The sequence below is a fragment of the Sceloporus occidentalis genome, unplaced genomic scaffold, assembly GCF_023333645.1.
Source record: "Sceloporus occidentalis isolate IW3139 unplaced genomic scaffold, rSceOcc1.0.p SCAF_3, whole genome shotgun sequence".
In the NCBI taxonomy this organism is placed as follows: domain Eukaryota; kingdom Metazoa; phylum Chordata; class Lepidosauria; order Squamata; family Phrynosomatidae; genus Sceloporus; species Sceloporus occidentalis.
In genome coordinates this window covers 56918588-57148309 of record NW_028316983.1, presented here as the reverse complement: position 1 = coordinate 57148309, position 229722 = coordinate 56918588, and the positions used below count along the sequence as shown (strand labels likewise).

General features: G+C 41.1%; 1 protein-coding gene across 1 annotated transcript; it reads left to right on the top strand.

The window, feature by feature from the left end:
- Nucleotides 1–106457: 106457 nt before the first annotated feature.
- CDK18 (cyclin dependent kinase 18) lies at nt 106458–222825 on the top strand. Its single transcript, XM_089514509.1, has 16 exons — nt 106458–106516; nt 186354–186508; nt 201154–201293; nt 203133–203258; nt 206610–206666; nt 207285–207399; nt 207586–207680; nt 208871–208933; nt 209246–209369; nt 209964–210084; nt 210620–210717; nt 212086–212191; nt 212577–212619; nt 217568–217658; nt 219040–219117; nt 221345–222825. The coding sequence occupies exons 2-16, from the start codon at nt 186385–186387 to the stop codon at nt 221377–221379; spliced, it is 1416 nt and encodes a 471-aa protein (XP_089370635.1). The 5' UTR covers nt 106458–106516; nt 186354–186384; the 3' UTR covers nt 221380–222825.
- Nucleotides 222826–229722: the final 6897 nt, after the last annotated feature.

Below are 229722 nucleotides of genomic sequence, written 5' to 3'. Positions count from 1 at the left end.
AATCATACAATACTTCCTATCCATCGTTTGCCAATTTGTTTGTCCCTCTATTTCTGACTTTCTAACGCAAATGCGTGTTGCAAATCACATCTACTTAAGTTATTCTAGACTCATTACAGCTAGTGCTAGGCTCATTTATGTATTATTTATTAACATATTTAGTTAATTGAAAAACAATTTCCTCCTAGTCCCTATAATTCATAAATTGTTAGTCTGGGATTTTTGCATTCCTACAATCTGATTTTTGGGATCTTTCCCTTATACAACCCACTTATTTTAACCGTGTTTTCTTGCCTTATGAGCTGTATCTTGTACACTTCTTTTCCTCTCTGCTGAAGCTTAATCTTTGTTCATTCTTTCATTTTAATTTACTCCCTACGCTACATTGTTCCTGAGGTCAAGAAAGGAAATCATATCCCTTTTGCTAGTTAGTTTTTAATTTTGCTATTATGTCTTCCATATCTTAATTATGTAATTATATATTGCTTGCCAGTTATTCTTTGTACTTTCAGTGTGTTTCTCATTTAAGATTTGGGTTTGTTTATCCATCTCGATTGCATCAAATAGTTTTAGAAGCAAACTAGGCTTTTGAGGTGTTCATGTTGAAATGACAAAAACATTTCAAGGGGCTTCTGTGAATATTCTAGCAACTAGAGCAACTAGAACATGGGGGAGAGGGAATATATTTGGTTTCTGGGTGAGCCAGAAAAACCTTGTATATTATATTGTATTTAGTAATTGTTTGCTGTTGTGTTTATGGCTTATGACATTTCTGGTTTATGACAACCTTAAGGCAAACCTATCACAGGGTTTTCTTGGCAAACTTTGTTCAGAGGGGGGTTTGCCCTTGCCTTCCTCTGAGGACGAGAGAGTGTGACTTGCCCAAGGTCACCCAGTGGGTTTCCATGGCTAAGCAGGGATTCAAACCCTAGTCTCCAGCACTCAAACCCTAGCGCCCAACACTCAAGCCACTGCACTACACTGGCTTTAGCATTTAATCATGTTTGATGTATTTCTGTACCAACAGTCTGAAATATACCAAGGTGGTGTACAAAAAGTGTAAGATTAAAGTCAAAATATCACAATCAGATCTCAATGGGGGCATTACTGGTTTGGGTGAGTGGATGAGAGCACATTCCAAAACAAGAGGAAGAAGAAATAACACCTGTATTTGAAGAGGAGACATCTCCCTGAGACATTTTCTGCTACAGCATTCTCTTAAGATGTGAATTTATTCAGTTCCTTTTTCATAAGATATATCCGTGACGGCAGAAATAAGGGGAACAGAAAGACTCTGACACATTTATCCAATTACCAGCCCAAAGCACACTCAGAGATCTTGGTGGATGAGAGCAAGGGATTATAATTAAACTAGATGAACTTTTGGTAGAACTGTATAAACCTGTTTTTATAGTCCAGAAACATAAAAATTAGGATAACATTTTTAGAACTTGCTATTTGCTGTTTTGGATGCTTCCATCTTTTATAGTCCAGAAACATAAAAGTTAGGATAACATTTTTTAGAACTTTCTATTTGCTGTTTTGGAGGCTTCCATCTTGGGAAGAGAGATCAAGCTTTGCAGTTAGGATAGTCTGAATATATCCATCTTCTATGAGAATTGTGATCATGAATTTACCATGTCAAAAAAAAGCATCCTATGCAATCTTGGGGGCTGTACAGACTGCCCTGAAAGGGCGGTCTGCAGCCGCCCCTTTCTGCCTCCGAGGGATACTGCAGCAGCCAAACCGCGCAGCATCCCTCCGCACCTAAAAGAACCTGGGGAAAAACAGGTTTTTAGGAGCGTGCACCTGATGCCATGAGTGCGCCATTCGTGCACTGTGGCACATTAGTGATGCAAGCACAACACAGCGATGTAAGGACACTGTGCTGCACTTGTGTCATGGATGTGCACCCCATGTGGGCAGGGCTGTGAAGTCATGGTGGCGCCCGTACATCCTAGGGTTGGGGGCACGCGGTTGCTGCACACTCCCAAACCCTAGAATCGGCCCAAGGACATCGCTTCACCGGGCCTTGGTTATCTTTATTTATTTATTTTTAAAAGTCACCCACTTGTGAGATTAAAGTACCTATTCTTTTAAAACTGGCCAGCTATTTTCTGATCCTTCAAGGGTGCCTTATAAGTGTATCTGCAAGATATTCTTCGATTGCTTGGGGGCCCAGGATGTAAAACCCTAAATGGTATGTAAAATGGAGAAAAGGTGATGTTCTCATAGATGTGCTCAGACAATTTTAGGCTTTAAAGAGGCCTTTAATCTGCAAGCCATACAATAAATGCCATGAGTTTCCAGCCATTTTTTTTGCGACAGCTGTAACTATGGGTTGTAATTGGCAAACCTCACGCCCTAGGAGATACCATCTCAGACACCCCAAATATTAGGAAGCACCAGTTAATTTAGTCTCCCAGCTGCCTCTTTGATTTACATTAATAGCTGTCTCCACAGCTAGTCTCTCAGGTGCTTTCATTCCACAGTTATCCCTGGTCTCCAAGGAGAGGAGAGATTGGAGAGAAGCTTTTCTGGTGGGACAGAATGGCTATTCTTTTCCTAGCTCTGTCCCCACTGAGAGCTCATTGTTTACCATGACTACACACATTCTTGAGTCTTTGATGAGACCCTTGTTACTGTTTCCATTAAGAGGGAGGGAAACAGTGCATGCCAACGAAGGAGAGGAACTCCTGGAAACACAAAAAGCACAACTAAAGTTCAGAGTCCAGACTATATGGCCTTCCAGAGTTTTTGCTTTGCCAAGAGAGAGAAAAACAGAGTAATGGGGAAATCTGTATTTTACAGGAAAGTATTTATCTCTATTCTATCCTTGGCCGGGGGAGTGGAGGGTTAAGGAGATGCTATATTAAACAGCCCACACTGAAAGAAAGGGAGCAGAGGGAGAGCACACTTTTTGCTTACGCTTTGTATCAGTAGCACTTTCTCCACAGAGTTAGTAGTTCTTATCATACAGGGATGATTCATTTATGAATCCATCTGAGTTCAGTAGCAAAGTTCCTGCTGCCTCATCACATTTGCACGACGCAAACTGGTACCTCGCAAACTTTTCTTGGTTCTTGACAATCCCTGAAGGTGTTTATATGTGTCTACCAGAGTTTCTGCATGATCAGGGTGTTAAAAAAAAACCTTGATTACATTGGTATCTCTACAAAAGTCATCTTCCTATTTCATTGCCATTTGAGGTTCTGTGGGCCTCTTGGAAATAGGGTTTGTTGTTGTTGTTTAACCTCTGTTTAAAGACTTATGGCAACCCCGAGATAAACCTATCACAGGGGTTTATTGGCAAGATTTGTTCAGTGGGGTTGCTCTTGCCTTCCTCTGAGGCTGACAGAGTGTGATTTTCTGAAGGACACTAGTAGGATTCCATGGCTGAATGGAGATTTGAAGCCTGCTCTCCAGTGGTAGTCCAACACTCAAACCACTATACCACACTGGCTCTCATGTGACTATTCTCTCCATATTTTTCCAACTGCACATTTGGTGTCCAACTACATCCTAATCATCCCTTTCCTTCACACACACACTATTCTCATGAGAAATATATGAGTTTATAGCCCAGAACATATTAAGGTTCCCTGCGATTTGTTTGGTTTTTGGTGCTGAGACACAAAATACACAAAATGGTCAAAAAAAGGAACCTCTGAACATGCACATGCTGGATTTTTCTTCCCAGTGAATTGTTATAGGCAGTCTTTTCACCTGCTAGGATAAGAGAATAGGGATCTTGCATGCTTGATTCCTGACACCTTGGAATTCAAACAATATAGAAAAAGTATTTTCAGGATTAATATACTTGGAGAAAGGTGACCAGTGGGGTGCCACAGGGATTTATCCTGGGCCCAGTGCTATTCAACATCTTTATCAATGACTTTGATGAAAGAATAGGGGGCATGCTTATGAAATTTGCAGATTATACCAAATTAGGAGGAGCTAATACCTCAAAGGAGAGGATCAAAATTCAAAATGACCTTAATAGATTAGAAATCTGGTGAAAGCTAACAAAATAAATTCCAACATGGAGAAATGTAAGATACTGCACTTAGGATGAAAAATTGAAATGCATTGATATAAGATGGGGGACACCTGGTTTAACAAGACTATATGTGAAAGGGATCTAGGAGTCCTAGTAAACTACAAGTTGAACATGAGTCAGCAGTATGATGTGGCAGCTAAAAAGGCCAATGTGATTCTAGACTACATCAAAAGAAGTATAGTGTCTAGATCAAGGGAAATAATAGTGCCACTGTATTCTGCATTGGTCAGGCCTCACCTGGAATATTGTGTCCAGTTCTGGGCACCACAATTCAAAACAGATGTTTAGAAACTGGAGCGCGTCCAAAGGAGGGCGACTAAAATGGTGAAGGGTCTGGAAACCATGCCCTATGGGGAGCAACTTAAGGAGCTGGGGATGTTTAGCCTGGAGATGGGAAGGTAAAGAGGTGATACGATAGCCCTCTTTAAGTATTTGAAGGGATTTCATATTGAGAATGGAACAAGCTTGTTTTCTGCTGCTCCAGAGAATAGGAACTGGAGCAATGAATTCAAGTTACAGGAAAAAAAGATTCCACCTCAACATTAGGAGGAACATCCTTACAGTAAGAGCAGTTGGACAGTGGAACACACTCCCTCGGAGAATGGTGGAGTCTGCTTCTTTGGAGGTCTTTAAACATAGGCTGGATGACCATCTGTCAGGGATGCCTTGATTGTCAGTTCCTGCATGGCAGGGAGCTGGACTGGATGGCGATTTTACAATTTCACATTTATAATAAATACCTGTCAATAACTGCCAATATCACTACATTTATGCAATCGTGCATGTGCAAATTCTTCTTGTGCTACAGTAGTGTTATGACAAGGTTGATATGGTACGAGTAGGCATGTCGTGAACCCTTCTCCCTGCTTCTGTTATGTCATGAATCTTTTGGTTTAGTGACGAAGAAGGCTGGTTTTGCCAAATTTGGTGGGGTGATAATTTACTTATTTATGTATATATTTCTGGTAATTATCATAGTCCAGATAATAGAGTTTGGAATGCAATAAGTGGATTCCTAAAATGAAACAACAGCACAGAAGTCAAGATTTTTGAATTACTGGAAATGAGCTGCCCAAAGAATCTTGTGTTTACAGGTCTAATCTCATCATTATGACATTTGGGAAGATTTTTTTTAAAAAAATGCATGCGCAAACCAGGAAGAAAAGGGAGGGGAAGACAGTTTAATGTATGTTGTGCAGAAAACAGAGACTGAAAACATTCATAACAAAACAAAGACTGTCATGCTATTGAATGCAGAAATAAGTGCATTAATAGTGCTACTGCTACCATTGTTATCACATTAAAGAATTTGTGCAGTTACAGTGCAAAAGCACCTTCATGTGGTAATCTTGAAAGATACAGTTCTTCTCCCAAGTAATAATCAACCCATCATAGAAATACAGCAAATACTGAAGCTGAGAGTTTAGACAATTGTGATGCTCTTGTGGAACTTGACAAAAGAGAAACTTGCTCTACTGAATCACTGTATTCAGTTACAGAGTACAACAGTATAACAGACAGGCTTTAACATCACAAATCTAAATCAGATTTGAATAATGCTGTTAATTGTTACAGGCAGAAACCCTGCTTGGATTGTTTTCTGTGCTTTGGACAAGAAATACCTGCTTTTTAACTGCCAAAGCTCAATTATTAAGTGACAAGTGATGAAGTTTAAAAAGTCCATGTGACACATTCATAGCAGAGAGATGAGATGAGAACAAGATGTGTTTTGTACATTGGGAAGTGATACCATTAACTACACATACTACTTTCTAACCAACAGTATTGGGAGTACCTTTACAGGACAGAACCAGTTGAAAATGCACCAATGCTTTAGAGATCAAGGGCTCTTTCACATTACATGTAGCACTGTGATTCTACTTTGAATGCCATGCTTGCATTCTGTGGCACCCAGGGATATTTAATTTGGTGAGACACAAGAGTTCTCTGAGAAAGAATTTGAAATGCACTCCAAATTGCAAATCCCTTATTCCATATGATAAAATCATGGCAGTTAAAGTAGAATCATAGTGCTATAATTGTGTAGCATCAAAATGCCTTTGTAATTTTTTTAAAATTTTCTGTTAACATATATACAGAGTGAACAGGCACAAGAGGGCCACAGAAGTTACCATACCGATAGGCAGTGCTATTCCCCCAAAAATTACTATCTTGTCTCACCATAGTTCTCTAGTACACAATTAGGATGACCACAAGAAAATGAAAACAAGGTCTTGTACCTTTAACGCTTGTGTAGAAGATTAAATTCCAGCAGGTGTGGCTTTTCTACCCTGTTCTCTTTTTCGTATGGCTGCATATGTCAACCAGCATAGTTACTGTTCTTGTGAGAACATTAGACTGCCTTAAGGAATACAGTACATACAGTATGGCCCAGTCTTGCAACACATAGAATCATAGAGTTGGAAGAGACTGCAAGGGCCATCCAGTCCAATCCCCTCCATGCAGGAAATCCAAATCAAAGCATCCCTGACAGATGGCCATTTAACCTCTGCTTAAAGACCTCCAAGGAAGGAGATTTGAGAGTGTGTTCCAAGGGAGTGTGTTCCACTGTCAAACAGCCCTTACTGTCAGGAAGTTCTTCCTAATGTTGAGGTAGAATCTCTTTTCCTGGAGCTTGCATCCATTGTTCCGGGTCCTGTTCTCTGGGGCTGCAGAAAACAAGCTTGCTCTCTCTTCAATATGACTTCCTTTCAAATATTTAAACAGGGCTATCATATCACCTCTTAATCTTCTCTTCTCCAAGCTAAACATCCCCAGCTCCTTAAGTCGTTCCTCATAGGGCATGGTTTCCAGACCTTTCACCATTTTAGTCGCCCTCCTTTGGACACGCTCCAGTTTCTCCACCTCCTTTTTAAATTGTGGTGCCCAGAACTGGACACAATATTCCAGGTGGGGCCTGACCAGAGCAGAATACAGTGGCACTATTACTTCTCTTGATCTAGACACTATACTTTTATTGATGCAGCCTAAAATTGCATTGGCCTTTTTAGCTGCCGCATCGCACTGTTGACTCATGTTCAACTTGTGGTCTACTTGGACTCCCAGATCTCTTTCACATGTAGTTTCATTCAGCCAGGTGTCCCCCATCCTATATCTGTGCATTTCATTTTTCTTCCCTAAGTGCAGTACCTTACATTTCTCCGTGTTGAATTTCATTTTGTTAGCTTTGGCCCAGCTTTCAAGTCTATTCAAGTCATTTTGAATTTTGATCCTGTCCTCAGGAGTATTAGCTATTCCTCCTAATTTGGTGTAATCTGCAAATTTGATAAGTATGCTCCCAATCCTGTCATCCAGTTCATTGATAAATATGTTGAATAACACTGGCTCCAGGACAGAGCCCTGTGGGACCCCACTGGTCACTTCTCTCCAGGATGAAAGGGATCCATTGTTGAGCACCCTTTGGGTTCAGCCGGTCAACCAGTTACAAATCCATGTAACAGTTACCTTGTCTATCCCACATTTTACAAGCTTGTTTGCAAGAATGTCATGGGAAACCTTGTCAAAGGCCTTACTGAAATGAAGATATACTATATCCACAGCATTCCCTTCATCTACCAAGCTGGTAATTTTATCAAAGAAAGAGATTAGATTTGTCTGGCATGACTTGTTTCTTGTGACTTGTGATTATGGCATTGCCTTCTAGATGTTCACAGACCCTCTGTTTAATGATCTGCTCTAGAATCTTTCCTGGTATCGATGTCAGACTAACTGGACAATAATTGTTGGGATCCTCTTTTTCCCCCTTTTTGAAGATGGGGACAACGTTTGCCCTCCTCCAGTCTGCTGGGATTTCTCCTGTTTTCCAGGAGTTTTCAAATATTGAGGTTTATCACAAGGGGGCAAAAACGTCCCCCGATGTGTTCTAACGAGCACAAGCGCGGGCGCGCACGGAGCGTAGTGAGAACCCGATGGGGCCAAAAACACTAGTTTACCGCACGGTGGAATGCCACCACTGCCACCGGGCGTTCCCATCGGGTTCCCGATGTGTTCCAGGAGGCGCCATTTCTGGGAACGCTTTTGAAACTGTTCCCAGAAATGGCACCTCCTGGAACACATTGGGAACCCAATGGGAATGCCCGGAGGCAGCGGCGGCGTTCCACCGTGCGGTAAACTAGCATTCTGGGCCCCAACGGGTTCCCATCACACTCCGTGCGCACCTGCGCTCGTGCTCGTTAGAACACATCGGGGGACGTTTTTGCCCCCTTGCGATAAACCTCATTATTGCCAATGGCTCCGATATGACATTTGCCAGTTCTTTAAATACCCTTGGATGTAGTTCATCTGGTCCTGGAGACTTAAATTCATTTAGATTAACAGGGAATTCCTCTACTATCTCTTTATTTATTCTGTACTGAAATTCCCCTCAGCTCCATTATCCTCAGGTTGAGCACCCTTTTCTTTTTCTGAGAAGACTGAGGCAAAGAAGGTGTTGAGTAATTCTGCCTTTTCTCTGTCCCCTGTTAACATTGTTGCCCCTCCCTGTAACAGTAGAGTCTTGCCCAGCATTCCTATTATAGCTAATGGTAAGGTCTTAGGGGAGAGAGAGGCTAACCACCAACCCACCCCAGCTGCGCTGGAAAACAGGCAAGAGATCCACCGGTGGACAAAAGAGGACAACAGTAGAGGCAGGGGAGAGAGAGAGGCTACCAGTGCTACAATGATCTATAATAATTCTATGGAGTAATTATTATAAATATGAAAATGCTTACACTACAATAAATTCCAGAAGGGTAAGACGGGTTAGTCTGTTGTAGTAAAAAAAACCATAATCTTGTTGCAATTTAAAGATTAATAATACATTTATGGCACAAATTATTGTGGAATAGAATTCACTCTGGAATTGTTCTCCTAGAGCGCTGATGTGTGTGTATGTGTGTACATTTTGCATGAGATCAGTAGTACACACATCCTCCCACACATGTACATGCAGTGAAAATTGGAAAGTGTTAACTGTTATCTTTGAGGGAAATAAAATGTGGAAATTACAGACAGTGACAATTATGTTAAAGCTTAATATAGGCAAATTATGTAGAAAACAATGTTGGTGATAAAAATGTTCTAGCATTCCTAAAATCAACCGAGACTGTTGTACTTTGGTCATACCATGAGAAGACATGACTTGAAAAGACAATAATCATTGCCAAGGTAGAAGGCAGTAGGAAAAGAGAAAGACCACATTCCAGATGGATAGACTGAATTTAAAAAAAAAGCCACAGCCCTGGGTCTTCAAGACCTGAGCAGGGCTGTTGATAATAGGGTGACTTGGAGGTCTCTCATGTATAGGGTCTCCATACGTCAAAGTCAACTTGATGGCAATGAACAACAAAGTTTCATTTTAGGCACAGCAATCTTAATCCCCATACACATTAGAAGTGTTTTCATTTATAACCAACCAGGCAGAAGAATCTTCTACTGGCAGGAAGGTACTTTACTGCTAGTATGACATTTCCATGCTGCAGACCCTGCTATAGCTACTGAAAGCTCTGTGGGTGTGGGAGACTCACTGGCATTATCCCCCTCTGACTAGAATGGTCTAAACTAATGAGGGGCTCTGAACCTAACGGATCCAGAGGTGATTTATTTCCATGACATGGCCCTGGATTGAGCTCTTAACCAGAGCTTGGAAAAGTTAATTTTTGGACTACCAAAATTCCCATAATGAGTGAGATTTTGGGAGCTGGAGTGTAAAAAGAAAGCACCTTTCCCAGGCTCTGCTCCTAACCTACCTCTGAATCAGGAGTGCACATTTTTCCTCCATTTCTTTCAGCTGAAGAGGGTGAAAATAGAAGAAAGTACCCCAATCACAAGAAGCCAGTGGGGTTTGAGAAATGGGGATTTTCCATCACCAAATCTCCACCAACAGTGCCTTAGGATTGCTCTGACATTTTGCTTTTCAAGTTGCTTTTTTCAAGAACCATTGCCTTAAGGCTACTGGAAGAATATATCCTTCCTTGCTTCTCTTGTTTTATATATATAGTTTTTAAAATCCTCAAAACCCTCATAGAGGTGAAAAGGTGCAGGAAAGATCTCTAAGCAAGATGTTGGCTCATATCCTGCCAAAATGTTCCAAAATTTATTTGAACACAAAGAGCTCTAACTAAATGGCATAACATCTATCAAACCATGTTTTAATTGTAAGAAAATCAAATAAGTAAATGGTATTACATGATTAACAACAAGCAACAATAATTAATTAAAACCAAATGATTTTACCAAGCACATACCTTCCAGTGTAAATTAGATGCAGTTCACCCAATTTCTCTGTTATAGCAGTAATAGAACTGGGCCAATATGTGTTAATTTATTCTCATTTTACTCCAACATGCTTTTAAAAAGTGTTACTAAATTTGGGGTGCCTGCCCAAAGTGTTACTACTATCATCCTTTATTAAGGAGTGCCTAATTCCACATGTTCACACTCTTTATTTGATAGCAGACTAACAGCACAAGACACCATACTTATTTATCAATTCACTCAAGATTTTATATGGGAAGGCAGGCAGGCAGGCAGGCAAGCAAGCAAGCAAGCAAGCAAGCAAGCAAGCAAGCATATATATATATATATATAGAGAGAGAGAGAGAGAGAGAGAGTTACCTGCAAAAAACACACCTGTGAATACATGCACTTCTGTCAGATTTTTTCCACCACTACAGTTTATACAATGTACTGACTTGGATGTACATTAAAATGTTTATTCTACAGTATTTTCATCTTCCAAAGAGCCCAGGGTTTCATATATGGTCCCCACCCCCATTCTCATTTTATGCTCACAATAACCTTGTAATGTAGATTGGGCTAACACCGTAATTCTGTTTTAATTGACACTGAACTCAGTGAGATTCATGCCTAACTGCAGACATGTACAGCATTGGGCTGCAATTGTAACTGGCCTAAGCTTACCTAATGGGGCTCATAGCTAAGCAGAGATGGGAAGTTGGATTTCATTAGCCCAATACCTTAGCCACTTCACCACAATCTCCAGTATCTGCTTCAGCCAATGTGCAATGTCATTATGAGCTCTCTGCATAGCTGTCCAGTCTGTATTTATGCATTTAATTTTCCTACGATCTTGCCATCTGTAGCTTTCCACATTTTTACCCACCAACCATACCTACCAATCTAGGACAACATGTCATGCATCTGAAGTCTACAAAGGTTTATGCTATGTTTATGTGTGGCATAATGGTTGAGCATAGGACTACAACTCTGGAGACCAGGGTTTGAATCCTCACTTGCCCATGGAAAGCCACGGGGTGATCTTGTGCAAATTAACACATTCTTGACCTCAAAAAATCTTGTAATAGGGTCACCTTTGGATTGTGATAAGTCAGAAATGACATGAAGGCACACAACAACATGCATTTGTTTAGTCCTTAAGGTAGCCTTCAAAAGGCATCCTCCAGATATTTTGAGTGCCAGCTGCCATAATTATTTGTCATTAATTGTGTTAGCTTGAGTTGATGTTAACTGTAATCCAAAACATCTGGAAGGCACCAGGTTGGGGAAATCTGTGAACCGTGTCACAAATTCCCTAGCTCTGATGCAAGAGACTTATTATTCATGCAATTGTCTCCTCAAAAGAGTATCAGTACAGAGCAATGATGATGATGGCAACGGCATTGACAACCACAACGATAAGGATGATTTTGCCTTAGCCACACCATCTCTAGTTTTCAAGATACAAAAGCACCCTGTCATGTTTCCTGCCAGCTCAGAGTAGCCGTGGCGGCAACAGGAGGAGCAGCAGACCCAGGATGCGCTTGTGTCTTTTAGCACTGCTTTGTCTCTTAGACATTTCATCTCCTGCAGCAGTGGCTGTAATTAAATCTAGGCTGTGAGTTAGGAAATGCAATACCAAATGATACAACCAGTGGGGAATTCACCTAGATCTGCGGGAACAGCACAAAAGAGCCCTGATGAGTAATGGACTCAGATACTGAGAATGACAACAATGAGCTACTAAAGATTTTAAGCTCCTTAAAAGTGGGGAGGAAAGGGGAGTCAGAGGCTGCCTCACACAGATCTTTGTGCGAGGGAAAGCATCCCCTTTTGATTAGTGCTCCAAACAATCAACTGGTGGGCTGGCTGGAAAAGCAGACCACCTACACAATGGAGTCAAGCGACCGGCACCAAATGGAAACGCTGCCTCCCCAGCAGATACCAACATTGTATCTGATGCTGACGTTGTCAGGGTGGCTTGGGAGCAGGATATTACTCAGAGATCAGAAGTGGAAGGAGGTGGTAGTCACCCACAGGGCTCTGTGGTGCCAGACAGGCTGCTTATCAGATTTTTTATTCTATCCTTTCTCCTCAGACCTCAGGGCAGCACACATGCATGAACACCCACCCCCAGCTCTCAATTATCCAAGAAATCCCCATGAAAAAGATTAGGTTGAGAGAGAGTGAATGGCCTAGAGCTACTCACTAGCTCTTGCATCAATATGGACTTGAATATTCAGCAACTTTCCTACACTGTTTCTCTGAAATGTGAAGGGCTTTCCATGCCCACTTTTCATCATGCTGAGATGCTCCTGTTATATCAGAAGCTTCAAGGCATTGTTGGTTCTCATTCTTCCAGCAAGTGAAACTGTTTCTATTCCATTGGGCTTTTAGCAACTGACTGTGATGAGATTTGATTGATTGATTGATTGACTTACTGACTGATTAATAGATTGAATTTTTTATCCTGACATTCTCCCAAGATGGGATTCAAAGTGGATTACAATAATTTTTTAAAAGATCAAGCTAAAATGATAATTTACAGAAGTTAAAAAAGAATTAAATACATAACAATATTATCTGTAAAAATCATGATTAATATAGTTCAAAACACTTAAAACATGTTTAATCATAATTTTTATTAAAAAATTAAAAGTACAGCACATGTCTACTGTTCTATAATTGGCAGTCTTCTGTTTTGTTATATTTTGTTGATTTTTTTTAAAATGCTGCCTTTTAATGAATTTTAAATAGTTTTAACTATATAGATTGTTTAATTGTTTTTAACTAACACAAATACGGATGTGGGCACGGGCGCACACACACACTCCAAAATATACTTTAATATTTTTGTATAGGTTTGTAAAATGCCTTGAGTCCCATGACTGACTGAAAGCAGAATAGAAACGAATACACTGGACCCTTCCCTTACTCAGGTGATCCATTCCAGACCCAGTCCCTGTGTAAGGGAAAAGCATGTATGCTCATGCCCCATTGAAAATAACGGGGTGTGAGTCTGCAGTGCAGTGCAGTGTGGTGTGTGCACTGTGAGCACACGAGCTATTGTTTTCCCCCGTGTAGGCTGAAAACTGTGTATGGCATGATTTTACTGAATATGTTGTAATGTATATGTTTTTATGCTGTGATCCCGCCTTGATACACAGGGAGAGGTGGGAAAATCTAAATAAAATTATTATTATTATTATTATTATTATTATTATTCAGCATGGGAGCACTATACAACAACAACAACAAAAGCAAGGGTGGGCAAAGTGTACTCCAGAAGTCCCATGCAATCTACAGTGGCCCCTGTAAAAGATAATCCCTCAAACTCTAAACCCTTTATGCTTCCCAGTTGTGGGTTTTTAAAAGACAATCCAAACCCCTCATGCTCCCCATTTATGTGACACATACCTTCTAGGAGCCACGGGATTGTACCCCAGAGATGTTTTAGATGGGGCTGAGCCTTTTTTTCAAATCTTCCAGTCATTTCTAATTTACCCAAAAAAATCCTGATTACTCCCCACTGTTTCAGGTTTTATACAAAATTCAGGGTGGGGTTAGTACTGACTTCTCAGGTCCAGTAGGGTTCATGTGTAGCTGCTGGAGTGGGAGAGTTGACTGCCTCTTATCTGAATCATCAAAAGCATATTTGCATCTGTTTATAGCAACTGTGGGAAACTAGGGGGCTGCCTTGTAGACCTGTCCCTCACTGCACCTGTTCTCACCACATTTTGGAGACACAAATTACCTCTAGAGTAAACAAAGGCATATTTTGGGTGCTTCCTGGGCCCCTAGAGGCATTGGGGGACATTTTGAGGCAAACAATGGTGCAAAAGTTTTTTTGTTTTTTGTTTTAACCTCTCAGGGGTGCAAGGAGGCTCCAAATGTGATGGTAATGCTCTCCACATAGCCTAGATATCGTATTTGAACGTTTCAGAGGATTTGGGGTGTGTGTGTGTGTGAGGGGAAATACTTCTATTTTTAGAGCTACAAAATAGAGCTATAAAAACTATCCCTGAGGGGCTGTGTGCAGCCTGTGGGCAGCACTTTGTCCACGCCTGCTTAATAGCCTTAGAAGTTATTTTTCAAAAGGTAATACAGTATATACTGTAGTTCTAATGTCTCAATAAAGAGTTTCCGTTATAATCTTTTAAAAGTAACTCTGTTCTCAAGTTTTTCAAAAATAATTAAATGCACTGCTTAAAACAAATATTAAACATGTAAATTGGGATTGCCAATGCTAAGACTATCCCAGGCCATAAGATTTCATGACCCAAACACGATACCTTGGGACACAACCTTGTGATGTCATTAAGCATGATATACTATTAAGCATTAAAGTACACTGTGTCATCAAAATATTTCACAGCACATCAAAGTTTTGCATAAATTGTACAAAGCATGCTGTTCAAATTTAAAAAAACAACAACAACATCAAGTATAACAAGTGAGATACACACAGAGAGAGAATGTTTTAAAAGCAGTGCTGTTACCTCTTACCCTGAAGACCACAGAGGATGAACTAGGCCCTGAAACTCCAGGCCAGGCCCTGAGATATGGGAACACAGCATGCTACACAAGTCACCAGCCCATGGTACAGATTTGAAAACACATTATCTTCACTTCACCATCACCTCAACAGAACTTGCAACAGCTTCTCAGGGAATAGTACATGCCAGTACTGCATCCATGTGGCATTCTTCCTCCTTTTAGTGAGATCACTCCTGCATAACTATGTTGTTGTTTTTGTGTGCCTTCAAATCATTTCCAATTTATGGCAACTCTAAGGCAACCCTATCATATAGTAATTAAAAGTTAGTTGTATTACAAAATTGATAAGGATATTCCTCACTGTTTTATAATTGTAATGTAACACAGATATATCAATCATTGGGAAAATAAATTAATTAGAAGTAATTAATTGTCTGTAATATGTTACTTTCAAAGTCTACATCCATGTGTGCAAAGTTCCAAAATCATCATCTGAGTTTAAGGAAACTGACCAGATTTTCCACTTTCATTTACACATAGTTCCTTTTCTGTTGATTATTTAAGACCAACCCAAGACATTTTGCTACCTGGAGCAAAGAACAAGACAGTGACCCTACTGTTCCCTTTACCCAAGCCAACTGGATTGAAAGCTAAACCTTTTTTCAACTGTGGCAATGGGAGAGATACCTCCACTCTGTCTGGAGGGAGTGAGCTACCTTAGGAAGCATAGGACAAGCTGTTTGCCATGCAGGTCATTCCTCTGACACCCTGCTACCAACTCCCAGAAAATGCAAACTGAAGCAACAAAGTCATTTTGCATGAGAATACGGCCAGTTCTGGTTGGCTATAGCATAGGGAGGAAAAAATAGCACAGTGCTACTCAACACATTTATTGCTGAAGTGATTTTAAAAAGTTAATGATTATTTTTACCTCCTGATTTTCACACAGGGAACCACTTGCCTCAAATGTCTCCTCAATGAAAATCCCTACAATTACTACATCAGATAAATATCAATTCAAAATTAGTATCTTCTCTGCTTCAGCAACCTTTATGTAAAGGCTGTTTTCAGTACTTGTATCACAGAGGAACCAGACTGCTCTCAGTTCCCCATGTTTAGGATACTACAAAGAGACAATACTTAGCTCAAATTGAACAGACCAAGAGATTAAGGCCTGTTACAGACAGGCCAAAATAAAGCTGCTTCGAGTCACTTTGGAGGTATGGTATTTCAATGATGCATGCGTCCTAAGAGTCCAAAATCCGCACCAAAGCCACGTTATAGACCTAAGGACTGGAGTGCAGCTTTGGTGTGGCTTTTGGACTCTTAGGACTCATGCATCATTGAAATACCATACCTGCAAAGTGACTCGAAGCAGCTTTATTTTGGCCTGTCTGTAACAGGCCTAAAAGTAAGGCTTATGGATTCCATTAAGGGCTTCACTCCTGTCTGAATCCCCTAATTTAAACACTAGCTATAGCACACCAAGATGAAAGGTCAATGCCATCATTCATGGAGGCAAAAAAAAAAAAAAATACAGTATATCTCAGTTAACAAAGCCTCTGAGAAAGAAGTTTCTTTTTTACAAACTCTTTTCATGCCCACCCTGCCTTTCTTTCCTTCTTGTCCTCTGTCGAGCTAGAAAACTTCCAGGAGAACACCTGGGAAGCGAGAGATGCTGCCTTCCAATGCTTCCAGAAAAACACCTCCAAAGAAGGCTCATTAAGCGGTGAGATTCTGCCTAAATCTCAGTAATTTTGACTAGCAGGTAGAGAGGGAAGGTAGGAGCCAAGTTGTAAGCAATGCTTCAGTGATTTGGACCTGGGGATTAGTGGAACATTAAAAAAGAGTGGGGAGGTGGGGGAAAAGTGTCAGATGGAATACTGAAAACTGGTACATCCAAAAATTTCTCAGTAGATAGGTTATACCTGTCCTGTTTCCCTAGGGCCACTCTTCTGAGGAATGAGTGATACCCATCTGCCAGTTACACATCCACTAACAGCACTAGGAACACTGGAGTCTCCTCCAGTCTCTTTTTGTCTCTTTCAGAAAGAGATGTGTATATACTGTATATACCTGACTGCATGTCGATCTCATGTATATATGGAGGGCAGGCTTATAGGACTAATTATGGATTTTGATAGAACTCTTGGGTAACTCAAGAGTAAAGTTAAGGAGCCAAACAACTTACAACATTCAAGCACACATACCTGTTTGTGCTCAGCCTAAAAGCTGGATGGATGAGAAAACTATGAGGAGGTCAGTGCTTCCAGGACAGATTGTACTCTGGCCTTTCACCAGGGGATGCATCCTTTTTAATAAGAGTTAAAATACAGTACTTACATTGACTCATGGATATGTCAATTTCGGTGTGTTGGGTCTATTTTTTGACTAAAACTTCTAGACTTATACATCTTCCTCAAGATAAAGAGCATGAAATCCATTCTTCCCATCATGGTAAACAGGACAAACCTGAAGGATACCATGACAAAACAGCCTGGAGAAAGTATACAAGCCTAACCAAGTTTTAAGATCTTTGGGGGAGGGCTTTCTCTTGGCCCTACCTCCGTCACAGTGCGCCCTTGCCTTACGCGGGGATCCGTTCCCAACCCCACCATGAAGGCAAGTTCTGCATGTGCTTGAGCCCCATTGAAACTAATGGGCTCATGCATGCGGTGTGGTGTGGCACGCACACCATTGACTTTTTGTAGTGTGCTTGTGTATGACATGGGTGCACTGTACATCTGTTTCCGGGCCCTGGAATTCTGTTCTCAGAGAGGCTTGATTGGCCACCTCTCTGCTCTCTTTTGGCTAACAGGCCAAAATGTTCTTATTTAAACATGCCTTCAGTTTTTAACTGGTTGAGGTAGTATGTATTTGGGAAACCAAGCCCTATGAGGAGTGACTTAGAATGCTGGGTATGTTTAGTCTGGAGAAGAGAAGGTTAAGAGGTGATATGATAGCCCTGAAGGTGGAGCAAGTTTGTTTCTACTGCTTCAGAGACACAGCTAACTATCGGTTAACTGCACTGACAGCTTCTGACAATTCTACACATACTACATCATGTCCCTTTTTACCTTGACTAAGCACTATATTTAAAAAAGGCAAGGCACAGATGGTTGTATAGAGTTGGATGGCAGAGAAATAAACCTTTGTGGTCAGTCCCTATTCCAAAACACACATATCCATGGATGTCTTATCCACTGATTCAAGTATCCACAGCTTGAAGAAGGAGCAACATAGGAAGCTGGGTATTTTTAGCCTGGAGAAGAGGAGGTTATGAGGTTATATGATAGCCTGTTTAAATATTTCAAGAGATGTCATATTGAGCGTAGAGCAAGCTTGTTTTCATTAGGAAGAACTTGCTGATAGTAAGAAGTGTTTGACAGTGGAAAATACTCCCTCAAAGTATGGTGGAGTCTCCTTCTTTGGAGGTTTTTAAACATTGGCTGGATGGCCATTTGTTGGGGGGGGTTGATTGTGTATTTTCACTTTTCTTTGCATGTGGAAATCTGCTTATGGGGAAGCAAGTGGCTTCAGAATTGACACATGTTGACACATTCTTCACTGTCCAGCTCTCACATCCATGCATGGTGATGGGGAGTACAATGGATTGGATGATTCTAAATTTAGTGTTCAGTTGTGTATCTTTACTCTTTACTCTAGAATCTTGTCTAGTTCTTTGATGGCTGCCCTTTCCATTCCCAGTCTTCTGATTTCTTGACTACAATCTCCTTTCTGATCATTGTTTGATCCAAGGTATGGGAAAACTTTAACTTGTATTTCTTAATATTCTGATCTTAGAAACATTTTTCAGCTCTCAGACTTTCTCTGACAACACAATTAAGTCCCCTGATGCAAATCTGAAAAGAACGAGTCTGATTTGTGTGTTGTACATGACCCTAAATCCTGTTGTAAGTCTTTACTAGAGTAGATCCATTAAATCAGTGGAATGTATCTATGTGTTAACTCACCATTCAACAAATGACTCAATAGATCTACTCTAGTTGGGTCTAACTAACAGGATGCCAGCTGTTGTCTGAAAGACAGATCATGGTTCAAGCTGGGATTGCAGATTAGATTGGCTAGAAGTATTATGAAAAGTCAGGGCAACTTCTACTGTTTTGGAGTGTTTTTCCAAAACCACATTGAACAAAAAGAGAAGGGTTTAACCTCCTGGTTCAAATGCAAAAATTGGCTCACTTCCCTCAAAACTGATTCAGTCTATCATGACAATTCATATTGCAAACAGCCTGCATTATTGTGAACTGTGGCCCTAAACGCATTGTGCACACATACTATTAATCCATTACAAAATTTTCAGTAGGGAGAAAATTAAAGCAAAGCGAAGGCAAGAAAGCTGACAGAATCTCTGAGTTCTGTCTTCTGTGAAATTCCCCGAAGAATCCACCCGCCTGCTGATATTTTGCCAACACTGGCTAGAGGATAATTAGCCAAGGCAGCTGCTGGAACAATGGATTAAAATAATACTAGATAGGTTTCAATTTGCTCCATTTCACTTGATTTGGGCTTTTGCTGGAATCTCTCACTTCTTCACCTGTTCCCATTGCTGCTGTTTAACACCCGCATGGTAATTCTCCAGGGAAAGGGAAAGTCTCCCTGCTTTTTCCTCTGTGTGCACACAGATACCAGAGAAGTGGAAAAGCCTTTGTCCATTCAGTCATCATTCCCATAGTTAATGTTGCCCAGGCAGGTGGAAACAGATTACATTGTAGGAAAGAGCTGTTGCACATGAACTATGCACAGGTGCACACACTCTATGCATGTTTACTGAGAGTCTCACTAAGGTCTATGAGGTTTACTACCAAGTAAGTATGCATCATTAGGGATGTGTTGGCTTAGTGGTTAAGATGCCAGTTCTGATGATAGGAAGTTCAGAAGATTGGAAGTTCGAGCCCCGAGCGATGGGGTGAGCTCCTGTCAGTAGTCACAGCTTCTGCCAACCTAGCAGTTCGAAAGCGTGCAAATGCAAATAGATAAGTAGGTATCACTTTTCAGTGAGAAGGTAACAATATTTGGTGCAGTCATGCTGGCCACATGACCACCAGAGTAATCTTTGGACAACACTGGCTCTTTGGCTTGTAACGGAAATTAGCACTGCCCCCTACAGTCACTTACGACTAGACATTCATGTGAAGGGATTACCTTTACCTTTAAGTTTGCATATGTTTATAGCCTAACAGTAGATTCTTATCAATGTTAAGCCAGGTATTCCAATTAATTTCACTAGGCTTACTTTCAAGTAAGAACTATATCACACAAGAGCTAAAAAGTGGAATTAGAGCAGAATAGCAGCACCTGTGGCCATTGTTTATCCTATTATGTTATGTCCAGTAGCTAGTCCATAGTACATCTGTTGCTAGAGTGCTCTTTCTCATTGACAGGAAAAACCCATCAATGCCTCCCAATCCTGCTGGTTTTATACTTCTGATTCACATGTGATAAGTTCCTCCCACTGCAGTTCCGATATGCACGCAGTCACATGGTGTGAGTGGGTGTGAATATGTTTCTGTCCCGTTCTCCCCGATTGCTATTCCCAATGTTTTTCTTTTCTTTTTACATTTCTTTATTTCTTTTTTACTCAATGGATTGCCATGGTCAAGAAATTGCGCTTTAGAAAACTGAAATAAATACAGATTGAAAGGCATGCAGGGAAGGGGTTAGGACAGGGGAAAAGGCTATGGAGGCTTGTGTGCAGATAGAAGCAGAACCATCGCACTTTTGAAGAGCTATGCAATAATTACTGTCCCCAACCTGCTATGTTTGTTAGCTCCTTACTCATGCTTCTTCTGGACCCATCAGTCTGCTTGGTACCTTGCATACGATATTGATGCAGGAAAACAGGGGACAAACTACTCGACAAAAGGAATGATTCTATTTTTATGGAATCATTCCATTGGTGATTTTCAGTACAGCAGGACCAGTCTACACACACCAGGGGGGTGAAAGTGTATGTTACTGCTAGGGAAGAGGAAACAAGTGAGATTACTGGTGTTTCTGAAGAATATTGAAGTTGAAGATCGATGGGAAATTCAAGGTACCACTGCTATAGAAACTGATCTTGAAAGGTGTAGATTCTACAGTATTCATGATTATTGACCTCCAGCTCCTTGCTTCACAAAACTGAGTTAGAACCAACTTAAAACCTGTATAAACGTTATTTCCTATTTTTCCTCAGCAGAAGATCAGTTCATACAATCAAGGAGCTGATCTAAGTGCTGAGTGAGTACAAATGTGAGAATATGAGGAAACTTCAAAGATGCACCAAAAAAAAGTAAAGTCGTGCAGGTAGGAATCCTGCAATTATAATGTTTTATTTGGATTGTCTTATAGGTTATTTTAGCAAATGAAGTGCATGGCTGCCTTGATAAGCCTAACAATTCTAGGAAATCATTCCATCACAGCGCTGACGTTCAAAGGAATCTTTCAACAATTTTAATAAAATCTATGTTTAATTTGCATCTTTACTGTCTGTCTCTTGTACCTGGTTTCCAATATTGGTGCCTCCCTACAGCTTCAACACATACCTCTTAACTCTTAGATTTTTTTTTTTTTTTCATCATTGTCTGTAATGGAGAATGTTGGTCTCTAGCTGAAGTCAAACCTTGTTCGCTGCTCTCTCTGTGTTTGGAAGGCTGTACTTTGGTGGGTTTGGGGGGGGGGGGGAGACTTCCATGGGGCCAGGAACCCCTTCTTAAAACTAGGCATATGCCTGAGGACTTCACGTGCAAGAGGATGGCCTAAGTGGAAGGAGCAAAACTTTGCAGACTTTTGAAATGCAAAATGCAAAACACAGATTAAAACAGATTACTTTTCCATTTATATTTCATTTCATTTTTTGTTTGTTATGTTTAAGTTCGATTTTAACAAATAAAATTCTTCCACTGACACATACTTGGACAATTAGTATTTGAAAATATTTATTAACAAATAAAATTCTCCCCCACTCATTATTCACCAATATAATATTTTCACATATTTAATTAATTTATTAATTAATTTTATATTTACATGTAAATCTTAAATGTACTTAATTTGATTTGATTAGGATTGCAACTATGATACCGACTACTGAAAATAATAGTGGCTAGGATTATCCCACTGAGTACAGTCAATAGAACAGTCTATATCATAATCAATACCATTCCTTCCTCATTGACAATAGCATATTCAGCAGTTTGCCACCCAATTTCAACAGCAAATCACAATTTCACTTTAAAAAAAACCCAAAAAGACCAGAGTTACAGAAATAGGCTTAAGGGGTCCTGCAGTGCACAGACCACAGTTTATTCATCCCCGCTTGCTGCACCTGCTCACTTTTGCCTCTCTTTGGCAGAATATTGGGAAGGGCTGGGACTAGAGATGTGGTATGGTAAGGAGAATATGGCCCAGTTCACCCAGTATCCACCACCATGCCACTGAGATGGAGAATACAGAGCAATGAAAGAGAATTTGAGGCAGTTGCACCTTCTTTGTCCAAGCTTCTGTGCTACACTATTTAGAGGAGAAGCCTTCAAGATGTTGTTGGACTGTTACTCCCATCAGGCCTAGCCAGTATAGCCGATGGTGAGGGATGGTGGAGACTACAACACATGGAGGGCACATTCATTCTGTGCTTGGTCTACAGAGAAAGAGGCAAGCAAGTGGGTAGAAGCACATACATGTGCCCAGGGTGGGAGAGGATGAGCCAAGGAAGAGGCATGGGAGGGGATTCCAGTGGGTTTCCTGGCTTATGATTTCATCCACTTGCCTGTCCTTTCCTGCTTCTCCTATAAGACAGGGAACGGAAGAAGAGATTGCCATGTACATAGCATTTAATATGTACTGTGATATCTTTTCTACATCAGCAGTTGATTGTCCCGCTCCCTCTCTTTCTCTTCTCAAGTATGCTTAGCTTAATACAGACTATGGGGCTTGGCAGACCGCCCCAAAGGGGCAGCGCAATGCCTCCCCTTTCCTAGCCAGATCAGGGCCACAGCAACTGCATGCCACGGCCCTAATCCGGCCTTTCCAGGGCACAAAAAGGAGGTAGAAAAGGTGGCTCCTTTTTGCGCCTTGGAAAGGGCACCATAGCTGTGATGCTGCGCTTGGCAGCGCTCCTTCGGCACTGCATTGTATGGACACAGTGCTGGAGGAGCACCATGATGCTGTGCACTGTATGGAGCAGCACATGGCATCATGGTGCCCTGGGGTAGAGTCAGGGCATGTGTCATCTGGATGCAACACCCCAACTCTGCCCCCTGGGTGGCCTTAATGGCCAGTCTCAAGAAGGTCTATGGCCCTAGGTCTAAGTGATGGTATCTATAGTAAGGAACTGTAAGAAGAGATAAGCTACTTGCACCAGCCCTGACCCAGAGGTTTAGTTCTCTTTCAGCTCTTGTAAAGAATCTAGTTGACATTAGTATTAAGATGAGATGCGATATAAGTTCCAGCTAGTTCCCCCCCCCCCCCCCCGACAGCAGGGGTAGCTGGCTGGTGGGGGGTTTTAATATTGGTTTTAACAGTTGTATTGCATTTGTATTGTTGTCTATGTTAATTTTTGTTTTAATTTGTTGTTGATACGCTGTATTGTTTTGATTGTTGTTCACCGCCCTGATCATAGGAAGGGCGGTATACAAATTAAAAAAAAATAAATTTTTTTTAATGCACCTTCATGAAAAGAGAGGAATATATATATTCAGAACAACGCTTCAAAAGCTAATTCAGGAGCAAGGCAAACACTGCTTCTGTCATTTCTCTCACATTCACATTATTTTAAAATAACTATGGTAAACTTACAAGTGTCTCTAAAGGCAAGGCATCTCTTGGACACACTTCAGGTGTAGCATTGCCAGGTTATATAAAAGAAGAGGAATCCAGTACCTTTAATACTTGTGCAGAAGCAGGAATTTCAATAAGTGTTGCTTGGATGATAAGCATCATATACTGAAATTCCCCCTTCTACAACTATTAAAGGAACTGGAGCCCTCTCCTGTATTTTATCTGGCAGCCTTATTAGGGTGTCATCCAGGCTGAATCCACGACAAACAGGGCTTAGGAAAGTTACTTTTTTTGTACCATGAATTCCCTTGACAAGAAAGCTCTGAAGATGCACTCATGACATACTGCGGTACTGCACTTCCCTTACATGCTTAGTGTGTGGGGAAGAATGTCTCCCATAAACAGAAATGATTCATTATAATGGCTTTGATATTGGTTTTCTGAGTTGGGGTTTGCGGTAGTAGCAGCCACCCATTAACATGACAGATCAGATGAGAGAAGAAAGGCAATGATGGATGAATACATATATATTCATTTCTTTATGATTAAGTGAGGACAAATGTTGCTTGCTTGTACAAAACCACCAAGATAGATCAGATTTATTCAAGAGGCAAGGAAATACATATGAATTTACATTAAATTTTTATTATTTTACCTCCTGGGAGGTTCCAGGAATTGTTTCCAGGAATCCCAGGAATTGTCATTCAGAGGAAATAAAAATATCGGCTAGAGATTCTCAGCCATTCCAACTCCAACATAGTTTTCAAGGCTTCTCAGAAAGTGAAAGAATGTGAAATCTGTTTAATACTTAAAAAGTGTAAAAGAAGAAGAAGCTTTTAAACACTTCCTATCTTTCTTCCTGACTTTCACATCTAAAGGCTTTCTCCACATTTGAAACAGTATATATCAATTATATGTTGTTATACGTAGCCTGATATCCATCTCACTTCTATACCCTGTAGATGTATTGCAAATTTACAAGTAGCTTTGCTATTAACAGCACTTGTACATTTTATGTTTTTGGATTATAGCTCCCAGAATCCACCAGCCAACACCAATTTTACACAGCAAGAGAAAATACTGCTTGAAGAGTCTTTACTATTCTCATAAATGCTATTACAAAGTAGAGATTAGTAAAGTGGAAGAACTGTGGAATGGATGGAAGATGAGAGTACTTGTGCCTTTGGCGCGCTTATACCTCACCAAAACACAGAAGCAAACACAGAATTTTACATAAAATTGTCATGTCCTAATTTATAGGTAGAGATCAGGGATGGGAATTGCACATCACACTAAATGCTGTTGGATTTCAACTCACATTATCCCTCACCACTGGCTATGTTGGCTAGGACTCCTGGGAGTTGGGAGTTGAATGCAATCACCATTCACTTCTCAGACAATCAACAATGGGGCATATGACACATTACACATGACAATTATCTTAAAAGTGGATATTCTACTTGCAGGAAATAGTTTCAACAAATTGGCTTAAATTCTGTTGTTGGGCTCAACTAGAGTAGATCCATTGAATCAACTGGTTTTACCCATGTATGATTTCTGTTTAACAATTGATTTGATAGATCTGCTCTATCTGGAACTAGCCAACAGGATTCTGGCTATAGAAAATAGAGTGAAACCAATGTTGGAACAGTATGATATCTCCACAAGAGTAGGAAAGAGAATATCCTTGCAAAGGAATTCTTCTTTGCCAGTTGCAACACACAGGTAATAACTATGTATATATTTTACTCTCAAGACTGATCCTCTGGAAAGCCCAATTTATATTTTGGAACATCTCACTATTTGATAATTCAGCAAAAGGTTCATCACCTCCACTTTTGAAATTGAGTGATCGTGTGCAGATTGTACAACAGATGGCTAGTTATATCACTCACTGTATAACCTAGTGATTCTCAAAGTGGGCGGTATGCGCCCCAGGAGGCAGTGAAAAATCCAGGTGGGCAGTGAGGGGCAAAGGGGCAAGGGGGGTGAGGGAAAATGGGGTGACAGGGAGACCTTCCATCAGTGTATTGGTGTGCAAGAAAGACAAGGGGAACCATCAGACATTAGGACTATGGTGGGGATGAGGGTAAAATGAAACGTCTTTTCAAGGTCCCTTAAAACAACTGCACAGCCTCGTTGATTGCTTTGTGTGATTTGTCTCCCGCTTTTCACCTGCCTATGCAAGTTCACTCCCTTAGCCACATCTTTTGCTAGTAGCGGCACTGGTAGTTGGGAAACTTGCAAGGCTTGGGCACAGGGCATTGCTTCTGTGGCCCAGAGCAGCATCATTTTGGGACAGACTGACTGACTGACTGGAGCAAGGAGTTAGAGCATGCGGTGATGGGAGAAAAGTGGCAGCAAAAAAGGAGCGTTCAGATTTGGGATCCTGCTTAAGCTTTTGCTGATACTTGGCTGGCAGGTTGGAGCTGTGCTGCTGCTTAGTAAGACAGGTTGATAGAAGAGGTAGCAGAAGAAACAATGTTGGTGTATTCGTTGGCGGGGGGGCACTTGAAGCTGTGTGAGCAAGACATGTCTCTGGGGAAGGAGCGGGAAGAGTATCTGGGGTCAATTCATGGTATGAAATCTTCACCTTAATTAAAAATCTCTCCTTTCCCCCATCTACACCAGTCTCCAGTCCAGAGCATGTGGTCTCTGTAAACCCCCAACACACATACCATCTATACCCCTCTCTACCCCAACAAAGAAGGATTAACAGTTCTTCCTCGCCAGGGAAACACTTTTCCCTTTGCACCCAGTCACCTTGGGAACCGCAAATGAGCTGCTGGTTGAGCAGTGACCGAGAGGTCTCTTGCTCACATTGGCTTTTGCTGGAAGGGCAGCATGGACAAGATGCTTTTTGGTTGTTGGTCCTAGGGTGAACTGGGTACAATGGAAGCAGCGACCAATCAGCCAGTTGAGCAGTGACCGAGAAGCCTTTTGTCCAAGCTGGCTTTTGCCACAAGGCTGGCACAGGTGAGAGGCTTTTCAGGCTCTGCTTAGCCAGCTGTTTAGTTGCTGCTCCCAAGTTGACTGGGTGCAAAGGGAGAAGTGACTTAAATTGGTTTTTTAGAATTTGCAGCAGAAGAGTAGACGTAATATCAAAAAATATGCATGGGGGGTGCTAGGGTTGTTGCCCAAGAGGAAAGTGGATGGTAGCTGGAAAAAGTTTGGGGACCACTGGTCTAACCCATAACCAGATTATTAACACTAGTGTGTGTGTATGTGTGTGTGTGTTTACATAGACCATGAACTGTAGCCTGTTTGCTATAAATATGCTGCAAATATGTACTAATTCGCAAGCCAATATCAAGTTTTAATTGCATTTGTTAACATCAACAAACAATAGGAAGAATATTGCCTTTCTCTCAGATAGGAGATGGAACCACTGTAGTCAAGTCCTAGCAGAAGAATAGTGAGGGCATTTATGTCTTCAGCTACATTAACTTCAGTGGGATGGAACTCCATCTCAGCTTAAAGCCCTCTGGACTTTGCTCATTAGGTGTTACAAGGTCTTTACATGCATTATCTCAGTAGAATAAATATGACATGGTGGATTGCTATCATTATAGGCCATGGCCCCAAACCATCTTTTAAAAGAAACAAAGAACTTACATCTATTATAAAACCAGAAATAATTTCATAGAAATAATACTGAGGATTTTTGTTATATACTGCACCTCATGTGGCTGGTCATTCAGGAACCTAGCTAGGGAAAGTTACTTTTATAGGCTACAACCTCCAGAATCCTCATGGCAGCTGCGGAATTAAGGAAACCGTAGCACCCCAAAAGTAAGTTTGAGGTGTGCAATCTTTCTTTGCAGATAAAACCCATTCTTTGCTGCTTTGCCTTGCTCTGCAAAGCTAGCGCTGGTGTATTAACTTTAAAAATGAAGCATGGAAAAGTTTCTTTTTTTGACTACAGCTCTCAGAATCCCATGGCCAACGTACTTATTGGCCAAACTGGCTGAAATTATAGTGCACTAAATAACCTTTTCAAGCTCCATTCAGGATACTGATATTGTATTTCTTCTACAGGAAGCAGATTTCATTACAAATTATTATCTATTTCAGTTTTGTAGCAATAGTTTAGTTTTGCCTTAGACCTTAGGATCTAAACTCAAGAACAATTTTTTAAGTTTATGTCTGTTAATACAAGACAGAAACTGTCCAATTGACATCCGACTCCCACAGCCCAAGAAAATCTTGGTAGCAAATATTCTTTGTACCATTGATAGAGCGGTACATTTGTCTCCATCCAAGAAGTGTGCCAGAGCTGTCTGCTATCTGTAGCAACCGACAATTTCTCAGTATTGGAAAAATATTAAGACAGAAACAAAAGGAGTGCAGACTCCTTCCCAGCAGGACTGTGTCTGCATCAAACTACCACATCTCCCCAGCTAGCTTGCTTTTAGTAGTCAAATTCCATTAGCCACAGGGTGGAAGAATGTATAAGTTTTGTCTACTTTTATTCCAATGAAGACAGTGGAAGCAAGATGACCTAAAATACCCCATCTGTTTTATCCTTTGGAAAGAACTTTCAGGTGATCTGAAGATATGAAGCAAAAGAGAAGGCAAAGAGAAATGCTACTTCAACATACCTTCCTATCTCAAAATTGCATATATTGGTACTGCTATTTATACTAGTCTACTTCCATATCAGGGCTGTATTGTCCCCTGCCCCCATAACTGCATTCCTAATGCAGGCTCAGATTCCAAGGTCCCCCCCCCCCCTCCACTTATATTCTCTCCCTCTCTTTTACGTTCATGCTCTTTATCTCCATCCCCCCTTTTCCTTTTGTGTCCTTTTCAATTAAAGCATCCAGTAGAGAAAAATAATTATTCATCTCATGAGCTTTTTTGCTGAATGTCTTTCTTTACAGCTGGAATTTAAATCAGTGGAAATTCTGTAGTCTATTCTTTGCACCAGACTGGTGTCTCTGGAATCAGCTATGGGAACACTGGAGTGTATGTTCATGTATACTCTTAAAATGATGACACTGAGTGAAATCAAGACTTTCCATTATGAAAAGTAATTAATCAACCATATGTATGCCTGTTGATTGGGTTTTGCAAGGACAAAACCTGTGAAGACTGTGTCCTTTCTCTTTCTTTCATTCTAAAATCTTAGATTCTTACACTGAAGTTTTAGTTTTTAGTACCACACCCTCTGCAAGTATTCTATTGCAACCATTGTAATGTTCGTTTTTAAATAAACAACAAAGACCCTACCATGCTATTGCCCAGGTCATAATCTTGAATAGATATATAATCATAAACTGTGTGTTTTCCCCTTGCCTGCAGTCAAGGAGCATACTTGACCACAACAACCAAGAAACTTTAAAATCTGATCACAGAAACACAAAACACAAAGGTTCATATTTGTAAATACAGATGGCAGTTGACAACAATAACCAAGGACCTGAGCTTGACTGGGCTGATTTCATTAACACACCCTAGTCTGGATGTAATTTCAGTATGACTTCCAAGAAATGTACATATGCTAGGTATACATATCTCAGCTATTTTATATAAACACATGGTTACAAACGCACATGTGTAGTTCCCTTCATATACCAGAACACCAGAAGGTTCATCATGCATACATCCAAGTACAATATATATTGCACTTATAATAAAGTAATAATAATAATAAGTATAAAATGCAAAAAACCTTTAAAAATGGAAAGATTATTGAAATGAGACCATTAAATTCATTTCATCACATCATGCATATGTCCATTCACATTTGCTATCTGGAATGGGCATGTATATAACTGGACAATAGCTGATACCTAACATTTGACATATACCTCTCTATCCATATATTTATCTATCTTCTATCTGTCTACCATCTTTCTACCTCATTTATAAACAAATGCTCCCATACACCTATATATTGTTGTCTTATATTTAAGTCAAAACTTAAATGAAGCCACAAAAGATAAATTAAGCATAGTATACCGTGTGTGTATATGTCTGTCTTTGTGCTGCAGAGTTTATACACAGGATATGTTTAGAACACTATTGATGCTGCTTGCTTTCATGTGCACTTATGTGGACTTTTCTTAAACAATAATTATCTTCTTATTAATCAAGGATGTAATTATTTATGTGAATATGCTGCCGCAGGTATAAAGAAACACAGTATTCAGACATACAGAGGATGTGTAAACGGTAAACTATGACTCTCACACATAATGATGCTTGAATTGTTACTTAAAATAGGAATAAAGAGCTGCACACACACAGAGGAGAATATGCATCATAACATTATACAGTAACACAGTGCACCCACATATACATACACTCACAAAATTTCACTCATGCTTTCTTTCTCCAGACAAGACTTTATAACAAAGAAAGAGAAGAGCACTGCCTTACTTTTTTTTCTCCTTTATATGACTTCTTCCCTGGTGCCTTAATTTCAAGACTTCAGTGGGACTGGGTTTCTTAGACAAAGATTACACAAAAGCAACTAAACAAACCGCTGAGCACAAGACCAGAGATTGACTCAGGAAATAGCTTGCTAGCAAAGAAAGAACTGAGACAAAAGCCTTAGTAGCAGTAAGAGCAATGCTGAATAGGTATCTTCTTAACTGTAAGGGAATTGTAGTGTGTGTGTGTGTGTGTGTAAGCAAGGAAGGGGGAGGGAGATGGTTGGATGGGTGTATATGAAGAGGCCTCCCTCCTGCATAGGCAATGGAAAGGAGCTTTGCAACCTGAAAGTGAGGTTATTGAATAAATTATTCCCATCCCTTGCTCTCTCCTCATTGGGCCACGCCGGTGCAGGGAAGACTTCTGCATCAATTGTGTTATGACGAGATCTTTGCATTCACCACAGAGTCCCACACTGTTACCTTCTGTTAAGACAGGCTCATAGATTTGGACAACGCTACCTAGTGTGAGAGCTCAATTAAGAACCTAATTAATTCTAAAGTGAAAAAGAGCCAAATTAATTTACACTCTTTCTCTTAGGCAGACACACCATATTCTTTTGGTGCCTGCAACCCTGTGACCAGATTTTTAAAAGGAGAAAATGTGGGTGGTTATAATATGTGTGTGTATGTGTGTGTGTTTGTGTGTGTGTAGTTTTTTTTTATTACAACTCTCATTTTTTGCTTCCAGCACAAAGAATGATAAATAGTAATTCTGGGGCTGTACAGATGAAGAGAAAGGGGTGGACAGAGGCTACCCCTTTCTGCCCCAGATCATGGCTGTGCCAACCAAAAAGCGCGGTAACGATGCACCTGGAAAAAGCATCTACGAAACATGGTTCCTTTTTCTGCCTTTGCCAAGGCGCCATTAGCGTCCTGGAGTGGTACGGTGACATCCCTTGTGTGCCGCGCAGTTTGTACACGGTGCACGAGGCACGTCATCATCACATGCACCATCTGAATGGGCGCACATCAAGATGGTGCTTGGACAGTGCGGTAGGGCTTGGGAGTGTGTGGATGCTCTGTTCTCCTGAGCTCTAAAATCGGCCCCAGGCCGGCGCAAGGCACCAGTCTGTACTGGGCCTCTGTCTTCAAAAGATAGTCACTCAGCCTTTGAACAATGGAGGCCCTGTACAGACCAGCCTTTAAGACCAGCTTGGGGGTGGAGTTGGGGCGTAGCATCTACACAATGTATGCCCTGACTCTGTCCCCAGGGCAGCACGCTGCCACATGCCACGCTGCATGGCATGCAGCATCATGGCACTCCTTTGGAGCTGTGCCTGCATGACCCAGTGCCAAAGGAGTGCTGTATGGCCGTGGCACCATGGCTATCACACACTTTTGATGGTGCTTTTTGTGGCTCCTTTTCACATTCTGGAAAGGCCAGATCAGGGCCACAGCATGCAGTTGCCAGAGCCTGATTTGGCTGTAAAAGGGGTGGCTGGAGGCCGCCCCTTAGAAGCTGTCTGCACAGCCCTGTAGTTAGATATCCCATGCTTTCTATAGGTAGTTCCTTTGTATCTTTATTCCTCCATCACTGTCTCTGCATAGGCTGTTTTTGATGTGACAATTTACAGGCATAGGCTAGCATTTCAAAGGAATCTCAAGAGTGCCTAGATATGTGAAAACCAAGAACTGAAGACTGGTACAGTTGGTCAGGCAGTCAGTCCTCTCAGGCAGCTAATCTGAGGTGTCAGAAAAGAAAGCATACTGTTTGTTATTTAGTTCCTTTCTTGTATTTTTCAGAAAACTAAGGGATTCTGAAGCAGTCATTTAAACAGTTTCCAATATCTGCTGTTCTTACTGCCAAGTCTTGGAAGAGATCTTATTAGGGCCTCATCCCAACTATATTTTAAACCAGTTTGCAAACTGGTTTGAAATGGTTTAAATGACCCTTGTTTGCACGTGAGCCGAATCACCATGCACTAGACCCATTTAACACGCTTCTTTTTGACGGTAATTTTTTCTACATATTTCGCAATAAATTGATTTAGCGCAAGTGTGAATGAGATGTGGATCAGAATCAATTTTTTTTAATTACATGATCAGATGGTTTTCCACTGAACCAGGTCCCTTTGGAATTGAATCATTGGTCAATGTGAACAAGAAGTGGGTTATTTTACAACAAGAAAATGCAATCAGGGCAAATGCGGTGTGAACCACGCTCTGCTGTTGAATCGATCCATGGATCGCAAACTGATTTATTTGTAAGTGGGAATGAGGCCTAGATCTTCTGCCCCAATAGAGTGGGTCCTTGTTATCTGCTGGGGTTTGGTTCCAGGACTCGATATGGATACTAAAATCCATCAATACTCAAGTCCCATTATATACAATGGCATAGTAAAATGGTATCCCTTATGTAAAATAGCAAAACCAGGGTTTGCTTTTTGGAATTTATATATTTTTGAAATATTTTCAAGTCATGGATAGGTGGATCCATGGATTGAAAATCCATGGATAAGGAGGGCTGACTGTATTGTATGCTAGGGCTCTCTAACAGAAAATTCTAACAACCCACCAAAGTACAAATCCCAGGAATCCATGGGATGCTTCTATGACAAAATGCTATCAGACTCCTATAACACCATACTGTAGATAAACTCTCAGTGTTTGGGGCCAACTTTAGGATTGCTCATCCATTTAACTTTTCTAGAAATGATTTGTGAATAGGCCACAATAGTTCACAGATCCACCATTATAAACATTACACTAAGTATGTGACATTTCTGTATATAGGTGTGCTTGTAAACACTTCAGACTGACTGATACATTGTGCTTGTTGTTGTTGTTGTTGCGTGCCTTAGAGTCAACTTATGTTGACTCTAAGGTGAACCTATCATAGAGTTTTCTTGCCAAGATTTGTTCAGAGGAGATCTGTCACTGCCTTCCCCAGAGTCTGAGAGCATATGACTAGCTCACGGACATCCAGTGGGTTAGATGGCAATGCTTGGAATTGAACCCTGGTCTCAAGGGTCGTAGTCCAAATCTTAATACAGAACAGAACTCTTGTCAGCTGCTATGCAACATTCGGATTTGGCAATGATATGTAAGCAGTGTTATGCTAATCTTTTCTTTTTCTTTTTCTTTTTTTTTTGGGGGGGGGGCACTTTCCCCAGATAGGCATTTTTCTTTGTATTGATGTTGTTAATTTGCATGATAGCTTTCCTTTGCATATTTCCCACAAGAAAGCTAACAAACTTTTGTTCTCTCTTTGAATAAAATGGTCACTAAAAATACCTGCAGTCCATTGAAGATTTGTTTATGTTTTTCTTGTAATCTGGTGAATTACCATTACAAACAGTTTGGCAATTTTAATCAAACTCTTTAGAGCCAATCCAATTGATCCACCTAAATATGAATGTTTCCTATGCATCATGGTGCACAACACCTCTCAAAGTCCTATAGACTTGAAAATTGCTTACCATTTGGATGGTCAGTGGTTACAGCAGTGGCTCTCTGCCTTTTTACCTTTGCAACACCCTTCCCATCTACATGTGGACATCCCCCTTCCCCCTGCTCAACATAGTATATGGATAAAAATATTTTGTTAGCATACTTATTTTCATTTGCACATTCATGTACATTCATATTTTAACATTTTATAAGGAAATAACCTTGTTCGAATTAGAAGTTATATTTAAATAAATTCAGTACTTAAGACACGTGTACATTTTACAAATACTGTCTTACACAGAGCTACACTCACTTAGTTTTATGATTCCTAATTGCATTAAAGAGAGATTCCTAATTGCATTAAAGAGAGAAAATATAAGTTGATTTATAGATTGGGGTTTTTAATTAATTTTTTATTTAAAACAGAAAATCAAAAAAATAAAACAAACAAACAAACAACAACATAACATACAATAGATACCATACTAATAGGTATACAATATATCCAACACAATACAACCATTCGTACGTGCAATGTGTACATACATACCTCTATACATCCCTACATCCATCTATACCTTTGTACCTGTATACAGTACATACAGTACAACCATATATACCTGCCATATATACATACATATATACATACCTACAACATACAACTCTACATACATCTATACATCAAGGTATGTATAGATTCCTATTTTTCATCTGTGGTGGTATTCCTCTTTATTCCCCAAATCCTCTTAATTTGGCTATTTCTTCTTATCTTTTTTTATTAAAAAATTCTTCATTAACCCAAAGAAGATTAACTGAAACCAAAACGAAGCCTCTCCCAAAATTTAAACTTCCTGACTCCATTTCTCACTTTCTCACAAGGAAACCTCTGTCAGAATTTAAACCCCTTTCCTCCAGATAGACCTCCTTGCCCCACTCCTGCTGCCGCTCTCTGAGGTGGATCAGTGGCAAGGGGGTTTAAAATGTGTCAGAGGCTTTGTAATGGGAAGGTTGGGAAGTTGGGAAACAAGAGTCAAGAAAGGGTTTAAATTCTGGCAGATCCTTTGTGATGGACAGGTAGGAAAAAGTGCAGGAAGAATGCCTACCTGGTGCCCAGACCTTGTCTCCCAGGTAATTTTAAATGTTGAATACTGACTTGACCATCCATTGTTTTTGGTATCCATAAGGGGTTCTGGAACCAACAGCCCCCCCCCCCCCCCCGATACTGAGGGACCACTGTATTTAACACAATCTTATCACTACTGGGCCAGAGGTACATGTTAGTGTATGTACATGTTTGTTGTCTTGGAAGAATACTCATAGTGACCTATCAATTTTCTTTCAAAAACTTCCCTTCACCTAGACCCACAGGAAACATTTTGTCTTTACATCTATGGCACATATGAAATAGCAATCGCACTACCATAAAATACCTAATCAAGACCATATATCCCCCAAGTAATCAACAGGAGACATTGAATTAACTATTCAGGAATAGCAGATTAGAGCTTCTGAAATACTATAAGAACTAATGAGCAACAACATTATTACACCACTGTGAACTTCAAATACACCATTTACAAGCATAATTGTATCTTCAAAAGCATCATTCATGAGCACATGAGAGGTAAATATGAATTCAAAGTTCTTTATAGAAAATCATGAAAATTCAGTAGAGCAATCAGATTGATTGAAAGTTGTCTATGAATATTTAGTTGTTCTGAATTTCAAACAGAAGCTGAAAGGTTACTTAGAAAGGCCTGTCTAGGTCCCTTCTAATAGCTTTCTTCTTACAGATGAAAACCTTCCTGTTTTGGTAGGCACTATAATGATTATTTACTGCCCTACTGTCATGTCCACAGTTTTAAATTATTAACGGGCTGCTATTTTTGCATACTTATTTTCCATTTTCTTACGAGAAGTCCTTTATTGTATTTTTGTTATGGAATTGTGCATTTTTGTTATGTAACCACTTTTGACATCCAGTGTGGAAAGGTGGGAGATACTTTGATATGATAATAAAGGAGAGCATTAAAAGAGAATGTGTATCTATATGCCTGGGCCTGACTTCACCAAAGCTCCATGACCATAAAGCCTACATATCTGAGAGTTGGCACAGAAATTAAGGAGACTCCTGGGATATGCAGATCAGGGTTAGTTTGCTTGCAAAATGAAATAGAAATTAATTGCATTTAAAATGTACTGTATCTGTAGCATGCAGTGGCATCTTTAGCCATTAGGTGACAGCTCTTGCTTCACCAGAAGAACAAGGCTGGAGGCAGACTTGGGAGATTCATTTTCCCCCAGGGCCTCTAGACAGTGATATGTGGCATGTGGTGCTTCCTTCTGCAGACACTTCAAACAGTTTAAAGTTAGAGGGGCCTGCTGCCTGTTAGTGTAGTACTGGGACAGGAAAAAGTGAACATAGGAGGAGGCTAAAATCATTAGGGTAGAAAAAGATAAGAGGAGCAAGAAAGAAAATTATAGGTAAAGGCAGTAAAAAGAAAGAGTAGAAAAAAGAAAGAAAGCACAGAGAGTTTTTTGTGGGTTTTTCGGGCTATGTGGCCATGTTCTAGCAGAGTTTCTTTCTGACATTTCGCCAGCATCTCTGGCTGGCATGAAGATGCCAGCCACAGATGTTGGCGAAATGTCAGAAAGAAACTCTGCTAAAACATGGCCACATAGCCCGAAAAACCCACAAAAAACTATGGATGCTGGCCATGAAAGCCTTCGACTAAAGCACAGAGAGCATGGGAGCCAAATACTTCCTGGACCATGTGAAATTTCTGCTTACTTTTTAAAAACAGGAATCAAGTCTGATAAACACATATATCCTCAAAGAGTCTTGTAGCAACACAAAATTGGTGAAAGTTAAAGCAGTGAAGAAAAATTGCCAATTAAAAATAATGTGGCCATCTTGGTTATGGTTTGGAAACTGGCTGAACAAAAGTCCAAAACACACTGCAGAAATAATCCAGTTTGAGACCGCTTTAACTGCTCAGTGCTAGGGAATCTTGGGAACTGTAGTTTGTAGTGGCACCAGAACTCTCTGACAGAGAAGGCTAAATGTCTCACAAAACAAATTCCCAGAATTCCCTAGCATTGAGCCAGGGCAGTTAAAGTGGTATCAAACTGGATTTTTTCTGCACTGTGTTTTGGACCAAAGACAACAATGTTGCCCATGTGCTTCCTTAGAGGTCTTTAAACAGAGGCTGGATGGCCTCTGTTAAACAGAGGCCATCTGTCAGAGATGCTTTGATTTAGATTTCCTGCATGGCAGAATGGGGTTGGACTGGATGGCCCTTGCGGTCTCTTCCAACTCTGTGATTCTATGATTCACACATCTGCTGTGAGGTTTTGGGACCATCATTCAATAACCATATCTATCCTTCATTTATTAAAGTCAATTAAATGCTCTAGACCAGTCATTCTCCACTTTCCTCATGCTGCGACCTTTTAATACAGGTCCTCAGGTTGTGGTGAACCTCAACCATAAAATTATTTTCGTTGCTACTTCATAACTGTAATTTTGCTACTGTTTTCCAGTAGTCTTAGGTGTTCCCTGTGAAAGGGTTGTTCGACCCCCAAAGGGGTCACGACCCACAGGTTAAGAACTGCTGCTCTAGACCCTAGCGCACAAGAACACTGTTGCCAATGAACAGAATGAAACAATGCACTGTTACCCTGTTAAAGGAAGACAGACCAATAAGGAGTCTGTCTGTTTGGGGGGAAATTATCTACCACAACAGCCAAGGAGGTCTAAACAGGAGACGTGTGGAATAATCCAAAAGGTGTGTGAACAAAGAGTCTAGGAAAATGTGATATGAAAAAGTGATGGGGTGGGAGATCAAAGGTGGGGAAAGCAATGAAGTGTGTCTTCAGGATCTGATTGATGATTCCTTCCCCCTTCCCCAACCCCTCCTCCAAGCTGAGCAGTGAAGAGGCCAGAATCATCTGTCTTCATTACATCATCCAAATAGGCTCTGTCAGTTTACACTGTAAAAGTAATCAATATCCCCTTGTGGCCTGCAAGCTTCCTGTCACAATTTAGCAAGAGCCTCTCCCCTCTGATATTGCCCATGGGGGTGGGACCTCAATTTCAAGACATATTCACATTCATTCTCTGTCTGTGCACGTGCGCGCACACACACACACATTCTGGCCTCCCTTCACCGCTGTATTTATGTATAAGTCTGGAAAAGGTTTTTTTTTAAAGTCAGATAGTTCTCAAAATACCAAAGCCAGTATGACTAGTGGCCATGACGGCTGGGAGATTGACAGTTGTAGTCCGAAAAGTAGCTTTTCCAAACTCTGACAAACAGCTGGAGCATTTTTCCTTCAGCTGTCAGAAATTCTTTTTTAAAAGTATGCTAATTTATTGTAAGTAGATCCTCAGCTATACATAGTCTAAATATTATGTTGGTCAGATTTTAGAGTCTTGGTACCATAAGCATATTGACACTTTCCTGCCCACTCCTCCTGGTTTGATTATTCTCAACTTCCAAGCTGGGTGGGAGGGTGGCTGAATTTTTAAATAATGGAAGGAAGCCAGGAGCTTAATGCAGCAATGAGCAACTTGTTCTGCACAGAGAAGCATATCAGAAATCTGTCATGAGCTGGAGGGCTGCAGCTAGGGTGCATAATTTACTTTCATGTAATTTTAATTTATATAATTATAATTTGCATAATGAACACCATTTGCATATTGCCTGTCTGAACACGGTTGATGCCAAACCACTATTGGCATTGCTCCTCTTCCATATGATTCCCCTTTTGAGATTGTTGCCCTCAGACATGGCTGGCTCTTTCATAAGCTAAAGTGGTGGAAGAATCAGTTTGGTATGTCATATATCCTGCATCCTCCAAAATAGCCTGCTGCCTTCAGGTGTGGCAGAGGACACTGTGTCACCAGCAATGTTGAGGAAAGAGTCATTAGCAAATCAAGCTTGGTTTTGTCCATGGAACAAGAAGAAGTGCTGTCCTTAGTGCAGGCAGCAAAATATACTTCGCCCTCAAAAGCACATTAAGTACAGAACATACAAAAGGCAGAGTAAGTACAGAAGGTATCTGAAATGATGGACAAAACAAGCATAAAATCTGTTGTGTGCCTTCAATCAAAGGCAACCCTAAGGTGATCCTATCACAGTTTGTGTTGTTGTTGTTTTGACAATATATGCTAAGAAGGGGTTTGCTTTTGCCTTTCTTTAAAGCTGAGATAGTGTGACTCATCCAAGATCACCCAGTGGGTTTCCATGGTTGAGCAGATATTAAAACTCTGGTCTCCAAAGTGATAGTCCAATGCTTAAACCTTTACAGCATTCTGGCTCTCTATAAAATCTTCTGCAAAGGGGGACTAGATCAGGCCTACTCTTCCAAGCATTCTAGATATTATACAGCAAAAACAAACAACCTAGTTGTCAGGTATACACTTGACAAGATGTAAACAGTCCATTTCTTGCTTATTCGTGTGCCCATGTTTGATAGTTCTTATGAAAATGTTTGTGCTCCCCTTCAGAAAAAATTCTCAAGGATAATACACTGTGGTGCAGAATTTTCCAAAGCCTAGATACACGGAAATAGAGGGAATCTTCCATCACCTACTAATCAAAGATAACAGAGGTTCAGGTATGTGAGGAAGGAGTGGCAGGACCCAGAGAGAGGGCAGGACCTGGAGAAAAGGTTGACAGGTCACTGCAGCCTCCACACTGAGAAGGGGCCCATCTCTCTACTACAGAACCAAAAAGACATTACGCAGAGGTAGGGAGCTCCTAAGGCCCCATTCTCACTGGGGCATTTGCACTGGGTAGACCTAGGTAAATCCGGTAACCCCTGTACCGAACCTCCCCGGTAAGAAGTTCCCACTACCTTTACCGCGATCAGTGTAAATTACCCCACAGACGTTCACACTCACACTCACCAAAAATTCAGTTTAAGATGGAGCCTCCTTGTTGTCAATCAAATGATGTCAATGGTGATGTGTCATGCAGCCATTCGTCAATGGCATGAGTGCTCCCCTCCTTTTTAAAAAAAAAACATAGCAGCAAGCTTCACATATTCTGTCAAATTGTCAATTGTGTTTAATCAACTTTTCTTTCCATGGAAATTCTTCTCAAATCTGCCCTAAATCAGAAGCATCCTTGCCCTGGGGTTTGTCCTCTGATCTGCCCCAAACCACAAACATCCTTGCCCTGTGGTTTGTCTTCCAATCTGCCCCCAAAGAAGCCTTCCTTGTCCTGTGGTTTGTTCTCCAATCTGCCCCCAAAGAAGCCTTCCTTTTTATGGGGTTTGTACTCTGATCAGCCCCAAACCACATGCATCCTTGCCCTGGGGTTTGTCCTCCGATCTGCCCCAAACCACATGCATCCGTGCCCTGGGGTTTGTCCTCCGATCTGCCCCCAAAGAAGCCTTTGCTTCTTTGCTTTTATTTTGGCTGCAGCAAGCAAACAAAGGGGAAATGTATCACAAGCATACAGATTCTATCAATATGTACCAATATGTGGCACAAGCATTTGCATAATCTGTCAAAATAAAAATTACAGAGAGAGAGAGAGAAAGAGGGAGAGAGAGAGAGATGCTTGCAAAAAGCTGGTGTGAGAGGGAAGGCATGTTCCACCCACTGACCACCCTCTGACCTAAATCCCTCCCCTGAATTTGACCTGATCATGACCGAGGCCAAGTTCACATTTGCCAGCAGCAGGGAAGAAACAGGTTTTCCAAAAAGAAACTGGAAATAATCCACTTTTGGAAAAACCACTCTAAGGCCTCATTCACACTGGCGGCATTGCTCTGTAACGAACTGGTCAAATTCGGGGGGCCCCTCCCGAATCTCTCCAGAAGCAAGTGCTGACTACCAATCAGGGGCATTTTAACATGAATGCCCTCTTGGAGAATTCGGGTTTAAGGTGAAGGTGTGTGGGTGTCAATCAAAGTTAGTTCCTCAATGGTCATAGGTGACATTTCCAGCACTGATTGGGGCATCAGAAGTGTGCTTTCTGCCCCTCATTTTTTTTTAAAGGACCAGGCACCACTTGTCAAATTTAAAAACCTCTGGTGTGTGTATGTGTGTTGTGGGCATTTGGGTCAGTGTTGTAGGTTATGATCTGCCCTTGGCCCCGTTTTCAACCCCAAAATGAAAGCTAGTTCCATCTCTGTAGCCTGTATCCCACTCCCTTGGCACCCCAGAATGCCTCATACACAGGTAATAACAACAACAACAACAACAACAACAACAACAACAACATTAATTCCTCACCTCGGAATGCCAGAAAAGGATGCTTTTTTTTTTCTTTTCCTAGGCTACCCCTGAATTCCTTGAGACAGTAGCAAAAGCTGTATCAATTTGCCAATTTGCCTAATTGGAAAGAGAAGCATTACATTCGAATTGTAACATTCATTCCCATTGTAGCAGTCATTCCAAAGGAAAAAATGGACTACTCCTGAATTCCTTAAAGACAGTAGCAAAAGCTGTATCAATTTGCCAAGTTGCAACATTACATTCAAATTGTAACATTCATTCGCATTGCAGCAGTCATTCCAAAGGAAAGAATATGTGCATAGACAGCCAAAAATAATTTAAAAAAAATAAAATCCAAAGGAAAAAGGTCTCTGCTGAATAGCAGAGGCTTCCCTTGCTGTAGCGCCCTGACCTGTCCTGACCTGACCCTTGCTCCTGCTCACAATCTATCTATATATCTATATATGTATATATCTTTACCTACAAACATGCACATTTTTTGCCAAAAATAATTTTTAAAAAATAAAATCCTAAGGAAAAAGGTCTCTGCCGGATAGCAGAGGCCTCCCTTGGTGTAGCGCCCTGGCCTGCCCTGAATTGACCCTGTCATTCATTCCCTTTTTGCCTCCTGTCACCCTTTGCGTCCAGATCCCCCTTTTTCCTTCGGCTCTTTCCTCTTCCCCCTCTCCTTGGATGAGGGGAGGGAATGCTCTGACCTCTGCCCACCCTCTGACCTTAATCCTTCCCTGAATTTTCCCCGATCATGATCGAGGGCAAGTTCATATTTTGCGGAACCCGGGTCTTTTGAGAAAAGACGGATTTTAGCCCGATTTCCAATAACCCGCGGTAAGGGGCATTTCCTTGTGCAAGCCTCGACATGGTTTGTGAAAGAATCGGGCCCAATATGAATTTCACGTGGAAGAATCAATTTCAAAACCGGTTTAAAAGGTAGTGTGAATGGCCCCTAAGGTGGATTTGCCCTGGATTGGGTGTGCAAATCCCTGATCCAGGTGTGTTAAAACTGGCGCCAGTGGGAACTTCCCATTTTTAATCTGGGTTACAATTCAGTGAAAAAGGTAGTCTGAATGGCCCCTAAATTTCCCATATCAGTTTGGATATCACCAGCCAGACCTCAGACAGCAGCTCTCTGCATTAACTAAATATGATGCTGGATAGAATTCCTTTAGGGGTCTTTTTAAGAAAAATAAAAATATCAGATTTGGAGGCTCTCTACCGATTCCTTTTGCAGCATGTTAAACAGTTTAACAGGGCCATAAACCTGATTGAGAGTGACAAGAGCAGCTCAAGTAAATGTGCTGGATGGATATCAGTGAAACTAGGTGGGGATGCTCTGACCTTGACGTCCTGGGAAATTGAAGCACTCAGGTATAAAACTATCCCTTCCAGCCTTCAGACAGAATCTCCTGAGCAAGATATTATAAATCACTATCCTCTTGTTGATTGGAAAAGACTGACACCCAGTAATTTGCTCCAGCTGGAGACCTATCTGCCTGGTACACTGTAGATATTTTGATAGTGAGATAATTCCTTCTAGTCCACATGACTGTCTCCCTCACCCAGGCAAAAGGTCTCATCCCAAGGCAAAACACAAATAATTCCTCTTACTCCCAACCTTATGTTAAAAATAAACTAGCAAGCACTGTAGAGTTGCAACCACTCCTTCAAGGCACCTACAGATTAAGATGCATGTGGAGACCAAAAAGCCTAGACAATGCTTACACTTGCCAGAAGCTACTGTGTTACTTCTAATTAAACAGCAAGACCTAAAATATTAATTCTGCTTGCTTCTCAGACACAGACAGAAAAAGACAGTATCTCCCACCATATATATCTCCTGTGAAAAGCCAGGTACATGTACTCTGCTCTGCTCTGATTATTGGCCTCTGATGCCCTCTAATTCATCAGTGCCATAAGGCTTACCCTTCCTTTTGGTGTTCTGCTACATCCTGAATCCCTCTGTAGGTGTTCTTAGACAAACCACTTATCATACTGTTATGCCTGACTAGCTGAAATGTAGCCAGATGTGCCTGGATCTGTACCTAACACCCCCTAAGGGATTCATAGGATCTCCTATTTTCCTGCTCCCCTCCCTTTTAATTGCATAATGTTAGCAGCAGTACGTCAGACAGCCCTCTCCCATTTTCCTGAACTTTTTAACCTGAAATATGGGCTGGAACAGATGGTCAGGAAGGGGCAGCTTCAAGCCACCCCCACTGAAGACACATTGGGGCTATGGCAAATACACGGCCCAATCCGCCCTGAACCCAGACCAAATAGGAGTGGAAAATATCCACTCCTATTTAGGCCAGGAAAGGGCTGCCTTTTCCAGCTCTGCCACAGCCTCAAGGCAGCTTCAAGATGCTCTGGCACCATGCAACGTGTAAATGCTGTGCCACTGGAGCACCGGCTGGCTTCCAGGTGGCTTCGGAGCATGTTGCATGTAAACACCACCTTCCCAAGATGCCTGGAAGCAGGCTTTAACAGGCCTCCTGTTTTAGCCCTATGTTAACAGCATTGCTTTAGTCCTCTCCTGTCTTCCCACCAGCTTTTATCAGGAATCTTAGCAGGAATGCCTTAGGGAGCCATCTCTTGTATTCTAGCAGAATTGTACCCATTACTACCTAGATCTGTAGTAGCAATTCCAAAGGGGGTCTGTGGGGCCCCTGTTCCTCCCCCCCCCCTTTACTTCAGGAATCTTAGCACCAGCATCTCAGAGAGCTCTCCTCCATTCTCCCATCATTTTTTAAATCCTAGGAATCAGCAGCCATGTCTCCTCCTTCCTTGCTTTCCCACCTTTTTCCTGCTTCAAGACTTTTAGCAGTACCTCAGAAAGCTGCTTTTAGCCCTTAAGAAGCTATTTTCCAATTAATTATGACAGACTTTCTTTTTTGATTCAAGGAAACCTCCCCCTCCAGGCACTGGAACTTGAATGACAATTTAAAACACTGGTTTTGAGGCATCTAGTGTGACTACTTGATGGATTATGGAAGACACCCCTTTTTCTTTTTGCAACCCCCTGCACTAGGATTTCAGCTGGTTAGTTTAAAATCAGACACTACAATTTGGACAACCACCAAAAACATTCTGTCATATTTTGAGATATGTGGTGATTAGCTGTTACAGTTTCCTACCCATTGATTACTTCTTACACCTCCATCTCTGGGCTTGGAGTTCTGACTTCAACTTGGTACTGCAGCTTGGATAGCAACCAGAAACAATCTGTCAGATTTGGAGGTGCCTATCATGATGTTCTAATGAGTTATAGTGCTACAGAGAGACACTCAGATACTCTCCTTTGCTGCTGTAAAGGAGTGAAATTGCTTCTCTGTGTCAGCTTGACTCAGTACCGAATGCTCCGTGGGACAAGTTAATGAATGTTAAAGCAATGCATGCATTCAAGGCACCCTCACCTGAAACCTTCCAGATATATTGAACTATTGAACTACAATCCCATCGCCCCCACTCAGCATAGCTGGGAATGATGTGGGTTGTAGTCTGGAGGATACCTGATTGGAAAATACTGAATCATAGGGACCAGCAGGTGGGTTAACTTCACCCTCTGCTAAATAGAATTTCCAAATAGGAAACCAGCCAATGCCTTTCTCCCCTTTAAAGTTACTGAAGCAGACACCTCAGAGCAAGAGTTTGGCAAATACCCAAGATCATTAATGCAGGAGTGGAAGACCCATTCATTTAACTGAGAGAGACATGAGGGAGCAGAGAAATGAAGGTGAAGTGGGAACCACCTTTTGCCAATGGAAAAAGTTCAAATGGGGGAAAAACACCCTTGCCAACAATCCTGAAGAAGTGGTGGTGGAAGCAAGTGGGAGGTCCACAATTGCTAGCTGGCATCATCTGCTCATAATCAAAATGGGGGATGGTTAAGCAGTCAGAAACTGTGTGCTTGCATCACGGCACCAGAGTTGCCCTCCTGCCTTCTCTGATGTCTCCAGATGATCTTCAGGTAAAGAGAATGTCTCTCCATATTCCATATCAGCCACCTGCTCTGAAGAATAATCAATTACTTTTCTGCCTCATGCAAAATCCACAATTCATATGTGTATAAGTGATCATTGTCAGGTTTGGAGAAACCAGTATAGTGCTGTGGATGGAGTTTTCAACTTGGATGGGGCCCCTAGAACTATTTTTAAGGTGAGAGGGCTTAACATTGGCAGTTAGGTTGTTTTTACATTTTGCCTATTTGCAGGAGGAGACTGGAGAGTCACACATCCTTAGATATGAAGAGTCTTACAATGTGTGCTCCATGTTCAGTGTAGTTTGTTCACAAAAGCATGTGCATAGGATAACATGCAGGCAATTTACTATTCCTTGGAGGGCTCAACAGCAACAACCATATTAATATGTCTTGTTTGATCCTTTATTATATTTCTCACTGATAATTCCAGAAAAAGCACAGCTACATAGGAGTCTTGGTGACTTTGCCAGATAATTTCAGGAATGACTCAACCCATTTACCTAAACTTGGGTGGAGGCCAAGCCCCTCTCTCCCCAACATTATAAATCATAGAATCATAGAGTTGGAAGAAACTACGAGTGCCATCCAGTCCAACCCCCTGCCATGCATGGGGTCCATGAATCTGGATCTGGGTTCAGATTTCTGCTCCATCATAAAATGTACTGAATAGCTTTGGGCCAATGTCAGTCTAAATGACATTACAAAATTACTGTGAGGATGAGATGGCCAAGAAGCACATCCTTGCATGGCCATGAAGTCCTGATTGTTAAAATCAAGCAGTGAAAACTGTAAGTACATTTTTTTTCTAGCACTTTGTCTACATTTTATCTTTCCAAAGTGCCATCTAGACAGTGGGCCCTTTATATGTATCGGGGTTTGGTTCCAGGACCACCTGTGGATACCAAAATCAGTGGATGCTCAAATATACAATGGGGTAGTAAAATGGTGTCCCCTATATAAAATGGCAAAATCAAAGTTTGCTTTTTGGATTTTTTTTTAAAAAAAACATTTGCAAACTGGATGATTGAATCTGTGGGTGCAGTATCTGTTTATAGGGAGGGCCAACTATACATATTAATAATTAAAAGTATTGGAAAGGGGGAATGGAATATCCTAGCCCAGTGGTAGTGAACCTAAGGCACACATGCCCTCTCTGGCACTCAGAGCAATCTCTGTGGGCAGGGGAAAAGGAAGAGATGGCTCACACATGATCCTCCTCTTCCCCCATCCTCCTGTGTCTTTAACTAGCATTAGGAAGCCAGTTAAAGGCGCAGGAGAGCAAAGGTAAAAAGGAGCAGGTGCGCACCTTTTCCTCTTTTCCCCTGTTCCTGTGCATTAACTGGATCCCCACAGCCAGTTAAAGGGAGGGGAAGGAGCAGAACAGGACTTCTGCCTTTCAGGGTCAGGACTTCCAGGAGGTGGGACCTCCTCCCAGACGTTCTGCCCTTGGAAGTCCCACTCCAGCCGACCCACCTCCAGAAGGTAGAATCCCCACCTAGGAATCCCCGCCCTGGGAAGTCCCACCCGGTGTGGGAATGTCCTAGCGTGTAGACCATTCTACAGAATGTCTGCAAGCCCACATTTAGAATACCCATAAGTAAATGAATCCATTTTAGATGGAGTGTTTTCTATTCCAGCTAAAAAAGAACCATTTGCTTACGGACATTCCGAAGGCTCACTTGTGAACATGAGCATTCTAAAGGTTGGGCTTCGCTACCCTTTAGATATAGCTGAACTACAACTGACATTGACTCCTGCCATCATGGCCACTGGTTGGGATTGATGGGCCTTGTAGTCCAAAAATATCCAGAGAGACATACAGCCTGTATGGAACAATTGTTCAATTGCATTGTGAAGTGATTATATTCACATGGCTATTGTTGCATAAGGATTCAAACCAAGTATACAAAAGCCTGGCCTGGGGGGAGGGGAGGGGAATCCACCACCACCACCCACCTCCACTTCCAAAAATGTAGAACTATAGAGTTGGAAGAGATCACAAGGGCCATCCAGTCCAACCTCCTGCCATACAGGAATATACAATCAAAACACTCTCAACAGATGGCCATCCAGACTCTGTCCAAAAACCTCCATACCAGGAGACTCCACCACAGTCCGAGGCAGTGTGTTCCACTGTCAAACAGCTCTTACTGTCAGGAAGTTCCTCCTAATGTTGGGGTGGAATCTCTTTTCCTGAAGCTTGAATCCATTGCTCCATGTCGTAGACTCTGGAGAAGCAGAAAACAAGCTTGCTTCATCTTAAATATGACATATTTTCAGATATTTAAACATGGCTGTCATGTCAACTCTTAACCTTCTCTTCTCCATGCTATATATACCTCTAAGCTGCTCCTCATAGGGCAAGGTATCCAGACATGGTATCCAGACATTTTGCCATTTTGGTCACCATCTTCTGGATATGGTCCAGCTTGCCAACATCCTTCTTGAATTGCCCAGAACTGGACATAGTATTCCAGGTGAGGTCAGGCCAAAGCAGAATAGAGTGGTTCTATTATTTCCCTCAATCTATTATTATTATTATTATTATTATTATTATTATTATTATGCAGAATAGAGTGGTTCTATTATTTCCCTCAATCTATTATTATTATTATTATTATTATTATTATTATTATTATTTATATAGCACTGTAGATTTGCACAGTACTGTACATACAAACAATAAAATAGATACGAGTAAATCTAGACACTATGGCGCCTTACAGACAGGCCTAAGTGGCGCCGTCGTTGCGCCAGGAATACGCGCGAGGGGCGGCGCTTCCGGACGCACCTTGCCCCTCGCGCGTATTCCGTACGGCAAGATGGCGGCGCCCTATACAGACGGGCACGGCCATCTTGACATAACGGACACGCAGCGTCTGGACATCTAAACCTGGAAGAGACGTCGCGAGTGCGCGCTTTGGCACTTGCGACGTCTCTTCCGGGTTGCCGGAAGGAGCGCGATTTTCGCACTCCTTTTTTACAGCGCGGGGGAGTCGCGCGCTTTGGCTGCAGCGGCTTCCCTGCGCTGCAACCGGCAGCGGCCCAAGACCGCCCCTTTTGGGCGGTCTGTAACGGGCCTATATTCCTATTGATGCAGGCTAGAATCATTTTGCCTCTTTTAGCTGCCACATCACACTGTTGACTTATGTTCAGCTTGAGGTCTAGTAAGACTCTTAGGTGATTATCACACAGAGGCTTACCATGGCTAAAACATGGCTAAATCATTCCAAAAGTGCACAGGTGTGATAGAAAATCACACTTGCCTCCCGTGATTTAATCTTCATTGAGGCGTCCCACTTCTCTCCTGTCATCAAAGCAGTCGTAGAACACCCATTTTTCAACAACAGGAACTTCCATTATTGGAGAAATGGCTGCTCCGCAAATGCTTTGATGATGGGAGAGGAGCGAGATGCCTCAATGACGACTAAATCACAGGAGGCAAATGTGATCTGCTATTACACCCGTGAGCTTTGTGAAAGTTTTAGCCATGTTTAAGCCATGGTAAACCTCCCTGTGATGATTGCTTTAGACTCTTTTCACATGTATTGTTGTCAAGACAAGTGTCCCCCATCCTATATGTGTGCATTTCAATTTTTTGCTGCGTACGTGTAATATCTTACATGTCTCACTCTTGGAATTCATTTTGTTAATTTTGGCCCAGCTCTCTAATCTGTTACGGTAATTCGGAATTCTGATCATGTCCTCTGGGGTATTAGCTGTGTGAGTGTGTTGTCTGCCTTCATGTTATTTCCAGCTTATGATAACTCTAAAGTGGACCTATCATAAGGTTTTCTCGGCAAGGTTTTTCAGAGGAGGTTTGCCATTGCCTTCCCCTGAATCTGAGAGCATGTGACTTGCCCATGGTCCCCCAGTGGGTGTCTACCCCTCCTCATTTGATGTCATCTACATCAATGATGTCATCTATATGCTCTCTAGTCCATCATCCACATCATTTATAAAGATGTTGAATAGTACCAGACCCTGGACAGAGTTCCTTGGCATCCCACTAGTCACTTCTCTCCAGGTGTCATATCCAGCAAGATATCAAATTTCAGAAACTCAGGCTCAGTAGTGAAAACTTTTAAACCTTTACTAAAAAAAACTATGGGTCAAAACAGATGGCCCTAAAGGGGTAGTGTGATGAGTGCTGGATTGGGGCTGTGGCAACCACATGCCGCGGCCCTGATCCAGATATTTGCTGGCTCAAAAAAAAGCAGCAAAATGTTGCTCCTTTTTGAGCTGGCAAAAGGGCACCCTTTTAGCCACCTCTACAATTATGCAGCACTCCTGCGGTGTGCAGCATATAAATGCCACACTGCCGGAACGCCGCAACGCTGCCCATTGTCTTGTTGATTGGGCAGCGTGACCCCGGCTTGGGTGGCATCGGGGCATGCATCATCTAAACACCATGCCCTTATACCACCCCCAATCCAGCGCTTACTGCCAGTGTGTTTGTGACCTATAGATCCAGTCTGGTGACTTTCACTTTCAGAACTAACAAACAAATGTTACAATTGTCAACTACACACAGTTTCAAACTTTAGATGGGCTTAATTCTTATTCATTATAATTAATAAATACATTTCACTTTCCTTTCTCACACTGTCCTTTTTTCCTTTCTGATTTGTGCCAGATGCTTTCCCATATATAACCTTGAACAAGTTCACTTCTTTTCTTGTACTATCTCAGCACCTATATTTGAGCTCACTCTTATGAATTGTACTACTACCACCATATGTCCCATCACTACATAACCCAACAAATTATGACAGGTCAAAAGTGTATGCAGCTCCTTACACCAGAATGAAGAGAAGCTTTTGGTGAGTACCCTTTGGGTTCAGTTGGTCAATCAATTACAAATCCACCTAACAGTTGCATTGTCTAAACCACATTTTACTAGCTTACTGTCAAGAATATCATGGGGGACCTTGCCAGAAGCCTTACTGAAATCAAGATGGGCTACATCCATAGCATTCCCTTCATCTACCCAGCTTGAAACTCTAAAAGAGAGATTTCTAAAAAAACCCCAATAAGATTAGTTTTGTCTAGCATTACTTGTTTTTGAATTTTAGCACTAATTCTTAATGATCATCATAAAACAAGTCAGTAGCAGAAATATATAACTAGACATTTTGTCTTCTCCCTCATACTCTTCTCCTGAAACTTCTTCATTTTATCCAGGAACAAAACCCTCAAATCCTTACTCTCTGTATTGTGTCCAGGCAAACTGCTATGCCTGATCTTCTTCTTCCGCCCTGACAGTATCCCATTAGAAGGCCTTTCCACCCCAGAGCATCCCTTCTTCTCTCAGCAGATGCTTTATTGTGAGGGTGATCCATATTAATTTGACTTACTGGACATCGGCACTGGTCTCTGTTACAAACATTCATTTGTCATGTAGATCTGGCATTTCTTAAGGGCAGATTTATTTGGGAGAATTCTCACATCCAATTTCTTCTGGCGATGGCTCTATTAGGCCACGTGTGACAAAGACAGCGACCCCCCCCCTTCCTTCTGCTGCCTCTGATGGAATTTGATTCCACGGCACCAGATTCACAGGGCCGCAAACACATTCTCTCCCTTGATTAATGTGAGTAATTTCTGCTTGAAAGAAGGCTGAAATGAGCAGCCGAGGGGAAGCGAACAGTGAGGGCTCCTCCGCCTCCTTTGCCCATTGCTCTCCACTGATTGCATTTCTCCCTCCCTGGAACAGGTTCAGAGATAAACAAAAACTCTGGATGGGTTTCAAAAAGTAGCAGAAGGTGTGGGAGGCAGGAAGCACCTAATGTGGAGACACAGTTGAGATTTTTGCAAAAGCAGTTGGGCAACAAACTTGCCATTTTGAATGGGACTAATAAGCACTTAATGACTGCAGACTGCTCATCCATCCAGCGTGCTTATAGTATCACATCAGAGCTTCAGGCACCTCAGAAATGATTCTCTGAGCCTTGGTGATATTTCAAAACATTCACTACCTTGTGCTCTCCTCTCTTGCAGACCCACCACCATATATCATCTTTCACTCTGAGTTTGAGCAAAGGGCAAACCCAGAAGAGAAGCACATGCTAGAGAGAGAAGCATATGCAACTTAAGGAAACCTCCCCTTCTCCTCCCTTTCTCTCTCTCTTGTGCAGTGATAAGATTGCAAGATACTATGGACTTACTTGCCAATGGAGTTAACCAATACATCCAGAACCTGATCAAGACAATGCAGCAACTGAGTTCAGTACATTTTCCATAAGAGTCATTTTTGGAGTAAGCATTTTTGGAGTTGCCACATTTCCCTCATCCTTGGCTGGATTCCTGTACATTAAACAGCTAAAAGGCAGACAGAAATTCAACAACTCAAGCATGTATTTCAGTTTCATTAATACTTGCTCTTGATAAATGTTTGTTTGTCATGCATGAGATGAAGAAGGGAATATTATCACTGCTGAGTGGCTTTTGACTGATCAGTAAACCCATTTAAAGCACAACAGATAATGCTTTGTTACAGTGTGCTGCAGTAGTTAGAGAAGGACTTGGGCAACATTGGTGGGTCCAGTGGCCAATTGGCAGCTTAGGGCCCAGTTGCACAGACTCCCCGAAATGCAAAGCAAACCCAAAAATCCCAGAAGCACCTGAAGACCACTTCTGGTTTTGAAAAACATGTATTTTTAATGCTAGATAAAGTAGTAGCCCTGTAACACATTTTGACGGTAACTGGAAGCCTCCAGAAGAAGCAATTCACCACCCACCAGAAAAAATGGTGGTCAGGAGTTCAAGGCCACAAAAACAAGACACATGCAGCCCCGGGGCCACATTTTCCCCGCCTTTAAGTCAGTGTGTTGGACTGAGATTGGGATTTGGGAGATCCATGATCAAGTTTCCATTCAGTCATGAAACTTGCTGCAAGACCTTTAGACAGGCACTTTCTCTCAGACTGGCCTACCTCAGAGAGTTGGTGTGAAGTTAAAACAAAGACAAAAGTCATGCACACCATCTTGCACTCATTGGAGAAGTAGAGTATCAATGTAATTAATAAATAATAATGGTTGTCTCAATTGTACCATGGCTGTTGTTGTAGAGGATTGAGTGAATAGCCCTCATGGCTCCAACTTTTCCTCTTTATTTGGGCACGTATCCCTAGACCATCCAGTTTTATCTCTCTTTATCAGAAATGCTGGAGCATGGTGATTACCCCATCCTCTTTTCCAAATACTACTTCTTTCCCCTATTTTATTTAATACCCCTAAGAGAAGGAAGACCCAGAATGTAACCACTAAGAGGTGTAACACAATCATCCTCAGATGAATTTCCTTTGCTTTTGAGAAGGGGTACTGAACAGTCGGGAAGGGGAGCATATGAAGCAATCATCTACTTATCTGTGAGTTTGTTGTGAGTATTGTTTCAGAAAATTGTTTCAAGAGTATGGATCAGTTTACTTCAGTGTGATCCACAGGTTTAGGAAGGCCTTAACCTGGGGTGGGGTGTGTGTGGACCTCTAGATATTGTTGGACTGGAAATGATGCTCTCATAGTCCTTTCAATGGCATCAGCCACCCTCAATGTATCTAACCCCATGTTTTAGAAACCAAGAAGGATTGGCCCTGGTTAGTATTGGGATGGGAGACCATGAGGATATATCAGGGAGCTCTAGGCAGGACTAGAAAGAAATCCAATCTGAAAACCTGGAAAAGTGCTGTCTGTTATAGTTGACAGCAGTGAGTTGTCTAGGGGCTAAGTGAAATGACTAAGCTAAATGTGAGGAACAAAAGGGATGATTTTAGGATGTTATAGAGGGTATTGGGGGGTTTGTTGTTCATTGAAATCACAAATAGATGACACTAAAGGAACCCTAAGTTTGAGAAGTGACACATTCCTCAGAAAGGTTTCCAGAGAAACAGCTGTGTTAGTCTCTTACAGTATAAAAAGGGAAATGGGAGTGGTGGGAAGAAGGAATTAACCTTTGAAATTAACTGGTTTATTTTAGCATGAGCTTTCATGCATATCTCTAGTTGCACTGTTGGTGTACAGTATTAAAGCTCAAGTACTGTTACATTGTGGGGGTGGGATCAGGATGTATCAGGATACAAAAAGATGCAAAATGTGCACTTTTTTATTATTCAGAAAAGATTTGGTGTGCTAGCAGTTTCTTTAGGGGGTAGAGTACCAAGTGAAGATAACAGGGGCAAAATAATCCAAGTGGAACTGTCTCTTTATTAAACTACAGAAGGGCAATTTGGGATTATTCTGCACCAAACTTTTAAGGTTTCAGATCACTATTCTGTGTTGCACTCATAAGACTTTATCAGATTGTCTGACCTAACAAGCAGAAGAAAACCAGTCAATTTACTTAGTTACCATCTGGAATGCCACAGCTTTTCATTTATAACAAACCTTGGGATATGTGGGCATTAGAGAGGGAACTGATCTTACTTTTTCTAATGTTTACATATTAAAAGATCTAGATCCCAAATTAACCAAGCAGCAGCACCTGACAGCTAAATAGGTGGATTCCAGTCCTAGGCTGCATGAAAAGAAATATTATGTCCAGATGACAAATAATAACGGTACTGCTCTCTTTTGCTTTGTTTAGAACAGAGATGGGTAACCACAAGGGGCTGGCTCTCTATGGGACCTTGAGGAACCATACCCTTGCCACACACCCCATGCCCCGAAAATGCTTAACTTCTTTTGGGGGGGGTGTGGCCTCCAGGTTTTTTTGGGGGGCAATAAGTGGGTGCTCTTGCCACATTTTTTGCTCCACCCTTAGCCATTTTAGGCCTACAGGAAGAATTTTTTTTCCAACATCAATTGGAAGTCAGCTTCTAGGGGGCATTTTTGAACAATTTATTTACATAAAAAGTTTTTTTAGGGGCTCTGGTACCTAAGAGATGGCTTTGGGTACTGCATGTGGTCAAAAAGTCTGCACTTTGACCAAATCAGTCAGTGGTTAGAATTATGTTCAGTTATGTGTACCATGCTTTAAGAAGACTGTTGACAAACTGGAGTGTGTTCAGGAGAGAAGGATGAAGATGATGGGGGTCTGGAGACCAAGTTCTAGGAATATAGTTTGAAGGAGCTGGACATGATAACCTGGGGGAGAAATAATTAAAATATTGCTCTCCAATATTAGATATCTCTCTTCAGATATTTGAAGGAGTGCTCCATAGATGATGGAACACCTTCATTCCCCCCCCCCCCCCGGAGGATAGCACGCAAACTGATAGGTTCAAGGAAGAAGAAGAAAGTTGTTGGCAAACATGAGGGAAAGGCTCCTGAAAAAATACAAACTCTTCAACAGCAGAATAGATGGTTTTAAAAGGTTGTGAACTCTTTCTTATTAAAGGGTTTTAATCAGAATCTGGATGGCACCTAACAGGGATGCAATAATAGTGGTTCCTTATCTCTGAATTGAACAACTGGACAATGATTCAAATATAGAACTCTTTTTTTGTAAAGAAAGAATCTTACTATCAGGAGGAAAGATTACTGAAATACCCTCAAAGGGTGGGGGAGAGGACTGAGGAATAACACTGTAGATAATTCAGAATGATTAACTTTATTCTGCATACATAGTACTGTTGCACACCCATCAGAGCTTGGAAAAAGTCCTCTTTTGGATACATGATCTAATTTCATGGTGGACTATCGATTCTTGGAGTTGTAGTCTAAGTTCTGCATGCCCCCTAAGAATAGGAGTCTCCTCAGCAATTTGAAATGGTGGGAAGCTATCCTATTATTTTTAATAAATGTTAGCAAAGGGTGACAGCAGCCCCTTTACACGTTTTTTGCCCAGACACAGCCTATAAGGAATACTTGGCATTGTTAACCACAAGAAGTAATTAGACCGTCTGCTCATTCCTTTTCTTGCCATACTATTGAGGGCACTGAGCAGTTACCTCCAGTAGCTGTCAGAGGCTGAAGTTACCTATCATCCTCTCCCAGAGGACCTCTCCTTCCCTGTTTATTTGTAAAATTAAAGGAGAAGAGGAAGGAAATGAAAGGCATGGTTGTCTGGCAAAATGTCAGAAGTGATTCAGGGAGCAAAGGCAAGTGGAAGACAGGGAGAGGGAGCCAGCCCACACAGGAGACTTGCTTCTGATTTCCAAATGTCAGCATGTCCTTTAATTAAATGCTGATTAACCAGGTACGGTCTCCCTCATGCCGCAACCATCGTGTCACACGGTGCTGGAAGCTGGGACAGTCTGTGCTCCCTTTCTGATGCCTGCCAGGAGAAAAGTCCCTCTTGCTTCAGGGGTGGGTAGATGGAGGGGGGGGGGACAGTGAACAGATCTCTGTGGCCCAGGGTCTATCACTTTGACATTAGGAGACTCTGTAGAAGCAAGTGACTTTCCTTCCTACTATGTATGTGTGTGTGTGTGTGTCTGTGTGTCTATATGTACAGATACAGATATAATTTAGTCCTCATCTTAAATGCTCTCTTGAATATTTTATCCTCATGAGTGTCACCAAAAGGGAAGAAATGGTATCTCTAAACAAGAGCGGGCAGATTTTTTATGGAAATGAGTATTCAGCTATCTAGATGCAAATTCTGAGACATGGTTTCTCTTAAATCAAGAGTGAGCAACTTTGGTGAGCCAAAGCACCACTTTTCTGACTGTGGACCCACTGGGTACCATATGGACTATCAAAGTGTCCCACTCTAAATATGGAAAAATATAAATACAAGAAGTGAGTAGGGGTCCACTTTTGACAAAATGAGTATTTCTTTGATATTAAACACTGCAGTGGCCCCAGAAACCTATTTAAATAGGCATTTGCTTCCCCATAAGAAAAGGGGACCTTCAAAATAGCCAACTTTGCCCACTTTATCTTAGACAGAAATACAGTATGTTTGACTGGTAGAATTAGTTTCCAAGTAAAGGTAGGGAAATACATTGTTTATTTAATTTACAATAAGAAAATAAGAAGAGCCCTGGAGAATCAAGCTAAAGGTCTATCTATACCAACATCTGGTCCCTTACAGTGGTGAGGCAGTGAAAGCCTAGAAGCAAAATAAGAAGCCAATAAGAAGTCAATGTTCCTCAGCAACTGTCATTTGAAAACTATCTGCTTCTGCTTCTGAAAATGGATGTTACAAACAGTGCTCAGAGCCAATATCTATCAAATGATTTATCTCTATTAGTATATTTAAGTGTCCTTTTACCCCACATAAGGCCCCTTTCACACTAAACAATTATAGCAATTTGATAGCACTTGAACTGGCATGGCTCCATCCTAACGAATCCTGGGATTTGTAGTTTCCTGGAGTATGCTGAATTCTCTGCCAGAGTCTTCTGATTCCTCACCATACTTCAAATCCCAGGATTCCATAGGATTCAGCCACGGCAGTTATCAAACTGCTATAACTGAAGAAAGTGAAAGGAGCCTAAGATAAAAACTATCATTACCACATCTTATAGTGAAGACTTCTATGGATTAATTATGTATTATGCATACTTTGGTCCTGAATTTTCGGCAAATCTATTTTATTGGCTAACCAGTTTCCCCACACATCAGCTCAAAATACATAATTTTGTAAGAATTTATAATGTCTTTTATTATGTATTTGACCTGAACTCAATGAAAGAGAAATAAACACTTTTACCTTTCCTCACAGTAAAGTGCTCTAAGGCCCTCATAATTTTAACTGTCCTTTTCTGCACCTTTTCTACTGGACTGTTTATATCTGACTTCTCTCCCCAAAATGGGACTCAAGGTGACTCACCACAAGAAAAATACAATCAAATACTGACGGGCCAAACATCAATGGGTAGTATATTCCCTCTGGATTTCTGTCCAAATTGTAAATGTGTTGTCAAAGATACTGACCCTACTTACGGGACAGACTAAAACTTGGAGAAGATTTGCTGTCCTACTGATATCAGAGTCACTAGTTGCTTCTGGTCAGAACACAATCAAATTCAAATATTAAAACACATTTAAAATAATAACATAGCTTCAAAATAATGTAAACACAATGTAAAATATATTTTAAAGGGGGAAGAATAGGGCACCCACATGATAAAAACTGAGTAACATTAATTGCTTGAATGTCAATAAGAAGAATGAGATGGGGGAAACCAACAAAGTCTCTCTTGTTAAGGAGGATTGAAGTCTGTCAGCAGCCACATTATGTCTATTTGAGGAGAGATAACCAGCTCTAAAGACTCCAACTGCAGCTGCACCATTCAGCTTCATAAAGGCATTACAACACCAACATCTTTGGGTTGTTACTGCTACGGGGGTGCCTTTGAGCTATCTGGTCTGCCACCAAAATGTCTTGTCTCCTCTGCTAATATAGTGTGCCCCTAGTGGCCCCTGTCCATAAGCTCAGGTCATCCTACCAGCCAGCTAATCCCTGAGCGCTTCAGGTGCCTCCTCTTCTGCCAGGTCTAGGTGACAGAATTTGCATTTATGCATCATCCCTGCTTTGAAAGAGATTAAAAGGGATGCTGATCTGCATAAAATGTGCATCTCTTTAAATTATTTACATAATTTAAACATAAATATTAAGAAATCTGTATTAGTATGTAAATAGAAACAATACCATAGTGGAGAAAATTATGACCAGGTGACCTGTGGATCTGCTCAGTCAGCTGCTCAGCTGCTGCTAACTGTTGAGGGATACTGTCAAGGCCTCTGCCATCCATTCTTATGGGTTTTTAATTTTTCAGCGCAATTCAGGTAGGATAGCTCTTCAGACAGAGCAGACATCCCCAACCTGATGCTCCCCTCTGATTTGTCAGACAATACTTTCTGGGGATGATGGGACCTATAGACCATCAAGCTGGAGAATACCAGATTAGTAAAGCAGTGATGGAGGACAGTGTTAAATACAAGACTGTTCTTTCTAGAGTAGGTCACCTGATTGACTGGTAGCTGCTACTGCTTAGGCTTCTCCTCTTCCTTGTTCCCACAAGGCATGAACAAGTAAGTAAGGGAGTTGGGTCCCAACCATAAACTGTTTCCATAAAAATAAAACTCAGAAGTAAAGGAAAGGGCAGCAGATAGCTGGTCCTCAGTGTGATCATTTCAAGATCTTTGTAAATTAGGCAGATTTGCCATCTTACCTCTAGGGAGTTGAAGGACACATATGTAGGTCTGGGTCTAATTATGCCACTACATTTGTGCAACTCTCATTTGCAGAAATGCTTGTGGTTTTTCCCCCTGAACTCACAAAAGACAATATCCAATATCTTGTTGCTCAAGCCATTCTCACAAAGAGTTCAGTGCTGAAACTAGCATAAGGGCTGTTGTAATCAAAACAGAGAACAAGTGCTATTTTCCCTTTGTTCTTTTAATGAATAAATATGCCCAGAACTCATGGGGTGTCATTTACAGTTCCCCCATTGTGGCATTGGTGGGCTTCATCATGTTCTACACATTACAAGAGAAAGCAAGAATGAGATCTAGTGGTGAAAAGAAAAAGCAGAGAAGAGGGGAGGATAAGGGGAGGCCAGCTGAAGCAGTAGGTTCATTCTGCAAAAGAGGTGAACTATTGTTAGGGGTTAGTGAACTGCACAGGCTTTCCATGGGACCTTGATATGAATGATTTTTGTGAAAACCTAGTTAAAAATACTAGGTGACCCAAAAGGAATGGTGCAAAAGTAAAGCTGTTTTTACTGGGTTTTGCACCATTCTTTTTGAATCACCTTGCATTAGAAACAATTGGTGGGGAAATCCGGGCCCTCAAAAATTCCAGGATTTCAAAGGCTAGAATCATGACAGTTAAAGTTAAAGTGTAGTGCTATAGGTCTGTAGTGAGAAAGGGCCCATGGCGGCAGCTGAGGTTCAAACAGTCCCTGCACACTCAGAGGAGGATTTCGTCTTTCTGTCATATGGCGTGCAAGGACTGTTAAAACAGCCTCTGCTGCCACTGTCCTCTCCTCTACCTTCCAGGTAAGGTAGAGTGCAGAGCAGTGTTTGACACTTGTATACATTCACAAATGGGCACTGCCGGTACTGAACAGTAGCCCTCACTGGTAGCTGGTGTTTCCCATCTCCATTTGGGTATGAATCCAGATTTTAATCCCTGTTCCTCAAAACAGTTCACAGTGTTGGACAGCTATTTTAAAAGAGCTAAAACCTGGTGTGGACTCACTGTCCCACTAATACATGAACTCCTTTTGTTGTTGTTATGCCACCCATGTGAACAATTTTAGATTTTGGAGTATTTCATATTTTGGGATTCTAGATAAGGGAGAATTAACCTGTAAAGCTCTGCATTCTCTGCTACCACAAGCAGTACCAAACAGATTTAAAACTGTGTAACTAGATGAAATTTTCCAGTTATCCACTCACAGTCTTAGTTATCTATGGAACTCCATGGTGTATCTCAGATTGTGTTGGACTCATTGGCATAAAATGTATGCATTTTAGAACATGCAATTGAATGAGTACCAAAATCAGGGATGTAGCTACATGGTGGGGCAAAATGAGGGTACTCTCCCTCATATAGGAATTATGCCCCCAGTGAAGTTTTCCTTCATTCTCCAAACTCAGTTTCAATTGAGCATTTAGAAATACAGTTTAGGCAATAAAGAAAAGGACAGGCAAAGCTACCAAAGGAATGCAAACATAGCCAATATGAGAGTTTTATGTTGGAAAAATGTTCAACATCTCAACTTTGTAATGCTGGAAATTTGGGAGGAAATGTAAGTTTGGGATGTAGAATTCTTATTAGGAACAATGTACTCATTTTGCCCCCATCCTATCCCATAACTTCACTCCTGATTCAAATGCAGATATTCAAATGCTATTCCACTGTTTGTCATGAGATCTGTATTTAGATGTACTTTCCAATATGTATCTGACTGCATGCACATTCTGTACTCATTCGGGCAGCTCAGTCTGATCCATGATTAGTCAGAAGATACTCTGCTAAGTGCAATGAGGCTGACTCTTAAGGAAGGGGGCATAGAATTGCAACTTTGAACTCTGCAACCAGCTTGCCAGGGTAGCTGGTGGATTGATTGCTGGTGGAACAGTAAATTTCTTTCTTGATTTTACTCCTCCTCTTCCCACAACTACTTCAGGATGAATGGGAGCAAAGTCTCTAGTAGATGAACCCTGAAATCATAAGTGGATCCACTCAAAGAAAGAGTGGATTTATTAACTTCACAGGGCTGGATCCAGCCATCAAACTTCTAGCTTGCACAAACATTTCCACATCTAGGGCTAAATCTGATTGTTATTCACAACCAGAGTAGACCCAGTGAATCAACAGAACTTACATAAGTTTTGAATTAGCCAGTTCCCTTTGATTTCATGGTTCTCCTTTATTGAGACTAGCTATTGGATTTAGCTCCTTATCATTTTTTCTCTCTCTCCCAACAAGCTAGTATAAGATAGCTTGTGATCAATAGAAAGAATTTGTGTGTGTGTGTGTGTGTGTGTGTGTGTGAGAGAGAGAGAGAGAGAGAGAGAGAGAGAGAGAGATTTTGACATAATTATCTGCTCTGCTGGAACTATGATATCTGTCAAATTATCACAACATCCCTTGTCGGACACTACTACTATCTTGAATGGAATTAACAAACGCACTGAATCCAGAACTACATCTCAAGCTTTTTCTTTAAAAAAGAAATGCTGTCAATCTTCTGGATCTTGAGAGACACAGAAATGCTGTAAAGAAGTAATGTGACCATCATGTGACAACAGGAGGGGATCACTTCAATGAGAGTTGTTTTCATCCAACTCTGAACCAGGATATGATGGCAAAATGAAAAATGATTTCTTCAACACAGCAGTATCTTGCTATTTTAAAGTAATAGCATATGAACTCTCAGAAATGAATATTTCTTCCAGATCTTTAGAGCTAAGTGGAGATTCACGCAACGTCCCACATGCAGACAAATAAATACATGCTATGCTAACAACAAAAATCCCCCTCCACACACACAACCACACACCACCACCACTTTACTTTAAGGGGATTTGAAATAGCTTATTGTTAAGCACAGGGCTCTGGTTTGAATTCACACAAGGGTGCATTTGAAAATTTCTTTGTACCTGAAGCTGAGCTGCAGCTCTTTTTCTAAAAGAATACTTGCTTATCCAGGAAATCCCCTCTGACAGAATGTTATTACTGTATACTTAACAATGTAATACTTAACAATGTAATAATATCACTTCCTTGATAAGTCCCAGTGTTAAATATTAAACCCAGAGTAGTCTAACTTGCTAACTGTGCATACAGGGGTTATTTCACTGCAAAGACCTTCAATACTGACTTCCCACCTTCACCCAACAGGTATAAAACCTCCTGGTACCTGCTCTGCATCTGTGCCTAGCTTCACCAAATATTAAGATGATTAAGAAGGACAGATGTTTGCTGAGTGTTATGAGCTATGGAGTAAGGGAGAACAGGATGAATAATTTTACATGGAGACAGATTTTTTTACCCACTGCTTGGAAAAAATGGAAAATTGGAGCTTAATGGGGGCAATTTTGGCATGTGGAAGGCATGACATACCTCTCAGCAGCTCTCCCTGTCTGGATCAGGGCCCATGCCATCTAACTGTCAGCAGGGTCTTCCTCTTTACTTCCACTGAGCATCATCATGTTCTCTTTGAGCAGGGAGGGGGTAGTTTCAAAGCTGTAACTTAAGGCTCAGAGCAGGAATGGAGCAATGGACCAGCTGTGCAGCCATTGGCTCAGCTCTCCAGCTGCCGCACTAGTACATTAGGTTGCACATGTCATCCCTCGCCTCAGTTCCCCTGATGCCTATGTCACTGTCCTCTCTGGTGCTAGGAAGAGAATTTAAGAGGCTGACTTATTGCTTGGGAAAAATACAGAACTTCACAAGGAAGTGTAGATCAAGACTGCCCCCAAGTGTTTCTTCAAGCAAACAGGAGACCTAAAACTATTTGGGCAGCAGTAGAGCCACATTCTCTTTGGTAAATGTTGCCAGCTCTTTCCTCCTGTATGGGTCTCTTTTCAGCATATGGCATCAGAGTCTTAATTTCCTAGGCTTAATGCTTCCCATGGCAAACAGCAGCTTTCATGCTGCTCTTTATTAGACTTGATGTTAACTTCCTGCTAAATTTGCATTTGCCAAATGTCCCTGTTTACTTTTCAGCTTTCTACTATTTATGATCCTGCCTAGTCATAGTCACATTCTTGCTGCCACCATTTCCAGTTCAAGGGAAAATGCTGCAAGATCTTTGGAGTTTATCACACAGGAGACATCCCATTCAGAAACAGGAATTAAAATGGGATTTAACCCCCCCCCCCCAAAAAAAAAACCCTAAGAAGACACCCAAAAGTGCTATTGATTTTCAGACATATCAGGGTTAACGCAACATTAAACCAGCTAGAAAGTCGACAAAATGAGATTATTTTTACTTTCAGGATTTTCCAGAAGTAAAAAGAATCATGTTTTGTCTACTTGCTGGGTTAGTATCATGTTAATGCACCTTAACAACAATGTCATCTGTTTAAAGTAGATTTAAATTAGAAAAAAAACCTGCAAATGCGGGACGTTTATCACACAACATTTTGCCAGATCAGAAATAACACTAAATTATTAGATAATTATTAGTTGTTAGAAAGGTTAGAGAGAAAGAAGATGTTCTATGTTTTATGCTAGTGTGAGTGTTTGCATTTTCAGGTGTAAAGTAAGTTGAGACAATTTAGTTAGAACATTTTTTTCCTTCCTTTTCTTTCTTTCTTTTTTTGTGATTTATGTCAGTTTAGGTTCAGTTCATGTTTGTGTTGTATAGTCTATATTCTCAATTAATAAAATTTAAAAATTTTAAAAGAAAATTTTAAAAGAAAAAGAAAAGAAATAACACAAAAATAAGGTGAACATAAAGGGGACAAAAATTTCAGCTTTTTACTTTCTGGAATTTCCAAAGTAAAAAGCTACCACTTTTGTCCCCTTTACATTCGCTTTATTTTTGCGTTATTTCTGATCTGGCAAAATGTTGTGTGATAAACTTCCTGCATTTGTGGGTTTTTTTCTAATTTAAATCTACTTTAAATCCCATTTCTCACTCATGTGAGAAGGTCCTAAGATTGTATTGAATTGAAGTTTTAATTCAACAACTTTGAAGGGTGCTGGTTTGGAAATAGTTACATTACAAAGATTAAATCAAAATATTATGGTCCCCTTTTTTGTAATCTGTTTCAGTGTTTGTTGTTATTATTTCTGTGAAGTGAAGTTTGACTAATGGAGACTCTATGAATGAGAGACCTTCTATAGACCTGGTCATGAATTGCCCTCCTTAGGTCTTGCAAATACAGAACCATGAGTTCCATAATTGAATCTATCCACCTTTAGTGTAATCTCCCTCATTTCCTTTCACTATGCCAAGCATTATCATCTTTTCCAATAAATCTTGTTATCTCATGAGAAGTCCAAAGTAGGACAGCTTAACTTTTGTCATCTTGGCTTCTAGTGAGAGTTCAGGGCCAATTTGCTCTAGACCCATTCATTTGTCTTTTTGGTAAATGGATCTACAGATACAAAAATGGAATGCTCAGTTAAGATACCAGAAACTTAATGTAAATGTTATCAACATTATTTTTAACCAGATACTGGGAAGTGATTGTAGTCCAACATCCAGTACACTGTTTAGATTGAAGATTAGCAAAAGCTGAGATAAAAGGCAAGGTTGGATGGATTGTGAGAGAGTTCAAGCCTTGTATTACCAGAATGCTGAGACCTTCTCTGCAAATAGTGAGCAGGACTTTTCAAAACCCAACATGTCTTGCAGCACCTGATGAGCCTTCCCCATGATTCCTTTATCAATCTGGTTATGAAATAGCTGCCAAGAAAGGTGGTTTATTTAGCATCCAATTTTCTGGATTAAAAATGTTACCTCTTTTGGGATTGGTTGCTAACACAATTTTAGCAGCAGGCCTTTGTTGTAAGTAGCCACACCATATTGATTGATTGATTGATTGATTGAATGAATTGTATTGCCTGTCTACTTGCTAGGAATTTGATTCATGCAGAGCTTCAGCAGACACTTCAAACTGATCATGAGCAATCTGAACCGGAGACTCTCCAGTATCAGGACTCTGCAATGATCCCCCAAAGAAAATGATTTAGGACTAGCGAGCATACACTAGTCATTGTTCAAGGGAGAAAAAAATCCACCAATGTGGTAGAATTATTTTTTAAGGATTTCACATTTTTACGTTAATGTGGTGTTTTAATCATTTTTAAATTGTACTGTTTTATTATTGTTATTAAGCTTTAGTGAGCCACCTTGAGTCCAAGTTGAGAGAACGCCAGTGTACAAATAAAATAAAATAAGTTAAATAAATAATGTTACTGCAAGGCACAGCCTTCAGAATATCATAAGGGATTATGAGACTTTGGGTAGAAAGTTGAAAGAGGTGGATGCACAGGTTGTCATCTCATCTCTTCTCCCAGCCGAAGGGCATGGTCCAGGAAGGGTGAAGAAAATAGTGGATGTAAACAACTGGCTCCATAGATGGTGCCGCCAAGAACAGTATGGATTCTTGGATCATGGACTGAGGTTCCATGAGGAAGGACTTCTGGCAAGGGATGGGTTGCATCTCACGCCAGTTGGCAGAAACATTTTTGCCAATAGTCTCAAGAATTTGATCAGGAGGGCATTAAACTTAGTTATGTGGGGGAGGGAGACAGCAGGGATGCAGAAAATAGCCAAACTGTCATAGAGGGAACAAGACAAACAGTGCAAGGACCCAACAGTGGGAGAAAAAGATGTTTGCACAGGCAGCAAGTAAAGGGAACACATGGTCTTAAATGTCTCTACACTAATGCACAGAGTATGGGAAATAAGCAAGCTGAACTTGAACTCCTAGTACAACAAAGCAAATATGATACAATAGGCATCACTGAAACCTGGTGGGATGAGTCTCATGATTGGAATGTAGGAATAGAGGGGTATAACCTTTTCAAGAGAAATTGGCCAAACAGGAAAGGAGGAGGAATAGCCTTATACATCAGGGACATTTACACTAGTGAAGAGATCCAGAACATTGATCCTGGAAGCCAGGTGGAGAGCATCTGGATAAAAATTAAAGGGGAGGGAAACAACAAGGATGTTATTATGGGAGTCTACTACAGACCCCCGAGTCAGACAGAAGAATTGGATGATGCCTTTCTAGAACAGATGACCACACACTCAGAAAGGAGAGATGTAGTAGTGATGGGTGACTTCAGCTATCCTGATATTTGCTGGAATTCAAACTCAGCCAAATCCTCAAGGTCTAGCAAATTCCTCACTTGCCTTGGAGGCAACAAGGGGGCCAGCTATTTTGGTTCTGATCCTAACCAACAGGGATGACTTAGTTAATGGGGTGCAAGGGGTGGGATCCTTAGGTGGGAGTAATCATGCACTCCTGGAGTTTGTTATACAATGGAAAGGAGAAGTCAGGCATAGTCAGACACGCCTTCTAGATTTTAGGAGAGCAGATTTTAGTAAATTTGAGAAATACTGGGGGTGATCACATGGTCAGAAATACTAAAAGATAAAGGAGTTCAAGATGGATGGGACTGTCTCAAAAGGGAGATACTGAAGGCACAATTTCAAACAGTTCCAATGAGGAAGAAAAATGGGAGGTGTCTCAAGAAACCAGGATGGATGACTAAGGAACTTTCAACTGAGCTAACTTTTAAACAGAGCATGAAATGGAAAAATGGGGAAATCACCAAAAAGGAATTCAAACAAATAGCAAGCACATGTGGGGGTAAAGTCAGAAAAGCTAAAGCGCAGAATGAACTCAAGCTTGCTAGAGAGGTTCAAAACAATAAAAAGGGATTTTTTGGATATGTCCGCAGCAAAATGAAGAAGGAAACGGTAGAGCTACTCCATGGAGAAGATGGCAAAATGCTAACAGAAGACAGAGAAAAGGCAGAATTACTCAACACCTTCTTTGCCTCAATCTTCTCAGAAAAGGCAAAGGGTGCTCAACCTGAGGATAATGGAGCAGAGGACAGAATAGGGGAATTTCAGCACAGAATAAGTAAAGGGATAGTAGAGGAATACCTTGTTAATCTAAATGAATTTAAGTCTCCAGGACCAGATGAACTACATCCAAGGGTATTAAAAGAGCTGGCAAATGTAATATCGGAGCCATTGGCAATAATCTTTCAGAACTCTCGGAGAACAGGAGAAGTCCCACAGGGCTCTCTCCTAGGGACAGTGCTATTCAACATTTTTATTAATGACTTGGATGACAGAATTGGGGGCATACCTATCAAATTTGCAGATGACACCAAACTAGGGGGAGTAGCTAATACCCCAGAGAACAAGATCAAAATTCAAGATGACATGAATAGACTAGAAAGCTGGGCCAAAGCTAACAAAATGAAATTCAACACAGAAAAATGTAAGGTACTGCACATAGGGCGGAAAAACAAAATGCATAGATATACGATGGGGGACACCTGGCTGAATGAAACTACATGTGAAAGGGATCTGGGAGCCCAAGTAGACCACAAGTTGAACATGAGTCAACAGTGCAACGCAGCAGCTAAAAAGGCCAGTGCAATTTTAGGCTGCATCAATAAAAGTATAGTGTCTAGATCAAGGGAAGTAATAGTGCCCCTATATTCTGCTCTGGTCAGGCCCCACCTGGAATATTGTGTCCAGTTCTGGGCACCACAATTTAAAAAGGATGTGGAGAAACTGGAGTATGTCCAAAGGAGAGCAACTCAAATGGTGAAGGGTCTGGAAGCCATGCCCTATGAGGAAAGACTCAGGGAGCTGGGGATGTTTAGCCTGGAGAAGAGAAGGTTAAGAGGTGATACGATAGCCCTGTTTAAATATTTGAAGGGATGTCATATTGAGGAGGGAGCAAGCTTGTTTTCTGTTGCTCCAGAGACTACGACCCGGAACAGTGGATGCAAGCTACAGGAAGAGAGATTCCACCTCAACATTAGGAAGAAGTTCCTGACAGTAAGGGCTGTCCAACAGTAGAACACACTTCCTCGGAGTGTAGTGGAATCTTCCTCATTGGAGGTCTTTAAACAGAAGCTGGATGGCCATCTGTCAGGGATGCTTTGATTTGGATTTCCTGCATGGCAGGGAGTTGGGCTGGATGGCCCATGCAGTCTCTTCCAACTCTATTATTCTATGATTCTAGGATTCTAGGATTTAAAAGTAAAGAAACAAAAGTTTCCTTTTTAAAAGTGATGTGTTACTGGTAACATTATTTTTAGCATCTTACTGCCATGGTTTGTTCAGTACACAATTAATCACTTCTTTCAACTGGCTATGGGCACATACTTTTCCATTGTCAGGATAATGATCTGCTGTCCTCTTGCAGAAGACATTATTATCCTGTCTGCTGCTTCTCCAGGTCTGCATGGGACCATGGGATTGTATGTGCCAAAACAGTTTACTGAACATGCAGCACAGTTCTTGGAGGCGACCCAAGCTAACTTATCCACCACCAGATCATGTGCTATCTCCTGCTCCCCTGACAAGCTTTTGTGAGAATAATTTCTCCCCACATATAGATGTATGGATGACAAGTTTCTGCACTCAGTGAAGGAACCTGTATGATCTTAAATGTGGCCTGTCTGAGGAAAACTACAGCCAGTTGGAGGAGATAATTCAGAGCTCAGTGAAGTAATACATCTGACATGGAATATGACCATTTCTGCATTTTAGAGATTTCCCCCAACACTTTTAATTATGCCACTGAAACAGGAGGTGAAGTACTAGAGCTATCCTACCTCTCTCTCACTCCCAGTCACTTTATCTGTTTCACTCTTCAACCAGCAACATAAACAAATTTTCAGGTTGTTGCATGTTGATGTGGTATTTATTTGTATCCCACCTTTCCCTCAAAACTGGGACTCATAGTAGGTAGAGGGAAAGGCACAAGAAAAGAACACACTCTCATCTTCTGATTCAGCAGGGATTTTGAAAGTAGATGAGAGTGAAATTATAACCTAGATATTTCACCCTCATCTACTTTCAAAATTCCTGCTGCTGTGTCTAGAGCAAACTGTAATTCAGCATATCATAGAATCATAGAATCATAGAATCATAGAGTTGGAAGAGACCGCAAGGGCCATCCAGTCCAACCCCCTGCCATGCAGGAAATCCAGATCAAAGCATCGCCGACAGATGGCCATCCAGCCTCCGTTTGAAGACCTCCAAGGAGGGAGCCTCCACTACACTTCGAGGGAGTTTGTTCCACTGTCGAACAGCCCTTACTGTCAGGAACTTCTTCCTAATGTTGAGGTGGAATCTCTTTTCCTGTAGCTTGCATCCACTGTTCCGGGTCCTAGTCTCTGGAGCAGCAGAAAACAAGCTTGCTCCCTCCTCAATATGACATCCCTTCAAATATTTAAACAGGGCTATCATATCACCTCTTAACCTTCTCTTCTCCAGGCTAAACATCCCCAGCTCCCTAAGTCGTTCCTCATAGGGCATGGCTTCCAGACCCTTCACCATTTGAGTCGCTCTCCTTTGGACATACTCCAGTTTCTCCACATCCTTTTTAAATTGTGGTGCCCAGAACTGGACACAATATTCCAGGTGGGGCCTGACCAGAGCAGAATATAGTGGCACTATTACTTCCCTGGATCTAGATACAATAGTTCTATTGATGCAGCCTAAAATCGCATTGGCCTTGTTAGCTGCCGCATCGCACTGTTGACTCATGTTCAGCTTGTGGTCTACTTGGACTCCTAGATCCCTTTCACATGTTGTCTCCTTAAGCCAGGTGTCCCCCATCCTATATCTGTGCATTTCATTTTTTCGCCCTAAGTGCAGTACCTTACATTTCTCCCTGTTAAAGTTCATTCTGTTAGCTGTGGCCCAGCTTTCTAGTCTATTCAGGTCATTTTGAATTTTGATCCTGTCCTCTGGAGTATTAGCTATTCCTTCTAATTTGGTGTCATCTGCAAATTTGATAAGTATTCCCCCAATTTTTTCCTCCAAGTCATTGATAAAGATGTTGAACAGTACTGGGCCCAGGACAGAGCCCTGTGGAACACCACTGGTTACTTCTTTCCAGGATGAAAAGGTGCCATTGTTGAGCACCCTTTGGGTTCGGCCGGTCAACCAATTACAAATCCATGTAACAGTTGCCTTGTCCAGCCCACATTTTACAAGCTTGTTTGCGAGAATGTCATGGGGAACCCTGTCAAAGGCCTTACAGAAATAAAAATATACTATATCCACAGCATTCTCTTCATCTACCAAGCTGGTAATTTTATCAAAGAAAGAGATTAGATTTGTTTGGCATGACTTGTTTCTCTGAAACCCATGTTGACTTTTTGTGATTATGGCATTGCCTTCTAGATGTTCACAGATTCTCTGTTTAATGATCTGCTCCAGAATCTTTCCTGGTATTGATGTCAGACTAACTGGACGATAATTGTTGGGATCCTCTTTTTTCCCCTTTTTGTAGATGGGGACAACGTTTGCCCTCCTCCAGTCTGTTCTCCAGGAGTTTTCAAAGCTTATTGCCAATGGCTCCGATATTACATTTGCCAGTTCTTTTAATACCCTTGGATGTAGCTCATCTGGTCCTAGAGACTTAAATTCATTTAGGTTAAACAGGTATTCCTGTACTATCTCTTTACTTATTTTGTGCTGAATTTCCCCTATTCTGGCCTCTGCTCCATTATCCTCAGGTTGAGCACCCTTTGCCTTTTCTGAGAAGACTGAGGCAAAGAAAGTGTTGAGTAATTCTGCCTTTTCTCTGTCTTCTGTTAGCATTTTGCCATCTTCTCCACTCAGTGGCCCTACCATTTCCTTCTTCTTCCTTTTGCTGTGGACATATCCAAAAAAGCCCTTTTTGTTGTTCTTAACCTCTCTAGCAAGCCTGAGTTCATTCTGTGCTTTGGCTTTTCTGACCTTATCTCTACACTTGCTAGCTATTTGTTTGAATTCCTCTTTGGTGATTTCCCCATTTTTCCATTTCTTATACATGTTCCGTTTAAAATTTAGCTGAGCTGAAAGTTCCTTTGTCATCCATCCTGGGTTCTTGCGACACCTCCCGTTTTTCTTTCTCACTGGAACTGTTTTAATTTGTGCCTTCAGTATCTCCCTTTTGAGAAACTCCCATCTATCTTGAACTCCCATCTCTTTTAGTATTCCTGACCATGGGATCGCCCCCAGTATTTCTCTAAGTTTACTAAAATCCACTCTCCTGAAGTCTAGGATGCATGTCTGACTATGCCTGGCTTCTCCTTTCCATTGTATAACAAACTCCAGGAGAACATGGTCACTTCCACCTAAGGATCCCACCACTTGCACTTCATTAACCAAGTCATCCTTGTTGGTTAGGATCAGATCTAAAATAGCTGATCCCCTTATTGCCTCTTCCACCTTTTGGACCATGAAATTGTCTCCAAGGCAAGTGAGGAATTTACTAGACCTTGAGGATTTGGCTGAGTTTGAATTCCAGCAAATATCAGGATAGCTGAAGTCACCCATCACTACTACATCTCTCCTTTCTGAGTGTGTGGTCATCTGTTCTAGAAAGGCATCATCCAATTCCTCCGTCTGACTTGGGGGTCTGTAGTAGACTCCCACCATAACATCCTTGTTGTTTCCCTGCCCTTTAATTTTTATCCAGATGCTCTCCACCTGGCTTCCAGGATTGATGTCCTGGATCTCTTCACTGGTGTAAATATCTCTGACATATAGGGCTATTCCTCCTCCTTTCCTGTTTGGCCTGTTTCTCTTTAAAAGGTTATACCCCTCTATTTCCACATTCCAATCATGAGACTCATCCCACCAGGTTTCAGTGATGCCTATTATATCATATTTGCTTTGTTGTACTAGGAGTTGAAGTTCATTGTGCTTATTTCCCATGCTCTGTGTATTAGTGTAGAGGCATCTAAGACCATGTGTTCCCTTTACTTGCTGCCTGTGCAAGTTCTTTTGCCTCCCACTGTTGGGTCCTTGCACTGTTTGTCTTGTTCCCTCTCTGTCAGTTTGACTATCTTCTCCAGCCTTTTTGCCTTCCAGAATACTGTCTTCTTCCCCTACATAACTCAGTTGAAAGCCCTCCTGATCAAATTCTTGAGGCTATTGGCAAAAATGTTTTTGCCAACTGGCGTGAGAAGCAACCCATCCCTTGCCAGAAGTCCCTCCTCATGGAACCGCAGCCCATGGTCCAAGAATCCAAATCGTTCTTGGCAGCACCATCTACGGAGCCAGTTATTTACATCCGCTATTTTCTTTTCCCTTCCTGGACCATGCCCTTCGACTGGGAGAAGAGAGGAGATGACAACCTGTGCATCCACCTCTTTCAACTTCCTACCCAAAGCCTCATAATCCCTTATGATATTCTGAAGGCTATGCCTTGCAGTATCATTGGTTCCCACATGAACCAAAAAAAAAAGGGGTAATGGTCAATAGGCTTGACCAGTCTTGTCAGCCTCTCTGTCACATCACGGATCTTTGCCCCAGGGAGACAGCAGTCGTAAAATAGTCAAGAACTCTCAAACCAAACCAAACTAAAACAAACCAGGCAACAGTGCAGTTCAGTTTATGTAGACATCAAATTCTTTTGACTGGGTAATAATTTTGGGGCTGTACAGAGAGCCCCTAAGGGATGGTAGGACGCCACCCCTTTCCTAGTCAGATCAGGGCTATTGCAACCGCATGCCATGGCCTCAATCTGGCATTTCCAACAGCACAAAAAGGAGTTGCAAAAAGCCGCTCCTTTTTGCGCCATGAAAAGGAAGCACCTTCTGACACTCCTTTTGGCTCTGCATCATCTGGACACACCGTGACGGAGCCCACCATGCGCTCAGGTGCATGGCATGATAATGGCATCAGGACAGTGTCATGTGGATGCCATGCCCACATTCTGTCCTGGGACCGGCATATAACGCTGGTCTGTACAGCCTCTTTCCTTCTCTATGTACTTGGGCCAACTGCCCCATCGATTAAACACAACTCACAACAAAATGTTAACTGACATAAATAGTAGGGAAGCTGTAGTCTGAATTGCTAGATTGGAACTTCTCGTCTCTGACCTTTGTGCTTACTGGCTGTGGCTGCTTGGAATTGGATTCTAACAAGATTTGGAAAGTCACAGGTATCCTATCAGGTGTACTACTGCACTGCAGCTTGTATTGTGAAAGACTGGTATGGACTGAATAAACTGGTGGTAAATGCATTGTCTTGTAGACATTGTTTGTCTTCCAAGAGTTTGTAAATATGCAATTAGGTGTGGATGCATGTGCGTGTGGATGCACACATGCACCTTCAAATCACCTATTGACCTATGGCAACCCCATAAATTTCATAGGATTTTCTTAGGCAAGGAATTCTTAGAGCTAGTTTTACCAGTTCCTTCTTCTCAAATATAGCCTATGGCAACTGGTATTTGTTGTGGTGCTTGGTACTAAATCAGACCCTGTTGCAAATGTGCCCCAAGGTGGCAGCATTTCCAAACATTATTACAGTAGTAATAAAGTCATCAGGTCCTCAGCTGAAGCCCTTTCGGGTATTTCCATAGCTCATTTGAATTTCATAGAATCATAGAAATGGAAGGGGCACCATAGACCATCATGTCCAACCCCCTGCACAGTGCAGGATCTCCAGCTAAAGCATCCCTGGCAGGTAGCTATCCGGCCTTCTTTTGAAGACAACCAGAGGAGACCCCACCACCTTTCTAGGCAATTGGTTCCATTGCCAAGCAGCTCTTACTGTCAAGAGGTTTCTTTTAATGTCCAATTGAAATCTACTCTTCTGTATTTTCAAGCCATTAGCCCTGATCCTACTCTCTGAGACAGCAGAGAACAGGCCCACATCCTCTTCTCTGTGACAGTGCTTGAGCTAGATGAAGAATGCAATCATCTCCTCAGTCTTCTTTTTATCAAGTTGAACAAGCTCAGCTCCTTCAACCTTTCCTCATGTTTTGTTTCTCTGAACCTGCTCTAACTTGTCTCTATCTTTCTTGAAATGAGGTCCTAGAAATAAATAGTATTCCAAATGAGGCCTGGCCAGTGCAGAATATTGGGGGGGGGGGGGGAGGCTATTACTAACTGGATACTATGGTTGCATTAATGCTGGCTAAAATAGTATTTACCTTGTTTGCTGCAGCATCACACTACCCACTCATGTTCAACTTATGATCAACAGGAATCCCAAGGTTCATTTCACATGTAATACTGCTGAGCCAGGTATCCCCATCCTATACCTGTGCATTTGGTTTTTGTTGCCTAAATATAAAATTTTGCACTTGTCACCGTTGAACTTCATTTTATTAATTTCTGCCCAATTTTCTAGTTTATCTAGGTCCTTTTGAATTCTGTTCCTATCTTCCAGTGTGTTAATTACCCCTCCCATTTGTTTTGCCTGCAAACTTCATAAGGATTCCCTCCAGCTCATTGTTTAAATAATTGATAAATATTTTGAAGAGCATCAGCCCCCAGACAGAACTTTTTGGCACTCCACTTGAGCCATTTATGACAACTCTTTGAGCACAGTTTCCCAACCAATTATGAATCCATCTGACAGTGTTTTCATCTATTCCATATTTAATTAGTTTGCTACCATACTAGTGGAAAGTATCATAGATTTGGAACAATTACTACAAAAAAAGAATACAATGCAAAGCCTGGCCTACTCTTAAACACAAAGAAAACAAAAATAATGACCACAAAGGATTTACATAAATTCGACCTAGATAACAAGGAAATCAAAATAGTCAGAGATTTCCCATATGTTGGATCAAGCATAGATTAGAATGGAGACTACAGTCAAGAAGTCAGAAAATTAAGAATGGGAAGCTATGAAAAAACAAATTAGACAAAATCCTAAAGTGTAAAGATATACAGCTGAACACTAAAGTCTGAATTGTCCAAGCCATTATATTCCCCTTCATCATGTACAGATGTGGCACTGTACAGTGAAGAAAGTGGATAGGAAGAAAATTAATTCATTTGAGATGTGGTGCTGGAAAAGAGTGCTGAGGATACCATAAATGGTCAAAAAGACAAAACAAATGGATCCTAGAAGAGATAAAGCCTGATCTCTCCCTAGAAGCCAAGATGACTAAACTGAGGCTGTAATTCTTTGGCCACATCATGAGAAGGCATGACTCATTAGAAAAAACAATGATGCTGGGAAAGATAGAATGCAGTAGACAGAGAGGAAGACTCCATGCCAGATGGCTAGACTCAATCAGGGAGATCACGGGCCTGAACCTGCAGGACCTGAGCAGAGAGATTGAGAATAGGGAGACATGGAGATTCACAGGGTCACCATGAATTGAAGCTGACTTGAAGTCTAGTAACAACAACAGCAACCAAAATATTATTGGGGACCTTATCAAATGCTTTGCTGAAATCCAGATAAGTGACATTCACAGCATCCCCACCATCTACTAAAATTAGTGAATTGATTTTTTTTTTAAATGATTAGTTTTGCAGGATTTGTTCTTGACAAACCCATCCTGCTCCTACTAATCACTGCACTGCCATCAAAATCCTTGCAAACAGATTCCTGTATAATTCATTCTAATATTTTTCCTGGTATTGAGGTCAGGCTGACTGGCCTGTAGTTTCCTGGATCTTCTTTTTTGCATTTTTTTTTACAAGAGGGTCAATATTTGCCCTTCTTAAGTCCTCTGGCAAATCTCCAAGATTTCACAAAAAGAATGGTAAGTGATTCAGAGAGTACATCATCAAGTTCCTTCAGTACTTTGGGATGCAGTTTGGAGTACATCAAGTACATTGATAAGAAAACACATTTTACTTGGCACCTAAATGAAACTGGTGAGAATTGGGTCTCAAAGGAGAGGTGCACAACTATGGTGCCACAGCTGAAAAGGGTTGTATGAATGGTGCTGCCAGCAGTTCAGTCCTGTATTCACTCATCTGTGTTGAGCAGGTATTATTTTAACTTGCACTGAAAATAGTGGGATTTCATGGGCTTGGGATTGTCTGTAATGCATTGATCCAATGTAAAGTCTAATCTTATTAGAGTGCAGTCAATATTTCATCTTGTTGTTGTAATGAGTCGTAGAATGTTTGGAGGACAGAGATTGTTAGTTGCTGGCCAACTATTAATTTTGTTAGGTAGAATGCTGCTTTAATAGCCTGGGAATGAGAGTTGGAAGATGGTAATGGCAAACCTCCTTTGAACAAATCCTATCAAGAAAACCCTGTGATACGCTTGTCTTAGGGTCACCATAAGTAAAAAATTACTTGAAGGCACACAATAACAAGCTAATTGTCAGGAACTAGTTGGAGATATCTCAAAAGTATTTTGAATGGGAAAGTTAGCAGAGTTTTTGGAGCTGAGACAAGCCTTGCTTTTACATACTGTGGAGAAGGTATTCCTGTAAGCCTGTAAACTGTTGCACAAAACTAAGCTGTACTTTGCAACCTGATGAGCATCTTGGAGGTAAGGTGGCCATACCTTCCAACATTTGGAAAAGCTACAGCAATTTGTTTTTGCCCGACCCTACTGGAAAGAACAAAATTCTGCCCCTACCATCCCCATCCCTGGCTGAATTAACTGAGTACAAACAACTTTTACACCTTCAACCAAGTTTGTAGCAACTGAAATAAATTGAAGACCAAAGGAGAAAGTGGGAAAAAAAGAGAGAAAATGGGACATACTGTATTAAAAGCACATAAAAATGTAGTGGAGTAGATCAATCAGGACCATCCCTGCCAAACTGGGGCCTGTTACAGACAGCCAAAATAAAGCTGCTTCGAGTCACAGTGGAGGTATGGTGTTTCAATGATGCATGCGTCCTAAGAGTCCAGAAGCCACACCAAAGCCACGCTCCAGTCCTTAGGGCTGGAGTGTGGCTTTGGTGCGACTTCTGGACTCTTAGAACGCATGCATCATTGAAGCACCATACCTCCACTGTGACTCGAAGCAGCTTTATTTTGGCTGTCTGTAACAGGCCTGGGACATTTTGAGGGTATGGGTACTTCCTTTGAATATTTGAAATATGGTGGGCCCTTGGTATCTGCTGGGAAACACACACACACCAGAATCCATGGATTCTCAAGTCACATTATATACAGTAGCATACTAAAATCACGTCCTTATATAAAATGGCAAAATCAAAAATCCTGGATTTTTGGATTTTTTTTGGGGGGGGTGTGGTATTTTCAAGCTGCAGATGGTTGAATCCATGGATTTAGAATCCATGAATTCAGTCACTGTATGCTAAGAATTCAAAAGCTACTAAAGATGTGAAGCTGAAGGCTTTCATATCTGGCATCCATATTTTTTGTGGGTTTTTTGGGCTATGTGGCTGTGTTCTGGAAGAATTTATTCCTGACGTTTCGCTGCCACAAATGTGTTAATGCGTAGCACTTTATGTTTTCATCCTGTTTTAAATTTCTCTATAACCCCTTCTGCATTTGGGAAATGACTCATGAATTTAATTAATAAAGCTAAGTATATCTTGGGGGTGAAATCTATGGTATCCCATTAATTATTTAATGTTTTGTGTTGTTTTCTTGAATATTTTGTGACAGTTCTCATACTTCTTAAATCCTTTCCACAGTAGACAGTTTCATTCTTTCTTTTCCCCTCATGTTTGATTCTGTAAAAAAATGAGAATAGAAAAACATTCTAAGCAAATGCAAATGTGATCATCCTTGGAGGACCTGCTTTTGTTTCATTTCTAAGAGGGTGGAAAAAAGATAATAATTTCAGGCTTTCTTTATAGAGAAACTGGGGTGAAGTGCAGAGGATGCTACTTACTACTAGAACACTTAATCACATGGAATTATGTGGCTAATGAAATAATAAGTGTGTGCAGCAGGAAGAGAATGAATTATTGCTGGCGATGGATTTACCTTGAGACTACATGAACTCTTAGGAGATAGTGTTATTGCTTTCTAAAGTTAGAAAGCTGCTAGAGCTCAAGCCTGTCTCAGAGACACATTTTTGGTCTGTACCTCCACTTGCCTGTATAAGACATAATGGCAGAGGAAAGTGTACTACTGCAAATACTTCAGAGTGTTGGGGGGGGGGGCAGGTTCTGGTTATAAATCTGGTATCTACCTTGTTGAAATGAAGTTCAACATTACTGCCCTATCTATACTCCTTTACAGAATCATCTTGAAATGAGTTTGCTCTTCCCTTCCTTTCCCTTCCCTTCCCTTCCCAAGACTGCAGAATCAGTCTTGAAGTCAAGATACCTCAGTCAAGATGTAATATTTACAGGGCAACTGTGAAGAAAGAAGCTTAGCCATACTAAGGGGCAATCCATATGGGCAAAAAGACTAGTGTTCCCCCTGGCCTGCCATCATCCTGTCTAGATGACACAGTCCAATAGCCCCAAGCCAAGACTGGGCAGACCAGATGCAGATCCAGTGGATCTGGCACAATCTTGGCCCCAAAGGCCCTTAATCCAATCTAAAAAGATCAGCTGTTTGCCACATGGGTGTAGCCAGGTGGCCTGTTTCTGCCCTTATGTGCTGCTGCAGGGGCCTTCTGAGAAGAGGTGATTGGAGCAATAATAAGGGACACATGGGAGTGGCTCCATCACATGGTGACCAGTGGGCATGTGAACAACGTCCCATTGCTGTGTTGGCCCAGGGATTGACCTGGGTGAAGGCCACAGCAAGATACCATGGGGTTGGCTCATGGTATTGTGTCTGTCTGTTTAGGCTCCAAATAATCAGTCTTTTGAATATTTAAAGGGGTTGAGGGGGAGAATATAAAATGAGAGTCTTGTGTGTTATTTAGGGCCAGGTAGGAAAAAACAGTGTGGCGTAGTGGTTTGAGTATGACTCTGGAGACCAGGGTTTGATTCCCAGCTTGGCAACAGCCCCCAAACTGAGTGTCTTTGGGCAAGTCACATGCTCTCAGGGGAAGGCAATGGCAAAACTCCTCTGGACAAATCTTGCTAAGAAAACCCCATGATAGGTTTGCCTTAGGGTCACCATAAGGGGAAAACAAAATGAAGACACAAAAACAAACAACTGTCCCAAGCACCAAACTAATTCAACATTCAGGATAGCTCCTTTAACATTTAGATTAGAACCCAGAGTAGCTTTACCACTCCACTCACATATAAGTCACCAGCTGCCACAGTGGCACCTGTATATATGTGGGGAGGGAACGTATGGATAACCAAAATACTACTCTAATCACTTCCCCTTTACTCCTAAGATGTGGAAGAGGAGAATCTGTCTTGTGCATTCAAATCATGTCTTAACAATTCACACACTACTCATCCAAATTAGTACTTGACAGCAAGATCAATAGATGTTCTGCCTGCCTGTACTACAGGAAGAACACTGGTATGCTAGGATAATGGGGTTTAGTCCCATTTGAAGGGCGTTTGGTTGCGGAAGGCTGAGATGTGTCTTGCTTTTGTGCTTCCTCCTTACAAGTTCATTGTGTTTATGAGTGAGAAAGTTTGATTTAGCAGAGAAAACATGTCCATGGGTGTCTGTAACCTGCCTCACTGGGGATCCTTCAGAAATGAGTGCAGCTGAGAAACAGCAAAGGTGTTCTGCTATTAAAGAGGAAAAATTACAGGCAGGAGAGAGATAAATTTCTCAGAGAACAGGAAGTACCTTTGCTACTTGTGGAACAATCAGACGTGGGGAGAATAATGTGTCTAGAATGCTGAGAAAGAAATGGCATTCAATTCATCTGCATTCTGTAGTGCTGAGTCCTCTGGGTTTTCATGTTGCTTTTAAAAAATTGCTTCAAGTGTTGAATGTGGGATTGCTTAATAAATGGAACACTGGACTAAGAAGTGGTACTCTGAACCTCATTCTGGATGTAGGAAGAGAACTAGGAGGGTGTGACACAGAGACCATTACCATGAACAAAGCAAAATGCTAAATGATGGACATTATTATGATTTTCAGGAAGAGAATTTAGTTCAAAAAATATGCAGTGACATTTCTTAAACAGTCAGATTGAAACTTAAATCTAAGAGCTGCTTGCGGTAAAAAAGCAAAATACTGTCAGATAACTCCAGTTTAATTAGCACTTTGCTGCACATCATCATCATCATCATCAGGATGTGTACCCTTCCTTTTTCTAAAAAAATGAATTCAAATTGGCTCACAGAAAAAACTGAATTACAAAACCAAATTCAAATATTAAAACACAAACAAAATTTAAAATGCATTTTAAAATTAAGATTCCACCTTGTAAAAATCCCTTTCTCCTTCAGCAGCCAATCAGTTACCAAAAAGAATGTGTTGTTGTTTTGTGCCTTCAAGTCATTTCTATAATAAATAATAATAATAATAATAATAATAATAATAATAATAAATTTTATTTCTACCCCGCCCTTCCATAGATATGATCAGGGCGGCTTACAAAAATATTAAAACATTCCAATACAAGATAAAAAATACAATATAACAGTTAAAAACATTAGTACAAAAACGGAACAGGAAGACAATAAAATATACATGTCAGGGGCAAGGAGAAGAGAGAAGGAGTTTACAATGGTCCGGGGTCAAAAGGGAAAAGGAGAGCAGGAAAAAACAGACAGTCTAAGGTGGGAAGGCCAGCCGGAATAGATATGTTTTCAGCTGTGTCTTAAAGACAGCTAATGAGGCGGCGGAGCGAAGCTCTGCAGGGAGCTTATTCCAGAGAGAAGGGGCAGCAATAGTAAAAGCCCTCTGTGAGGTCCGCATCAAGTTGGACCTAGGGACCTCCAACAATTTGGTCCCGGAAGTTCTGAGCGTGCGAGGCGGATTATGTGGGGAGAGGCGGTCCTCCAAGTACCCTGGGCCCAAGCCATTTAGGGCTTTATAGGTCAAAACCAACACCTTGTATTGAGCTCGGAAGCAAATAGGCAGCCAATGAAGGTCTTTTAAAATAGGTGTTATATGGTCCGACCTGGAGCTACCAGCGACCAATCTGGCTGCCATGTTCTGCACCAATTGCAGCTTCCGGGTTTGGTACAAGGGTTGCCCCATGTAGAGCGCATTGCAGAAATCTAATCGAGAGGTTACCAAAGCATGTACAACAGACTCAAGGTCCTTTCAGTCCAGGTAGGGACGCAGCTGGCGTATCAGCCGTAGCTGATAACAAGCACTCCTGACTGTCGCATCCACCTGAGAAATTAGCTGGAGCGACGAATCAAGGAGTACTCCCAAGCTGCGCACCGAGTCCTTCAGGGGGAGCGTGACCCCATTCAGGACCGGGTGACAAATCTCACCACCCGAAACCGGGGAACCTATCACCAGTACTTCCGTTTTCCCTGGATTCACACTGAGTTTGTTCTCCCTCATCCAGCCCATTACCGACGCCAAGCAGGCATCTAGAGGAGAGATGCCATCCTTAGTTACTGCATCAGTCGGAGACATAGAGAAAATTATCTGGGTGTCATCAGCGTACTGATAACACCGCGCCCCATGTCTCCGGATGATCTCTCCCAGCGGCTTCATGTAAATGTTGAATAGCATAGGGGACTTTAATTTATATCCTGCTTTTTGTTACCACAATCAAAGTGGCATATAACCTTTAAAAAATACAATATATACAATTTCCACCACCACCCTTAAAAAAAGATTAAACAATTCTAACCATTAAAATTACAGACAATAAAATCTAAAAACAATAATAGAATAATAGAATAATGGTGGGCAGAGTCTTCACTTGAATACGTCTGTGGGGGGATCTTTACGTGGCCGGGTTCTATTCCGGGAAGGCCTGCCAGAAGAGATCCGTCTTGACAACTTTCTTGAAGCTCTCTAGGTTGGTAATTTGACGGATCTCATCCGGCAGGCCATTCCTTAAAGTGGGAGCGATAGCGGAAAAAGTCCTCTGGGAAGTTGACGTCAATCTGGTCTTTGTGGATTGCAACAAATTCCTCCCAGAGGATCTGAAGGTATGGGGTGAATTATACGGAAGGAGGCGATCCCTTAAGTAGGTTGGGCCATGGAGGGCTTTAAAGGTAATGACCAACACCTTGTACTGTGCCCGGAAACGAATAGGCATCCAGTGGAGTGATTTCAATATAGGTGTAATATGGTCACTCCTAGTTGTTCCTGTAATCATTCTGGCTGCCATATTCTGTACCAGTTGAAGTTTCCAGACTAGGCACAAGGGTAGCCCCATGTAGAGCGCATTGCAAAAATCAAGTCTTGACGTTACCAGTGCGTGTACTACAGTTTCAAGGTCTGACTTATGGAGAACCTAAGGTGACTCTGTCATGGGGTTTTCTTTGTAAAAGTTGTTCAGAGGGAGTTTGCCTTTGCTTTCCTCAACTGAGGCTGAGAGATTGTAACTTGTCCAGATTCACTTATCGGGATGTTATGGCTGAGCAGGATTCAAAGCCTGGTTGCCCAGAGTCATAATCTAGTGCTCACACTACTACATCATACTGACTTACCTGAATAACAATGACTTTGCCTACTGAATGAAGGATAACAGAACAGGAGACTATCCTCCTTTGGTCATGAAATGCCAGAACCTGGAAACTCTTCTTTTGGATCCCCACCAGACATACCTTTGAGGCTGATGGGATTGAGAGAAAGCCCTTCATTCCCTAAAAAAAATCTCAAAACAGAGGCAGGCTCATATGGCAGAATATAGATCTTCAGATTGCCTGGGTCCAAGTTATATTCCACATATATTCATCTATAAGTCTTTATGCCCAAAAATTGGTCGCAAAATCCCAGGTTGATTTATTCACTGGTCACTATGGTAATGTGATAGCAGTTCTTTCAGATTTCCCCATGCGGTGCAGTTTCAGTCTGGAGCCAAGCACAAAGAATCCAGGGTGATTTATTGAAATTGTTTGTTCAAGAGTCCATCTCCTGCCCACACATCTGAAATGAAAGCTGAACCGATGAAGCAAAGAGCCTCAATGAGAGTCTGTTTTGCCATATGCACACGTATACACACTGAAGGAGCCTCCAATTTTTACCCTCAACCAATCCACGGGTCATGGTAAAATCCATAATTTTGGTCCAAAACCTCACCTTATACATGAGATTGACTTATATGGTAGTATATATGGTAGATCATAACATGTGATATGAATTGTACAGTTGAAAAAGACTACTTGTTCATGGAACTATTGTGACAAGAGTTTGTGTGCACTCTATAACTGACCTGGTTGGTAGTATGGCTACAGCAGGAAAATATCAATTGAAGAAGCTATGGCTAATTGTATACCCACTGAGCCTGGATCAACTCTAGCATCAGAAAAAGATCCAAGCAATGTTACCCACAAAGAGTTTTGCAAATAGTTCACAAGTAGCCAGTAGGTAATCTACAGTCTCTTCTTATGGGCCACAAAGCAATAGACCCATGACTGCCCCAAAGAGCCCCACTGGACAACAATGATATAATGAACAACAATAATATAATGAAAACTGATTTCTTCACTGCCTGCATTACCACAGAGTAGGCTCTCAGATTACCTCTAGTCAATGGCCAGACTTGTTATGAGTTTTCCATCAGTGTCATTACAGTCACTGTCCCACTCACCAGTTTTCTAAAAAAAACTAGGGGGCTAGTTTGACTGGATTTGATGGGAAGGTGCACATTGTTTGACACCCAGGCCATTTGCCCATTCCAGAGGTCAACCAAGATTTTAGCAGATAACAGGAAATTTCCCATCAGGAAGCCATCATTATGATTCCTAATATGCTCAGAATCTTGAAAACAATTCTGGTTTGTGTGTAGGGGCAAAGAGGAGTAATTTGATCATCAGTTCAAATAAACAGAAGAACACAAGAAAAAGGAGGAAACAAGAGGTTTGTCTTGGAAGCTGGTATAAGCTGAATGAAAGCAATTAACAACAACAGAGCCACAAAATCCATCATAATCCTTGATCAGATCCCCCTCTCACAGAGCTGCCACATCCTGGTAAGTGTAAGCCTCCAGCAGGTAGTGATACGCTCATTATAGCAAAACTTTAGAAAATTCATCCACACCTAGATCACAATTTCTCCACCTAGCACAGACAAGTCCAGACATTAGGTTTTGAAATGTAAAGATATTTATGGGCTGGGCCCGCCAGCAAGGAATTTAGCCAGCTGCATGCAATCACTCTCGTTGCTAATCTGTAATCACAGCTAATATTGACCTCAGCTTACTAGGCTGTAGTATAATGTTACTTGGTGGGGTCTAGTTGGTTATTACCTTTAAAGCCCTACATGGCTCGGGCCCGAGTTACTTGCAGGAACGCCTCTCCCTACACAATTCGCCACGCACTCTCAGAACATCAGGGAAGTACTTATTGGAACATCATAATACTAGGTTAATGTCAACTTCCCATATTGCAAGTTGCACCACAGCCCGTTACTATATGTGCATGAATTAAGCATTTATGAAATAACTTCATAATTCAGAGATGCTAATCTATTGTATTTCTATTACTTCTGTAAAGATTTAATGACTACAGAAGATTAAGGGAACAATGGAATTCTCACCTTAGGTCCTGACTATCTGAAAGACCGTATCTCCCCATATGAACCTGCAAGGGTCCTACGATCTATACGGGAAATACTTTCTCTTAGTCCTACCAACATCACAGGCTTGCTTGGTGAAGATATAAGAGAAGACCTTCTCATTGGCTGCTCCCACCATCTTGAATGCCCTTCCATGGGAGGCTAGGCAGACCTCCTTATTTTCCTTTCTCTGATAGGCAAAGACATTTTTATTCAAGCAGGCTTTTAATATACAGTCAGACCTTTGCATCCATGTGGGATTTGTTCTGAACAACCCTGTCCCATGGGTACCAAAAAAACAAGAGACCTCAAATCCCATTGTCACTAATGGCGGTGTGACATGTGTGCCTCTGCTAAAGTGGCCGCATGCATGCATCACCACTGGGGACAACAGGGCTTGCTGCCTGCAGATGCTTAAATCTGAGGATTATATATATATAATTTTTGCATGGTTTATGTCATTTTATAATATTTTTGTCATTTTATACCATTGTTAGCTAGTTGATTTTAATTTTTTTAAAAAAAAATACTGTAAATTTTTACAATCGAATTTATCTGTAACTGACCTTGGTCCTTTTCTGAGAGAAAGGCAGCATAGGTCGTTATCACACAACTGAAATTGGAAGTATAATCCAGTGTAATCTCGAACGCAATCATGGGTATTCACGTTATTGTGCAGAAGGTTATCAGATGCATTCACTGGCATTCCGAACGCAATCATGCATCAATCCACACTTAGTAAATTCGGTGATCTAGGGCATTCAGAAATCCTATTCCCAGGCTACTTCACATTCAATGCAATGTCATTTGGTGTGATATGCATGTTTGATGTGGCCCTGGTATTCTCCCCGCATCAGTTCCCATGATCCTCCATTTTGTTTTGGCTTCCGGGGCTCCTAGGTCTTCCCTGGCAGCCAGGAGGAAAAGCAGCTGTTTTTGACAGGAACGAGTGGCTCTCCAAGAGGCTTCCTGCAAGCTCTCTCTCTCTGCCAAAACGGTGGGCTTGGGGCTTGCCCTGCTCCTGGCCCCAATTGCCCCTCAATGACCTTTTTTGCCTTCCTTCCTTCCTTCCTCCAGGGCCAGGGGGCTTCAAAAAGATAGAGAACTCCCCCGCTTTTGATTAGCCCCAAAGAGTTCTTCTTCTTTCCTCATTCCTCCTCCTTTGGGGGATGATGGAGTGGGGCAGCCAGGGGAATGGGGGTCTGTTTTCCTCCCCTCAGGGACATTGCTTTGGGCTCACAACCAACTCCAACTCCCAGAATTCCATAGCCTTGAGCCACAAATAGTTAAAGCGGTGCCACACTGGACTATTTCTCCAGTATGGATGTAGCCTTAGTCGCCAGCTCTGGTTCCTGCACAGCGTCCCCTCCCTTTTCCTTTTCCTCCAACCATGGCGAGGAGGCAGCACCATTGCCTTCAATGGGACTCCCAATGGGCCAGGTTAGAACCAGAGAGGACCCAGGCCCCCCACAACCTCACTGCAGCCACGCTCTCTCAAATGGGAGGGACTCCTTCTCTCCCCCATTCCCTCCTTAGCTGGAGACTTAAAGGCACAGACACAGAAGAATATTGCACAGTGTTCTCAGAACGTTCTGGGAACCCAATGGGAATGGAACACATCGTACTTTACCGCACGTATCTGTTCCCATTGGGTCCCCATCAGGTCCTTGAAGTGTTCTATCTGCGTTCCAGGGTAGGGACGGATTATAAGTGTTTCCTGCAAGCTGTAACGTTTTCAAACCGTTCCAGATGAAGTCTGTGCAGTATTCTTATCCATTCCTAATTCCTCCGTCTCCTGATTGGCTGAGAGAATGCCCTTCTCTTTAGTCCTCCAAAGTCCTAGAGCGTGCAAAAATGTTTATTGATCTCCCAGGTATGACGCTGCGCCCTCTTTGACCAAAGTGACATAGGTTTTATCCTATTTTTTCCAAACATATGTCAGCATATGAGGCCCCAACGTGTGTGTGTGTGTGCATGCACATATAGGCAATTTTGTCTATATTTTTTGTGTGTGTATATATGCATATGTATATTTATATATATAACTGTGTCTGTGTCTGCTTTCTGCACACAGACACATAAATATATATATATACTTATACACACACAAATTATATATAAAATGGCTGTGTGCATATATATGTGTGTGTGTGTGTGTGTCTGTGTGTTCTCTGCACACTCACAAACACACACACATATTTATATAGATAGAATTCATAACAGCAACTTTTACAAGTCCAGTGTTAGCAAAGTTATATGGAGTTGCAAAAGTCGAAGATACAGTGTCTCAGGAATTGTCGCTGTGACTGTGTCGCCAATAGATAGCAATGTGTCTAGAGACAGTTTTGCTGTAGTGTTGTGTTAATGGGGCACCTCTGGTGGCTGTCCACCCCATAAAATCATGATATCAGAGGGCGAGGGATTTTAGGACATCGAGGGACAGTGGCCGTTGTGAGATGGATGACCGGTCAATGCAAGAGGGAGAATCGTCTGGGTCTGGGAACGGAGATCAGGACCCATGTGAGGTTGTGGTTTTAGAAAACATCTTTTGGCTTCAGAGGGTAGTGTGACTTGCTTCCCTCTGTGCCTTTGACAGATACGTCTGGGGCTGCCACTGGCTTGGCGTTGGGGGCTTTCCTTCCCCTTAGTTGAGTGACAGAGAAAAGGGAGGCATGCAGGAAGAGATGAAGACAAGGATTGGTTGGTTTGGGTCAGATGTGTGGAGAGAAGGAGACTATTCGATGGCCAGGTTTTGGGCATTGAAGCCCACGAGGCCATAGGGGAAGTGGGAACCACAGAGTGGAGACGTCATTGTTACACAGTCCTCCAAAACAAATACGCATGCGCGACAGCAAGACATTATGGGACCATTCTCAATAAAAAGGGGTGTACTGTGCGGTAAAATGCACTCCCGTTATGTTCTCATCACGTTCTACTTTCTTTAATGCAATGAGTCCCGTTCCCAGAACATTCCGTCTCGTAACGTTTTTGGAACGCTATGCGATAATCTTCACAGTCTCACACACAGAGAGACACAGACACACCCACACACAACCATCTGGAGACTCCCACCCCACTTTTGGGGTTTTCTTGGCAGGCTTATTCAGATGAGATTTGCCATTCCCATTTTCTGAGGAGGCTGAAAGAGTGTGACTTGCACCAGGTCACCCAGTGGGATTGGATCCCTGCCTTCTAGAGTCATAGTCCATTGCTCAAACCAAGCACACAGTTGCTTTTGACTGGTTTTGAATTGGTGAATTGCCTAAATAACCTGAAATAAGGAGTAATGAATGCACAAATAAAGTGCATTGCCTAAATAACGTGAAATAAAGGGTTATGAATGACTAAATAATGTGAATTGCCTAAATAATGTGAAATAAGGGGTAACGAATGAACAAGTAATGTGAACTGCATAATAACGTGAAATAAAGGGTAATGAATGAACAAATAACATGAAACAAGGCAAAACCATGGGAACCAGAGGCAAGCCCCGCTGGAAGTGTAAAAAGGTTACAATCCGATTCTGCCCTCATTGTGCATGTGCAGGGATGCTAATTTGAACTCTAGACTATTAAGGGTAGATACTCATATGATAACTTCTTTTGCATTCACAATACTTTGGCTTTGGGGTAGGCGCTGTGTTCTTCTGAGTGTTTGATAACCATCCACGTAATAGCATTCATTTTCGAAGTGGCCCTACTTTTTTTTCTTTTTCTTTTCGAAATTGGGAGACATTCCTCCTGTGTGATATCGTCCATAGAAATGAAAATAACAACAACAACAATATCCATTAGAGTTTATTTCCTTGGAAAGATAGTGCAATAGTGCAAATTAAAACTGAAGATTAAAAATCACTCCTGAAACTTGATGCTTGCCATACTTTCCCAGAGAAAGAGAACTGAGCTCAGTCAGATTTACTCTCATCTAAATGGGCAGAAGACTGCAACAACCCACACATGCAGACGACCCCAGGAATCCAGTTCTGTACTTTCTGTATCAGATTTGATTGAAGAGACATTTCAAATAGATTCCTCCTTCCATTTTGTATTGAAAAGCCAGCACATTGCTTGCTTTTCAGGCACCTGAAACACCTATGCTTTTTCTGCTATTAGCATTAGCCACAGTAAACTGAAGTAGATAATGCTCAGTTCCAATCAATGGCAGTGTACCTTTTATATCTGCAATAATAGTTGATGGACCTTGACCCTTTCCAGGGATGTAAGCTCTAACTGACAACCTGAATTGCCTAGTTCCTTTAATCCTGTGTTAATCCATTGTTTTTCTTTCTAGCAATTAATGGTAGTTTTTATTTACTGAAGTCTTATCTCCTACCTATAACACGGTGTGGGATGGGAGCAAAGAGATCTCACAATCACACCTGTTGGCACCAGCCCTGGCTTTCCTACATTTGAGATCCCGTCTATACATGGGCTTGTGCTAATATATCCCAGTGTACAATATTATCCATGATCTATAACCTCACATTGCACAAGGAATGCTTGTGCATTTAGAGCCTAAATGCACTGAGGTATATGTAAAATGGTCCTATGCAGATAAGACCTCAAACCTTACGGTGACTGGGAACCATTCAGACATGATTTTTAATCCTCCTTTCCAAGGATACATTCTTTGTTGTTGTGACATGTCCAAAGTCACACAGTGGGTTTCATGGCCAAGGTGTGAATCAAATCCTGGTCTTCAGAGTTGCAGTCCAACACTATGCCACAAAAGAACTGCCATATATTACAATAAGCACAGCGTATGAAATAAATATGGGAAACAAACTGAGAAAAATAAAGCGAACACACACACACCACACACACTTAACTTGTGAAATACCAAGGGCCATAACTTCCATGTAGCATTTAGAAGATCTCTACTGATACATTATTATAGACGTTTTACTGTTATCACCCATCTCTTCATATAGCAAAGGAATGAATCCCAAGTGTTTTGCTTTAAAAAAAAACACACCTGATAACAACTTTGTAGTGTGGAAACAAAGACAATTATTGCTCAGGGAAATTTTCAAGAAGCTTTTTTTTTAACAGCCCTTTCTGACTAGTAGGCCTGAGTGGAATTGGCCAGTCCAAAGTCAGAAACTTGGTCTTCCTACAATGTGATATATGCCATCCTATTCCAGCATTGCCCCTCTATCCACTACCCTCTACAGTGAACAAACAGAACAGCTGCTACATAAAAGAATTAATGGAAACAAATCTGGCAAAAAATCAAAATACCCAAAACCCACTTAAAGAACAATTTAGCATTCCTGGACATACAGGAAGGAATTTATAGGTTATGGTTCTTGAACAAGGAAGTTACAGAGCAAGACTCCAAAAAGAAACTGCTGAACTGAATTATATTCATAAATTCCAATCTATTAGGAGAGGTATGAACAAAGAAAATGGCTTCATGGCATACTACATAGATGAATACAAGAGTCCTTGTTAGTACACAAATAACAAAAGGAAACTTCTCAGAGAGAGTTTTGAACCCTGGGAAAGTGGCCTTTGTTAAGCTAAAGTAAAAACCAGATAGGGGCCAAACAGACCACCCCTTTGAAGTGGCCTGCTGCTGCCCCTTTCCTCACCAGATCAAGGCCACAACAACTAAATGCCATGGCCCTGATCCAGTGTTTTTCTGGCCCTAAAAAGAATGGCAAAATGCCACTCCTTTTGGAGCTGGAAAAAGGGCCCCTTCGCTGCCACCATGGCACTTTCTAGTGCTCCTTTTGGCTTGCATCATCTGGACGCTGCACCAAAGGAGTGCCGTGATGCCACCCGCCATGCAGAGGGGTGCACAGTGTGATGCTGGCATCAGGGCAGAATCGGGGCATGAGTCATGCGGATGCCACACCCCAACTTTGTCCTGAGGCTGGCATTAAACACCAGTCTGTTCAGTCTCTTAGTCTTAAAAATGCTGCAACATTTCCCCCCTTTCCCCTCCCTATCTCCCTCCTTTTTATGCTGCAAAGCCTTTGACTGGGTAGATCACAAGAAACTGTGGTTCACTCTAAAAGAGATGGACATGGCTCAACTTCTGATTCTCCTACTGTATACCTTTGTTCTGGACACAAGATCATGGTCATGATACAATACTGAGAAACAGAATGGTTTCCCATTTGTCAAGGGGGGTTCAGACAAGGCTTCATTTTTATCACCCTATATGTTTAATTCATATGCATATTCATATTTTACAGGAAGCAGACTTAGACTCAGAGAAAGCAGTTGTGAAAACTAAAACATATATTTCAATGTATGCAGATGACATCATACTAGTTGCAGAAAATATGGAATGACTGCTAAGAAAAGTTGAAGAAAAAAGTGTAAAGCCAGGGTTACAGTTCAGCATTAAGACAAATAATAAAATGATTTATAGATGATTTACATAACTTTAAAGTGGGTAATAAATACATAAAAATAGTTAAATATTTCCTATTCTTTGGCTCATTAAACAAAATTGAAACTTAGGACAGAAAATTGTAAGGCAGTGTAAGACTTGGAAGGGCACCCATGATGAAACAATCCTCAAGTGTTTCTTTCCCACCTCTCCTCAAGGCTCGATACAGGTCTCAAGTGTAAAGTCATGTCATTGAACACCAAAGTCAGAATCACCCAGATTACAGTATTTCCATCTTCTATGTATGGGTATGAAAACTGGTCAGTGAAGAAAGCTGGCAGAAAAAGAACAACCATTGATTAGAACTGAGGTGCTGGAAGGAAGTCTACAGGTACTATGGGATGCAGAAAAGACAAATGGGTTTTAGAGCAATACCAAATACATTTCTATACTGCTTATCAGAATTAACACTCCTTAAATGGTTTACAATGTGTAAGCCAATTGCCCCCAAATCAAGCCTGAACTCTCTCAAGAAGCAAAGACAACTAAACTGAGGGTGTTGTACTTTGGACATATCATGAGGTCATGTGACTCACTGGAAAAGATGATAATGCTTGGTAAAGTGGAAGGCATTAGGAAAAGAGGGAGATGACATTACAGGTGGATTGAATCCATCAAGGAAGCCAGAATCCTGAGTATGAAACATCTGAGCTGGACAGCTGATGACTGAGGCTTTCCAAGATCTCTCATTTACAGGGTCACCATGAGACAAAGTCACCTTGAAAGCAAATAACAAAAACAAACTGACTATGTTTTAACAGTAACCTGATTTCTATCCAGAGTACCTGCAGTGTAAGCAAAATAAATGAAGGAACAGCAAAAGGAAGCAGCTTCTATTTCCAAAGATACAATAGGTCTGATTGACAATAACCAGCAGTAGTAAAAGGAAATGAGATACAATGGTACAAGGAATAATTTATAATGTCTTTGCATGATCCCTTTTCCAGACAAGGCGATCAGATGTCGTAACTGCAAAGGAGGGCAAGGCACCTCAAAATGTAGGATATTCAAGATAAATGTAAGACATTACCGAATAAAAGCTAAAAACACTCATATAAATTCATTCTTCTTAGTCATGTTCACAATGGAGGACATTTTCAAATTCCTCCTGGGCAGAAGACCAAAATGTAGGACATGTCCTGGAAAAGGAGGATGTCTGGTCACCTTCTTTTACAGAGCAATGTTCATTTTGATATTTCTTCTCAAGGTGTCCCTGAAAGCCAGCAGAATTATTTGGGTCTCTCTTGTCTTGCATCATTCTTATTCAAATTACTTCAAGCTATTGCTTTAAAAAGTGTCAATTTCTTCTTCGTGGTCTCTGCGAATCACACAATGGGTTATTTCTGCGCATGCGCAGCGAACTCGGAAACTTCTAGAATCTCTGGGCAGAAAGTCATGTAACTTTCTGCAGGCTTTGCTACTTTTTGGCGGTAGCCCCGCCCATCCCGTATAAAAGGCCCCTGGTGGCCCGCTCCTCTTCAGTTCCTTCATTCCGCCGCGTTTGCAGCTCGAGGAACTTCGCTCCAGCAGCTTGTAGAATCTCTATACTGACTGACCATTACTGGCTATCGACTTGGACTGGACTTCACTATTCTTCGACTCTATTTCCTCAACGCGGGTAACGCAAATCCTTGCCCCAATGGCCTCCTTTAAACAGTGCACCAAATGTGGGGTCAAGATCCCAATGTCCGATGGGCATGATAAATGAGTCCTCTGCCTTGGCGAGGGCCACATCACGGGGTCCTGCAGACATTGCAAGGCGATGACCGCCCAAGCCTTGAAGAACAGGGATCAAAAGCTTAAGGCCTCCCTGTATGACAAGGTTTTTCATCCCGCCCCGGCCGAAGCCCAAGCGTCCACGTCGGACACTTCTAAGGCCAAGGCCGACAAGGCTCCCAAAAGGGCTCATGGAGATAAGCCAAAGCCCTCTAAGACCAGGGAAGGGCGAGAATCGAGGAGAGCCAGGTCATCCTCCCCGCCACCGAAGACCAGACGCAAGGGGCCCCCAAGCACCATTTCAGCGCCCCCGGCAGAACCGCGGCCCGTACCAACTCCTATACCGGAGTCCGTTTCTGTTTCGGCGCCTCCACCCTTGGAACCGAGGGTGCTCATCTCCTCCAACTTGGCTGTCCATCAAAAGGATTTGGACATAGTCCAGCTAGGCGACTCCTCCGAGTCTGAGGGTGAGATCCCAGACTCGGATGTCCCACCGTCTCCACAAAGACACCGTTCTCCACGGAGACAGACCCAACTCCCTCGTTCACCGGACCGTCCTGTGCGAGACAGAGTTTCACCACTCCGGAGAGATCGAGGCATTCTGGGAACTGAGGCAGACGAGGCCCTGGATAGGGACCGCCGTGATCGTTCCCCACTGGATGGAGAGCCACCGGACAGTGATCTTTTTGACACCTACCCGGATTTGATGTACGACCGCCACACTGGACAATATTTGTTGCCGGTGGACGTCGACCACCTGCGTCGCAATGTCCCTAGCCAAAGGGGAGTGAGGCCTCGCTCTCCACAACTTAGAGCCTCTCACTCTGGAACTTCGGACCGGGACAGACGTCCGTCTCCCAGTAGAGAAGGTCGTGGAAGACGCCGCTCTCTTAGTAGAGAAATCTCTCCTGTAGACCGTACGGAGAGCAGATCTCGCTCCGCATCACGCTCCCGTTCAGCTTCCCCGTCGCTTCAGATCCTAGAGGACCAACCTCTGACCTTCGGTGAGCCAGATGCCCCATCACCATCTGACGACGTCCGTTCCTTCTCGGATAGAGTCATCCGGATGGCTGACGCCTTGAAGTTGGAGGTCGCCCACCCCGAGGAGGACGCCCTCGACCCAGTAGAGCGCAGGATCCACGGCTGTGCCCCTGCACCACCTTCCCTGGCCTTCTTACCTTCCTTAGAGAAGATTGCCAGACGATCCTGGGATGCACCGGCTACCATTGCCTCCACCTCCAGAAAGATCGAAAACCTCTACAGGGTCACTCCATCTGGACCCTCGTGGCTGTTCAATCATCCCAAGCCCAACTCAGCCATCGTCGAAGGTTCGCAGACTTCCTTCGCCGCCCGGCCTTCTTCTTCCCCAGTGGATAAGGAGAGTAGGAAGATTGACGGCCTCGCAAAGAAGTTCTATGCCTCTGCTGCGCTGGACATTAAAATTGCTAATTATGCAGCATGCATGGGAGCTTATGTCCAGCTGTTGATGGAAAGAATGGATCCTGTCATTAATGAGCTCCCAGATGACAAAAAGAGAGTTATGACCGCCATCCGCAATGAGGTCCATCTTGTTGGTGGTCAACAGATCATATCAGCACGTCACTCTACGGATTGTGCCTCAAAAATACTCTCTGGATCAGTGGCCCTCCGGCGGTATGCTTGGCTGCGCTCGTCAGACCTGACCCCACAGGCCAAATCTGCCATAGAGGATATGCCATTTGACAATTCCGGCTTATTCAATAAGGAGACCGACGAGAAGCTGAACTTCCGCTACAGGATGAAGACAGCTGCCAAGAAACATGGCATGTCGGCCTCCGCGTCTAGACCATCCAGACAGCGCTACTCGGGTCAGAGGAGTTGGTTCCACCATGGGCAACAGCGGTTCCACCAGCCCGAGCGCCAGTTCCAGCCTCAGGACCAGAGCCACCAAGCAGGACGCCCCAGGTCTCCATCACACCAGGATCGGCGCCAACCATCCCAAGGCCGTTATCAGCAAGGCTACAAAAAGAAAGACACGCGAGGCAAGAAGAGGTTCTGATGCCCTTCTGCGCACTTCGTTCCCTCTCTCTCTAACACCTTAGGGCCCTTCATTAACACCTGGGCCGCTATTACATCTGACTCTTGGGTTCTCAAAATAGTCCGAGACGGTTATGCCCTAGAGTTTTCCGAGCTCCCCGTCACCGGAGCCGTCATTACCACCGTCCCCTCGGACACCCTCCTCGACGAAGTGCGCTCCCTCTTAGACAAGGATGCCATTGAGCCTGTCCATCCTTCCATCAGACACCGCTGCTTTTTTTCCAAATATTTTATAGTACCTAAAAGGCCGGATGGGCTTAGACCCATCTTGGACTTACGAGCATTAAACTCCTTTTTGGTTTATAAACGCTTTAGAATGATAACGCTTGCCTCTATTCTGCCACTCTTGCAGAAGGACGCCTGGTTTGCCACGTTGGACCTAAAGGACGCCTACTTCCATGTCGGCATAAGGGACGACCACCGCAGGTTTCTTGCCTTCGCAATGGGATCGGACGCCTACCAGTACAAGGTCCTTCCCTTTGGTCTTTCCTCAGCACCAAGAGTTTTTACGAAATGCATGGCTCCTGTTGTCGCCTTCCTTCGCCAGAACGGAATTGTGGTCTTTCCTTACCTAGACGACTGGCTGTTCAGCGCCCCGTCGCAGGAGGACTTGACGCGCCATATGGTCTTCGCCCAGAACCTATTGTCGTCACTGGGTCTCCGGATCAACCAGGACAAGTCAAACCTGAACCCGACCAGGCAGATAGAGTTCATAGGAACGGCTCTGGACTCGGAGACAGCCATGGCCTTCCTTCCACGATCCAGGTTTCTAGCTCTTTCGTCGGCGGTGCGGGCTTGCCTCAGCCGCAGACATCTTCCAGCCCGGGTGATACAGGTGGCAATGGGTCACTTGGCGTCGACCACCTTCGTTACGCTATGGGCAAGGCTAAGACTCAGACCGGTACAGTCCTGGTTCCTTTCCGTCTTCGATCCCGTAAAGGACCATCCCGACAAAACGCTCACCATTCCAAGGAAGGTTCAAAACTCACTGCGTTGGTGGCTCCATCCAGACAACGTCTGTTCAGGCATGCCGTTTACCCTTCCACAACCAGAAATTACGCTGACGACGGACGCGTCTCTACAGGGCTGGGGCGCCCATACATTGGGATTGACTGTCAAAGACAAATGGGCCCCCACGGAATCAAGTCTCCACATCAATGCGTTGGAGATGCTGGCGGTGGAAAAAGCTCTCAGGGCATTCCAAAGCCTTCTCTCCGACAAGGTGGTGCTTCTCCTAACAGACAACACAACCACCATGTACTACCTCAACAAACAGGGGGGTACCAAATCAGAGACTCTCTTAAAGATCACTCTCCGTATTTGGGACTGGTGCATCCAACGCAGGATTTTGCTCCAGTGCATCCACCTTCCAGGCGACGACAACGATCTTGCAGATCAGCTAAGCAGGTCCCAGACAACATGCCACGAGTGGAGATTACACCCAGAAGTGGTCTCCCTTCTCTTTCATCGCTGGGGCACGCCAGAGGTGGACTTATTTGCGTCCCCCGACAATGCTCATCTTCCCAGATACTGCTCACGGGCCCGTGTAGCCGATGCTCTGGGGAACGCGTTCCAGTTTCAATGGACAGATTGCTTCCTTTACGTTTTTCCCCCCTTTCCACTGATCACCAGGGTGCTGGCAAAGATAGGGACGGACTCATCAGACGTGATAATCATCACCCCGTGGTGGCCGAGACAACCGTGGTTCGGCCCCCTTCTACAGAGAGCACAAGACCACCTTCGCCTCAAGTACCGGCCCGATCTGCTCTCGCTTCACAACGGCCAAGTCCACCATCCCGAGATGCAGTCCCTCCCATTGGTGGCATGGAGGATTCGATCCTGAGCTCTCTGCCATCCGGAGTACAGGACATAATCAGAGCAGCTCAAAGACCGTCTACCAGGAGAGCCTATGCTTATAAGTGGGACAAGTTCCTTTCCTTTTTACAAGCCAAGGAGGTCCCACCATCCCGTGTCTCCATTCCTGTAGTCCTGGATTTTTTATTAACGCTAACTGAAGCAGGCCTCTCTTTGAGTTCCATAAAGTGCTACCTGTCTGCCATCTCGTCCCACTATTTGATGCTGGACAAGCCTTCATTGTTTCGAGACCCACTTATAAAGAGGTTCCTTAAGGGATTTAATAACTTACATCCACCGGCTCTTGATCCTCCTCCTCAGTGGAGTTTAGACACTGTTCTCAATTGTTTAGTCTCTAAACCCTTTGAGCCCTTGGCTACCACTGACTTAAGACTCCTAACGTGGAAGACAGCCTTCCTGGTAGCTATCACATCAGCTCGTAGGGCTGGTGAATTATGTGCCCTCAGGGTGGACCAACCCTTCCTCCGTTTTCACAAGGACAAAGTGGTCCTCCGTACAGACATTTCCTTTTTGCCTAAGGTGGTGTCTGCCTTTCATATCAACCAGGACATTGTTTTACCGACTCTGGCTCCTAATCCGACCACGGACTCTGAGCGCCAACTCCATGCCCTAGATGTTAGAAGGGCACTGGCGTTCTACTTGGACAGGACAGCTGCCTCTAGGCGTTCGGAGAGACTTTTTGTGTGTTACTCTACAGCCAAAAGAGGGCTACCGGTTTCACCACAGAGATTTTCCAAGTGGGTGGCCAACACCATCCGTCTCTGTTACGAACTGGCTGGTAAGCCCCTACCAGGTCGGGTTAGAGCCCATTCAACTAGGGCGGTAGCAGCATCCTCAGCCTTCCTGACGGGGATCTCTCTCGAGGATGTGTGCAGGGCTGCTGTTTGGTCCCAGCCGTTGACATTCATAAAGCATTACAGGCTGGATGCTAGGGCCAGACAGGATGCAGCCTTTGGGAGGGCAGTGTTACTCTCTGCCATGCATTGACTTGTTCTACTGTTAATAAATAACACGGTTGTTCGGTTTACATACTTTATTGCCTGTCTATTTTGTTGATTATTGACACTCCCTCCTCCACCGACTTCAGCTCGCTAGTCTAACCCATTGTGTGATTCGCAGAGACCACGAAGAAGAAGTACAGGTTGCTCACCTGTAACTGTGTTTCTTCGAGTGGTCATCTGCGAATTCACACAATCCCGCCCATCCATCCCCTCAGTGTCTGCTCTATTGTTACGCTTGTTGTCACGCTGATTAGCGGCTCATTCGGAACTGAAGAGGAGCGGGCCACCAGGGGCCTTTTATACGGGATGGGCGGGGCTACCGCCAAAAAGTAGCAAAGCCTGCAGAAAGTTACATGACTTTCTGCCCAGAGATTCTAGAAGTTTCCGAGTTCGCTGCGCATGCGCAGAAATAACCCATTGTGTGAATTCGCAGATGACCACTCGAAGAAACACAGTTACAGGTGAGCAACCTGTACTTCTGTATATATAATGGTTGGTACTGCTGTGGCCCAACAAAAGTTACTATGCTTGCGCCCATTAATGGTGTGTACAATTAGAAACAATTTGTCTATCCAGTTCTATTTTCTGTCTCTTGAATAAGTCAGTATCAGATGCTTCATGGAAAATGGAAAGAAACATGACAGAGATACAACAAATCAATCTATCTCTTTTAATTCTGGTGGTGCTGTGTGTGTGTTGATTATCCATGCATGCATTAACATATGTGTGCATGCATGCATGAGCATATGCACCCATATACACATTCATGCAGGTTTCCTCCCAAGTTAAGCAATCTTACTCCCTGCTCAACCTGGTTGATAATAGATACCCAATGAGCAGTATTGAAATTCAGAAGTAATTGGTGCATTCAGATTCTGTAACTAGCTAAAATATCTCATTTGTCCTCCTGCCCACATATTCTTCTCTCTTTTAGAGACACTGTCCTGTTCGTCCACATTAAAAATCAGAAAAAAGAACCTTGGTTATTCAACCCAGAAGCAAAATATTCCACATTCTCAGATGGATGTAGGAGGAAGCAAGAGTCTGGATATCTTTTCATGTTTTTAATATTTTTTGTACCTCAACATAGTTATCTTTTCTCATTAAAATTATCCTCACACGTATCATTCACATTTACCTTCCCCAGGGGTCTTATGCCATTCTATCAGTTAATCATAAAATACTCTCTGGCTTTTTCTCTCCCTTCTTTATTCTCTGGCCATATTTATATTCTTAAATCTTCTTATGCTGCCCTCATATTAGAAATTAACATGGGATGAATTATTCAGATTCCCTTGACAGCTAGAATGGAATAAAAATGTGCTGAGTTATTTTTAAAAACTTCACTTTACACCTTCACATTTCAGTAGCGGAAAAAGATGCCCAGTGCCAGTTACCGTTTTTGTTGAAATAAACAAGGTGGGCTTCACCCAGACCTGTTTAATTTTTTTTTAATGTCTTGAAGGCTGTTCTTGTCAGTACATTTCAAGTCAGGATCTGAGAGTTTATGTCTTGTTTTGCCTGCCCTGATTATTGAGCATGCTACCATTTTATACCAACTTGACTATCTTAATTTTCAATTCCTGGGATCTTTCTGACCTATGTTGTCCAGGTGCTATGGCATCATATCTGATCAACTTCATCACCAATCAACCCACATAATTAGCCAGCCAATGATTGGCATCATATTCCTTTTAAATATCAGAGCCTGAAACAATGTTGTAAAAAGCTTGAGCGTTCATATTAACACTACTTAAAATTATATACAGTGTGTGTGTATACACACACACACATACACACGTATACACACATCCCACATTGTGTGTTACTGTAAGACTAACATGTTATTAATGTATTTTTTTTTATTTATTTATTTCATTTATATGCCGCCCTTCTCCCAGAAGGGACCCAAGGCAGCTCACAGACAAGAACATTTAAAAAATAAAAAATAAATTTAAAAATGTATTAATTCTTAATAGATCATCATTAATTTTTAATTTAAACATAAGCTTTAAAAATAGAGAAATTGACCAAAAAAAATGCCTAAATATCCCAAAGACACCAGATCTCTTGCATAATACTTAGATGGGAATGTGCATGTGTGTTGAGTGCCTTTAAGTCGTTTCAGACTTATGGCAACCGTAAAGCAAATCTATCCTAGGTTTTCTTGGCACATTTCTTGTTCTCTGAGGCTGAGAGAATGTGACCAGCCTAAGGTCACCCACTGGGTATTCATAGCCGAGCTGGGATTCAGACCCTGGTCTTCAGAATCATAGTCCAGTGCTCAAATGACTACATCATGCTAGCTGTCTTAGCAGATGCTGTAGGATATATTTCAGAAGAAGGTGCTAGCCAAACCAGCACTAAGTCATTTGTTGCCTAAGAAAACCCCATCAAATTCATAGGGTTGCCGTAAATCAACAGATGATTTCAAGGCATATATATCACGTATGCACCGGGAAAAACAAGTAACACATATAGCACTATGTTGTGCAATATGCTTCATTTCACAGATTAAAATCATGACACATGTGTCCAAGCAGTATCAGAATGCAGTCAAGATGGCAAAAGTTGTTAAGGAGAAAGAAAACACAAGCTAGGAGAGGTTGCAGCAATATGCTTTTGCCTAAGCCTACTAGAAAGGTTAAGTTTCTACCCAGTCCTCTACTCCCCCCCCCCCCCCGCCCAAGTTAATTGAGTGCAAACTACTTTTACAGCAAATGAAGTGAGATGAGGACACAGAGAAACTGAGATATTTTAAAAGCAACTGAAAAAGTGGGGTGCCGAAAGATTAATCAGGATTTTCCCTGTCAAACTGGGACAGCTGGAGAGTATGACTAAAGGGAACTTAAATTTCAGTGTAAAACAAGTGAGCAATCATTAATCAAAAGATTTTGGCTCTATCTCCTCTAGCATCAATACTTAATATGATAATTAGCTCATCAATTCAAGATGGCCACTGTTAGGGTCATTATCATGTTTGAATTGCCTGCATTTCAATTCCCTCTGATTTAGAAATAAAATAGGAGAAAAAAAAATTGAAAAAAGCCAGCATGGCATTAGCTTATGACTCTGGAGACCAGGATTCAAATCCCAGCTCTGCCATGTAAACTCACTGGCTGACCTTAGGCTAGTGTTAGGAAGTCTCTCAGTTAGGGGAATTTTAATTCGCTCAAATTGCTAAGAGGGGGCCTTAGCAACACACTTTTCCAAGACCATGTCCCATAGTGTATACCAAAGGTCACCAAGGAATCCCTAGAGAGATGACGCGGATACCAACTATGTCTATTTTCTAGGGATCCTGCCTTCTCCCATGCAGGCTGACTACATGTCCTCCTCGCTTTTGGGTTAATGGTGGCTCCTCTAAGAGGTCAGTTTGGGGTCATAGTGAAGTCCACTTATTCCAAAATTTTATTGAAATCCAAACTTGATAACACTAGTCACACTCTCTCAGCTTTAGAAGATGGCAATGACAAACTCCCTCTGAAGAAACTTGTCAAGAAAACCCTGTGATAGGTTTGCCTTAGGGCCAGGTCCATCTTAAGATGGAAATGACTTGACAGCACTCAACAAGAAGAGAATATTTAAATAAATAAAAATAAAAGAAATACTGTTTCCAGTGGTGTCACTAGAGGGCTGCAGTGGATGCAGACCGCACCAAGTGAGACTCCACAAGAGGGATGACACCTGGTTGAGTCCTACTCCTGCTGCTCCCTTCCCGACTCTGCCATTACAACAAAGGAGAGGGCCAAGCGGACCCTAATAAACTATTGCTATGAGATCAAAATGGTCATGCAAACTAGCCTTTAACTAGCAAAGACAAATAAACATGGCTTTCTCTTCTTCCTGCTGTGGTTTCAGAACCACCCAGTGGCAGTGAATGACTCCAATGTCCCTCCAGGTTTTTGCCTGACAGTTAAAAGCATTAACCAAGATACTGAAACCATTTTTGGGACAGGGTTCAGCACCCTGGATAGTTCTTTAAAGTTTCAACTAAATCCAAGAACAGCATCCCATGTTCCTATAAGCACCACTGAACGTAAAATTCCCTACTGGTTGAATGGGATGCTGCTAAACTGGATAATTATGTTTTATTCTTCTTCTTTCTACAATTGTGTATCTTCCACCCATCATTACAATATTAACATTACTATCATAATTCCTCCATAAAATCTAATCTAAATTAACTGTTTCCCTCCTTCCCTTTATATCCATCTTCCATCAAGCCATGGTTTTTCTCTGTTTAACTATTTATCATCATTTCTCTATATCCTTATATAAGTCTTCATTACCTCTTTCTTGTTAGAGAAGTTAAGTTCTAACTATCACAAAGTTCTTAATCTATTATAAGTGTCTTATCACCCAGTTTCTCTTTGCGGTAGTTTATTACATCTTTCCATTGTTCCTTGTATTTCATAAGTGAGTTTTTTTAACAATAGTCATTAATTCATCCATTTACATCTTATCCATTAGCTTAATTATGGAGAAACGTAATTAATATAGGAAGATCTGACAAGCCAAGTGAACAACCCTGATGAGTTACTGTCTTATTTTTGGCAAGGCTGTTGTAATTTTTATAAAACTGCAACCACCTTAAGTACAATGAGGTATCCTCCCTTAGTCTGCCATATCTCCCATCTGCTGAACAATAACATACTGGAAAAGAAGAAAACTCTATAAATCTAATCCAGCATCTTGTTTTTTGCAGCAAATAAGTTCCCACCCTCAGTTGTATCCAGAGAGAAGTTGCTTCTGAACCTTGACTTTATTTAGTTGTCATGGATTATAGTGTACTATATATTAGTGACTAATAAAACAGAAATATTAAAAGGTTAGAACAAAACATTTCAACTTCTGCTGAAACTGTTTGCTGTAACACTTTAAGATTTCTGTTGGGTTATTCATTCTAATAAATATATGGTTTAAGGGATTAACTGCACCCTTCTACTAGGCTCCAAACCAACTAATCTCAAATGCTGTTTGATGTTTTTAAAAAAATCACACATGAAAGCAGTGTTGATCCACGAGGAACATTTTAATTAAGACCAACCAAAATTGTACCAAAGTGTGGATGCTTTTGAGTTCTCTAGAACTCTGCATAGGGCTAAATGATACAACAGATAAGGGAAGAAATAGAAAAGGCTTTTTTTTTAATGATAGAGATTCTGGCCATGAATTCTGTGCAATATTGCAAACGATCAGGGAGAATGTAGCAACAGACAGAAACTTCCCTAGAAATGTGTCCAGGGGTGGATCTACACTTTAGATATAATGGAATTTGACAGCACTTTAAGGAGGGGGTAATATTAGAGCGATGTGGGGGGTATGGACCACACCAGGTGACACCCTAAGGTGGAGTGACAACAAAGCTTCCCGAGAATTTGCCTTTTGGCAGAAATGGGATATAGTGTTTGTCTGTGTCTATTTAAAATGATGCAGCTCAGTGTAAGGACTTTATCACATGGGGGAAATCGAAGGATTCAAAAGGCATTATCCAGGGAAAGTTGCATGATCATGGCTAAGATAATCACATGATGTTGCGATTAGAGAGGGTTTATCCCAGAATAACCAGGGAATAACCACCAACAAATCATTCACAGAGAAATTCCCTGGTTATTCCCGGGATAGGCCATCCTTTCATGTATAGTAAAAATACCTTCCTTTTGAGTGGTTGCTTGTCTACACTCTTCTGGGTTTCAACTAGACTTTTAAGTTTCAACAAACATAGTTTCAACTGGACTTCTAAGTTCACCAAACAAAGTTCTTAGTAAAAAGCTACAATTTGCACACATTGTACTAGGCACTGTAAAATGTTATCAGGTTTAAAGGCATGAACTTATTCAGGTTTCTTTAATTTTATTTTTTTACAATACATGCTAAATAGAGTAAGTGATGTCAAATATAGTCATATGACATAAATGTCATATATATACATAGAGTTGACTTCCCATGTTCATCCAATTCGTATAAAAACTTTTCTTGTCATTTAAATCTTACTAGCTTCACAACCAATATAGTATTTTTATAGTTTGTCTGTACAGAAGATTATTGTTATACATGAGAGCAGCCATGAAACTAGTATTAGCGAAAAAAATTGAAATTAATAGAGGTACCCTCAGTGACAGAATGGTTTTGGAAACTATTGCATTTGTTGTTAACTGCCCTTGAGTCAATCTCAGCTCATAGTGACTCTGCTGATGGGACATCTCCAAGATCCTCTACTGTTCTGCCCAACTCCTGCAAACTCATACTCATGATCTCTTTAATAGATAAGAGTCCATCCATCTTGCATGCAGCCTTCCTCTCTTTCTATTTCCCTCCACATTTCCTAGCATTACTGTTTTTTCTAATGATTCATGCCTTCTCGTGATGTGTCCAAAGTACAACAACCTGAGTTTTGTCATCTTGGCTTCCAAGGAGATTTCTGGCTTGATCCGTTCCTCCTATCCTCCTTCTTAACTGTCCAGCTCTCACATCTACACATGATAATAGAGAATACAATGACTTGTATGATTCTAACATTTCTGCCTAGTTGTATATTCTTGCATATTAGACTCTTCTCTAATTCTTTTATAGCTGTCCTTCCCATTCTTTATCTTCTTCTGATTTCTTGGCTGCAGTCTCCATTTCTATCCCTGTTTGGTCCCAGGTATGAGAATTCTTTTACTCTTTCTATTTCTTTGTTGTCTAATTCAAATTTGTGTAGGTTCTCTGTGGTCATTATTTTTGTTTTCTTTATGTTCAATATTAAGCCTGCCTTTGCACTTTCTTCTTTGATCTTCCTTAGTAGTTGTTCCAGATCTGTGAGGTTTTCTGCTGATATTATGATGTCATCAGCATATCTCAGATTGTTGATATTTCTTCCTCCAATTTTCACTCCTCCCTCTTCCATGTACAAGCCTGCTTTCCTTACAATATGTTCTGCATATAAGTTGAACAAATAGGGTGATAGGATGCAGCCTTGTCTGACCCCTTTGCCAATTGGGAACCATTCTGTTTCTCTATGTTCAGTCCTGACAGTAGCCTCTTGTCCTGAGTTCAGATTCCTCAGCAGGACTATCAGATGTATTGGTACTCCCTTGTCTTTCAGGGCATTCCATAGCCTTTCATGATTTGTGCAGTTCAAGGCTTTGCTGTAGTCTGTAATGCACATGCAGATTTTCTTTTGGAATTCCCTGGCGCGCTCCATTAGCCATTGTATGTTTGCAATGTGTTCCCTGGTTCCTCTTCCTTTCTTAAACCCTGCTTGTATCTTTGGGATTTCTCTATGTATGTATGTATGTATGTATGTATGTATTATTATTAACCTTTATTTATAAAGCGCTGTAAATTTACACAGCGCTGTACATACAATCTTTTTAATTAGACGGTTCCCTGCCCTCAGGCTTACAATCTAAAAAGACATGACATAAAAGAAGGGAAAGGTGGTGGGGCAAGCAGGCTAATACATATAAAGTACATAGTAATACAGGAAATGGTTCGATAAAACAGGCATCAAAAGAACATCAAATAGCAAGCGACAGTTATGCAATGCCTGGGAACGCTTCTCTGAACAGGATGGTCTTCAACTCTGTTTTGAAGCTGGTTAAAGAAGTGAAGGCCCTTGCTCACGGAGGAAGAAGGTTCCAGGAGTGAGGGGCAGCGAGTGAAAAGGGGCGAATCTGAGATGGGGCAGAGGAAATCCTGGACTGGGACAGCAGACCTTGACTACCAGAATGGAGGGCCCTAGTGGGAAGGTGAGGAGAAAGAAGATCTGATAAGTAAGGAGGGGCCAACCCATGGAGGGCTTTAAACGTGGACAGCAGGAGCTTGTACTGAATACGGAATGTAACTATCACGTGGACTCTATAGTTTATCACATGAAGTAGATCAAGAGTTTATCTCATGAATATGTGTGTGTGTGTGTGTGTGTGTGTGTGTGTGTGTGTGAGAGAGAATATATTGGGAGTTTATCCCATGAAAATATAATAATAATAATAATAATAATAATAATAATAATAATAATAATATGATTTATTTATATGCCACCCAATCACTGGGAATCTGGGTGGCTTACAACAGAGGGGATAATAGACGGTTCCCTGCCCTCAGGCTTACAATCTAAAAGACATGACACAAAAGGAGAAGGGAATGGTGGGGGGGGGATCAGGTCCAGGAGTTCTTCTTTCCCTCTGAGGCCTGGACCAAGGCAGATGGACCGGAGGGAGGGCTCTTCTTCTTCAGGCTAGCCCCGATGGAGCTGGGCCAGCCTAATTCCCTCCCTCACAGGCCGAAAGATGACAGTTATGGAGGGAGGAGCCTCTCTCTTCAGCCTAGCCCCGATGGAACTGGACCAGACTAATTCCCTCCCTCAGAGGCTGAAAGATGACAGTTATGGAGGGAGGAGCCTCTTTCTTCAGCCTAGCCCTGATGGAGCTGGGCCAGACACACATATATATTTGTGTGTGTGTGTGTGTGTGTGTATAAATATATCGGAAATTTATCCCAGAAAAATCACATAATTACGTGAAATGATTTCACATCACGTTGGACAAAACCGGCCATTAAAGTGGTAACAAAGAAGCATTTAATACACATCTTTTTACTTTGGGGTTTTCAGTGATGATGCATTTCTGACATCACCTCATGGGATCATCATTTGCGTGATTCCTTGACATTGTTGCTTTATCTGTGGGATGCTTTAAATGCACCTTAATCTCTCTTTAATGCAGAAATTAGCCCCCGTGTGATAAATGGCTTTGCAAAGGAAGGAGACAAGCTGGATTCCAAGGAAACATCTTCTTTGAATTGCACATGGGCATTAAATTCCCTTGACTTTGAAAATCTCCCAGAGACCGCACAGCCAAAACAAGAGGGAGGTGCCAGCCTCCAGATATAGCCCTCCCTACTATCTGAACTAATACCAAAAACAGAAAATGCAGGCCTGTGACTAACATCTTCCATGCCTTTCTCCTGTTTGCCTGATGAAGAAGCCAGTGTGACTTCAAAAACTTGCAACATGTGGTTGTGCATTTTGGATGGCCTGATAAAGGTATCATGGTTTGGCTGTTATTGGATTTGCTATATGGCCTACATGGCTACCCCTAGATTATATTTCTTCTTCTCCTGTTTGGTTTGTAACATTTTGCCTGATGAAGAAGCCAGTGTGACTTCTAAAGCTTGCAACATGTATTGTTTATACTCATGCAAAAGTCTAGAAATTTTAGTCAAAAAATTGACCCAAAAAATCAGGGTCGACTTATCCATGGGTCAGTGTAAGTACTGTCCTTTAACTCTAAGGAACCATCCCCTTTTTCTGAATAGAGTGGTAAAAGGCAAAAGCTTAGTCCATGCTGGGAGCACAAAAAAGGAGCATGGATCCCCTCTACTCTCTCACCCATCCAGCCTTTAGAATGAGCATAAACGGTTATGCCTGCCAGAATTTTCTAAGTTCTTTGGCATCATGTTCCTTTGCATTTTACTTTACCACCTTTGTCACATGCCCCTCGACTTATCCACAGGTCATAGCCATCATTTTGGCCTCGAAACCTGTCCTCCACTTATACACGAGGTCAACTTATAGTTGAGTATATATGGTAATTGTGTGTTTTGGTTGGTCCACACAAAGGTATCACATTTTGGATGTGATGGCATTTGCTATATGACCCCTAGATGTTTTTTAATTCTTCTCCTCTTTGGTTGGTAACACCTTGCCTGACGAAGAAGCCAGCCTGAGTGCAAAAGCTTGCAGTGTGTGGTTGTGCATTTTGGTTGGTCCCATAAAGGTATGATTGGATGTTATCAGACAAGGGAAATTGGAAGTATAATCCAATGGCAATCTGAACGCAATCATGGGATTTAATGATATTGCGTGATAGACTACCACACGCAATTTCGGGCAATGGCAAGCTATTTTTGGGCAATGGGAAGTCAGTTTGAATTCAGGTGAATGTGTTCTGGCCCCACTCTCTTTTCATTCGAAATTAAGAGAAATTCATCCCTTGTGATAAAGTCCATTGTTTGGATGTTGTGGGATTTGCTATATGGCCAACATGGCTACCCCTGGATGGTTTTCTTTTCCCCTCTGGGCCCACAACAAACTCCAACTCCCAGAATTCCATAGCCTTAAGCCAGAACAAGAGTTAAAGCGGGGTCAAACCGGGTTATTTCTCCAGTGTGGATGCAGCCAAGGCCTGGAAGGCAGAGCAGAGCCAGGAGAGGAGGAGGAGGAGGAGGAGGAGGGCTCCTAGTAGTTGTGGCCCGGTGTGGCTCCACCTTCCTTCTCCTCCCCAGAGGTCTGTGGGGGCTGGAGAGCCCAGCAAGCCTCCCTGAGCTGCCTCCGGAGGAGCTGGGAGGCGGGAAGAGGAGGAGGAGGAGGCGGAGGCAGGGCAGGGGGCCTGGCTCTGCTGCTGCTGCTGCTGCTGCTCCTGCAAAGCCAAGGTGGAGAAGGGAGGACGCTGGTGGGAGCAAGGACCAGCCTGGCTCCCCTTCCAGAGCCACTGAAGCCGGGTAAGAATTCCTCGCTGGCTCCCTCCTGCTGCTGTCCCTTGCCCCTTTGCCATGGCGCTACAATGTAAACAGAGCCAAGTTGGGGACCTGGGGCTTGCAAGCCCTTCTGGAGCCCTTCCCTCTCTTTCCAACGAAGCCTTCTTGCAGCTCTCTTCTCCTTTGGAGCTTTCTGCCCGGGGGGTGGGTTTGGGGTCTTTCCTTCCCTGCATCCGCACGGCTAGGAATAGCCCGCCTTGATACCGTTTTCGTTGCCCATGGAATTCTGGGGTTTTTAATTTAATTTTTATTTTATTTTGTTAGGTTCCAGGCTGCAGAAATATAATAACCCACTCGGGTCCAAAACACACTGCAGAAATAACCCAGTTTACGACCGCTTTAACTGCCCTGGCTCAGTGCTAGGGAATCCTGGGAACTGTAGTTCCTTGTGGCACCTGAGTTTTCCTGACAGAGAAGGCTCAATGGCTCACAAAACTACAGTTCCCAGGATTCCCCGAGCACTCAGCCAAAGCGGTCTCAAACCAGATTATTTCGGCAGTGTGTTTTGGACCTTGGACAGCACTTTGAACTGCCTTGGCTCTGTGCTATGGGATTTTGGGATTTGTTGTTTGGTTGGTTTTTGTTCGGTGTGTATTGCTGTGTCCTGGAAGAGCCTGATGTTTTGCCAGCAGCTGTGGATATATATAGTACTGTGTGATTCTTAGCTTTCGACTTCACTTTGGGATTTGTAGTTTGCAGTGGCACCAGAGCTATCAGGCTTAGATGTGTAAATGTCTCACAAAACACTCCCCAGGATTGCATAGCCCCTTAAAGTGGTGTCAAACTGGATTCTTTCTGCAGTTCAGGTGCAACCCAACATCTTTGGATTAATTAACTGGCTTTACATTGGAATTGAATGTAAATTTGTTTTGTTTTTTGAGGTTGCTTTTCCAAATATCTCTGTTTCTCTTTGTTCTCAGATTGCTTCCATTGTTGCAAAAGTAGTTAGAACTCAGTTAATTTTGGGGGAGGAGGAGAATAGAGTGCCCCCACAAACTGCAGATCCCAGAGTTCCATCACATGGAGCCATGGGAGTTCAAGCGGTGTCAAACTGGATTAGTTCTGCAGTGCGGATACAGCCTACAGTAAAGAAAAGTTGGGTGGATATACTTCAGGAGGAAAGAAACGAAAGCTCCTAGTCTGAGCTCTGACCTTCTGTTTTGCCTGGGTTCAGTCACATCCCAGATCCACAAAACAGTGATATCTTTATAGGGATAACTTAAATGCACAAAATGCATCATGCGAGCTTTGGGGGTTCCATTGGCTTCTTCACGAGGCAAACTTGTTAAGGAGGGAGAAAAATGACTTTGAAACTTGTATCATTTTATATTTTGTGCATTTTGGTTTGCCCCATAAAGGTATCACTGTTTGGGGGATTTGGGATGTGATTGTACTTTGATATATGGCCACTGGGGCTAATTTCGGCATTAAAGCGAGATTAAAATGCATTTAAAGCATCCCGCAAATAAAGCGAAAATGGCAAGTAATTGCGCAAATGGTGATCACATGCAATTTTGCAAATAAAGCGAGATCAGAAATGCATTGTTGCTGAAATCTTGAAAGTAAAAAGATGTGCAGTAATGCTTCTTTGTGACCACTTTAATGGCGGGTTTTGTGTGACATCCTGTGAAATTGTTTTACGTAATTGCATGATTTTTCTGGGATGTTCATGGGACAAATTCCCACTCTCCTTCATATGATCAACTCCTATGTTAGGTTGTAGCTAATGAGTTCCTACAATGAATGTTCTCTGAAAAAGAAAAAGGGGGGGGGGAAATCCCACAGAGGGGAAGAATTGAAGTGTCAGGGAGTTTAGTCCCTTCGCTCAACAGCTAGTTTGCTGAATGCATGGGATTATTTTGTGCAGAGCATCCAGGCTTGTGAAACAGCCGGCTGCAGGGTGAAGTGTTGTTTACAAGTTTCCCATGGCATTTTCTCTTTGGGAGCGTTATTTCTTTACATCATTTGTATCCCAACTGACCCCCCATCCCAAAAGGATGGCCAAAGCAGCTGGGATATATGCTACCCTGTTGGTTGGGAGATGCAGCCTGGCTTGTCCAAAACTGAGCTACCTTTGGATCATTCAGATAATGTTACATTATGTAACATGTGAAGTCTTGCGTTCACCTGGCAACCTCCTCTTTCCTCTTCCAACCCACTTCTCTCCATCATATTAAATTAAATTAAAATAAAATAAAATAAAAATAAGACTTTAAAAAAACCCAGGATAATGAGAAACTGTATATAAAATATTCAAAGTTGTCTTTCTCGTTCAAGGTGAGCCTATGCATATCACTGCAACCACCTGCCTTGCCAGACTAGATTTGTGCGAGTGATATTTAAACTGTCTCTTCTCTCTAGAAAAACAAAAGGGAGAGTGAAGGTTGCGGATGGAGGAGCACAATGGTAGCATTAATTGTGACAGAGAAGACATAGCACCCTCAAGCCTCAGACTGCTGGCACTCATTTTAATTTTGTACTTTCTGCCAGCCAAGTGAGTTGGAGCCGGGTGGCATGTCACTTTAGACAGGTGATGAAATGGTTATTGTAAGGACAATGAACTCTAACAAAGTTGAAGAGGGAAGTATGTAGGGAACTTGGTGTAAGGAAACTAGTCAGGCTGCAGGGTATCTTTAGTAGCAGTGTGATAAAGCAATATTTAAAAAACTGAACATGTTCAAATGGAACCATCCATCCATTACCTCTTTCAGAGTGGTGATAATTATGACAGAGGATTTTTTAAAAAAAATATATAGGCTGCAATGATTTTTTCTAATAAACATATTCTGTATTCTGCAAGCCAGGTTATATCCACAATCCCCTTTGGTTGGAAGTGTAAAGATAAAGGAGACAGATGTGACACACAGAGATGCAAGTGGTTACACTTCGGTATAATCCTGGAGTGAGCAGTAATGTTATGTCTTTATACGCAATACTTTTATGTTCATGTTCTTGCATTGTACTACATAACATCAAACTCAAGCACTGTGTTGTTGTAAGGATCATGTTTTCACCATTCTTGCTATGGGGACTTAGTCCTGGGACTAAGGCTCATTGAACTCAATAGGGTTTACTTTAAAGTACATATGTATACCTCTCTCTGGCTTTACTTCGTGAACGAAGATTCAGGAAGGACTCATCCCACGCTTTCTACGATCTATGTATACCACTGTGCTGTAAAAAGTTACTCTTCTGAAGCCCTTTCAGACATTATAGCAAGACTAGAAGTGGGATGTAATGTGAGTGAGTAGAGGCATCCTTAATTCCTTGAAGCATTTTGAATTTTGATTTTTTGAAGAAATTGCTGTTCTCACACCTGTGCGTGTTGTATCCTGTTTCAAATACGTTTCGATGTCCCTTTAAACTTTGAGTACTATGAACAGAAAACTGGTTAGTATTTTATTGCTTTTTCCATGACTAGGTGCAACTGCTGTACTTTGTATCTGTAAGTAAGATGTTTGCAAGAATCTACTTTGAGACTGACTAATCTGAAAAGAAAGAGAAAGAGAGAGAGAGAGAGAGAGAGAGAGAGAGAGATCAGAAGTACTAATGTTTGTTGGGATATCAAAAATCCACCAAACAATAATACCTGTATTGAGCTAACCAAAATGCACAATTACATGTTACAAGCTTTCGAAGCTCCACTGGCTTCTCCATCAGGCAAGGTGTTAAAAACCATACAGGAGGGGAAAAAAATTGAAGAAGTTAGTCATAGGTTTGCGTTTTGCTGTTTTTTTGATCTCAGTTCAGATGATATGGAGGGGAATTACTTGCAGACTGGAACCTTCCACCTCTGGCATAGGCTATTGCTAATGCTCTCATGAGTATGAATTTGAACATGTAGTCCATTTCTTATAAGCTGCACAGTGGGAGAGGCCCTTGACTTTTGCAAACATCTTTTTTTTATATAAAGGTTTATAAAGGTAAATTGAGGAGAAGAATCAAATGAGAGGAGTTAACAGTGTAGATAATTTTGGATTCTCTGAGACCAGCTTACTGGCTAGAGATGCAGTTGATGTGGGTTAAAAGCTCACAAGACAGTCTCTTTTATTTTGTACAAGTCCAGAATGAAACTGCAACAAGCCATATTCAAGAATACCTGTTTAGACAAGACTGGAGTTTATTCTAGGGGCAACTGTGCTGTTTATGCCATGTATAGTTGAAGGTGCTTGCGCTATACTAAACAGCATTATGGTTGTACATTTTTAATGATTGATTTTGAATACAGCAACTCATTTTGCAACCCAGATTGCTTTATTTTTCTGACATACCTCTATGCAAATTTGATTGGTTTTTACATCATAGTAGAGTTGATTGGTCCATAAGTAAGTTCAGGTATTCTCTATACTAACTAGTAAGGCAGCTCATACATTGTCAATGTACTGTACTGATATTTTATTTATAGAATATTATATTTTATTGGCACTGTCAATATGAAAATAGGACCTAGAGGCACAAAGATTTGCCAAAAATTCAAAGTGGAGCTTTGGGGGCACTCCAAATTGAAATACCCTCAGTTTCTAAGTTGAAAGCCCAGACATCAGCCAATGTGGGCATGGCCAATCTAGATACTGAGGGTATTTCAGAGTTAGGCTTTTGAGTGCCTTTACTAATACAACAAGCATCCTCATTATATTCATTCAGATGCCAGGGCCTTCCTTTTCTGGCAGTCATTTAATCTTTACTAGGTTGTCTTCGTTATCAGTTTAATAGTTGGCTAGAATAATTTTATATATTTTCACATTTTAATATTGGGATTTACAGTCCTATTTTTGTTACCATTTTATTAACTGTTTTGGATTTTTGGATTGTAAGCCATACCAAGGGCATTCACCAGTTAGGTAGTATAAAAATCAATCAATACTTCAAGCTGCAGTACTGAAAGGTTGCCAGATTTACAAAATCAAAGGTTCTGGTTCCAGCCCCAGCAGCAGTGATACCCTGCCCTTGAGGTTTCATAAGGATCAGTGCAGTATAGAGTACGTTATCTTTTCATGAGAAATCACCTAAATCATCAAGACTGCTTAGGGAATCTGTTAAAAGAGAAGGGGGATCCTTACATGACTCATGGGATCAAACACCAAATACCTGTATTTTTACTTAAAATAGTGCACTGGACACTCACTATGATTTGCTTGGTTCCTTCTTTTTTTTTTTTTTAATAGAAACATAAGAGGTGGAACTGACCTCAAGGTCCATCCAATCCATCCCCCCTGCCATGCAGGAATACACAATCAAAGCACTCTCAGCTGATGGCCAGCCTCTGTTTAAAAACCTCCAAAGAAGGAGACTCCACCACACTCTGAAGTACTGTCAAATAGCTCTTAGCATCAGGAAGTTATCCTAAAGCAGTGTTTCCCAAACTTTGGTTCTCCATTTGTTTTGGACCTCAGCTCCCAGAAGCCCTAGCTAACTTTGCCAACAGTCAGAGATTCTGGGAGCTGAAGTTCAAAACATCTAGAAAACCAATGTTTGGGAAACACTGTCCTAAAGTTTAGATGTTTAGTTTGCTCTGAGTCCTATTCCCTGGAGCTTCAGAAAACAAGCTTGTTCAATCCTCATAGAATCATAGAGTTGGAAGAGACCAAAAGGGCCACCCAGTCCATAGAATCATAGAATCATAGAATAATAGAGTTGGAAGAGACCGCAAGGGCCATCCAGTCCAACCCCCTGCCATGCAGGAAATCCAAATCAAATAATCTCCGACAGATGGCCATCTAGCCTCTGTTTAAAGACCTCCAAGGAAGGAGACTCCACTACACTCCGAAGGAGTTTGTTCCACTGTCAGACAGCCCTTACTGTTAGGAAGTTCTTCCTAATGTTGAGGTGGAATCTCTTTTCTTGTAGCTTGCATCCATTGCTCCGGGTCCTAGTCTCTGGAGCAAGTGAAAACAAGTCAGCTCCCTCCTCAGTATGGCATCCTTTCAAGTATTTAAACAGGGCTATCATATCACCTCTTAACCTTCTCTTCTCCAGGCTAAACATCCCCAGCTCCTTAAGTCGTTCCTCATAGGACATGGTTTCTAGACCTTTCACCATTTTACTTGCCCTCCTTTGGACACGTTCCAGTTTTTCAACATCCTTTTTGAATTGTGGCGCCCAGAACTGGACACAATATTCTAGGTGGGGCCTGACCAAAGCAGAATACAGTGGCACTATTACTTCCCTTGATCTAGATACGATACTCTTACTGATGCAGCCTAACATTGCATTGGCCTTTTTAGCTGCCGCATCACACTGTTCACTCATGTTCAGCTTGTGGTCTACTTGGACTCCCAGATCCCTTTCATACATAGTCTCGTTCAGCCATTAAAGTATCTCCCATCCTATATCTGTACATTTTATTTTTCCGCCCTAAGTGCAGTACCTTACATTTCTCTGTGTTGAATTTCATTTTGTTATCTTTGGCTCAGCTTTCTAGTTTATTCAGGTCATCTTGAATGTTGATCCTGCCCTCTGGAGTGTTAGCTACTCCTCCCAATTTGGTGTCATCTGCAAATTTGATAAGAATGCTTCCAATTCTGTCATCCAAGTCATTGATAAAGATGTTGAATAGCAATGGGCCCAGGACAGAGCCCTGTGGGACCCCACTGGTTACTTCTCTCCAGGATGAAAAGGAGCCATTGTTCAGCACCCTTTGCGTTTGGTCAGTCAACCAATTACAAATCCATGTAACAGTTGCCTTGTCTATCCCACATTTTATAAGCTTGTTAACAAGAATGTCATGGGAAACTTTGTCAAAAGCCTTACTGAAATCAAGATATACGATATCCACAGCATCCCCTTCATCTACCAAGCAGTAATTTTATCAAAGAAAGAGATTAGATTTGTCTGGCATGACTTCTTTCTCTAAAACCCGTGTTGACTTTTTGTGATTATGGCATTGCCTTCTAGGTGTTCACAGACTCTCTTTTTAATGATCTGCTCTAGAATCTTTCCTTGTATCGATGTCAGACTAACTGGATGATAATTGCTTGGATCCTCTTTTCCCCCCTTTTTGAAGATGGGGACAACATTTGCCCTCCTCCAGTCTGCTGGGACTTCTCCTATTCTCCAGCAGTTCCTGAAGATCATTGCCAATGGCTCCGATATTACTCCTGCCAGTTCTTTTAATACCCTTGGATGTAGTTCATCTGGTCCTGGAGATTTATATTCGTTTAGATTAACAAGGTATTCCTATACTATCTCCTTACTTATTCTGTACTGAAATTCCCCATTTCTGTCCTCTGCTCCATTATCCTCAGGTTGAACACCCTTTTCCTTTTCTGAGAAGACTGAGGCAAAGAAGGTGTTGAGTAATTCTGCCTTTTCTCTGTCTTCTGTTAGCATTTTGCCATCTTCTCCACACAGTGGTCCAACCCCCCTGCTGTGCAGGAATATACAATCAAAGCATTCCTGACACATGGCCATACAGCTTCTGTTTAACAATCTCCAAGGGAGTGTGTTCCAGTGTCAAACAGCTATTACTGTCAGGAAGTTCTTCCTAACCTTTAGGTGGAATCTCTTTTCCTGTACTGTAGTTTGAATCCATTGCTCTGGGTCCTGTTCTTTGGAACAGGAGAAAACAAGCTTGCTCCAGCCTCAATATGACACCCCTTCAAATATTTAAACAGGGCTATCATATCACCTCTTAACCTTCTCTCCAGGCTGAACACTCCCAACTACCAAAGTCGCTCCTCATAGTGCATGCTTTCCAGACCTTTCACCATGTTGCCCCCCCTCCCTGCTTATAATATCTTCTTATAATATCTGTTCAATAACAAAATGAAAACATGTGATAACTTCAAATGATTACCTTTTTGGCAACCTATGTGTACAGTCTGTCTATTGAATCTTCCCTCCTCCCACCCACCCCTCTAATTAAAGTGCTGTGCTGCCACACCTTTTTTTTTTTTTTTGAAAGGGAAATGAAAAATAGCAAACTACTGTTGAATGTTATAGATGAAGGTTCCTGGATTTCAGTCCTGTAAACAGTCAGCACTTTGCAAAGCCATCAGTAATCAGATGTAGCATCTCTTTTAAAAATTCCGAACAGTACTCCTTTTGTTTTTTTCCTGTCTTTTGTGTCTTCCAAATACTGGTGTGAGAGGAGGATTCTAAGAATCCATTCTGACTAAAGTATACGCTACTATTGATATCAGCAAAAAATAAAAGCTTGAGAAGTCTCATAATTTTTACCACTACTTCATGGTTGCTTGTAGCATCTTGGATCTGTTTCTTAAATGTCTGTTGTTAATCCCATAAATTGTGTAATTAATGACCAACAGTGGTGTCAAAAACCACTAGTAGCTAACATTGGTGATAAGTGCAGGCAGTTTGGTAGCCAAAATGGCTGAGACAGTGGTTCTCAAATGGTGGGGTAGGACCCCCAGGAAGGGCACAATAGTTGCTTAAGGGGGCATGAGACTCAGAGGACCTGATCTTTCCTCTTCTTCCAAAACTTTTTATATGTAAAATTTACCCATACTTTGAGTTAAATATTGAATTTATTTAAATAAACTGTTCTATTTTAAACAATGTTATTTGCTTATAAAATGTGAAAATATGGATATGCATGAATGTGCAAATAAAAATACATGCACTAAATAAACAAAATATTTTTATTCATATATTATGGCAAGTGGGGGAAGCACGATGTCTGCATGTAGATGTAAAGGTCACAAGGATAGAAAGTTTTGAGTACCATTGCATTAAGAAACAAAAGTACAGCATTGGCATGACTGGGGAAACCCAAAGGTTTGCAGGAGCAGACAGAAAATGTTCAGGGAGAAAAAGACCTAAGTGGATTTTTTAAAAGTTCATTTTTAAAACAAACCAATGAAAACTGAGCATGTTCAATGGCCACAGAATGGTAGGCGTTAGTATGTGAGGGAAGGGATGGAAGACTGGGAGGTTGGGGATTGAATGGTGTGTCCTGGAAGATGACATGGCCATCACCCTGAATGCAAGCTGTCCACTTGTTAATTATAATTGATTATAGTTTAGGTTCAGTTTTAGAACTTGTTTTCTGTACCAGGATTTAGAAGTAATGTATGTAAAATTATAATAACCAGCAATGCCTCTGATTATATGAAGTACAAATTAGCAACAATACTGAACCCTTATGTATCTGCTGATGGGTGCATGATATGGCTTCCAAGAAGCCCTAGATTTAAGTGTTTTTTTAAAGAAAGAAAGAAAGAAAGAAAGATAATGAAAGAAAGGATTATGCCAATTTTCTTGATAGTCCAAGATCAGCTGGTACATTGCAAAAGAGCATTGGCTGTTTTGATGCTCCCCACCCCCCCTAATAGATAGACACATTTTTCTTTAGCTGTGTCCTTAAATCTATTTTTTAAAACTCCACAAGTGAGTGGGAGAAGCTGGCATTCACAACTGTTTTATCTTTCTAGCTTCTGCAGAGGCCAGAGGGCAGAAAATGTATTCTTTTCAAAAGTCTGAGGAATGGAAGCAGAATGCAAGTCTTTAAACAAAGAGGCAGTTGATGTATAGCTCTGGCACCTGCCTCCCTTTGCAGTCGTTCATATTATGTGGATTATTTATACAGCATGTTTGCAACTGGCCCTGCTGATATGACTAAGGCCAAAGTTGTGAGAGTTGTTTTTCATTTGCATGATGGGGTGGGGTGAGGAGGGCAGCATGGAAGTTACTGAAACAAACTGAAGCAAGGGGAGATGTTTGGTATCTTTAGCTTTGATCTCTCTTGTCTATAAACTTTGATACACTGAATGTGTTCCAAAAAATGAAAGAAGTAAACCTAAATGTGCTGTATAGAAGTCAAGGAAAAGGAAAGACTTTGATCTAATCTTTTTTTAAATAAAGCAGAAGAAAAGATGTGTGGTTCTGTAAGACAGCAACATATGAAAAGGTATCCACTGAAGAAGCACAATAGAGAAATGTTTTTATGAAACTGATGAGAGATTAGATAAAAGGAGAAATAGGGAGAATGGTGATAGGATACACAAAAAGAACCGGATACACAAAAAGAACCAGACTGAATCAATCTAACTGTTCTGTTTAATGTGTCAGTTGCCAGAGTAATGCCTAGTATAACGGAAAGGAGTCCAGATAAGGCTAAAATGAGACAAGACAGGACAGCCATGCACTGTATGTTGTTCATGTCTCTGCTCTGTTCCTGTATAAAGTATGTGGGACCTAATTTTAACAGCCAAAGGAAAGATGAGTGTGAGGAGATCAACCCCTGCTCCCCAGATTCTTTCCCCACTGTAAGTGAGTTGCACTGAGACGTAAAAATGTCTCGTGTGTCAGAGGGTGGGGAGGGTTTATCACCCACTCAATTGTGTGCCACTGTTGATCTAAAATAAGCCTGTATCAGCCAGCTATGTTAATGGAGTGGGTGGTGTGATTTTTTTTCTTTTATATATTTAATTTTCCCTAAAAGGCCTTCTGCTAGAAACCTGTACATAGGAAACTGCTACTCAAAGTTGCGTGTCTGTTTGGACCCATAGAAAGCAAGGAATTTGGTGTCTAGTGTAGAATCTGTATGCCATGGACATGATCATTATTGTACCCCCACCTCCAAATCGTAGCTTACCCTGCACCCATCATAGCATCAGCAATATCAGGAAGCTGTCTTGATATTCCTATGCCATCCCCACAGGCATATATGTAGGGGAACAATAGAGAGATTTCTGGATAGTGTAATAAAAGAAAACCAGAGGGTTCAGTGGTAGAGCATTTTATGGATATATAGGGCCCCAGATCAGTCATGGCCTCATTAGTTTTAAAGATGAGGTAGGGGATGTTCCCATTAGGTGAAACCCCGCGTTCTGAATCGAATCCAAGGAGTGGCGTTCCTATTAGGATCCGATTTAAACCTAGAACGGTTCTAGAGCAACCCGCAATCGTCCCCACTACAAATCGAATCGTAGAGCGGTTTAAAATTTTGAATCGATTTTTCGTCATTTAACGCGTGTTAAAAAAGATGAAGGGTCTGACCTTCGTTTTTCCCTTGATTCAAGTTAGGAACCGGAGCATTTAAATAGGAATGACAACCTTTGAAATCGGGTTAGATGGATGGGAGGAGCCGAGTGCGATGGGGCTGGCCTTGGGGGAGTTGCCCTTTCTGTCCCCATCCGTCTGGCTGTCGCCATTTTTGCTTCCCTCACCCCTTTGTCCGCTGTGGTCTTTCAATAAGAGATAAGGATTATTTTTATTTTTTATTTTAATGGTTTACAGGCACTTAATCTCTTCAGCGCTTTAAACACCTGAAGTCCCGGCTGCTCAAGGCTTCCCCCGGTGGATTGCAACCTCCCCTCTGTGTGGGGAGAGCCCATTTCTAACATAGGAGAGGCAGGAAGGGAAGGCTCCTCTCGAAGAGGCATTCCCTGCCCGCTTGGGCTCTGATCTCGCCCAGACAGGGAAGGGAAGGCTCCTCGCGAGGAGGCATCTGATCTCGCCCAGGCAAGGAAGGGCTCTGATCAATGGGGGGGGGGGGATAGAGCCTTTCTCCCTCCCTTTCTCAAATGGAATCTGCCTTCTCCTCCAACCCTGGAAACAGAATCTTTGGGAAGAGTGCTCCCTCCCTGCTTTTCCAGCAGCCTCCTTCATTGATCTCTGTGCTCTCTGAAGGGATTCTCCCTGGCTGTCTTGGGAGACATGAAGAGGGGATGCTGTCATGCAAAACCTATCCCATAGTTCCTCTGGAAAGAGCTTGGGTTTCCTAAATTCGCTTTCCTAAATTCGCTAAATTCACAAACAGTCAATGAAATGGAAACGATGCCAAAAGATAAATCGCTTCCAAATATTCCGGATTAACGTTACGTCATTCTGACGTACTATTGATTGACAGCTCCAAATAAGGTATGGAGGAGAAGAATCGCTTTATTTAAACACCGATTTCATGCCAAGTAGGAACGCTTGCAGGTAAAAACTTCAATTTAAAAACCCAGATGGGAACGAAGAATAAAAGCGATTCGGAACGCGGGATAAGACCAGGGTTATTTTGAATCGGATCTATTAAAAACGTTATATTTTAAATCGTTTCAAATCTTAAGTGGGAACATCCCCGTAGTGATGTGATGCAAAAGAGCTCTGCCTAATACCATGGAGAGCCAGTCAGAGTAGACAGTTACTGAACTTAAGGGAGTTGGGGGGGGGGGACACTTTTTGGACTACACCTCCTATAATACTCTAGCTAGCATACATGAGGATTCTGGGAGCTGTTGCCCAAGTTCTGTAAGTCTAAATGAATAAATAGTCTGAGCTGGTGTGAAACAACTTCCTATGTACTCACGTTTTACCTCTGAAGGCAGTGGTACACAGTGTAAGTAAATATATAAATAACTCAAGTTACGTAATTTAACTGGGCTACAACAATTGTAAATGCCCTTGAGGCAATGTTTGGATAGATATTTACAGAACAGCATTGACATACTCCTGCCCTTGTGGATCCCAGGTCTTCCTTCTCATTCTGAAAGGTCTCTCAGTGCATCAAGTTGTATAAGGAGGACTGATGTCCTAACCCAAAACAAATTTGTTTCTTTTTCCTCTTGTGGCAACCTTTGGCCAGCTTGTTGTTGTTTTGCTTCACTTTCCTGTATGGATGGACTTCCACTCATTATGTCCCTGGATCCTCATGTAATGAGAACCTCAATAAAATTGCATTTCCCCAGGGGGCTTCTGCTTCATATTTTTTTTTAAAAGGCAGATAAAGGTCACATTAGACATGAGGTGTTTCTAGATAAGGCTTTTATTGTTCAACACTCACCCTGCCTCAAACATGGGATTTTACAGGAGGCCCTGAGAATGTTGTCTCCTGTTTATATCCCTACAGTAATGTGCTGTACATGGGGCTGCCTTTGGAAATTGTTTGAGCAGGATTAAAATGCTGCAGCCAGGCTGTTGACAGGGGTTGGGTATAGCTGTCATATATCCCCTTGTTGAAATGGCTGCATTGGCTACCATTGCATTTCCCGGCAAAATTCAGAGTGCTAGTTTTGACCTTCAAAGCCATACACAGTTTGGATCCAGACTATCTGAAAGACTGTATGTCCTTATATAAGCCAGGCATGCACTGAGATCTGCAGGGAAAGACCCTTATCCATGGCTGTTCCCAGACTGTGGAACTTCTTTCCTTGGGATGTCTAGTTGGCCCTCTCCTTCCTGTCTTTCTGCCAGCAGGTGAAGATATTTTATGGGGGTCAGGCTTTTGAGTTACAGTGTGAAACGGTGCATGCTGTCTCTGTCTCTCTGTACATGCACACAATATTTTAAATGTATTTAAAGGGCTTTTAGTGTTTTAGCTGTTTTAATAATGTTTTTAATAATGTTGGCATTTGATTTCTTTTTAACTTTTGTAAATTAATGTTTTAGTTGGCTCTTTTTAAAATTATTGTAAGCTGCCTTGGATTCCACTTTAAGAAAAAAGGGGAATATAAGTGCGATAAATACATAAAATGTAAGATAAGATACCTCAGTTCAACTGAATTTGTAATCAATTGCTCTTTATGTTTTATTAAACTGTCTCAGAAGTACTGAGAGATAATTCAGTTCAGAAAATATTCATACAATCTTCTTTCTACTGTGTACCCTGGGGCATAGGAGGTGACATTTTTGAACACTTTCTTGCCTAAATACCACCTCATGTGCATGGAAAGCTAGCATTTCATTGGGAAGGTTTGGTCTGTGACCTTTCCCTCAGATGTTTATAGCTGTCCACTATTATATTTTAATGTGTAAAAGTAGACAAATATATAAATCATGCACATTTGCAATAAATACCTTCCCAGTGAAATCCCACCCATCCACATCAGATTACATTAGAAATAAACCAGGGTATTTCTGTATTAAAACAGAAAATATGCTGGCCTATTTCTGAAGCCAATCTTCTTTCCACCTAACTCCCTCTACCATTTAAACCTCTTTCCAAGCTGGTACAGTAGCAGCTTTCCAGCATGAGCAGATGAAGACAGGGAAGCATATGGTGGTGTCAGTAGTCCTTAGTAAAACAGTTGCATTTCCCAGGGTGTATTACGGCCTTGTGACCTGATACACAGCTGGAGAGGAATAGAAGCTTCTCTCCTTCCTTTTTTACATTGATTCTTCCCACTACCACAAGTGTGAGAAAGATGTAAATTTCAAGTGCTCTATGTACCCACACTATAAAGGTAGGTTTTTTTACATATGGGCATTAATTGTGTTAGGTTACATATGGACACTATTTGTGACAATTCCTGTAGCCACATCCTTCAGAAGACTCCAAAAATGCAGGCTGATCTGTATCTGCAAGTTAGTTCAGGCAGTTTTCATCTCTGTGAGGAGCAGGTCTTTTGTAACACAAATGGTTATTAATATCTCATCAAGACCAACTCACTCCCAAATGTTTTGCCTTACAAGAAGAAGATCTCAAAATCAATATATTGTTGTTGGGAAATACTTCCCTCCTTCCACAGCAATTCTGTGGACTGCAGCTATGCTTAAAAAAAAGGGGAAACCCAAGGAGGTGGGAGATTGACTTGTCATCCCTCATAATCAAAAGGTCCTAGTACCTGGGTCTTGGCACTGCTACAACATTGGAGAGGGAGCTGGGGAGAATTGGGGGCTCAAGGGAGAATTCAAGGAGGAGAATTCAAAGCTTTTAGTACATGCTTCATACTTGAGACAAGTGTTACACACTGTCCTAAGACTTGTACTTCCCAGTCCAGAAGTACAAGTTCATGCTATCTTTAGTATTGTGTGATATGCTTGCAGAGATAAATTGTTGCTTTGTTCGCTTAACTATGGAGCATATTGCTTGGCTATTAAAACCGATTTACCTCTATCTGATTTAAAGCTTAATTCAGGCAGCATCCTGATCTTATCAGAAAGTTTTTGCTGCCGAATTTGCTTCCTGAATACAGCCCAGGTCCATCCCTATTTCCAGGAGTTCTTCGTGTGGCTCTTTTTGGATCTGGGAGTTTTCTGACTTCAGAAAATGGGGATGTATATTGATCACTTCCAATATGTTGGCCATTGTTTTGTTTTCCATATCTGTTGACATATATTGGTTAGCATTAGAGTTGACTCTGTCAATCTGGATTGCAACAATTCTATTGGAATATTATTATTATTATTATTATTATTATTATTATTAATAATAATAAATTTTATTTATATACCGCTTTTCCACAGATCAATATCATCTCTTGCTGGAATCTTGTTTTTTGCCATTTCCTTTATTGCAGCTTCCACCTCAGTTTTTAGAATTTGGGGTTCATCTTCATATGGCTCTTCTTTCCATGTGCCTTCATATTGTCATCTCTTTTATATAACTCTTCTGTGTATTGCATCCATCATCTTTTTATTCCTTCCTGGTCTTGCATTATGTTATTTTTATTGTCATAGAGTGTCCCGTTCCTTGGTTTGAACTTTCCCTTGATTTCTCAAATCTTGTGGAATTGGTCTCTTGTTCTTCCCCTTTTGTTGTTGTCTTCTATTTCTCTACATTTGTTGCTGCAGTAATTTTCCTTACTTTGCACACTAGCCATTGTAGTGTTACATTCATGGTTCTTAGTTTATTCCTATCTCCTTTTTCTTTTGTTTCTTTTCTTTTCTTTATTGCTTGAAGCGTTTTATCTGTCATCCATGGTTTCTTCACTTTCCTTTTGTTTGTTGTCTTTATGCATTCTTCTTTTATTATGTCCCTGGCTTCAGACCAAGGCTCTTCTGGTTCATGATCTATTATTCTTAGTACTGTAAATCTGTTCCTTATATTGTCAATGAATTCTGTAGAAATGTTGTTTAAATCTTATTTTGGTATGATGACTGGTTTTGTGTTCTTCTTGAGATTTATTTTTAAAATGAGTAGTACATAACCTCTGTCCCACAATCAGCATCTGGTCTAGTCTTGGCCACCAGTATGGAGCTTTGCCATCTTTTACTTCCAGTTATATAATCTATTTGGTTTTTGTGTTGGCATGTCCATGTGCATAACCTATTCTCTGGTTGTATGAAAATGTGATTGCAGTGAATAGGTTGTTGATAGTGATAGTGAAAAGTCTATCAGATGCTCACCTGCTTCATTCCTTTTCCTAGTCCAAATCTGCCTACTGTTTTTTATTCTTCTTTACTTCCAACTTTTGTTTTCCAGTCTCCAGAGATCAGCTTGACATCCTCTGTTGGTGTGTTGTCAATTTCTTCCTGTAGTCCTTCGTAAAATCTATCAATTTCTTCTTGTTCTGCCTCAGTGGTTGGTGCATATACTTGAATTATGGTGATATTCATAGGTTTCCAGTGGTGCCTTATTGAGATGATTAAGTCTGATTTTACATTGTATCCTCTGACTGCTTTTGCAACATCTTATTTTAGTATGAAAGCCATTCTGTTTCTTCTTGTCTTTTCATTCCCTGAGTAGAACATTGTGTGGTTGTCTGATTCAAAGTGGCCCATTTCTGTCCATTTTAACTCACTCAACCCAAGTACTGCTATGTTCGTGCATTGCATTTCCATTTTCACTATGTCTAGCTTCCCTTGGCTCATGCTTCTCATGTTCCATGTCCCTATTTTATGTGTGGTGCTGCTTCTGATGGGGTTTGTCTTTCTGAGAGTGTCTCTATATTCTTTCTACATTTTTTCTGGTTAAGATAAATAACATAAATCAAGTGATTTTGCTGCTGCTGGGGGGTCTGTGAAGGACTGTATTTATGTATTCCAAAATTAATGCCATCTTTGTTATGGCTAAATTCATGTGTTTTATACATCTTTGCTGTATCCACTATATATGTGTGCTTGTCTACTATATTTCTCTCAATGTGTGAGAATCATATCTGTCTCTCTAGTTTGGGTTGTAGACCATGGAATTGCACCATAGGGATTGTAGATGAGTCCTAAATGAAAAAAGACCCAGTGTAGCTTTTGTACATTAAAAGAAATACTGGGCCAATGCCATATGTATAGGTGTTCTATAAAAATGCTGTTCCAAGTTGTGGTGCCATTTTGCTGTGAGTTCCCAGAAAGGAAAGAAACCGTCATAGTCAAGGGGCATAAATATTATGTTTGTCACTGGCACACTGTGACAAAAACATATGCTGATTCTTCACATCAAATATCATAAGAAGGAATGTTGTACATCATACTTTCTATAAAATGAAAAGCATCCTTTACACTTGTTTGACACTATATGGAGAGGCTTCAGATTATATATCTTCTTTAGTAATTGATCAAAGATTGTTGCGTTGGACTGAAGAATTATCAAAGGCAACTGCATAGCTAAACATGTCAGAAATATGTCTCCACTACTTTATGATGTGTATTACTTTGTTAATGTTTGCCAGAAACTGCACAAATATCCTTTATATATTCTAGAAAGTACCTTAAATTTATACATCCTAGTTTGTACCTTTGGCTAGAGTTTACAGAAAGTGCTCCTAAGATTTGTCAAACCATTTAGGTGGATTAATCCTACTTACTTTAACAGAACTGTTTTTATAGTCTTCCTATGCCTTGTGTTCCCTCCATTTTTTATAGCAATCATACAGTTCGGGTAATAGCAGATGTGTTATTTTGTGTGTGTTTTTTTGTGGTTGGGAAAATGTGGGTAATGGTGGGGAATTTAGCTATAATTTTGTAATGGAACAATTGTGCATGTGTAAGACAGCTTTGGTTTTTGTGGCCATTACTGGAGGGAAATGCTGAAATAAATAGAAAGTAACATTAGCTCTTGCATTTTCCAATTTGTCTTTTAAAGATATGTGTCAGGAATCATCCAAAATATGACCAAAGTCTTTCATCGTTGTAGGATCATAAGTACCATTTACAAATTCTTGTGTTCTTTATTCTTCCTCACTTATGCCCACACCAAAACATAGGGTTTTTTAAAATGACAATAGCAGAACCAAGAATTAAAAACATATAGCATTAAAGAAACCATCATAATTGAAGATTTCTGTCCAAATATGGACTGTGAAAATCACGTGCATTTTTATTCACACTCAGACATGAAGATGAGTTGGGGGAAATTCAGACATAACTGATATAAAAAGATAACCGGACAATCTGTCCTGAACATTGGAATAAGGTAAAATGTGACCCAAATACATATAGAAAAAAATAACACTCAGGAATTCTTCCAGGACTAAGCATGAATACAACGTATAATAAAACTGAATACAATATTTTGAAGGCACTCAAAGCACTCATAATATTTGTTCAGATTCCCAGAAACTTTGTTATACTCTGGTGGATAGCATCTTGCAGAAGAGACAATAACTGGAGATCACCCAATGGAATCCACAGGAGTAGGGGAGGTAAGTGCTCAGTGGATGGCTGTTTATACAGTATTTTGGAAAAAGACCAACTCATTTCAGCTTGTATGGAGAAGCATGTCTGTGTGAAATAGTATATTGCCTATAAAATTTCTTGCTGTTGTGAACTGCTCTTATGGAGACCCTGTGGATGAGAAATCTCCCTCCCCCTATCCTCCACTGCTCTATTTAGGTCCTTCAGATCCAGGCCTGTGGCCTCCCTGACTGAGTCCATCCAGCTAATGTGTGGTCTTCCCTTCTTTCTACCACTCTCTAGATTCCCTAGCATTATTGTCTTTTCTAATGAGTCATGCCTTCTCATGATGTGGCCAAAGTAACATAGCCTCAATTTGATCATCTTGGCTTCCAGTGAGATTTCAGTTCAAGGACCCACTTGTATGTCTTTTTGGCTGCCCATGGTATCCTCAGCAGGATTCTCTTGCATCACATCTCAAATAGGTTGATTATCTTTTTATCCACTTTCTTCTCTGTCCAGGTCTCACATCCGTATATGGAGATGGGGTATACAATGGGCTGGACAGGTCTGACTTTAGTGCTCAGTTGTATATCTTTTCTCTTTAGGACCTTGTCTAGTTCTTTCATAGCTGCCCTTCCCATTCCTAGTCTTCTGATTTCTTGACTGCAGTCTCCATTCTGATCAACATTTGATACATGCGTGTATTGTTAAATTTTTATTTTAAAAATTATTAAAACATGTTGAGCTGTTCTTTTTTGTGGTGCAGGAACCTGATTAAAGATCTCTAAGGAAGGAGACTCCACTACACTCTGAGGGAGTGTGTTCCACTGTCAAACAGCCCTTACTGTCAGGAAGTTCCTCCTAATGTTGAGGTTGGTGTCAAGGGGAAACCTTTACCTTTAGTGTTCTGTATGCAGTCCTGTATCAGCAGAGATGCCATATACATGCATGTGCACATTCTTGTGAATACTTTGATATAGGCACATGGGGCTCCCACACTAGTTCTGGTATGATAGACAGTAAAAGATTTGAAATATAGAATAGCGTTCTCCATTCTTTATTTTTAGGGAAACAGATCCTTTCCTTCTACTTAAAATGCTGAATTTGGGTAGACAAAGACACTGTAGAACCTACAAGGTTCTGGACTGAAATTCCAGACTTACATTCTAGGGATTAAAGCCCATTGTATTCAGAAGAATTGACATCTGAGTAAATATGGACTGGGTTGTATTGTTAGGCAATATGTTCAGTTCACAGTTTTCAGATGAGTAGCCTCCTTGGTGTTAATCTGTTACATCAAAACAACACAAAACTTTGTGCAACTGAGGGAATGGATTTTAATCTACAGGAGCTCATGCTACAATCTGTTAGTTTTAAGGTTCCATGCTACAGTGTTATGTTCTCTACACCAGTTAAAACAAATTACATCACCTTCTGGAAATCTGTGACTCATATACTGAGAATCATGCATATTTATTAACTTATTAAAATACTTATATTTCATTTTATATCCAAAGATCTCAGAGTAGCATACAATAATATCAGTTTGAACAATTCAAAACATAACACACTAAAAGATAATCTACCTTTTCAATCCAAAACATATTAAATTATTTTATAAATTAAGCAAGTTAAAATCACATATGTATATAAACTGGATAAAATCATTAGGAACCTCCACCCCCACCCCATAGCTTTAATTAAAAGACATGTTTTAATTTGGTAAGCCAACACCAGTGTCTATCAAGCCTCTAAGAGAAGTGATTTCCATAATAAGGATGTTACAACATAAAAGTCTGTGTTTCAAAGTTAGATTGTTTTTTTCCCATCTGTTCATTCCTGCAGCAAGCAAGTAGTGATCAGAAATGAATGGGGATTTCCCCTGCACTTCAGAATTTCTCCCATATTATATACTATCTGAGTGATGGGGTGTTTTACTTACTACTGTGGCCTAACTTGAGGCTTTGGGGAAAATGAAAGGCAGTGGAAAGTCAGGACACATGGAATTCACCTCTGTTCCTCACAGTCTTACTTCATATTTCTGTCCCTCATTCACACTTCTATCGTAGTTGGAATCCACATGTACAGTGGGTCCTTGGTATCCTCTGGGGTTTAATTCCTGGACTCCCCCCCCTCCACCCCATGGACACCAAAATACATGCATGCTCAAGTCCCATTAAAACAATGATATAGTAAAGTGGGGTCCCTTATATAAAATAGCAAAATCAAGTTTTGGGTTTTTTTGTTTTGTTTCTTGTTGTTTTATTTTTTTGGAATTTATATATTTTTGGAATATTTTAAGGCCGAATCTGTGGATATGGAGAGCTGATTGTGCTTCATAAAATGAGTAAAGCCACAATCATAGAGTAGTGGTTACAGTCAGAATAGAGCTGGGAAGGCTTAGGTTCAGATCTTCATTTCTTAACTATCACAGAGTAGTGGTTCAGATCCTCATTTCTTAACCATCATACACTAGTGGCTACAGTCAAACTAGAGCTGGGAAGCTTAGGTTCAGATCCACATTTCTAAATCATCATAGAGTAGTGGTTACAGTCAGGCAAGAGCTGGGAAGGTCTAGGTTCAGATCCTCATTCAGCTATGAAGCTCTGGGGGTGATTTTGGACTACTCACCTTCAGTCTACCTACCTCACAGGGTTGTTATGATGATAAAGCAGTTGCTAGGCAAGGGGAGAACCATGTGAAGTCCCTGTGATGGGATATAAAAGCAAAATGGGGGAACCAAGTTTCCCTCAGCCCTGAGGCACGTGGATGATATTTCCTAATCTAATTGAGGTGGAGCAAGTTCAGTCAGCTTGTCTGGACTGAGTGGCCTGCTTTGCACAAGAAAACTCCAGGTTGCTCTAGTTGTAAATAAAACCCGTGTCCCAGTAACCTATGTAATCCTGTCTCTGGAGGTGATGACAGCAGGACAAAAAATTGACAGGCCTTCAATGAAAACTGCAGACATTGTATTGGGCTTCTCAGCCAAAGGGGAGGTGCAAACCCGGCAATGGCAAACGTAAGGCTGCAGGACTGGAAAGTTGAGTTTGAAGAGTTCCTTCTGAGGGCAAATACTTCCTTGCTGCTAAGTGAGGCCAAACTGTTTATTCTATAAAGCTCTAAGTCTCATCAGAATGAGAAGGGCCTCTTCATGTGCACTCTGAAGGCAACACTCTCTTTGTGTGTGTATAAAGTAAGTGTAAGTAAGGTCACCTGTGGCATTTTAAAGGAAAAAAATTGAATTTTAAAAGAAATATTTTTTTGCTCATATCAAAAGAAGCAGTTGACTTTAGAGAAAGGAAAACATCCCTGCTAGCAAGCCACATTCTCTCCAGCACGAAAATGAAGCCTGGCTCACAAACTTCTACCTTAATTCCATTCCTGACTCCATCTGGACCCCCTCCTTCTGTATCAATACATCTCCTTAGGCCCCTGGGCAGAAACAATAGCAGCACTTTTCTTTGTGCTGGAATGAGAATTCCTAGTTTTTCAGAGGCTTTACTGTTGCAGAGTTTCTAAAGAGCAATGGTTACTTTGTAATTCTTCAAAGACATTGGCTGCAAGGAGACAGCTTCACCACCTCAGCTGGACTGGACAAGGAATTCTTGAAGGGAAAGAGAGAGAAGGCCAAAGAATGGTATTACAACGAAAGAGCACTTTTAAATTGTTAAGCTCTTTGGGCTTCCAGGGGAAAAGGGGATCCCTTAAAGTAAGAAGAAGCAATGTTGAAAACAACAGTACAAACAGTATGGGTTATGTTTTATGCTCATAATCCACTGTAGCTTCCTATTAGGAATGATTAATTTATACAATTAGTAGTGTTGTGATAATGAGCTAATAGCTTCTTTGTTGCCATTGTCATGTGACAAAAGCTAATTGCATATTGCACAATTGTTCCCAAAGGATTAATATGATTACTGAAGTAGGAATTGTACTACTCATGTATGGGTTATTTGTATAGCTAGCGAGACAGTATACATTAGAATTACATGCTTTCAAAAATGTACATTCGGAGGCTTCTAAGTGTGCTTCCCATAGCATGCATGCAGTTGTAATTGTTACTGTACATGCTTTTCAGATTAGTCGGAGGCTTTCATGGCCGGCATCCATAGTTTTTTGTAGGTTTTTTTGGGCTATGTGGCCATGTTCTAGAAGAGTTTATTCCTTACAAGTATCTTCCTTCATCTCTGAAGATGCCTGCCACAGATGCTGGCGAAATGTCAGGAAGAAACTCTTCTAGAACAGGGTCACATAGCCCAAAAAACCCACAAAAACTTTTCAGATTACTTGTAGAACCAGCATGGTGTCATGGTTTGGGTGTTGCACTACAAATCTGGGAGACCAGAGTTCAAATCCTTGATCAGTCATGGAAATCTAGTGGCCAAGCCTCTCTCTCAGCCACAGAGGAAAACAATGACAAACCCCCTCTGAACAAATCATGCCAAGAAAACCTCATGGCATAAGCTGGAAACAAACTGAAAACACACCCTTACCACAACAGAAACATATTTGTAATTTCTAGTGTTTTAGTCAATCATTCGTTTTGCAGCTGATTCCTAAATCCATTCTGACATAGATGTAAATAGTTAATGTCCCCATCAGCATTATGTCATCCACTATACTACCTTGCTCTTTTTTTGGCAGGTGGCCATATTGTCTTGGTTGCTGGCCTCTCTCCCTTCCCTCCTCCCATGTCCATCCCCATCACTTTTCTTCTCTTTCCTCTGTCCCTTGCCTTCTCCCATGTCCCCATCACTTACCAGGTGGTGGTCATAGTCCACCCACCCCCTTTTTTTTTAAATTCAGGGGTTAGTGTGCTACAAAGTGAGAATAACTGTGTGCAGCCTGAGACTCCAGCTGTCCAGCATTTTAATTTCCCATGAATATCTCTGAGTTTCATAAGGGCTGAGAAATATTGTAAGAAAATGAAGATGGTGGATTGCTGGAGCTTGGGTATCCTGGTCTTGAGGTGTGAAGGGCCTTAGAAGTCATAACAATTTTGTTTCCCCAAAGTTAAGAAGGTTCTGTAGTTTTGTGCAAGTGCTGAGAACACCAGCCCTTTTGCAGAGATCCCATGCCTTCTAGAAGCTTAGTCAGAAAGGACTTTGAGGCCTGTTACAGACTGCCAAAATAAAGCTGCGTCGGGTCTCTTTGGATGTATGCTATTTAAATGATGCATGCATCCTAAGAATCCGAAAGCTGCACCAAAGCTGCATTCCAGTGCTTAGGAATGGAGTGTGGCTTTGGCGCAACCTCCGGACTCTTAGGACCCATGCATCATTTAAATAGCATACCTCCAAAGAGGCCCGAAGCAGCTTTATTTTGGCAGTCTGTAACAGGCCTGAGATCTAAGATAATGACTGCATCATGTCAGTTTGGCTCCAAGCATGTTAGCTTGGTTTGAAATTGTAATGCCTTGAAGAGTTCTCATGAAAATAAGTGCTATTAATTATGTCTTCCATTAAGTATCCCCACAATAATTTTCACCTTTATCATACTCCCCCCAATAAATTGAGTTTCCACACAATAATTTTATCTTTATGACTCTCCTCAATAAATTCATCAATCTGATACTGCTTTAACTTCCATGGCTCAATGCTTTGGAATTCTGGGATTTGTAGTTTGTTGCAGCACCAGAGCTCTCTGACAGAGAAGGCTAAATATCTCATGAAACTACAAATCACTGAATTCTGTAACATGGGGCCATGGCAGTTAACTTAATTCTTCTTCAGTGTAGATTAGACCTAGATGGATTCCCAATGTGGGGTGTTAGTTTAAGCTAAAGACTCATTTCTTTGCTCAGAATTATTCTGATAATTTCCTTGATTGGCAGTTACCTTTGGATTTTAATGAAGTTTCTCATTATGTTATCAATAGATTTCAATTTCTTTTTATTGAAAATTCCTTTGTGATTTTTAGCTGCAAAGTACAGGCTATACATATTCTTTAAATACAGAAAGAGCATATACAAGGTTTAAGAAAGGTATCTTTTTATCTATCTGTAGTCACACTTTAGTTTAACTATATATTCAGAGGTCTAACACACATTGTCTTTGCTTCTAAATTACTGGAATTGTATGAAACCCAGTTTTCATCTTTCTTTGATTTCTTAACACCGAAAAACAGCAAATAATTTAAGACCCTTCCAACAGCATGCATGCATATGTATGTATGTATATGTATGAGAATGATACTGTTTCATAGACAAGTTGTTCCTTATACTATATCCATGCCAAGTTCCTAAAACTCAAAATTCTGATCAAGGGGAGGCTGTCTGTCACTTCATGGCCCTTGGCCCAGAGCCCAGAAGGAAATAAAGGTTTTTCTGTATACTGATTCCCTTTCTGTCATCTGCCTGTGAAATGCCCGGCTGGGCCTACACCTGGAAGAAATGCCACCAGTGGTGGTGTTACACCTGTTGAATTATCCTTGGGCATATCAAGGGATTTCTTGGTAGGTTGGTTGCTCTGCCAGCAGCACTCTGATGTAGGAAGTCTTCCACTCCATCTTAAAACCCTTTTCGCCTAGCTTATTTGGCAGAATGGGAGTTAGGATTGTTCTTTCAAAATGCAGCCACTTTTCACTTGAAGAAAAGATTTACAGTCACCTCTTGGAACTTGTGGGGGATCCATTTTGCCCCCCCCCCCCGGGTTCCAAATCCTGCACATATTCAAGCTCCATAAGCTTGAATGGGGCACATGCATGCTGGGAGCATGTCGTGGGCAGTTGCCCCTCCGCAGATTTCCAAGTCCATGGATTTCAAGACTGCAGACTTGGAGGGGCGATTCCATAAATACATTTTATGATGCACTAGAAGCACGTACCATTTTCTGGTTGAAAAGGGCATGTTTACATGTGTAAATAAGATCCAGCACTTCACACAGTTAATAAAGCTGAAAACCTTAAAAAGCAGTTCCAAAATGTTTCTTGAATTCATGGCAGACAATTTTGAACTTAAGACAAAGTTTGTCTCCATACAGTATTCAAATGGAACAAAACTCAAAAATGTCTATAATGAAACAAATTCCTGTTCGAGTCCTTTTCTGATTAATATGTTGGCTATAAAGTATGTTTGAATTACCTCCTTCAGGTGTTTTTGTTCCTGTTGTTGTTGTTGTGTGCCTTCAGGTAATTTCTGACTTATGGCAAATCTAAGGCAAACTTATCATAGGGTTTTCTTGGAAAGATTTGTTCAGAAAAGGTTTGCCATTGCCTTCCCCTGAGGCTGAGAGTATGTGATTCACCCAAGGTCACCCATTGGGTTTCCATGGCCAAGCGCCGAATGGAACCCTGGGCTCCAGAGTCATAGTCTAATACTTAAACCACTGTGCCACACTGGCTCACTACCTACCTCCTTCAGTACTAAATTTTAAATCTCTGGGTAGCTTACAACTATAAAATACAATAAGTAGCAATATACAACAGCAATCAGTCAACAATCAACAAAACCAAAGAAGATCATCTCCCAGATTTTAGTTTAGTTAAGAAACTGTGCATGTGTGGTCTATCTAGATCAGCCTGCCCTAACCTGGTGCCCTTCATCTGAAGGGGACATCTGAAGCGGAACAGCTTGGGAATGCAGAACCCCTCTCATAATGTAAATGTATTTGTAACTCAAGTTCCACTATTATCAAATACAAATTCAGTATCAGCTCATTTGAAGATGCACACATATACATGCACAAATACACCCTCCCGCTCCTGCCTACTTTGGAAAATTGGTTCATGCCAAATCAATAAGACACAGAAGAAACTCCAGTCTTGACAAAAAGGTCCAAAACGCACTGCAGAAATAATCCAGTTGGAGACCACTTTTACTGCCCTGGCTCAATGCTAGGGCATTCTGGGAGCTGTTGTTTTGTGAGACATTTAGCCATCTCTGTCAGAGAATTCTGATGCCACAATAAACTACAATTCCCAGAATTCCTTAGCACTGAGCCAGGGCAGTTGAAGTGGTCTCAAACTGGATTATTTTTGCAAGTTGTTTTGGAACAAAGAAAGAAAAGCCTATGGAAGTCTATGCCCCCTATTTAGAAAGCTTCAGCAATGCCCTTCCCCAAAAAGAAACAGTTCTGAGGACTGTTAGAACTATACTGTGAATGGAATTTTTTCTCTCCCTCAAGATTAATTCATCTCCTGCTCTTGTACTGAGTTTCACTCATCCACTTCTCTTCCTTGTTGAAACTCTTGAATCTCTCATTCTGAGTCAGCAATTCAATCTCCCACAGAGTCCACAGCCTTCTTTACATGCAACTAGCTGTGACTCTGGTGCCCTTGACAAGTTAGCAATGCTGTAAAGAGAGAAAGAAGGGAAGGGGACACAACACAGCACAAAGTTTAAAGTGAGATTCATCACCTTAAAGATCTGTCACTTCAGAGAAAAAAGCACATTAAGGTGTGCTGCTCCTGTTGTCCTCCCTCAAAGCTTCAGACAGATGAATGCCAGATGTCTCAAACACTACTTTTATTTGTGCCCTGGGGCAAACCATTCATTTGTTCTTCACTGTCCCATTATTTCCAGGAATAGTGAATTTCTTTGTGCATCTATAGTATTTCTGCAGAGTTTGAAAAGGAACTGCAACTCCCAGAATTCCACAGCCAACCAAAAATTAACATTTTGAAGCTCTGATATGTATTGCAACAGAACTTCCAAGGACAGCGTAGCATTGCTCTATGGCAGAAGTGCCATTGTCACTGAAATATTGGTGCTAGATGTTTGGGGGAGAGGAGAAAACACCATATAAATGAAGATCGTTTTTGTGGCCATCATGATCATTGTTATGATTATCTATTGTTGTGTGCCTCCAAGTCATTTTTTACTTATGGCAACCCTAAGAGTTTTTCTTGGCAAGTTGCTTCAGAGAGGGTTTGCTATTGCCATCCTCTGAGGCTGAGACAATGTGAGTTACCCAACGTCACACAGTTGCTTTTTATGCTCAAATAGGAAATCAAACCCTGATTTCTAGTCCTAGTCCAACGCTTAAACCACTACACCACACTCACTCATATCATCATCTATTCTGGATTGTTTAAGTTAAGATTGAGGCCTAATACATCTGAGCTGAGCAGTGTTTGAAAGAAAGGCAGTGCCATGAAAGGGAAGAAATAATCTTGAGTACAGAAATCCTTCCTTTCATTTATGTGTTGAGATTCTTGGCTTTCCCTTTTTGTTCTCCTACCAGTTGTCTCTGGTATCTTTCAGAAGGAAGAAGCTTAGGGTTCCCTTTCTTAGTTAGAAATTGTCGTTGGAGTGGTACTTGGGATATCTGGGGTCTAGATTAACTGAACTGGTACCTGCTTAATCTGCCCCATTACACACTCTCAGCCTGACCTACTTCACAAGGTTGTTATGAAGATAAAGTGTGAAGGGGGAGAGCCATGCATGCCACCTTTATATCATGGGATGAAAGGCAATATATAAATATAACCAATAAATAAGGAACGCAAATGGTAAGAATCTGATTGTACAGTGGCAAATTGTGACAGCTGCTTAGACCTAAAATACCAAGATTCACCAGATGGCTTATCGTGCAGTTGTGTGAAAAAAATGAGAATAAAGGCTACTACCATCTGCCATAGTATTACACTCCCACCCGCAAAAGCCATCATTTTTCTGTCCTTCTTTTCTCCTTTGTTTTGTCTATTCTTCAAACAGCAGAGCTGCTTAGTTGAAATTTTCCGATTCCCTTCCCACACAAGGGAAGTTTCCCTCTTGTAGGACGAGGAAGTTCCTATCTCTGTGCTGGGAGATTTTAGAGGTGCTAACAGAATGCACAAAGTAAAACCAGCCCACTCAACAGAAGGATCCCAGTCCGATTGGATCCATGTTAGAGCATGAAAGTAACAAGTGAGTTATTTGCAATTAATTCTGTTTTGCAGTTACTAAGACATAAATTGCATTGTGATTGTATCATTATAAGGGGCATCAGTCCTTATATTATGTACTGCAGTTGCATAGTTACTGCTTCAGTGTGTTTTATACCACAGATCAGTGGACTCTGATATTCTTTTTAGTACAGTAAGTCTTTTTTTTCCAAAATGAGAAAGTAAATTCTGCTTTTAAAATTAATCACACTGGAGGTAACCATAGAGGGATGCAGTGGCTTAGCAGTTAAGATGCTAACTCTGATGACTCACCAGGTCACCAGGCTGGCAGTTTGAGGCCCAAGCACTGCATGATGGTGTGAGCTCACATTACTAGTCCCAGCTTCTGCCAACCCAGCAGTTCAAAAGCATGTAAAGGTGTAAGCAGTGGCATTCCCACACCAGGTGACACCCGGTGTGAGAGGCAGGCTTCTGGGAGCGAGACTTCCGACCAGGTTTCTGGGGCAGGGGCCTCTAAGGAGCGCCTGCGTGGTTGCAGGACCCCCCATGTGGGGGCTAGGAGCCCCCGTGTGGCCCTGAAAAGGCCCCACATGGGAGACCCCACGCAGCCCTGAACCCCCCATGCCCCCCAAAGTACCTGCAGTGTTCCTAGGCCCCAGGCCCCTCCCCACGCAGGGCTTAGGAACACCTGCACAGCCCTGAGGATCACCCATGAGGGGCAGGGCAGTGGCTGTGCAGGCCAAAGCAGCATCTGTGGGGGCAGGGGGACCAATCCTTGGTGTCACCCCCCTTCTGGAATGTTACCCAATGTGGCCAACACCCCCTGCACCCCCCCCCCCGTGACACTACTGGGTGCAAGTAGATGTAGGTACCACTCTGGTGGGAAGCTAACAGCGTTCCATGCAGTCATGTTGGCCACATGACCACAGAATTGTCTTTGACACTGCTGGCTCCCTTGGCTTAGTAACAGAAATGAGCACTGCCCCCTACAGTCAGACATGACTAGACAATCATATCAAAGAGGAACCCTTTACCTTTTTTAAAAAAACAATTTTTGAGAGCCAAGGTGGTGTAATGTTGGACTAGGACTCCAGGAGACTATGGGTCAACTCCCTGCCCAGCCATGGAAACTCAATGGGTGACCTTGAACAAGTCACACTTTCATATCCTCAGAGAAAGCCAATGGCAAACTACCTCTAAATAAATCTTGCCAAGCAAATCCCATGATAGTTTTGCCTTAGAGTTACCATAAGTTAGAAAAGACTTGAAGGCACACAACAATAACAACTACTTTGGAGGCCTTAGAATTGTAATTACTTGATTCTACCACTGCTCTCATACCTGCTCTACAACACCTTTGATCTGATGGTTTTCATTACTGAGTCTCACAAATATAGAAAGTTTTACTTTGTTGTTGTTGTTAACTGTCCTCCAGTTGGCCTTGACTCATGGCAATATTGTGAATGAGACATCTCCATTCCTCCTATCTTCAAGCACTCTGCAGGCAGGGACGTAGCCAGGGTTTGGGGTCCAGACCTCCCCTTCTATTAGAAAAATGAATGGTGCATGCTGTTGCGCCACTGCACCCAAGCCCCATTATAATGGTGGCACTCAGTCTGGACTCCCCCTTCCTAAAATCCTGGCTACATCCCTGCTGCAGGCTCAGGCCCATGCCCTGCCTGGTTGAGTCTACCCATCTGGAATGTGGTCTTCCTCTCTTTCTGCTTCCCTTTACCATGCTTAGCATTATAGTCTTCTCTAATGAGTCATGTCTTTTCATGATGTAGCCAAAGTATAACAGCCTCAGTTTCATCATCCTTGTTTCCAGGGAGAGTTCTGGTGTGATCTTTTCTAGATCCATTAATTTGTCTTTTTGGAGGTCCATGGTATCCTCAGCAGTTTTCTCCAGCACCACATGTCTAGCTAGAAATAAATACTGATTTGCCCCTTGTGGTCTGCAATTAATCTGCAGTTACAAAGAGATCCAAGTAATTTTAGCAGCAGCTTCAATTTACAAAGATGAAACATACTTCACAAATGAGTTTAAATTGCTTAATTTTAACATGAGAAATTGACAGACTTAAGAGTTTGAAATGTCAAGGAAATGCAACATGGGACATGCAGTTATAGAAATAAAATATGTATGTGAGAGTCAGAATGACTAAGCATGAACAATTAAGAAATCACACAGGTGTAAAGGATGATATAATTTAGAAGTCTTGGGAGCCAAGGACAAAATTAAGGAATGTACCTTGGTAACACCTGAGACTTGTTACATGTACAAGGTGATCAGATGATGTTCATGGGTTGGACTTGAGTATGGGATGAACAAAAGTCAACCAATCATTGTGAATGTACACACCCACTGGGTGGTAATAAACATTTGCTATAATAATTGCCAGTTTTGCTAATGTAACTTGTGGGTAGTTGTGGAGTATTGGTAGAGTGTAGAGATATTGTGGATTGTTGGGCATATAGAGATAGTAACTGTATATAGTAGAATAAAGTAGATCTTTTATCTAAGACTACTGAGTTGTGTTGGTGTCTTGAGTGAAGATACAAGAACCAGCAGAATCCTGATGGTGTTTGGAGACATCTGAAGAAGAAGAGTGAGAAGGCTTGGAGAAGATTGTCAGGGTCTTCAGCCTATTCTCAGAAAACTCTGCTGCTTTGGGAGAAAGCATTAACCACTGGCCAAAGCTGGTCAGCTCAGCTTCAATAACTAGGTGGTGAGTTACAGCCTGAGGTGTAGAGCAACAACTCCCATCATCCCTGACATGAAATACCTTCCACCTCAAAGAATGGCATATTGAGAAGTGTGTGTTGTGCAGAGATACTGAGAATACCACAAGGGGAGAAGCAGTGGTCAGTCACAACTAGCTGAAATTCCTAAAGTCTACTTCCTAATATTTAATGACTACTGGTCAGGTTTTATTTAGGTGTTGTGTAAATGCTGACTCAAAATGTGTTTACCAAATTGTAGGAGCCTCTGCGGCTGCATAATTGTAAAATCCAAGGGGCAGTATTGCTTATTTCTGTAGCACCAGGGTTGGCAACTTGCATCTTAACAAATGCTGTTGAACTGGAAGCCCCATCATCTCTCATCATTGGCTATGATAGGTGAGGCTCAACCCAACAATTTTTGGAGGGCTACCAATTATCCTTTACTTCTGCAATATTTTGCTGCATAGTTGTATACCTTTCACTCTCATCCTTTTTCAGTCACAGCAGGCCTTCTCAACTCTTTATTGCTGCTTTTTGATCTAGAGTCTTCCGAAAGCTAGTACAGTAAACATGCCACATATGTTACTGTTCACTGGAAACCGAGGCTTGAATCAGTGATGGGCATATGGAAATAATTTGTTTTATGTGAAAAAATACAACAAAATCCACAAAAGGCCAACCAAAATGCAGAAAATACATCATGCAAGCTTTTGAAGCTTCACTGACTTCTTCCTTGGGTAAAGATGTTAAAAATCATATAGAAGAAAAAGTGATAATGTGAGAGTCACAGGCCCACATTTTGTCTTCATTGTTATTTGTGTTGTTCATTAAGATGGCCTTTCAGTGCAGGCAAATGTGACTGGGGACAAAGGGGAATAAAAGAGAGATAATATTTCACTTCCATTAGCTTCAAAAGCCTGCATGACATATTTTGCTGGATCAATAACAGTATCATACTTTTGTGGATTTTGTTGTATTTTGCTGCACGGCCCACATGGCTACCCCTGAATATGTTTTCATGTTTTATGTGTCCTCTTTTATATAGTGTTAACAAAAAGGAGCAACTTGTCCCCAGTAGGCATTGGCATCCTAACATGGATCTGAGCTGAAAGGAAATTCAGATGTTGGGTCTGCACTTTTTTGTAGAAAAACAAAGTCAAGTGTTCCATTTTTGATGAAGTAAGGTTAAAAGGTTAGAAGTGTTTATTTCCAAGATTCACAGACTCCTAAATCTAAGGGAGCAAAATGATACTAGGATATATGTCTATCAATATACAACTTGATCCTATTTGATTCATCTTCAGTACTCTATCTGTTCTCTCTTCCCCCATTACTTGAGTACTGATGAGTGTTTGGGCTTTCTTCATATAAAAACCTAAGAGGAACTTTATCTGAATCACACCAAAGATACGGAGAGCAGAGTTCATACTGCAGCCAAACAATATCCCTACATACTCTCCTGTTCATTTGTCTTTATTAGGCTACTTTGCTACCAGTTTGCTTCCAAATGTCAGTAGAAGCTTTATTGCAGTACCAGTAGTTTGGTGCTTTGCTGTCACATCAATTTATTATCAGCTCTGTAATCTATTGTGTTCTTGCAAATAAATATAGAAACTGAAAGGCAATTGTGGTGTCTTAGAAAGTATGCTTTTGTTTTTCTCTTTCTCAACAGTTTCCAGAGTCTCCAAAAACTTGCTACACTGTAGGACTAGCAATGCTTTATTTATTTATTTATTTATTTATTTATTTATTTATTTATTTGCCTTTTCCCCAAAGGCAGCTCGCAACTATTTTTAAAAAAAATATAGCTGAAATCTTTTAAGTTATTTTTTAAAAAAATAAACTAATTATATGTTTTTAAAACAAATTTAAACATGATAAAAAAGATAAAAGTACAGCACACCTTGTTAAAAGACCCTTTGCCAATGTTTGTTGTTGTTGTGTGCCTTCAGCTTGTTTCCGACTTACAGTGACCCAGCCTAAGGCAAACCTATCATGGGGTTTTCTGAGGCTGAGAGTGCGTGGCTCAAGGTCACCCAGTGGGTTTCCATGACAGAGCAGGGAATTGAACCCTGGTCTCCAGGGTTGTAGTGCAATGCTCAAACCACTAGACAATGGTTAAGGTCAAATGGCTAAAAAGGTCTTTGCTTGCTAGCAGAAAGAGAAGAGAGACGTGGGTGGCAACTGAGCCTCCAGTAAGAGGGCGTTCCAAAGCCTGGGAGCAGTTACTGAGAAGACTCTCTCTTGTATCCTCACTACATGGGCCTCTGGTGGTGATGGAAGAAAGAGACCCCCTCCCCCCATTTTCAAACTCAGGCAGTTTCATATACAGATATGGTCTTTTAGACAGTCTGAGCTCAAGCTGTGTAGGACTTTAAAGGTCATAACCAGCATTTTGAATTCTGCATAGAAATGAACCAGTGGTTAGTAAAGCTGTTTCAACAAGAGAGTTTTGTGTTCACTGTTACTGGCCCTGGCCAGCTGCCTGACTGCAGCATTTTGGACCTGCCGAAGTTTCCAGAGGCAGCCCCATGTACAGTGCATTACAATAATCCTAATGAAATGTAATCAAGGCTTTTGTCACCATAACCAGATCTGATGTCTCCAGTAACAGGTGCAACTGGCATACTAGCTTCAGCTGTGCAAATACATGTCTGGATACTATTGAAACCTCAGCATCCAAACTCTACCTGAGTCCAGGAGTATGCCCAAGCTACAAACCCGAGTTTCTTACCCATTGGTGGGGGACATAAACATGAATAGGGTTATGATTCTATGCAAATACACATCAGATTCTCAGATACTGTCTTTGGATATGTCCTCCTATGTTAAGTGCATTGTTATTGTTAACTGCCATTGAGTTGATCCCAACTCATGGCTATCCCGTAAATGTGGTATCTCCATATTCCCCTCTCCTCCGCTACTGTGCTCAGGTCCTGAAGTTTCAGTCCCCTGTCTTGTCTGATTGAGTCCATCCAAGTAATGTGCAGCCTTCATCTCTTTCTATTACCATCTACCTCTCCTAGCATTATTGTATTTTCTAATTAATAATAATAATAATTTGTTTTATTTATATACCGCTATTCCAAAGATCATAGTGGTGAACAGCAAGTAAGCTAATTAGCAAGTAAGCTAATTTGCCCCCAACAGTCTGGGTACTCATTTTAGTGACCTCGGAAGGATGCAAGCCTGAGTTGAGCTTGGACCCTTTTGCTGGTCTTGAACTCGCAACCTTGTGGTTTTGAGTGAATGGCTGCAGTACAGGCATTTAACCACTGCACCACGAGGGCATTCTTCTCATGAGTATACTCCATATATGACATTGTTGGTGCTTTTTTAACAGCTTCATTAGTACAAAAGCTTCAACTCTGCACAAGGTGGCCTGCTAAGTCATCTGAAAAGAGAGATTCACATAAAGAAATTTCCTGGAATGTAGATTTTTAGCAGCATGCAGTGTCTTGTCTCCAACACATGATAGGGTGGGCCCTGCCAAGCTCCACCAGACCTGAGGAATGTCCACCAGTTGAGGGCAAATGAGAACACCCTAAAAGTTCACTTAAGGAAATTCTTCTGCTGTTTATTCTACTTCTTTTCAGCCAGCCTTCAAAATTAGCACTAAATCTGAGTTCTAATAAGCTTCACACCTTCAGTCAGCTGTATGTGAGAGAGGTTTGGGAAATGATGCTTGTCTTACTAGAGGTGGCTCTCATTCCCTACGCTGATGCCTTCCAGCTTGTTCTGGAATGTAACAGGGACAAGCCTCCTCGTTTCTAACAGCAGCTTCTCACTGCCTTCTTTTAGTCCACTATAATTCTACAGCAATTAAATTCAGTTGACATGAATAAAGCAAACCTCCAGCTCTGCATCCAGCATCTTGTCAACAAAGATGGTGATGTTCCTGAGTCACATAGCTACTCCCTTTGTTGTCATCTGGTTCAGATGGCCAGCAAGGCCTGCTTGTGGGGGTGGGGGGTAGCAGACTACTTAGCCATCCTTTCCACAACCTCACTCACCTGCGTGGTCTGGCTGGTTAGTGTTGTCCTTGGTGTCCCCTTTCTTGGGGATCAGAATGTATATTGAGCACTTCCAGTTGTGGGAATGTGGACCGTTATTTAGTTATCCATATTTGTTGATAGATTTTAGTTAGAACTGGAGTAGATTCTGTCTCTGTAGCTTGAAGCAGTTCTATTGACGTAGTACCTGTTCCTGGTGATTTATTTCTCCCAGAATGCCCTGAGTGTACCATTGCTGCTACTTACCTCACAGGAGCATGCAGTCCACTGACTGGAAAGGTGTTGCTTTGGTTAGGTGAGCGATATTATTAGCAAAGTAATTATATAATTACCTATGTAACTACTGTATATAATAAACTACCTATGGCAGGGTACAGAACGATCAAAAAAGGCGGTCTGCTGGCGCCTTGTTTTGCTGCACGAGGAAGCTGCAGCGGACACACCACACAGCTTCTTCGCGCCATAAAAAGAACCCGCAAAAAGTGGGTTCTTTTTGTGGTGCCATTGTGACACCACAGTGTGCCAATGGTGCGCTTGTGATGTCACAATGGCATTGCGACATGCGGATGCTAAGCGGCCGTCGCGTCAAAATGGCGGCACCCATCTGTACAGGGCGATGCCATTTTGACGTATGGAATACGTGCTAGGGTTGCGGGGCATCTGTAAACGACGCCCCGAGGCAACCCTAGCACGTATTCCTTATGTGCTAAAAGGCCCATCTGTACTGGGCCTATTTTAACTGAGTGTTAAACAACAGTGTAAAACATCTAGCCATATTTTGTACTTCCATGTTTGTCCTCCACCACGCATTCTGTGATTTTTAAACACATGGTCTGATGAAGAGTTTGCATGCATACTACTATGTGGGTTTTTTTAAATAAAGTTTATTTAACAATTTAAAATACAATATACCATTCATATCAAAATAACATCAAATACATCGTATGACATAACAAACATCATACCTCATACAACCTACAATCAATCTACCACTTCATATCACATTTATCCCCTCTACTCACCCTCTCTCTTCTTTAATCTTGACTTCTTGTCGCCTTATGCATACTACTTTGGTATTGCAGTTGTCTTAATGAAGGCATTGACTGCCTCTGCATTTTAGATCTTTAAACCTGTATTAGATATTGCTGTTAGGTGATGGTTTCTCCAGCACCTGCAACCAAATCTCATAGAATCATAGAATCATATAGTTTGAAGAGACCGCAAGGGCCATCCAGTCCAACCCCCTGCCATGCAGGAAATCCAAATCAAAGCATCCCCAGTAGATGGCCATCTAGCCTCTGCTTAAAGACCTCCAAGGAAGGAGACTCCACTACACTCCAAGGGAATGTGTTCCGCTGTCGAACAGCCCTTACTGTCAGGAAGTTCTTCCTAATGTTCAGGTGGAATCTCTTTTCCTGTAGCTTGCATCCATTGTTCCGGGTCCTGTTCTCTGGAGCAGCAGAAAACAAGCTTGCTCCCTCCACAATATGACATCCTTTCACATATTTAAACAGGGCTATCATATCACCTCTTAACCTTCTCTTCTCCAGGCTAAACATCCCCAGCTCCCTAAGTCGTTCCTCATAGGGCAAGGTTTCCAGACCTTTCACCATTTTAGTCGCCCTCCTCTGGACAAGCTCCAGTTTCTCAATGTCCTTTTTGAATTGTGGTGCCCAGAACTGGACACAATATTCCAGGTGGGGCCTGACCAGAGCAGAATACAGTGGCCCTATTACTTCTCTTGATCTAGACACTATACTTTTATTGATGCAGCCTAAAATTGCATTGGCCTTTTTAGCTGCCGCATCGCACTGTTGACTCATATTCAACTTGTGGTCTACTTGGACTCCCAGATCCCTTTCACATGTAGTTTCATTCAGCTGGGTGTCCCCCATCCTATATCTGTGCATTTCATTTTTCTGCCCTAAGTGCAGTACCTTACATTTCTCTGTGTTGAATTTCATTTTGTTAGGTTTGGTCCAGCTTTCTAGTCTATTCAGATCATTTTGAATGTTGGTCCTGTCCTCTGGAGTATTAGCTATTCCTCCTAATTTGGTGTCATCTGCAAATTTGATGAGTATGCTCCCAATTCTGTCATCCAGGTCACTGATAAAGATGTTGAATAACACTGGGCCCAGGACAGAGCCCTGTGGGACCCCACTGGTCACTTCCCTCCAGGATGAAAAAGAGCCATTGTTGAGCACCTTTTGGGTTCGGCCGGTCAACCAATTACAGATCCATTTAACAGTTCCTTTGTCTAGCCCACATTTTACAAGCTTGTTTGCAAGAATGTCATGGGAAACCTTGTCAAAGGCCTTACTGAAATCAAGATATACTATATCCACAGCATTCCCTTCATCTACCAAGCTGGTAATTTTATCAAAGAAAGAGATCAGATTTGTCTGGCATGACTTGTTTCTCAGAAACCCATGTTGATTTTTTGTGATTATGGCATTGCCTTCTAGATGTTCACAGACTCTCTTTTTAATGATCTGCTCCAGAATCTTTCCTGGTATTGATGTCAGACTAACTGGACAATAATTGTTGGGATCCTCTTTTTTCCCCTTTTTGAAGAAGGGGACAACGTTTGCCATCCTCCAGTCTGCTGGGATTTCTCCTGTTTTCCAGGAGTTTTCAAATATGATTGCCAATGGCTCCGATATTACGTTTGCCAGTTCTTTTAATACCCTTGGATGTAGCTCATCTGGTCCTAGAGACTTAAATTCATTTAGGTTAAACAGGTATTCCTCTACTATCTCTTTACTTATTCTATGCTGAATTTCCCCTATTCTGTCCTCTGCTCCATTATCCTCAGGTTGAGCACCCTTTGCCTTTTCTGAGAAGACTGAGGCAAAGAAAGTATTGAGTAATTCTGCCTTTTCTCTGTCCCCTGTTAGCATTTTGCCATATTTTCCCCACAGTGGCCCTGCCATTTCCTTCTTCTTCCTTTTGCTGTGGACATATCCAAAAAAGCCCTTTTTGTTGTCTTTAACCTTTCTAGCAAGCCTGAGTTCATTCTGCGCTTTAGCTTTTCTGACTTTACCCCTACAAATGCCTGCTATTTCTTTGAATTACTTTTTTGTGACTTCCCCCTTTTTCCATTTCTTATACATGTTCTGTTTCAAACTTAGCTCAGTTGAAAGTTCCTTAGTCATCCATCCTGGTTTCTTGAGACACCTCCGATTTTTCTTTCTCACTGGAACTGTTTGAAATTGTGCCTTCAGTATCTCTCTTTTGAGAAACTCCCATCCATCCTGAACTCCCTTCCCTTTTAGTATTTCTGACCACGGGATCACCCTCAATATTTCTCTAAGTTTACTGAAATCCGCTCTCCTAAAGTCTAGAATGCGTGTTTGACTATGCCTGACTTCTCCTTTCCATTGTATAACAAACTCCAGGAGAACATGGTCACTTCCACCTAATGATCCCAACACTTGTACCCCATTAACCAAGTCATCCTTGTTGGTTAGGATCAGATCCAAAATAGCTGACCCCCTTGTTGCCTCTTCCACCTTTTGGACCATGAAATAGTCTTCCAGGCAAGTGAGGAATTTGCTAGACCTTGAGGATTTTGCTGAGTTTGACTTCCAGCAAATATCAGGATAGTTGAAGTCGCCCATCACTACTACATCTCTCTTTTCTGACTGTGTGGTCATGTGTTCTAGAAAGATATCATCCAGTTCCTCAGTCTGACTTGGGGGTCTGTAGTAGACTACCACCATAACATCCTTGTTGTTTCCCTCCCCTTTAATATTTATCCAGATGCTCTCCACCTGGCTGTATTTATGTCCTGGATCTCTTCACTGGTGTAAATATCTCTGACATATAGTGCTATTCCTCCTCCTTTCCTGTTTGGCCTATTTCTCTTAAAAAGGTTATACCCCTCTATTTCCACATTCCAATCATGATACTCATCCCACCAGGTTTCAGTGAGGCCTGTTATATCATATTTGCTTTGTTATACTAGGAGTTCAAGTTCATCTTGCTTATTTCCTATGCTCTGTGCATTAGTGTAGAGACATCGCAGACCACGGGTCCCATTTACTTGCTGCTTGTGCAAGTTTTTTTGCCTCCCACTGTTGGGTCCTTGCACTTTTTTTCTTGTTTCCTCTATGTCTGTTTGACTATTTTCTCCAGCCCTTTCATCTTCCTTTATATTGTCTCCCTTCCCCTCGGAACTCAGTTTAAAGCCCTCCTGATCAAGTTCTTGAGACTGTTGGCAAAAACATTTCTTCTAACTGGCGTGAGATGCAACCCATCCGTTGCAAGAAGTCCCTCCTCATGGAACCGCAGCCCATGATCAAAGAATCCAAATAGTTCTCGGCAGCACCATCTGCGAAGCCAGTTGTTCACATCCGCTATTTTCGTCTCCCTTCTTGGACCGTGCCCTTCAACTGGCAGAAGAGACGAGATGACAACCTGTACATCCATTCCTTTCGGCTTCCTACCAAGCACCTCGTAATCCCTTTTGATGTTCTGCAGGCTGTGTCTTGCAGTATCATTGCTTCCCACGTGGACCAAAAGGAAGGGGTATTGGTCAGTAGGCTTGACCAGTCTTGTCAGCCTCTCTGTCACATCACGGATCTTTGCCCCAGGGAGACAACACATCTCTCGAGACATCTTGTCAGGCCTACAAATCACTGCTTCTGTACCTCTCAGCAAGGAGTCCCCCACTACGACCACACGCCTCCTCCGAGGTTTAGCTTCGGCTGTTGCCTTGGGTGGGACTCTCAGGCTTGCCTGCTCTGTCCCTGAAGTCTGTCCATGCTGCTCTTCTTCATCCTCCTTGATAAGGGAAAGAGCTTCGAATCGATTCACTAGCTGCAAGCTCCCTGGACAATCCCTTCTTGGCCTACTTGTCTGTGTGACATTCCTCCAGCTGTCTGCCTCCTGTGTATGTGAAGTGACCTCCTCGGCTCCAGCATCTTCCTCTGCGTTGTATTCGTCCAGGATTGTTAGTTCTGTTGTGTCCAGGAAATCCTCCTGCTCCCTAATATGCTGAAGTGTAGCTACTCTGGACTCCAACTGCTGCACTTTCTCCTCCAAGAGGGCTACCAACTTGCACTTGGGGCATGTGAAGTTCTCCACTTCTGTAGGCAAGAAGACAAACATCCCACAAGTGTTGCAGGTGACTGCCGTGGTTCCGTCAGTGTCCATACTGAAAAGTCTTAGGAAATTACTGGAACAGGACTGTGGGCTTCCTCCTGAAAAAAGAATCCTCCAAAAAACACCAACGTTAAAGCTCCTGATGTTTCAACAAAAAATTATACAAACACATAGAGGACCAAATTGCAGAATATAAATTTAAACATGAATAAATAATAAGCAACTATTATAATCATTAAAAAAGAAGTAACAAAAATCATGTACAGAACAGACTATTTTGAAATAAAGTGACATGCAACATATACCACAGAACCCTCAGCAATAAAGGGTAAGGTGTGCTGGCACTGATACTTCTGCAGCAAAATAAGTAAGTGCACAAGAGTACCTCTTTTTTTACATGTGGAATGTTGGAGGGTATGCTTTTGTCATATTAGAAAATGAAGTTATTATCTTCTTTTTGTGGGGGGAAAGCAGAGGAATCATGTATCTAGAACAGGAGGCAGCATGATGTAGTGGTTTGAGCATTGTACTATGAATTTAGAAACCAAGGTTCAGATCCCCACTCAGCCATGCAAATTCACTGGGTAAGTTTGGAAGTCATAGTCTTTCACCGTAAAGGAAACAAAGGCAAATCCCCTCTGAACAAATCTTGCAAAGAAAACCCCAAGGTAGGGTTGAGTTGCCTTAGGGTTGCCATAGGTTAGACACAACTTGAAGACACACAATAAAGAAACAAATCTGGAACAGATGTCCTGTCATTTCCCTTTTGCTTTCCAAGGACATTCTCAGTTCCCAAGCCTTTAGGTCTTTCTCCCTTCCCATGTCTTTGTTCAGAGTGCTGTTGGAGGTGTTAGTTATCCCCCCCCCCCCAAAAAAAAAAAAAAAAACAATTTGGCCTGCAAATTGTTTAACCTTTTTGTAATTTTGTCCAAAAACAAAACAAAAACTTACATGTACAGATTGTTTAACTGCTTACTGGTGGGTGCAAAATGTAGATCTTTTAAACAGTGTGAATGAAGGATTAATTAATTAAATTAATTAAAAACTTCTTCTGTTTAAAGAGTTGTCAAGTTCATGTCCAGTTTTACAATAAGGAGGAAGAACAGGAGAGATTAAAGTTGTTCAGCCACACTCAGCACATGACTAAATAGGTCATGTATTTCTATACTACAGTGAGATGCATTATATATCTGTTTAAATTTTATTAATTATTTCTAGATTTGCCTCTGTACAAATAAATCAGCATCTATCCTTGTTTCTAGAGATGCATTTCTACTTTCCTTCCTTCCTTCCTTCCTTCCTTCCTTCTTGCTTTCTTTCTTTCTTTTTTACAGTGCACAAGTGGATTTCCCCTTTAAGTTATTTAATTATATAATAGACACATTCTCAACACAGTATGCATGCACAATTGTTTTTCACTGAAGGAGCATAGCTGAATCTTTGCCAAGGAGGCCAAACTGTTTGGTTTGCTTGTTTTGTACCACATGATTCCCTTGCCGCTTTAAAGAACATAGATTCAGAGTCCCACCACATGGTTTTAGGTGGCTTCTACAAAGCAGCAACTTTGCTGCACTGATGTCTGAGAAAAATCTAGTAATTTATTGGCCCAGTTGCATAACTGGTTCATTAAGCCAGGATAAGTAAACTGTGTAACTGCCATCATTTATTACAGCTCTTGCTGTTAAGTTCTCACCAAGCAGAAAGTCCAGATGAATGTTCAACCCTTGGCCTTTAACTGAAGATCAGGCTTAATGAATGAAGCCTTCCTTTTCCAAGAAGGGAAGCAGCTGTTAATCCCAAGGCATTTAGCAGGTGAAATTGCCCTCCCCCCTTTCCTGGGAGCAAAGGCGAAGTGCCAGGTCACCTGCTAAAGACTATAAAGGCTGATCCTGGTGGTTGCCATTAAGTGTCAGAGCTTCTATTTTAAAATGAAAGATTAGTCCAGTGATTGGAGAGTTTTGCTGGGAGTGGAAAATCTATGCATGATTCCTTCCCCCAGTAGTTTACTGCATGACATCTGTTCTTTTTGGCTGAGCCATGATGACCAGTGTTGTTGTTAACTGCTGCCAAGTCATCTTCAACTTATAGGTACTTGATGAATGAGAGACCTTCCAAGCCACCTTATCATCAACAGGTCAGCTCAGGTCTTGGCCATTCAGGGCTGTGGCTTCCTTGACTGAGTCTATACTTGATCTGCACTGCGACCTTGCTCTTTTCCTTTGGTCTTCCACCTTGCCAAGCATTATTGTTTTTTCTATTGAGTCATGTCTTCTCATGATATGTCCAAAGAACGACAGTCTCAGTTTAGTCATTTTAGCTTCTAGGGGGATAGTTCAGGCTTGATTTGCTCTTCTTGTGTGCCTTAAAGTCATTTCCAACTTATGGTGACCCCAAGGTGAGTCTCCCATGGGGTTTTCTTGGCAATATTTGCTCGGGGCGGGGGGGGGGGTTGCCTTTGCCTTCGCCTTCCTCTGAGGCTAAGAGAGTATAGCTTGCCCAAGGTCAGCCAGTGGATTTCTGTAGCTGAGAGGGGATTCAGATCTTGGTCTCCAGAGTCTTAGTCCAGTGTTAAAACAACTATACCACACTGGCTCAGTTGATGTTCTCTAGGACCTATTTATTTGTCTTTTTGGCAGTACTGGTTATCTGCAGAGAACATTCCTCCAGCATCACATTTCAAATGAGTTTATTATCTTCCTACTAGCTTTCCTTATTGTCTAGCTTTCACAACCATAAATAAAAATTTGAAATGTAGTGGTGTGCACAATGACTTTGGTATTCCACCTGACTTTGGTATTCCATGGTATTCTACTTCAAGATCTCATCTAGTTCCTTCATATCTTCCCCTCCAAGTTGTAGTCTTCTGATTTTTCTCCATTCTAATTAATGACTGGGCCCAGTTATTGGAAATCTTTCACTATTTGTCTTCATAGTCTACTTTATTCCTTGACTTTCTTCAGTAATTGTTCCATGTCTTTGCTAGTCGTCCTCCTTTGGACACGCTCCAGTTTCTCAATGTCCTTTTTGAATTGTGATGGCCAGAACTGGACACAGTATTCCAGGTGGGGCCTGACCAAAGCAGAATAGAGTGGCACTATTACTTCCCTTGATCTAGACACTGTACTTCTGTCGATGCAGTCTAAAATCACATTGGCCTTTTTAGCTGTCGTACAGCACTGTTGACTCATGTTCAACTCTCAGCTTGTTGTAACTGACTGCAGGGTCATGAGAGATGTCAAAAATGAACTTTGTACATGATGAAGCTACTTGTGCTTTCCCTTCCCTTTGCTTTATGTACATTTTACATCCACTGTTAATTCCTATCATCTTGTATCTTTTGGATCACATGCAGGTCTATGTGGAGTCCACATCTTTTCAGTTTCATCATTCAGGTGTGAATTCAGAAGACCTTGTACAGAATCTGGTATGTTTAGAATGCCTGCATTGTAGTTGTTGGGGTTTTTTTGAAAAATTTCCAAGCTTCCTGATAGAAAATTATCATTTACACAATAAAAGAGGAACACAGCAGCAGAGCCTTGAAATGTTTTTTTTTTCCAGCTAGTGGCAATAACTTTGCATTTCTAATTGAACCAGCCATGTGCAAAGTATATGTAAAAAGATTTGTCATTAGTACAGTATCCTAACTTGGGTAATATATATGCACTACATAAAATTGGGACTTTTTTATTCTCAAAGCAAACACAGCTCTGAACATCCCTAATTTATTCTACAAGCTTTCACTAGCCAGAGACACACGCTTTGCTCTGAGCCATGAATGGAGCCCAAGGGACTGCTTCCCTTAATTGTGAGTCTTCCTTTCTTCCTCAGCCAGGAATAGAAGTATGGTATCTTGGACCTCATTTCCTAGGCTTTAATCATTTGCTCCCATATGACACGAAGAAGAAATAATGAAGGGCAGTGTGAAGCAAATGACAATAGTAGTGGTCTTAGCTGTTGGAAGTGTCAAAATCACTCTTTGCTAAAGTGCAGCATTTTCTTCTCACCTTTCACCGTTGCCTCCTTCTGCAGTTGGATTTATGGTAAGTTAACATCTGGGATGTCTGAACTAGAATGTTAACAGATTATATATATATATATATATATATATATATATATATATATATATATATGACTTGGGAGATCCTGAGAGCTGTGTGGGCTGAAGCGTGGCAGCAATGTAGAGATAATGAGAGTTCTAATTAAAAAGAGGAAAGAAAAATAAAATGGCAATTTATAGTACAGTCCTAAAGAAAGTTGAGGGATATAAAGTAGCCATACCAGAGTGGGTCAGACAGCATGGAAGGTGTGTGTGTGTGGTGGTGGTTGTAGTGTATATGGTGGTAGAATTACATCTGCAGAACATTCAGTGAGTTTAAATGGGGTTTCCAGGGCAGATGTCTCCTTTCCATCTCCAGCGGCAGCAGAAGTTCCGCCTCATCCTAACCTTTCTCCATCCCAGGGGATGAAGATCACATTGTCCTAAAAGAAGTGATCAGTTTATATTTTACCACACTGCCTGGGTAGATCTTTCATTTGTTCTGTCCTTGTGATACTTAATTTCGGAATATGCCCAGGCTTAGGGAATACTGGATTTGTCTCTTGCACCTTGGGTTTTGATCTTTTGTTCCAATCTTGAACTTCTGCACTCTCCTTTGGGATGTGCCGGTGCACTTTTTGTGTGTAATTATTTTGATCTTCAAATCAAAATTATATCATAGCCCTGTTAAAGTATTTGAAGGGGTGTCATACTGAGGATGGATCAGGTTTGTTTACTGCTGCTCCAGAGACTAGGACAGAGGCTTTAATCAGAGGCTGGAGGCCATATGTTGGGAATGCTTTGATTGTGTATTCCTGCATGACAGGGGGTTGAACTGGATAGCCTTTGGCTCTTCCAGCTCTAGGATTCTATGATTCTGTAAGTCTGAAGACAAGTTTACAGATTGGTTTCTTTTTAGTATTCATTTTACCTGGTAGGTTTAGAAAAAAAATCTGAATCTAAAATAGGTTGAGAAAATGTAGTCTAACAGGGAATGACCGAAATGTTAATTTCATATTATATTGGGGAAGGGGGGACAGACTTCTCCTGGGCCTAGAATGCCTCCCCACCCCCAGCATAGCAATTGGTAAAAATCTGCTACAAGGCTTTTGGTGTGTTTGGGGGGGGGGGGGTATTTTTATTTTATTTTTTGGCAAGGTACAGTGTGACTCCAAGGTCTTTCAAAGGATGAAGGTAGTCCCCTACAAACATCTCCTGACAGTTGCCCACCCCTGCTGTCCAAGGATATTTTTGAGGACAAACTCATTAAATTGGTAACAGTACGATGAGTGTTTTTGTTTAAAAGCACTTGTAAATTAAGTGGCAATTGGATTCTGTGTTTGCATGCCAGATCTGAACAAGTGTGAATAAATATTATTTGGAATTTAAGAGCTCAGATTGTTATATAACTCACTGGACTCAAGCTGATTTTCAGTATGTGTCCATACTTATTCAATTTTCATCAGTTAGCATAATCCAAAACTTTGCAGATAATAACCAGTTTTATCCTTTACTTGAATTTTCTTCACTACCAGGTGTGATCTTTCTCATTCAGTCAGCCATGGAAACCCATTGAGTGACCTTGGGCAAGTCACATTCTCTCAGCCTATGAGGAACGCAAAGGTAAACCTCCTTTGAAGAAATCTTGCCAAGAAAACCTTGTGATAGGGTCATCTTCACATTGCCGTAAGTCAGAAATGACGTGAAGGCCCATAACAACAACAAATGGGGTGTGTGTATAATTTTACAGAAATAGAGATGGCATTATCATAGGATAAATATTATGGGTAAGTTATTCATGAAAGACTCCCAAGCATTTATAACAAACAGATGATTGGTTTTGTCTTAGAGATTCTTAGGAGGAAAAGCAAATATAAAATGGTATATTTGAAATGCATTGCCTTGCCCTTCAGAATTTTCTTGCTCACAACCATTACAGCCCACCAGTCAATATAATAAATCAACATTTCTCCCTATTCCTCCCACAAAAACCCCATGCCCTTCTAGAAATCTTAACCTCTAGATGTGAGTGTGTGTGTTTCTGTGTGTTGTGTGCCTTCAAGTTGTTTCCAATTTATAGCACCCTAAGAACCTATCATGGGGTTTTCTTGGCAAGATTGGTTCACAGGAGATTTTGCCAGCCTTCCCCTGAGGCTTAGAGAGAGTGACTTGCCCAAGGTCACCCAGTAGGTTGACCACTACCACATTGAGCTGGGAATCGAACCCTGGTCTCCAGAGTCATAGTCCAACAGTCAAACCACTACATCACACTAGTTGCCAGATGTGCATTGGAGAATTAAAGAACAGTCCTGCGGCTGATACCCTCTCCCTGTATTCCCATAGCTGGATAATCTCTTCTAGGAGAAGCTGCTGTAGCTCTGTTGATTTCCTGGGTGATGCATTGATTGACACTGGCTGAAGGCATGTGATCCTGTGAAAAGATGGAGTGTACCGTGCAAAATGCTGACAAAGCCAACTTTTTTACAGCCTGACAAGAACTCTTCTAGTGAAGCAGACAATATGGCTATTGAAACAGCAATGGTCACCGGGGTGTGACTTGACAGGCTGGCACCTAATAGCACATTATCTGGCCAAGGAGAACACAAGATGCATTTTATCTTGTCCTGTAAAAGAACTGGATCCTGGTGTATCTGTTCTTTTCATGGTGTGTGTGTGTGTGGGGGGGGGGGGGGGGCGGTTTGAAGGAAAAAGTGAATTTGACTTTAATGCCATCTATCCACTCTGATCTTGTCCAGCTACTATAAAAGATTATTTTTGGTCCTCTTTAAAACTCTGTCCCAATATGTAGCCTGACAGCATGTTCTGGAGGACTCAGAAGCATAGTTAGTTATCGCATAAAGGTAATGCAGAACCTATTTTTGAATTTGTTCATAAACCACAGGGCTATATTCTTCCTTTTTTAACCTATATCTCTGTAAAGGTTCTTATATCAAGAGGAAAACAGCTTCATCTACTTAATTGTTGTGTGTTGTTTTTCTTGTGCTAGAACTAGGTCTTGTGCTAGAACTAGTGTCAAAATACCAGGATTTTAAAAAATTAATTGGAATGGTGGAGTCGCTCACCTCAACCTTCTCTGTTCCCTTTGAGCTTAGTTGTAATCCTTACAGTGGCTAACCAGGCAGAGATAGATTTTCCCAGCAACAACGTAATATTGTGAGCTACCCCTGTTTTACTGCAAAGGTTTTTTGAGTGGTTTGATCTGGAATGTGCAATTAAGACTCATTTGTTTTACAAAAGACCAGCTTGTGATACAGATGAAAATTGCATGCAGTGGCTTATTGATACAGATCGATACAGCTCCACATTTTTCAAGTCTCTTTGGATATAGACTATGAGAACAATCATGATAAATCCTTGCTATGTAATATTTATGATTACCTCAAAGTCCCATTCCTGAATTTTGCAGAAACCAGGCTTAGAAATAGTGCTCCCTTTACTGTTTCTGTTTGTTCATTGCATAATACTCTCTCTCTTGGAAGGTTTTAAGCCTGCCTCTCCTCAGTTTTTCAAACTCAGCTCTTTTAAGCGTACCAGGCTTGGCCAATCCCGTTTTTAAACAAGAAATGCTTTGGGTCTTTCTACTCAGAAATCTGCTTTACAAAGAAAAAAAACACCCATTAAAGTGTTGGTATATTTATTTATTATGCTACCTTTCTCCCAATACAGGACATAAGGCAACTAAGCTTGTAAGAGTAGCCTTAGTTTGTCAGCTGGGAAGAAGTGGACACGGATGATAGATCTGATATAAATAAAGAATTAAGGTCAGGAAATCTCATGCAGAAGAGCAGAGGGTTTGCCTACTTTGCCTGCCCAAGTAAGACCTGGTTCATAGTTTCTGTATTTGTTATGTGCAGAGCTTGGAAACACTTTTTTTTATTACAATTGCCAGAGCGCTCTAGCCAGGATGGCCACTAATTAGGTGCTAGGGGATGCTTGTACTGGCATTTTTAAGATGTCACTGGATTCTTTGTGGTTGGATATTGAGTGGAGATGTTCGTCTCTGATTGTAGTTTTCTCCCCTGCTCATTTCTCTCTGTTTATACAATTTTGAAACTTGTTTTACTTGCCCTCTCATGCATCCTGTCCTGGCTGCTGTTGGTATACACTAGATCATACAAGGATTCACAGGGCTGAGCTCTGGGCTGGCTACCAATTTGTGTGAACCTGGGGTATATCCATCACATACCTCCCTCTGTATGCATCTGAGGAAGTAAACTGAAGTCTTTGAAAGTTCATGCTGCCAACTTCTTTATTTCACTTTGTCTCAAAGGTACTACAAGATCTCTCTACATACTGATTGTACAGACTAACACGGCTATATCTTTGAATTATACCTCCCTCTGTGTTTAAAGAAAGGAGTGGGGATGGTTTTTTTAACAGCACTGGGAGAGATGTCAGTTGCATGCCAGAAAAAAACCAGGGTCTCCCACTTCCCAACATTGTCTTGCCTTCTGTCAATTTGGCTGAAATGCTGAACCAGCAGTATGGGCATGTAAATCAGAGGTGGGCAAAGTGTGGCCTTCCAGATGTTCTTGGACTGCATCTCCCAGCATTCTTCAACACAGACACTTCTTGGTAGGGCTGAGGGGACTTGCAGGTCAACAGCACTTGGGGGCTACACCAAGATACGAGTGGTATAAACCCCCTGGTGTAGACAGAAGAGACTACATAGGATGCAATGGAGTTGTCATGCTGACAGAGGGCTGCCAAAGATGTGCCATTGTAGTCAATACAACCTAGAGGGTGTTCCCACTTGCCTATAAAGCGGATCATGAAGCGAATTAAGAGGTGTCATTCCCACTGATGTCCGAATTAGTTCCTCAATGTCCCGGAATCTTTCCACTGCGATTTGATTCAAAATCGAATTATATTGTATAATTCGAATTAGACGCCTATAAACCAGTTTAAAAAAATAGTAGGTTATAAAGCAGGTTATTTTTGAAAGTGGGGTATGATTTGCTGTATCCGAATGGGAACGAAAGGGTGTCTGATTCGGGAACCTGGAGATAGGAGGAGCAGCGCTCAAGGGGCTGGCCTGGGGGTGTCACCCTCTTTGGTCTCTTTCTGCATCGCCAGCACCATTTTCTTCAATTCGCATAGACTTTCCCCCGGTGGATTGCAACCTCCCCTCTGCTCCACATTCATAGATCGATGTGTGAAGAGAGCCATTGAACACCATTTTAAACTATTTTTTTCTTTTTTCACCTCTGCCTGAGCACCTGAGCAGCAGATGGGCTTTGCAGTACATGCCTGCTTGATCGCCCCCCAGACAGCCCAGGGAGCAATGGGGGAGGCAAAGCGATTTTGGGGAAAGGAGGCTCCTTCCAGAGGAACTATGGGATGGGCTTTGCAGGACATCCCTGCTTGATCACCCCCCAGACAGCCCAGGGAGCAATGGGGGAGGCAAAGCGATTTTGGGGAAAGGAGAGCCTGGACGCCCAGGGTTCTGGGGGGGGGGGATTGAGCCTTATCTTCTCTCTTCCCCAAAGATTCTCTCCCCAATAATGAAGCCCGCTGCCTTCTCCTCCTTGATCCGATTTGCCAAGCCTCCTTCTAGTCTGGGGAGACACAACAGAAGAGCCTTGGATGCAGCCAATTTTCATTGGCTGCCCTAAAAATAAAAAATAAAACCCCTAGACTTGTGATGTCTGAAGCCTACGCACTTGATTGACAGCTTGCAGACACAAATGGGAACTGGGAGCAAGTTAATCCGCTTTAAAATAAAGCGATTTAAAATAAATGGGAATGAAAACAGGGTCTAAATGAATTGAGGTAATTTGCCCCTTTTTGTAATGGAAACGATGGAAAAAATTTGAATTATTCCCGGAACATAATCTGAATCAGAATTGCACCAATATAATCCGTTTTATCTGCCAAGTGGGAACATCCCCCAAGTTTGTATCTACACTGCAGTAACAATCCAGTTTGACACCACTTTAACTGCCATAGCTCAATGCTGTGGAATTCTGGGAATTGTAGTCTGTTGTGACAACAGAGCTTTCTGACAGGGAAGGCTAAATGCCTCACAGTTCCCAGAATCCCATAGCACTGAGCCACAGCAGTTAAAGTGGTGTCAACCAGGATTATTTCTGCAGTTGAGACAAAGCCTTGGGAGGAGAGAACAGGCTTGTGGAGGAATGAACAACAGCAGCTGCAGTTCTCACAAACACAACCCCCACCAGCCCAAGCTCTTCTGACATCCCTGCCCTATATATACACGTGTCAAGGCAGAGAAGTAGATTTAAGGATTAAAGGGGAGAGACAACAGCCACTAAAACACCCTCAAGCACAGCGACCTCCAGCTTATCCTTTCTGAGGAAGAACTTTCTTTTTCAAACCAGCTCAGCCTGTCTTACTTCTCAGGCTTGAGTAGCTTGCTCTAGGAACCTAGTTGATGAATAGGATATCAATTGACTCCCCGCCAGGAACATGACTACCTGGCAGGGAAGCCTTGTTTCCTTTTTGTAAGTGAAATGTCAAGCCTCCTGACTGAGAGTGGCAGAGGCCTTGCAAGGAGAAATGAGGCAAAGAGTAGGCTGCATCTTATTCACTACCCTTAGGAGTTTATCAAACGGGAGGAATTTCTCTTAAATTCGAATGAAAAGAAAGTGGGGCCAGAACGCATTCACTTAAAGTCGCTAGTTTAGCGCAATTACGGGAATGTGCATTGCGTTTGAACTGGCTTCCCATTGCCCGAATTTGCGTGTGGCAGTCTGTCACGCAATAATGTGAAACCACATGATTGCATTCGGACTGACTTCCCATCGCCCGAATTTGTGTGTAGTGGGTTATCACGCAATAACGTTAAACCCCATGATTGCGTTCAGATTGCCATTGGATTATACTTCCAATTCCCCTTGTCTGATAAACTCATTAGAAAGGAAGTCATGGGTTCAGCAGATGCCCTGAGGAAAGTTTCCCAAAGCTAGCAAGTGATTTAACCCATGTCCCACAAGCGTAGATATAGTCATAGAAAGATCTTGGAGGCATTCCATCAAAAAAGCAAGCAAACAAAGCCCCAAATCCTTGCTGATCGGCCAAAGAAACAAAACAGGAAACAGACTTTGGGGGTATGATCTGCAAGGTTATTCACCAAGGCTTTCAAGAGGCAACTGGAAGCTACTCCTTGGTTTCAGAGTTGTTGTTGTTGTTTTTGTTATGCCTGCTTCACACACACACTACATCCAAGTAGCAGCAGCAGATAACAAGACAGAACGTCTTTATTCTCTTTCCCATTCTCTTACCTCTGGCACCCTGTGCCCTTCCTTGTTGCCCAGAAGGCATCTCTGGTAGTTGGGGAAGGAGAGCAACTGAGGGGGTTTGCAAGATGAACCTCTCCTGGCTTTCTTGATGTAAGAAATTCTAGCAACAGAACCATGCCACTGGATCCTCACCATTGTGTTTTATTATTGTTTCTATGTCAAATACGTTGTAAACTGCTTTAGGTGTTTTGACTCTAAATATTTAAAATGTATAAAATACTTCTAGGTGCCACCTCATGGTCATGCCATGAACAATGGAAACAGGGGGCTTGCCTCAGCGTTATTGGAGATGCTCAGTCTTTTCCAAACTAGCTGCAGTTAATCAGTTGGGTCTCACTTCTAAAAAGCCTGCATTTCATTATTCATACAGGGTTTTCTGAAGTGAGGTGCCTCGCCATTCTATATCCAGCAGTAGCTGATGGCTCCAGCCTCAGTGGGGAAGTGAATCTGCTCGGGGTTTTGGATGGATTTAAAATTGCAATCAAGTGAAGAACCTATTTGGGGGGATGGAGTTCATGTTGGAAGTGGTGCTTGGTGCTCCTATTTCAGTGAGGAAATGAGTTTTAATACAAGATTTAAAGCATGGTGATTGATCACAATGTTTTTTTTCCTTCTTGTCAGTGCTCTAAGCCTGGAGTGGCTGAGAGAGAGAGAGAGAGAGAGAGACTGACAGATGAAGATAAGACAGTTGGTACAGAAGAGGAAGTGGTAGTGGAAAGCAAATCCCAGATTTGAGCAGAGAGTTTGAAACTGTTCCTTTTTGTATGTCAGCTCCCAGAATTCCTTACTGGGTATAGTCACTGGCTATGCTGACCGGACATTTCTGGGAACTGTCATTACAAAGACCAAAACAATTCTCAAGCTCTAGTAATTTATTGGCCTTGTCCATCAAAGTCAAGAGAATTCAGTTTGGTGGCTAAAGCACTTGGGAAGGAAGTGGGGCTTTCCACTTACTCTTAGCTGCTGAATAAGTTATGTGTAGGTCACATGAATGCTACCATGTTTCTTCACCATGTCTCTGATGGTTGCAGAATTCAAAAATAACAAATTACTAGTAAGGTGAGATCCAGTGTGGTATAGTGGTTTCAGCATTGGACTACGACTCTGGCAAACAGGATTCAGATTCCCATTCATCCATGAAAACCCATTGAATGAACAAGTCACACTCTCTCATACAAAGGACAGCAAAGGCAAACCCCCTTTGAATCAAGAAAACCCAGTGATAGGTTTGCCTTACCATAGCAACAAAATTGCAGTGTTACCTGTAACTAGTTACTTTGTGGGATAATGACAATAGAATGAAGTAAAGTTTCAAAAACAATGGAACAAGAAGGAAATAAGTAACTTTAAATAACACCAGAGACTAGTTCCAAAGGTTCATTTTAAAGACCCCATTGTAAGTGATTTTGACTGAAATTTTTCAAGATGAAAGTTGTGCTGGATATATTATTGTTATTCCATTGACCCAGCTAGAAGAGATGGTGTGTTGGGTGCCATTATTTAATTCTGCTATGGGTCGCTCATGCCTTCCAGTTTATTTGAACTTTTGTTTCCATGCTCCCTTATATTAAGCCATGTTGATTAGGATTGATGGGAGTTATAGTCCAGAACATGTGGAGCATCCTTGGACTACCTCTTTTCTAGTATAAACCAGAAATGTCATAGAATTCACAGTTGCAAGTATGCTTTTTCTGATATTTTTTTTAAAATAATAGTGGTGGCTACTTTTAGCAGCTATAAGTTTAAAAGGAGTAGTGAGACAAGAGGGAGGGTGGTCAAGAGAAATAATTGTTCTGCCTTTTCCCCTACAGCTATTTTTTTGTTGTTGTTCAAAATTTCTTCCAAGTTGTTTTAACCCCATTTGATAAGAACAGTTTCTAGCAGAAACCACTGATTGATCGAATATCATTTGATGGCAGTACATGATTTAGCAAAAAGGTGAATAAGGGTTCTTAATCCTGTCAGCAATAAGGGATACAGACACCTTCCCAATCCTGTTGTAAACCCTATCCATTAAGGGGAAATATGTGTCTTGTAGTTTGGTGCTTGGGTGAGTGCTGCTACTATAACATATGTAGGCAGGGAGTAAGAAACAGACTGCAGACTATGTAGTAGCCATTAGCTGTCAAACATAATGGCCCTGTCCACTTAATATTGTTGGCTGGTTTCTTTTTATGCAATTAATTTGCAATTTCTCAGTAATTACAAACGATATGGACTCCAAGTTTCATTTCAAATTTTGTCTCATGCAGGGTTGAGTGAAATTTTGCTTTCCAGATGTTTTACTGCAGCTCTCAGCATTCCTCAGCAGTGCCTATGCTAGGTATAGCTGATTGGAAGTACAGTCTAAAAACAGCTGAACGGCTACATTTCACCCATCTTTGGTCTGGTGTATACTCTTCACAAAAAACAAGCTACAACAGTCTAATATTCTTCTCTGTTGATGATTCCTGATGCTTAGAAAACTGGCTGTCATCTTCCAACATACCCTTTAAAATTCTTTGCTTTCAATACCTCTGCTTTACAGCATAAGCATAGCAACTCACCCAGCTGTGTGTGCATAAGTCTGAGCTGAGCCATTGTTTGCAACTTCAGCAGCTTTCATCAGGCAGCTTCCTCCAGAGGCTTTATGCTTCCCCTTGCTGAGCCACAGCACACAATCACACCACTGTTTCTGCTAATGGAAGAAGGAAGCAGTGTGGCTGTTTTTTCTCCATCCCTCCCTCTTACCAACTAACTCCATGAAACAAGACCATCTCCACCACCCCAATCCCAATTTCACAGGATAGGAGCTGCACTATTTCTGTGAGTCTTTGGTCCCAGAGTTTGGAAAAATTACTTTTTTGGGCATCCTAGAATTCTGGGAGTGCTAGTCCAAAAAAGGTAACTTTTCCAAGACCTAATGACTTCTTCAGTGACTAGAGAGGTGACTGTACTTTGTCCTGCCACTAGAATTTGGCAGTTTGGACACTATTCCTCCTTGTTCCATGCCAGAGTTATTAATCTGGTCTTCTCTCTGCTAATTATGAGGAGTGACAGTAATCAATGCAGTGATCAGGGTTGGCTCTGTGCATTTTTCATGTGTTGGCCATGCTGATTTCATATGTGCCTTGAAACTGTTGGCAGTGAATTACTTTATGAAGGATGGTAGTGCTTTATGATCCAGAAGAGCCAACCACAAGCAAACATTTTGGGCAAGAAAATCAGGTGAAATCAGAGACATTTCAAATAAACACAGTCAGATGCATTTTAGTTATACCTACATAAATGGTAGCCCATGTCATGATTTTATCATATTGCTGTACATTAATCATAATTGGACTTACTAATATTTACCCTAATATGTCATTCTTCTGAGGACTGGTATCAGAACTCAAATCTCAGAATCAGCCTTTTTAAAAAATGAATATTTCTGTTGTATCCGCTGCTCTTTCTGCTTGTTTTGTTTTCCAGCATGGTGAACAGGCTCATGCATTAATTCTACTGGCATGTCAGTGTTATTGTTGCTTTGTCAGTCTGTGGTTACAAAGCAGGGATCCATAAATGGATACTTGCCAAACAAGCAAGCACTTTCATTCAACAAAACTGTCTCCTTGGCCTGACAATCATAGCTGTTGATTAATGGTATCTGATAGTTACCATATTTGAATACCACTTAGTTTAACAATGGAAGATTTAAAATCTTGTCTTTCTCCTTCCCCTCCCCTGTCCTCTTTAGTAACTTCCTCTATTTAGCACTGGCCTGTTATACTGCATGCTGATGCATCTATTACTATGGAGAACAAAAAGTGCTTTTTGGAAAATGATGATTGCTTTTTGTCTGTCATACTTTGGCCACAGCCTTTTGGGAACTGAAATGTCTCTGGAATGAATCAGCTGTACCGTATAGTGTTCTTTTTCTTTCTTTTTTAAGAAACATGGCAAATATTAAGATAGAAGTTGACGAACAGAACAAGAAAAATTACATTGAAGGGGGTCAAAGCAACCCAGCAGGTCCAAGAGAGTGTGGGTTTGGAGCATCCAGAACTGAGAAGAATTGATAAAGCTGAATGTACAATGGAACAGGGAACATTTTGATCTAAGATTCATTTCATGGCAAAATATTCATTAGGAAATTGTGAGCTGAAAAATATGATGTTGTGCACTTTCAAGTAGTTTCCAACTTACGGCAGCGTAACTATCATGGTTTTTTCCAGGAAAGTTTCCTCAGAGGGAGTTGGCCTTTGCCTTCTTCTGAGGTTGAGAGAGTGTGAGTTGTGCAAAGTTACTCAGTGGGTTTCCATGGCTGAGCAGGGATTCAAATCCTGGTCTCCGCAGTCAAATATGCAAACCACTATACCACACTGTGTGATAAAATATTACATGAAAGCAATTTTACATGCTTTGTTCTTCCATTAAAGGCAAAGACAGGTCTTAACTTATTTGGAAATATCAATCCAATAATACCTCCCTTTCTACTTTTAAAGGCAAATAGAACTTCATTAAAAAAGCAAGAGAGCACACTAGTGATAGCCAACATATAAAATCTATCTACAGTGAAACAAGGTTTTCAGGGGCTTATTATTATTAACTTGTTCTGTACAGTTATAACATAACCATTTGCCCCAGAAATATGAAAGATAAGAAAAGAGAGTAAAGCTAAAATTCAATGGTACAGTTAGAAAGAAGGAAGCCACTGTCATAGTCCGTGGCGTCATTGATCACACACAAAGAAAAATCTACGATGCCATGAATTTCATAGGGTTTTCTTAGGCAAGGAGTACTCAGAGGTGTTTTTGCTTGTTCCTTCCTCTGAAATATAGCCCACAGCACCTAGTATTCATTGGCAGTCTCCCATCCAAGTTCTAACCAGAGCTGATGCTGCTTAGCTTTCAAAATCAGATAGTCCAGATATTCATAGATTAGTGTTCTTTGTTTTGGGGGCCACTTTTATTTACCTCCAAGAAACATATCTTTTCCATTAGTTACTTGAAACTAAAACTGAGCCAAAAGTTCTCCGATTAACTTTTTCATTTCAGACCTCTATAGAAAAGACTTCATAAACTAGCTACTGCCCAGGTTTTTCACCACCACCTGTTTGCATCCTTAGTAGTGGGGAGAATCTCTTCTTTGAATGCCTCAACTTCTTCATCTCGTAAGAGAGTAATAAAGTTGAGAGATTTTCTCTGTGTTTGAAACTGGATTAAATGCTCCCTGAGGGGAAGCTGTGTGTGTGTGTGTGTGTGTACTTTATGTAGTTAGCTGTTTTGTGATCTTGTGTCCTTGCAAAAGAAGATATGAAGCAGGCAAATCCTTGGAAACAATTCCTTGAGTAGAAATTGGACTGGCAAAATAAGGAAGAATTTTTAGAAGTGGGGTAATGCCCTAGGCAGCAAAGAGCAGAAAGACAGTTCAGATTTATTACAATTGCTGGAAGTACAGACTGGAGCAGGGGTAAAAATGTCTTCTTGCAGGAAGCAAATGGGCAGCAACAATCCAATCCATCTCAATCTGTGGACATTTTAATTGGCATTTCCCTGAAAATGGCAGCTGGGTTCCAGTCTAGTTAGGAGAACCAACTCAGGTTCTTGAGTTCAGAGAGCCATAAAGATAATAAAGATAATAATTCCAGTTGAGCCTCACACACAAAGGTAGCAACAGCATTTAACAATATCCTGCAGTTTCTCAGCTATTATTCGTACCCTGCACCCCACTTCCTCTCTGAGCAAGGTTATATTTAGTAGTGTATAACAAACAAGACACATGACAAGAAATCTCTCACCACCTGCAGTTTATAGAATACCCTTTATTAGAAACCATTGGTTCATTTTAGCACCTTTGAGCTGATGGCGGCAGAACCATGGGTCTCATGTTTCAGTCAAAGCTAATTTTGTTTTAATCACATAACTAATGCTTCTTTACCTTGGAGTGTGCATTGCAACTCCTTTAGCAATACAAAAGCAAAGATGTATGATATAAAAATCATTTTGACAAGAGTTTCAGGTTTTAGACCGTAAACTGATCTGAACTATCACACGCAGCCCTTTTTCAGGAACTTAAACCAATATTTTAGTGTGTGTGTGTGTGTGTGTTAACATGCATTTATTTTCAATTACATTTATCTTGCCTTTCCTCCATGGGGTAAAACAGATTTACATGGCTTTCCTTCCTCCACACTCTACTGTCATATACAGGCTTTGTATACAACAAGTTTTCCTGCTAAGTACATGCATGTCATAAGCATTTGAATTAAAATTACCATAGTGAAATCAAATCTGATGTTTTTTTTTTTAATTTTTATTTGGTGTGTGTTGGAAGAGGGGTAGTCTTATATGGCGAGTATATCCCCAACTCTATATTTTAACTGGAAAAATTGGGGGTCGTCTTATATGCCCAGTCGTCTTATACACCGGAAAATACAGTATATATTAGATAAGCATGTTAAATCAGCACAGAAAGAGTGGGAAATGTTAGCCCTGTCTATCTTTGGTACTAGTTCTGTTGTTAACCTTATGTGGATACACAACTGGATACCCTGGTTTTCTTTTTTTCTGATTGTGTGGATCGCATCCAAGCTTTTGTATTTATATTGTTCACTTTCAGTCTGAGAAGGATGACAGAACTAGAGCTGGAGGAGGGTGAGGCTCACACACATCTGTCTTCATGTGTTTTTTAATACCTGCTTACCTAATAAGGAACTAGGGATAGAGTCTCTGTCTCACACTCTAGCCTCTACACTACACTGGCTCCCAAAGTAACCATTTTGTTGTATTGCACTGAATAACCATTTTGAATCCCCTCATCCCACCCTTTGGCAAATGTTCTTTTGCTTGTCTGGACTGCATGAGCCCATGATGAAGAAATAGGTACCAGTAATCACTACTTTTGCCTGAGGGTCAGACACATCTGTACTGAAAAAACAAAAACAAAACCCAAGCTCCTAAATGCTAATTTTATCAGTGCTGGTTTCTGCCTACAGCATTTTATTTCATGTGACCCAGCTAAGAAGCTGCATGATAAAAAATGTGATTTGTGCAAGATAATGGAATCATTTTCTATCCTGGAAGACCATAGAACAGAGGTGGGAAATGTGTCCTCCAATACTGTTGGACTTCGGTTCCCAGAAGCTCTGGCCAGCATAGCTAGTGGTGAGGGGTGAGGGGAATTGTAGCCCAACAATATCTATAGAGCCACACATCCATATTCATGTAGGAGGGAAAAAACATCATGCTGAGGCATGAAAATCACAGTCATTCCTTATACTGTGATTATTAAGCCAATTTTCTGAGGCTCAAACACAATATGTACATATACACATATATGTATATCTCTGTCTTTAAGTTCATATGTCATCATCTCTGAAATTCTGTAACTGAATTGTAAAGCCCCCAAGAGTCATCCATGTGATCATCCATGTGAAATCAGTGACATGCTAGTGCAAATAGTGAGATCACAAATCACATTTTCCTGGAATTCCTTTGAAACCTGATTGTGCTCTTTTGGCACTGGTACATCAGTGCATAAGTGGCCATCGCTTCGGTTTCCCCATCTGTCTGTTGGTCTAAAGATACCCTGAATTGATCTATGTTCTAAAACCATCATATGCAAAAAGAGTCTTGTTTGACCCAAAGTAACTACTCACAATCCAAAGAATGGCAACTTTTAGTTATATGAAGTGACTATGGGTTACATAGTTTGGCTGTCATGGTGTTGTACAATACTGGCTAGACCATGAACCACCACCACCACTCCATCACATTTCCAGGGTCACTTGTAAGGTGAAGGGCTATATTTGTTTTATGGGCTATCCATGCAATGCTAATTCATATGCCATTGCTTCTGAGAGGCATTCCTTCCCTGCGTGTCAGCTCAAGCTTGTTGCCTGTGCTAGATCAAACAAGTTTGTACTCTGCACAGCCATGCAGAACTTGACCTGAATGCTAACTTGGCTGAGCTCCCGTCTCCCACTGACTGAGTAGGATGGTGAAATGGGCAATGCTGGGCACTGAAGCAGAACTAGCATGAAGCAAGGACTTGCTCTTTGTTCAGGGAGGGGAGGAGAGAAAATTTCCTGTGGGAAATGCCACTAGGTCCCAGGACCACAGTGAAGGTCTTGCCCGCATTGATTGTCTTCTTATGTGTCATGGAAGATGAAGTGGGAATGAGATAGGGTGGGTGGTATCAACCTTAGCCAATGCTTTTAAACACCCTGGTAGGATAGCAATGCGGAATTTGGTACAGCTGTGTTTTCTTCTTGATACACAAGCCTCTTGTCAATCTATCATGATTCACAGAAGGTTTAAAACAAGGTAATTGCAGTGTTTGCTAATGCTAGACTACAATCTTCCTGAATGTGTTGCTATGCATAATAATGTAGTAATCCCACAATGTGTTCATATTCAACCCACTGATATTGCAAGGCAGTTGACACACTGTGCTGTACTGGACCTTTGAGGGTGGTGTCTGGCACACAGTGCAGTGACACTACTGTTGCCTACAAAGCAAGCAGAACTATGTGCAATATTATTGTTGTTGTTTTTGTTAACTGTTCTTGAGAGCCTCAATTCATGGCAACCCTATGTATGAGACATCTCCAAGATCTGCTATCCTCCACTGCTCTGTTTAAGAACTGTAGGTTCAGGCCTGTGACCTCCCTAATTGAGTCTAGCCACCTGGTTTGTGTCTTTCCACTTTTTCTACTGCCCTCCACCTTTTCTAACATTAATGTCTTTTTGAATGAGTTGTGCCTTCTTACAATATGGCCAAAGTATGACAGATTCAGTTTAGTCATTTTGGCCTCTGGGGGGGGGGGGCGGGGGCGGGGGCGATGTCCTGGTTTGATCTGTTCGAGGACCCATTTGTTTGTCTTTTTGGCTTTCCAGGGTATCCTCAGCACTCTTCTCCAGCACCATATCTCAAATGAGTTGATTTTTCTCCTATCTTCTTTCTTGGCTGTCCAGCTCTCACATCCATACATGGTGATGGGGCATACAATGGCTTGGACAATTCTGACTTTAGTGCTCGCTTGTATGTCTTTACTCTTTAGGATCTTTTCTAGTTCTTTCATAACTGCCCTTCCCAATCCTATTCTTCTTTTTATTTCTTGGCTGCAGTCTCCATTCTGATCCATGTCTGATTCTTGGTATGGGAACTCTTTATTACAATTTCTTCATTGTCTAGACTGGATTTAGGTATTCCTTCCATGGTCATTATTTTTGTTTGCTTTATGTTCAGCAATCAGCCTGCCTTTGCACTTTCATCTTTGAACTTCAGTAGTAATTGATCCAGGTTTGTGATGTTTTCTGCTAGTAATATGGTATTGTGTGGATTTCTTAGACTGTTGATGTTTCTTTTTCCTATCTTCATTCCTCCTTTTTCTGAGTCTAAACCTGCTATTCTTGTGATGTTTTCTGAATACAAATTGAACAAGAATGTGTATAGAATGCATCCTTGCCTGACCCCTTTGCCAACTGGAAACCAATCTGTTTCTCCGAAATCTGTTCTGACAGTAGCCTCTTGTCCTGAGTACAGATTACTCAACAGGACTATTAGATATAGTGGCACTTCCATAACCTTTGGAGCCAACCATAGCTTTTTATGATCTTTGCTGTAGGCTATAAAGTACATGATGTTTTTGTTTTCTTTTCTGAAATTCTTTGGCCACTCCATTAGCCATCATATGCTTGCAATGTGGTCCCTAGTGCCTCTTCCTGAACCTTACTTGAACCTCTGGGATTTCTCTCTCCATGTAGGATAAAGTCTGTGCTGCAGAATTTTGAGCATAATTTTGCTTGCCTGGGAGATGAATGCTATGGTCCTATAGTTGCTGCAGTCTTTTATGTCTCCCTTTTTGTGGATTGGGATACGTATTGATAGTTTCCAGTCTGTTGGCCACTGTTTTATTTTCTACATTTGTTGACATAGTTAGCACTAGAAGTGCTTCTGTCTGTGTGTATTGTAGCACAGATTGTGCAATGTTACCATGATTAATTCTCAACAGAGGTAGGGATATTAGGGAATCCGGGCCAGGTGATTCAGGCATGGCTATGAATCAGGAAGAAACTGTTGGGCTGTTGCAGTGGATGAAGGGGGGTGCAGTCCTCAAAAGCAGATACCATAATAAACATATTATAATTATTAAGATAGTGTAAAATAATTTGCTTCTTTGGCTGTACCAAATTAAAAGTATTAGCAAAAGTCCTTGCCCCTTAACAGATTGGCATGATGAATAATGTTCATAGATTAGAGATTTGTTGATATGGTAAACATATTCAAACATGCAGCTTGCCAACTAGAAGTAGCATTTAAAGAATTGATGTTAGTAACGTTGGTCAGTCAACACAGGAATTGACCGGTCAGCTAATGGCTTCTTTTTCATAAGGTGGGTTAAGTGTCCCAACTAAGCAATTAAAAGGGGGCCATTTGTGCCCAGCAATATAATAAAGCCTTTCCATTTTCTGTTTTACAGCTTCTCTGTAAAGGATGATTTACAGAGATGCCTCAAAGGAACATGGTAATGTTGAGCTCTTATTATGAAAACATAAGAAACATAGGCGGGATACATACCGCCATTTAGTACGTCTTCTATACGTACTAGGGTTAGGAAGGGGCGGTGCTTCCGCACCCCCCTAACCCTAGTACGTATAGAATACGTACAAGATGGCGGCGCCCCTTCCACATGGGCGCCGCCATCTTGACGTACTGGACGCACAGCGTCCAGACGTGTCGCGCCGCTTGTGACGTAGCGAGCGCGCCCCTGGCGCCTCGCTACGTCGCAAACGCGACGAAAAAAGAAGCTCCATTTTGGAGCTTCTTTTTTCGGTCCGCGCGGGAGTCGGGCCGTGTGAAGGCTCCGGCTCCCCCGCGGACCTACTGGCGGCGGCGGCGGCAGAGCGGCGCAAAGTGGCGGTATGTACCCCGCCATAGTGACATTTATTTTCTGCATTTCTTCAGGGAGGTCAAAGCAATATACGGTATATGATTTTTCCTACTCCCATTTCCAGCTGCCAAAATGGTGGCCAGAAATAACACAGCAACACTTTTATTATGTCAAAAATGTAAATAGTGTGGCCCACAGAGGGACATACGGAAAAGGGATTTGCTCCTACCCTCCACAATTGTCCCTCTCTGATGTACATAAAACTAGTAGTGCTGAGGCTCTTTCTGGCTTTCTGTTGCTATAAGAGACTATCATTTGTTTAGTTGCCTAGAGACAATTTCTAGATAAACCAGATAAGCAAATTTGCACCTAATTGTCACAATGGCTTGACACAGTTTCTGATGCTTCATCAAGATTGGCAAACAAAACTTTTTTATTTATTTTAGCTGTTCAGTCACTACTGTATATACTCATGTGTAATTCTGGAAATTTAGGACAAAAATTGACCCAAAAAAACCAAGTCGACTTATCCATGGGTCAGTGTAAGCACTGTGTCTTAACTCTTATTTAAAAGAAGGAACCACCCCCTGGTGAAAAGCAAGAGTATAATCTGTCCTGGAAGCACTGATCCCCTCTACTCTCTCAGCCATCCAGCCTTAAGAGTAAGCACAAAGAGTTATGTCTACTGGAATTTTTAAAAATCTTTGACATTGTTTGGCTGTGCTTCGTTCTTTAGATCCTTTGCTATATGCCCCTAAGTTTTACCCTCGACTTATCCATGGGTTATAACAAAATCCATAATTTTGGCCCCAAAACCTGCCCTCAACTTATACGTGAGGTTGACTTATAGTCGAGTATATACGGTAATTCATTCTTGAAATGAGAGAGATGTTTTCTGGATTCCACAACTGCAAGAAGGAAGTATTTTAGAACTTTTAAACTTTATCAGAGGAAAGCAAAAGTAAATCCATCTCTGAACAAATCTTGACCAGAAAACACTGTGACAGGTTTGCCTTGGGAAACAACTTGAAGGCACACAACAGCAACAACCCACCCACCCCAATTAAAGTCTCCTTCCCATTCTACAACAAGGAGCTTTGTTATCAGAGCTTTACTTTGTTCACTTCTCAAGATTTCTCATGATTTCTCATTACTTTTTTGCCATCTACAACTCAAGGAATATGTCAATAACAATACTAACCAGTGCATCAGAAGGCAACACCTATCTACCTCGTATACCAGTAAACAGTGTACTAACCCATTACAGACATCGTCTCAGTCTACTAAACCATTACAGGCATCTACTGCATGGACACCTGGGCATCTTGTAATGTTTACAGTACTGGAATGAATTTTTAAACATAACGCTTCTGCTGCTGCATGCAAACTGAGATAACCAGCAAACAGTGTAGTTTCAGCTATGTGGAATGTGATGCCTTTCACTCTCAGAAACAATACTGATAATCATAATTAAAGGGGCTGAGAAAGAAGGATCTGTTGCCATCATGAAAAGGTGGATTACAGGTAGAAGGGCAACAATCAGCTTTCCAACACCATTTTGCAAGCTTCTGTCTGCAAATCTGACTGGGGAATATCAATACACATTGGAATGAAGAAATTCTGAACAGATGTGCAAGACTAACCACATTACTGCTGTACGCTGTTATAGTGTTACTATTCCATTTTTACTGCCCTGGCTGCCTCCTGTTGCATTCTGGAGTTTGTAGTTCAATGAGACCTAAGAACTCTCTGGCTGAATATTTTAAATGCCCCTCCCTCAACTGCAAGACCCAGAATGCAACAGGAGGCAGCCAGAGCAGTTAAAATGGAATAGTAGCGCTATAAGGGTGTAGTGTGGTAATCTAGTAAATCTGTATAGACACGCCATGGGAGTCTCAGTGAGGCATCTTCCATCTGCTGTCCAAAACACACAAATGATGCATTTCTGGGTGTCTCACTCTCAGCCATCATTGCTGTCTCTGCTGGGGTTTCTGGCTGTATGCTATCAATACAGTACTGAAAGTTACGTATAGGATTGAACTAAATTCCTGAAAAAAATTAACAAACCACTGACACTCTTCCAGAGAATATTATCCTAGCTACCATGGATGTTGAAGTCTTTTATCACCACAAAGATAAACTGCAAGCCATCACAAATATAATTCTGGATGCAGCTACAATGTGCTAGCTACCAAGTTCTGCCACTTTGTGCATACTGTCACTTCTGTTTGGGGAAGAAAGTTGTTTTCAGATTGGTGGCATTGCCATGGCTCCACAGTATACTAACATTATCATGACTGTGTTGGAACAATCTAAGAGTTGCTGTTCTAGTTGAGATATGTTTATAAAATCTTGATCATTTGGACTTATGGTCAAGAATCAGCCTAGAAGTTCCAGCAAGATTTGAATTACTTATGTCCCACCATAAATCTGAGTCTGGACAAATCCACAATACCAATTCTTTTACAACTACCTAATGGACAATAAGTACTTTATGCGTGTGTGAGTGTGAGTATATGTATATACATATTGCTATACTTTCAGCATCCAACTTGTACAAAAATCATTGTCCAAAGCCAAATCCTATGATATAAGGATATCTGTTGGAACTCAACAGACAGAAATGGTACCCACAGAACCAACAGCAACAGCAAATTGACATGGCCAGAGTGATACTGACAAATAATTTACTACAGGAAGATGTAGAAGGCAAGAGGACAAAATGCCAATTGTTGTTACCTACAGTTACCAGTTAAACCATTCAGTCATATTAGTGAGGCACAGCCCATCCTAGCCATGACAGTTCCCTCTCACAGGCCTCAGGTGACAGACTTCTTCAAGAGAACACCAGCACCTTAGCAACTACTCACTAACAAGATGCACAACATCTTGTTGTAGAATGGGTGGGGGATTATATACACAACAAGGATATAAATACAAGTACCATGCTATGCAATTAACCCAGGTGGGGAACTAATTAACCTCGGTGCCAACTTTGGCCCGTACCTAATCTGGCAGCAACATTGCAAGACCTGTCATGGCCAGCCAACAGCAGCTCTCGGAGGAGGAGGATGAGCCTCCTCCAGAGCAAGAGCTAATTGAGGCTACACCAGGTGGTAATCCTGCTCTGCCAGGTCCAAGCTGTGCTCTCCCAGCCCCAGAGGAGGAGGCCCAACCAGGCCCTAGTGCTAGTGAGATGCCTCCTGTGGTGCAACAGCCTAGTGGTGACTCTGGGGAGGAAGCTTGCCTGGATGTGCCTACTTACAAAGAGAGAAGGGCTGAGAGTGCTTGCAGGCGCAGATCCAAGAGGATTGCAGAGAGGCAATTAGCCAACCAGCCTCAGGTGGCACAGGGGAGAGTTTCCCTTAAGCTGTAGAGAGGCCTACACTTAGTGCTAGAGTTTATTGCATGATCTCTTGGTGTGATTGCTGCTGGCACTGGCTCCTTGTATCTTGACTCCTTGTTGCTTTGACCACGGACTGGACCCTTGTTATCTTCTGGCTGCTCTGACCTTGGACTGCTTTGACTACTCTGACTCCTGGTATCCTGACTTCGGCTTGGCTTTTGGACTGCTCTGACTTCTGGTATCTTGACTTTGGCTTGGCTTCTTGGACTGATCTCACGCTTACTCCTTGCAAGGTCTGTGTCCTGCTTCTACTTGCTGGGGTAAGCCATTCTTATCGGAGTGTGTCTGTGTGTGCTGGCCGCAGTCCAGGACAAGACCTAACAGTGTCATCATAACATGGACATAAGATGTTATTTCACTTGCTTGTACTATATGCCATCCTCTGCCAGCAATTCCTTACTGTATATAATCAGAAATGACAGTATTCAAAGACCAGTAGGAGAATATGTTAGCCTCTCAGGACATACTGTCACTGATTTAAAACAAACCCCACCATGGAGCAAAGAAATGTCAAAGGGAGATAAGAGTAAGAGATTGATGTTACAATTCATTAGGAAGTTCCTAATGACCTTATTATGCTACATCTGTTAAATGGCTTACCTAGACCCAGGATGTTTGGATTATCAGCAGCAGTTTTTGAATGACCAGTATTAATAGGGTAATTGTGGCTAACCATACCTTCTGCATTTAATTTCCTTCTGACCTCACTGTCTACAATCCCACCTCTAGCTCCACCTGAAATTGTAGATCACACGTGCGCATATAGTCCACAGAAACCCAGACCATAATAAATCTGTTAGATGTTAAGATATCACAGCACTCTTAGTTGTTTGGCTGTGATATCCTGACTAAATTTTGTTAGGTAATTAGATGTTGGGTGCAGGAGTAACTAGCAGTGGTTTTGGTATGTCGTGATTAAGATACTTTTTTTTATTTCTTCTCCCCTCATCTCCTTCCCCAGTCCTCTGTTCCTCCTAGCTATCCTCATTTATTGGCATGACTCTTTCGGCAGATATATAGTGCTGTAAGCTATATTTCAGAGGAAGGAACTGGCAAAACCACCTCTGAGTATTCTTTTCCTAAGAAACTCCTTACGAAATTAATGGGGCCATCCTAACATAGCAGGTGACTTGAAGGCTCATACACACAAATAGATGCAAAAAGTAAGTAGAAAATGTAGTTGCTAGGCAACCCCAATATATGATCCTCGGGCATCCCTTGAACATGGCACTTATGGAGCATAGGGTCACCAAAGGCTGCTTGACATCCTGAGAGGGTGAGTGTTGTATTCGGGTCTGATTTAAAAACAAAAACAAAAAATAAACATTGAAACCTCAAGCAAATGGGGCACTGCAGGTAAATGACTGTTTTAGTCATTTCCCCTGGCAACAGTGTTAAATTAGCTTACAGAATGTTTGTATCACTTACAGATAATCTTTTAAGCTTTTTTTGGGTAGAGACATTTAACCCAAGTATTCTGTTGTCATGGAAAGCCAGTATGTTAGCTCTGGATGCTGAATCTGACTACATCAGTGTGGAATATGATCATCATTTGTGCACATATCCTATCATGAGATTAGCTGGAGAACAAACTGAATCTTGGCCTGGCAGTTAGTTCTGTGTTATATTCACAGTAGACTATGCATGTGCAACCCATAGTCCATGGGTAATAGACAGCCCAACCTGTCCCTGCTGCTCCCCACCACTAGATTTCTTTTTGCACCTCTCTGCAGCTGCAGTTTCACTGAGAAATATGGACCATGAGTAGAGATCCCATGCTCCCCTGCCTTTTCAAAAATAGGTTTGGCAGGGTGTCATGAGCACAACTGTGCCAGGGAGGAGAGTATAGCAAGATGACGTCTCCTGTGCACCCACATTTTGAGCACAATTGTGGTCCCAGCAGCCTAGCAAACAGCTACTTGGTGGGCTAATGGGAACACTGTTTTAATGGGAAAAGACACATGGGGAGAATAATCCCTAAAACAATCAACCCTGCTTGAATTATCATAGAATCATAGAGTTAGAAGAGACCTCAAGGGCCATTCAGTCCAACCCCCTGCCATGCAGGAACTCAAAGCACTCCCAACAGATGACCATCCAGCATCTGTTTAAAGACCTCCAAAGAAGGAGACTCCACCACGCTTCAAGGGAGTACGTCACTGTCAGGAAGTTCCTTCTAACGTTTAGGTGGAATCTCTTTTCCTCTAGCTTGCATCCATTGTTCTAGGTCCTATTCTCTGGAGCAGCAGAAAACTTCTAATACTTATACAGGGCTATCATATCGCCTCTTCTCTTCTCCAGGCTGGACATGCCATGCCCCCCAGCTATCTGGAGCTGGAGGGTAGGTGCAAAACAACACAGAGTAGGGAAACAAATGTCATCTGTGCTCAGGCATGCATATATGATGGGAAAGGGAAAAGGGAAGCTGTACACTTGAATGGGTGTGGATATGTGTGTGAGTGGGTATGGTCCACATCTGCATTGTTCCAGGTAGTCCTTGGAAATAAAAAGGTTGTACACACCTGCAATACAGTGAGAGAAACTAGATATTTGGAAAAATTGAATTATACAATCGTGGAATCTTAGGGATGGGAGAGATTATAAGGGCCAACTAGTCCAATCCGTTGCCATGCAGGATTCCACAACTAAATGAACCCTATAAGGTGCCCATCAAACCTTTGCTTAAAAACTTCATCTGAGGCAATCTCTTCTACTGTTGAACAGCTCTTAACAGGTTAAAAAACAGGTCCTGCTTATGTTTAGATGGAATCTCTTGTAATTTGAAATCCATTCTTTCATGTTCTAGTCACTGACACCCTCTCTGGAATTTGCTCTATGTCTTTCATTCCTCCTCCATCTTCCAATATGGCAACAGTTCCAATAAGAATGTTCAGCACATAATGGAAATACAATTTTCAAATTGCATATAACAGGTGCATCTTGACAACGAGGAATCATTAAATGCTACTGGTGTAGCCAAAATAGCACCATCACCTACACCAAATACAGACGCATTCCACAAGCTTTACCCCCATGGTTTGCAGAATTACCAATGGATAACAGATCATAATAGGAACCAACCCACTGAAGACTGAGCAAGGCTTGGAATACATGTTGCTGGTTGAAAGGGAAGAATTGAAATACAGGGGAGAGGAAAATGGAATTGAGTTGCTAGAACCCTGAGCATTCTGCATGTTACATCTCTCTTAACTTTTTATTGCAGTAGGTTGACCCTTTTTTAAGTAGGGATACAAATATCTGGATGTTTAGTCCTCATAAGCAAGAACAAATAATTTCTGTAGTTTTTTCCCTGCTGTGGCAGAAAATAAACATTTCTGCATAGTTCGTGCTTGGCATTTTCATATCGTGAAGTTGTTCATGAACTTAATCTGCACTGAAATACATATATTTTGCATGAAAACAATGGGGTTTTCATGCAAAAAAGTTTTTAAACGAGCCACATGTTTTGTGTAAAATAGCTTTTCATAAAGAAAACTATCTTGCACAAAGAAACCACATGACTCTCTGCAAACTAGTTTTAGGACAAATGATATTTTTCTACAAATGGCAGTGTTTTTTCATGCAAAAATTGTTCCAGAAAATGACATGTTTTTGTGCTAAATTCGTGCTTTTCAGTCAAAATATGATTTCTCCACAAAAAAATTCTGGGTTTTTGGGAACAGTGGGTTTTGTGTGGAAAGTGTTTTGCACAAAAACATAATTACACTAGGAAAAAAATAGCTATATGGTGTGTGTGTGTGTGTAAAACATCAATTTTGCACAAAAAACATATACAGTCAGTCCTCTTTATCCACAGATTCAAGCATTAACAGCTTGAAAATAGTTTTAAAATATGTAAATTCCATTTTCCATTTTATATATTTTCTATGTCATTATATTGAATGGGACTTGAGCATCCACGGATTTTGTTATCCATGGGGTTCTTGGAACCAAACCCCAGTGGATAACAAGGGCCCACTGCAGCTGGAAATGGGAGAGGGGGTTTGAACAGAACTGTGTATTTCACACAGAGACACACAAATGTATTCTGTGCAGAATAATTTCCCAAAACACTATAGGATTCATGTATACCAAGTGAAAAGTGTACACAGATTCTTAGCATTGTATTGTTCTTTCTGGCCAGCTTACCCAAGTGTTCAGAGACCCATTTTCCCCCAGGAAACAAATATTGGTGATGATTCTTTCCCTCCCTACTTTTGTTCTTTAAAACCATTGTACTAGCTGGCCAACAGGGCAACCTGGTATGAGCACTGCTTCAGCTGCTGCCAAGAGGCAAACAGTTCTGGTTCATCAGAGAGTCATCAAGTCATTACAATAGTTATTGATTGGAAGTGAAGTTTCTCATCACAACCTCTCTCAGTATCTCCATAAGCCACATGACTGCTTGCCAGGCTTTCTTTAAGCTACATGATTGCCTAAGACTAAAAAAATTAGATGAGTTGCAAGGCACAATACCAGAATGTGATATATTTCATCAGAAAGGGAGATGTTGTAATAAGGATATCAGATGTGCACTTGGATCTACAGAACCATTCTTCTTCATGGGTATACATGCACATGTTAAAAGCCTGGGAAATCAGTGTGGGGGCTATAAATTAAGTGCATCTGTAAAGCAATTTCTTTAATGGATGAAAAGCTGTGAACAGATATATCTCTGGAGAAAGGTAGAAAATGATAGACTCTGGTAAATAACATTGTATGCCATGTACCGTAAGTTCGTTTTTTGTTGTTGCTGTTCTTATGTAGAGGAACAAGGTCATGATAAATATCAGAATAAACATTAAAAGAGCAAAGGTCTCTTGGACTGGAATTTAAAATGGGTATGTTAACTGGCCAAAACTGGCATCTGGAGTTCCAGAATTGCCAGTGGGAGAGTCTCTCCAAAAACTATGAAACCAGAAAGAATCAGTTCCACTCTGCTGTTTTTCTATCCCATATCTTCTCTGTGTTAGCAGTTTGGGGCTAGTTACCTATTCACTACATCTGTCACTGATCTGTATTCATGCTTTTTAGTTTGACATTGATGGAACTGTCATTGCTTTGGGGCACACATGTCTTTCTTGGATGGGCCATTTAGTAACTGCTGTTGAATGATTTCAGGAGTCAGGATAAATTTCTTCTATCCTTTCTGAACAGAAATATAGTATAACAGAGAGAGCTATAGGTCCTAACAACTGGGAAGTCCTGAGTCCTACTCAGTTCTGGTTTTGCCTTTTTTGCTCAAAAGACTTTCAAGCACATCTTCAGAGCCTGAAGAATAGAAATGTTCTTCATCTTTTCCTCATCCCAGCAAATACATGCAATTAGATGTGGAGGTTTGGTTCAACATCTATTATTAGTTTTATCTTCAGTCATGCTATAGCTCAGGGGTCGGCAACCTCCGGCCCGCGGGCCGGATGCGGCCCGCGGGTGCCTTTCTGCCGGCCCCCGCTCCCTCCTGCCGCCGAAATCACCACCGATTTCGGCCGCTCCGGCCGCCATTTTGCCTTTCAAAATGGTGGCAAAGTCTCGCGCGACCATAGAGGCCGCGCGAGACTTCGTGGCCATTTTGAAGGGCAAAATGGCGGCGCCCATTGAGAGGCCCGATGCGGCCTCTGGAGCCCTGAATCGGGGCTCCAGGAGCTGCACCGGGCCTCTGGGAGGCCCGATGCGGCAGCCGAAGCCCTGAATCGGGGCTCCAGCAGCCTCACCGGGCCCCTGGGAGGCCCGATGCGGCAGCCGAAGCCCTGAATCGGGGCTTCAGCAGCCTCACCGGGCCCCTGGGAGGCCCAATGCGGCCTCTGGAGCCCTGAATCGGGGCTCCAGGATCTGCACCGGGCCTCTGGGAGGCCCGATGCGGCAGCCGAAGCCCTGAAACGGGGCTTCAGCAGCCTCACCGGGCCCCTGGGAGGCCCGATGCGGCCTCTGGAGTCCTGAATTGGGGCTCCAGGAGCTGCACCGGGCCCCTGGGAGGCCCAATGCGGCAGCCGAAGCCCTGAAACGGGGCTTCAGCAGCCTCACCGGGCCCCTGGGAGGCCCGATGCGGCCTCTGGAGCCCTGAAACGGGGCTCCAGGAGCTGCACCGGGCCTTCAAATGGGCCCCGCCCACCTCCCTCCTGGCCCTGCCCACCTCCCCCTGGCCTCGCCCTCCTCCCTCCTGGTCCCGCCCTCCTCCCTCCTATAAATGGAGGGGCGGGGGGGAAGGAGGAGGAGGCAGAGAGAGAGGGAGGGAGGGAGGGGAGGAGGAGAGAGAGAGTGGGAGGGAGAGAAGAGAGAGGGAGGGAGGGGAGGAGGAGAGAGAGAGAAAGGGTGGGAGGGAGAGGAAAGAGAGGGAGAGAGGGAGGGGAGGAGAGAGAGAGAGAAAGGGTGGGTGGGAGGGAGAGGGAGGGAGGGAGGGGAGAAGAGAGAGAGAAAAGGTGAGAGGGAGAGGAGAGGGAGGGAGGGAGAGGATAAGAGAGAGAGAGAAAAGGTGAGAAGGTGGGAGTGATAGGGAGGGAGGAAGGGATAGAAAGAAAGTGGGTTGAGACAGTGGCATGCATTTTTTGCTGTTTTGTGGCCTTGCCTAGGCGCTTCCATTCTTGCAAATATTGCTCTTATTATTGTTGTTGTTGTTATCCTTTAGTATTCTTTTTGCAAAATCCGTCCACATGGACTTGCTTGCTCTTTTGTGGGTTGAGACAGTGGCATGCATTTTTGCTGTTTTGTGGCCTTGCCTAGTCGCTTCCATTCTTGCAAATATTGCTCTTATTATTGTTGTTGTTATCCTTTGGTATTCTCTTTGTAAAATCCCCCCACATGGACTTGCTTGCTCTTTTGTGGGTTGAGACAGTGTGCATGCGTTTTTCCTGTGTTATGGCATTGCCGGCCCTAGTAGCTTCTTGCAAATATTATGCGGCTCCGCCCCTGGAGGGTGGAAACTCCGCCCCTGACATGTGGCTCCGCCCCTGGATAGTGGAAGCTCCGCCCTGGCATGTGGCTCCGCCCAGAGGGTGGAAGCTCCACCCCCATGTGCGGCTCCGCCCCCGGAGGGTGGAAGCTCCCCCCTCCGGCTTCGCCCCCCCCAGTTGTCTGAGGGACAGCAACCCGGCCCCCGACTCAAAAAGGTTGCCTACCCCTGCTATAGCTTCTTTATCCAATACAGTTTATTCCTAGTGCTGTTGTGTTTTTTAAATAACAGATTCCCTTCTAGACATGGTCAGCATACTGCAAGGTGCATAATAGAATCATTTCCTGAAGAAAGTGCAAAAACGGAAAAATAAGGAGTAATTAAACTAGAAACAGCAGCTAAGCATGAAATTAAAGCAAAATAGTCCCCATAGAAATCAAACTGAATATAATTTATGTAGGGGAGAGAGATAGGGAGATAAAAAAATGTAAGAAAAGTAAAATGAAGTAAATCTGTTTCCAGCAGCATACATTTTTATCAACAACTCCCTAAGGGTCGGCTCTGTCAGGTTGCATCGACATTGCTGAGCAGCTGCAAGAACCAGCGGAGTGAAGGAAGATAATTGCATTGGAAATAAACCATAATGTGTGCACACTGCAGGTGTGTACATCTTAGCAGTTGGACAAATAGAACTAGTCCTTGAGGCTGAAAAGGTTTTCACTTTCATATGCTTTGGAAACAATCTCAGTCGATTTAATGCAGTGTATGCTCCAAATCTGTATGCATAGGCATTAGCAGATCTCCTTCAAAGTTTTTGATATCGCCCAGAAGACAGATAGATGGATAGGCAGACATATATTTCACACTCCAATTCCATGTATTCATATATACCTGAATTTCTGGGTAGTATTCCAGGCATCTAATGATAAGATGTCATATTGAGGAGGGAGCAAGCTTGTTTTCTGCTGCTCCCGAGACTAGGACCTGGAGCAATGGATGCAAGCTGCAGGAAAAGAGATTCCACCTCAACATTAGGAGGAACTTCCAGACAGTAAGGGCTGTTTGACAGTGGAACACACTTCCTCGGAGTGTAGTGGAGTCTCCCTCCTTGGAGGTCTTCAAACGGAGGCTGGATGGCCATCACTCGGGGATGCTTTGATTTGGATTTCCTGCATGGCAGGGGGTTGGACTGGATGGTTCTTGTGGTCTCTTCCAACTCTATGATTCTATAAACTCATGTTATAATTTGTTGGTCCTGTGGCACTTCAGCTGTTTTTGCTAGAGGATTAACATGGTTATCCCTTTTGTATGTTTGATGATATGGTGTGTGAACAAAAGTGGAGAAAGCACTTACACAGAAGCAGAGAGGATCAGCCCTTGGTTGCTTGAGGAGGGTTGCGCCTTAGCACCCTTATTAAAAATGTTCAAAATGTGTCCTGTGGGCCAAAATGGCTAGAAAGCCCACCAGCATATTCCCTCTGATCCTGTCCTGTTTCTCTGTCATGACCAGTATCTTTTAACGGATTTCTCCCTTGTGCATTTGTTGTGTTCACCTTTAAAGCCATTTAATCTATTTGGCAGCAAATTTCATAAATTAGTAATACATTGTTTGAAGAAGGATTCTCTTTTGTCTGACCTGAGTGTACTGACAGGCAGTTTCACTGGTAAGTCCCTTGCTTGCTTCCTGCAGAGATATTTATAGAAATATTTGCTGTTTCATGTCTGCACTTTTAGCAACATGTTACTCAATTTCCACTTTTTATTTTGGCTTGCTATATTGTCAACAATTGTTTCATCAGCACTCGTCCTCATTTGGACAACTGTTCCACTATTGAAGAGACACTTCTGTGCTTTTTTATAGCTTCCTTGACTCAACTCATTAACCATGCTAATATTTGATTAGACTTAGTTGCATCTTTTTTAACCTGTGACATACATTCTATATCTCTTATATAATGTGGTTTTAAATAATCCTGGTGTGTTCTGAAGACATTTGCATATTGACTCTTCCTTTTAATCCTCTCATTTTTTTTCTTTATTATGTTAGACATTTAATTTGAAATTAATTATGACTGGAGCTTGAAAACATTAAACATATACTGAATTTCATTTCACTGAGATAGCTATCTGCATTAGTTTGATAACAAATCTCACACTAGGTTCTTGGCACCAGTCAGGATTATGTCCAGGGTCAGTTTCTGTGTGTTCAGTTCCCATGACAACTCTTCCAGTGCACCGTCATTTACTGTGTCTAGGAATGTTACCTCCGTGATGCAGCCCTGACATCCATTTTCCCAATTAGAGTGAGGCTGTCTGAAAGCATCCTCTTTGCTTGCCTGATTTCCTTCAGACTGAGCCTCTCTTCATATAATTCTGTGGAACAAACAAAAATAATAAAATCATTAACACTATATGATAATATTATGCAGAAAAATGATAAAATAACATTGTTACAGGACTTGTGCTTACGGTATCCATGTTTCCTGCTTTACAGAGAAGCGTCCTCTCTTTGAAGGGCTATCAGATCCAGGTCTGGTCTTTTGATAAAGAACAATAGGACAAGAGAGCAGCAGCTTCAAAGGTTGTTGTTATTTGTTGTTAACTCCTTCAAATCAACCTCGACTCATGGTGACCCTGTGAATGAAACATCAAGATCCTGATCCTCAACCACTCTGCTTAGGTCCTACAGGTTCAGCCCCATGAACTCGCTGATTGAGTCTAACCATCTGATGTGTAGTTCTCTTCCTGCTGCCTTCCACCTTTTCTAACATTATTGCCTTTTCTTAGCCATGCCTTTTCATGATGTGACCAAAGTATGACAGCCTCAATTTAGTCATCTTGGCTTCCAGGGAGAGTTCACACTGGATCTGTTCAGGGACCCATCTGTTTGTCCCTTTGGCTGTGCACTCTTCTCCAGCACCACATCTCAAATGGAATTCTTTTCTTCCTATCTACTTTTCTTCACTGTCCAGCTTTCATATCTGTATAATGGCTCAGATGATCCTAACTTTAGTGTTGGTGTTATATCTTTACACTTCAGGATCTTGTCTAGTTCTTGTCTGGTTCAGACTTTGAAAGTGCCTGAGAACAATACCTGGACAGCTGATAAAATGGTTACATGGTTCACCAGGTCTCAGTCTTCCCTATCATACTGTCATGCATTGAATTTCTATCTCAATGACATGAATTATTTCTTAAGTTTCATCTATACATTCAAAGTAGCATACTTAAGCTTTATGCAAACCGGTGTCCTCTTTCTTTGGGTTATGCTTTCTCTTGTTGTTAAATGGTGATAGTTGAATGACCACCCCACTTGTAGTTTAGATCTCAACACCTGGCATATTCTGTGTATAGTTGCTTTTTATTTTTGTTAGTTTGATTGACAAGTGTTCTTCTAGTTGTTGGTTGTTGTTGTTGTTTTGTTGTTGTTGTTGTTATTATTATTATAGCATATATATGGAGGAGAATGTGCCTGGACACAGATTTCAATCAGCTTGATCTTCATTGCCCTGAATGCATCTGCTAATTAGCAGCTGAAATGTTCATGTGAAACCAAAGTTAATTAACAGAGGCACAAGATGTACAGTTTTTGACTGTCTTATTCTAACAATCTTATTTCCACTGAGAAGTTGCTTTTCCATCCAAAGGCTGCCAAATAACCGCATAAGAGCTGAAATAAAAGAGGCTGGTCCTGCTACTAGGCAAAGTGAGGCAGTCACCTAAGGCATATGATTTAAAGAGTCGTGGAAAAGGGACCTATGGACTGTGATTCAGTTTATTTACTAATGCTGTATTTTTGCTGTCAAGGAGAGGTACATTCAAGTTTTGTTTTGTTTGTTTTTGTTTTTGCTTTTGTTTTGCCTTGGGTGTCAAATAACTTGGCAGGCCATGGTTATTATTCACCTAACCCAGGCTGCAAAATCTATACAGCTGTCTCTCAAAAGATCTGCCAATGTGATTTTGTGTTACTCTTCTAAAGTAAGAACCTGTAACTCTCAACCAAATTTTGTATATATTCTTTATCTAATTTCAAAAGCCTGTCAAGTACCTCTGTCTTCCTTCCTGCTCTCAGCCAAGAATATGACACTGAGGGGGAGGAAAGGATTGTCAGAAAGAAAAAGAAAACAGTTATCCCCATACTGCTTTTGGTTCTGGCTCTGCCTACAACTAGATTCAGCCTCATCTGCTATTAATTCCTGGTAGAATGAAACCCCTCGAAAAAAGAAAATGTGTGTAGCCTCTGCTTCAGCATTTGATGTACGGTAACGTCCAACCAGCTAGTAGATAATGTTGAAATGTGAGTGTTTTGGTGATGCCCCTATCTTGCAAAATCATAGAGTTAGAAGAAACCACAGGGGAAAGGGCTTTTGTTCCAAGAAACATCCTAGCTTTGCCATATAGCCATTCCCAAATACCTGAGAATCCATCTTGCTGTTGATTTAAGGTTAAATTTTAGCCCAGAAAAGTAAGAAAGGACAGAACCAGTTTGAAGCTGCAGACAGTAACCATCTGTTCTTGTTTTTAAAATGAATCACTCCTCAGGTAAAGGACAACAAAAGTGGCCTGATTAGAATGTGGGCAATCTGAAAGGAAACTGAGAGATGAGCTCAGAAATGCTTAATTCTTAATGCTTAATTCATCTCTCATGGTGTTCAAGAACTAGGTGGAGTAAATACTTGAGAAGGGGAGCTTTCTAGCCTTGTCACCGTCCTATCATTGCTCCATGCATGGAAGATGGCTTTCTGAAGAAGAGAGCATCCTATATCCATGGGTGCTCTTCATGAAGCCCAGAACACTAGAGTAAATGGAGCCTCTCCACATATAGCAGACTCTCTCCTCACCCTTCACATGAGGTTGTTGTTATTGTGTGCCTTCAACTTGTTTCTAACTTATGGCGACCCTAAGGCAAACCTATCATGAGTTTCCTTGGCAAGTTTCTTCAGAGGGGGTTTGCCATTGCCATCCTCTGAGGCTGAGAGAGTGTGACTTACCCAACGTCACCCTTCTCAGTGTCTACTCACAGACTTTGAAAATCCTTCCCTACGGAGGTTTGGATGGCTCCCTCCTCAGTTTCTTGTCACCAGCATGTGAAAAATCCTATTCCAGTAGGCTTTTGGGAATTGTCTGAAATGAGCTTTTAATGCTGTGTTGTTTTGCTTTTATATCCTGTTTTTAATGAATTTTTAAATATTTTTTTACAAATAATGCATTAAATGATTTAATTGAAAAAGAGGTGTATGCATTTTTACTGATTTTAAAATATGTTTTCAATTTGTTCTGGTTTTAATATCCTGTAAACCATTTTGAATCTCAGTATTGGAGAAACTGTAGGAAATGAATAAAATCATCATCATCATCAAGAGTGCCTTTTCTGGTGTTCATTTTATTACTGTTAGCCTATGAGGTTTGAGTTGTGCTCAACTCAAATATTGTTCTGGGCGCCACAATTCAAAAAGGACATTGAGAAACTAGAGCGTGTCCAAAGGAGGGCGACTAAAATGGTGAAGGGTCTGGAAACCATGCCCTATGAGGAACGCCTTAGGGAGTTGGGGATGTTTAGCCTGGAGAAAAGAAGGTTAAGAGGTGATATGATAGCCCTGTTTAAATATTTGAAGGGATGTCATATTGAGGAGGGAGCAAGCTTGTTTTCTGCTGCTCCAGAGACTAGGACCCGGAGCAATGGATGCAAGCTGCAGGAAAAGAGATTCCACCTCAACATTAGGAGGAACTTCCAGACAGTAAGGGCTGTTTGACAGTGGAACACACTTCCTCGGAGTGTAGTGGAGTCTCCCTCCTTGGAGGTCTTCAAACGGAGGCTGGATGGCCATCTGTCGGGGATGCTTTGATTTGGATTTCCTGCATGGCAGGGGGTTGGACTGGATGGCCCTTGTGGTCTCTTCCAATTCTATGATTCTATGAAGAGTGGTATCTCCAAGTGGTGGCCAAAATCTGTTACTTTAGGTTTCACAACCTATGTTTAGTTTATAAATCACACAATAGGCTTGTTTATAAATCACAGAATGAACTAGATTTCAATAAATGACACCATGGATTTATTTTGTTATGTCTATGCAACCATTGTGCATTTGGGAGCTTAGCTCATGTCATATCTGTAAGTACTCAAAGAGTGTTGTCAGCTGGCTTCTTCAAATTAGGAAGCAATAATTCAAGTGAGGTATCATTTGTATGAACAGAATAGCTTCCTTGTTGTTGTGGAGAAAGACTTTTCCTCCTGAGACTCCCTTTTTGAGATTTTAGTCAGGGGTACTGTTTTTTTATCATTTGACAACTATTTGAAACCAAGTAAGTGGACTTGGTTAGACAATGACTGTCTAACCACAGTAAGCACTCCTTGAATTTTAAACTCCTGTTTAATAAAACTATTTCCTATTTTTGCTTCAGAATGGGTGCAGACCACCTTCAAACCAATCTCTGCTGTACTGTTAAGTGCCAGATCAATCTGTTGAACCATTTTTGGAGAATAAACTGTGGAATCTATTTCCTTGCCATGTTTTAGAATATGATCAATCCTACTCAACCTCAGCATAGGACCACTGTGGCAGCCCTATAACAATGAGGGATGTACATGTCTGCTAAATTAGTTCTCAATAGAAGCAATGAACAATTTTAGCATTTTTCTACCTGCTGTGATAACGCCATTAAACTGCCCAGCATTTTCAATGCAGGAAACAGATTTTTTTTTGTGCAGATGATAATACTGTATTTCTGTCAGAAACACTATTTTCCAGGGGTGAGGAATAATCTTTCCTGTTCTGAAAATGCTGTTTTCTGTGGGGGGAAATGTGTAAATTTTGCACACAATGAGTCCTAAATTGTGATGATTCATTCTTCAAATATTTTTGAACATTACCCTATATACTCATCTATAAGTCGAGAAATTTAGGTCAAAAATTGACCTCAAAAAACTGGGCCAACTTACACACATGTTAATATGGTACAAGCCAAGGGACAACCCAGCTGAGCTAACTTCATGGGGGAAAGCCGGCTGGGAAAGGTGATCAACTGCGCTGCAGCCTCTCTCCAGCTGAGTTCCCTCCCCTGGGGAAAGTCCAGCTGAGGAGAGGCTAGGAAAGGCAATTGATTGCCCCGCAACCTCTCCCCAGCCAGGCTTCCTTCTTACATCTGAACCTCGATGTATCCATGAGATATATAAATATCCTAAATTTGGGCCCAAAAAGTTGACCTCAACTGATACATGAGATTGACTTATAGTTGAGTACATACAGTATTTCCATCCCTAATAACAATCAAGATAGTCCTGTGTCTAAAATCATAGAATTGCTGCTGTCACTTTTAGTTGAACTCAGGCCAAGGAAAAGTATATCCTTTGCACCAGATATGTAATAAGGCCCAACCCCAAAATATATTAATTGTTCATGAATAGAATAAGTGAGTTTCATCATTTTCCTTTTTTTCCCCACCAGATCCTGCTGCTATCTTGGTGTACAGGATACAATGAACAAGATGAAAACTTTTAAGAGGCGTTTTTCTCTTTCGGTTCCCCGGACTGAGACTATTGAGGAATCACTGGCAGAGTTTACAGAGCAGTTCAATCAGCTCAACAACAGAAAGAATGAAGGTAAAAGGTGGAAGATCAATCTCACTGAACTGAAAGCGGTATGGGCAGGATGCTAGTGCTTGTTTCGGGCAGGATGCTAGTGCTTGTGTTAAATCCAGACAGCTGAAACCGTCAGAGATGATATTCCTCTTACTATGGGGATGCTATAGATCATTTGTTTGTGTTCATTCAGTCAATCATTTCTAGATCACTTTTTTGCCCTAACAAGGGGCAGTAAGGTGATTTTGGGGGAGGGGGTTACACAACCAACATAATAGAATAATTCAGTGTGCCCTTGGTATCTACTGGGGTTTGGTTCCAACCCTCCATGGATACCCAAATTTGTGGATGCTCTATCCATTAAATATAATTGCATAGTGAAATGGTGTCCCTTATATAAAATGGCAAATCAGGCTTTGCTTTTTGGAATTCATATATATTTTCAAATATTTTCAAGCTGTGGATGGTTGAATCCTTGAATAAGGAATCCTTGGATATGGAGGGCTGACTGTAATAGAATTAAAAGATATTTTACCAAAGCAAGAGTTGCTGAATTAAAATGGGGGTGGAATTCTAACTCAAGAAGTACTTGAATAATAGGTCATAACATTCCCCATCTTGCTTCCTTGACAGCTTGTTATCAGAGTGAATGAACTGCCAGTGCAGAAATCTAAAGGAAACAATACCTCAAATTGTGGCTTTTTTTTATGTCATTCAGCTTTTAAGGGCAACTGTTCTGAATGCCCACCCTTTAGCTAATTTTTTGTGTCCTTGAGGGGCAAATGTTATTCTGCTTCTTTTGCAAGGATGGTTTTTAGCAGCAGGCAATTCCAAAATGCTTTAGAAGTTTTAAACGTTGAGCGGAGAGTGACAGAACTCCATGTTTTTGTTTTCATTTGGAGTTAAGCATCCTGGGTTTTCTACTCCACACTCACAGTGTTCTCATTCTCACTTCCATTTCCAAGCTCTGGAATTGAGAGTAACACGAATGTGGAATGAAAGATGACTAAGGTCAGTACTACACTTCTGTATCAGTAAAACTGCTAGTAAGAATAACAGATCCCAGTTATACCTCAATCAAGTTAAAAAAAATTGCTCCTGCTCCTGCTGAAAATAAGAAGACAAAGGTAACAATGCTGAGCATGGATAGAAACAAAAATTATAGTTGGATAATACTTGCTTATACAGTGGACTTCTAAAAAGACAAACAAATGGATCCTTGAGGAAATCAAACCAGAACTCTCCCTAGAGGCAAAGATGACTAACCTGACTCAATATTAAAAACAATAATGCTTGCTATGGTCAAGGGAAATAGGAAAACATGAAGATTGTATTCCAGATGGATACACTCCTTCAGAGAAGCCACAGCTCTGAGCCTGTGAGACTTGAGTAAGGCTGTTGATGATAGGGTGGCTTGCAGGTCTCCTACTTGTTATTGTTAGCTGCCCTTGAGTCACTCAGATTCATAGTGACTCTGAGGTCACCATAAGTGGAAGTCGACTTGATGGCAGTTAACAGTACCTTTATTAGTCACACTCTCTGAGCCTCAGAGGAAAGCAAAGGCAAACCCCCTCTAAGCAAATTCTGCCAAGAAAACCTCATGATAGGTTCACCTTAGTGTTGCCCTAAGTCAGAAATGACTTGAAAGCATGCAACAACAGTAATAACTTTATTAGGCCCTACAAAAAGATAACAAAACTGTTCAAGCTTTCAAGTTTTCATCTTGAAATAGTTCATCAGAAGAGTCTAGAAGTCAGATACTTTGCTGTAACCGTGAGGTCTACATTAAAGCTTCCATTCTGAAGATGGAGATGGAAGACTGTTTATGTCTCACTGGCAGGTGTGTAGGTTTTGGGTTATGTCTATCTCTGTGCAGGAGGGTGGAAAACACTCTCCATTTCTGAAGATGAAATTATGGCAGGAACCAATTGTCTGTAAATGGAGATTATGAGACCATGCCCTTTTCCTTCAGAAAATAAATAAGGAGGATGGAAGTCCTTTTAACAAAAAGAACAATAATCGTAACCGTTCTTGGCAGGCAGCACTGCTGGAATAACAGAAGGAAAGGAGAGAGGGAGTGAAACAACCATGAAGCCCTCTAGGGACTTTCTGAGTGATTTGAGCAAGTCTGCAGAGCAGTGGAAATGAGATTTTAAAACCAAGAAAAAAACACACACAAATTCACTTTTGGCCTTCTCATTACAGAAAAATAAGTCCCTGCTCTTATGGCAGTAGGTCCCATCCCTAGTCCCCAGGGTTAGAGAGTTATCACATATACAGTCATATGCACAGATCAATCTGTCCATACAATAAAGCTTACCTTTGTGGGCTTCTCAGTTGTACATTTAAAAAAAGCATTTGCAGTGGCATTTTACATAGGTATTAATAAACACACAGCTGTTGTGAGAAAGGAGCCTCACAACAAAAAGCATGGTACTACTTCCAGTTTCTCTGTTGTTTCTCATTTTAGTCCTTTTAAATGCCCAGAAAGAATTTTTCTAAACTGGTAAAAATGATTGGGCTTCAAGGAAAAGTTTAATATCTGAGATATTGTATTCATATATGCAGTATGCAATTGTAGGTAATTGGGGAATTACAAAATGATAATGAAAGAGGGAGATCTGCAATTGTGTTAAATTTTCTTGCTTGTTGGATAATTGTCTTTCAGTTTGTTATCTGCAACCTGCTCAGTCATGGAAAGCCACTGCGTGATTTTGGGCAAGTCACACAGCCTCAGAGGAAGGCAAAGGCAAAACCTCTCTGAACAAATCTTGCCAATGATAATTGGCAAGTGTAGGATTGTCAGTGATAATGTCAGTGTAGGATTGCTATGAGTCAGAAATGTTTTGAAGACACACAACAAGTATACATATACATTTTTCAGTGTGTTTACACCCATCATACAAAACAAATCAGATCACCATTGCAGTTCCTTTGATTGAACATCTTTCCAATTTTTGCCACTATAATCACAAGCAAAATCATTGCTAAAGTTACTATTCTCACAGTACCTTCTAGAAGATGTGGACTGTAAAATCTTAATTGCTTGTTAGGAGCAGTTGCAAGTTGGCTTTCCAGACTTCCCCATACAGTGCACAGAACAATTTGTAATTAGGAAAATCCTGTTTCACCCATAACATAAAATCTCAAATTCTTTTCCATCTCCCCTCCCCCCCCATGTGCAAATTCTGTTGATTTTTCAAAATGGCAGTGCAATAAAACAACAATTTATCAGTCCTTTTAATAATATTCAGCTTGGAACTATTAGCAACAGAGTACACAATCAAAGGCGTAAAGGGGCAGAGAAGGACTTGGGAGGAAAGCAGACTGCCTGATAGAGAGGCGTCCCAGTGTTCCTTTTAGCACTGATCAGGGCAGCAGCAACCACACGTCATGGCCCCAATCCAGCAGTTTGCCATTCTAAAAGATCACATTCCTTTTTAGAGTAGCAAAAAGCTGCCCTTGCCACTGCAGCAGTGACTTTTTGCCAATTCTTTGGCACAGCACGTCGAAATGTTGCACCAAAGAAATGGCATGACACCGCCTGCCATGCAGTTAGGCGTGCAGCATGACACCAGAATCAGGGAGTAGGCGGGGTGGCTGACATGCGGTCACCACATCCCCACTCCATCCTGATGCCAGCATTTAGTGCTGATCTATTTACCCCTTGGTGTGCTTTGAACTTTTGTGAAGAATTGCCTTGCTTCATTCATAGACGTAAGGCGAGGGGAGCAGATAACAGTGTCTGACTTGTAATTGTCGCATGTTTTACCCTCAATTCCTCCATTATTTTTTCTTTTCACCAGATCTCTATGAAGTAATATAGGAGAATCCCTATGCAATGTCTTTTGACCAATGGCACTAAGAGCCTGCCATCTGGGGGCTATAATCAGCTGAAATGAGAGGTGCTCCAGTATTCATTACTCAGTATATGAAAGGGCCAGTGGGAATACACATGGCTAACCCTGGCCTACAATAGCAGTGCATGTGCTGACATGCTTCTACTCAATGTGCCACTTCAGCACATGTAGAATTTCTTCCATGGGAAGAGACAGTGGCATCACTAGGGTTGGCATCATTAGAGTGGGCGTCACCCGGTACAGTAACTCAGGTTGTCACCCCACCATTGACCTCCCACACCACACCATATAGAACCATTAGTAATATTTTTATGCTAATGTTACTCATAAATCATAACTTGTTTGTATCACTGAATGTAGTGGTAACAATGGGGACATAAACTACTAGCAAAATTAAAATTATACCTTTAAATCACCATATATACAGATCCTAAATGTATTTACATGTACACCGTTTTATGTGGTTCAGGTGAAAATCTAGTAAGATATGATGTTCTTAAGAAATTTTTAAGAGAATAATTTTTTAAAAAAATTCAAAATTTAAGAAAAATTAAAATTTAACTTTTTTAAAGCCTGGGGCCTCTTCTTTCTCCTCCCACTGAGCCTCAGCCCACTCACACAATCTCTTTATCATTTTAAAGAGACGCAAGTGAACAGCACAGCCTGTTTCTGCAATAATGCAGATGTTTGTGTCTGATATAGTGTCACGTAGTACAGCCCATGCAGCCCTAGGGATGCCCCACAGAACAGGAAACCCAGTCATTTAGGATCTGCAGTGTTATGGAGAGAACCTTGTGATGTAAATGTGGCTTCAGAATGTATCAATCACATTGGCTGCTGGGGGCAGCATTGCTGACTGGTGAATTTTTAAGTTGTGGGGAAGGCTAACACTGTACTCCTGGCTCCTTCACAATTTCACTAGCACAGATTTCAAATTCCTAAATAAGGCTGTAGTTGTCACCTTAACTGTGACCCACCACTGTCTGTAAAGTGCATAGAAATGCAGCTTATTGCATATGGAAAGATTACTGGTTAAAAATAAACAAAAGGAAAGTATAAATAACGATGCAGCCTATAGTATAAAGGGGGGGGGGGGGAGGTGGGAACCTAGGTTTCTAACTGAGCAACAAAAGAGCAAAATGTTTGGGAATTCAGCAGGCAAATAGAAAAACAGAGTTGGAAGTAAACAGCTGTGAAAACTGCATGTTAATATTAAGGCCCAAATAGAAAAATGGGAAAGATGAATTGATCTTTTTCAAGATAACCTTTTCTTCAATGAAGATGGTCTTATTATCTCAGGTTAATGTCTTATTTCAGCTACTGGTCATTTTCAATAGTTTTTATTGTAGTTTTGTTTCTTTGTAAGCTGCCCAGGGAACTCACTGAAGAAGAGCACAAGTGGCCTGCAATCTGAGCTGGGGGAGCTTATCATTTTCATAGCAAAATGAGGAATCCACTCCAACCCCAGTGCAGTCCAACACCATTGGTACAGAGCATAATGGGAAAAAGATACAGTGTCTCATGATGTTGGAAAAAGAGATTATTTTATTCTTAGAAAATGTATGTTGGCATTTATGCCTTCTTCAGGCCCTGTTACAAGAGAACAAAACATAGATAACAGTAATTCTAACAAAAGAGACATTGTAATTTACAAATCAGTTATATGTGCATGAATCATATTACATATAAATTGTCTTAGTTTTTTTAAAAAAATGCCTATTAAGCAAAATAAATGTGTACAGGGACAAAATAATACATTACAATTTTATAATCATCCTGCAGGATTCTAAAGAGCATCTCCAAAGTTTATGCTTGGCAACTTACTGTTGTGTAGTAGGAGGCAGAGCATGATACTATTCCAGTTTCTTAAATGTACATCAAGGACAGCCTTATCACAACAATTCTACAATACAGCATAGAATTAACGGCCCCTAAAGAAGGCCATAAAAATATTTCCAGGCTGAAATTTGTTGGCTTGTTTTCAAAAATAAAATCATCTTGATTTTTCACCATCCTGAGAGCTTGGTCAAAAACATACTGCAGAAATAATCCAGTTTGAGACCACTTTAATTGCCCTAGCTCAGTGCTAGAAAATCCTGGAAATTGTAGTTTATTTGAACACCAGAGCTCTCTGACAGAGAAGGCTAAATGTCTCATAAAAGTATAGTTCCCAGAATTCCCTAACATTGAGCCATGGCAGTTAAAGTGGTCTCAAACTGGATTATTTCTGCAGTGTGTTTTGGACCCTTGACTCTTTTCCACATCACATCTATTGGCTGTTACTAGTCCTCTTTGTTCAATGGTAAAAGTCAACATACACTATTAACTCTGTGTTCAGAGACCATGGACAAGGCACCTTTCTTCATTCCATCAGTTACCACCAAAATTAGGCTGCAACCAAAGGCTACAATAATTAGGCCCCAATAAGAGAATCTAGCTTGCAATCAAACACTATCAATTAGAAAATCACATCAGGTTTAACCATGCTCTGCCTGCCTGCCTTTCTTTCTCTCCCTTCCCCTTCCCTCCCCTGAACACAAGCAATAATAAGACATGCACAAAGAATCGCAGAAGGACAAGTGGAAAAACAAATAATCCTCTAAGTGAGCACAGGAAGTTCCAGGCAGTGTCACCTTTGGGTTTGGTGCAGTCTGCTGGTACAAAAGCTGGAAAGGGCACTTGTAAAGAGTTCTCAAGACATTTTGTAAGAACTGCTTGAAGCTTCTCCATCTTTAAGGCATCTCCTTTTGCCTCAGTACCATATGGAAGAGCTAGAAATGTCATCCGCCTGCTTCCGATTCACAGGTGCTGGAGAGCTCTGGGGCCTTTCTTAAAATAAGAGCCAAACTGCAATGGTACTAGGACTGAATTTATAAAACTTATTTCATCCTCCTCTTCTTCTCTACAAAATATCAGGGCATATATGGGCAAGTCATGAAGGTTCTCATGACTTCTCTTTTCTGTTGAGATAACCATTGCTGGTTTTGTTGTTGTTGTTGTTTTTCCTGTTTCCTTTTCCACAGAAGAGCTGCAGAGGTAAAATACATACTGTTTTAAAAAGTTCAATCTGGCCTGCAAATACTACATATAATATTTGTACAGGGGGTGGGTGGGTTGTTTTTCTTTGATTAGGATTCTTGGAGTGCAAGACATAAATTATTGATAGATGGAAGAAACAAGCCACAAAATAAACTGAGATCTTTCTGGAGCTTGGCTATTTAAGAACTGTGCAGATATGTTAACACTTAACAAAGTAATTAAAAAGTTGTGATTCAAGCAAAGCAAAGAGTTTCTGGCCTCTTTCCCCAGGAGATCAAAGCTTGTTTTGGCAGAGGTAATGTTTAAATATATTTATAAAAAGAGTGAGACTTGTCAAAGGCAACAGCAATGCCTGCAATTTCCCTTTTAATTTGCTTTGATATCGTATGCAGCCTCATTATGTTCTAAGTGTCAGGGCCTGCTTGTAATCCACATGAAAAGTGGAGCAGAATCAAACAGGCCTCTGAGCTTGCCTTTATCGCAACCAAATTCCCCAGCCAAGGCCATTTGGGTACAGGCATCTAGTAAGGTTACTGCTCTAGAGCTTTATGCTTGTTTGACTCTTGACTTTTTGCTTCTTTGCTGAGCCAGTGAGCCTTTTCTAAGCATGGACAGTGCTTTAATCCTCCTTTCTTATTTGCACTTTGTTCAGTGTCTGAAACGAGGCAACAAGAATTCAACAACTATGGGGGCACACCATAGTTTTTATAACATGACTTTAATTGCCTTTTTCCTCTTTTCCTCTTTTGCCTAATCAGTAATAGTGTATTTTCCTTTTTTAAAAAAAGCAGTCTGTTACAAAACATTGTGTGGAACTGAGGTTCATTCAATGCCACACAGCCCATGACTTAACAATCTTTGTTCTGCTTTAGTGTGCCAGTTCTGGATTGATTGTTTCTGTTTTGGTGTTTAGTTTTTTTCACATGAAAGCTTGCGCCTCATTGTTTTTAAAGTACAAAATATTTTTGCAATTAATTTAGATTAGGGCTGAAATAAAATTGCTCTTGCTAATCTACTCAACCTCTCCCAACCAACTTTTGATCCCTTAGATGTGTCACCCCAGAGAGCCTGCTGTTTTGATCTGTGCAGAATGCACCAGTTCATCAGTTAGTGAGCAAATTGGATAACTGTCCAAATACATCGAAATCAACACAGTGAAAACATGGGAGGTAGTTCTCAGCTGGTGGGATTGCCAGCAGTAAACCAGGCTTTCACTGGATGGGCCTCAGGGAGGCATGCCTTGGACAGCTAGACATTTCATTTTAGTTTGCTCAGAAGTCCACCTGCTGATATTTGGCCTTTTTATGTTCACGTATTACATTTTTTGTGCTGAATATAACAAACAGACCAGCCAGAAGGAAGAGACTTCTGGTTTTGTGCCTTTGATCAAATCTGCCTTTCTGTTCAAAGCAGTGTTTCTACCTGCATACATTTAGTTTGTCCACTGTATTGCGTAGTGACTATAGGGATAATGGGAAGAACTCCCATTTATTTAATATTTTATTGTCTGTACACAAACATAATATTGCTAAGTGCCTCTTTCCTGTGGGATGAGAGGATCAGGCAAACCATTGCAAGTTAACATATTTCACAGGAATGAGTGTACTGGAGTAAAACAGTAAAACATAGAGAACAGTTTGTTTAAAAACAGCAAAAAAAAGTGTCTTGAGCCACCTTTTGTTGTTTTTGCTGCAGCAGGCTAACCCTCTGGAATTTTTTATGATGAAAGTCTGTTTTCAAAAGCTACAGCTCAAGGGGAAATAATACAGATGTAGCATGTACCTTTGGCAATACTGTTTTTGAAAGTAACATCAGTGCAGGCTCCAGAGGCTATCAAACACAGAACCCACTAACTTGCCTTTTCCAGTATCTGCACCATGAACTAGGAACTGGCTGGATGAAAGATGGCACATTGCTTAGAAACTTGGCTGCTTAATACTTCACTAGATCTGAAGCCTTTGCATTTGTTTCCAAAGTAGCCATCTTTGAGTACAGGGTAGCAGTTACAGAATGCAGTTATAAACTACTCATTGTGTATTGCTTGTTATGTTTATATTCTGCCTTTTCTCAAGTGGGCTCAGGGCTGTGCCCATGTCTGTCTTCTTCACCACTTTATCCTCACAACAACCTTTTTTATTTTTTTATTTTTTATTTTAATCAAATAAAACATATATCACATATATCACAACCACCACCACCTTAACATAAAAAACCAACAAAAACTAACTAAAATACATACATACATATGCAAACATATGAACTAAAAAAACCTATAAATCTAACACCCTTATTTACACTTAACCCTATGACTTTCATCCTCTTTGTTTAATATGTTGTTTTGAGTATCTCTTATACATATCCTATCAGTTTCTCTTATTTGTTTATTTATTTATTTATCTATTTATTTATTTCTTCTATCAAAATTGCCCACTATTACTCATCGCATACATTTTTCGCTGTACAAAAATTCATTTCTCTCCCTTGCGAATGCTGTGCTTCTTCAGCATATATTTGCATTATTTTATCTACAAATCATTTCCGTTGTTCTATCAAATTAGATATTTCAAATACTTCTCTCCTCAGAGAAATATCTCCCCCCCCCCCCCCCATTGCTTCCTCATATATTCAAACACTAGATGCCATTCTTCTTTGATTTTTTCCGAAGGAATATCCAAAGATTTGTTCTTTAGAATTTGGGTCAGCTTATCCGTTTCTATTATTTGCATTAGTTTCATTAATCAGTCCTATTTCTTCAGAATATCTTTTGTTTTCCATTTTTGTGCTATTAAGATTCTTGCCATTGCTGTCATATAGAACATTTGCTTTCCATGTTTTATTTCCATTTCAGGAAGCATTCTGGTTTTAATTCTAATTTGATGTGTAATATTTCACAAATTAATTCTCTGATTTGTTTCCAATTTTTAAAATTTTTTTGCAATTCCAGCAGCAGTGTATAAATGTTCCTGCTATCTCCCCACATTTCCAACATTTGTTGTTTTTATTTTTATAGATTGTAGCTAATCTCTCCAGAGTTAGATACCAGTGATAAAACATTTTATACCAATTTTCCTTTATATTTTGAGATGCTGTGTATTTCAATCCTCTCGTCCAAATATGTTCCCAATGATCTAATTGTATATTACAGCCCAAATATCTAGCCCATTTAACCATAGTATCTTTAACAACTTCGTCTTCCATTTCCATTTCTAATCATTTCTTATAGGGTTTCCCAATTAATTTCTCATTCTCATTAATTAATACCTTTTCCAGCTCTGTCTTACTTTCTTTGTCTCCAAATTCTTTTAGGTCCTTCATGGTTCTTTCATAGATCCATCTATAAGTGAACCATCCCATATCAAACCCTAGTTGTTCCAATTCTACTTGTGATTTTATTTTAATTTTACCCATAATTTTCTTAGTCGATTCATTATATTTAAATCATTATTCCTGCCTAATCATTTCTTTCCTATAAATGGCTTCATGGGGTAATAACCACATAGTGAGTTTCTGAATAATATTCCTTTTATATTTGTTCCACACTCTCAGTAGATTTCTCCTCACACAGTGATTGTTAGTTATTTGATTAGCTTTTTCCTTGTCATACACCCAAGTATGCATGAAAACCAAAACTTAGTCCTTCTCCTTCTAATTCTAATAATCTTCTGTCTTCTAAATTCATCCAATCTCTTATCCATATAAGACTATATGCATCAGCATACAACTCTAAGTTCGGGAGAGTCAGACCACCTCTCTCCCGAGCATCTTGGAGCAACTTAGGTCTAATCCTTGGTCTTTTGTTTTGCCATATAAAGCGTGATAGGTCTTTTCTCCAAATTTTAAATGGTTTATTTGAATTTTTAATGGGGATCATTTGGAACAGAAAAAAAGATTTTTTTGAAGTATGGACATTTTGATCACCACAATCCTGCCTAAACATGATAATTGAAGGTTTTTCCAATTCATTAATTTTTTTTTAATTTTAGTCCAAAGTTTTGTATAATTATTTTTGAATAACTCATTGGGTTTTTTTTTTGTTAGCCATATACCTAAGTACTTTATTATTTTATTTATTTTAACTTCTGTTTTTTCTTGTAACCATAACTCCCCTTCATTTTTCACATTTTTTGTTAGAATTGCTTATTTGTTTCTATTTTATTTTACATCCTGTGTACTCTCCAAATTCATCTGTCCTCACAACAACCTTGTGAGGTAGAAGGCTGAGAGAGACAGACAGGACTCAGCACCAGATCATCAGTGGTATAGTTGGTACAATTGTTTCAATTGCTGGCCTACATGTAATGTATCTCGTAATTGAGAATCTCTCAATATATACCTATATTGGTGGTAATTGTTGGACTGTGTCTCCCATTCTCTCCTCTGAGGCTAAGAGAGAGTGACTTGCCCAAGGCTACCAAGGGGGTTTCCATGGCTGAGCAGTGGTTTGAACCCTGGTTTCCAGAATCCTTGTCCAGTGCTCAAACCACTACACCATACTGCCTCTCTGCCCCTATATCTTACTGTACTTTGGTAGTGCCCTTCCATACGTGTTTGCTTGGTAGTCAGTGTTTAAAAGCACTTATTCTCGGGTAAATGTATTTTGGATTAGAGCTACCACTCAAGGCAGGAAGACTGGGGATCTAGCATGTAGGTTTGTTATATAGAACATTCCCCTTTTCTCTTCCTATTGATATTTGACTGTAAATTACTAGTAATGTTAAAAGCAAGGATTCCTTTGCTCTTGTCTTTTTTCTTTTCTTTTTTTAAAATAGTAATATTTGTGCTAACCTATTTCAAAAGATCTCACAAATGTCTCCTTTTTCTAGTCTAAAATGATTTCTTTAGATCATTGCTTTTCTCCATTTTACCCTAGTTTCTTATGTTTCTTTTGTGAACCCAAAAAATCTGATACAATGGGCACCGGGGTTTGGTTCCAGGACACTCCTTGGATACCAAAATCCCTGGATGCTCAAATCCCATGAAATACATTGATATAGTAAAACCATGTCCCATATATAAAATGGCTAAATAGAAGTTTGCTTTTTGGAATTTATATATTTTTAATATTTTCAGCCATGGATGGTTGAATTCATGAAGATGGAGGGTCAACTGTACTTTTGACAGAAATGGAAGAGCAGTACAATTTTCCCAAGTACAGACCACCTTAGGACAACTTCTTCCTTTTTCTGAAAAATAATAATGGGAGGGGTGAAATGAGGGCAGTGCTCAAATGTTTAATATTGCAGAGAGTAAGACATTGAAGATGTTTTACACCTGGAAGTCTTATATTTAACTATTGTAGTTGCTGTAATTGCTTCAAGTCCTGTCCAATTTATGGCAATCCTAAGACGATCCTAATAGAGATTCTATCATGGGTTTCTTGGCAGATTTCTTCAGAGGGGGTTTGCCATTGCCATCCTCTGAGGCTGAGAGAGTGTGACTTGCCCAAGGTCACCCAGTGGGTTTCATGGCTCAGTGGGGAACCCAGCACTGACACCACTACACCATGCTGGCTCTCTCCTGGATGGTGGCAGCCATAATCACATTATATTATTCTGCCACACTGGTTTCTAATTGTATTTCACATTTTACTTAGAAATGGCCTACCTTTGTTTCCTGACAGTCTTTTCCCCCCAAGAAGAACAACATTGTGTCTCCCAGCAACTGGCTTATGCAGTGAGTTCACACTGCCAAATTCAGTCATTGTGTTTTGTGCCTCTGTACTCATCTTTTGTGTTTTTTTATAATAAGGTCCAGTTTCTGCCATATAGATCCATTGGGCACAGGTCTTGGAATTAAAATTTAGTTAACATTAAATGGCATGGCTCTTTTCAGAAAGCTGATAATTGGCAAACAGTTTATTTGTGTGCAGGTTTCTCCAGGAAATATTCCCCCTGCATATTCTCAGAAGTTTATTTCATAGGTACACGGGTGACCTACGCTGCACTTGTGGAGTGTTTTGCTGTACATCTGTCTGGGTCTTCCTGCTCCAAAGACTCCTAGCAACCAGTCACTAATTGCAGCCCTATCAGGTTTAATGGCAGAACATAAAGCCATGGACCGGAGAGACGTAGGCATACACAGAAGGCTTGTGAGCTGGCTTTGCTCAGATTTCATTTTCCATTTGTTGCTCAATAACACTCCAAAGCTGTAATCTCATGAAAAAGGGATCACTTAAACTTCTTAAATTATCATTTCTCAGAATGGCACAACCAGCTCAACAGGTTAAAGGTAAAATGTATTGTTTGTACACCCTGAAATGCTCATTTGACACCTGTCATTTATGGCTGTGGCCCTCAGGTAGGCTTGGGGACCTTTGGTATGTATGTCTTAATAGCTCGAGCAAAATGTCACATCCCGTTGTTATAAGCCAGGAAAGAACATCATGGGTATTATCTAGACTGGGGTGGGCAAAATGGAACTCTCCAGATGTTGCTGGACTGTAGCTCCCAGCAGCCCTACTTATTAAAGCCAATGGGGAGAAACGCAGAGAGTCTCAGTGCAGCAACATCTAGAGTAGGCAATTCCCACTCCTGAGTTAGACCATTTCCCAAATATTATGTTGGTTATGATCACCTCCTTCCTTGAGGAATTAATTCCATAACCATTCCTTCCTAATTAGGTATATTTATTAGGGAAAGCATAGAATTGTAGATTCATAGAGCTGAAAGGGAGCGTAAGGACCAGCTCATCCAATCCTGTGTTTAAAGACCTCTTAAAAAAATAAAGTCCGATACTTTCTGGGAGAGTCTATTCCACTGTTGAACAGGTCTTACCATCAAGGAAATTCTTCCTAATGCTTAGGTGGAATGTTTTTTCTTGTAATTTGAATCCATTGGTTTATGTCCTGGTCTCTGGAGTAGCAGAAAACACGTTTGCTCCATCCTTTACATAACATCACTTCAAATATTTAAAGATTACTATCATATCACCTCTCAGTCTTTTTCCTGTGCAGATGAGAGGTACCTTTGCATAAAAGATATACATCTATTGCTGTACAAGGTATATGCTTGTTTTTTCTATGTTTTCATAGTATTAGTGAATGACCCTCAACATTGTTTGGATAATGGGTGTCATCCTTGGGGTAGCCTCCTGAGTGGTACTGAGAAACTAAGAGAAATGTCACTAGATAAAAACAGATGGGCATGTAGCTGCCCATTGCAACATCAACATGTCTAACAAAAAAAATCCACCTTCTCAGTTAAACTATTTCCCGTTGTCCTCAAGTTTCTAAATTATTTACAGTACTAAGCCAAAAATATATTAATAGTCTAAAGTGTTCAGGATAATATAGATTAATAATTAAAGAAGTTACAGCCTGTCTCTGTTCATGTTTATTCAGAATCCCTACTCACATAGAGGGGTGTATTTTCATTTTGTGTCATATTGCAACCTTTCTCTAGCAAATGTACTTCAGTAGACACTACAGCAGGGAAAGGGAATTTCCAGCTCTCAAGCCTAAACTGGTTTCCAGGGTTTCCCCATTTGACTCCTAAAGTTTCTTCTGCTCTTCTCTCTTAGTGATTGGAGGTCAAAGGTAAGAGGCCATTTAAAAAAACAAGAAAGCTTTGCATAGAAATGAGTTCTGGTTTGCAGTCCTGGAAGGTTTTGAGTGGAACAAGTGCTTTGGTTTGCACGTTATGTCTGCAGATTATGGGTTAAATGAAGAAATGGCTGCTTCTTGTTAAACTCACCTGTGTCTCTGATTATTATTGCCAGTCTGTACAGTCATCTGAACAGTTGCTATCAGCTCTTCTTTTTTTTAATCAGATATTGCACAAGGACATCTGCATCTGGGTCATCTGAACAGGGATATCAGGACACAGACCAGTTCTGTTTCACCTTTGGAAGGCCAGTCCCCAATGGCAGTGCATTACCGAAATGGCAATCAGCGGCGATTTTCTATGGAGGTAATCTGCAGCTGTAAACTGTAGGGGGTCTGTATTGGATGGTATAATCAAGGGTGGCTCCCAGTTGTATTTATGACCCTCAATGCCTCTCTCCCCAGACTGCCCTTTTTCTTGCTCCAAAAAGGATGAATGACCTCTCCTGAAAGTCTCCAGGAACAGCACTTTACCTTTTTAAAAAGGTTGCAGAGGGTTTAACACAATCTTTTTGAGCCGGGGGCCAGGTTGCTGTCCCTCAGACAACTGGGGGGCCGAAGCCAAAAAATAAATAATTAAATAATTTTTTAAAAAATTAAATTAAATTAAAAAAATTAAATATATAAATAAACCAGGACAAATGAAGGACAAAATTTTCAAATGGAAGACACTTTTTTTAAAAAATGGAGGACACGTGAAAAAAATTGCTGATTTTTTAAAAAATGTTAATATAAATGCATGTTTCTGAGGCTTCTATAGACAATTGCCTCCCAAAGGCCCCGGCGGCAATCGGTGGCAGGACCAGGCTGGGGCCGGTCCCAAGGCCTCGCTGGGCCGCATCCGGCCCGCGGGCCGCAGGTTGCCTACCCCTGGTTTAACACATTACTTCCCACACTTTGGCCCTCCAGATGTTTTGGGCTTCAGTTTCCAGAAGCCCAAGCCAGCTTGGCCAACAGTAAGGAACTGTGGAAGCTGAGCTCCAAAACATCTGGAGGTCTAGAAACCACTGGTTTAACATTTTAAAAAAAACTACCTGCTTTTCCAGTGCAGACTTCTGCCTTTATTTTATTTTATTTTACTGGATTAAAAATCAACTAGAAATCTGTCTTCAAGAAATAATGTTCTGTTTAACTCAGGAAAGAATTAGCCAAAATGTATTGCTATCTTATTGTTTCACATGCCTCTGGCATGTTTTTCATCCCAGAAAAGATCTTGAACAAAGTTTTCATATTTTAATGCTGTATCTCAGATTAGATTGATTTAGTTAGAAGTTTCACTAAATAACAGAGATTATTCTGATAAAAAGTGGATTTGGAACAGCTGCATGAATGGCTGCTTCAAGGATGCTCATAAACATATGGAAATTGCAGTTACCCTAGTAATAAGTTTGTGCCAATAGAGGCAGGTGACCTTTGGAGATGGTGGACTTAATGTTAAAATCCTATCTCATTTTCCAGTGCAGGGCTTGTATCGTACTTATAGACAAAATAGTGTTTTTAAAAGTTACAGAATGCCATGTTCTCCCCTGCTGAAAGCCATTAACTGTTTGGCCTAGGGGACTTAGAGACCATAACCACTGACCCCAAACAAAAATTAATCCCAACACTACTTATGGAGAGATTAAGACATATAAAATACTTGAATACATTTTTAAGGCATCCACATAACATTTCATTTGCCAGAACCAAAACTGAGCTCTCTTGTCTCTGCTTTCAATTGAACTGAATAATAGTTTGGAAAATCAAAATAAATAAATACAATGATGCACGTGCCTTTAATTATATTACTTCTTTCTCCCCTATGGTTAGAAGGACCCCATCATTCAATTTATAATTTTGGAGCACCAAAAGTAGGACTATCTTACAAAGTAAATAAGATCACATAGGATGCATATGACATTTGAACTGTGACTGCTGAATATCTTTAGCTAACACTTTTGGAGGTTTAAGAGCAGACTGTCAAGATACAAAAGAGGACAGGACACCTACTCCTTTAATAACTGGATAGAGGAGAGAAATCCATTTGGTGTATTTCGTGCCAAGGTTATTTCCTCTTTTGTACATTTTTTCAGGTACAGGAGTCCCATTCTCTTTTGCATCTGGCCATCATAAATAGAAAGTGACCCTGTGTTACTCTTTTCCACAGGATGTCAGCAAGCGCCTCTCTCTGCCCATGGATATTCGCCTGCCCCCAGAGTTCCTCCAGAAGCTAGAGATGGAAAGTCCAGAAATTTCCAAGCCTCTTAGCAGGATGTCTCGTCGGGCATCACTTGTGAGTTCTACTCTTTGGAAGGTGTCAAGAAAATATAACTCTTTGAAACCCATGGCTTACTCTATACACTTGTACATATCATTGCATGAGAATTGTCATGCACAAGTCACCTAAACCAGGGAAGAAAAACTACTCCTGACACTATATTGGAAGTGTCTGCTGTTCAGTAATTCTAATTTATTTTATAACTGTAATGTCCAGAAAATGGACATTATTTTTTCTAACAAGAGCTGGTGGAAAAAGAGAGAAACATTATCTCTTAAGGGCTTCCCATTTACCTGTGCTACTTTTTCGGTGTCTTGAATAAAATATACGAAGTTGAACCAGCTGTCCAATAAATATTAATAAGCTCATAAATTTAAAATGTATGTCCTCTTTAAACTCAGGAATGTAGTACCATTACCTTTGTGGGATGTCCAGTCATGTTAAGTCTCCTTTGGATCACTAGTCCCTTTTTGACATTTTTACAAAAAATCTAATGTCAAAATAGGCACAATGGGTTTTTCACAATCCCACTTATTTTCCTGTTCAGTGTTCCCCCAGCCAGCCATGCTCTTGTCCAGGATGCTCCATTCTATTTTTTCCTCTTCTACTGCTACCTCTTTGTATTGTCTGTGTAAAATTGACCCTGTAGATCCAGTGAGAATCTATGATTTTAACATTCTAGAATAAGTACAGTACTAAAGGTATGTTTCAGCTTAACAGCCTGTGAATTTAAAGACCAGTAAACTTTGGCTAAGTTCTCAAAGGGGCTCAGGTACAGCTCTTTCCTGAGCTGGAGGTGGGAGGGAACCTGTGCTCCTCTGTGTGCATGCTCCGTGATGTGATTTGTTTTATATTTGATGTTTTTAATTTGTTTTTTCTTTTCTTTATGGTAATTTTATCTATTCCTGTTTTATTGTTATCTTAGAATGTATGCCTTGGGCAGGCTTTTATATACTTTTTAATTTTACCGACTTTGTACAGTGCTTTAGAAATAAAGTTTAATAATAAAAATAATAATAATAAGACATACGTGTAGGTAAAAGAGCTTGAAGTGTTAATGCTAAGAACACACTTCAAACAGTGTGCATTCTACTGAACATAATGTTTATTTATTAAAAGCAGCTTTAAGAAGATTGTGCTCTCTCTGTAGCTCTTATGTATAGAAGTTGTAGCATGACTTCCCCCAACCCCCTGACCATGATCACTTGCAAACACCAGCGGCTGACGTTTGCTTAGAGCCTCCCTTCATCATTCTGAGCTGTGATTAGTTAGGCTATCCAAAATCTTGAATGAAAATGTACAGTAGTTTGATTACTGTTTCACTTCTTTGTTGCCATAGATTAGGGATGTAATTCTTCGCTAATTTTATTCTCTAAGGCAGCAATAAATAATTTCTGCATTTTCCCCTCACTGACAGAGCTGAACAGTTTTGAGGACTCTTTGCAGTTCCCAACATAATTGTGTGCACTATTTGCATGTCAATGGGCTTTTTTACACAGAAAACACCATTTTAAGCATAGCCAACAACATTTTCTACAAAGGTGCTATGTCCTGTGTAGAAAATGCTGTTTCCTGTGCAAAAAAAATCTGTGAATTTTGTGCAGAGTAAGTCCCAAACATCACAGATTTTCATCAGTCCTGGTGTCTCCTCATCAGCATGCCCTGACACTTGAGAAACTCAATTTTTTATCATTTTCCAAATATTTTAAATCTTTCCATCCCTAGTTTAGATGTTGTACCTTTCTTTGCTTGCTTGCTTGCTTGTTTTATAACCTACTTTCCTCTCACATGGGAGCCAAAATGGCTTACACTGTATGTTTAAAAAAATAGTTAAAATAATTTGTTATACAAAAATTAAAAAGCATTAAATAACAATCCATTTAAAAATATTAATTTAGAAAAGTTAAAAGCATGTTAAAATACATTACATATTAGGAGCCAGTACGTCTGTTCCGAGCCTCCCACCGAAGCTTCTATCCTGAGTCCTTACCAAACGTTACTGTGATGATGGTGAGATAAAGAAAAAACTCTCCCCCAAATATATTAAAAATTGGGCAAGGTTATATAATGTGATATGGCCTTTCAGATAGTTTGGACCTAAGACCTTTTGATAGGGCCAGTATGGTGTACTGGTTTGATTGTTGGACTAGGACACTGGGAAACCAGGGTTCACATCCTGGCTCCGCCATGGAAATCCACTGGCAAGTCACACACTCTCATCCTCAGAGGAATGGCAAACCTCTTTGTAGAAAGTTGTCAAGAAAACCCTATGATAGGTTTGCTCTAGGGGTGCCGTAATTTGAAACAACATGAAGACAAACAAAAACAAAGACCTTTTCATACATTTGTTCTCAGTCTGTTCTCTTCCTTGCAGGTGAAAAATCATGTTCCATTTTTTTCTCTTTCCCAGGCTGCCATGCAAAATCATTTTCCAATAGCTTGAAAATGAAATAATTCTTAAATCTTGTTGCTGTTTTTCTCTCAAGACTCTTTACCACCACCTAGTGTTAAATAATTGATATGCTTATAATACAATATGTGACCTTAGCAACCTTAATACTTACTCCTTGAAATCCTCTTATCACCATAAATGGATTAATTCTGTGATCCATTCATGTTTGTAAATGCTATATGTGTTTGTTAGGCGCAGGTGCCTAAGCTCATTCGTAGCCCAAGGGGGACAACATTTAAAATATGGATTGTTAAGCACTAATATATTAAGTGAGAATAGAGTTCTTTGAATCTGGAATCTAGAGATATCTGCCTATTTTTTCAGAGGTCAAACATACTGGTTGAAGAAGTGGAAGATTAGCTTAATTACCTTGATCCCTGGGTCAACTGGGTCAGCTGTGAGCCAGGATCCAAGACATTACGGAAGTACAGGGAAGAGCCTCAGAAGATTAAACTGGTGTTTGAACTAAGAAGTATGACAGACAGATGGAGAAATGTTAGAACTAAAAGCAGTTGAAAGTGTTATTTGCTGCAACACACTCTAAGTGAAGAAATCTGTTTCGATTAATATTCTACATCTGTGCACTATGGACAGGAAAAAAAAATCCCACAGGTTCTTCAATGTTTTGATTCCCTGGTGAATGTGCTTTGTTTCCCAGAGTCCAGTACATTTAGCTGTGAGTTCAAGGGCCCATGTTGCTTTTATTTACCACTACATTTGTTAGAAGCCAGAGCCCTTTTATATAATGTGGATTATCAGTAAGGCCGCAGACTTGTACACATCTCTATAGAAGCAAGTCTTATTGAGTGCACTGGGACTTATTTTTCAGTAGTCATACATTGGATTGCAATGTACGTTTCTTAAGGAAGAGTGTAGGATCTTTTCTACTGATTCCTCTTTGTTCTTCTTGGCAGTCAGACATTGGATTTGGGAAGATGGAAACCTATGTTAAACTGGAGAAGCTGGGGGAGGTAAGAATGTGAACTACAATCATCCTACAACCCTAAAACTGTATACATTAATATATTATTTTTGGCCTTTTTAAATAAATTTTAGCTGTCATCATCCATTTTGGGAGCCATTATTAGGGTGTGGTGTTCTAAGACTTTTACAGACTTTTTGTTAAAGCACTTTTTTATTATGAATTGGATTAGGTAAGTCCTTGAGGTTTATTTGTGTGGGTAAGAAATGTTAAGACTGTTCAGTGTCCTGGTAGTGTGATTCCAGAATAGACTTTTTTTTAAAAAAATGATTTTATATAATTTCATGCAAATCATTTAGAATAACCTGTTGACATCAGTTCAACACTTTACTACTGCATGGCTCTTCTCACCCGCACCCCCCAAATAACCCAACTATTTTGTCAAGCTTGAAAAGATGCAATTTTAAATTGAATCAAGTCCTTCTGTGGATTTTGTTTGGATGAAGATAGTGCAATGGCATAATTTTAAAATAATTGTGTAGAGTTTTAATCTGTTTCAACAAACCCAGAATAATGCTATATTTGAATGCTATCCTAAATAATAAAGTAGTAGAGGGTGGGATGTAATGTATTTGTGAGCTGCTTATTTGCCTTGCCTCCTTCACAGGGCACCTATGCCACTGTCTTTAAAGGGCGCAGTAAGCTCACCAAGAACCTGGTTGCTCTGAAGGAGATCCGGTTGGAACATGAAGAAGGAGCCCCTTGCACAGCTATACGAGAAGGTAAGAAGTAGAGTTTTGGCTGCTCTCCCCCTGCACTCCCTGACAAATATGGAAGATCCATGGAAACATCAGGGAGTTCTGTTTCCATTACTATAGGATTGGAAACCCAATTTGGATTTTCCAGCACATGACACATACACCCTCAGATCCACACAACTAATGCTGCTAATCTCTTTACCTTGTCAGTTTCTTTACTGAAGAATCTGAAGCACGCAAATATTGTGACCCTCCATGACATCATCCACACAAAATGCTCCCTCACTCTTGTTTTTGAGTATCTGGTGAGTCTCCAGCCTTCTTTCTTATAGAGAAACTGGTTGGCCCAACAGTTCCAGGCTTGTCTGCACTTTTACAGTGGTTGAGATTAGTACTGAATTGAGGTTTGAGGTTTTCCACCTTAACTGCTGGTTGTCAGTATCTATAAAATAAATGTTATTCATTCAAATGTTGCAAAAGTTGTGTCAGCCCACAGTAGTTGCTCACCTAAGCTCCAGGTGGCATGCACAGTTTGGTGCATGTTTACTTTACTGTTGTGTGCCTTCAAGTTGTTTCCGAGTTATGGCGACCCTACAGCAAACCTACCATGAGGTTTTCTTGGCAAGTTTCTTCAGAGGGGATTTGCCATTGCCATCCTCTGAGGATGAGAGAGTGTGACTTGTCCGAGGTCATCCAGTGGGTTTTCATGGCTGAGCTGAGATTCGAACCCTAGTCTCCATTGTCCTGGTCCAGTACTCAAAACACTATGCCATGCTGGTTCTCTGCATGTTTACTGAGAGATAGATGGCATTGTGTTTGGTATGATTTTCTCCCAGGTAAATTTCACCTTAATAGCAATGGAAATGGTGTGTGGTTGGATGCAGATATGAGAGAATTACCTTTTCCCAACAGTATAAAATGTGGTTTCATTACTGGAAACATGTTACTTTTCTGCAGTTGCTCCCCTAGTGAAAAGATTAAATATTGACTCTGCAGTAGCTGCATTAGCTAGTGGAAAAATTAACTGTTCCCTGCAACAACTGAGGCTACATCTGCAGAAATAATGCAGTTTGACACCACTTTAACTGCCAAAGTTCAATGCTATGGAATTCTGGGCTTTATAGTTTGGTGAGGTATCCTTCCCTGTCAGAGAGTTCTGGTGCCACAACAAACTACAAATTCCAGAATCCCATAGCATTGAGCCATGGCAGTTAAAGCGTCGTCAAACTGCATTATTTCTGTAGTGTAGATGCAGCCTCTATCATAACTATGTATTCCTTAAGAAATGAAACACACAGTTTGAAAGGATTTATGGATGTGAAATGTGTATTGTAGAACTGATTTGAGCTGGAGAAAGCATTTCACCACAGTCATATTCTATGCCTCTGAAGTGCCATGAATTATAATTTGACTTGCATTTTTTACTGGCAAACAATGAGGAGTGCCTCGTTCTTCAAGGTAACCTAGGCATCTCAAGACATGCTTATTTTTGCAGGATGGTGACCTGAAGCAGTACCTGGATAACTGTGGAAATCTGATGAGCATGCACAATGTGAAGGTGAGTAAATGCAATTTTTTGCATTGGCTTTCTGCCTTGTAAAATTATTCTGAGGGTCTGTGTTAAGAGGGTGCACCGTGCCCTTCTACAGCATGTGGTGGAAATCATATGGTCCTCCAGATGCTGTTGGTCTTTCGGTCCCACCAGCTATAGCCAGAATAGCTAATAGTGAAGATCCCTGGGAGCTGTAGTCCAACAAGAACAGGAGGGCAGTGTGATTCCCTTCTCTATTTTAGAAGAGCTGTATTTTCTAAAAGGTTATACCTTTAATCTTACTATTCCCTCCATCCTCTTCTTTTCTGCTGCTCCAAGATTTTCATGTTCCAGTTGCTTCGTGGGTTGTCCTATTGCCACCAGCTTAAGATCCTACACAGGGATCTGAAGCCACAAAATTTGCTTATTAATGGGAAAGGTGAACTGAAACTCGCCGACTTTGGTAAGTTAAGTATTGAAGCAGGCATAACTCCAGGGTGGCTTTGATTTGGTAAAGAATATGAAGGGGTGCAGTTTAATTCCTTCTTTGTTCCAAAATCAAGGAAGTGTGGTCAAATATATTTGGGGGTTACCACTGCTGCCCCCCCCCCCCAAGCTGGGATCTGCATCTTCTACCTTGAATCCCATTTTGGGAAAAGATATACATCAGACAGGCAGACAGATCGATTTTCAGTACCATTTTTATCACCCAGTAACTGACAATCAACCAGAAAGATCACTTACAGCTATGATGTGCACCACAGTCCAAAGCATCGTGATGTTATTTTTGTATGCATTTTGTTCACTTTTTCTCTAGTCAGCTAGGATCGAGAGTGACTGGCTTAAAGTCATCCAAGTCATTTTCATGGCTTAAGGGGGACTATAACATGGATCTTCCAAGTTGCAGTCCAATAATATGACCAATATATTATCTCTCTGCTTAGGATATCAGTTTAAGTAGGAACAGTTTTCAGAATGATGGATGCTATCATAGTTTGCCTAGATATAGATGTAAACCTGATATTGGCTATAACTGTGACATCACTTCCACCCTCAGGTCTAGCCAGAGCCAAGTCTGTCCCTACAAAAACATTTTCCAATGAAGTGGTCACTTTGTGGTATCGGCCTCCTGATGTTCTTCTGGGATCTACAGAGTACTCCACTCCCATCGACATGTGGTGAGTTGAGCACCTACGCTTGGGTGGGTACAGTAGTTCACCCCACTGATTTTACCCCTCTGTTAAAAGACAACTGCAGTAGCTCGTAGTCAAATTTGTTTCCAGGATCCAGACCAAAAAAATCATATAGGCTGAATAACAGCTGATGCCATAGAGTAGGGATGAGAAACATGGTGGCATTCAAGATTTTGCTGGGCTGCGACTTCCATCTTCTTTGACAATTGGTCATGTTGGATGGACTGATGAGAGGTAACACATTCCCATCCTGTGATGTACAAGACAGAGGAGGATTCCTCTTTTTCATTTCACTGATGTGTTCTTCTGTAAGGAAAAAGATAATGGCATGAGGCCATTCCTGTCTTTTGTGTTAACTTTAGATATTGTGGACCAGTAATGAGAAATCAATGTAGCTGTCCTATTTTCTCGGAAGAGTCTGAAGCAATGAGAGAAAGGCAGGATAAGAGGCCATGCAGGACCTGATTGCTTTATATATGTTTGAACCCCATTAATGTCTCATAAATACTTATTCTTTTAGGGGTGTGGGTTGCATACACTATGAAATGATCACAGGACGTCCCATGTTCCCAGGATCTACTGTGAAAGAGGAACTACATTTAATATTCAAGATGTTGGGTGAGTTCTCTCCATTCTCTATTTCTTGGTGCAGGCTGAAATAGAGGAAGTTACAGAAAACTGTAGCATTAAATATGCTAAATATGAAAACTACTGGTTTTCTTTGGCAGGTGAGGTAACATAATATATGGGGCACTTCTGAAGAAACCAACATCAGGACAACTCAGACTGACTTCACTAAATGTTTGCAATTCTGCAGTTAAGTCTGCAGCCAAGATTTGGGTTGTCAAAAAAATTGGACTTTTAATGTTCTTGTAATTTTAACTTTGTGATTTTAACCTTGTTGTGATCCCGCTTCGATCCATGGGGAGAGGCGGGAAGATAGAATTATTATTATTATTATTATTATTATTATTATTTATTCTCCAAGGATTTTGTGGAAGAGAAGACACAGAAAAAGGGAGTTGGTGGGGGCAAGAACATGGAGAGTTGAGTATAAGTAAAATAGTAACAGCAAGGGATGCAGAGTTTAATGGCAAGGGTGGGAGTAACCTTTGATCCTCCAGAGTTGGATGAAAAATTAGTCCCATCATGTCTTCAGAGGGTGCCAGCCACAGATGCAGGTGAATAAATTCTTCCAGAATGTGGCCACATACTCCAAAAAACCCACAGAAAACTATGGTCCCATCATATATCACCTCTTGCCAGGATGAAGAGAATAGGATTTGAGTAATAGTGAAAGGACTACAGGTCCCCTAATCCTGATATATAGTGAAGCAGCAAGTGAGTCATGGAAGCTACATACCCTCAGTATAGTAGAGCATGCCCTACCATAACAGCTCACAGTCAGTCCATGATACCTCTGATTTAAGTACTCTGAAGCAGCAGGATTGAAAAAGTCCAGAGCAGCTGCTGCTCAGGCTAGACAGCACTGGCCCAAATGAGCCAATTATATGGTAAGGCATCTTTATGTGTTCTAATATTCCAGTGCTCTGCTTTGTTTATCAGTCTTTTAAATAGCCATATAGCCAGTGTGCTTCCAAACATCTCTCTGCAATATAAAATGGAGCTTAGAAAAATACTTTTCTCAGCTTTTGTAACAACAGAAATAGAAACTTGGGTTTGAATCCAGTTGCTAATCCCAACTAGAATAGATCCATTGAATCAACTGCTGAATGATAGGTTTCCACTTGTGAAGATGGATTCAGTAAATAAATCTAGTTGGACCTAGCAATTGGATTTCAGTGCTAGTGGAGCTTGATGGGTCGGTGAATTCCTAACTTTGTATGTTCCTAGCTGAGCCTGGGATTTTTAGAATTCTAAATCCCAAAGAGACTTTTGTTTCCATTTTGAACCTTGCCACAGGTTTTTCCAATAAAAATGTTTAGCCTTGGTTGATCCCTCCAATCCTTTCCCCCCTACCCATAGGCACTCCTGCGGAAGAAACCTGGCCTGGCATCACATCCAATGAGGAATTCAGAACATATAATTTTACACAGCATCGTGCCCAGCCCTTGATAAATCATGTGCCAAGGTGAGACATCAGTCCTACAAGGGAGAACAAGCTCTTTTTATAATGGGTTTTTGCTGGAGAATATGAGGAGGGGCAGCAAGCTTCAGTCCTACTGTACAGAAACAGGCAGACAAAAATAAATGATTATAACTGATATCAGTCTTTCTGGGATTGCCACTAGGTGGTGTTAGTGTTCTGAAGCTACATTTTTATGGCTGTTGTGTTGCCACTGTTCCAAGAAGGACCTCTGTTGCCTAAGTGGACAACTATTTTCTAAATAATTAACATATATTTCTTCTAGTGGGGAAGCTCAGGAGACCTGAGATGCCCAAGTATGCTGTTCCTGTTAATATCCAGCTCCTTGCAGAATCTCACAAATACATAAAACACATTTCTTATTTTGCAGATTGGATACAGAAGGGATCGACCTATTGATGAATCTCCTCCTGGTATGTATAACATGAGTACCCTTAGTTGTCTGCTATCTACTTAAGAGGGAGGGCTTGGATGCCCAGATGTTCCAGTGCTAACTGGAAATATGCTTGCAAAGAACTTGTATCCAAGGGTATCCAGTCAAGTGGCATTCTATTGCTCCTTTTAGTATCCTTTCTATACCTGTTCTGATCTTGATGTTTTTATAGAGCTCTCTTAGTGCCTGCTTTTGTTCTCAAGAACAGAAGTGCCCTCCCTGCAGAATTAGACACAAAGCCAATGCAATCCAATGCAATCCAGGGACCTGTTTAGTTCTGTGATTCCACTTTAACTGCTTGTGGAATCTTGGGGCTTTGTAGTTTAGGAAGTAATAATAATAATAAATAATTTGTTTTATTTATATACCGCTATTCCAAAGATCATAGCGGTGAACAGCAAGTAAGCTAATTAGCAAGTAAGCTAATTTGCCCCCAACAGTCTGGGTACTCATTTTAGCGACCTCGGAAGGATGCAAGCCTGAGTCGAGCTTGGGCCCTTTTGCTGGTCTTGAACTCGCAACCTTGTGGTTTCAAGTGAATGGCTGCAGTACAGGCATTTAACCACTGCGCCACCAGGGCTCAGGGCTCAATATTTAGATTTTCTTTCTAGAGAGCTGTAGTGCCTCATCAAACTACAAACCCCAGGATTCCATAAGACGTTGTCATGCAATTCAAGTAAAAGTATAATAATGTAATTGTTTAAAAGGGCCCTAGCAAACTGTTCCCACACTTTCTAGCCTGATGACCTTGGGAAACCCATAAGTAGAATATGAATGCAATATCATCCCTAGCATCTGTTGTTCAGAGGCATCATGACTTGTAGCTATTAATGTATTGTTCAGAGGTAAATGTCAAAGGAGATGATGCCAATGACAGAGACTGAAAATTTCCAGGTAATGTTGAACTCCAAACTCCCTTTATTCTTAGCAGTCAGGGATGACAGAATTTTTTTATTCTAACAACTACTGACGGACAACAAGTTCACCACCCTTGCCAATTGGAAATTATTTTGAAATTATGTTAAGATGGACAAGATGTATTTTCCTTTCACTTTCCTTGTCCATACTCCACTGATGCACCATAAAGAGTTGACTGAGGTGGCAGGTCAAACCATCAGTTTCTCAGGTTTGCTAGTGTAAACAATAATTTTGTCAATTCATCCAAAATGTGTTTTTATTTAATACAGTACATTTATTGGCAGTTTGAGCTGGCTTACTATAGCAAAAATTAAAAGCACAACTATGAATAATGTGGCAACCATTTGAACAACTTTATACATGGAACTGCCAAAGCCTGAAGTAAGCATTCACAATTTGGTACTGTAAGACTTAATTAACCATTGACCTAACTACTTTGATACCACTATTGCTACTGTGACCTAAAAGTCAAGATACTTAAAAATTAGCTACCTGAAAGAAAAAAAAATGTTAGAATATTGATACTTTTTATGAAACTGGTTCCTAACTAAGATCTAAGGGTGAGTAAAGCCTAATAGAATCTCTGGAGAGTTAGTGGAAACTTGCAATCAGCAGTTACAAAGGGGCTGACCATGGAAATGTTACCTTGTGGAGTGCAACTCCCCAAATCTCCTGCAGTCCAAGCACTGACAAGGAAAAACTTTCTAGACTTTTGTTATTAGTGTCTGTTTCCTGTATCTAGCATGGATTTAAAGGACTGGGAAGAGAAGGATGCTGTTGGGAGAATTGCAAGACTCATAGGGAGAACTGCAGATACCTAAAAATTGATCACCGCTCCAGGTCTCATCAACTTAAAAAAAAAAAACGTAGAAGAAGGCATATCCTGCTTCAACATGTTTAAATTACTTTTGAAATATTTTGACTGACATCATTAGCAACCTAGAGAACTACCTAACTTTGTTTGCTGAGAACTACACATACTTTGAGAGGATTCTGACAACGTTAATAAGGGCTGGAGAGACGCTTGCAGAATTAACTGCCAATCACTTCTTAATCATACCCTTTGGCAGTCATATGAGATGTTCCCATATATTTGTTGAGCTGTGATGTAGCCGCAATTGTGTCTCAGAAAAAGTAAATAATAACAAAGATAGCTGTTTTGGTCCATGAGGGGAAGGAGGAAAATGGGAGCATCCACACTTGAGCAAAACCTTGGTTAGCGCCATCCAAAATACCTCAGAATTGTGCGAGTTTTTCATTTCTCCAGAAATCCATATCAGACTAGCTGGTCCAAACAAATTAAGAAGACAGAGAAACAGGAAAATCCATAAATTTGATCAGATATTGTGGCCTTGCAAGGATTTGTTAAACATGATCTCAAGATAGACATTGCAGACTGAATTACTAGCAGTTGTATTGGTTTTCAAATTAAATCTAGAAATTCATACTGGGACAAAGAACCACTGGCCTGTTTCCAAAGTCTGGCAACTATCTAAGGATCTCTTTTCTATCTTGGACAAAACACACATTAGTGCCCTTAGTTTAAAAAAAAAAAAACTTGAATTGGAACAAAATTGTAAACATTACCAATTGGTTTTATTTACTTTGTAAAATACAGTGTTCAAATGTTCAGGGCATAATCTACCACTGCAGGAACATCATTCATCACCTTTCCTCTGACATATAGCCTGCAGCACTTGGTAGTTGTTGGTCTCTCATTCAAGTACTAACCAGAGCTAACCATGCTTAACTTCCAAGATCAGACAGGATCTGGTGCCTTCAGGACATGAGGCAGTAGGAGTGGCAAATTCAGATGCACCATCCAGTTTAGCATTGCTACTGAGCTGTTACTGCTTCCAGAGGTTAGGAAGGGAGATTACCTGCTTGTGGCATCTGAGGCGGGGTAGTCAGGCAGTGGTGCTGATTGGGAAGCCAGGCCAGCCTCCCTGGACCCATGTGCTTAATTATACTAACCTCACCACATGGACTTCGGAGGCAGAAGCTGCGTATTTAAGACATTAGGATTCATAAGAGTGGATGTATGGCCTGGATCCCTTTGTCATCACTGCCACCATCACCATCATGGGCTATTCAACAGTAAAGCTGCCTGTCCACAAGTTAAGGAATGAAGTACCAAGCTCACCTTTCCAAAGGCTACTTAAACTTGCACCTAGACTTTAATCAGGAGCTCAAAGATCTAACCTGTGGAAACATCATGACGTGTAACATAAAATTTCAGTGAGGTAGGAATTGCCAAAATGGAAATTAATACATAAACTTCATAGAAGAAGGATTTGAACAAGGAACCACTAAATGCTTTGCCACATGGTGAGAAACTAACACAATGGCTCCTCTATTTCAGTCTGATCTTTGATCTTAATAAGTCTCCTAAATCAAAATCAATTGAACTCAAGAGAATTGTTGATGTTTCTGGTGGTTGGCTGCTCTCTGCTGCCAAGATTCTTTTGCTCCTGTTCTTCCTTTTCTAGGAGACATTGTTTTGCTCCCTTTTGCCTCACCCATTCTGGCTAAGCCAAACCTAAAACTGCAAAATTTTAGTTGTATTTCTCGTGCTAAGTCAGAAGATGAGGTGGAAGGTTTGTCTTTGGAAGACAAGGAGCACTTTTCATCCCACGCCCTGTATCTGTTACTGGCTTCAAAGCTTATTCTTTCCATAATCACATAAACCATAAAAGCATATTTGTTCTGTTTGCGCTGTATGTACACATAGTGACAGCTCTAACTACACAATGATGATGACGTGTCTCCCTCAAGGAATGTAAGCTTACAATCTAATCCATATTTACCTTGGTGCAAACATACTAAATAAAGTTGGACTTACTTCCAAGTAAACAAGATTGCATTGTAAAGTAATGGGCATATTTGCATCCAATCGGGAAGAAGGCATGGCTTGTATTAACCATGATTCATTTCTTAAGCCAGTGTTTCTTAGGCTTTCTGATGCAGGAAGCAAACTTTTTTTTCTCTTAATGAGTTAGAGACCAGTACTATATTTGTGTCCATTGGCTACAGTTGTTTCTTTCTTTCCTAAAAAATCATTGCAGACCAGCAGCTGATGACTCATGGCCTGGTTCTGGTCCATCATTTTGAGTAGCACTAGCTTAAGCCACAACTACAGACCAAACAACTAAACTGATCTTGCCCTTTCTTCCCCATTTGTATTTTCCACAGTTTCTATGACCATTTCCACAGCTGCAGGTTTGAATGTCACAACAAGGACAAGCCAACAACAAACTATATGTTCAGATTGTGACTTGTTTGGAGTTTGTGGCTTTTTAACAAATCATGGCTAGTTAAAAACAGAGGCATATCTGTTTAAGACAGGTTTCAATAAACCACCCCATGCCTTGTTGTAACTGGCTAAAACAGTCAGTAGCTGTAGCCAAGAGCAACCTAGCATAGTAGGGTTGATTAAAAGAGGTGGACTTGCCCAAATGTATTTGTTTTCAGTATTTCCTTCTTTGCTACTGGATTATGTTCTGTGTCTATGCGCACAGAGGCGTGTATAACAATTAAATGTAACATTCAGTAAAACAGAGAGGCAAGTGTTTTACAGCCTGACACCTGTATTTTATAGCCTGACTCCCACATAGAAAATAACTCTATGCAGTCTGGGCAGCAAGTATAGAACACACAGGCTGCAACTACATGATAAGATTTGAAGGGTCATGGGTTTGTTGCATCAGAATAGCCGCACATGTCACACAGCATCCACCCTGAAGTACACAGAAAATTAGGAGAATTGTGGTATCATAACAGGTGTCCAAAATCTAAGTAGGGAAAAGATACATGAAACCCACTACAAAACTCTCCCTGTGTTAGGATAATGCTCCTTGCTCTCTAATTATACATTAAACTAGGAGTTTGGAAAACTTTTATGCAGATGTGTCCTTAGACCAAAGCCAGCATCTGAACAGTATTTAAATCTACAATATTTACATCCCCCTACACATTTTAGTTGAATGAACATCTTCTCTTTCTTTTTGTAGTATGAAGCCAAACAACGCATTTCTGCTGAAGCAGCTTTGAGACACCCGTACTTCATGGCCCTCGGTGAACGAGTGCACCTCCTTCCTGAGAGTAAGTGACCAACTGGAGCATGACCACACAGGCCAGCTTAATTTGTCTGCCTTCTCCTCACTCTACTGACATTTTTCTCAAAACATGCAGCCAGGGTTTCCCTTTTTTGGACCACAGAAATGAGAAAAGCTTATGCACCCAAATTCTGTTTATTGTCAGCAATGGAAACACCAATGTGTGTAGATCAGGAGTGTGCAACTGCACCAATTTTCACCTCTCTCCCTGCTCCCCAGCTCAAAAAAAATAGCCAAAAAAGTTGAGGATCTGGGGAGAGGCAAAATACCTCATCTGTGTGCAGTTTGGGGTAATTTTAATGCACAAAATATCCTGAAAATTGTGCCAGAAACTGGGGTGGGTCACAAGCTGTAGGAAAACTGCTAAGGGTTTGGGAGGCTGCAAAATTAGGGTTCTGGAGCCACCTGTAGCCCACTGACTTGACTTAACTCACATGACCACTGTCCAAAGGAAGGTAGATTATCATCTGTATGCCTCAATTACTGGATTCAAAGAAATATCTAATTTTGGCTTTCTAGCCATGAATCCATGGCTGTTTCCAGATAGGTGACTCCTATTACAATTATTCCATCTTTCCCTTCCAGATAGATTTTGGTGGTTAGGAAAGAGGCAGAAGTAGTGATGGAAAGAAACATGAGGGTTACAAATGAACCCTCTTGATCCCTACCATCTTGATCCCTCATGAAATCCTAGGTTTGAAGCAGGGCAATTGCACAATAAAAACGTTTGCTGGAAGCATCCTGAGCCATGCAGAGAATAGCACAGGGGGAGGAGAATTTTCATTAGAAAGGAGTATGATCTGTTCAAAAACTGAATAGCAGTTGCATTTGTTGATCTTGGTAAGATCCTCTCCTGTTGCTCTCACAAACCACTTATTGATGCAAGTAAATGCCAAAAGTGCCAGAAAAGGTCAGGGGGAGTTCTTCTGGATGGAGGGGGTGGTGATCTCTGTATTTCAATGTTCTTAGGATGTTTCTTTCCCCTTTTGGAGGAGATATGGATTCTAATGCTAGGAGGCAGAGAACATAGCCTTGAAAGAGAAAACTATATAAAATTGGGGGAAAGTAGAATTCAAATAGCAGGACATGTTTAAGTTTTTGAAACAGAAGAGGAAGGAGAGATTCTTGCTGGCTGAGTGTTCATGTGAGCATCAACTCAGAAGTGTCATCATGCTAGTGCAACTGATCTTATGACACTTATTTGTGAATTTATCCTGGGACCTATGGGAGAAATGCAGGCCACACTTGGACCTTCGGTTGAAACTCAATTGAAATTACACTTCACTCTCAAGTACCTGATGTATAACGTTCCATTCATTCTTGGTCCTGCTCTCCTTCTCTCTGTCTCCCTACCTCCTTTCCTCCAGCTGCCTCCATCTTTTCTCTCAAGGAAATACAGCTTCAAAAGGACCCAGGTTACAGAGGTTCAAGCTTCCACCACTCAGGTAGGTACCCTGTTTCTTTCATAGATTAGTGTAATGAATAGCCTTGAAGCTATGCATTGCTTTCTAGGGCATTGTGGCATTCTAAGTCCCCCAATAGCATAGTAGTGGTTTATTGCCATTCAGATATGGTGTCACCAGTGCTGTTCTAAAAATGAATTTGAAGTATACGCAAAAACCAGGTTTGCTGCCATCTAATTATGTTCAGAGCGAGTGTGGTGTAGTAGTTAGAGTACTGGACTAGGATCTTGATGAAACACACTGAGTGATCTAGACCAGCCACTGTTTATCAGACTGAATGACCTCTCAAGGTTGTTGTGAGGCTAAATTGGCAAAGAAAATAACACCAATTTGAGCTCATTAGGGGAAAGGCCAAATGCAAATAGAACAAATACCAATATGTTTAAAAACAATTAAGTGCATTACAAGGCAGTCTCATGGTTGCCTGGGGCAATTACCCATTCACTGGTGGGACTGGCAGAAAAAGAAACAAAGGTAATTCTGACATTTAGGACTTTAGCAGGCTAGTTGTTCTTCCAATGTATCCCTTTGACTTTCTCAGTTTTCTTTTTAAAAATCAGCCATGCTTATTTATCCTGTCAGGCCTATCCCATGTACATCCCATGTACCACCACCAATTAAGAACATTTTGCTGCAGTGTGCACAATTCTCAAGTACACAACAAGCCTAGTGTTGATCTACAAGCTTAGTTCAGATTCTTGAGCTCTGATCTACAAGCTCTATTCAGCTTCCTTAGTTCTGTTGGTTAAATGTCTTTTTAAAAAAGTAATGCTCTTGTATATATTATTGGTCCCTAGTGCAGTACAACCTACAGCAGCTGCCTCTTGGCCAAAAACTTTAGTATAGTTACCTAGCTTATCATGCCCAAAGCCACTGTCTGTCTACCGTCTGTTTTATTTAAAGGAGTACAAACCTTTTAGAGGCTGAAAAAAGATCAACTAGTTCCCTCCCTGAGTTATCAACTAGATCCCTCCTTTCTTGTGTACAAATCAGTTTAAAGCCTATTCATGGACTCCTGCAAAAGCAAAGGAATTGCACAATTTAGCCAGGGAAAGCGAGAGGTAAACAGAATTGTTAATGAAAATTGAGAATTATTTTCTTTTGTTTGTCCTATATTACTATGGCTCCAGATTTCATTCCTCATGTTCATAAAAAACCATTGGGTTTCTTGCTTTCAAAAATGGGTATGTTAGTGAGTGATACATTAGAACTATTGGAAGCCTTAAAAATGAGTAGTGTCACCTGATGCCAGTTGAAAGCACAGTAGATTTACTGAGCTATTGAAACATTCCAAATCCTGCTGTCTTTCAGGCTATTTATTCAGGGTAGCTTCAAGAGATACACTGCCAGGATCTTCAGAATTTTCATGGTTCATTAAGCCTTTTGTGATCCTTTTAACTATCTGTATAATAGACAAAATGTTAGATTTGAGCTTTGTCTTGGTTAGTTCTATCTATGCTACCATAGTATTTAAAAGACCACAGTTCCCACCTACCAACTGCTACCTAATACATTAACCTAGAATTAGCAAGATTTTAGCCATCACACAAAGGTGAACTCAGATAATTATGATTGTAAGTGCTTACATTTCCAAGAATTTTAATGGGTAACTAGACAGTCTGAAGCACCCACTTCTTGTAGAATATACCCCTGCAAGCTCCAAACCATAAATACTTTTGATATAGGGAAGAAATGATGTACTGGATAGCACCCCTTAACAATAGCACCAAGATTAATACCTTGACCATTCATCTTCCTCTTAATATAGATAACTGTGAGAACCTCCATCTCACACCTCTATCATTATGAACAAAGATGCCCTTGCATATCACAGTGCAAAATGTAGCTAATTACTTTGGACTGCACATCCATGTGCAGAAACTCAGGAGAAATGTTTCCAAGAAAGCCAGCTTCTTTGCTTTAACTGCTAGTAATGGTATAGGTCTTGAAAGTTACCTGCTGTTATGATAGGACCTTGGATATAACTGAATGAATGGAATACAGACTCGTCAGGAAAAATGATACACTGATTTTTCCCAGATGAGGCTGTCTTGTCTTCCTGTGCTTTGGATAACTTTCTTGTTTCATGGTAGGAATTGCTCCTTTGAAAGCTCCTTTTTTTTGTTTACTCCTTGAGACAACAGATTTGAACCCATAATTGTCAGACCTTTCAAAAACTTTCCTAATATTTCTTCTTTTTTACCCCCAGCTCGAGGAAAAAACCGGAGACAAAGCATATTTTAAACTCAGTTTGCTTGTTCAGTGTATCATTGGGAAAATCAAAAGCACTGAGAGGGAAAGGACCATAAAGAGCCCCTGGAGCTTATCCGCACAATGATGAAGGCTGGTACACACAGTACAGGATCTGCTTCCCAGTCTGAGGTCACTGTATGGCTCCTTTGCAGAATTTCACATCTTTAATGAGTTCTAAATCAGAAATGACCTGGTGCTTAGTCCAGCCTCCTTTTCTTCATATGGTAATCAGTATACTCCAGCTGGGCAAGGATCTTCATCAAGCAATCAACTACCAGAAGTGTGGTCCTGCAACATGGACATGTGCTAGCCACTGCTTTAGAAGGAAGTAAAATGGAGGCAGCAATCAAGGATTTCACTGCAAAATCAAGACCTGCTTTGCTTCTTAGATGTCCTGCCATGACAGATGTGCTGAATTCCTTTGTTTGTTTTCCCCATCATGAGATGACTCCTAGGACAACATGCAGACATGATGGGCATGATATTAACAGCAGGAAACCTCTTTGATCCACTCTTATGCTGGGTTTTCTGCCTTTGAACTGAAAAGGAAACTTTATGTTTTAATTAAGGGCCAAAAAGGCATCTGTTCTCTGAGTTTCCTCTGCTCTGTTTGTCAAGAATGAATCTCAGTTCTGAAGGTATAAGCATTTAGGAAAGTGGATAGAGTGGGGAGGCCTTTTGCTGGATTTTCTTGACACTCCTAATGTTTGTTTTCTGAACTCATGCTGCTATACAAGGAACTCCAGGTTTAGGCTTTCTCACAGGTAGGTTTCAGACTGCAGACCATGATCTGCATCAAGTATTCATTGGATTTATACCCAGTACTTCTTAGAATCTCTTTCCAAGAATCATTCAACAAAAATCTCCCACTAAACAAATAGATGCACTTTCTCTACAAAAGATAATTCACATCCTAGTAATTCAAGAACTACAGAAACTACTTGAATGTTTATGAAATCCTGGTGAAAGGTGAAAGCTCAAGCCTTTCTTCCATCTGAAATACCATAGTCTTGTAGTGAATTCTCCCTTTGTGTCTGGTGCAAAGATGCGACTGTCCTTTCATTTCTTCCCTATAATACTATGGAAAAACATTTAATAATATTCAGAAAACCCTGAATATGCATGCACTTACTGATTATCCCTCTCTCACTGTCTGTGTCTCTCTCACTCACACATACACAGAGTAAACCTATCCATGTTTACTCAGAAGTAAGCATCATTATGTTAATAGGGCTTATTCTCAGGTAAATGTGCCTAGGATAGAAAACCAATGACATCAATAAAAATTAAGTGAGCTCTTAGGCTTTCAGAAAAGCAAGGTGTTGAAAAGTTAGATAGTTAAGTAGGTAGATAGCAAATAAAAATAATTTGTGTATTTTAATTTTTTTTTTATTATTCCGCCTAGTCAAGCAGTGTCTCAAACGGTCATTTTTGGAAAGTGAGATAGATATAGATATAGATATAGATATAGATATAGATATAGATATAGATATAGATATTTTAAGGAATCAGGTTTGGTCACTTTTCTTTTAGTTCTGTTCATCTGTTTTTATTCCATTTGTCACTAACTGCCAGGCAAATGTTGAATCAGAAATTTTGGGTGCTTCAATCGGGACAGCTTCGAACATTACCAAGAAAAAGTCACTGTGCAGCTATTCCATCTTTTTCTCCTTAACAGATTTCCTGCAGTATGAAAAGGAGGGTAGAAGCAGTTGGAAAACATGGGAGAATCGCAATAGGAAGGCAATGTTGTCAGGACTCTGCAGAAAACTCCATGAATGAGGCAGGATTTCCTCTGGAAGTATAACAGAGAATTAACACATTCTTGGTTTAGATACGTTTGCTTGTCCTGATTAAATCACTCATTCTTACAGCTTCCAGAAAAAACATGGCCTGTCAGTACCTCATGTTTGACAGCTGTTAAATGGACAGATTTAGATGAGTGGGATTTCTACTACTGGCACAATAACCATGCAAGGTCTGTTCATAGCAGCATATGAAGTTCACTTTACTTTAGCTAGCAGATTCCAAAAGGAACACTAAATGATGTCTGTATCTGTGAACTCCAAGCCAGGCAGATTTTGAGAGCAGGGAGCTGGGGACACACTGACCTTTAAGTTTCAAAATGCATTGCCTAGATGAACAGTATCCCACTTTTTTAAAAAAACAGGGAACTTGGAGCTAGGAAAGATTTAACCTACATATTGCAGGAATTTCCTTACTAAGGTACCAGCTCTACACATAGACAGATGGACCACATCAATCATGTATGAGCAAGCCTTTAAAATAATCTAAAAATGTGCAGTGAATTGATTGGCTAAGTCAAATCAACATGTGAAATTCAGCTCCTTCTCTCCTGCTTCATTTTCGCTCATCTTGTCCCTTCACATTTCCTATTATGGGGCAATAGCAGCTACAGTTAACTTAAATTAGATGAGAAATTTTCTTTTCTCTTCAGTTTTTATACATTGAGCAATCCCATCTAGGACTAGACAAGTGGTTCTTAACTTTTTCTTGGCTTACTTTGAGTATCCTTTGAGGTGTCTTCGATGATCTGATGAAAGCTATGGGCCCCTTTCCCAGTAAAAGGACTTAAATTAAAATAAAATTTTCCAAGTGTCAAGAAGGAAATTGAAGGGGGGGAGGCTTAAAATTTTGCACCCAGTCCATAGAGCTCCTGGTTCCCATTTGTGGATCCCCTAGGGACCAGACAGAGGAAACCCTGCCTAGCAATCCTGTTACCTTTTGGACCCACAGACTGGATCTTTAGAAGTTCCCCACCCTGCCCATGTCTTTCCTGTCAATATTGCACAATCCCGCCTTTTATGTTTCGTGAGAAGTTTTACCCTAGCACTTTTTTTCTTGATTCCTCCTGTCTTCAGCACCATGTCACAAATGCCCATCGTTTTCTCAGGTCACTATTTTCAGTCCACTTCCTTAGTCCCATTTTCTTTAGCCATCCTGTCCTTGACCAGCTTACTTGCATGCCACACAACAGAACACACATCCACTCCAGTAGTGAGCACTATGATGATTCTTCAGAGTCTTCTGTATAAACCACCATGTTTCCTTCTCTCTTTTTCCTGAAGTCTTCATGTTTCCGTCCTTTGAACTCCTCTTTCTCAGTCCCCTAATTACTTTGCATCCTTCCCCTAACTACTTTGCCTCTGAGTCCCTTGCCACTTAGCTTTTGCTAAGGCCAAGCTTCACCTTGTTCCACAAAACTCTTCGTATCTCTGTAAACAAAATCATAATTACCACTAATAACTAGCTTTAAGTTGTCTAGTGCCTACCATTTTGGAAGAAATGAGGTCATTCCAAAATGAAGTTTTGACCTCTGAATACTCATGGGCCACTATAGGTATGCAAAAGTATTTCAGTCTGAAAATTAAAAAGAAAAAAAAACCTGATCAGCTGGATCTAATTTATTTAATTCCGGGCTGCAGAGGCATGGGATGTTAAATATATTGGTTAATAATCTGATTGGACTAGAGTTATGGGAAATGCATGCCATGAGAGTAGTAGGAAAAACTCTCCATATTCTAAATGAAGAGGTTTTAAGAGGAAGAACTACAGGGAAAAAAGCAGGCATCATTCCACCCTCTCCATTCTCCAGAAACATGGCATGCATGTCTGTATAACAACAGGTCACTCAAATTTAAAAGTTGTTGTTAGGTCCTCCAGTATGACTCTTTGGTCAACTTAGAACATATTAATCAAATCCATGAATTATCAAATCTATAAAAGTCAGAGCTAAAGATGTGGATGGTCGACTATGTAGACAAAATATGTCATTAAGAATATACAAAAAGTTATAGTTAAAATAGAATTAAACTATCTATAGAAATACCAACATTTTAAAACATATTAATTAAAAAGGCAAAAAATAGTGCAGTACATTATAATAAAAAAAAAACCTCTTTCCCAAAATCTTATTGTTATATACAGTTGTCCCTTGCTATCCATGAGGGATCTGTTCCAGATCCCCCTGAAGATAGCAAAAAAGTGGGACCATAAGTCCTGTTCTTTTCAGTTGGTGTATGTGCAGCCATTGAAAAAGCTGGGTACTGCTGGCCACGGAAGCTCAGATCTGAGGATGGCAAGTTCGTAGTTGGTGAGGGCGCACTATATATATGTGTGTATATATATATATATATATATATATATATATATACACACATACACACACTTCACCTCCCTATTGTTGGAAACTACTCTGACTTCCTTAGGAACTGTACTTTCTAATAGATAAATAGATAAACCTAGCATAGGTTTAATCACCTTTTCCAACTTAAAGCAGGGCTGTATGGCTTTTCTGAGTCAGACTATTTTAATTATTTGACACAGAGCACAATTATCCCTTCTTAAAAGTGAATCCATGATGGTATCCCCATACTATATTGAAAGTCAGTACCAATGAATTTGCTACTGAATAGTTACAGGTATTAACAGAGGAAAGAGTTAAGTGAATTTTAGCTGTATTTTTAATACTGGACTTCATTGGCTGTAGTAGATGCACTGACAGTATTATTTAAGAGTTAACTATTCATCTGTTTATTTAATCCTTAGAGAGAATTGTCCCCACAAGACACAGTTTCAGCAGGGCATTTAAACATGTGCTAATGCACAGGAACTAGATTGTTTTATGGAAATCAATACATTTAAGAGTTAGTGCCATAGCTTAAGTACCATGGTGATTTGGTGTAATAGAATTTTTTCGTAGGATTAAATGCAGTGCTAATCCTTTGTTTATTTATTTAAAGCATTTTGCCCCACTGAGAAGCTTTGGAGACGGCCAAAGCATCATAATGATCATTTTTCAAAATGTAATGCCTGTTCTCAGGCTTCTAATTTAAAAGGTATGACAGAAGAGGGAAAAGAGGTGGGGAGCAGGAAGGGAGAAAGCAAGTGCAGGCACCAGTTCTTACACTACAGCTGGGGTGGAAAATTCAAGTAATAAGAAGATACAGTGGAGCTAGGACACTTCTACACTACAGAACTACAATTGGCCCTTCACAATTGTGGCTTTGATTTGTGGATCTGCTTATTTGTGATCTTGATTAATATGTTCTCTCTAGGAATTTCGAAGTCCTCCAGTACAGTTCTCCGAGAAGCTGACCATACACTTCTCTGGAAATTTGTAGATCCTCCAGCATGATTCTTCCATCGACTTCTAGGAGATATTGACCATAAATTTGCAGTGGAGGTCCTGGAGATTCCTAGAGAGGTGTTAAGTAAAATGAATAGTGTTTTTTTATTTGCGGATTTTCCACATTCAGGGGGGTCCTTCGCCCCTAACCAGCAAATGTGGAGGGACCACTGTATAGTACAGTGGGCCCTTGGTATCCACTGGGGTTTGGTTCCAGGACCCTCCATGGATACCAAACTCTATGGATGCTTAAGTCCCATTATATACAATAGGTAGTAAAATGGTGTCCCCTATATAAAATGGCAAAATCAAGTTTTGTAATATTCAAGTTATGAATGGTGGGATCCATGGAGGCAGCATCTGTGGATATGGAGGGCCAACTGTACTCAGATTCTACATCAAGTGGCATGGCTTCATCCAATGAAATCCTGAGGTTTGGTGAAGCATAAGAGGAGCAGGTCTGGCTAATAATTCTAAATCCCCCTCCCTAAACTGCAAATGCCAGAATTCCATAAGGTGGAACCATGGCAGTTAAAAGTTGAATCACAGCCCTACAATTTCTCTGCTGGAGTGGCCCTGCCATACTTTTTCCTCTCTGTTGCAGTCTAGTGGAAACACTGCTGATAGATGGCACTATTTCTTGAGGACCACACCTCTCTCATTTTCTGGTCAGGAGTAGACATTTATCCTGCTAGGGGCCGTTGTGATGTAAAAAGTGTTATCTAGCTACTGGGACCCAGTTATTTTTTCAGGTGTTCACGCAAAAGACATCCAATACGCTGCCAGTGGCCCTAGTCAGTGTACTATTGCAATATCTAGAGAGCCACATTATTCCACTCTGCTAAATATGTCAGATCCACATGACAAATCAGGGTATTTTGTCTTGGTCTTGGCAAATGGAATATTCACTGCTGTCCTGATGAAGTCAGTAACATTTATGTGCAGTTTTGTGAATGCTGGCTAAAAACTAAGGCATCAAGCTTCCTCTGTTAGCTTGGGGCAAAGCCTAATTGATACCATAAAAACAAATCTCATCTTCACTCAGTGAGGTCTTTATACATCTGTACTTGCCATTTGGTTGTACAGTTCTTTAGCTTTCATTCATTTAACAGGGACTTTCAAATGAATTATTCCCAGCATTCGGTACTTAGTTTAAATATATCTAGCACTTCTTAAGATTATGCTGAGGTTCTAAAGATGTCCTTCCTATAATTTAGAGTTCAGCTGAACTACATATCTCAACTCTATCCTTCTAAGAGGCTACTACAGGTCAAGGATTTCAGATAAAGTGATGGTGATTATTTTTCTAAGCTGTTATCCAGCTGTTAAAGGCATGGGAGTCCTGCCATCCCAATAAATGGTATCCCTATTCAAAACAGGAATGTGTAATATTTCTGGAAGAGTGCAAACATGCAACATGGTTAGGTGACGAAACCATATGCATGTAACTTTTCTTTTTAGTTTCTAGTAAAAATAGATTTGTTATTATTTGCCTTACAGTCAAATTTTACTTATGTTGACCCTATGAATGAGATACCACCAATATCCAGGTCATCAGCTGTCCTGCTATCCACCTGTAGTGTGGATCTCCCTCTTTTCCTGCTATCTTCCAGAATAGCAATGATTATTGTCTTTTCCTAGTGAATCACGCCATCTCTTGATATGTCCAAAGTACAGAAGCCTCTTTGCTTCTAGTAAACACCATGCCCTAATATTGATAATAATTAAAATCATGCATTTGTGTTCACTTTTCACAATTAACATAGGGCAAGATCCAGAGGTGGGTTTCTGCAGAAAAAATATCACAGTCCAATGGAATGTGCTCCATCTGCTCTCCAAACTGGTCTTCGAGAGGTGGAAACCCTCCAGAGACAATTTTTATTTATATTAGTACTTTTTTAAAATGTCCTACATTTCACAATGTCTTATCCTCCTTTGCAGTTATGATATATGGTCACTCTGAATTCTAGGAATTGTAGCTTTGTGAGTACTCTGATGCCACACCAAACTACAAACAGAGAACATTTTGAGAGGTACAGAACGCTGCAGGGAAATAGAAGGAAAGGAGATAAGTTTCTTGTGACCACTAATTTAGGACACAGAGACTTTATCCATGCTCTTAAAACCCATCCAAAATTTTGTGTCTTCTTCCCCCCCCCTCCCCCCCACATTTCAGTTGTTTTGAGAATTCATACCTGCAACATGTCTTTTCCAGGCTTGCTTTCAGCAACACCCTAAGAAGCTGTTAAATGGCCAAACCACAGCATGAAGGTGTACAATGATGATTCACAAGTGTTTTGACATTTCTATGGAATCTGCTGAAGTAAGACCAGGAAATAACACAATAGCACTTGCACTTCCGTAGTGTGGAAAATAATCTTCCTGTAGCCCCACCAAGAACTAGATAAGTTTAGAGCTTGCTACAGCATATTGGAGGGCTGGTGCCTGCTCAGTGTGCTTCAGTCTGATTTGATATTAACACAAATGCAACCTAAAATCAGTGTTCCTGTTTTAAAAAAAACGTCTTTTGACTCAGCTGATACAAAGAATCCATGCTCTAAAATGCAAGGAAGTGTCTGAGTACTGGAAGCAGAAGACCAGTGCCCAACAGTGTTTCCTTTTGGTATTAGAAAGAAGCATTATGAAGGAACTTGCTCTGAAGTCAAAAGTTAGTCTGTTCCTGTCAACATGTTCACTTGTTTACTTCCAATTGAATAATTCTGCCAGATTTCCCCTACAGCTCTTTCCTAGACAATTTATCATTGTTGGGACACTGTTATTTATGAGACCATGTCTAGGTAGCAGAGTGAGCTTTTAGATAGCCACTTTTATTCCAGTACTTTCAATGGTTGTTTATTCCCTTTCAGTCAGGCGATACTATTTGCAAATATTTGGATCTGTGCTGTACAAGGCTTGAGCTATAAACCCCCAATGTTTGCTCACTCACATGGCATGGTAGACTGAAACCCATGTGATGGCTTTCTAGCTGCACATTCCATCGGTGGCCTTTCCTTTTCCCTTGTGTCCAAGTCAGAACATGCAAGGCCATAAGCCTTGAGAGCGCATGTTGACATAGTAGAGGTGTGTATGTATGTAACTATCATACACGTAGAGGTGATAATGACATTTTATAAAGTCCTGAAGGATGGGCAAAGTCTACTCCTAGATCTGAATGCAGTCCCCTA

Excerpts from the sequence above, each read along its gene's own strand:
- CDK18 (XM_089514509.1), top strand. The coding sequence starts at position 186,385 with ATGAACAAGATGAAAACTTTTAAGAGGCGTTTTTCTCTTTCGGTTCCC. Across the intron at positions 206,667-207,284 it reads AACTGGAGAAGCTGGGGGAG|GGCACCTATGCCACTGTCTT; the intron begins GTAAGAATGTGA and ends CCTCCTTCACAG. Across the intron at positions 212,192-212,576 it reads TTGATAAATCATGTGCCAAG|ATTGGATACAGAAGGGATCG; the intron begins GTGAGACATCAG and ends CTTATTTTGCAG.